Genomic DNA, 257,012 nt, shown 5'->3' on the forward strand with positions numbered 1-257,012 from the left:
GCATGTCAGGAGGAATAGCTGGGCTTTTAAACAGGGGATTAAGGAAAGTGGTCACTTTTGACTCAGTAGGAAAAATCCCTCCGTGACGGTAATGAAAGCCTGGATGATATAAGTATCTTCTGGTTCACAATAGCAATTAATATGGTAATATTCTACTATTAAAGATGCTAACATTAAGATGGAACTTGTACGTGGTTAAAACATTTAATAGAGGGGGGAAATGCATTCCTCGAGCATCAGGTAACAAAGTCAAATGGAAAAGGGGGGAAATGAAAGTACCTTAAAATAACAAAGGCCTCTATATAATTTGGAAAGGCTTTTAATACTCCTTTCCTCCTCAAGGAAAACTTGAGGCACTTTGAGAAGCGGGTATTAGCGAGTGCAGGAGGAGAGGGCTCATGCTGGGTGGGGAGAGCTGCACTGGTGGCATCCCAGCCCTCTTTGGAGACCAAATGCAATGAGGGACTGCAATGGACACATCTGCAGTGACCCACTGGTGACCACTGGAGTAGCCTGTCCTGGGACAGACACACTGAAGCATCACAATATTCCAGAAACATGGGGGTTGGAAAGTGTGTCTGGAGAGCTCTGGTCAAACCTCTGCTCCAGGCAAGGCCAAGTTCAGAGTGAATCCAAGGCTGACCGTGGCCTTGTGATGTAGAGGTGAACAGCATTCCCCAAGGATGGAGGTCCCAGGAGCTCTCAGAGCTCTGTCCTGATGCTGCTCCATGTTAATCCTGGTTCGTTTTCCCCCTCAGATCTACCCATGCCCCTCCTGACTTGCCTTGGGGTGCCTAGTCCCATGCAGACACCCCAAACCATGATTGCATCACAGGGAACAACAAAATCTTTGGTTTCTGCTGGAGAAGGAGGAATATTAAAACCTGCTCACCTCTGACCTGTGAATCTACTTGGTTTGATCAATTTGCCAAGCAGAGGACAGACACAGTTATACAAAAATACTCTCTTTGCAGAGTTTTTTTAAAGTATCAGTGTATTTGGAAGAAAACCAGAAAGCACTTATTTAAGCTACAGTCCACACTTTGATTATGGTAAAAGCATTTTCCTTTTTTTTTGCCTTTGTTTTTAATTAAAACCAGTCAGGATTTAGGTTTTTGCTTTTCACTCCAATAAAAGTAATTTGCAAAGATAATAGTATTGTGGGAATAAAGGAACCTTTCAGCTGATCACAAGAAGAAGCAAATATTTACCAACTGGCTCTGATGATGAATTGGAGACTGATGTGGAGAGTGTGATCTTCATCCTGGCTACAGCTTTGCTGACTTCATCAAATCTGACCATCTTGGGTTTACAGTTACTTTTTCCCTAAAATGTAGTTTTCCTGGGGAAAAAAAAAAAACCAGTCTTCTGAAGCTTGCACTATTGCATATTTTATTTAAAAGAAACACTGCCTTGCTGATGCCAAGGACTCATGCAGGTCATTCAAGCTCCAGTCTTCCTAGTTAGCTCAGGTTCCCTCCTCCAGGTTCTCTCCTTCAGCAAAGTTGCACATGCAAAGCCATTCCCAGGGTGAACCCTCTGCTAAGTTCACAGCTGCATCAAAGCCGTGCATCACAGGAAAAAGAGAATTCACTTTCACCAAAAGTAGAGAAGATGGAGAACAGCTCACTGAGGAGGCAGTGCCAGTAGAATATTGGAGGTTATACCCCTGTGTGTGCTGCTGAGATTGCTCCCACACTGAAAGGATCAAGTCAGATTAGCAAAAGCTTTGTGTTTAACTTCAGCTCATCCTGATGGAGCTGAGTAGGGACCAACCAGTCAGTCCCACAGGCAGGCCTGCAGGGAAAGGGATCCTGGGCAGCAAGGGTGAGTGCTGGCAAACGACCTCTTCAGCTGGGAGATGTGTATTGGTAGCAGGCCCTTGTCTTTCCCTTAACCTTGTCTCCCAAAAATCTCCCCACAACATGCTCAAAATTGGCTCTGTTGCAAATAACAATGCAGTGATGACATGACACAGAGTAGTGGATCAAAGTAGAATAATAATGACCAAGAAAAGTTCATCGGTTTAATTCTCCTTCTCTTTTTCTCTTTTCCTTCACTATCTGCTGTTATTTTGATATTAGCTAAAGTTGAAGACATCAAGGAAAACGAGGACCTTTCAAACAGCTGCTCACCTGGAGCCAGCATGATGGGAGCTGAAAGGCAGCTTGCCCCCAGCACTGTTCCCAGCTCTCCTGCTGGAGGTTTGTGTGGGTAAAGGTGACTTTTGTGTCCTCTCCCACCCTTGTCACTTTGTCTAGTCTGTGTCCAACATCTGCTGGTGGAGACCATCTCACCGTGCACAGAGGGGCTCAGCCCTGCAGGCAAAGGGGCTCTGTCAGTGTGAAGCTCCATCAGCATGGGGGCTTCACCAGGGAGCACTGTGGAATCAACTGTGATGCAGACAAGGAGGTAGGAATAGGAAAAAAGACCTGCTGGAATTGAGCAGTGGATGACACTGAGAGAGGAAGAAAAAGCCTCAAACTTTAAAGGCAGTATTAAAACAGGGCATGCAAGAAAGTGAAGTCAATTAGCCAAAAGAATCGTGTACTGACGGAGGTCATTGGGCCGAATTCCTAAAAGGATTCATGAATCGACTAAAATACCCTTGGGATAGCTTGAATACGGACTGAGTTACTGAAGGGCAATGCCCCAGATGACCCAGGAGACCCTTTCCGATGCTACAATATAAACAATGACGCCATTAACATTTGTACTAAGTACCTGCTCGGGCTCCTCGCAGCGCTCTGGTTCCCATCCGGATCAGAGCTGAGGCTTCCAGATGTGTTCTGTTCCCTACCTTAGCCCAGAGGGCATCCCTTAGGTACCACCCCAGTAGTGAGGGAATTATGGAAAACCCTCTTGACCACGGTAAGAGCAGGGAGAGGCCACAAAGATCAGTGGAAAAGCCGGGTGGAAGCTGCAGTGCTGAAAAGAACAATGGGAAGGCTGGAGAAAATTGTCAGTGAGCACAGAGATCCAGGGTACAGGGACCTTAATGGCCAAGTAATGCTGAGGAGGCACTTGGAAAGCACAGGGGGCCAGGGACAGACAGGGGAATATGCAGACATATAACTGTGGAAACAAAGCTAACTGCATACCCAAAAAAACAGATGGATTTTGGACACATTTAGAAATACAGCAGGGCTGTGTGTCCCAACAAGGTGTCTCACTAAGATGCTCCAGGTGACCCTTGCCATCGGGATGTGCCATCCAGCTGTGGAGCAGTGTACAGACCCCACGTGGACCAGGGATTGTCTGTGGTACTGACTGTGGTAGGGGGAAAAACATTTTGTCATTAACTGTTTCTCTTTCCCTGAACATCCCTGATGATCAGATCTGACTGAAATGACACTCATGGTGTCAGTGCTGGACATTGTCCTGGGAGGTGGCAGACCACTGTCACACTTCACATTGGTGTACAGCCTTAATATGAAGGCAAACCTGCAGCCCTAAATCTCTAACTTGTAATTCAAGTACTGAGGATAATAATGAAAACAAGGTTAGATAAAAACATTCACTATCAAAATTTAATTATGCATCCACAGGCTGAGGCTCATTATTCATCCTCCAACCTGGAAACAAATTAGTCTAATGAAGCCATGAGTTAAAATGGAGAAAGGATGTAAAGGCTGGAGAATATTTATGTCTGTGCTCATGTGTCAAAAGCAGCACTGAGCTCTGGGTGCTACATTTGTCACTGGAATCAGGTGCTTCCTCGATGTGGTGGCATATCCAGGACCTGGATTTTGCCATGAGCAGGAACAGTTGCTACTGAGTGGAAATCTGAAGCAATTAGAGACTGCAGAGATGTGGGGGCTCAGTACAGACACGGGGGCTCATCAAAACCAGATGTGATCAGAGCCCATGGGTCTAAAGAAACCCAAATGCCAGACTCAGCCTCTGCTGATTCAATCTGACTTGAGGGACACATTTTGCTCTGGCACAAGGTCCCTGGTGACAGCCAGGGTAGTCCCATGGAGTCTGGCTCCAGTGGCCTCTACTAAATGGGAAACCAAATCTCAGGGGCTGGGAAGAAAAGAAATCAGTAACTAAGTAGAGTGGGAAGGCAGCTCTCTGTGGGTTTATTGTGCAAGTGTTTAAGTAGACAAAGGCTATAATTAAACTGCCCAGGAATGTATAATCACAGAAAGGAAGGTCTTTTGCCCTGCTCCATCCCTGCAGACTTTGGGGAGAAATGAAATTAGATCAGAGAAAAGGGGATTGTTCCACACTTAACCCACATCTGCCGCGCCACCCTGCACCCCCAGGTTTGGGCTGGTTGCTTTGGCCAGTGATAAAAGTCGCCCATGGACTGTAACTCCTGACATGAGCGGGTTTGAGGATAGTCACAGGCTTTTCCACTGCACACCATGGCAAGACTACTGATATATAGCCCAGGTCTGAGCTCTGCAGCAGAGTGCAAAAGGTTCAAGCGACCTAGTAAAGACTGTGCCAGTACCAGAGAACAAGTCCCTGCAGGCTTCGGCTGAGCCATTCTCACTGCTTTATTCTCTCGCTCCCATCCTAATGTGCTTAACTATAAATGACCCCTTTATTTTTTATATCTCCATTTCATTTTTCCCCTTCTTCCAAGAAAGCAGTAAAAACACGGAAGCCAAGAAGCAGAGCTCTTATTGTAAAGTGAGTGGTGACACAGAGCAATTCTGGGGACCTCGCAGCTCACGTTGAACATTTGTAACATCACGAGGAGCCTCTGGGCTTCTCCTCTGAGAACCAAACCCTAATCCTGCTCCCAGGCGCCCAGAAAAAGCCTATTAGGATCACACAGGCAGAGGTGAGCTGCTTCTGGTCTGGAGACCCTGACATTCACCGGCTGAGCTTGGCACTATTTTATTTCCAGTTTTGCTAGCTGTTTTATTCCATGCTGTCCTGCGGTTCTACCCAGGGGTGAAGACAGCCCAGCTGAGCAGGCCCTCCCAAACACAACCCCCTTTTGTGCTCTTTGTCTCCGATATGCAGAAGATGCTCAGCTGCCCTGGGCAGAAGGACAACATCTTGCTGTTTATTAGTATAATTTTTAAAGGTGCCTCATTGTATTTATTTGCCGTGTGGTTAAACATTTATTATTTATATTTAATTTTCCCAGATTCAAAGGGGCATCACTAGTGGCTGAGTGTCTGCAGATTCAGTGCAGCTCCTTCACACACTTATTTATGTAACCTTGGCCTCCCCCGAGGGGCTCCCGTTTCACTATGTGCCATCGGCCTCTTAATTGGCCTCACAGATCACGCCTTCTCCTTTGGTTCACCCAGGTCCCTGTGACTCGTAATTTCTAAGATATTAAATGTGGTTGAAACAAAACAGTTCAGTGAATTAAAGCCAGGAAATTTCCTATCCCTCCTAAACCTCTAATGCCAATTCCCTCTCCAGGGTGATTGCTGAACTGGGGTCATCACCATTGGTCTGGAGGGCTCAGGGAAGGACCAGGCTGTGTCCTGGGCAGGGCGTGGACATCCCAGCCATTGCTGTGCCTGGCTTTGCACCCAGCTGTGTCTTCTTGATAAGAGCATTTGGTGCTAATTAGTCTCCAAGCAGCCGATTAACCCATGGGGATGTATGGAAGTTGTTTTTGGTATGGGGATATATGGAAGTTGTTTTTGCTGTAAGATTCTACAAGAGAGGCAGGACTCTACTTGGAACTGCTTTGCACAGCCAGTCCAGCCCCCTTGGATGGACAGTGGGTGGTGGGACGGGGGGCACCCATCCCCTGACTCTGAGCTTCCCCAGAGCCCCCTCTCCCCTCTCTTGAGCACTCTAACTCTCATCCAGCTAAAGGCTTGGGTACCAAACTTGTTTGGGCAGCCAGGCTGGGCCTCTTACAAAGACATAGACTCTGGGCTGTAAAAATGCCATTTCCAGAGCCATGGAGACCAGGAACTGTCATTGGCATTTCCTGAGAAGTAAAACCACACTGAGACGACAGCTTTGGGTATTCCTTTTGAGACACATCTTCCTGACAATGCACCCCAAGCACCTTAGGGGTGCATCTGACCCAAAGATGCTGCATTTCACTTCCAGCCACTGGCCCCGATGCTTCATGAACAAATGAAAATGCATTTAAAGCCATTAAACTCTATTTTAGAAAATACAGATCCTGTAGCAAGGAGCTCCACATGTCAGCAACAAGGCAAAGACATCTGGACAACTCAGCCCTGTGAGGTTTTCAGTAGGGTAACTAAACATCTGGGTGAAGGGGGCTGATAATCCCAGTATATTTTTACCCAGTTACCAGCTGTTAGAGGAACTTCACTCCCATAGGTAAAGCTATTTCAACATTAATGATTTTATACCCTCTCCTTAAATATATTGCAGGTTATACTTGGATATGGAGTTTAAGAGTAAACATTGTTATTCTGGAGCTGTCATCTGTGAGTAATCACAGACCTAATTGAAGCTGCCCAGCTTATTAAATAAACATTCTGCATAAACGAGGGAGCAAAGAAATACCCTTTAGTTTGGTAATAGTTGAAATGATGGAAACCAGTACCTGAGTCAGGGACCAGGGAGATGGGGTTGGAGTAGCAGGAGAGCCGGGAAGGAAGGTTTTCCCCAAGCAGCTCACAGCAGTGTGCTACAAAGCTGCCAGAACCAGAAAGCACCAGCAACCAGCTTTAGGAGGGAGAGCAAGGAGAGTGCTTCATTGAGGCAGGGAGCTGCCCATGGTGAGCTTGGATTTTGGGCATTGCAGTGTGGAGGAGTCTGGTTTTGTGGCATCCAGGCAAATACGACTTTCCACCACCTACCGTTAATAGCTGGGCTAAGGCTCACAAAATTGCCTAATAGAAATCATCCTCCCAGCATCAAATACTGCCTAATCACCCCACTGAAATGGGTAACAACACAATCTTGCAGCGTTTCTTGTGTTCCTTGGGGAACCACCTAATCCTCCCTGTTGTCTGCCAGTTTTTCCTTGTCCTTGAGAATTTCATGCCTAGGAAAGGCTACAGCTTCCAAGAGCTTTCAGCACTCGCTGCTGGGGGCTCTCCTCTTGCTGCAGTGCCAGGGTGGCACAGGGGCATCCCGGGCTGTGCTCTGGGGCTCGTACTGCAGAACAGGCAAATCTTCACCCCAGTGAACCTCACAGCACCCTGCCCCTCCTCGCCCTCTGGCCAGATGTTGTGCGGCTGTGTGCGAGCGGCGCTGCCTCCTTGGGAGGTGATGAGAAGAGGGTGATGCACTGAAGTGACATGCTCAATTTCCCTCAGAGATGGTGCAGCCACAATAACATTTCTCCTGCTGATGGCGTCCATGTGTCTCTCCCTTTTCGCTGGAGCTATGTCACACACTGGGATGTGGTAGGAGGGTGTGTGCACCTTCTGTTCCCTGAGCCACCCCTGCCTTTCTGGGGAGGACAAGGTGCCTGGCCTTCCGTGGTTAGTTTAAGAAAAACACTCTCCCAGTGATCAGTGCCTGTATGAAGTAGATGTATGGTTTCAATTCTGTCCTTGAGCCATGGATCATTTAATGTTGTCAACACATATACATCCTTCTCAAACATCCCACTGAGAATTTCTAGGGACTGTAGACAGCTTAAAGCTAGCGTTACAGCAGTGGCAGCTTCATATTTGCTTTCAGATCCACGTGCATTTTTTAATACTAAAGCTTGCATAATTGCTGCTGAATTTCTAAGCAACTTCTTCAAAGGGGCAGAGGCACATTAGCAGTAGAGAAACTGGTGGTGGAGCAGAATCAAGGTCTGTTGTTGGCTTATGGTTTGCCAGCAGCTGCTCGGAGATGGTGTTTGAGGAGCCTTGGAGAAGGGCTGGGTTGGGACCTCCCAGCTCGGCGTGTGCTTGAGCATGTTTTCTTCCTGACCATCGGGGCACTTGGCATGTGCTACCAAGCAGCCACTGATGGTGCCTGCATTAAGAGCGTTTTAGTGATGCACTTATTTTGCCAGGGAAACTTTCACTGACATCCTGCCTTGAAAAAAAAAAAAAGTAGGATATGGCTCTGCCACCTTCTTTTTTTTTTTTTTTTTGTTTCTTGTGTGTGAGGTCTGGATGTGCCCAGCACAGTGAGGTGCTACATGCAATGAAGATACCCTGCCAGGTGAAGGGTCCATCACAGGGCTGATTGAGCAATTATAGGGAAGATAAGGTAGTTCCTCACTATAACAGCAGGATCTCCTGGTCTTTCCCAGCTGTGGAAATGGAGTTGTTGCTGGGTAAGGGTCACTATCTTCTGGTTTTGGGTGTTGCAGTCTCTCTGTGATGTCCCTCCGAGGCGTGTTGCTGTTGCATGGCAAGGACATCAGGCTCTGGCTGGGATGCCCATCACCAGGCTCAGTTTCCCCTGGGTAAAGGGCAGTGACCACCTCAGGGAGAATGTCACCCTCCCCTTTTTTAGCTGCCAGCTGCTCTCTTTGGTGCTGAGGGAAAAGACTAATGTCTGGTGGCTGGAGTGGGAGAACGGGAGGCTGTGAGTTTGCTGGAGAACCTGCACCAGGCTTCTCCTGAGAGGGATGGATGAAGCTGGGTACCCAAAGGCTCCATTGCCTTTGGAAATGCAGAAGGGCTGTGGGTGATGATGGCTCCCTGAGCAGCCAACATTTGGGGTTGGGGATGCAGGGCTCTGCTGCAGGCATGGGAGGCAGCTCCTTCCTCCTCTCTTCCCCCCCAGAAAGGGCATTTCTGGGGGAGACACCAATCTGAAGCACTCCCTTGTGCTGAGGGAGTTGCCACCTCTCCACCTCCCCTGCTGCCACAGGGCCCTGCACAGTGCTGCCTCCAAGGCACCTGGTCAGCCAAACTCTATTTACTGTGTCTTTATTTATTATATTGGAGCCCAGGGTAATTACTTTATAACTCTTGAACATTAAATATCATTTGTCTTGTTCCAGTAGGTCCAAGTCTTTATGAATTTTATCTGACGCTTGCTCCCTTCAATTATCTGCCATCAGAAAAAGTTTACTGCTGCTGCAAAAATATCAATTTGCCAGAGGTTGCAATACATTTACTCCCCACCTCTGTAATTTACAAACTTACATTCTATGATTAGAAAGAAAAATGGCTAATAGAAGAAATATTCATGCAAAATCGATACTGAATAAGATGCTGCCACCTTTTGGCTTAACCTAATTCTACATCTGGGCCAAATTCAACCCTGGTGTAACTGCCTTCCTGGGAGAGCAGCTACAGCTGCCCTGGAGCTGGCTGTGAGGGATGGAGTGGGATGGGGAGACAAAGCATGATCCGGGGGGCTCAGTCCCTGGTTGTGAATGGGGTATGGGAAGCTGAGGTGTGTGGTTCGCAGGGTCTGGTAAGAGGAAATTTTCCATAGTTGTGCACCTGCAACAGAAGTTTCCTTCTTGCACACCCAGAGCCAAAGCAGATGTTGCTGGCAGGTTTTTCTCTCCCTCCAACCATCCAGGAGGCTGTTCTTGGAGCAGTATCCTGGACACAGGGACCAGTCTCAGGTCATGGGCTCATGTCCCTGCTGATGTTCTGGGAAAGAGGGACTGGGATGTGATGAAGCTCAGCACACGGCTGAAGCTGTTTAACCAAGCTCTGACTGGTTTAGGCAGCCTCCACCCTGCCTGACAGTGTGCAACACAGCGGGACTGGCAGCACTGTCAGTCCTGGGAGCTCCTGAACGCACTTATTCTTCAATGACATGTCACTGCAATGGGCCGTGGAGCCCAAGTACTGCTGGGCTTTCAAAAGAAAACAAACCAGCGTTTAATTTTCACAGCAAAGATATTTCAAAGTGCTAAGTGCTACAGCAGAGGAATTGCAACACTGCTCTGTCTCCTTGCCGAATGACACAGGGTTTTTTTCAGCTGAATACCAGCAAGCACATGATTAAAAGCTCTTAGGATTCTGCTGTTGTGGGGTTTCCAGCAGAACTTGCTATTTCTCTCATATCTTGCCCCTTTGTTTCCCCGAGTTCAGGGCAGAGTCTGAATTCAGTAATTGCCACCTGGATTTGCTTTGCTGTCTTCCCAAGGAACTGGTTTGAATAAATTGAATTGGCAAATGTATTGTTCAGCTGTAAAGCATTGTGTCAGGAATAATGCAGGTATTTCCAGGAGCTCTATTACTGTTCTGAGCACACTGCCAGGGACAGCAAACCCAGGCAGGAGAGCTCCCTTTGAGCTGCTCCCTCTGCTTCCTCTTCCAAAGAAGCACAGGGGTTTTTGGCTGGTTGCTCCATGCTTTAAAGCAAAAGGAGAAGGATCTGTTGGAGCTTCCTCAGCAAGTGCAAAACCTCTCATCCATTGGGGAATTTTCATTTAACATATCCTGATGGTTTGCACTTGTGTTTCCTTCACTAAGGCAGACTTGGGTGCAGCAGTCACCTTGTTTTCCATGGAGCACCTGAGCAGTCAGCCCCACAGATGCCAGCATTAGGTTTGTGTCAGCAGAGCTCAGAGCAGTGTGGCGGGGACAGACAGGTCCTGAAGGTGAATCCCCCTGAGAAGAACAGGGCATTAAACTGCAGGGCTTTGCAGCAAGACCCTACGAATTGAGTTAGACTGAGGAAATTCAGCATTTAGGAGTTCAGGAGCCTAATCAAGGCACTAACTGGGTGCTGGGCAAGTTCCTTGGGTTTGGGGCTACACTGGTGCTTCTAGGATGGAGGTAATATGAATATGCCATGGTATGGAGTTTAAAGTTCCTCAAGGATATAGGCTCACCTGAATCCCTCATAGCATATCATAATAATATACTAAATATTTTATATTTCAAGGAAAACATACTGGCGCACAGTTTTCCCCTTTTCATTGACTTACAGGCATGTCTTAGTGCTGGGTTCATGGTTGGACCTGTTGAGTTTTAAGGTCTTTGCCAACCCAAATTACTCTACGATTTGATGACCAAGTTCTGCATGAGAAATGAGCTCTCCTGCATGTCCCTGGGGGGCACAGTCAGTGCACACCACCGGGTCAGACACACCATCCAGGCACAACCGTCATTGTGACACTGACATCTCTCCCAGTGCCAACAAAGGACTGTGCTGGCAGGGACAGGAGTCCAGGACCGCCTGAGGAGAGCTGTAGCCAGCGGGAGATGGCACCACAACTCTGCAAACCTTGTGCCTGCACTGTCTGGTGCCCAAATATCCTCAGGAGATGCAGGGGGCTCTCACAGGTGAGCGGTCTCACCCCTGTTCCGTGGGACAGGGCACCACCTCCTTCCTCAGCTGGGTCTTACAGAAGGGAGGGCTGCACAGTTATTTCCCCCCCCCCCCCTCCAAAATCTCAGAGGGAGGATTTCAGCGGGCGGCCAGGTGAGCAGGGTGCGGCAGCAGCTGCGTGGCCGCAGAGGTGACCCCGCCGTGCGGGTTAGCAGGGACATGGTGCCACCTCGTGGCACCCGGCTCCGAGCGTCACACGTCCCTGTCCTTGTGGGATGGACGTCTTCCCAACGGGAGCATCACCTTGGGGTTGCTCCATCACCTCCCAGGGCTGCTGGTGCCTCCAAGGCGGTGGCTGCACCGTGCGCTGGTGAAGGCCACCAGTAAATGGATGGTTGGGACGGATGGGTGGGGGAAAACAAGCAGAACAGCCAAAATTCTTGTCCTGTGTCCTAGTCCCAGTATTGTCTCTAGAGTGGGTATGACCCAAATCAGTCATTGCATTTGGAGATGATTTCCTGAGGGCTGTCTGCCCACTATGGGATTCATGCCCCAAGGGGTCCTTCTCCCCCGTGCTGCATTCCCCCTGGGTCTGTCCATGTCCGTTTCCTTTTGGCTCCCAAGCTCTGCCAGGGACCCTCTGCCCATCCTCCCCTGCTGACCTGCAGAAGACCCACTCATCTGTACCAAAATTTGGTTTGGACCCGTCCTGTGCTGACAGCATAAACCAAACCTCACTTATGAGAGTTCAGGTTTTGTTCTTAGTGCTACAAAACAGGAAGAAAGACGCCTTCATTTATCTAGATAAAAATAAGAATATTAAAGACAGTGCTGAGGCTTGGCACTGTTACTAAATCATCAGCTGAAATACTTAAGGAATAGAGTCTTGGCTTTTAGTGAAACCCTAATTCAGAACGAGAAATGCAATGAATAAGGAATATTTGGGGTCTAACTTCCCTTGCTAATTGATGCCATCATGGTAGTGCCTAGGAAATTTGGGACTCACTAGTGCTGGACTGGATTCTGTCATGCTGTTTGCAGTATGGATTCAACAAAAAGACAGCTGTTATTCCAGGAAATTTGCCATGGAGATCCCAAATCTTTCTCTGCTAGGTAAGACAATAGAGTTTGATTAGTGACCAGAAATCACCTGATAACAGATTTATTTTTCCTCTACTATTAGAAAGGTTGTTGCAATGTTTCCCACCCTTTGAGACAACCTTTTTGGAAGTACCCATCCCACTGCCAGCTTGACTGCTCTCTTCCTTCTTTCCTTTTGAGTTGTGGTATTCCCAAACAGCAAAGCAAATGGATTAATCCTGCTGATTTTTTGTTCCTTCTGTACAGAGCCTTCCTGGGTGCTTTAAAAGTGGGTTGGAGATAGGGTAGGTATCAGAGTCAGTGGTAGATATGGTGGGGTTTACCCCTAAAACACCAAATATGAGATTTTCCCCAGAGGGGCAAGAGCTGGAACTAGGAGCATTATGTGTCTCAAGTTCAGCTGACAAAGCCAAAAGATTTTTTGTATAACCCAAGGAGAGATATAGCATTCTTTACAGCCATATATCACCAAAAATTAGCCATCAGAGGTGGTCCTTCTTAGTTTATTTCATAATTTAGGAAGAGGTTTTTAAACAAGAGACTGTTCTACAAAAGAGGTGAGCTCCTGCTGGTACAGTGGTATCTCTGTAAATCTGGCAGCAGAACAGGGGCTGCCGATGAGCCCTTAGGCACTTAGCAAGGATTTTCCAAGGAGCCTAAGGGCTGATACACACTTGAAACTCAATGGCATTTAGGTGCCTAAATGCAGTAGGCTGCTTTGAAAATCCCAGACTTTGAAGTTAAAATAGGACCTGACCAAAAAAAAAAAAAAAAAAAGGCTAAAACCCCTTAAAATAATAAATGTCATACTAATGCCATCATGAAGGCAGCAGGTGCTCTGAGCTGTGCACCCGAAACAAGGCATGGGGTGGTGGCCACTGAAGGCAACCAAGAGGCTCCACCAGCATGAAAATCTCCATCCCTGGTGTCTCCTGCCCCATCTGGAATTGCAGTAGGGTTTTTCCACAAGATTTCCCTTTCTGATGGATGTCTCCTCGTGTGGGAATGATCCAGGACATTTGGCTGGGGACATACAATATGTGAGGAAAGCATTAAAAATGCTTTTTAATTTTTTTGTGGAGAAGAATCTTAGGGCATTAAAAGTTAGAGAACTCATCTTCATTATTTCTCTTTAAAGTTAGTTATGAATTGAGAGTGGCTCTGCTCATATTTCTCTTTTATTTGCTATCTCCCCAGGCTAAAGTGTTGTCTATTTATCTTACAGATTAGGTTACTTTTTATGGGGTTCCTGCTATTATATTTCACCTCTAACTTTGTTAGTTTGTGTTTGCTATTAAATTATGTTGAATAAAATGGGCGGCTGAAGGACATTTTTCAGCTCCATCCTGAAATGAGGTTCTTAATCCTGTTTCTGGGTCTGCCCCTGTAGCCCAGCCCACGGGGACAGAATCAGGTATGTAAGAAGGGCAGCAGAGGAGTGTTTGTATCAAGCACGGGCTTTGCAGGGTGAAGCTGCAGGAGAATCGTGCCTGCAACGCCAGTTGGTTCATGTACAGTGATTTTGGAGGCATCTCTTTAGAAGCGGGTTCTAATAATATTGACATCATCACAAGATAAGATCCAGGACTAGTTAAATCACAGCCTCGCAACTCAGTGCTCCTTTGAGGATTAGAAGAAGTCGCTGAGCTGTCACTCTAAAGCTGATCATGGACTCGTTTAACTATGTCATCCCATAAGACAGCCCTTTCAATTATGTCAACCTGTCTGCTCTCCCTAGACTCTAATTTTAGAGCAGCAGTAGCTAATATTCTTGGAAAACTGATCCACCTCCACAGATCTCTCCTCTCTGTCTGCTGCTGTTAACGGAGTATCCTGTGGGGAGGTCAGACTGCTTTCCTTCCCCTCCTGTAATAAACCTAATAAAAATAGGTACCATTAGGTTCCTTTGTGTGTGGTCTCTTTAAGACACTTATTTGAGCTGTGTAATGGAGATGTCATGGCTCCTCCACAGAGGGATCTGGCAGCACCACAGGGTCATTGCAATAAAAATAAAATCCAGTTTTTAGAGCCTGGTACAAAATTATGAGCTGAAAAGCAGGACATTGGGGTTGGAGTTTAGAGACCTGGAAAAGGTAAATGAGAGCTGGAGTCACCCAAATGTTAATGCCACAGCATTAACAGCTGTGCAGCTGGAGCAACAAGCAGTATGTTGGTGCAGGAGGACTTCAGGCAACGAGGTGGCCTTGGGGACACCAAGGACAGGGGACTCATCCGTGTCTTCTGGATGGTGTTGGGAGGAGTTTGGGGCCCACAAGGCAGAGAGGAGATGGATGGACCTGGCTGTCTTGGCCATGGGTATCTCTGTGCTATGCTGTCATAAGCCAGGGTGGTGGAAATGGGACAGACCCTTCTGTGTGAGATGGGATGGAAACACATCCCTGTAGCTGGCAGTGATGCTGGACAGTTGTTCCCCTGCTGTCCCATGAACGTCCTCTTCTGAAGAGTTTTATCCCCCCTTTAGGGGATAAACTAAACTTTATCCCCCCTTTAGGGGATAAAACCCGCAATGCGGGTCCTGAGGCAGACAGTGTTGGTGTGGTGGGGTGGAGAGTGATGTTTAATACCCAACAAGAGGCAATCCCATGGACTGGAGGGAGAGGAAGGGAAAGGCAAAGAGCATGGGACATGGGGAAAAGCAATAGGCCTCCTCCCATATAAACTAGAAAAGAAGGGATGGATGGAGAAAGAGGAGGCAGAGAGTCCATGCAGATGCAAGGGAGGGAGGTGATCACCATCCATCCCACCCAGTGTCACCATTCTGGTGGCAAAGGGGCCAGGCATTCCCTTTGCAGATCAGTTATATAAAACTAACACTCCACAGGCTGCCGGGGAATGGTGCCTCCCCCAGACTCCAGCAAGTTAGTTACACTTAGCTTTCCTTTCACAAATCCATGTTGGCTGCCCCTAATCAAATTCTGCTTCTCAAGCAATTTCCCTTGCTAATTCCTCCCGAATCAGCCCTAACCCACCTATCCCCTTTGTCGCTAAGCTAGCCAGCCTCTAATCACACACTGCACTGTGTGATCCTTTCCCAAGTAATACAAGGTTTGGCACTTTCCTCTGGTTCTCAGCAGCCTAACCTGTCAGGAGCAACCTTCTAAAAATATCACTAAAGACCTCAGCTAATTTCTAATCCTCGTTTCTATTAAGACGGCTGCCTGTACTATGTGGGTTTCCAGACTTGGGATTTACAGTCTTCCTTAAGAGCATCTAATCTGTGCAGAGCCATTTCTGTTGTTATCCATAAGCAAACTCCTCCCTTCTCCACCATAAAACATGATCCCTTTGGCAGCAGCTCTCCAGTCTGCAGGGCACTCTCAGCCAGCCAGGGAAGACACCAACCTCCTCCTCTCTGCTTAGCTCACCCCACTGTTTTTGGCAAGCCTTTCTGGGGAGACCATGAGGGTCTCACTCCTCTCAAGTACTGGGTAGGTGCTTTGCAGGGAGGAAAAACCAGCCTTCAAGTTCAGCAGGACATGTGGGGTTTTTTGTACCTCCCAAGTTTTTGAGTTGGGTAAATCATACAAGGAAGCTGATGCATAATAGAGCCAAGCCCTTGAAGTACCTTGGATAGCTTGACTTTCTCTTACTATTCCTATTTGGATAATTTTTGCTGTTTCCTCTTCAACTTTAAAAATCACCTGTCTCCAAGCTGCCAGAACCAACCAAGACAGAAGACCAAAATAAATGGGGGAGAGTGCCATACTCTGGGTGTCCCAGGGTGGGTTTTGGGTGATCCCAGCATGGGTGTGGTACAGCTGTCCCAGAAGACCCCATGCAGCAAATGCCACAGTGGAGGAGGTGAAATCAGAGTTTATCCTTCACAAACCAAAGACCTTTGGCAGAATTCAATACTCTGTCAGCACAGCTGTTCTGTGGAGTAAGGTTTTATGTGAGGAGATTTGGTAGTTTTATGGGTTCAGGAGACAAAATGAATTGAGGAGTGGGCAGAGTGCCTGGCTGATGACATGGTATCATTTAATCCAGCAGGATCGTGCTGTGGGGAAGTGCTCCAAGTGGGCTGGCTGTTAGCTGGCACCCACAGCAGGAGTCACATGAGTGCCACAGTGGTGGGTGACGTGGAAGGTGAAGGAGTGGCACATGCCACTCCTGGAGCTCAACAGCACAAAGTGGCCTGTGCAGGCAGTCAGCACATGCAATCCCAAAGCTCCCCTTTGACCTCATAGCCCAACTCTGCATCTGAGTCATGCACTACAGCAGAGTCAGGTGTTTTCCAGAGAGAGGAGGGGCAGAACAACACTTTTGTCATTTCTCAGTCCTGTAGCAAATGTCATGAAATCATTAGTCCTCTTCTGCTTCATATGGAGCCAGCATTGTGACACACCTCCAAAGATCAACATTTCTAAAATACACCTTGATCTGAAGGTGCTTTGTCAAAGTGAGACCAGCATTTAAAAACAGAGATCAACTGGGAAAGTTTCTGGTCAACTTGTGCAAACCCACAGCTGCAGCTGAGGCCTGTCCATCTAAACCAGTTAGCACAGTCCCCTCAAACCAGTTGCAGCCCACTGCAGCTTGCCCACCCTGACCAGTTTAGGTCATGTTGAAGGCTGAACATCAGCCTGCTATGACGAGAACATCCTCTCTCACCAAACTCTCTGGGTTTAATTTGAAGTAACACAATTTAAGCATCTCAATCCCACAAGAGGGATGGTGCAGCAGCTGAAGCCATGATGAAGAACCAAAATACCAATAGCAGTGGCAAAGGGCTGAGGCATTCCAGTGATCTCAGTCTGACATAGGCTTTACCGTGTCACTCCTCCACATGTGTCCCATGGCCATAACAGCCCTGCCCTCTCATCCCTCTGGGTGCCTGCACCACAGGGAATGCTCAGCAGCGGGAATGCTTGTGTGGTGTGGATGTGATTCCCTGGGGAAGCTGGAGAACCCTTGTCTTCATTACCAACCCCTGTCACCTCCACCCTGAACTCACCTCCATGCCCTTGATGCCTAAAGAGGCTACCTAGAACAGAGGCTGGGCAGTGTTAAAGGAATAAAGTAGGTATTTATAAAAAGGCCTTCAAAGGATACACCTTGGGCAGTACAAGAGCCCGGCCGTGGCTCTACCTGAGATGGACCCAAGACAGACTCTGAGTCACAAATTTTCACACTTATAAGTTTTGGTCCATTTCCATATTGGGGTTAATTGACCAATTCCAGCTCCAGGTTATGAAGTCCCATCCTCCCCGATTGTTCTCCTCAATTCGCTGTTGCTTACACTTTTTGGGCCCAAAGCTGCAATGGTGTCCTTGCTTCTCAGGCTGGAAAAGGATTGTTTGGCCTGACTAAACAGTGAAGGGAACTTGCTAACAGTTTCTGTGAAGTTCAGAGTTACACACGAATGCAGTGCGGAATCTGGAAAACATGAAAGCTAAACCGTAAGGCCCTTGCCCTTTTGCCCCAGTGCCTATCCCCACCCTCATTCCTATTTCCATCCTTATCCTTATTCTCGTTCCCATTCCCATCCTTATCCTTATTCTCATTCCCATTCCCATTCATTCCAGGCCCCGCCCCCGACCGTGACTCAGCCGCCCCCGGGCCTCCCATTGGCTGCTGGCCGTGCACGCAGGGCCGCGCCATTGGCTGTGGCGTCCGTGACGTCACGGGGCGGCCGCGCGCCGGGAGCGTGACTCAGCACGCGGCTGCGCTGACTCAGCACCGGGAGCCGATAAAGGCGCGGCTGCGGCTCTTGTCGCTGTCCCCGCGGAGAGCGGTCCGCTGCGCCATGGAGCTCCCGTGGCTGGGCCAGCACTGCTCCGAGCGCACCTGCAAGCAGCTGGGTAAGTGCGGGCTCGGCCCGATCCCCCCGGCAGCGCCCGCCCCGCTGCGCTCGTCCGGAGGGTAACGCGTGTGCTGGGGCCGGTCCTGTCCCCCGGGGCTGCCGGGGGTAGTGGCAGACACCAGTACTGCTGCTGTAGTCCCCCCTCAGTAGGTCAAGGGAAAGAGTGATGGCTGTTATTCCCGTACGTGTTAAATTGATAAGGGTTGGCTTTTCAAAAATAAAATTATGCTTGAAACAGGGCTTTAAATTTGTACTTCAGGTTTTAGCTCTTGGCTAGTTGCTTACTAAGGTTTCTGCATTCGAGGAGCTCCTGAGGTACTTATGGCTTGTGTTTGTCTTACACTGGAGATAAAAAGAGGAAAATTCATTGTTCTCGTTCTTTTAGTTTTAATATTTGTGATGAGTGATCTATTCTCTATGGAGATAACTGGATTATGACTCGACAAAAACTGCTTTAGACTTTATTTGTAGTCTTTTGTGAGTACCCTTTGAGTTAACTTTGTTCCATAAAAATACTGGCTTTTTTTTCTCCTTTTCCCAGATTTCCTTCCTCTGAAATGCGATGCATGTGGGGAAGTCTTCTGTAAAGATCACATCCGTTATGATGACCACAAGTGCAGCTCTGCCTACAAGAAAGTGAGTTCTGTATGATATGAGTCATAATTCACCCTGCAGAATTGCTAAATCATTTATAAGGGCTGCTCTCAAACTTTGCCTGTGGTTTCAATATAAGTGGATAGGAGAACCTCAAGATGCAAGTTAATAATAAATTTGGATTTCAAATATATAGAAACATGACACTTCAGAGGTCAGAACTGCGAGGTTCTAGTTTTTTTCACTTACAGTGTATCTTCATAGAGAGGAGTGCTTTATAGTTCAAGTAATGTTTTGTGGTCTAAAATTATCCATAGTCCAAGCCCTGTGAGTTGAAGAACACCAAACATGAAACTACAGAAGAAATAAACAGATCAAGTGGGTCCAAACTTTCATCTCTGGCCTATACTTGGGCTTTGAAGTATTCAAAGGCTGTAATTCCAGAAAGGATATTTCAAGTCAACATACCAAATATGTTGCTACAAATTAGTTTGGCAAAGCACATCTATGTGGTTTTTGGATGGTGATTTGCAGTTATTGTTATGAAGTGTATCTTTAAAAGATTAGCAAATGGGAACATGAAACATTCAGGAATAAACTTATATTGTCTATGGGTAGGAGAAGGGGAAGGACACAAAAATGTTGCTGGACTTGTAATGGTTGGACTCGATTATCCTAAAGCTCTATTTTGATGTAAACAATTCTTTAATTCTGTGATGCTGATCTGTGTTGTGTGTTCTTAGAATGTGCAGGTCCCAGTGTGTCCCCTCTGTCACACACCTATCCCGGTGCAGAAGGGAGAAATCCCAGATATTGTGGTTGGAGCCCACATAGATAAGGACTGCAAATACAATCCAGCCCAGCAAAAGCAGAAGGTAAGAAAATTGCTGTTGCACTCTAACCTGCCTTCCTAATGCTGGTGAAGTTGGGCCTTCTGACAGCGGAATATGTAGAAACTTGCTCTGTTTTGTCTTGGCTCTAAGGCTGCTTGAACATTTGTGCTTCAGCTTGGTAATGGCTCACAGAAAGCAAACATTGCCAACTTTCTGTCCTCTCTTACTCAGATCTTCACAAACAAATGCGTAAAGCCAGGCTGCAGAAGGAAAGAGATGATGAAGTTGGTTTGTGAGCAATGTGGTGGCAGCTTCTGCATAAAGCATCGGCATCCTCTGGATCACGACTGCAAAGGGAGCAGCAAGCCCATCTCCAAGGCAGGGTGAGCTGTACTTGTGATACTTCAGCTCAAGATGAGCTGTCAGGGCTGGTGTCAAGGGTTGGTGGGGAGCTTGGATACACAGGGAATTCTGGAAAGTACTGGTCAAGTCAATAAAATAGCAGTGATTTCCTCTTGTATCTCAGGCTGAATTTCTGAAATGTCAGCTTTAATTTCTGAGCCAAGATAAAAAGTTTGTCAAATGCTTTCCTGAATTTTCAAGCTTACCTGTGTCAGTCTCTCATAACTGAGAACGGGCACTGGCCAGCTCAAGCACCCTTTTAGGTCTGTGTCCACACACTAGAATCCTAAAGCTCTGCCCAACACTTTGAAGTAACCAAGAACAATCAATACCATGACAAGCTAAGTTTGAACATAATGTTAATTAGAAAAATCTGTCTCTTGCAGGCAGACATACCTTGACTGTTCTGTTCAGTAGGACTGTGAGATTTGTGTGACAGATGCAGATGATTAAACTGGATGGAAGAGTGAAAATACAGAGTGCATAGGTGGTGAGCCTGGTTTTGTTTGTTTGTAGATATGCAGCTCTGATGAGAGAATCTCATCCCACCTTGAAGTTCCCGGGAGCAACTGGAGTGCCATCTAATGGGAATCGTCAGCACAACAGGTATCAGCTGCACAAGGGGAAAAGACAAACTAAAACTAGGCCGGTGTCCACACGGTGTAGCAGTGCCATTGTCACACCTCTAACTGCTCTAGAGTTGGTAGATGACCTGTAAATGGTGTTGGGAGTGCAGCAGAAGGGCTCTGACAGCACAGGTAAATCCCTGCTTTTCTATAATGTAGTGATTAAAGTGGCCCCATAGATTACAAGCATTAGGACATCAAATTGTATCTGCAGGTTGGTCTCCCACCTGTTCAGTGAGAGGTTTGGCCAAATTCTGGAAAAATGGTGTGTCATCAGAGTGAGGAAAGCACAACTAGCACCTGAGTTAAATGGCACAAGCCCTTCCCTGGCATGTTATAGCTCCAGGTGATTGAAAGTTCCAGTTGTGTAACCCTTACAGTGCATTCTTATGTCTTTCAGGTGCAGATAGTAGAGGCTCTTCACATCTGGATCAAACCTTTATTTTAAAGTTAATGATTTCTCTCTCCCTTTAAATTTCTAAGCAATTAAGTTATTTTTGTATCATAATTTTGTATGCATTCAATAAATGCTTAACCTTTCAAAGCCAATGTTATTTGTTCCTATATTTGGAATAAGAATTTTAATACTATGAAAAATATTTGATGTAGGAAGTGAGGTGATGGTGATAGGTAGAAGATTACAGTTAGTATGAAATAGAGCTAGATTTGCTTTGGTCATGCCATGCCTGAACTAGGAATCTCCCAAAATGAAAATCTGCAATACGAACTACAGTCATATGTCTCAATCCTTTTGGAAGTGTTCTGGCTCTGCATGGCAAACAACATCAATGTGAAGCTTCCTCTTGGTTTCTGAATGTCACTGGAAGATGCTTATTTACCAAGCCAAACTATCTCTTACACAGGTCCTGTCTGAAGGCTAGTACTCACAGAGGCATGTACAGTATATTCTTTACCATTTGTTGTCCCTTAGACAGAAATCTAGATCTGCAGAGATATATTTTGTGGTTACAGGGAGAGAAGGAAGCCAGAGAAAGTAATGTTAACTGTGTCTTGTGTAATGAGAATAAGGCCAAAATACAACATTGTTTAGGGAAGCTGCTCTTGCTGTCTGCCTGAAAAGCTTAAGCAAGTGAAGTCATAGCAGATAATGCTCCATCAATTATCCTGATCAGCTCTCTTGGCTCTTTAAAACTGCATGAGTATCCAGCTGCTTAGCTTGAGGCCTGAAATATTATAGGTTGATGAAATGGAAATGTGCTGTTAATGAACAATGCTAATTCCCCAGATGGGATCTAAGTAGCTAATTGTGAGAAAAATGTCAAGGCTTTCTGATGGTGTCAGGGGGTCAAGACCTCAATTTCATGTGTCGTTGGAGCCCATTCCTCTGCATGCTGGGGCTTCTGGGCTGCAGTGTTAGCTTAGGACTAACTGGAGGGTAATTGCAGCCCCTTCAATCCCCTGCAATAGTGCTGAGGTGGGAGGGAGAAGCACTTTGCAGAGCAGATGCTGAGGTCCCTGACCTGGGAAAAATCATCTCTGCTGATACTGTAAGAGATGGGAGCATAAGTGCAGTTAGTGCATGTGCTTTGTACAACCTTGGGGGTGCTGCAGGTGTGCAAAGACTGTTGTGTCTCTTCTCTTTGAACAGTTTAATCCTTGGAGTGGGAATGCTGCCTGAGAAGGAAGTGTGGATTTGTGTCCCTGATCCTTCACAAGGACAGCATGTAAACAATACCTTAAGCCATAGGCCATTCCTAAGAAAGGACAGATGTAATTTCTGTCCAGCACAGAACAAGTATGTGCTATCCCATATTAATGTGTGGCCCAGTGTGTGATTTCTCATCCTGGAGAAGTTTTTTGGAGATCACATCTAGTTGGCCAAACTGAATATGTAATGTAGATATAAGTCACACTGATTGCATAATGTAATTTTTTGCAATCATGCAGCCAAGACTGTGCTTTGACAGTATCTGTAATACTGTGTTTGACCACAGGATGTCACAATAGGATATGCAGTAACACAGTCTTTATTTTAGGAAGTCTAAACATAGAAAACATTCCTTGCCTATCCACACTGGAGCAAAAGCTTAAATTGCAACTCTGGTTTTAAGTACCACCGCCCTCTGATTATCCCCTTTGTGCTAACAACCCTAACTCCGCCCTAGCACATTGCTACAGTGTATATGCATTTTATATTTTTTGTGCATACTTTCTAACTGGCCACCCATTCCTAAATGGTGCCACGCACCCCACCGGAGCTTTGGGAATTCCAGGTTCTGACCACGGTGTGAGGACAGGGACCACGGGAGAGAAGCTTTACCAGCCCAGCAGTGATGCTGGGGGACGGGAAGGCACCTCGGTGGGGGCAGGAGGTGGAAAAGGAGGAAAGCAGAGGTTGCTCCTTCACAGTGGTGCTGGAAATTGTACAGGGACTTGTTTGCCAGCAGCAGCTGCTCCCATATCCAGCATCTCAGCTGCTGCTGCGATCCAAGCAAAGGGAAACAACAATCCGGGCTCAAGTTGTCCTGAAAAAAAAATGTGCCATCTACGTCTGTGTATGTGGTAGAAATTCTGTCCCTTAAATTACCAAGGGGACCTGGAAAACATTGTGCACGAGGTATTTATAGAGAATGAAAACATGGAAGCCAATTTGCTTCCTGGAAATTATCCTCGGAGGTGTTTTCCCGTCTTGTCTAACCACACTGTTGGCCTCCTCCCACGTGTTCCATGACACCCCACCGGGACAGGGGTAATGTTGTCTCAGACTTTGGGACCTTTTAGGATCTGCGGGCTCAAAGGAATCAGAGCCGTTCTCCACACAGCCACATCTCAGTGTGTCCACCGGAGCGTGTGGGGAGCGCCTGTGTGGGCTGGCTTCCAGCGGCTGTCCTGCAGGGCGGGGTGGGAGCTGCCAGGCCCCGGGGATCCCAGGCAGGGTGCGGGTGGGTCCCGGCCAGGCCCGGGTCGATCCCAGGCAGGGTGCGGGTGGGTCCCGGCCAGGCCCGGGCTGATCCCAGGCAGGATGCGGGTGGGTCCCGGCCAGGCCCGGGTCGATCCCAGGCAGGATGCGGGTGGGTCCCGGCCAGGCCCGGCTCGATCCCAGGCAGGGTGCGGGTGGGTCCCGGCCAGGCCTGGGCTGATCCCAGGCAGGTGCGGGTGGGTCCCGGTCAGGCCCGGCTCGATCCCAGGCAGGGTGCGGGTGGGTCCCGGCCAGGCCTGGGCTGATCCCAGGCAGGTGCGGGTGGGTCCCGGCCAGGCCCGGGTCGATCTCCACACCGGGAATCTCGCAGTTAGAGGGCGGGGCCGCAGGCGGAGCTCGGCGCGGAAAGGTGACGCCATCTCGCAGCCACAAGCCGGAGGAGCGTCCCGCGGCACACGTGTTGCCGGTGGGCGCTTTAACTCGGAGCGGCGCTTCTTATTGGCCACCGAGGTGATTGACGGTTCGGAAGCCAACCAGATGCCGCCATTCTCCCCGTGTAGCCAATGAGAAGCAGGAGGCGGGCGGTGGCGCCAAGCGTGGGGCTCAGTTGAATGTGCCGGGGCGGCGGCTGCGGGAGGTGCGTGTGGGGTCGGGTGGGGGGCGCCGCGCTGGGTCCACCGGGGTGGCGGCTCCTTCTCCAGGGGTCCCTCTGTCCGCCCGGACCTGGGGAAGGGGTGTGGGAGGCCTAGCCCAGCCCGGCCCGGCCCGGCCACATGAGCGGCGGTGGCTGAGGGGGCTGCGGCGAACCGGGGAGTTTGCGTTGGGACGCGGAGCCGGGGTCGAGTGTTGGGAAGCGAATCCCGGTTGGGAAGCGGAGCCGGGAGCAGGGGCCGGCTGTGGGAGTGTCCTCCTGCCCGCGTGCCAGGCCTGGCTCCGGTGTCACGGAGGGGCCGAACCTCTCCTTTGGCAGCTTCTGCTGCTTTGGGAACCTCCCGACGTGGGTCTGTGGCTTGTTTCATATTGCAGTGTGCGTTTCAAGGTAAATGTTTGTGACTGAGCCAACATTTGCCTGTGTACTGAAACTGGCGCTGAAACTCACGCTGAAGGTGCCAGGGTTGGGGCAAGTGGGGGAAATCACTTAAATCAGATGTTCTCACAGAGAAATAATACGGAGTTACCAGGTGGGGACTGCCACTTAAATCAGATGTTCTCACGAAGAAATAATACGGAGTTACAACTAGACGTGTTTTCAGAACCAGTTTGCAGTGTTGTCTGCAGCTCCCATTCTCCTTTACCCTTAAGTCTAAAATTGAAGATAAAGCTAATGAGACAATTCTTCAAGGATGGTTTTACTTGCATTAACCTATATGAAAACAAAGACTTGCAGTTTAACCAGAACTAATTATTTAAAACCCTTTAGTAATCAAATAGCCTTACCTGTTGCTTGTGAGTGCACATGTGTGCATATTAATGAGATGACTAGCAGTCATGTGAATGTATTTTGAGATGATGGTGTTACTGAGGTTGACAGTTGATCAAACAGTTCAATGTGGTGCATTCTAACCTGCAGAAAGCACAGCCTAAGTTATGGGGAATTCCTGCCAGGAGGGTCACTGAGGCATATTCCACAATTCAGAGTACAAAAGGTGGGGGATTCCTACAGGAGACTGGCATTTGAGTTTTACAGTACTTTAACTACAATGTATTCCTAAAGGAAACACAAAAATTCTCCAAAATGAATCAAATTTCACTGCAGATATATACTTCATAGTTAGGTGGTCACAAATAATTACCCTATCAGTGTAATTCTAGGCTGCCTGTATATGAGACTGACATTTAATAATAAAAAAAGGTTCTAACTGCAGTTTGGTGATTTCTGTTACAGAACAGCATTTTAGAATGCCGAAAATGATTGTGGAAAAAAAAGAAAAGAAGGGAGAAAAAAGAAAAAAGCTGAAGCAACATGTGGCCCAAAAGGACAAGCTGGAATTGGAAACTGAACCAAAGAAGAAGCAAAAGCTGCAGGTTTGGCTCTTTAATTCAATACAAAATGGATTTGTTGTTGCTGTGGATTCTGTTCTGAACGTGAGTTAGGTTCAGTTGCAGTTGCAGTGATTCCTTGGATGCAGCACATCTAGAGTGAAAGCTAAAAGGAAGAGATCAATTAAGCCAAATCTGCATCCAATCATAGCAGGCAGAGAGGTAACCTCTCTGTTTTGGACTTTTCTGTGCAAAACAGAGAATGGATGTGGGTGAAAGGTGAGCTAAGTGAGTAGCTGTCATATGGCAATCTCAGCAGAGCTTCAGTCTTCATGTGATCCTGAGTGCCTGGGAAAACATGAAAGATGTTTTCTTGGAAATTCTCCTGGTTTTTGGACAGAATGTCAAGTGGCCAGAAGGTGTCAGCAGTCTCTTTGTATTCCTGAATGTTTTATGAACTATTAGCAATAAGCAATTTCAATTAGCAATTTCAATGTGTTACTTAAGTGGGAGCTTGAAGTTGGAAGGCTTTTGGTTTTATTTTTTTGTGGTGGAGATTATGCATAATTCAAGGACAATTAAATTCTGATGTTCTTAGTGGTTACTGTGGAATGAGGTTCAAAGAACTCTAAAGCAATTCAAGAAGTAGAGAGGGAAAGCAGGTTTTTTTTCCTCAGGAATTCTTGAGGATCACCTCAAGAAGCCAAGGCTTAATTCTCTTAAGTTTCCTGGCCTAACATAAAATACATGTGAAAGCTGCTTGTTACTTCCTTTATCATGACGTGTAACTCAATGGAGGTCATACAACTAAAAATTAGTAATTATTTTGTTATTAGACTTAGTTTAAGCTCATTGGCAAGAACTTATTTGAAGAACTTCTGCATTCATAAATGTCTCTAGGTATTGCATTTAGAGTTTGGGAAGCTTAATATAAAACAGCCAACCTATTGGCAGAAGCTGTTCAGGGGTCTGTACGTTTCTGAAGTTTTGAACTCAGCAGAAATGTTCCTAAGTAAGAAAAGACTGCATCTTTGTCAAAGCAAAAATAGGAAATCTGGTCTTTATAGCTTCATAAGAGGGAATGTTTTCCTTATAGACTATGGATTTGCCCTGCTATAATTAAATTTGAGTGAGAATAATTTTCCTGGACAAAACAATGTGAAATGGAAACATCAAAATGAAAATTTTATTGCCTGTGACAATTTATAATTTCATGTAAAATTGCTGAACAGTCAAGATGGCTTCAAGCTCCTGGCAAGTGGGGCCTTTTTGGATCATCTGATGTCCAGTGTTCAGTTCTTACAACAGCCAAGTGAGTTTTGTGGGCTGTGCAGACTGTAGGACTGTGAAAGAAAGAGCAAAGGGTAATGGAAAGAGGAATCCTTAATACTCTTAGGGATCACCACTAAGCACAACAGTTCTTGGAATCATAAATGTTGATGCCAGTGGGTGGCTTGAACATGTATATAGTGAGTTTTAGGGAATGCCATAAAAGGTCTATGAGCCATTTCTTGGCATCAGCCTTATAAACTGCTGATAGCAGGAAAGTCTAAGTTAATAGGCCACTGTTTCCCCCCCCACCTCGTTTGAAATTACTGTTGAGAATAAAAAAAAGTGAGGCAGATCTTAAACAAGTTACTTCAGAAGTGGCTAAAGAAAGTTAATTGCTTGGCAGTTTGATTGTTACCCAGTGTAAGTACTCCCAGCTTTGTGTGAAATGCTTGGTTAAGGCACACTGGCATTTATGCTTTAAAGTGCTTTTGGTCATCAAACCTTGTCAGCATGGAAAGTGCAATAGAGAACAAGGTAAAACTGCTCTGTGTGAACAGGAAGATCAGGAGGAACTCTGGGGCTCTGTTCAGTCAGTGTGAATGGTTCCAAGGAAGAAATTTGGAACAAAAGTTAGGCAACTTCTGAGAAGGTTTATTCTGCACCTTTGCATTCTTTAATTTGATTTCTGTTGCTTTAAAATAAAGCTGGAATTTTGCTAGATTTACAGGAATCCCTGAATCATGGTGCCTTGATTCTGATGAGCTGTGATTGGTGGTTAATGCAGTAACTGAATTAAACTCTTCCTGGCATTCTTAAAGTAAGGATGGGTAGGCTCCAGTTTTTCCCAAGGAGTCTCATGTGTGGTAGAAAGAAGTCAAAGTTTTTGGTGGGACAGAGGTTACAGAGGTTTCACTGGTTCATTAAGTCATGTTCCTGTGATTTACCTTTTTTTTTTTTTTTTCCAATTCTAGTACAGCAATTTAATCTCCAAAGTGAAAATACAAATGTCTGATTGATTTTGTTATAGAGCTGGAGGCAAGTTGAAGTGTGTTTTCGGCGACTGGATTTAGTATGCACTGATCGTTCTTTCAAGAAATTTATTTCAAAAGTTCTTGCCAGCCTTAGACTAAGGTATTTTTCCTTGGAACAGCTTGACCTTTCAGAGTAATCTTGATGTTTTATTGATTTTCATCTACTCAATTTCTTCTGTTTACACTAAATAGCAATAAGCAATTCAAGACCAATATGAATGTTTTCATGAGTGATCTTAGAACCACACAGCTCTAAATGAGACATCTCTAGTGGAGCTGAGTTTTAAAGTTTAATTAAGTTTTAAAACTTAATTCAGCCTTGTGGTTTTTCTGACCAATTCTTCTAATGTTACTGTTCTATTTATTGTGAAATAATCACACATTTTACAGATTTTTAAAAACTCACTAGACATTAGTTATACTTTTTTATTACTTTTATAGTTTGCTAACATATGTTGAACTATCAGAACATTTAAGTTTTCCTTTTCAAACTGTAACATAGTGATGAAGAAAAGAGATTTAAATTCTGCCATCTAGGCTGGTGGTTTGAAGCTGACTATTGGCTTTTTAGGTAACAACAGCCTGATGGATCTTTTCTGACAAGCTAGATTTATTTCAGTTCTCTGAAAAAAAAAAAATTGCAGTATTGTTAGCGTGTCATCTTGAAGTAACAGAACCCTTAGAAGTGCTTCTTTGCAATTAACCCTGTTTTGCTTCTGATGATGGAGTTCTCCACCCTTCACACTTTCAGCTGCCTCAGTGCCACAAAGCTTACTGGAACAGCAGTCCTGACAGTTGCAGCTCTGTAGGTAGGGAACAACATGTGGTTGCTTTGTTTCCCAGGGCTATCTGAGTTCTGCCCCCAGTGACCTTACTGTGTCAAAGGATGCTGTCATTTACGGGCAGATCTCGTTGCTGCAGTGCTGTTTGCAGAGCTGATGGCTTTCTGCAGAGCAGTAGGAAATTCTTTCAGAACAGCACATCTATTAGGCAAGACTCAAAATTCATAATCCATGGAAAACAATATTAATTTCCTGTTCCTTCCCAATTTAGTCTAGTGAACGCTGTAACTTCAAGGAAAATTACAATGACTAAGGCATGATTAATCTTTATAAATCAAATCCCCTTGTTCATGGTTGAAGGGTACTTTTGGTAATGCTCATACAGCCAGTGGGTGTTTCCTTGTACTTCCTTGTTATCTTCAGCATTGTAAGTGGTTGGGGGAGGAGGAATCAACATTTTCCTCAGATAAAGGCAGGATCAGTGGGAAAGGAATTTAATTTCTGAGATTCCATACAGATACTACAAACAATGGCAAATAAACAAGTAACGCATGGTGTTTCTTTCATCAGAGTGTGCAGGTGCCCAAACAGTAAGATCTGTTTACTAAATGGTAAATGGCAAAATCTGTAAAGAAAAGGTTTTTCTGTTCAGCTATTTGGAGGTTATAATAAAGAGGAATATAGCATTCTTTAGCTACAAAGCAAACACAAAAGAAAGAAAGATTCTTTAAAATCACTGTTTGGTTGTAGCAGTGGAAAACCCCATAAAATTATATTTAAGCTATGGAGATAAACATTTTGGGCATGAGCTCAGTGGAATAACTGGGAATGCTACTTTGATATAATCTCTAATGCTGCTTGTAATCAGGTAACTGGGGTAGTAATGTGAATGTTTAATGAGTACAAACCAGACCTTGGTGCAAACTGATCCAGCAGATACTGTAAAGCTATCATCAGACAGTGTATTTATTTATTTGACAACCCACTAATTCATCCCAAAGCTTGCCCTTGAAATAATGAGTTGTGGATGATTTACAAACAAACTCGGTAATCCTTTATTGTTCCCTTAATTTATTTTTCTAATTAATGGGAAGCTTATCTTGTAACCATCAAAATAACTTGGTTTATATTTTCCCATCCTAAAAAAATGCCGTGAAGTTAAAAACTTAGTGTGATGTTCCAGGTTTTTCTTCTGATTACCAGGCTACCAATATTAACTGTATTTTGTATATATTAAAAATATATTCTGGAAACTGTTTGCATTGTGGTTCCACTGTCCTTTCTTCCTGCACTGGTTTTGTTTTGCTGTACTTGCTTAATCCTCATTTGTAAGTATTAGTGTTATCTGGGGTTAGTAATTTTTGTTCAAGGTATATGTAAAAATCTTAATTATTAAAAAAAAAAAAAAGAGAGGAAATTCCAAAAATGTTAATTTTATCTGGCATTAACCTCCTAAAATAAGAATTTCATGTTGTACTGGTATTTTGGGGGCCAATTTTAAAGTATCTTTAACATGCAAATAGAGTTTTGTCCATGTTATGAAGAGAAGATGACATAATCTTTCATCTTCCCCCATCCCTCCATCTCCCCCTGTGCCTGGATGGAAAGATGCATCAGCAGAAAGCAATCTCCCAGTGATACAGGGGGGTGGGAGCTGTTTCTCAAAATGGCCAAATTAAATGTCAGGATGGATATTATTATGCTGGGTTTTGTCACTCTATAATTAAAACTTTGGGCTTATTTCTTTTTTGCTTTGGGCTGCCTTTCAGTTGAGTGTTTATTCTTGGGTTATTTGTTTGGGGTTTTTTTACTTGCACAGAGACAAGTTTGCTAGCCCATTGGCTCTTAGTGCCTCTCTGTATGGTGGCCTTCTGATAGTTATAGGAAATAATTGCGAGGCTCTAAACCCTTGTGGCAATTATGGCTCACTGTGTGACATCTTGCTTGGTTTATCTGCTTTCTTATCTATGCAGTATTTCTCAAATTAGGAAAATTAAAAAAAAACAACCAACCACAAAACAACAAACTTTGAGGGCAGCTGGTTATGGGACTGAAACATTTGTTTCCTGCTAATGCTTCTTCATCAGAATATTGATAGAGGTGCTTCAAATTATTTTATTAAATTAACCATACATTTATTTATTTTAAAAAGGGGATAAATTTAATTGTGACACCCATGTAGTGTTTATAGAGAATAGTAGGCCTTCTGTAAGCAGACATGTCTAAGAAGGTACAGAATCGTGTCTGAAATATGGATATGCATAGATTAGGCTGCATAATTTTACATTCCTTTGAAAATTATTTTTGTAATGGTACGAATAGATTTCCCAGGAAAGAGCATTCACAGCTGGGAAAACAGTTGCTACTTTGAAGATGGTTTTCCCAGGCGAAAGGCTCACGTCCCCAACTGTGTTTGGTATAAACAATATGTGGTGTATTTCTTACTTGTGTTTAAAGGAATTGTGCATTCTTCATTACATATTAGCCAACAAGAGTTTCATGCTAATTCTGGGTATTTGCCTTAATCTGTATCCATTCAAAGTTAATTCCCTACTTTTACTAATAAAGCCAGGGTATTAAATTGATGTGGAATTTGGTGGTGAAATACAACTGTCCCTTCTTTTCTGTGAAGAGAGGATATTCTTCCTTCCCTCCTTGGAGCACGCATACTTGTTGTTTCCTCTCAGCCCTCATTCTCTGCTTGCTGGTGAGACCCTCGTTGATGGCTCTTGTTGGATTTCCACTATAAGTCCTTGCTTTCCTGCCTTAACTGCAAATATGTTCACAAAATTGAAATTCAGGACAGGATTCCCACTTATGGGTCGAATTTGAGTGTTCAGTTGTTGAAGGAGCAAAAATCTGCTTGACTGTGTCACCCAGTTCCAGTCCAATGAGAACATTGTTTTCTACCCTTTTTCAGTGAAAATTTTATTCTGGTTCTATATTGATGACTTCTTACTTCTCATGGAGAGAAATGTCATCAACGAAAATTGCTGGAAAAGGCGCAAACTGTTGAACTGAGAAAACTTGGCACAAAACCTCAAAATACATGTAACTTCAGTTAAAAAGAAGTCCCATTAACATGTCTGAACTTGCAGAATGCATTCATTTGGCAAGAAACTAACTTGTAAGCTTGACAGGATGTTTGCTGCATTCTGGTACAGGATAAAGAGCAGAGAAATGGGCATTCAAAGGCAATTATTCTTGACAGGGCTTGAAACTTGTGTATATGTGTATACTGTGTGTATAGATGTGTATATGTATGTGTGTATATGTATGTGTATATGTGTATAGAATTATTTATTAATGCAGGCCTGATTTTTGTGGATTTGTTACTTCCTCTTTATTGCTCTTGCTACTCTTTTGTTAATGTTACTTGGTTCAAAAAACTGAAAATGGCATGGATTTGGATATTTAAATTATGCTTTTTCTAAAACGTAGCCCTGTCCTTGATGAAATGCTGCTGCTTGTTTAAACAATATGGGAATCTGGTATAATGATTTTTATAAAATACGACTTTTTGTGTGTTGATGAAATAGATTAAAAAAATTTAAAAAATGTTTTGGCACAGATAAAAGGGGGGTAATGGTGGTTGTGTAGTATGAATGAGAAATGAGAAGTTTCTTCATTCAGAATGCCTTTTGTGTTTAGATGCAATATTGTGAACCACATGAAAGATCAGTGTATATTTATGTATGTTAATAAATTACAGCATAGATAAAATGGCTCTTGGGTATTAGATCAAAGCCACACAGATTAATAAATACTTGGCAAGTGCTTGTCTGTTACATCCAACAAGTAATTAGAACAGAAAATTAATCTTTTGACTTTTAGAACCTGCCTGAAATATCGAGGGTACAAGCATGAAGGTATTTGACAGGAGAACCAGACTCTGTCTTTGAATGCATTTACCTATTTCTAATTGAATCCCACAGGAGTTCTGTAGGACATCAAACGGAAGATCATCAACCAGTGTTTTATTAAATTTCTCAGCATTATCTTAATAATTTGCATCTGTAAACCAGGCTATTGCAATCAGCATATACATAAGGGCAGACAGCTCTTCCTACCATCTCAGAGTCTGAAAGATGTCAAAGCTGTTCTGAGAATGTACTGAGGGCTTAGAGCTGCATTGCTTAAAAAGGAGCAGTGGTTATGGAAAGAGAAGAGAAAACCTAAAGTATCTGTGGAAAATATATGCCTTTAATAACTGTCATTCCATCCTACCTTTACACTATGGACTGAATCCTAAAGGGGAGTTCCTCATCCTTACCCACCCGTAAAATAACTAATTGGTTACACAAGTGTTGTACTGAACTGTAATACAGAGGTCATTGAAATTGGTCATGGGCTTTTTGTGGACTTAGGAGCCTTCATGGACCTCACTGGCTGATTCTTTTTACAAATTACCTTTGGAATAGACAAGCTTTTCCTATTTTATTGCAAAAGTCCCATCTTTCGTGGCTTTCAAGCTCCAAAGACATCTTTTAATAAATGTGTAAAGCTGGGTTCTTTTAAATTGTAAATTCTACCATCCTTTGCTTAAACTGTGGTTGTCTTCTTTACATTTGTCTTGATTAAGTAATGATCTAGTTTGAGCTTAGAGTAGGAGCAGCCAGCTGTCCTGATCCAATAGGTTTTGGAATAAAATCTCTGGCCAAGATCCAGAAAGTCTCACTCAGTGAGAGTCAAGGGGGGCACAGATCAGCAGGGGATGGGGCAGTTTTCCATGGACCCCTTGTTTTGGGCTGAGGATGCTGTGGGGTTCTGTGTGATCCGGTGTTGGCCCCAGCAGCACCCCTGGCAGCAAGGCTGGGCTTCTGATCCCACAGCACTGTGACAGTGTCACCCATCATCAGGCAGCTGTAATTAGCATAAGAAAATAACACGTCATGTTTCTCACTGTTCTAGAGAATGAGCTTGTAATATCAGAATTAATTATTTGGACTATGTCTTTGGATGCCAAGCAAGTTTATAAATTAAGTTTCCCCACACGTCACTGTCTGTATCTTCTTCCCGCCTTGATTCTGAATACTATCAATTGTTTAAGTGAGCTGTTTCCTTGATTTCTTTCTCAGTTTGCTGTGTGCACTTCCCTCTGGAGCACAAGAGTTAAAAGGTTTCTGTAGTCAGGTACAGGCTATTTCTCTTTTGTAGTTCTGAATGGAGAGAGAATGAAAGGAAGAAAATCTTATTTGCCATTATATTACTGTTTCTATTGAGGGAATGCCTGGGAAAGGAAATATTTCTGCTGCTGAGGCAGAAAACAAATCTATCTCCAGCACTATTAGGCAATTCTGCCACTGAGCTCTTTCTGTAAAAATCGCCTTAACTCCAATTCTAAGGATAATTTAACAGTATCCTAATAATTTTCCTGTTTCTCTACTATATATTCTTTTCTCGCCACATTTTTTTTAAGTCCTTCCAGAAAATACATTAAATGCAATTTGAAAAGGCCTTAAACCTTTTCAGTGATTTTGCTTGCAGGTCAAGTGAACTGGGACTTATAAGTAAAGCTGCTACTTTGGAAAGGCTCACCCTGCTGCCTTAAATAATTTTTTTTTGAGAAGGTAGGGCTTTACTTTTTGGTAATTAACAGCTCAGTAGTTTAAGTTAGAACTTTGGTTCTAATTTAGGTCTGTATATACCTGTAGCAGACTGTTCAAACAGTGTGAGAAAACAGGTTGGAAACTTGAAAATGGTTTTTATCATGGGGATTGAACAATTTCAAAAGCCATTCTAAATATGCAGGTGACTTTATGAGACTCAGACAGTCATCTTTATATTTTGGCGTGGCATTTAATGGACTTAGGTAAAATAAAAGAAGTAGCATGTTAAGAAAGGGAGTGGAAGGTAGAGCTGATCCTGCACAGACTGCACTCCTAAGAGGGCATTGCTCCTGTGTTGGCACTTTGGGTGGCTCAATATGCAGCAGTTTATTCTTAGCTCCTGCCTGTGTCATGCTGCTGTGTGATGGAAGTCTAAAAGGAAGCCCAAACCCAAAGGTTAAAAGTTTATTGTATTAAAAGTCATTGTGGAGTAGATAGTTTGGACAATACTGGTGAAGAAAGAACACTGGATTTATAAATATGAACGGAGGGTGCTCAGATTTTCATGTCAGGTGTCTTTCTTTAAAACACAGCACATGGCATGTACCACAACCTCCCTGAGAGAAGAGCTTAAGGGTGTGGGGAAAATGTGTTCTGGGTGCATGCCTTAAAAGTGACTTGTTCCCAATCACATGTTGTTACAGTTTTACCATAAAAAAAGGACAAATAAACAATTAATTTGGTCTGTGCTCTTCTGTGCTGAAAATTTTAAATGTTTTTCTGATGGTCTGAATGGGTAAGGTGAGACTTAGAGTGAAAAGGAAGGATAGATACTGTCCCTTAAATTCAAATCAAGCCCTTATCTTCATTGTTTTCAATCAAAATCAAATTAATTCATTGGTTCACATTCATGAGTAGCTATTAAAATTCAAACCTGCTTCTTCATACACTCACTTGTTTTTAGTTATGCAGAAACAAGTTCCAATGGAATTAATGATAATCAGGCTTGAACTTGACATGCTTTACTTATGGTAAATCACTGTTTAATACATTTTTTATGTGACAATCTTAACCATTTAAAATTGTCCAGACAACCTTTTCCCTTTTGCAGTCTTAATAAACAGCTGAGAGAATACAGCAAAATCCTTACGCAGGAAAAAACTCAGTTATACTCTAACACAACTTGATGTCTGGAAAAAAGATTAGAGCCTGCACTGTACAGGCAGTGAATTTTGTTTGAAACACAGATACATAGTCTGAAATTTTACAAGCATTTTCTTGTAAAAATTTGTGCTCTTTTTTTTTTTTTAAGATTTTGAAGGGAGAGGTGACTTCTTGCATGTTGCCTGTATTATGTCAAAGCCTTGCACGGAATCTGGGCTTGCCTGACTTATTGATTCAAATTCTGTCACATGCCCTCCCATTCTGTAATGCTCTTCATAAATGAATCAAGCTTTATCTGTAGACTGACCTACTTTGTATTTTCGAGAGGTGAATGTTGCATCTGCACAGTCAGTATTTAGTGAAGTTACAGCATCTCTTTAACGTGTTACAGAGGTCTCACAGAACTCTTCTCCTCCTATCTTTTTACACAGCTGAGGGAAGCCTGTTGCTCCCAGTTGCATCAGATTGCTGCTAGTTTGTGCTGTTTGCATTTATTCTGTTTCTAGATATTCCGTTATATCCTATGCATGCAAGGCATTCTTGTGCTAAGGGATTCTTTTCAAAAGCAGTTAATGGTTTCAGGGATTTTTTGATTATTCCCTCTCTCCTCTTTTCTGTGAGCTTTTCCTAATGCTAGACTTTTCATATCTGGAGACTTGATATGGACTATTATAGCAAAGATTGTAAGCAACTGTGATAAACAGGTTTTTAAATCTCACAGTTGTCATCAGTCCAGTGTTTTAGAAAGGCATGTAAAATCTTTTCCTTCAACTCAGCAATTAAACAATTTCTCAGAGACCATAGATAAAAGGTGAAGAAGTTGTATCAAAATTTTTGCTCCCATTCCCTTTTTCCTCTACACTTTATAAAAGGTTTTATTTACTGGTGATTATGTTCTTTGAAATTAAGAAAAGAGACACATCAAGCTGAGATCCTTTTGGTCCGTGGATAAGCCATAGTAGCAAGTTATTGCAAGATGATGGCTTGCAGAAAGCATGTTGTATACAGAAATACTTGGAAGTTGTATGACATTTCTGTAAATATTACCTTTTGTACAGAGTTACTGTTTGGAAAAAAAAAAAAGCTTTGGGAGTCAATGTGCAGTTTTTTCAGGTGGGGGAGTGGTTTGCATTTAAAGTAAGAAGTATGTTTAAATTTAGTAATTTCAGGCACAGTTCGTAAGCCTGTACCAAAATATCAGCATTAGGGAACTCATCAGGTATTTTAGGTTTGTAATTTGGTTTTAAACATGCAATAGGTTATTTTAGTTTGTGTAAATACTGTTTTCTTAATGCTACAGTAATCTGGTCTTTCCTAGATTTCACTGTATACTACTGAATATGATCACTTAGAAACAAGCTACTTTGGCGGATGCATGAGCAGGCATTTGCTATTGCTATTTGTTTATTATTATAAGCTTCTGCACAAAAACTTTCTTGATTTGTGTTCTGCAGGGGTAGCAGAAAGGCTTCTACCATAGACTTGATCAAAAATGTGATCCCTGTATTGGAAGGAGGGAGGAGGGGAAAGGATCTTATTCCTAAAAAAAACAAAATAAGCAACAACTATGATTGGGAAAGTAGTGTCAAATAAATTATTTACTCATGGCAAGTGTCAGGATTGCATAAACCTAATAAATTTGTAAGACCAAGATGTGTCTTACTTCTCAGAATTGCATTGCCAAGACAATTATCCCTTCCTTCAGCTGGGTGTTGTCTGAAATAGCCATCTTTAATGGTGTGATTAATGTCTATTGGCAGTCCATAAGACCTGAGTAATTGTAGCTGATTCCAAAAAGGAAAATGCTGAGGAAAAAGAACTGCATGTGATGCAGCACAATTGTGGGAGATGACTTGCTGAGTATTTTGTAGCAGCTCGTGGGATGCTTGCATCTTTCTTGAGAGGAGATCTATTTGATGTTCTGCAGGAAGGATGGGTCTAAACACATTTTTCATTAGACTGTGATTAGCAACCACTTGCAGAGAATCTGCAGTTGCCTCAGACTCCACACTGCCCTTCCTGTTGGAGCTGCAGGAATATCTAGCTATCTATTTCAGATTCAGCCATCATCGTCTTGTGGCCTTTCTGTTTATAGGTCAAGTCTTTTGTGACCAAAACTTCCACTAGGAAACTCGAGATATTTCATGAGAAATATGAGTGGAATCATAGTTTTCACTGTTTTCTTTATTGCTTTAGTAGCTTTAGTAATCTTTTTAAAGGTCTACATTTAAAAATCCTTTAAAATCTGTTATTGTGCTAGTTAATTCATTTATGACATTTGAAATAGGACAGAGCATCTTATTCTGCTGAATTCTGGTGCTTCAGTCAATAAGCACAGAAGTTAAATGAGTTTGTTCACTTGAGAGATGCAGCAAGTGATGTTTTAATGATCTTGCATGCTAATCTCTACGAATTTTACAACTTCCTCTGAACAAGTTCAGGAGTAACCTGTGCTAAATATCAATCAGATTTAAAACCCAATTATTTGCTAGAAGGAAAGAAACACTATTGTTTGGCAGTAAGTGGTGCTATTCTTTGTTTGCTTAGTATAATTAATCTTCAAATGATCAAAGCATCTGAAATGTTTACAGCTTTGAAAGGCTGGGGGTTTCTGGAGGTGGCATGGGTATGCACGAAGTTCAGATCTGATAATCACTAATCACACACTCCATTATAAATGTCTGTCCTTTCTAAAAATGGAGGTTTCTGTCACTTTCATAAGCAATATCAATATCTACACAGTAGCTGCAATATCTTTTGCAGAAAGTGATGCTTCCTTAAAAATCACATCATTTTGTTCTGGATTTAAAGGGATTTTGCACAATGTGCACTCAAATCTGAAGGTAGGTGTGAATGTGCACGATGTTGGTGCACTGGCAATTTTCTCAAAAAGGCCAATTATGCTTGTTCTGAGAGAGACCATCTGGATCAATCCTTAAAAGACAGAATGAAGCACTACATTTTGCTTCCGTGAAGTTCTTTGAGATGAGCACTATATTTACAGATGATTTTGGTTTTGATCAAGTACTGATGTAAACAGTAGATTACATTTAGGAGACAAAAACTCATCACTGTGCTTGATTATATTAAGATTAAAAACTTAATCATGGAAGACATGCTAGAATGCAGTGATGATAGTGCCATGTAGTTCTTGTAAGCAAAGTCATTCATCTTAACATGTTGGGGTGAAAAAAAATCAATGTTTTCTGCATCTCCACATCAATATGCTGTAATGATTTTTTTCCTCACTGTTACGGAAGCTTCATTATTTCAGTGGAAATACCTTATATACACCAGCAAAATATCATCTCTGATAATCAGATTACATTTGCAGTCTTCCTAAATTGATAAAATTTTCTCTTATATTGTCATTCATACATGTATAATACAAAATAAAGCGTCTTCAGTGCTCGGCTTTTAATAATCCTGTTCATAATTAAATATAAATCTGAGTAAAACATACTCTTCTACATTGAAGTCTTGTCATAAAAACATTTTGAATATAAACCTTCAGTACTCAATAGAGTGATACAATATATATATATACACACACAAATGCACTTTTTTTCTGTTAGTAGCAAGCATTTTGTTCACTATTTGCACAACTTCACAGTCATATGTTTGATACAATGACACTAAATCAGACTTCTGATTGCTCATTACTGTCAGGAATGACAGATGTTAAGGCAGCCTGACAGAAGCGATGCAATGTTGACATTTTTGTTTTCTGTTCAATGTACAGTCGCAGCTTGTCTCTGAAGGTTTCCCCCAGAAAACTGTAAATCAAGGGGTTCAAGCAGCTATTAGAAAAAGCTGCTAGGTTTACAATATGTCCTGTTAAAGGATAATCGTGCCTGAAGGATGGGCTGTTTGAAGAGACGGGCTCGCTTTTCCTCTGGAGAAGTTGGACACTAATGAAGACGTTTTCAGGGAGCCAGCAGATAAAGAAAACCAGGACAACAACAAAAATCATGCGCAGAGCCTTCTGTCGCCGCAGCCGCAGACTCCTGTGCTTGTGTGCTTTTATAAGGACTCGGACAATTAATGAGTAACAAAGACCGATGATCACAAAGGGGATAATAAACCCCAGGGTTATCTCTAGCCACTGGATTTCTTTTACATCTGCAAAACAGAAATAGACCTCTCCGGTGTGCTGTAAGTGCACGGCTGTAAATGGGACTAGAGCTGCTGAAATGGATGCCATCCATATGAGCCCACAGCTCAGTCTAGCGTGCTGCATAGTGCGAAAGAGGTTGGACCTCATTACTTTGGCCAGTGCTAGGTATCTGTCAAAACTCATCCATGTCAGAAAGAAAATGCTGCTATACATGTTGATCTGAAGGAACAAAGACATAAAGGTACAAATGATGGTGATATCGTAATACTTCTCGTCAAGATTAAACACCTCGATGAGAGAATCAGCCACTAGAATGAGATCAGCCACTGCCAGGTTTATGAAGTAAAGGTCTGGGATTGTCATTTTTTCCCGAAAGCTAATGTTGACAACCAGTATCAGAATGTTTCCCACAAAACCGATAGGAAAAAGGAATATTGTGTAAAGACATGATAAGAAAAGGCCAATAACATATTGTTGGTGTTCTGATTTATCAGCTAATCTAGAGGATATGCTATCGTTACACAAATGGGATCCATTCAGGTTAAAAGTTGTGCTGTTGCATAGAACAGGTGATACTGAGGGAGAATAAGTTTCCATGGTTAAAATACCTGCAGGAAAGATATTAGTACTCACAGTTTGGTGGCAATACCAAAAAAACCAGATTTTTGATTGTTTTCAACTGAATTCCTAGTACGCATTTTTGATTGGAATTGAAAAAGAAACAGACTTTTTAATAGGAAAATAAAATGCTTTAAAAGTCAAATTAATTAGACTTAAAACAGACTGAAATATAATACTACAAATAGTGAATGCCTTAATTTGTTTTACAGGATACTATATACATTTTAAATGAGAGAATTTGCAGTTCCTATATGCCTTAAGATCATGTAGGAATCTTTTTACCATGGTGGTACTTGGGTCTCTTTAATAAAAGCTTTTCAGCAATAGTGTTTCTTCATGCAGGTTGGAAGGCAGTGGAATTTTAGCTCCATTTGTTTTCTTTTAATAATCAATGAACATCCTTGGACCTGCAATTTGCAAATGGAAAACGATTAATCTCATATTCCAGCCCTGTTCCATGTCCATTAGCTTCTGCTAACTTAACATCACAGCTGAGGTTACAGGAAACATCATGTTCTAATATGAATGCAAAGGTTCAGTTAAAAGAATTTAAATTTGTTCTAGATCAAAATACACTGTGAGGGCAATCTGTTAAAATTGTGTGTGCCTGTGAGAGGTTCAGTAATAGAAAATGAAGAAATGCAGAGAAATCAAATGAGTGAATTTAACCTGATAAAGAAAAATTGTATTTATATATATATATATATATATACAGATATATATTTATTCTATTTCTAAGGCTAATAAATAGCAGAGTCTGTGGCTGAAAAGGCAACACAGTTGAAAAGCAGTTGGTTCCTGCTGCTTTCAGTGGGAGGGAAAGGCAAATTTTAGAAATGAAGGTAATATAAGCAGCATATTGATTTACACCAACATTATTATGCTCAATTTGTTTTTCATTGTGATTTATTATGTTTCACTGACTTCCGGGTAGTAATGGAAAATGCCAGTTATTGGATTTGTTTACTTCTGAATGTTGAATGTTATGCACTTGAAGCATTGCTAGAAGTTTATTTAAAAAGAGAAAGAGCCAAACAAAAGACACCCCAAACAAATAAAGCAGCAAGAAATTGATAAATAAGCCTATTTTGTGTTAAGTTTTAAATATTTTGAATTGCTTTAATCTGTATCTTATTATCAGAACACAGATTTTTTTACTTACATGAAAATATATTTTCAAAACGGTTTGCTAGTAAAATTAATGCATATTTCCACATTTTAATGACTTAAATCCTGCCAGTGTGCAGTCTGGGGGAGTAAAGAGAAGACCACTAATGGAGCAGGAGCATTAGAATAGTTTTAGTCAGAAATACAGCTCTGAGTTTGCTTAAATGTATTCAAGTCATCAGAAATAGCTACAGATACTTAAATAAAGAGATGGGTTCCAGTGCTTCGATTTCATGATGAAAGAGGCATAAGTTCCCAGTACCTGTTGCTGTGTTTGAATAATTTTAATAATGTAAATCTTCATGCTAAAATACCCATCTGAAATTACACTTCTTAGAAGGTTTGGTGTTTGTTTCAAGCAGCTATGGAGTCAGACATAAACTGTTGTCTTTTGTGTAACAGCCTTTTATTTGTGAATAAGGCAGTAAAACAAATTTAAATACGATAAAAGATAAGTTAACAACCCGAGCAATTGATTTTAAAAGGTCTGTCTTTGGTCAGATTTTAATTACATCTGAAAGGCCGCCAAAAGCCAAGCAATCAAAAGCATTACAGGTAACTATGTACTGTGAAACAGTTTATTTTACCTTAATTCCATTTCTCCCGAGCTGATTTTCCTCCAGGCAGCAGCAGCAGGCTGCTCCTTGCTGGGTGCACACGTAATGGATGTGCCAACTTCCACTGTCCTCTCGGTAAAAACTTGCATTTAGGTGTGCAGAGCTGCAGTGGATGCCACCTGTTGATGATCCAGCAGTAAAAACAAAAATCATGTAAAAGTCTGTCCTGCTTTAGAACTTATTTAATGAAGGATAGTTTACAAGAGCAAAATGCAGATCTTGCTGCATGTCCTTGGCAATAAAACAAGCTTTATAGATTCCCAGGGTTGTTCTAATTTGTGTGCAGTTGAAGTGCTGCTGAACAGCCTTATAAGGCTAGAATTAACCCTGTTTCTGCTGGTTTCTTTTTTACTAGAACTACTCAAATGTCTTTTCTCTCATATTTGTCAGTTTTATTTTGCCTAATGTTCATTGCACCCTCCTTTCTGCCTCTGGTGATTAAGTTTTATAGTCCGTGCAAATCTAGAGCTCAGCTGAACAATAATTAAAATATTTATTTGCAAATTTCAGTGAAGCATGTTTTACATAGATATAAAGCAATTATTACTGTTATTTGTGCTATTTTAAAAAAGGCTCTGGGCAATCTAAAGGGAAATATTTGATTGAAGACATCAAGCATCTGAGAAGGGTCATTTGCTTAACGGATAAGATAAATTTCAGCTTTCCTACCTGCAAGTCGATCCCAGTTTGCCTGTTTGTATTTAAATTTTCAGGTGTATGTTGCCATTCTCTTACTTCTTAGAATTGCTCAGCTCAATATGACATGGATGAAATAAGCTTACCCTACAGAGAATGAGGAGCCTCAGTTTTGCATTAAACACCAGTGTTGCAGGTGGAGTTTTGCATTGCATCCGCAGGGGGTGAAAAAACCTACTTGACGTTTCCAGTAACACCACCTACTGGTGGCCAGAGTTCTTAGAAGAAAGGGGAAAGAAAGTCAAACCTTCCTCATAAAAGAGCAGTATTTTATTTGTGGCACTTGCTTTTTGTGGTAATGTTGATCTGGCACCTGTTGGTTAAGGGCCATGACTGGCTTTGCTGTACATGGATGCAGCATTCTGCTGCTGCTGGAATAAGATGAATGGGATCTCAGCATTTAGGACTTGAGGAAGACAATGTGACAGTTCCAGAAGTGTGGAGTAAGCAATTAACATGTCATTATAATATATGCATGACACAAATTACCATGGTCAAATATATTCAGATTACAAAGGACCTCATCTGTAGGAAAGTGGAGGTTCTTTACGTGAGGGGCTTTGGGAGCAGAAGTCCTTTGCCTTCATTGAGGAGAAGATATTATTTACTGTTTTGTTCTGCAACACCCTGTGCATAGGAACAGAGGATTTTGGAACTGTTGCTAAAAATGCTTTTAAAGATGTTCTTGCATGGTGGCTCTTCATAAATAGTTTTGGAATCAGTTATTATTTAGATCAAAGAATGTTTGCACAGATTGGTGCTGGCAAAATTTTTCTGAACAGAAGATTTCCACTATGTGTGGAACAGAGTGTTTTAATATGGGATGATGAGGACAGAGCCTAAAGTTTTGGTTTGAGACGTGTACAAATATGATTGCATTGTAGGACTGCAGTATTGTAAATGTTAGAAAAATCTTGTGATGCCAGCTTTGAAGGTCTTAAATTTTTGCTGTCATAAAAGAACAGGATTAAAAAGAGTCTTTATTGTTGTTGATCATGTGGTTTTGCTGTACTTCGTTCTGTCCTTCAGAGCTTCCACTGATCTTGCAAGGGCCTGAAGGATGTTTTACTTTTTTTCATGTGTAACGTTCACTTCTGGGTGTCAGTTTGTTATTATGGGGGCCTGGGTTTGATAGTCAGCTGGTCCGTCTGTCCTTGCATGTCTAGCTGTGAATATCAGCTGATTTACTATTAAAATGTATAATTCTGAATGATTGTCTTGTTTGAATTCATGGTAAGAAATATGTCACTTTGCCATACTTCCAGAGTTGTAAAGAAATTCTGTTTGAAAAGACCCAGGAAGTAGCTGTTTTCTGTGCTTAGAAGAACTGTGAAGCATAAGAGGTCATATTTAATATTATGGTAATTTTGTATATTATTATATTGTAATTAATGGGTTCTGTATTTCTCTAAATATTTTATGAGATTATCGTGCGAATCCTCTGAATCCTGTTTTCTGAAACAGTTCACAGCATTTTCAGGCCCTTGTTTATGCAGTCAAATTATTGTTACTGATTAATCTATCTCAGTTTCACTGTTTGTCATTTCCCTATTCCATGAAATGCTTCAAAGTAATTTTAGCAGCTGCTGAACGTTGTACTTTTGCTCTTTCCCTGTCAGTAGCAGGTATTCCACAGGACTTTACAGTGACTGCCTTAATGATCCATTGTCGCAGTTGTGACAGTATTGAGTCCTAAATTATCTCCTCCTGCCTTACCTTACCGTGGTTGTTGCTGAGAACCTGTCTGAAATCAAGTGGTGCAGTAGCATTTGTATAATGTCAGACCTCAGTAATCCAGCATTTGGAATTTTCCTGGTTTATTTCTATGTAGCACTCAATGTGTAAAGCTCTGTAAATATCTCAGTAAACATGTCTAACACCAGAGAGTCTTTCAGAAGCACTGGTGTAGTTGTGATGTACTTCAGTGCACCAAGAGGCAGAATCTGAGGTATAATAGAAGATATCCTGTGTAATTTAGCAGACTTCAATACGTGCCTGTTACTGCGCTGCTAAAAGGTGGCAGCTGAGGAGAAGGGAAGTGGGAGGTGTGAGTATGGGAGAGAACAACGTTGAGAGGTCTGATGCATCACACCTCTTGTGCCAGCCCTCTGTGGCAGCCTCTCCAGCTGGATAAACCCTCTCAGATGCAAGAGACTCTTGGGTTCTCTCAGAAGTATGGAAGTGTTTTGGATATGAAGCTATAGAGTCCTTGAGAAATTAGATCAGGGCAAGGGTATAGAAAGCTGAAAAAAAGTAAGGCACTGTATTGCATGGAAGGGGAAGAAAGCATAAATTAAAATTGTATTGGAATGCTTACACTATAATATAACCATTTGCAGAAGAAATAAGATTTGTGTAAGAATCTCTACTGGAACTATCTCTAAAGGGAATATATATGCTGTCATACTGTTCATGAGGTTTTCCAGGTAGGCTGATATCCAAATTCTCTCTCACCTTTTTCAACCACTGAATGAAATCAGCATCCATTACCCTGCTCAAGAGCACTCTCATATTTTATCCTGTCCAGCCTCAGTAGCAAATAATCTTTCTTGCAAATAATCAAACTAAGTTTGAGCTGGAATTAATTGTTTCTGTGCCTTCAGAAAATCTTGGATGTAGTGTATGTTGTGTATTTAGGCTTTTCAGTTGCCAATAATTCTGAGAATGCATTTTTCTTACTAAAAATAATTTTTTAAAGTTCAGCCTTTTCCTTTTGCAGGGGCAACACCCATTCAAACCCATTCAAACTATTCTGGTAAAACATTTTTATTTTTCTTAAGAGCATATATTGCAAAACTCTTAAGGGATAATCTAAAAATGTCACTAAATGGAGCCACAGAATGTTGTCTAGTGAAAGATCACAGGATCCTAGAATTGTTTGGGTTGGAAGGGATCTTAAAGACCATCTACATCCAAGCCCTCTGCCATGAGCCATTAAACCAGATTGTTCAAAGCCCCATCATAGGACTTAGACTCGATTCAAATTTTTTTTTTTTTTTTTTTTTTGCAAAACATCAAGAATTTTTATTTTAGTGGCTGGGTCTGGCAGTCCTTTGCTGGACACTTTGTACCATGGAAGTGAAATGAATTCTTTCGTTCTATCCATTAGTGAATTTATTTGACATGCAACGTATGTGGACACATTATATAGAGTACTTAGCTGGGCTGAATTGCTTGAGATTTTACCTCCCTTCCCCAAATCTTCTGTAGCTACCTCAAAATCAAGATAAATAATACTGGTGCCCTTTCAGTGTCTTTAATATTAGAATGTAACTAAGGGCAGGCTTAGAAGTACAGGTAGGGATGTAGCAGCTCGAGTTGTGATTCAAGTGTGCACATCCAGTCTCTAGCTCAAATGTTGTTTGCAATGGGATCAGATTAAATTTGAGCCAGCTGGTTCAGTAATGATGAATCCTGAGTTCTTTTCCAAAACATGCTACTAACTCAGAAATTCAAGCTTTAACTTCAGCTGGCTGATTATTTCTCTTCTTCTACTGAACAAAGTGTTTTTTTTCAAATGCAGACCACAGTCGTGGAAAGATACAAATATTACCAAGACAGAAGTAAAATACTCTTCTTTGAGCTTTCCAGTATATCCCTTCAGTTAATTTTGACAGCCTGCCTATAAAAATATATGCTGTATTTCTTCTGGAACATGCTGTTCACAACTGGGTGAAGCCTGGGAGAAGTAAGGGTTCAATCGTGCTGCTGCTTGCATAAGGGGAAAAAAAATCTCAGAGCATGGAGACTTTATTTTGTTCTTAAAAATGTTCTTTGGATTCTTAATTATTTAAAAAATATTACTTTTAATCTTAGCTAAAGCTGTTCTTCTCTCCTTCATATCAGACTATATTAGAAGGATTTTGGGAAACTGTTCCTTCCCTGTTGCACGTGGGAGTGTTTGCTTTCATATTCTAGCTGTGTGCAAGTAGATTTTCTCTAGGACCACATGTTCATTGTCCTAAACTTTAATGTGAGCTCTGACTTTATCAAGAATAATTCTATGAAAGCATTTCTGTTTTGCTAAAATTTATACTCATAACTATTTGAGTTACTGTTTTGCATTTTTCAACCTCTTCCCTCCTGTTTACCTTTGTTTTCTTGTATTCAGTTGAAAGGTCTTTTCATTGTACAGAGAGATTTCTTCATTGCAATACAACCAGCCATCCAGAAAATACTCAGTTTTTTTCCACATGGACAGGGAGGAGATCAGAGAACATGTACTCACATCTCACAGCTGGCAGCCAGGAGTGCTCAGACTCACACAGTTCTTCATTCTGACAGTGTGTACTCACTCTCAGATCCTACATCTGACAGTAGGTCCCTGCAAGCTTTATTGTCTGTGACACTTGGGTGTGGCTCTGCTCTAGCTGTGTACCTGCTGAGGGTATCCTGAAGCACCTTTGTGCCCTGCTCCAACCTTGTGGCTCCTCACGGGTGTGTAACTGGCATTCAGTCACCATCAGACCACTTTCCAGGTCCCAGCCAACTTTCACTGATTTGATTTTCTTTTAGGCACCTTTCAAAGTAATTCAGGACTCAGAAACAACATAATATTTATTCTTTCATTCTTAAATTAAAAATGTATGGAAGCTGTAAATAAAGTAGAATTATTTGCACATAATTCCCATTCCCATACTACAAAATATCATCCTTATCCATAGTACAGCTGAACCTCTGACTTTCTGAGCTGGGATAAACAGCTTGCATCTTCTGACATTCTTTCACTCAGTCTGTCAGCTTTTTCACTGATGTACAGCTCTCGCAACTCATCTCTTCAGACTTCTTTCTGCAAGGGTGATCTTTGGTCTGTGTTGTTTAATCTCTGTCTTCTCAGGTGCAAAACAAAGCCTCTGATGCCATCTGAGAATTCCTTTCACAAGTATGAAATTGGCTCTTGTGTTCAAAGAGATGATTCTTACCTACGTACTTCCTTTCTGACCACGTTCTATAATGATCTATTTATATGTAGAGTTCATTAATTATCCATCTGTTGGTGCTGGCAGCAGAACAGAATGGAACAGGGGAACAGGCTGACACAATGTAATGCAGACGTCTTACCAGCTGATTTTTACATCTTGTGGAAATGTTGGTCCTTGCAGTCATAGTGGGATTACACATTGCCCTTTATTTGCATGTGATACAGTCATGGTCCATACGTTTCAAGATTTGGATGTCCAAGACTAGATCCATATCTCTAGATAATTGATCTGTATTCTATATGATTATTATTCTTCCATTTCTGCACGTGGCTCTTGTCTTGTGGAAGATAATCTTGATCAGTCAGTTCCTGCTGTTCTCTCTTAGGCATCCCGTGCTGATTTATGCCAGCTCCCCACACAAATCTGGACCCCATCAGGAAGATCTTTCAAAGGATACAACTGCAAAAAACCCCTCTCAGTTCCTTTAGCACCAGGTTTCATACAAAGGCACAGATTAAAGCGTCAAAATAGCTTTTCTCAGAACTCTTCAAGTTCCTTCCTCATCACAGCGCTGTATTTTTGTAACTTTGCCATCTAAGTCTATGTCATTATGCAAGTTTTAGTACAATTTTGTGCTTTCCTGTTTCCGTTCTCTCCACCTTTGTAAGAGGAGAAGATGAAGCTGAAGCCAAATGCCTAAGGTGGCTCCTGGCCAGATTTGGTGGCAGTAACAATGTGCTCAAAGCAAGCATTTATGGCTTTGCACCTGCATCTCAGCCTGCATCAGCTACCAGTCCTGCAGGGCTTCATCCAAACTCCTGCATCACAGCTTTTTTACTTTAATTCAGATTTTTTCCTCTTTTTGCACCATTTACCCATCAACTCTCATGTAAATGTGCAATGCTTCTATTTTGTCTCCAGCAGAGCCTTGATTCCAGTTAGGAACTGGGGCTTGGATTTTGTTCACCTTCTTAAAAATGCACCTCAGTTCTGCTGTTCTGGGCTGGCTTTTCTCTGTTTTTCAGTTAGTGTATTACTGAATGTGACTCTTCCAACGACTTCATACTTCTGAATGAACTCATCAGGAATGGCTTAAATCAATAATTGCTGTAAGTCTAAATGAAAAGTGGAAGCTGAGAGTACATTAACAAAAAGCTTTCATTCTTGCACAAAGTTTTAATTAGCCATCCTGTTGATCTTTCCAGTTCAGTGCCTCACAAAGGACCCAAAGCTTTCCTTTATGGACCCGTGTTTCCATTAATTTAATTTCTTTTATTTTTTGGCGCAGGAATTCAGGCAAAAGCTCCACTGCTGCTGCCACTGGAATTATATATACCAGTTATATACCAGTGTTATAGAAGTAAGTAGTTCGTAGGGTAGGAAGTCAAAGGAGGAAGCACACTTGAGAAAATGCTCTGACTGGATTTTGACCTTTGTTCAAAGTTGCTTTCTCCCACATCTTTTTTTGCAGCTCTGCTAGGGCATTGATATTATTGCAGAAGCACAGTTCTATGGCAACAGTACTCATCTTTCTACCTGACTTTGAAGCAATGCTTGCAGAAAAAAATAGATGATTTAAATATATATGTATATATAAAAAAAAAAAACCCCAAACAGCCCCAGACCCTGGAAATTTTCTCACAGATCACTGTACTAGAACTGACCATCATTTTTCTTTCAGTACTGCTAGCTGTAAGATAGGCCAGGTTTGGGTTCTAAAGAAGGAACAATTGCCCTTTTTTTTAAGAAGTAAAAAACCAAATCAAAACCCACAAGCTAAAAAGCGAAGTGGATTGCAAGTTGTTTAAAAGAGCAAGTATTACTGAGACCCACTTTGATGGGTCGTAGCTGTTTCTGGTATTTCAAGGTGATTGTTGGCACGGGTTTTTCTTCGGCACTTCTGTATGACTTTAAGTACTTCATCCTTGCATGGTTTATGAAAACAAAATATAACTACCAAACCAGCACAGCTCTCACAGAACAGCACTATTTCTGCAATGTTCATCACAAGCTCATTCTTTGTAGTTCCAATGCTCTTCTGTAGTTTCAGAGTTGTCCTGAAGAGAATCATGATGTTATAAAACAGGCGGCAAATAAACATTGTCACACTGGTCACGTACACGGCGGGGTAAGCAAGGATGTGCTGCTGCAAGGCTGGAGCTCCAGCAGGTGCTTCTTTAGCCCACAGAACAGCAAAACAGAGGATCTGGAGTAACGATGGGATTCCAAACCCAAAGGTGAATTTAACTATCTCGTATTCAGGCCATGCAAATAATGGATCTAACTGGCAGTGTGTTTCCAGCTGGTAATTATCAGTGCCAACCAGCACTGCCTCTGTCAGGGACAAGCAGAAGGTGTATGTCACTACAAACCCAACACACAAGAGGGGTCTTTGGGTGGCTTTGCAGAGACCAGTCTGTGCTGGAAATCTCTCCAGCAACAGTGTGAAAACTGTCAAATTTAAAACATGCTGAGAACTGAAATAACCAAAGTTGAAAAAAAATGACAGTATGCTACAGCTAAGGTGGGTTGCTGTTAAATAGTCAGGTCTAGAGATGACAGTAAAGGATAAAAAAATCATTGTGATATTACTGATGGTGAAGTATAGAAGAAGTAAGTCCAAGCTTGTTCTTCTGTTCTGCATATGATTCTTTATGAAAACTATCAAAACACATATGCCAGCTATTAATCCTGTGGGTACAAAAAAGGCAATGTAACAGTGCATAAATCTGGATATGATGTTTTGAGAAGCTATGATGGCTTCGATTTCGTCTTGGGAAGTGAAAGGCTGGCTCTTGCTTGGGTAGCTGATCCACGTCATGTTGTGAGAAGTCATCCTTTCCACACTGTGCTTATTTGCTGTTCAACGGTGTTTGAAACTGAACTGGAAAAGGAAGGGGAAACAAGTTTTAAAGTACAGTTTTAATGCCTATTTTTGCATTGAATATATTATGTGCAGTCATGCATATGAACCATTTGTTCAGAATAAATGCAGTAATTTCTTGGTGGATTTTACACTCCTCTGTTATTACCCAAGTTAGCTTGAAATTATTTTTAGCCAGAGAACTCTGCCTTTTTATTTTTGATGTGGTTTCTGCTCTTACCAACTCCCCCCTTTTCCTCATTTGATGCAGCTCAGCTTTGTGGACAGCCAGGATCCAGCACACTCATGTTGCCTGTGGAATATATGGAATATTGGCTGTTCAGTGAGTGAGGAAGGAGCTGGCACTGTTTAGGTGGAGCTGTTTTTCCTCTCCATCTCACCAAAAAAGGCCAAGGCGGTTTGCAGGGCAATCCAGCGTGTGGGCAGCAGCTCCAGCCACAAAAAGCTCCACTGTCCTGTCACAAGGGTGGGAATTTTGTATCATTTGAACCCAGCTGCAGTCTCACACCACGTACTGAGGAAAATGCAAAGATAATCACAATATGAGGCACGAGCCACATTCCTTTCTTTGTTTTAGTTTTGCTTCCTTTCTGTTCTGAAAAAAAGGCTTTCATAGCAGCAGTGTGTACTGAGGAGCCTGTGTAAAATTAATGAGAGTGTTTAAGAACTGTTATGAACAAACTGCTCTTATACTAAAACATCTTTATACATTAATAATGCTGTCATTTCTTAGGTGTAGCTGTTGCATAAAATGGAAAAAAATAATGCTTTTCTGCATGCTCAACTTTGAGAAAACGATTACTGGTGCATTATAAACCTGTTGATAAAGTTCTAGCAAGGACCATTTATTACAGCTGCTTTATAAATTCCTGGAAATAGAGAATTTTGAGAATAATATGGATAGGCTGTTAGCTGTAATGACTCTGTGATATGTTGATAGGATGATTTTGTTACTGTATAAATGCTTAGAGGCTCCTTTTTTTTTTTTTTTTAAAGCCAAAAAGCTTTTATGAGAACATAATATCTACTTGTGAAAAACTGTAATGGATATGGATATATACATTTTCCAGACCACCTAGAAGCATAATTATCTCAATTTATAAGAGGAAATTTCTGTGTACCTTGTACTGATTGATGCATAAAATAATATACCTTTTTTAGTTGCAAAGAATAAATACATTTAAACATGAGATAATTAACCCACTATTCCTAGTTAATTTAGAATGTGTGATTAAAGATGTTCCTCAGCACTGGAAAAAAATTAAACAAATAGGCATTTTTACAGTGTAGAGTGTTTTCTGGGGAAAAAATTAATCTGCTTAATTCACAAAGATTCCAATTTTGTGTTAGACTTAGGTGTTTTTACTTTGTTCTGTTTTACTTAAAGCTGGTCTGAGCAAGCAGGCAAAGACAGGACCATGGAGTTCTCCTTGCAGAAGTTTCTGCAAGTCACAGTGGTAAGAAGCTACATATTTAGTTGTACATAATGCCTGTTCCATAAAGGGATTCTAGTGATGTTAACTCTTAAAATGAAAGTAATGTTAAATTGGTAAAAATTCATAGAGATGCATTAATGTTTTTAAGCAGTGCTCATTATAGATAAGTCAGTGTCTTAATATTGTTTGACAGTTAATTTATGGTTGTTACCTCTGACACTTCTTCACATTTCTGATATTTCTAATCTCTCCTCAAAACTGGAATTCTAATACTGGTTTTAATTAGAAAAGTTGACTTATCAAAGTGGCTTTGATTAAATGTGTATATAATCTTATATAATTATAATTTCATTTATAGAAAATCATGGAGTTATGTTTTGATTCAGCAGTGTTCTTTGTCCCTTTTTAGAGACAGACTTTCTTCCTTTGTAGAAGAGGTTATTTTCTGAGAGATTGCACTACAGGAAGGACTGATACACCCAGGGAAGATGTTTTGTGTTACAGATGGTCTTGCAGGAGGGAAAGGTTGGCTGGTCAGAATCTGTGCCAGCCTCTGAGCTGGAGAGCACCATGTAGGAAAGAACTGATGGGAAAAACTGGCAGAAGTCTCTGAAGCAAGTTAAGAGTCAGTAAAATTTTGAAGCTTAAAAATAGTTTATTAAATATGACCAATGCTTGTGTGTGAAACTTTTAATTTCTGCAATTCATTTCTTCTGAAATACTTGGGAGGAGTCTCAAGAATGATGGAAACTATAAATCAAATTTTGATCTTTTGTTAGGAGAGAGATCTGAAGCTTAATCGGTGAAGGATTGTGACCACTTGTGCATCTGAGAAAGTCTGTTATCATCCCACACTGTGGATTCAAGGTTAGGAAATATTTGCATTTAGAGCTGTTCCACCAGAGCCTGCAGTGTTAGCTGCCAATTCCATCAGGGCCTTTTGCAGGGCTGAATGGAAGAATTCAGTTCTGGTACTGTGAACATCTCCATTATCTTCTCAACCACCTTTATTGGCCAAATAACTGTGTTCACTGTCCTTTCAGAGAATCTCAGAATAATTTAGCAACATTCAACTTTTCTGATAACATCATTGCAAAGGAAACAAAGGACATAGTTTGGGGGTATCACAGGAAATCATATGGCCTTATATCAAATTACAAGAAAGAAAATGATGCCAAAACTTGAATAAATTTGCTCAGGACCTGGCCTTGGTACTGATACTGGGTTCAATTATGACCATAGCAATGCATTATTAATTTTATTTAAATACTCTTTGGGTGTTTAAGACAAAATAAGGCTTAATGCAGCATATTCCAGTATACCTACAGCTTACTGTGCAAGCAAGTGCAATGTCTTGGTTTCTCTTCCTGTACCCACCTGCTTGCTCACTGTGATGTGTTGCTGATAACCCAGCCCAGCATCAAGCAGAGGCTAAGGATGTGTTTTGCTCTCATTTGGTGTCAAGAGTCATGCCTGAAACAGTTTCAGTTGTAACCACAGACATGAGCATTGTTGTTAAATAATTAACATTGGTGCTTTCTCTCCATCTAAATATTATTATCTTCACCTAAGTTTATGTCTTTTAAATGACTTCATCTGAGAAAGGATTTAAACTAAACAAAAGCAATCTTGTCAGCCTAGAATTAACATGCTCACTTCGGGGAAATAAGAGGGTAAATATATATTTATAATTAAAATCAATGTAAGTATTAGAATTCTGAGCTAAGGAAAAAAAAAAAAATTAGGTGTGCTAATCACCTTAGGATTCTCACACAGACAAAATGTTACCAAAAGAGCAAGCTGTTTGCAGCTTTGCTGTGGCTAGTCAGTGTGAGTATAATTTTTGTTTGAATTCAATGAAGTGTTTATTACTGAAAAAATATCTCTTAGCAGTTTGTAGCTAATTCTGAAATATTTTTAGTTTGGCAAATAAAATTAAAGTCAATGCTCTAGTTACTAACTTTCCCCTTTAAATTATTCCTAGAAGCTTAAAAGAATCACAATGATAATGGCAGAGACTGTTTTCATATTTGGTTCTGGTGTCTCACTATTAAAAAGAGCAAATGGCACTTTGGAGCTCAGATTGTGATGGGAAAGGCTCATGTGCAGAGGGGTACAATCAGATATGCCCAGTTCTTCCCACAAGCTGAAACACGTGTATTCTCTCTAAAAGGGTCACCTCTACCTGTGTATTTCTGACTTACTGACAAAAAATGTAATTCTTTTTTTTTCTTTTTAATATATGGTCTCTTCATAGTGATTTCAGTGAAATTTGAGGATACATAGCACTTTCCAAGACACATTGTTCACCACCTCAGGAAGTGGCATTAGGGTTTTCAAGCTGGGGTTGTAAATTGGGCCCTGCCAGAACAGCCTGACTCCCCTGCAGCTGATGGGTTGGGAATAGTCCCAGATGGCACAACCTCTCTGTGTTCCTCTACACTGCAGTGAGTAGCTTTAGAGATTGCTGGGACTGTAAGGTGCTCATCTGTCATGTAAAGCAGCTCTTAGAAATTCTCTTTCTCCTTCTAAAACATTCCCAAAGCATCAAGTTCATGCTTTGAAGAACAATGGGATGACAGAGCCCACAACTTCTGCTGTAGTAGTATTAATGTTTGCAAATTTTTACAGACTTCTGGTAGTAATAATTTAATTTAATTTAAAATAAAAATATATGTTCCATGGTAGCAGCAAAGGGTGCCTTATTTCTCACATTATGTTTTATTTCAGAATATTCATACAGCTGGCCACATCTTTTGTTTCAAAATACTTAGAGTTTCCATTATAAAAAATATAGGGAGTTTATTAATGTCATTTCCCTCTGCTGTGAGAAGATCTGGTATTCCCTCAGTTCTTGTCTGGTTCTTGGATTTACTGCAGGGACATTATTTTTTTTTTCTTTTTTTTTTTTCTTCCAAAATGCACGTAATGTTTATGCTCTACTGTGGTGTGGGTGGAGGGGGTGACGACAGCAGACAATTCCTCTACTCTTTTAGTGGAATCTGTCAGCTTACAGTGCAAACACCTCAAGGCCTGATTTTTTTTTTTTCTCTTACAACATATTATGACATAAACTGACTTTTTAATTTCCATTTAGTCATGGTAACTATGACAGAAGCAGGGTCTATTTCTGTTTGTTTTATGATTAGTTACTGAGGGAAATTTTCAATCTGCTACTTGGTTTATCTTTGTGTTGTCATGCTCCAGTATTTTGTCCCTTTATCTCAGGTCCCTCTTACTTTAATTTGCCATCAGTCACGTCACAAATCCTTCCTTAACTTCATGTGGTCTCACTTTCTTCTTGGATTTTTTTTTCTTCTTTCTATCCCTATTTCCTCCCAGTAATTCAGCAGTTTAAGCAAGTATGTTTGATTTTCACTTTCTGAAGCACAGTGAATTCATTCCCCTTCACTTCCAACACAGTGAGCACAGTGTTCAAAAAGCAGTTTAAAAATAGCAAGTTGTGAAAGGACTTTCAGTGCTGAGGGGACTTAGTCCTTAAGATTCCATTGGGTTTGGGTTCCCCATCCCCACTTTAATGTTAATGCAAAAGGGGAGTTTGGTTTCAAGGAGACTTGTGTTTATTTAAAGTCTGGAAGGAAGAACTCCTAAACCAGGGGAATTTCTCCCTGGCAGCCAGAACTCTTCCTCTGTAAATTGTTTGCTAGGGCAGTCTTTCTGCATTCTGTCACCAGCCTTTAGAAGGAAAATATTCTTTCATGCAGTCACAAAGCAACACACATGACACTGCTTGTGAAACTCTGCTCTTGGTGGGGATGTCCTGCAGCGACTTGAGCTGACACGTGATCTGGAGGGAGAAGATGTCCTTTCTGTTCACACTACGTCTGCCAAATTAAAAAATGGGGGGCAGCTTGCAGTATATGAGACTAAAATGTGGAAGACTGTATTCATCTTTCTTGTAAGAGCTCAATTCCTACTCTTGGGTAAGTATTTGAAGTTGTAAAGACCTAAGAAATCCTACCCTTAACTTGCGGAAAAGCAGCAGTTCCTGAGAAACCGAAAGCTTTTGTTTTTACTTTTCTAGAATATAAAGGAACTAACAATAATTTAAACATAATCCCCTGAACACTGATGTGTTTCCTGTCCTATACAATGCCTGTAGGGGGGTTAAGATTATCTGACAATGCCCATCCTTTAAAAGACTGGTTTTAGACAACAGTTTGAGTCATTTTTCCACACCACTGAACCGTATTTCATCATCCACCTCCCATTGGTTCCACAGGAGTGAAGTACTTACTGGAAAAGTCTTCACTTTTCTCTGCTTAATGCCCGGCTTTATCACAAATTTCAGTTTCATTATACGCTTCTGCTTTTTGAGGACCTTTCCCAGATACAGTATTTTACTTTGTGTAGTTCAAATGTTGCTAAAAAAGGGAAAACTAAAACCTTTTAATTACAACCTTAGCTTTGCTATTTGAGCCTCTTGAATAAAACATTGCATATTCAAAGTAATATAAAGCACTTACCTTTTCAAGGAATTGTTCCACAGAAACAACAGGCTGAGCCTTTCACTGAGAAATGTCAGACGAAATACAATTATTGTTTGGAGCTTATAGCCTTTTCTGTTTTGGTAGAGAGCAGAGTGTGTATATTACAATAACTTCTTCAGCTGCTGTACATCACGATGAAAAATCCAGGGCTTGCTGACTAGAAAACATACAGTTCTGTAAGGGAAACAGGAACTTAGCTGAAGTCATTCAAACCATACACGTTGCATGTTTAGCAAACCTATGGTTTCATCATCATGTGACTTTAAAGTTCAGATTCTCCTCTGCCATCAGATATTTTAGAACAGAAAAGTAGTGTTTGTCCCTGCCATTTGTAAGTGTGTGAGGCCATCCAGTGGATTTTGTCTTTGCTGTTCATGAAGTAATCCTACGCTCACTGGCCAGCGTTTGCAATTGCATTTTTTCCCAGTGCGCTGTTTGAAGTGCTAGAGGTCTAGAAAAGGAGAAGCCTGTGGAATAAATACCACACCACGCCCTTTGCTTAATACTGCAAAAGCTCAACACAAAGCAGGGCATGTCAAAGCATTAAGATCCCTGCTTAAAAATAGGTGTATTTCTATTTTTCCAAGTGTCCTGGCTCTTGGAATACTCGTGTTACTTTATACATGCAGTAAATTATTTTTCCAGATGCTCTGCAATGAATGTGAGGTATTAAAAGACAATACTGTGAGTATGAAGGATGTTTTGGGTCTGGCTCAGCATTGGTCAGTGACTGTTAAATACTGTTCTTAAACCCTCAGATATAAATAAGCAAGAAAAGGTTGGCTCATGTTTTTTTTTTAGTGCAACCCCTCTGTCTGGGATGTATCAGCAGCATCATGTTTTCTTATTCCAGCTCATGGGGAAGGGCATTTCTATTGTAACCTTTCAGTAAACTGCAGTGACTTTTGTGGGTTGAGAGGGTAGTTTGTGACCACTGTGTCACCACTCTGTTTTCATGGCTTCCCACTTGTTGCAGTTTAACAAGGCTCACTGAAAAACACATGGAAACTGCCAAAACACTTCGAAGAAGTGAAATGAGACAAATGTGTATGAGTCTAAATTTCAAAATCAGAATTGTGGATTACTGGTAGAAGATATTTTAGCACTTGGTCTACATTTTCATCTGAAGGTTAGGACTGCTGCTCCAAATACTTCCTCGAGATTAGAGCAGAATGGATGAAGGACCTTGGGTTGCAGCACTAGCTCAGAAACTTTTCAGGTTGAAGGTTCACGTTCTTTGTGAAGTAACTGTCCTCCAGAGCAGTTCTCCAGTAGTTCAGGGGCTCTGTGAAATGTAATTTCCAATGAGCTTGATTCAGAATTCTGTAATTCACACAGAGCCTTTAGTTTTGATCATTGTGCATAGCAGTTTCTTGGACTGGGTAGCTGTTTATTGTTTTCCTTTTATTTACAGTAAAAATCCTCCAAACTGTTACAGAAAACCTTGGGCAAAGTGGCAGTGTAGTGCAGGTGTTTTGTATGTAGCCTTTCCCTGTGAGCTGTATCCTAATCCAGGCTCATTCTGTTGACATTAAATTCTAACAATTAAGAATGGTAAAGAAAAAAATATGCATTGTCATTACATGCAAATCAGGTGATTATTTTATTTTTCTGTTGGTTTTTCAGTAAAGATGCAAATTTCAAGTGTCACTTTATTCTATCTAGGACTGAGGGCTGTGCAGAGAGCACACCAAAGTCTGAAGGTGTAGTGAAATGATTGTTTTTGAAATGACAAAAATTTCAGGAAGGTTTTGGTCATCAACTTAAATTTTTAGCTTCCAGAATGGATCACTTGTGAACTCAAGGCAATGCTGAACAGTTGCAACATGGTTTTCTTGTTGGTTTGTACTTTCCACTGAAGTGCTTTGAATGGGCCCATTATTGATAACCCTGGGGATGGGAGGAGGAACTAAAATTATTTCTTGGCTGAGGGCCAGGAGCAAACTGCTGGGTGTTTATATCTTTTTGAATTTGCCTTGGGTGGGTGTACACAAGGATATCTGGCTGTGCCCTTGGTGTTTATTAGTAAAAGAGAAGCAAATCAGTGACTGCACCAATGTAAGGAATATTCAAGCTGCTCTTTACAGAGGTTTCAGTGCCTCTGAGTTAATGAGCAGTTGATGAGCAAGGAGTAACTCCCGTGCAGATAGATAAGCCCTGACACAGCAGGATTGAGGCCACATTTCCTGTTACTCAGTAACCCCAGCTCTGACAATGCATGGGCTGGGTAAGCAGAACTCCAAGGGATCTTATCCACTAATGAGAAAATGGTATAAATAGAACCAGAAAAGTAAAAAGAGAGAAGCTATTTCTTACACCATCATTAAAAAGAAGTAGTAATTGAAGAGAAAGCGCCCATCTTTAAAATGCATTCACCTGTACAGGCATTAGTTCATACTTTGTCTGAAACCTGTATTAAACTTCATTATTCAGTGGTATTTAGGGAGCAAGAACATGTTTCCTACTTGGAATCAGGTGCAAGTAACACAGCACAATTTCAGAATTGAACACAGCTTGAGAGACTCACACATCAGAAAGCATCACGTTTTACAGGTGGAAAAACTTGGCTACTGGGAAATTTATTCTTCCAAGGTGATCAAATAAATTGAAAGCCAGAGGAGAAATAGAGGTTAGAAGATAAAAGTTTCCCAACTCTGTATTCTTTATTCTGTTTAGACTTTGCTGATTCCCATCTCCATAGTTGCAATTCTGCCTCCTCTACAGAAACAGAAGAATTTTTGAGGCATGGTAAGAGCTCCCAGGTGGAGTTTTGGCAGCAGCTTGCTGCACTGTTAGTGTCACAGTTAATGTGTTAGTAAAAGAAAAGCAAAACATTGCTGTTGTGTGACCAGCTGCATCTTTCCTTAGAAAAAAACAATAGACCAGTTTGTTTAATTTGCTTAAGTGATCACAGGGTACAAGTCATATGAGAATAGTTCCAAGCAGACTAGTGCTCAGTTGTATAAAGGTTTCATAAAGCTCCAGAAAATGATTAACTGATTGTGTTTGGGATGATGCATAATTGCATAATGTCATAGTTATTTTTAGTAGTGATTTATGATTTTTTTGGTCAAATTTCTTAGCATGTGTTAATTTACTTGCTGTCAGTGGAAAAGGTTGATGTGTGATAATGATGTTCTGGATAGGACGGAGGCAGGAAAGGTGAAGTTAGAGAACTGAAATAGTTGTGAGATGCTGTGGCAATATTTAAGAATTGGCTGCTAACATACAGCCACTAACCACCTATAGTGTGCTGTGGTGGGCAAAACTCGGGTTTATTTTTGAACACAACTGTTCATATGGCACAATAAATATCTCCAATACTGAGTGACAGATGTTGCTATAAAGAAAGCAGATGTGAATGACTTTTTTTTTTTTTACCAACACCAATAATTTCTCTTAATTGATATTCCTGATGTGTTTAGTAGAGCACACATCCCTGACAGTAGGTTTAATTGAAGTGAAGAGGAGTTGAGAGAAGGTTCTTTCTCTCATATCTTTGTTTGCCAAATGAGAGAAACTCCTCCATCTTGTCTAACCAACACTGTTCAATGCTGCTGGCTTGTGAGATGGTGAGCTCAGCAGAGATGGAGATTTCAGTCTTTTTATTGTCTCACTTCAGGCAGATCCATCCTGTAAAGTATTATGGGGATGGCAATCCTGTCCTGCTCATCTTGCTTCTGAGCAGTCCTGATCAGCTGTTCAGCAAAGAGCTGTAGCACTCAGCTGAGCATTAGAGCTCGTGTTTGCTTGGTGCTGCATCAAAGAGCCACAGGGTGATCCTGGAGACCAGGGGCTGCAGAAACCTGCAGTTACTCCAAGGACTGCACTGGATTCTCTGGAGTGGTGATTATTGTTGAGGAGCTAATCCTGCATGACGAGCCCAAAATTTATTTTCTAACCACATTGTTGTCTTCTTCTCTCAGTTATCATATCTTTTCTTGCCTTTTGGATGTCATGGTATTAAGAAAACCATCCTTTTGTAGAATGATAGGATTCTTTTGGAATATTAAATTACTGTTATTGCCTGTACCCCAGTGTATTATGATGAAAAGCAGTTGCCTCGTTACTGGAATTTTGAATCCTGCAATACACTGCAATTTTGTTTCAAAGATGTTTTTCTTTAACTGCCATTTATTTCCACCTTAATTTTTCCTCTATTGTTGTTGTGTAAGAAAAAAATAATTTTAGTGTGGGATATAAGCCACTGTGTTAGTCAAAGATTGCTTTGACTCTATTCGGCTGAGCTTAAATATTGGAAGATTTTCTTTGTGGCATTTTAAGACATTAAAACGACTCATTAATGCAATACCTCAAAATTCTGGAGGGGAAAAAAAAAACCCTAATTTTTGAGAGGAGTATCTGTTCTAAGGCTTTTGTTACATTGATGCACAGTTGCCACTCACACCGTAAAATTGTTCTTGTGAAAGGCCTTGCTGTTAATTTTATATGTTTATTCCTACTTGACAGCAAGCAAATTTGTGTCCTTGATTAAAACGCTGTAGAGCATTCAGCCTTTGACTTTAAAAAGGACACCCCTCCTCCAAAAAAACCCAAACCCACCAAACCCCAAAACATGAGGGAAGTTGTACAGAGAACCAAGAATTGCTAGTTTGGAAGAAAAGGAATTTTGTTTATGAATTAATTTTAGAATGAAAAATCCTCACATGGCTTTATTGTATTATACTCCCTGCATGTTTGGTTTAGGAAGGGTTTTTTAAGTGTGGTTTTTAAAATGGAATTCAGATGCTTATGCTTATTTATAATGTACATGTAGCTATGTCAAATTGTAAAATCTGATAGTCTTACTCTCTCTGCTTGGATGGGGTTAAGAAGCCCAGGCTGGCAATGTTTATCCATAAGCACTGGTTATTAATGATTATCTGCACCTCAGAGCTGCTTGTAAATCAACATTTCTTCCTTTTTCCCTAGAACTGCCATGCTCAGTGCTGTGTGATTGCTGCCTTCACGTCTCAGGGTTCCTTGCCTGTGGTTCAGTATTAGTGGTTTTATTATTGGCTTATTTGAGCACTGTTTATAATGTAAGTTGTTTTATAAACAGTGTTTTATTATTATTACTATACAGTAATGTTTCTATCAATCACAAAATAAATTCCTCAATACAGGTAAATCATCTGTGTAACTCAGCTACAAGAGCTCAAAAATTGCTTGTATTTCAAAATAATATTCTACTAAAGGGTGGAAAAAAGCTTTTTCTAATAGCGGGTTTTAATAAGAGAGCTGGTCTCTGCATAGCACTGCAGGTGCTAAAATGGTTATTTAACTGCACATAGGCTAGAGCTGAAAAAATTCAGACTTCTCTCTTAATTAAATAAGAAATCTATTTCATTGTGAACTAGTGAAACCATACTTAATTAGAAAGAATTACAGTACTCTGGAGCTGAATGGGAATGGCATTGCCTTTGGTCTTTGAGCATCTTGTCAACCACAATGACTAGTAACAGATGTTTCATGAAACAATACAAGAAACACGTGCTTTTTAATAAATATTTCTTCTTTGTGAATAGTCAGACATAGTAGCTTGGTTAAATATCCTTCTGTTAGGTTCAAAAACCAAAATTAACCACTGCTGAGATTTGTTTCTTGCAACAGAATTGTCTCTTACCTGCCTCTCCTTCACAGCAGCAGTTGGTCGTACAAGTTGAGGTTAGTTTTGTTTCCTCTAAATACTTGTAGCAATACCCTCACTGCCTGCAGCAAAGACCATCTGTACAAACCCGTGTTTAAACAGAAACTGGGACTGGTTGTTTCTTCTTCCTTTTTTTTTTTTTTTTTTTTTTTTTTTTCACCTAAAGATTAATTTAACTAATTTTGCTAATCTTATGGTTTTTGAGAACTGCAAGAGCATTCTGCCGGTGACCACCAGATGGAGTTTCTAAAACAGCTTTGATAAACCAATACCAGAATTCATTTCAAAACGATTTTTTAAAGGTTTTAGAGATAAGAAACAGTGCAGAAATTCTACCGATTTAAAGATAAATTTTAGCTTAAATTTGCAAATTTTAGGGGGCTAAAATTAGGCTTTTCAGTTCACTTTGTAATCAGTAATTGTACTGGGTTTGCATGGCAAGGTTTGGATAGCAGAGGCAGGGAGGGGCTACAGGGCTGGCTTTTGTGAGAAGCTGCCAGAAACTTCTCCATGTCCAACAGATCCCATTCCAGCAGACCCCAAGGTGGACCTGCCACTGGCCAAGGCTGAGCCCATCAGTGCCAGTGGCATCACCTCTGGGATAATGTATTTAAGGAAAGGGGAAAAAGCGTGCAAGTACTTTTTTGAACTGGATGAAATGGATTCACTTCTGGGTATAAATCTTGCTTTAAAGAATTTTTGATGGAAAGGGGTTTTTAAAATATGTTTTTATACTTAATTCATAAATAACTTTGATGAGAATCCTGTGTTTTAAAATCCTTTACTGCCATGATTTGTAATAATATGGAAATTCCGCCTGCTGCAGACTGTGAATATTTTTGACAATCCTTGTGGATATAATTAGAAGTGCCAGTTCTTTAGAAGGAAGGAATATAAGGAAATCACACGGAATTTCAAGGGAATTGAAGGACCTGGTGGGAAGAAAGCAGGATGACAAAGGAGATAATAGATCCTCTGCTCTCCTGGTGGAAAAAGAATGTAGTCAGCATATGTAAGAGTGTTTTGATATATAATGGAAAACGTAAGGAATTTAACAGAGGAAACATTTCACACTTCAGATTTGTTGCCATGGCAGTCTGCACAGCTGGGTTTGTACCATTAGCTTGCTTTCACTTGGAAAAATATTGCACAAGATACTCAAGAAATACACAAGATTTTGCTTATTAAGAGACTACATAAATTAATTTAGGAGCAGATGTTTAGGATTCATTAGTGCATTGAGCACTTCACAGCTGCAGAAACAGGCAAGAATCAATTCCTCTCTGAGTCCTCAGCAAACAGTGGAACTGAGAGTGGCACTTGAGCAGGTTCTGCTTTTTTTGGGTCTTAGCAGTTCTGTGCTCCTGCAGTGAAGCTCATGAGGTTTCCAGCTTAGACACCGGGCTGCTTTCATTTTTAATAAGCAGTGATAAATGGGGCACTACCGATGCACATACCCACAGCACAAAAGCATTTTAATTGAATCTTGGTTTTAAACAAGGGGAAAAAAAAGGTGTTACTTCCTTCTGACGTTCGTGGTGGCAGGGTCATATTTTCTTCACAACCTTGGGGCCTGTTCTCCTGTTATATAGTAGTTTTGTGTGAGCACTCCAAAAGTTGTTGACTTCTGTGATGTCTCTGTATTGACAGATAATGGCAGATCCAGGTGCCATGTCAGCATGGTTAGTACTGGTGTAAACATCTTTACTTTGTTGTACCTGATCAACCCTTTTTACTTGCACTTATGTAGTCCTTCACTCTTCAGAAACCTGTGAGGGCTTGTGAACTTGCAGCTTATTAACTCAGTTCTCACTGAACATCATTCAGTCTGTGTTGTATGTGAGGGGTTTTACTAATCCAGCTGAGAAACAGCCTTTTTGTTGGTTGTGTCCAAAAGCTCTGTGGATTGAAGGATCAGAAAATCATTGCTCTTGTACTTGTTCAGAGATGCTGGCTCTCCTATTAAAGAAAACACTCTTTAAAACACTGCGTGGAAGTAAAGGCATCCTGTCAGATACTAGGCTTTGATTAAATGGTGTAATATTGCAACTTCCACTCTGCCAGTTGTGATATTAATTTATTTCTGACTGAGACTTAAAACTTAGAAGTGCCTTGGACTGAGGGTTTTTAAAAGAGTTTACCAATAATAATTTTAAATAGAGTTTGCTGTTAATTGCTGTCTTCCTGCACTTTACTGAAAGGCAGCACATGATTAATTTTTAAAGTATAGCTAAGAAAATATTTTTATATATGTAGGGTAAATGAACTGATCCATGGGGAGTAATCTTCTGATTATGTGCAGTAGTTACTGCAATGAATGCATTATGAGGTATCTTAGATTGTTAAAAGCTGTGTTTTCTTTGGGATGCCAGAGGTGTGGGTTATTTTATTATGTTGTTCTGAGAACCAAGAGAATTTCTGCAGGAAGCTGATTGTGGGCAGCACAAAGGAAAGGAAGCGGTCAGGATGTGGCCGGTGTTTGCATTGATCTCCAGGTGCACTGTTACTCTGCCTCATTAATTGCAGGGTTTTTATGCTGAAAAAAGTCAGGCGGGGTATGTACCTTTTACCTTTCATTCCCAGCCAACTTCATGATGATGAATAATGAGATTTTAATAATGTCAAATTAAGGCCTGGAAATTTGACGTCCAAGTTGTGCAATTTGTTATGTTTTGATTCAGTGAAGCCACATAGGTTTAATTTTGTCTACAAGAGGTTTTTATCAAGAAAGAAAGAAAGAAAAAAATCACACATTTTATTGACCACTTACACTTGAACACTTTTTATTGAGAATGTATTATGAGTCAATACTTCCTTTATGAAGCTTTCCAGAAAGTCCATTTCTGACATGATACTGAAGTCCACATCTCTTCATTGTAATAGAACCAGGAATTTTCTAGTGGCTGATCACCTTCTTTCATTAACTGAAATTAAATCTTCAGAGACCAACAAAATTTGATTCTGAAATGTAAACTTTTGAAACTAGGACCTCTACTAAGTTGGTCAACAAGGACCTGTCTTGAGCTAGCTGTGTTAATAACTCAGAAGCAGAGCATGACATTTTTGTTAGTTCATTGATTTAAATTAATTAGAGGTTCAGCAAGAGGGCTTAAGCCATCGATCAATTCAAATGTTAAGTTCAATTTTGTGAGAAAATAACACTGTTAATAATGGCACTTAACTAGTGCTTATTTTCTAGTACACATTATATACACACAGAAGCATACAGTACACCTTCCTGTTCAGAGGTTTACATTTAAATGATACACTTTTAGAAATAATTTAATAGACTCTTTGCAGATTCTTTTTACATCAGTAGGCTGATTTTTATCTTGCATATATACAGTACTTTATTCATATCTATTTAGATGTGTAATAGATAAGCCCCTATTTACAGTCAACAGAACCCTTCAGGTATTTGAAATGGAAAGGCCCTATTCTCAAGAACTTTGTGTATTTGTCCATAGAAGTAATTTTTGATACCTTGTATTTCCTTAACTATTTTACTCACTTGCTCCTCTACTGTTCTTTACAGAAATATTGCAAAGCTCTCTCTTTTTGGGATACTGTTTTTTGAGAGATGCCAGGTGAGGGTACTGCAGTTAAGTTCAGAATTTCCTTAGGAGACCAGCAGCCAGACAGATCCACAGCACAGTTTCTTTGAGGCAACTCATACATCAAATTAACTGGTCAAAGAGGTTGAGTGGATAGCAGTCTTGGTCGTTAAATTATCCAAGCTGTTGTATCTATGATTGCCATCACATTTAGTGATTATCGAGGATATAGACAAACATCCGTAGCTCTGTTGCAGTAAAAAAGATTAGGAAAAAATCAGACTGGATACCCCCCGGGTAAATTCCATAAAAATCTGTCTTTTTACATCTCTTAAATAGCAGCTGCTATTTTACTATTTAAATTTGTTCGTAATGTCAAGTCACCAAATAAGATTTAGGCGATCATAAAGGAGTCAGTGTGATGAAGTAAACGTGAGTACTGAATGGTACCAGGTGTGCAAGACAAGCAGGGATGGGAGAGAAATGAAAGTTAAATAAATTGTGCAGAGAAGTGAAAAACAATGAAGATAAATGATACCAGAGCTGTGATCTGAAACTGAGAATTTAACTGAGAGAGAAAGGAACAGAAATAAAGGCAACAGTTCTTTTAGAGACAGAAAAGAAGATGTCTTAAGAGAAGGAGAAAATGGAAGTAAGGAAGCAACATAGAAGCTGAAATTGCACTTAAGAGTTGCCTGCTCAGCTGCAATGTTCTGGTGATGTCCCAGTTCTAAAGCCTCTATTCACACCAGATAAGCCAGTTCCTCCCTGCTGGAACTCCTCCTGCATAATGGCACAGAATTTCTTTTAACAGATTTTACGTGACAGTTTTAATGTGGTGCATCAACAAACCTAATTTTCCTCAGATGGGAAGAAGGAGTCTGTTTGCTTGACAGCTGTAAAGAAAGATTTTGTTCCTAAGCACTTCTGTGTGGAAGCGAGCTTGAATGCTCAAGATGTGTAGAAATTCATAGAAAATCTCTCAAGGTGGGCAAAACCAAGAAAGCAGCCAGTATGATGTGTATCAGCAAAGAAGCACTGTAAATGAGTGTGTGAGTTGGATGCAGCAATAAGGAACAGCTTCAGTCCTTATCAGGGTTTTCATCAACAGGCTAAAACAAACCACCACAGAAGTACATTATTTACTCTGTAGGCTTCAAAGGTTAAAAATACTCAGTAAAATATGAAAATCTCTTTAAAATTAAGTATTAATGGAAAGTCTTCCACCACGATGTTGATAACTTAGAGATGCTTGTATATAAGGAAGATAAGCAAATATGACTATGGGAAGAAACTGCTTGATGGGAAAAGATCTGTTCCTCACCTGCTTTTCACATAGAACTTTGTGTCTCTGCTGACAGACTAGGGCCTGTTATCAGACAAGATTGTGCTCTAAACAATGGGAAAGGTTCAGTTCTGGTCTTGCTCATGTTCTTTTTCTACACCAGAAGGTTGAAAAAGTCACATTTTTTGGATGTCATGTGGAATCTGAGTTGTGCTGTGACAGATTAAGCAATAAAATGATGCTTTAGCATGTATCAAGTGACAAAAGTGTTCTTGTGGCCCCACAGCAGTGGGAGAGTATCAGCTCCACCTGTACCCCCTTCCTGTCCCCTCCTGTCATTAATGCAACAACAGCACGAGAACAGGTAGTTTTTGGGTCAGTGCTTTGCAGTTTGTTGTTTTAACTGTTTATGTGCTTCCTGCAGCATGTTTGTGTTTCTCATCTATTTCATATAATCAGTAAAATTTGGTGATCTGGATTGGATTTCTTCATCCCTACTGTGAAACTAGACTTTACTATCCAAGAATCCCAATGGAAGGCTTTTTTGAGAGGTCAGCAGAGCTGTTGCTGACTGGGATTCCTTTGTTGAGGAATTTTACATGATTTCCAAACCTCCAGTGATGTCATAAAGAGAGTTTAATTTATTTGTTGCAAACATATCCCTTGAAAATACAAAATGTTAATTATAAACATATTTATTTTTTAAGATAATTGCTCTTGTTACATGAACATATGTGGACCATAACACTTAGCCAGACAATCTTCACTAGTTAAATTCTGATTTAACTTTGTAAACCACTGTGTCCTTCATTTTAGTATGTGGAACAAACATCTCTAAGTTCCATCAGAATTAGTTAATAAATATTTCTGAATTCCTGAAATGTTTTAGGATACAAACAAAGCACTGGAAAATTAAAACACATTTTTGTTATTTGTGGTAGCTAAAAGAAAAATCAGTTTACCATAAACGTTACAGCAGGTTAGTTTGTAGGAGAAAATTATTTCTGAAAAACTAAATTAGGCTTCATTTAGAGGGGATTCAGTGATGGAGAAAGAAATTAAATAATTTAATTTATAATTAACATTTACTATTTGGACATGTATAATTGAGTAGTATGATCTTCAGTAAAGATCATCTATATAATCTTCATTGAAATATGCTATTTACTTCATCAGGGATAGCACTATCACTTCTTTGTACAGAAAACAAGGTAATACCTTTTTCTATACAAGGTACAAGGTACAAGGTGCTGTGTCTTCAGTCAAGACTTCAATGAACTGCCTAGCGATTTCTTCAGACAGGAAGATCAGAGCCATGAAAACAGAGTTTATCCTTTGTCACCAGTTCAGTGCACTGAAGGTATCTGATGTCACAGGTAATGCAGCAACATAGGCCAGAGCCTCACACCACTTCAGCAAACAACTACTGGGAAATTAAGACTGTTGCATTCAGCTGCAAGGGAAGCTCCTTCCAGCCTCTTGGCTGGGACTCTGAAATGTCTCTGAGTGCCAATACAGCAGTGTCACAGTCCCAGCACTGAGCACCCAGTGCTGCAGGCACAGAGCACCAGGGGTTGTGTCACACCTATGTCATGACCTGCTGTACAACTGTGCGCTCGTGAGAACACCCTTGGTTCCCACAGTGTATCTTTTTAAGCAAACGTCGCAATTTGTTGGGGAAGTTTTTGTTAATGTATCTGTAGAGCAGAGGCATGACAAAGCTGCTGGAGAAAGCCAGGAATTTTGACAAAATCGTGGCAAAGTGTAATATTTGAATGGAATTTACATCTGGAATTCTTCCTCGTAGGTTAGTAAATGTGCTTACCAAGAGAATAACATAATAAGGTGTCCACAGGGTGAACTGTGTGCAGACTGTGGCAATCAGAAGCCTGTGCACTGATGGATCCAAGCGCCCAGAGTCCTGATCCAGTGGCGTGGCCTCCTTGCGTATGCGCAGGATCAGCGTCAGCGCGTAGAGAACAGCGACGGCGGGTACGACGTACCCAATGAACACCATGATGGCATCTGCTGCTTCCTGGTTCTGCATCTTGGAACACTCGATTATTTTGGTGGACACGTGGTTGCAGACGTAGAACAGGAGAGATGAAAAGCTTGTGAGCATGGCACCGCCCCAGATGAACCCGCAGACGTGTTTGGTGTTGTACACACTGGACATGTAAGTCCTGGGCAGGGCACGTTCGATGTAGTAGTCCAGACTGAGCAGTGTGGTAGAGTACATGGTAACTAACGATGAGATGTTGAATAAAATCAGGAAGGTAATATAAACTTCGTTGTTGGAATTCCAGATGGCCCATTTTGTATTGGCAAGACCCAGCAGGTACATTGGTGCCAGAGTGTTGATGATGAGACCGGCAATGGCAATGTTGACAAAGTAAACATCTGGCATAGTCATAGTAGCTTTGTTGTAGAGGTTTACTAGGACCAGCAGGCCATTGTAACAAAGGCCAATTGGGAAACATATAATGAGGTAGAGAAGGGAAAAGATGGAAAGCACAAGGTCGAAATCATGGCAGAGATGCTGGTCCTCACTGTTCTCAGTACTGTTGATTAAGGCTTCACAGCTCCACATAGTGATTTTAGCTTTTGTGTCTTCTTTGCTGGTTACCAGCTTTTCTGTAGAGAGAGACATAGTGAAAGCGTTGTTAAAATATTACATCGTAAATGGAATGCAAAATACTGTGAAGAAAACATTTTGAACTTTAAGGTAGTACGCATCACATACCTAACATTGTTAGTCTAAAAGAAAGTAAACCATTATTCAAAATTTAATTGGACTGATGCATGCTCTGCAGTTTTGATCGAAATGAAACTAGTGGTGAATTAGTTGATACAGCACACTCAGCAGAAGTAAATTGTAAATTATCATTACGTACTGATGTATATATGAATACTGATGCAATTTTTTGAAAATTGTCAAACAGTACCTTGTATATAGCTAAAAATACATAAGGGTAACTACTGAAGAGTGGAAGTATATAAACTGAAGCTTTACCTTGAAAAAAACGAGTTTCTATAGGAGGCACATACAAGGGAGTATAGTGGATGTGTCCTGGATCACTGATATAATTGACAAAAGACTAGAGGTTACTGGGAAATGAGCTGGGGGGGTGGGGTGGGGGGTGTTTGGTATTGCTGTTTTTCTTTTAAATATGTCAGTTTGTATTCAGACTTCCAACCTTATAACCATTTAGTTTCAAAAAAACAATGGACCTCTGTAGTCCAGGGAACCTAATATCAGGGCAGCCTGACTTTCCAAAAAGGGAAGAATTGGCTATCATTTCCTCTCAAAATAGCTCGAATTCTTTAAAAAGTATGCTGCTATCAGCAGTTGAGGTCCACCCATCTTTGCTTTATCATCAGTAGAGATAGCATTTTAACTGAAACCGAGTGAACTTCAAAGCAGTCCTGTAAAGTCGCTTTCCAAAATGCAGAAGCAAGAAATAATCTCTGAAGCAGCCTTAAAATCATGGCTGTAGTTCACGGCAACCCATTTCAGGGACAGTGTAGAGCTGGTGCAGCAGGTGATTTCCCATGTCACGTACTCCACCTGTCACACACTCCTGTGGTTTTGTGTGCTTCTCTGTCAGCACCTATAGCAAAGTATAACTCCACGTACCTGGATTCTTTCCAGAGGGAGAGCAAGATTTAATCAATCCACAATAAACATTGTGCAATGAAAATGAATGCTACTAGACAGCATGCTATTCTCCACGAACCAGATGTCTAAATTATACTGTGTGGGGTCTGTGAGCATACAGGTACTGCATCTCCCTGGTGCTAATCCTTTGACTCTTCAGCCACAGTACAAAATTTGTCCCAAAACTGTGTCAACTTCCATGTTTTATTTCCCACTGCAGTTGTTCTGTGTGCATTTTTTTTTTCCTAAATAACATGAGATGAACCAGAAATCAGGCAAAAAATACAGTAATTTTATCCTGGCAAGCGAATTTTTATTCCACTGTTCTATGCTTGATTTCCTCAGAGAAGTGGCTTCTGTGGCAGCACCAGAAGTTCTATTGTTTTCAAAGGCTGTTTTCAACTTTGTGGGAAAACTTAACGTTTGGTTCATTTTTTCACATCAGTTCTTCAGCTATACTGTTGTGTATGAGTGGACTGTATCCTATCTTCGTATTTGTTGTCTTTCCATCCTCATTCTATTTTCGAGCACCGAAAACAACCCTGTTTGTTTTTAGGAAGCATCTGTTGCTTTAGGTTTTTGAGAAATAACAAGAAAAGCTGTTTCTTTCACAGCTGAAGGGAACCAAAACTACATCTCATTGAACTCTTATGACTCGATTCAAGCAAAGCAGCAGACTGGAACTAGATATTGCAAATATATGCATTCTGGTGAGTGCAAAGGTGACTAAGCACAGGCATGGATGCAATCACGTAATTCCATTATGTAGATTTATCCTTAAGCATGTAGCTTTGATTACTCCAGACTGAATTACATCAGCCACTGAATAACTTGCCTGTATATTGTCTCAGAAGATCAACAGTCTTTGCTACCAGACTTTGTATTTTACAGAGCAGGGAGATGTCTGGTTTCACAAGCGTTTTTAGTCATTACCCTTATTTTTTCTTTACGTCCTCTAAGTGTGGTAAAACACAACAATTCTTTTTTAATGATAGAAATGGCAGGCAATTCATTGCGTTAAACAGTAATCTTAGGAAAATCACAATATTTACCTCTGAAGTGAGCAAAAAATAAAACCCAAAATTAAAAACATTTTCCCTGGAAATCTTGTTGATGACTTTCAGATTCCCAGGTGAGGTATTTCTGCGGCTGGAGCCGGAATCCCCCGTGTTTAACGCTGAGCTGCCGGCCGTGCAGCGCAGGCAGCACTCCGAACCCAGCCGTGCCTTTTGTCATTCCCAAGGCAGCTCTGCCGGGGCCGGGTCACTGCTCAGAGCCCGGCGCTCCCCGCTGACCCTTGGAGAGCGCGGTCGCCGCCGGCTCTGCAGCCCCGGCTCCAATCTGTTGCATAAGTGCAGGCTGCAGCAACCTCTTGATACAGTGTCTTACTTCCCAGCATTGCCCTGCTCCCGGCTCTGCCCGGATCCCAGCTCTGCCCTGCTCCCAGCTCTGCTCTGCTCCCGGCTCTGCCCTGCTCCCTGCTCTGCCCTGCTCCCAGCTCTGCTCTGCTCCCTGCTCTGCCCTGCTCCCAGCTCTGCCCTGTTCCCTGCTCTGCCCTATTCCCAGCTCTGCCCTGTTCCCTGCTCTGCCCTGTTCCCTGCTCTGCCCTGCTCCCGGCTCTGCCCGGATCCCAGCTCTGCCCTGCTCCCAGCTCTGCTCTGCTCCCGGCTCTGCCCTGCTCCCGGCTCTGCCCTGTTCCCGGCTCTGCTCTGCTCCCAGCTCTGCCCTGTTCCCTGCTCTGCCCGGATCCCAGCTCTGCTCTGTTCCCTGCTCTGCCCGGATCCCTGCTCTGCCCGGATCCCAGCTCTGCTCTGTTCCCTGCTCTGCCCGGATCCCAGCTCTGCCCTGCTCCCGGCTCTGCCCTGCTCCCGGCTCTGCCCTGCTCCCAGCTCTGCCCTGCTCCCAGCTCTGCTCTGCTCCCTGCTCTGCCCTGCTCCCAGCTCTGCCCTGTTCCCTGCTCTGCCCTGTTCCCTGCTCTGCCCTGCTCCCAGCTCTGCCCTGTTCCCTGCTCTGCCCGGATCCCCCAGCTCTGCCCTGTTCCCATCTCTGTCCTGCTCCCAGCTCTGCCCTGCTCCCGGCTCTGCCCGGCTCACCCCGCCGTTCTCAGCCCGGGATGGCGCTGGACACGCAGCCCTGCCCGCCCGGCAGCGCTCTCGGCTCTCCGCAGCCTCTCACCTTCAATCGCCGTGTGCCGCTGCCCCGAGCCGCCCTCCCGAGGCACCGAGCCGCCCGCCGGGCCCCGCCGTGGCTCTCCCCGGCTCCATGGTGCTGGCCGGCACCGCGCTGGGAGCCGCTGCCTGCGCTGCACTTGTTTTGCCTCTCTAAGTTACTCACTCACAAGTTTCTGCTTGGCTTGGCAGGCGCCTGGCCCCTCCCTTCCCCTGTTTACAGCCAGTTTCAAGAAGTGAGAGAGGTTGTGCTCGGAGCTGTTGGATCCGGCTTGCTTTGTAATCCCAGGGTTTCAGATTTGCCGTTTAAAATCCTTGGGAGTGCGGGTTTGTTATGGTTTTGTCATCCGTGCCGGGGTTCTGCAGAGCCCGGGCCGTTCCCTGCAAGTGCAGTCAACAGCCTTCACTCAAGAGCGTGGGTTTTATTTTTAACTCGGAATGAGAATATGTAGCTTTCAGGTTTCATTTTCACAGGCCGTATGTACTGAACAATCAGTATTTAAAAATTCCTGTACTACAAAGTGCACAGGTGCTTGTGGTGCTGGCAAACATAAACCAGCTTGTAGAACAAGGTAGGAAGAAAATTTTCTGAGCGTTTACTTTGGAGATTGTTTTGGTGTTGTGAAAAGGTGTTACGACATAACCCTCATTTTGTGATGGTGTTGAGAGTTCCATAATGCTTCCTTTTTAAAAAAGTTGATTAATCTCAAGGATATTTACATGTCACTTGCAGTTAATGGATATGAATGTTTATATTTTCCACAACTTTAAAATGGCTCACTTCTTGAAAGAGCTTTTGAACTGCAGATTGATAATTTATCCCATAATGAATTTTGTACTGTGGTTTTTCCATTGCTTATATGGAAACTCCTCAGACTAATAAAAAGTTACCACCTTTGAAGTATGTTTCCAACTGATATCACAAACCAGAAGAGAGAGCTGCCTTTTTCAAATGAATTTGTCTTATATTTAGAAATTCTGAAGCTTTATTCCATAGTAAATAAGCACCAGTGTAGCATCCCTTAGTGAAAAAACAAGGAGGTGTTTATGAAATAAATACCGGAATAACACTAAACCCGAGATTAGCTCAGTTGTTTAGAGCATGATGCTAATAACACCAACCTTGTGGGTTTGATCTCCATATGGGCCATTTGCTTAACACTTGGACTAGATCCTGGTGGGTCCCTTCCAACTCACAGTATTCTGTGGAGTCTAAAAATGGTCATCCAGTTCATCTCAAGTTACTCTATCTGACCACAGCTTGTATTTAAAGGCTCATTACAAATATTGTAAAACCACTGCAGCTCCCAAATAGCAGAAAATTCCCCCGTTCCTGTTAGATGCATAGTCCACAAACAGAATTGTGTATGTGCTGTGGATAACTCCATGTTACAAACTCTGGCATCACGTTTTTGGTGTTTTAGAATTTCAGAAGGACTTTAATCATCCAAAATTCACCAGGGAAACAGCAAAGTACAAAAGGTATTCATGTAGAAGCACTTTTAGAGTGCTCATACTTGGGCAAAAGCCAATTTCTTTACACACCATTAAAGCTGAAGGTGGTTTTATTTAGATAACAATGACCATGAAGTACTTAAGAAAAAACTTCTTGCAACACAGCACAAAACGTTGAGAGCACTTGGTGGCAAAGATTATTTTAGAAAAGATCCATAAAATGAACTCTAAATAATGAGAAAAAAAGTGAAGTTCTGCTCAGTTGTATTACAGAGTCCATAGCTGCAGTCAGGCTTTTTCAGAAATTTTCATTCATAATGCAGCACTAAGTTGCAGAGCAGGTTGGGTAAGAGTCTGAAGCATGACCATTCTACGCTTGGATTATTTTATTTGACTTAAAACACCAATCCTTCAGCTGCAGCACTGTCTCTTTGCTCTGCAGATTTTTTTTGTTTATACAATACAAGGTTTGTCTACTTGCTGTATTATCATCTGTCTGTGACGTAGCTCTTACCTGGTTTATCTGACCTCTGAATGTGTTTTCACAAGCTGTGGTATCATTATAAACTAATAGCAAATAAAGTACATAGCTAATAAAGCTGTTGCCAACAAAGTGAGTCTCTAAACACACCAAACACTTGCACCTTTGTCAGGTCCTCTTGTGTTCCCACAGGATCTCTGAATTCCTGCAGACTGAAACATGGTGCTGCCTGTGGGAAGGCTGAGTCCTACACAGAGCTTTGCTGGCCAGCACAGATTTGCTTCAGATCTAGACTGAGCAAACAAAAAATCATGGCCAGAAGTTCTGTATGTGTATATAAACCATGACTTAGTAATTGTCAGCTCCTCATCGGGGTTTGAAAGGTACTTTTTCAAAGTGTCATGCTGAATATTACTTATGGATTAATTCTTAAAGTTTTAAATAGTGAATGATCAATATTTCTGGAAAATAACAAACCTACAATTAGTTGTACATTAGGGGGAACACACTGAATTCTCTAGTGCTGAAGAGTGAAGTGTCACCTTGCTGTTACCTCTCAATCTGGGTAACATGACATTTCTTTGGGTTTACTAGCTTATATACATACCATAGGGATTAGCAAATGACTTGTAGGCTGGATATACAGAAAAGTAAAACTAAATAGCTCAGGTTAGATGCGAGGGGGGAAAATGCAGCAGTGCAGGCAAGCAGGTTTCAGAATATACTTTTCTCATGCAGTTGCTGAGTTGCTGCTGTTTAGAATGTAATGATACAGCTCAGATAAAATGCTTTTAACATGAGTGGAGAAGAAAATCCTGCTTGATACTGGGGGCTGGGCGGCTGCAAAACAGGCCCCTTCCAACCCTGTAATTTATGTCTTTGTGGTGCAACCATTGACCAGTTTGGCAGGGGAAGTTCATAATTGATATTGGTTCCAATTGTAGTGTGGTTAATTCAGTGTAATGTAAGCTGAAAGAAGGCAGGATCAAACAAGGGGGATAATTGATACAAAGTAGCACTGAGTATAATAAGCCTATGTTGGATATTTGAAAAAGTACAAATCAAAAAGCAAGAGTGGGTCAGTTGAAAGAGATGGAACAAGGAGTTTGCCACTCATGGCAAGTGAACTCACCCAACCTTCTGGTCCTGCTGATTTCACCCTTCATTAGGCTCGGGTTTTGGTTTTCTAAACCCTTTTCTCTTTGCTACATAACTTGCTTTAGTAGCAGCATAAAAATAATTAATAATTAAAATAAACCCAAGGTTTTTCACTTATATAACCCAACTGTTGCCTACTCCTGCTTGATTCTGCACAATTTAAGTGCTGTGAACCCATTTCCAGCTCTACAGGTAATTGCCTTCTCTTGGGCCAACATTTTTCCTTTAGCATTCGTTCTATCCATGTATGAATTCTTGTGTACATTTCCTGGTTTCTTAAAATACCCCCTGAGTTTCACATCTGCCTGGCCAATGTTTTCCTCTTTATCTCTCCCTGATGACTCCCTTACAATTAACATTGTGCCTCCCATCATTATTTTATCATGTGACACACACACACAGAGTATCATATCCCACTTATGACAGGGTTTCCAAACATGACACATTTTCAATTTGTGACCTTCCTGCAGGATATCTCAGGCTATTCTTTGGTATTTTGAATCAACAATAAAGATTACATTCTCAAGAACTGTAACAATGCATTCCTGTTGCACATGGCACAAGTACAGAGGTACCCATGTTCCTGGAATTGGTCTTTGCATTTTGCTTTGGTCACCCTTTGAGGTTGTTCACTCTGCTTTTCCAGAAATTCTGTATATGTGATCTTCAGAGCTCTTTCCTGTGGGGCCCCCCCTCACTAGCTGGGTTGTTATTGTTCCACAGATGCTGGCAACCTCTGTCTCATTTATTCATCCTCTCATTCTGTAAGCACCATCTTTGTGGTAAATCATTTGCATAGCAGCTACCTGGTGATTCAGATCCCAGTTGTGCCATGATAATCTGCTTACTGCCCTGGCCTCTTGGCAACCTGCTAAATAGATGCTTTTTCCCCCTCCTGTTTTGACCTTTTGTTTTTGTTATTTATCATTGTTGTTATTAAATGTATACATAATATGTAAAATTATTAATATAATTGTTAACAATATCAGTTGCACATTTGTTATCTGTTTAGATTGTTCAGCTCTTTGGGAATCTGAGTTCATATAAGGCCTTGTCAAAAGTGAGTCTACAAATTGCTGCCACAGGTCACTAAGCATCAAGAAATGAGTTTAGATAGGCATTTTGTTTGGAAGAAGGAGGAAAACTTGATTTTAGGTTATGGCAACTGTTTTTTTAGGATGTGCATACTCTCATAGCTTAGAACTGCAGAACTTTCTTCTGTTTTTAGGGTTCATAGAAGGTTGCTCAGAAAGTGTGTATCCATCAGAAATAAATAATTCTATTTGCTTTAGTTTCTCTTTCTCCCTCTCAATTTCTAAGCAGCTTAAAGCTTAGGAGAACAGGTAACATACTCCAATAAAGGAAGACAAAAAAGACCATCTACTCTGGAAATCATAATCACAACTGCTAAATGGTGTGCTGAAGAGCCCTTTAGATCTGTTGGAGAGTGGCAGTGTGGTGGTGCTCTGGAAGGTTGTAATAACCAACAACTTGGGGTGGAAGCTCTGTGGAGAGGAGACAGCACTGCATCGCCTGAAGATTTGTTTGGAAGGAGTCCCTTGTTCAGACACAGATGCTATCTGCCAGGCACATCTGCCACTGCAGATAAATCCTCCTTTTTTGTGCTGTTTATTTCTTTGCAGTGCAGCCTCTGTGGGAGTTGGGTCGCCAGTGGCTGTGCCCCCCTGGCAGCTGCTGGGGAACAGCTGCAGCAGGGGCTCTGCACGGGTTAACTCCATAAACTCAGCCTTGTTTTGTTAAGTTCTCCCTGTGCAGCATCGCATGAGTGGCACTGATGTGCTGCTCCACCCCTTCCTGACTTAGCTTTATCACTGAATTCTCTAAGAGCTTCTATATTAAAAACACGACATGGTTTCTTTTTTTAATGCTTCTCTGCAGCAAGAAAGATTTCTCTATAGAGTGAACAGTGCAACTTTTAATACTTAGAAGACTTCATCACTGCAAAAAGTAAAATGCTTACTTTTGTGCATTTCTAAAGGTGAGGATTCCATCAGGCAGAATGAATTAACACAGTGATTACCTGTATTCATCTATCTACAGGCCTTAGCTGCTAGGGATCCTGACATGAGACACAATTTGGAGATGCTCAAATATCCTCCAGATAATGCTTTTGAAAAAGACGAAGTTACATGCAAAAACAAAACCTGAGTAATTTTCCTGGTATTCATATTCACTTCCAGGAACTTATGTATTAAATAACAGGAATAATTAGAATGAATGCAGTATTAGAAAATCAGCTTACATAAGGTGCTCCCAGCTCTGGATTTTATGAAGTTGACCAGTTGGAATACAAGAAGTGACAGCTTTTAAGCATCAGCAGAGTAGATGGCGCCATTCAGAGTGCTGAACAGCCAGTTAGCACTGCTGCAGTTCTGCTCCATGTTTTCAGAGCTCTTGGAAGCTGATTTTGATGTAGCTATCCTACTTTAAAACTAAGTAGCAACAACCTTAAATACCATTCAGTGTCAAGATGACTGAAAGTTGTTATGTATATATACGAATTCTTTTAACTGCTTCACTGGAAACAAACTTTTAAAAAAGTTTAACTTTTTTGAGAATTTTCAGTGTGCTTGTAACTGGTGAGCCACAGAAACCAAATGAATTAATGAAAAAAAATACAGAAAATTTCAGTTTCTGGGAAAGCACACAGGCAAATAATTTCCTTCAGTTTAAAACTGAATGTAAGTTGCAGATTCTTTTCATATGAACTACTACAACTCAGTGGATCTAACAAGGTTACAGACTCCTCCAGAAGGCATCTTTACTGTTGTCATGTTGATGTTCAGAGCAGCTGGGACTTAGTAGACACTTTATCCCACTGTTTTTAATGAAAATATTTTGTTCATTTTTTTCTGACTTCAGGAACTTAATAGACTAAGCGGGTGATTTCATTAATAAATTTTTCATAACTTGCAATAATCAGTGTTTAAATACAAGGAGTTTTACTCCCAGTATCTACAGACACTTCAACTGTAGAGTAACAGGTCAGTTAAGACTGGGTTGGGGGGGAATTATGAAACATTTGTGTTCCTGTTTTTTATGTAAAGATCATCATATCATAGAAACTTCTGGTGAAGTCTTTTTAATATTTGAGATAATATAAAAGACAGTTTTATGGTAAAATTCTTTGCTTAGGTAATGTCTTTAATAAGTGTGAACAGGTCCTTTGCACCTCTTACAAGATAGCAGGTGCCTGGACCTCTGGATTTCCAGCATTTTGGAATTGCCCAGGCTCCAGGTAAGGAATGTTTGTACTTCTGGTTCATGCAAATCAGCATCGTTCCAGTAAAGAACACAGATTCTCGCCAATCAAAATTAATGCAAATTATGCCAATTCTGGGCTTTTCTGTCTGAATTTATTCCAGGAAGAGAGTGTCAAAGGTGCATGGACTGTGCTGGAAATACTCTGTAAATGAGCTGGCCGGGGTGAGCTGGCAGGGTGGAAACAGCAGCTCTTATCTTCCCCCTTTGTTTGTCAGCTTCACCCAGCTCAGGGCTTGTGGCAGAGAACTCTGCTGAAATTTGGCAGCACAGAAACATTCCCCACAGATCTTTCAGTGCCAGCTGCAGAGACTGACAGGAGGCACAGATGGTACTTTTCCTGGAAACTATAACATAATGCTGTTTCCTATTAGAAACACTGGTGAAAGCTGACTTATCAACCAGACCATCACACTGGCTGGGGAGGGAACTCGTGTGGAACACACTCTGACCACAAACACCAGGTTTCCAGTAAAAGCAGAAAGTTCTTTAAAAAAAGCAGACATAGTTCTTTATCAGGTAGCATATAGAAGAATTATAAAACTTTGAGTTTGAAGGGAAAAATCAACCCTCAGCAGAGTTGCGCTAAGGCTGAAATGACTTCAAAATTTGTCATATCCGCTGGAGATAAACACATCTTTCTGTTAATTGCTGGCAAGTCTGAGACATCTTGTTCCTGACACTCCTGTGGCTTTTAATTTTCACTGCTTGGTGAAGGAAATTGCATTTTCTAGCTGCCTCCTGGATGAACTTGCATAATTACTGAGTACATCTTATTCCATTTATAATCTCTAACTAAAATATTTTAAATTTACGTTCTAGGGGGTCTACTATAATATTAATGCTGATCTAAGGTTGGTTATTATTAGATGGTAAGATTTAGAATAAGAGTTTTCATTTATCAGGGGCTTGAGGCATGTTTCTGACATGAATGAGTTCTGATTTGTCCATCTATTGCTTGCCATGTGCCACTCCCGACTCCACTTCATCAGTGACAGGGAGTTTTTATCCCTAAGTCATCAGAATGTCCTACCAATAAACTCAAGTTTCTTCTAAGACTCCCCACTGCAGCCATATGTATATATCAAACTTGAAAATAACCCTTAGCACGGTCATTCTGGGATGCTGACAAGGAGTTTTTAAGTATTTGATGATTTCATTTGAGTCCTTGGCCATCCTTCCACACACCTGTGGGTGGAGGTACTCTTACTGGGTATTGTTTTTCCAGGCCAACATGAGGCTGGAAAAATGTTTCCAAGGGCAAAAAAAAAAAAAAAGCCCCAAAGTAATTTTGTGGGAAGAAATGTGCAAAGACGTCTGAGGTTTCTGTAAACCTGGACTCTTTAAACCTAAAGCCTCCCATTACACAAACATCTGTGATGTTACACCTGGACTCTACCACCAGCAGCCACCTGCTGCCCACATTGCATCTATTCCATGGTATTTTGGAAAGCCAGGGTTAGGATTTCTGCAAATTCCTGGAACTATATACCGCATTAATGGTATGGAAATAAATACTAGTGTTTACTAACTACAGTGTATCCATTGCCATACAGCAATTAACTTTCCAAAAATCTGAACAGAACTTTTGTAGAGATTTCTTAGTGTCCTTCATAGGTAACATGATGTTTTTAATAAGTCTTGCCTGTCTCAGGAAGCAAAAACAACTTCTGTAGCACATTTGTTACTGCAATGAACCCTGATACATAAAATTACATCGGGTTTGCATGGTAAGCTTTTGGAAAGGTGTTCAATTTTAGTTCTCATTACCCTGTTCTAATTGGATGGTTAATGAATTAATTTTTCTATAAGTTGAGTCTGTTTTCTTCAGGATGGTAATGGGTAAGTGATCTCTACCTCTCCTCCCAAACCATGAGCCTTGATTTATATTATCTCTCCCTGTCCAGCCACAGAGGGGAGTGATAGAGTGGCTTTGGTGGGTACCTGGTGCCAGCTGAGGTCAGCACACCACAGAAATAAATGTATAATCTGCTTCCTCCTGTGCTAATGGGTGGAAGCCTGGGGAGTAATTAGTTTGTCAGAGAGCCAGTTTCTTAGTAATGATTGATAAATGGTTGTTTTTACAGAGCCCACACAGGCACTGGGTGCTGAGAACAGTAAAGCACAGTTTCTAGGGAGGTCACTGGAGCCTGCTGGTCTGTCTTCACTTAAATGAGCCATACTTGTTGTGGCTGTTGTGGAAAATATACAGAATACTCTGATAACATCTGATGTTCAGATCCTGCATGCAGGAGTTCACATGAATCAGTCTGAAGTGCAAATCACAAACATTGATGTTTACATGAATCACTTTGACCAGACGTTTGATTAACTTTGTTGCATCACTTCAGAATCAGTCTGACTTGTGTAGAAATCCATGGAATTTTGCTCAGGACTAAATGATGGAGCCAATCAAACACGTGCCAGATGTGATACTGGCATGACAAATAGGGTGCTGCCTTTTATGCTGCTTTAGCATTTCTATCAGAACAACATAAAGTTCAGATGACAGAGCCCTAAGGGAAAGTAGGTGTTCTGCTACGTACAGTAGAAAAGAGATTTTCAAAAATCACAGTGATTAGTGTAGTTGAAAATGCTTATGGAGGCTAAAAGGACAGCAGTCATTCTGCTGATTCAAAACTTCTGAAGAAAGCAGCTAGGAAATTTTTGGTGCTTTAAAGTTTGCCTTTGGCTTACCTTCCCTTATAAATGAAAATGCAACTTAATTGTGATTAATTAGTTAATTAGTTACTGCTGTATCTATCTGCTTTGCAGCAGTATTTCACAGCATGGTTTGCTGCATGTTTATTACTATCCTGTGAATAAAAGATTCATAAGGATCTCACACTGAGATTTTTTTTCTCTCTTAAAGACTAATTGGATTAACTTTTGATCAAAATTCCTCTGCTATGCTTCTCTTCTGTAATACTTCTATTTTTAATATACAGAAACATAGAGATCTTGTATATTCAGAGCAATAAATAATAATAGAAAATAAAGCACATAGTTATTACCTAAAGAAACAGTGAGAAATCTAGCTTAATGTGCATGAAAATTGATATGCACAAGAAAAGCTACTGTATCTTTGTTTTGGCCAACCAGATAAAAGTGGGAGTGTGACAAATTCAAACAGCGATGTTTTCCCTAAGGAACTGTTATCTAAAAGCCAAGCACTGTTTTCTAATGACAGCACTGTTCATTTTCACTGATCCACGGCTTAGATGCATTGATGTAATTTCTTTCTAGGCTTTTAAAAACCGAAAGCAATCTAAAAGGAGAACTGCTTAAAATCTCACCTGGGAGGCACTGCCTTGCAGTCCCTTGATGGCCGGCAGAAGCATTTTGCCCATCAAACCAGAGGCTGTGGTGAGTGAGCTGAGCAGAGACTGCAGCGTCTCATGTCTGAGGCAGAGTGAGCAGTGGCAGAGCGCTGTGCTCACTGTGCCCTCGGCGTGGCACTGGACACTGGGGTACGTGTGACTGTCCTGCACATACGTGCCCATAATCCCCTAAACTGCGGCCACACGCTCCCACCGCAGCTCTGGCAAAACCAGGGCCTGATCCTGCCCTAGGCACGGTGCTGTGGACCCTGCCCCTGGTTGTGAAAGGGTTTGGAGAGGTCTTTTTTTGGAAGGGACAGAGGGAAAGGACACGCTGCGGTTCGGGAGCAGTTCAGCCTTCGGTGTCGTTACGTAACGGGAGACAAACAGCGGCTGCCTCAAACCAGGACAGCTTTGGTACAGGAGGAGAATGTGGCCATCACAGAGTGTGACCCGTTCTGTACACGTTAACACACTCATGGACCTGCAGCAGAATCAGCCAAGCTGACAAAAATATAATGTTAGTGAGATGTGGTTGAATTCAGAGCTGCTTGTCACAGCTGTGTGTGCTGGGAGTCATATCCCTCCCCCTTGGAAACACAATGCTGTTTAGCAAAACCCTGCAACATCCACTTGGCCTCTGGAGACTTTAGACAGTAACCAACATTAGAGCTGAAAAAGGGCCAATGGGAGCTTTAAAAAATACTGTAAACCTAAGAATTCTTTAAAGCATTCAGAAGAAACATTTTAACTGGGGGGAAAGAATCATGTAAGGAAAATGGTGCTGCTCTGTCATCTGACCTTAATGAGGTGGTAGGTAAATGTAAATTCTTTGCATTTGAATAAAAGGCCTGTAACATCATGATTCCATCTATTTAGCTTGCATACAAATAGTCCTTAAATAATTTGCCTTTTTAAACTGTGATGAAGAAATAGTTTATGTGTTTTTCTTCCTCCCTGAAGCAGTAAAGTTTACATATGATTTTACTTATCAACCATAAAGGAGTTGACCCATAAAATGAATGAAGAATTTGTCATTCATGTTAGCATGTTTGTGTAATATAAATGTGTTTCGTTATTTTATACCATTAGTTGCTTATTTTTAATTTTGCAGTTTCTTAAAAGCTAAATCTTGACAACAGGACTCTGACGTAGGCTCTAAGGTTAACACCCGAGAACTTTCTGAGTGTTGGTATTTATGATCTAAGTATTTGCTTGGTTCAGTTATTTTTCGTTCTCTTTGGCTAAGCTTCTATTGTTTATATTAAAGTTAAAACCCCCCAAGTATCTATTTACAATTTCTATCACACAGCAGCTCTGCTTGTAGTCCCATGTAAGTATTTTCCATTAGATTTTCTATTGTTGGAGATCAGTCAAATTATTAAATAAACAAGCACTTCTTTAATCTCTGAAGTAATATTTCTTTGAGGAAACAGTGTGGGGCAGCCCAGGATTATGACTTCTCCTTTTTTTTATGATTTGTAATATTTTATACTTATCACTCATTTGGTTAAGCTGTTATACATGGTTTGTATTTTGAACCACAGAGAAGAAAACGCAGACTGTGTTGTTGATTTATATTTGATAATACCAGTGACAGTTGGGCATGGAATTGAAGGGAAAGTGTGCTTTCCTTTTAAAATTCAGACCTCCAGAGACTGGGAGATGGAATAGCACTCCTTTGGTCTCCAGGGAGAGCAGGAGGTAATAGTGTGGCTCCTTCCAGTCTGCTGCTCTCTTGATTTTATAGAGGCAACTGCTTGCTCTTATAGGCCCCTCCAGTCCATCACTTCTTTCAGGCTGCAGTGCCCACAACCTAATACTTTTCCCATTGTCCTGGTTGGGTTTGTCCAGCAGACTTTCCACAAGGTTTTTCTGAATCCCTGACACAATTATGCTGTGTAACTACAGCTTGGAGGAACAAGTGGTAGGTGATCACGTGGAGTTACTTGAGGAACTTGCGGGGCAGAGGAGATTATTGTGCTTTGACCATCAAGGTCCACATTTCAACAATATCCATACTTAACATAACTTTTCCAGATATTTCTTGTGTTTAACAGCTTCCCCAGAGCAGTAAAGTTTAAGATATGCTTCCACTTATCAACTGTAAAGGAGATTAACCTAAATGGAGAATCCATGGGCAGACCTATGGATGGGGTTTTGTGCTGAGACTTGGTCCTGGCCACACAGCTGCAAGGGGACTGAGGGAAATGCTGAGGTTTACTTTAGTGACTTATTCTTTAATTCTGCCTCATTGCAAAGTCAGCAAACACAAACCTCAGTGAAGGTGGAGCCTCTTCTGTGACCTGCCAGGAAAATTAGCCCAGACCTAAAACACCTTTAAGCACAAGCCAGATATTTTTGCTGTGCAGGTGGTAAAGGTTCAGCTGTCTGTTGATGTGTCTGGTTTGAGCATGGGACACACACAGAGAACATCATGCAGTTTTTATTTGGAGGTCTCCTCACAAAATTAATTTTCAGATGCAGTGTACGGTTCAATGCTTTTGGCTTGATTCATACACTGAATTAAATATGGCTGTTCCCTGTCCATCTTACCCCAAATGTGTCTCTCATGGCTGATGGTTCTATAAAGTTAATGCACAGCCCTGAAATTCATAATTACAGGTAACTTTATTAATATGAAAGTGGGATGTGAACTGTGAAGGTTTTTTGTTTACAGAATAATCTATAGTGGTTGAAATGTTGAAGTCACCAGATGTTTAAGGTGCTGATGTCCCTAACGTGCTGCTACATCTAACTGATAGACAATTCTAGTAATAGTTTTTACTTGCAGAAGCTAAATAGGACCAAAACAAAGTTCTGTTTCAATTTTGTTTGACATTATAATGACTTTTAGAAGTTCACCTTTCAGGAGTGCTCTGTGCAGTAACTTAGGCAGAGTCCGTGATTCAGGTGGATTAAACAAATCACTAGTTTAAAGTGAAAGTAGTTACTCAGGACTGTGGCTGGCAGAGCATTATTTTTATGAGCTGGGTTTCATTGAAGCATCATTACAATATTAGTGAATTAGTGGGTGTGTTGCAGCCCTTCATACCCATGTGCAGAGGGTCTATAAGGAGTGGTTATTCATATGAAGGATTATCACAAATATTCCTCAATATACTTTTATCTTAAGCTGGTACCTTCAAAGGAATGCAAGCAGTTAGTGGTTCATGATAGAGAGACTCAGGGCAAAGATCTCCTGATTCATTGCACAGAATGGAGCCAATCTCCACTGACATTCCTTCTCATTTTCAGTATTACTGTTTTAAGTGTAAAGCAGGGTGTAGTATTAATAGGATTCATTCAAGACTGTTTATTTCTGTTTCATCTTAGTGTGAATATTCAGCAAGTTCATATTTAGTCATAACAAGTCTGAAAATGCTTTGGTAATTACATAAAAAATGAAACTAAATGTGCAAATCAGCTGAGGTAAGCAAGATTTATTTGCAAATTTTAGATTAGTTGCTTTAGCATTGGCTTTTATATGGGCACAGCTTTGAGTCCCTTTCTTTTTTCATCTGCTACAGTATTTGAGGTTGCAAGAACTTTGATGGAAAACTTTAAAAAGGCGACCACAATTGTGCCAGTGCTGCAACCCCATTAATCATACATTCATTCCTCAGAACCAGCATCTCTGGTTTGAGGAATTCACCCAGCTCTCCCTGAGGGCTGTTCCAGGTGAAACTGGCTCTGGAAGCTGGATGTGTGACAGCCTCTTTTCTGCTGAGGGCCACCAGAAAGCGAGTGGCACCTGCTTGGTGTCCAGGGACAACAGAGAGCTGGTTCTGAGGGGCACTGCAGTGCAGCTGAGGCAGCTCAGGGCTGCTCTCCTTGTGCCAGCTCCATCACTACAGGAGTGGGAACCTCCTCCGTCCCAGCTCCCTCCTCTGCTGATGTGACCTGGGATCCTCATGTGATTTTCAGTGAAAATCCCTCAGACATCCTCACCCTGCTAATTCGTAGAAGCTTTCCCAAAGTATTCCAAGCTTGTGGTTCATGTCAGTAGCATGCCTTTTGTTTTATTTCGGAAAGAACACGTTCTGTTTTAAAAACATGGTTCTGTGCAAAAAACCTGAGGGTTGCATATCAGCAGGAGTTGTAATAATGGGCAAGGCAGGAGTATCTGTCTTTTCTAGTCAGCAGGTTTTTTCCCTTGAGTTCCTTTATATTTGACCCTGATTGGTGTGGCCAAACTGCTGAAATTCAGTTAGGTCATTGCTTGTGAGGATGTGTTTGAGATTTTTTTGGTGTGTCTGTGTGCATCTTTTGTCTCTGCGTACTTTGGCTAATTTTCTTAGCTACTGTTTGAAAATGTCATCAGACATCAGATCAGTTTATTTAGCTATTGTGGGCTAATCCAAACATACAGGATATAATACACAGCTCCTGACCTTTTCCTGTTACCAAGCTTTCAGCAGCTCTTTCCTTTGCAGACCTCAGGTGGTGGGGAGGGAGGGAGGAAGGGCTTTAACCCTCTGGGTGTATTTTGTGAAGCTTACAGGACAGGCTGAAGGCACTACAGCTCCCTTTGCAGCACAGGAGAAGCAGGAGAAAGCACAAGCAAAGGAAAAAGTCCAGGGTAATACTGTCTGCCTTAATAAATGCTTGGCTGCAGTGTCCCCACCCTTCAGCCCTTTAAAAAAGTTGTAAAGCACCAAGTTGCAATCTCCAGACTGTGGTAGTGAGTGGGATTTCACAGCTAGCTGACCAGGAGGTGCTACCATCTTCTAAAATCTGCTTGACTGCATATTACTTCTTAAAGCCTTCCAGATTTTGGAGAAAATTGTTGCACAAAAATCTTTGAAGATGAGGTTCCATGGATGTAGATTTCTTCTAAAGGTTATGGAGAATGGAACTGGAGTTAAAACATAATTTCCTCTAGCTGTCCATTTTACTATTGCCACTTTTGATCTATGCTCATGTGAAAAAACGATTTATGAATAAATCTCTACCATGAGAGGTTTTTTGATAGCCTAAATCTGTTGTAATTATTGTTCATAGCAAATTTCAAAGGGAAGAAAAAACACAGAGGAAGAATACAATGAAAATATTGACCTTAATGAATGAAAATTGGACTGTTTGTACTATGAGAAAATGAAATAATTGTGGCTATGAAATCCCATGCTCACAGAATGAAAATAAACAACATACACATTGTGTGGAAATGGGAGTGAGCCATTACAGTAAGACAGATTTACTGAGATCTCTTCTTCATAGTAATTCTTAATAATGTAGGAAATTTTTTTTTGTTAATTTAAGGACTGAAATCATCCTGTCATCAGGAATGTTCCTGGAGTTCAACAGCAGTGCAAAAGATTGGTTTACAAACATTTCACACCAGGAAGATATTTGGAAACCAGTAATGTGGTGTTTGGCCACTACAATTACAAGCAGCAATAGATGCAATTTTTGTTGCATTAGAGCCATTTGGCAGGCTAGTGGTTCATTTATCTGTTACCAGAGATTTCCTAGCCAGGAAATCTACTTTGCAACAATTCCATATTTTAGGCTGAGTCTTCTTTTGATGGAAAAAAAATGACAAAAAAATAGTATGTCAGAACAAAGGGTTAAATCCTCAGTTAAATACAGCACAGTAACACTGCAAAGTTTGAGTCTGTTTCTGGATTTTAGAATGAATTTTCCTTTAAGCAGTAGCTAAATGGTTTCCTTGGATTGTTCATGTGTTGCACGAACCAGATCAGATCAGATCAGTCTTAAAGTTCATAATTTTCCCCAGAGTGTCTGAAATCCTACTACAAAGAGTCTTTTCGTCTTAAGAGTCTGACACCAAGTAGAAATAAAAGGCTGAAATAATAACACCATTAACTTGGTTTAATTAATTGTATGTTTCTGTACTTAAGCTTGAAGGGTGGAAAGTATTGCTTTAAAGGCTACCTACAAAACTGGTGAATGAGCAGCCACTCAGGGTGCCACTTCAAAGAGAAACACCCAAAAGAGCAACAGAGGGGAAGCAGCTTTTGAATTCTCTCAGTTCCTCCTGGCAGCCCAGGGCTTGCAAAGGAAAACAACCCAGAAATGGTTATTTTCTTTTGTGTTAAGTTACATAACTGGCTCCCAGTAAATAAAGCTGGAGGTGGAGCAGCCGTACAAAGACCCACTTTGTAACCTGTGCCTGCCGTAGCTGCACAAAAGAATCTCACCTGAACTTTTTCCTTCCTGGCTAAGGGAGATTCCTTACACTGTGTGCAGCCAACTTGATAAAATTCAGGAGCCCTCTGTACCTCTTGGTTACACTGGTGGATATTTTGTAATTTGAGCCTTCATGGCTGCTCCAGATTTTTACCATATCGCTGAAGCAGTCAAACAAATCTTGGTTTCTACCATTTTTTAAAATTATTTTTCAGATCTCTCTGTATGCAATATTGTAACAGGTAAAGAAGTAGGGGAGAAGGCAACAGCAAAAGGGGAAGCTGGTTTATACAAGAGTGCTCAGTCTTCCCTTTGGGATCAGCTGAAGCTCCAAAAACTGTGCTTTCATGTTTTCATCCTGTGCCACCTTTAAACTTTGCAGCCATGCTGTGGCTTCCACAAAGCAGCATTTGGGCTGTAGGCTGGTACTTCAGTGCTGCAGAAGACAGCCCTGGCTAGTCAGCAGCCTTTGTTCTGCTCTCTGTCCCACGCCTGTCCTGCATCCCCCGACTGGCAGCTGCTGGATCCCTGGCTCTGCCTCCCGCACTTTTTCCTTCTCACGGCTCTGTAATGGCCTGCTCTTGGGTTTGGGACTTCAGCTTGTGATTTACTGGTTATAAAATCCCAGGATTGCAGGTGTGCTCCTTTACTGTCCTCAGGTGTCAGCTGTATCACTGCTGCCAAGATGTCGTGGTGCCCTCATTTTTAAAGGGTGGTTAGGAGACCAGTCTGAGAGAAGCTATAACTGATGAAAGGATCCAGAGAATTTATACATTCGGCAGTTCTAGCCATTTTTTACACTTATTTTATGGACCTGGAAAGGAGGGACTTGCAATAAATACGAAATTCTAAAACGTCACCTGTGCCCAACTTTTACAAACTTTATTATCGTTACCTCTGTAAGAATTAAAAGTCAGTTCATGTACTCCAGAGCAGCAAATATTGTCAGACGATGTGTAATGGAAATTTCTGAGAACCAATATTTAACATCTTGAAATGAGAAGCATCCAGGATAACTTTTGAAATCGCTTGAATTCACTATATATGACTACAAAATATGAAGGTAAATATTAAAGCATTTTCATCAGATGGCTTTAAATTAATCTTTGGATTTCCTTTAAAAGGAGAAATGAAGAATCTTTGAGTAATGGAGAAACAGGGTGCCCCTCATATTGCCCTCACTCTGAAGTATGACGTAAAGAAAAATTACTTGGAAGTAGTTCCATTTCCGTGTTTAAACTCTTGTTATTTGAGTCCAGAATGCTCTTAAATTATCTGGTTTAGGCCTTGATACTGCAAATTAACTCTGGGTAGTTGGATGCCTAAACAGAGGCACAGCAAAACCCCACTGAAATTAATACATCTTGTGTGGCCTGGGGCTCTGTGTCATGGGGCTGTTTGCTAGGGGGGTTGTTTATTTTTAAAGTGTTCTAAAATGTTTCCCAAGGAAGTATGTGATGTTCCATAAATGACAGATCTGTAGTAACAAACTTCAAACCTTCTTACAAAGTAGCTTTTCTTGGCTTTGTTTGGGAAAGTCTCTTTGATTTTGCTTGTATTTAATGTGCTGCTGGGTAACTGTGGAACTTACATCTTCTTAAACCAAATTCAGGCAGTACCATGAACTGACACCTGCTTAAATCTTTAATTAAAAATGGTTTAATCTCTAACAATCTCTATGTACATAAGCAGAAAGTATCTGTGTTTCATATGTACTTTGAACTGCCACTCATTTAGAAATCAAAGATTTGTAAATGAAACACAGTATGCCAGACATGATGATGTTTGACTGGAATCTCTTCTTGTTGGTATAGCCTGATCTTCCTCGTGCTGTCAGCCCCCGGGAATACATTCTTATTAAAAATTATGGAGAGAGGGAAAAATATAGAAGGAAGGCTGTCTTAAAAAAGTGTATTTATCAACTATATTAAAAATATATTGAAATCAGGCAAACACATACAGTGGGACCTGTAGTGGAGAATTTCCAGGGGGATCAGATGTTTTAAACTGAGTATCTTGAAGGTGAATATATTGGAGGAGTCATTTCTACACCAACTCTAGGTATTGGGGTAACAGGTTTTTTTTTTTTTTTTACTTTTAACAATAGCCTCTAAAAGAGTAGTTGCCCATAGAGCTGCATAAATGTAATGGGTTTTTGACTGGCCTTCAGTGAAGAATTTAAGCTTAAAAGCTTGTCTTGCTGTAGCTGGTGTCTTATTCAATATATCCTTTCTGTTTTTATACACACTCTCCAAAATTAGTGTGGTTGAGTATATTGAAAGTAATAAAAAACAGACACAGAAAAATTGTTGCATGTTTAAAGAAAAAAAAAATCATAAAATGAAAGAGGAAGTGCATCATTTATTATAACACCATGCAGACTAATGAAAAACATACTGCAGGCTGGAAATTTGTTAAGAGCTGAATTCAAAAAGTTTCCACTCGCAAAAAATGCCTTGGGGCCTCCAGCTGTAAGCCTGTGGCTAAAGAGGCCCTGTGGTAAACTGACATAAAAAATAAGTACTCCATAAACAGCCAGCTCCTGTTTCACAATAGTTGGAAAGATATATTTTAAAAGTATTGCTGTTGGTGCTGACTGTACTTTGTCAAAGTAAAGGGAGGCAGTGCATTTATGACTGGAATGTTAAACTGGGAGTTGGACATTGGGCACCAAAAGGTTTATGGTACACAGGAGAATATGAAAAAGATGAGGTGACCTGCTGAGAGTAACAGAACAGCAGCTGGTACTGGCGGACTGGAATGAACATTAAATAATTCCTGGCTTCTCATTCTTTGCTCATTCAACTGGGCTGTACAAGTCCCCTGTTCCTCTCCACACTGAGCAGGTGCCACCCCTTGCACCCAAGCACGTTCTTTTGTTGTGTGCAAACACCCCCTTGGAGTATTGGTGGTCTTTGCATCATCAGAGCTCCCATGAATGGAATGATTAAGTTTTTGAAGATGAAGTTTTTTGTCTGTCCCTTAAATCTAAACAAATTAAGTTTAGATTAGAAGTCTTTCCTAAAGGTGCAACTCCCCTGCTGAGCCAACAAGGGCTTGGCTTTGCCTTTGCCTTTGCCTTTGCCCTTCTCCCTGCTCAGCCCTTATTAATGACACTCATTCCCATGGGCTGTTGGCTTCCAAGGCAAGTTGAACTGTGAGGATGCTCTCCCAGGAAGGCATTGCAGCCTCCATTCCTTCTTCACACAGCTTGGGAAGCAGTTTGCAGAAGTAATGCCAATTATACCTTCTGATGTGCCTCCAGTCTGTTTCTCCAGAGGTTTCCATGCCTGGCAAAGAGCCCTGGAGTGCCTCAAGGATGATGGGACACTTCCACAGAGTCCAGATTTCACAAACTTACAAAGATGTAGTAAACTGAATGTAACTTCATGAGGCTGTTGAGGTGGCTGGTATGTGATCTTTGAGAAGGACAATCTGAGAGTTAATATGATTTATCTTATCTATGTCCTCAGTCAGGCCTTGGTAATCCAGTACCTTTTTACAGAAGTAAATATCAGGTCTAGAAGTCCCAAAAATATTTTGGTAAATATTTTCACAGTTTTGCATTGGTGAATAAGCATGCACAGTAATAATCACACTGTATTGCTACAGCTCTACTTACATGAGGTGCAGCCCAGGAGAATGTCAGTCTGAGATGGAGCCACTGGGAGGAGAAAAGGAAAAAAAAAAGAAAAGGTGAAATAGTTACTTCTAGGTGACTGAAAAAATTAAAACAAAATTTAATCAAATCTAGTAAATATAGATAATTTTCTCTCTCTTTTTTTTTTGTCCTGCATCTCCCTATACCATCTCTGTGTAGCATTTACAATATCCAGTGTTTTGATCGAGTGATTAGAAAATCTGTAATATAATTGTTCATGGTGTTTGATGTTGTAATGCCTCACATTGGGGCTGATGGTTTTATTTGTGTGGTGAATTGAAGATCTTGAATAAAGGCTGTAGATTGATCTAAAAATAGAACCATAACTTCCTTCTCCTCATTAAAAATGTCATGCTTGGTGGGTTAAAACTGACATGTAACAGTCCTGGTATGAAATATTTGTCCTGTAATATGAAACCATGATAAATGTCACTTTGGTTTGTTAGTGTAAAAAGTGGTGGGTTTGGCACACTGTGTCACATTAATTCACTTTACTGAGTATGTCTTTGCTCCTTTGTATGCTATGGAGAAAATATGGAGAACTTTATTTTATTGCATTTTAAGAAATTGTAACCACTATTTCGGTATGCAGCTGCAACTTATCTAAAGGAGAAAAAATAAAGTAAAGCACTAATTTCCATATGTATTGCTGTAGGAAAAAAATATAAACAGGCATACATAAGGAATTAAAGAGGTTTGAACTGAGATTAATGATTAAACAGTAATATTTGTAGAGAAAGGCAAACTTTAATAAGAGTAGATGAGTTTTCTTCTAAAAATAAAGATTAACTTGTTCAAGGGTATATAATTATGGCTGAATTTTGAGGTTAAGTAGAATACTTTATCTGGGAAGAAAATGTTTTAAGACAGCTGCCTGTGCGACTTCATTCTTTTTTGTATTAAAGTTTTACTGAGGGATGCAGCTCTGGTCTGTAAAAGATCTGATCTCATTCTGATGCACTTTTTGTCTACTATTAGCACCAGTTATGGTTGTTACTACCACATTTTCCAGTCAGGGCTCCTCAGCTCCCCTGCTCTCTTCAGCCTCTCTCTGCCCTGTGTTTGACATCTTGTGGTTGGCATTTAAGGGCCCAAGAAAAACAAACAGTGCAACCAGTATTTTGCTTGCAATTTTAGCTTCATAGTTTGATGGAGAGTAGTAAATAGAAGGACAAACTGTTACTATTTTTATGTGCTCTGGATCTTAAGAGAAAAGGATTTCCATGGCTAACATGTCTTTGTGATGTGCCACACAGGTGGAAATGCCCAACACCAACTCTGGTGGCTGTAAAACCCTGCAGTAGTGGCTGGCTCATCACAGTCTCTGACTGGCCTCACTTCTCAAGAACAAACATAAATCTGCCACAGATCCATGCAAAGAAGGAGCAGCTGTTCTGTTCATACTGCCATACAAATTTAAGTTACATTCAGGGACACGGTGGGACAGCTGCCCTGTGCTTAAGAGCAGAAACTGATTGTGGAGAGCTTCTCCTGGTGCCCCTCACTGCTGAATTCCCACCTGGGTACAGCTGTGTCACATCTGGAGCCTGGGAGCTCCAGCTGTGTAAGGCCAGGCTGCAGGAGATGGCTCCCCCTGAGTAATGCAGTCCTTCAGTGCTTTAGCTGTGTCCTGTGGCCTCACCTCCATGTGGCTATGGGCATCACTAGAATTAGACACGTGAATTGTTGAACTCAGCTGGCAAAGTTGCACAAGTTTCTTTATCTGCATAGCAAGGTGCATTACTGAGACCTGCATTCCAAGGACTGCTGCTATGTACTCATGGAGCTCTTATGGCTGGGTTGGAGAAAGGTTCTGTGGTCACCCAGCAGTCTCCAAAGAGAAGCTTTGCTCCTGCTGACCTGCTGCAGCTTCCCAAGGATAACGTGTGACTCACTGCTTTCCTCCTTAGCTACTCAGTAGCCCTTCTGCATTGATTTCCTTGATTTCTGATATGTGCTGTTGAAATACAATTTCTTTGAAGTAGTAAATAATGCTTCAGGATTGATTAAATCACAACATGAATCATAATGGAAATGCTGAGCTATACACATTGTTCTTCACATCTATAAGTGTGTGGAGATGAATCGCAAGTTCTGTAGTGACAGCCTTAAAGTGGGTTTGCAGTTTTGCTGGGAGCTGAACTCACTGGTTTTTGTTTTAATATAGGCAACTTGAGTGGAATAAAATGCTGGTTAATCAGTTTGAAATGAAATTGTGGCATGGGCAGAATGAGCATAGTTATTTCTAGATAGCTTAAACAATGAAGCATGATTTCAAAGGTCATGTTTAATTATACTTTTATTCATGAGGCCTGTGTTTTTTATTCTAACAAATATAATTCATGTGTTGTATTAATCATACAGAATTCTGAATCACAACATAAAATTTTGCAGTGCTCTAGTTAAGAAAAATGAAAGCGATAAGGAGTAGCAGCTATGTAGCTACTGAAGGAGTTAATTTCAACGTGTGTTTTAGGCCATTAAGTACTACAAAGCAAGAAGTGCTGCTTTGCCAGCACAAACCAAAGGAAGGCAGTTAAGTACCACTCCCTTCCCCAGCCAGCATCACTGGGAATACTGGAGAGCTCTGGCTGGAGTTCCAGCAGTGGCTTGCACAAGAAATGCAAGAAGATGTAAATCAGTGGTCCAGATTATCGTTTAGGAAGGAAAATTTTTTGTATTCTGCATGTGGACATGGATTTTTTTCTCTGTGCAAATGTTTTTATCCTTGCAGGTTGGACTAAGCTGTACAAAGTTATAGAGCCAAGAGCTCAGGTGTTTTTTCTGTGTCGGGACTCTCCAGAGGCTGGGATCTGCAGGACATCATTGTTCATGCCGTGCTTTGCTTTTTTAATTGTTTTTAAGAAGTCTGAAGCATTTTCCTTGTGTGGTTTTGCAACAAACCCCATTTTTTCCCCCCAGCCAGCAGGAGTCCTATCACTAGATCAAATTTGGAATTCACTTCTTGCAACAACTGTCTAATGGATCCACATGTTTACACAGCATGACACTGGCATCCAGATAGTGTCATGAAAGTCATCAACCAGTACTACTGTTTCATGCTTCCTCCCTGCTTAAGGGGAAAAAAAAAAAAAGGGAAAACCTACAGGCATTTTTTTTTTCTTGGCACTTAGGGGTCCAGTGTATGGTCCCTCTGCTTCAGGCACCAGTACTCTCTCACAGAATTCCTGGGAAAGGCTTTTTCCATCTGTTCTAACTGTAAATGCCAACTCTCAGGTATTTTATCAGTACTTATTGTATAAATAAATAGATCTTAAAATCCTAGAATCCCAGAACTGCCTGGGTTTTAAGAGACCTTAAAGATCATCTACTTCAGCCCCACTGCTGTGGACACACCAGACCAGGTTGCTCAGAGCTCCATCACACCCGGCCTTACTTCCAGGGATGAATGCTACAAAACAGGAGACTGGAAAACAACATTTCCAGACCCAGTCCTTTCTTCCTTCCCGAGACTCCCTGCTGAATGAAAACTATTATCTGTGTAGTGGGTGCCTAACTGGCAGCACCCCCATCAGTGCCTGGATGAAGCTCCAGCTGCTTCTCCCTGGCACTGATGTGTCCCTGTGCTGATGTGAGCATTTGTGTGGCCTTGTGGTGAATCAAATCACCCAAAGGATCTTTCTGAAAACCAGAGTACTGAGGGCCAGGCTCAGACATTTGTGTAGCATGGGAGTATTTGTAATTTACTCGCCCGTGTTTTTTGCCAAGTGTTTGATTGCTGTTGCCTGTTATTGGATGTAAATAAATCAGTAGCAATTACTTGGCAGCAACCTTCCACGGTCATTTGCTCTGAAGAAACTTAGTCCCTGGTAGCATTAAGTGAAGGAAGGGGGATTTGGCTGGGACACCAGAACCTTTCTTTTTTTAAATGTTCTCATGGGATCGTTCACTTCCACACAAGAACTGGCCAAGTGGTCTTGATTTAATGTTGCTTTATGAACACGACTTGTCGCAGCTGCAGGATGTCATAACCTCTATTTCCTTAGCTTAGATTTGAAATCTGGAGCCATATGATTCAGATGAACCACAGCTTAATTTAACGTGATGTATTTGTTTTGAAAATACTGTTATTCTCTCCAAGTTTTAGCTGCTAAACAAATTAAGCTGATCTGCACTGGTAAATGGGGAATACTGACCAGCTTGATTAAAAAACTCCCTGAAAGCTGCAAAGAAAGCTCCAGTGATCTTTAGCTTATCAGTGCCAGTGAAAATATTTCAGTAGTGTAAATGTAAAAAATCAAAACTTGTTTAAAATGCAAAAATTAGACATTGTCCCTGAGATGAGTGTAGCTCTGATGCAAACCCTCCCCCAAATTCTTACAAAAATAGTTGTATATTGTACAGTATTTCAGGGAAGTACAGTGAGCTCACCAAAAACTGTTGTTGCAGACAGGATTCAGAGTACAAGATGATGAGCAGAACTGGGTTGGCTTTGCATTCAGAATTTGATTTTACAGGGCTCCTGTTCTTGTGCAGCTTAGAAACAAGCTTCTGCATTTGAAGTAAAGCCAACTGGATTTGTAAAGATACTTATCTTGTTCTCTGGCCCCATTCAAATCACCAGAAAATATTAAAGATGACAAGCCTAACTTGATATGCTTCTCAATATTTTTATGTTAGATTATAGTACACACAGATTTGCACAAGTGCCAGGTTTGAAGTCGCTCAGCTGATTTCCAAGTGGCAGATGCTGCCTTCACTACTGTACGTCTGCTCTCCACAATAGTAAATATTAATGTAAGAGTTTACTGTCTTTCTTTGTAACTCGTTCCTTTAGAGAAGTCTTAATTTAGTCCATTTTAATATGAGACTGAACTTTTCAGTTCTAGGTTCACACATACAGTGTGTGTCAGCTCCCCGTCACTCCTTGTTATTTTTGGCATTTTGTCTTCTGTTGAAATTGATGTGCTTATCGGTTGAGCAGGATTTTTTTTGTTTTGTAAATTATTTTTGTAAGAGTAACTCCTCTAGAGTAAGCACGCAGAATAAAAGCTGTGCCACATCCTTTCTAAAGATACTTGATTATGTGCTTTAGATGTGTAAAATTAAAAAAAAAAAAGAAAAAAAAAGCAAAATAGTCTTTGCCATGGCCATAGTCTGTTAAGTACAAAAAAGCCCCCAAACCTTCCCCAGCATTTACAAAACCACGCTTTAATTCAAGAGATTAAGACACAGAAGTGAAAAATCACCCAGAAGTGTCTGCCTGTGCACGCAGTCACTGAAAGTCAGTCTCAATTTCTAGTAAGTCCTGTGAGATTTTTCTTATTGCTTGTTATATAAATGAAGATTCATTTATAGGCTGTAATTTGTAGAATTCTTTTATGATTAAGTTTATAAAGGTCTTAATCCAGTTGCATTCTTAACTTCCATTTTCTTCAGCTGCTTGTTTGTAGTGGTATTTAGTACATTTTCTTATTTAATCATTCATAGATGCTCAGAGAGACTGAACAGAAAGTTTGAGAGCTGGGATGCTTTCCCAAATGTAGTTTAGAGCTGTTGGCCAGTCAGCAAAGTGCTTGTGCAGTCTGAAATAGAAGTAGCCCCAGCAGCACCTGCTGGAACAGCATCTGCAGGATGCCAAGTTTGGCAAATCAACATTTGTGTGTCAATAACTGCAGCTGGATCAGTGTGAGGGCACCTGCAGAGCTGCATCTAATTGTCAGGTGTGCCTTACGGAGTGGAAAAGTGGGGAGGAAATGGTATTCAAATACTGAAAATTACCTTACAATTAACATGCATTTTTACTTGATGGATTCTGGGCAGTTCTACTTACTGCCAAACTGCATAGACTGAGGGAGGCTTCTTTTCCTCCTCCTATTTCCTCTCCCTTCCAGGGTATTGCAACAAACTGGTTCTGAGTTTAGTGTAAGGCAGTGGAGCCATTCTGGATTTAAAAGCTGGTGTTGGTGTCTGGAGGCAGTGCTATGGCCTGGGAACTTGGCTGAATTCCTCTGCAGTGGTTCCATGACCAGCTGGAGCAGTTTCTTGCACTTCACCATCCCTTCTTTTTTTGACACGATCACTGAACATTATTTATGCACCCTAAGATCTAACCCATCCCATATTACACTGTTCCATGTCCCAGCCTTGTAGGCTGACCTGACTTTGTTTATATTCACACACACAGAGAGAGCTGACATTTCACACATCTCTCTGTCAGAGCTGATGGCTGAAGAGCACTTTCTGTAAGCTGCTGACAGCTCGATGGCACCGTGTGTGACCATGTTTGTCCCCTGGCTCGCTCAGTGCCCAGCTGAACGTGGGCACTCTCCTGCCAGCAGCCGTGTGAACGTGACCACCTCCAGACTCTGGGACACCTGCACTGCCTCCCGTGCTGCTACCTGCCTGATGGCACGTGGTTCTCTCCCAGCTAACCTGCTGCTGGGACACACGGCTGCCTTCCAGTCTGTTGGCAGTAAAGCAGGTTATTGATTTGAAGGTTTGCACCTCCTATCGGAGGTGAAGGATTGCAGAAGGTCGAGGAGAGGATGGTCAGTTCTGTAGTGCTTGAGCAGGGAGAAGCTGGAGGTGGGCTGGACGTGTTGTTGAGACAGAAAGGAAGAATGGGATTTTGCAACAAGGAGGCAGTGGTGTGGTTGATTTGCCACGTGACAGTTCTCAGTGGCCCACCGATCTGTTTTGACATAAAGACCTACTCTCAAGCTATGTTGTGGCATGAACATGACATGTACCCTCACACTTGTGATCTTCAGGCTTTGTTGCTGTTCTTTGAAGAGTGAGCTTGATGTTTTAATGTTTTGTTTGGAAACTCAACCATTTAGATTTGCAATTCTGCCCTTCTAGCCATACCCCTGATTTACCTCGCAGAGTAAACATTCTTTTGTTCCGTTTCCCAGACTTCCTTTTCCTTGTCTTTGCTGTTGGCTTAATTTTGAGATATGATACTCAAGTCATAGGTGCCTCCCTGGGAGCAAAAAAAACCCCAACAGCTAAGGGTTTGAGTGAGCTAACTATTTTCTCTGTTTAGAAGCAGAAGTTTACTTTCCAGTATTCTGGAAGTCCTCAAACACAGGTCCTGCCAAAGGCACCGACTTAAACAGCAGCAGTGCTTAGGAGAACATGCTCAGGGTTTTCTGGCAGCTCTTACAAGCCACTTAGAACAAACAGGCACATTGCTCGCAGCAAGTGCCCCACAGTTTGGAAAGCACTGCTGAAGGCAAATTTGTAAAGAATTTCTTCTTGTGGTTAGAGTTCTCCATTTTTGTTTCTTCTACAATGAGTCCAGTTTCCTCAGGGTTTGATATCTAGGATCTTAATATCAAATCTGGAATTAATACAGCTCTATTTAGAGACTAAAACATTTGCAGGGTTCATAGCAATAATTCACTGTATGGCACAGTGGGGAACTCGGTGTGCTTTAAACATTCTCCCCCTGTGCAAGAACAGATTTTTATAGTTGAATTGAGAATTTATAACATGCTGGGTCTCATATTCCAGGTCTGTTTGTTTCTAAATCTATACACAGAACTTGGACTAGGTCATAAATTTCTGCAGATGAAATGAAGGCTGATTAGAATTTTAATATTAAGGAAGGAAATGGCCTTGGGTAGTGCACTACAGAGCAGAACAGGCCTTCTGTTAATACACAAGAGTATTACTGTTTTCTTGAACTTTGCCTTCCAATCCAATTACAACTTGTGCCTAGAAATCATAACTCTGGTGCCTCCCAGTTGATAATGCTGAATGTTATTCTTGTCCAAGCTTATATAATTTCCAGTAGTAAAAACAATCTTGATTATAAAACTGCTAGATAATATACTCCTAAAATTGAGTTATGGGCAATAATACATGGTCTTTGTTGGTAAACAAAGCAGTCATGATGGTATATCAAATTGACCCAGTTCTGTCTCGATTTAAATTAAATGAAATCCAGAGATTTTTTTCCTTGGGACATGCAATTCCTGTGATGACATACTGTGTAACTCACACTTCGTGATAAGAATGAAGACAAAGCGTTCAGTGTAAATTATTTTTTTTTTTTTCCCAAATCAAGCAAAATAACGGGAATCTCTGTGTTGGCTTTCATTTTAAGCACTTCTGTGATAGCATCATGATCAGAGTATGAAATGAGCTCATCCAAGGAGTAATTCCAGCCAGTTCCCTTATCAGCAAAAACCATCATAGCTCAGAACGTGTCCTCCTGTGTCCTCCTCCCCTGCCCTCACTTGTAACTGGATTGGACCAGATGCTGCATAATTCCCTGGATCTGTATTTACCATCCCTTGACTGCTCACATCTTTGCTGCACATTTACAGCAGAAAATATTATTACTGAAGTGTGGAATCACATTCTGGTATTATTTCACAAAAACCGATTCTGATTCCTCACTACTTCAGAGTACATTATTAGCATAGTACAACGAATCGTTTTCTCACAAAGGGAATAACAATTGTATCCTTGTTTAGATGCTGCCTGTGTATTTATAGGATATAAATATATGTAGCCAAATGTGGTGGCTAAACTTGGCTGCTTCTCCTGCTGGGTTCTGTGGGTTCGCTTCATTGTCCGGAAAAAGTGACATTCTCGACTCTCTTGCATCCATCACCAGGTTTGGTGAGGTGTCCACTCTTGGCAGGAAAAGATCAATGCATATTTGTTTATTTGGGCCTTTAAATTGTATAGCAGACTTTTATCATTTATTATCTATCTCTAAGAAGTTTTGTTTATCATTCTCACACCATTAAAATGTTACATTAGTGGCGCAGTCTGAAACATATTTATCCCACTCTAAAATCTCAAGGGGTTGTGCACAGGCTGTTAGGCAAGTAGGTTTATTTTAGATTTCTTCCCTTTCTTCTTTAATCACTTGTGTAATGTGTCTGAAATATATATCTGATGTTGGTTTCTTTTTGTGTTCTATTGGGGGCATTTGATTTTGCAGCTAAAAGGATTGAATACTAAATGTTCTTTTTGCATGGGTACATAAGAGGGTATTTTATTCTTTCAGTCAGAGAAAGGCATTCCTAGGATTTAAGGCCTGATAAAGTAACAAGAAATATAGCAAATCCAAAAATATAAACATAGTTTTATAATTTGGGGATTTTATACTGTAAATCATGGCAGAAAGACCAAACTGCATGAGAGATACCATTCCAAATGAAGAAATTAAAATTATTACATTGTGTCATCCACATTGTGAGAACAGTATGGATGAACTCTGACTGCTTTAGTGTTTTTTACCCCCCCCCCATATTATCTCACAAGTCTTTCAGTAACCAGAAGTACACAGATTTGTGATGACTTGGTATAATGAATCTGATGTTGAGAAAGAGAGCTGTATTCAAAGATTTTTGTTCCCCTCTTGTTTCTTAAAGTAGAAAAATGCTAATGTTTCCTCTCTTTTCTGAACTTCCAGACTGGAACTGAATTTAATAATGCTGTTCCCAGGGTAAAGTACCCTTCACAGATCTTCTTTGTAGAGCTTATGAATTCTTTTCTTGCAGGTTTTTGGGCACAGCACAGTAGGTTTAGTGTTGGTATCTGCATTAGACTTGGCATTTCAGTAACATTCCAGTTTAAAGGTTCTGTTGTGATTCAGTGCTGAAGGTGCAGTGGGTTGGCAGCTCTGGAGAGACTCATTTCTTTCTGGTGCCATATGTTATCTTTGATGAGGAAGCCATTTGAACTGAGATGCTTTCAAATATAATATGAGCAAACATAGAAGTCCAGACCCTACCAGACAGTTTTGCTGCAAGGGAGGATCCAGTTGTGGTTTTTGCCTACAAACACTTTTTATTTGTTGAGTTACAGTTTTTAATTACTCACAACTGTGAAGGGTTTCATGTCAGCCATGTGAGTTCTGTGAGCATTCAAAACTGATTTATCATTACAAGTTTTTCATGTATTTTTAGTCCTTCCCCCTCCACAATTCACTTCATTCAAAAGTTGAGGAGAAGGGAATGTGACTGAAGATAGCTTTCTTCAGTAGACCAAAATGCAAAGCCTAGGCCAGTGATCCAGCTGGCATCTTATACGAGAAGCTCCTCAAATGATCCAGGCATCGTACAAAACTCAGGTATCAAGCCAGGCAGCTGGTGACACCCAGTGCTCCAAAACCCAGCAGCACTGCTTTGAGTGACAGACACGGGCAAACAGAGTGCTCCGTCTGTGCCAGGAGCAGTGTTCCTGTCACTGACCCCAGAGATCTTCCCAGCCAAGTAGTACCTGCCCTGCTCAATGTGGTCCTTAAATAAACAACCAACTGCAGAAGCAAGTGGACACACCTATGTAACCCAGAGCGTCCCGAGCACTGAATGAATTTTGCAGCTTTCTCAGATGTGTCTCCACCTAAGAGTTTCCAGAAGAACTGGTGGGAGTGCAGCTAACACCTTCACCCATCATTCTTCCTGAAGGATGATGCTGTAGCCAGTGCTTGTTCAGGCAAAGACATCTTAATCTTATTGTAATAGGTTCTAATTACTCACTTCTGCAAGATCCCTGCCTGGGAGTCACCACAAGCCAGATACTCTGTGAACGATTATCCCAAGAAGTTCTTAATTACTGTGGAGTCACTCCAGCTCTTTAAAATGTATGGCCTGTACTGATACCATAAATCCATTTTCCTCTCCACTTGCTGTGGAGCCCTTTGTACCCTGGGTTCTGTGTTAATGAAGGCTCAGAAGTGCTGCTGTGGTTTATTGCTCATGCTGCTGGTTGTCATCTACAGCTGAGCACGTGCCATGGGGACAGAGCTACAAAAGACACTGATAACCCAGCAGGTCAGGTATTATATGGCCTAGTTTTTAAAATTCTGGTTATCACTCTGGAGAAAGAGCCACAAAAATGCTTCGGAATCGTCTGTCTTTGTAGTGGATTTTGTGGCTTCCTATTTGCAACATTTGTTGTGAATAAATTTTTGCACTTTGGCCAAAACAAGACTGTTTTTATGACTTTACTTCCAAATGTGTTGAAAGCTTATGTTGCTGTGTTATTTATTGTACAGCACTTAAATAACTTTATATATTGAACATATGCTGAAGTAGAATTGACAAATGGCATCTCCCTCAGTGTAACTTCAGAAGAATTGCAGAGAGCCTGCAGTTGGTGTCTTACTGCAGCCTCGTAACTTTGCAAGGAAGAGAGACGATTTAAAAGATTTGGGACAGAATTAGGAAAATTATAAATATTTGAAACTGTGACAGTACCAGGAACATTAAGCCTAATTTGACTGAAATCCAAATGCAAACCTTAATCTAAGAAGCTAAAAGGAAAGTAATGAAAGATACAAGGCTTCTACTAGGGATGAAGGATTTCAGAAGCCTTTAGAGGTCTGTATGCTCTATTATATGGGTTATGTTTCTGACACCTCACAGCAGGGATTTAAAGTAGTTTTTTATTTAAAAAGGAAAGATATACAGGCCGTTTGGCAGTAGATCTACTCTTTGAATAGATAAAAATGCCTAAAAAACTCTTGACAGTTGCTTGTAAGAGGAGCTGTATTAGATATTTTTCTGCTTTCATTTCTAGTAAATGTATTGGCTGAACAGTTTAGGGGGTGTTTCAGGCTAATTATCCATTTGCAAGCATCAACTGTATCTAAAGTCTTTTGATCGTGTGCCAGTTTTAAACTGAAAACAAACCTTGATATGACTTCACTTTTCACTTCCTTAGACTTTGTCTTTTGTAGTTAGTCAGAAATTTTGCATAGATTTTAATATGCATGCTCCTACTGTCAAATGAGTGTTCATTTTACATAAATGACATAGACATCCTGAACCAGCTCTGCTTACTTAAGTGGTAAAGGAAGAGAGTTTTGCTCTATCAGTTCTTACAGCATGTATGACTTTTCCTGTTAAGGCACTCCTATTCCTAAAACATTTCCCATTATCACTGGTGGTTTGACAGCAATAATCTCTTACAGATCAAATCTGAGACCAGATTTTAAAAAAAAAAAATTAGAAATCCTAAAATCTTGTAAGCTCAATGTAGCTTTTGTTCTGTGGTGACCAAAGGGTAAAAGAAACCCTTTTAAATAAATTTGTTCTCTTTCTAAATAGATAACTAGCCAAATGCATTTCAAGTATTTGTTCAACTGATCAAATATTGCTTTAGGTTTAGAAAACAAATTAAACAAATGTTTGAACAATTAGACTTTTTGTACCTGAACACTTCTCAGTGACCCTAAGTACAGTGGTCAAAATAAAAGACCCTTTCCATGAAGTAAGTCAGACAAATGTTTCTATTTTTTTTGTTTGTTTTGTTTTGTTTTGTGGGTTGTTTGTTTTTTTTTTCTTTTTAGTTCTTCATGAAGCAACTAAACTGTGAAAGTTCATACTCTTGATTTCACCTTTAGTTAACAGAAAGTCAATGTATCAAATTTAAGTCCTTACTTCTGTAGATACACTGGCTGAAGTATTTATTTATTTATTTATTTATTTATTTGGCAGAAACATAACTCGATAGTTGAACATTAGTTTGAATTTGAGATAAACGTGTGTGGGTTTGGAAATCAGAACAGTCTGTCCTGACACTAAATAAACACAGTTCCCAGGTGGAAATTCTCAGTTTAGATGTATGATTAACTTCTAACCCAATGGTTGTGCTTTAAGATCCTGGCAGTGTTTGAATCACTGGTATTTGATACCATTCCTCTTTCTGCTCTGGAAGTAGAACTCCTTTTTCACATTGTTAGGGGAAGATTTTCTACTAATTAGCTAATAACAGGAGTGTACTCAGAGACACATCAGCATGTCAAATATATTTTTGCATGCTACCTATGACGACGAAGAGTTTTAAATAGACCAAATTAAAGTTTTGGCAGTAAGTTTTCAAAACCTCCTTTGATTCTTACAATTGCTCTGTTCCTTCTGCTGGTAGTGTCTCCTGTCACAGTGTGTGCCCACTGTGAGCTTACAGGCTTGGGTGATTATTGGATGCTCTGTTTACAGAATTGTGAAGCTTTTTTTAAAGGTTGCTAGAGCTTAATTCCTAACAGGCCACTTGCTTTGAGTCACTGCTGAACTGAATGTTGTGATGCAAGTCCAAAAGGAAATGCTAAGGGAAGGACAGGCGATGGCAACACTTGTTGTTCTTTAACTGCCTTGACCACATCTTTAAATATGCTTTTATTTGTACTATATATGAAGATAATTTATTAGACTTTATGATATTAAGTATCTTAATGAACTTATGGTTATGAGTTATTATTAGATGGCAGCATTTATTTGTTTAATTAGCTAAATGATACAAGTAAAATTTCATTTTGAACTCATCATCTGTTAAGCTGCTGGAGCAGTTCAATAATTGACTGCTACCATTCCCCACTCCAGAATGAGCAAGCAAATCCATTAATTTTTGCCACAGAAGGCTTGTTTCTGATGTGTTTATTGAGCACTGCTGTGTAGGTAGTGAGTGAAGGGGATTTTCCTGCTCATTCAGCACTGCAGGAAGCAAACCAGCATCTTCTCACTGGAGTTGTACCTTGAAATGGCTACAAAACCTTGATAGCTCCAGTGGAAGCTGCCTGTTTGTTCGCTGGCTGTGCCTCAGAGATTCTTATGGGCAGGTAATCAGTGAAACACTGCACATCAGGGAGTCACAGCTCCAGCAGCCAGAGAACATCAGCCACAGGAGAAACTGAACCAGCAGCTCCCCCGAGAGCATGAAGAACAAAGGGGAACTTCCCTTTTTTTCAAATAGTCTCAGCACTGTGGAAATGTGAGTCCTGTACATTGTAAGATAATCATTAATTGCTATACTGGTTGTCTATTGCCATTTTTAAAATTTACTTGTTTACATATACAAGAAATCAAAATTATATTTTTTTAAAAATAATATGAAACAACTGAGTTCAGGCCCTTGGAAGCAAAATTGTGCTTTCTGCATTTAGTACACCTCTACCTTCATTTTGAAATTAGAGGGAAATAGCTGAAAGCCCTAAACAGTAATGCATGATGCTACTAAAGGGCAGCAAATACCAAATGATCCATGGTAATCTGAGAGTTGACAAGCTGCGGTTCATCACCCCAAAATGTAAAAGGCAGGATACACATAGCAACATTACGTATTTTACACTTAAGTTTATTTTAAGAAATGGTGTCTTCAGCCAGAGGGTGCAAAAAATGGGATCCCACAAGCTGCACATCCGCTTGCTTCCACCTTTCCATCACCTCCTCCTTTTGCTGGCAGAAATGTTCACAGTGAATCAAATTAACTAACTGATTTGGTGTTAAAGTAACATTTGTGAGGGGCAGAGAGGTAATTTTCACCCAAATGGGTTTACAAAACTGTGCAAACACTTGTGCCAAGGAAGAGGCAGGAGAAGATGGAGAGTATATCTTTTGGCAGCAGTACTGACTTATGCAGGTTTAAATTGTTACTAAAACTATTACCTGAGATTTTTATTCATAAATGTAAAGCTTTCTTTAGAGCCTAAACAGAAGCATTTGGTTGTGTAATGTTTCACTGTAAGCAGAATATGCTCCATCTGATTTATAAGCACATTGTTTTTTCCACTGCAGTCACTATATGGCTGTATTTCTTCCACTAAGTTAATAATCTCTATTCCATGTAATGTGGCTATTCTAGTGTAAGGCAGGCAAGGAAGAAATCAGAGCTCTGTGTAATGACATTAAGCTTTTAGGTTACAGACAGAGTAAAGGACTCACAGCTGCTTAACATATGCCCTCTGCCTGAACTCACTTTATCACTTGATATCTGACTGCTCTCAACATATAAAAAGTTGCTGTGATTGATAGTTGGTTATACAGTATTTGCCAGGGTGAACTGAATCATTATGTGTATAGATTCAGGAATATAGAAAAATCAAGCTGAAAGAAGTACAACAAAAACTCTGACATCTTTCCCATTCATTAAGCTTTCCTAAGGCAACTGTTTTTGTTTGCAGGAGTTAGTGGTTGCTGGTTTTTCTAACCACCAATTGCTGAGTGATTTAGAGTACATCTCTGCTCTTTTGTTTGGATTTCATTTGCAAAACCATTTAGAGTTATAAAACTGTCAGCTTAAGAACATTCTATATATTTTGCCTGTATGCAGAGTTTATGCATTTCTCTCCATTTTGTGTGCTGTGTGCATTCTCAGTATATATCACTGTTCTTTTTCTGGTTGTTTGAATAATTCCCACTCCCTTCTTTAGAGCAGCAGAAATCCTTGAAGTAATTATGAAATTGCATCTCAGATCAGTCATCAGATATTGCTAACCACAACATCTCACCCTTGGCCAAACCTAGCCCAGCAATGCAGTAATAGAATGTTCTGCTGATGCTTAAAAACACTTGAAATTTAGAAACCCTGACTGCAACTAGAGTTAAATCATGCACCTAAACATTAGAAAGCATACACCAGAACTGTTAATTATGTTAATTACAGTAGTTAAACCATGGTGTGGTACCTTTCTAAACTCTCAGATGTCCTTAAATAACTACAAGCTAGGAGTTGAAAAACGTTATGCAAGCTTTTATTACCTACTACTCAGAGCTTTGCTCACTGTTTCTGCCCTGCAGAATTCCTCTGGTGTCTAAGCTCAGCTTGACATTGTATGGAAGCTGTAGGGCCCAAGTTTTTCATCATTCTACCCAGCCTCAATCTCTCCTGGCCTTGCTGCTGGCCCTGTTTCATGCATTTCATGATTTTATTTCAGATTTTCTGTTCCTATTTTTCGTAAAGCATGGCAGATTGAAGTCATCAAGTACTTAAATGATATAAATGTGGCTGTGACAACTTTCTGTAACTTGAAAGTTGGAATCTGTCATGAATTTGCACCACTTATTGTTCCTGGATGCTTGGTTGGTCATGTACAGTGGGAGATAAGCCAGTGCTTCAAAACTGCTTTGGAATTTTTGGAGTCTAAAGTTTTTAAGGTTCCATGACAGATGTTAGGAAAGCCTTAAATAACTGAAGAGTTCTCTCACTGAATCTGGAAGAATCTGTGCAGGAAGTACAATGTTTTGTCTTTGCTATCTTAATAGAAAAACAGGTTCTGATTTTCCTGGCTTCCCTAACTTTTCCAGTCTTTCCTGTTGTCCTTGACTTCACATTTCAGTAACCATGCTTCCTGCATCCCTGGCAGGAGATCTTATCTCCATTTTCCACCTTATGACCTTCCAGTACAATTTTAGCTCCCAGTATTGCAAGGGAAAGTATTAATTTTTAAGGAAAGTTTAAAAAACGAAAAGATGACGAATTTCTTTGTGAAACATGATTTTTTTTTTCTTTGCAGACTGCAATTTTACTTAACATGTTTTAGGAAATGTAATTGACTTTTACTTCAATCTTCAACAGAGAAGTATCACATCTGCTTGGTCATTTCATATTTACAATAATGGAATGTCTCTCATTAAGGTAGAACATTTCCATTTTGATTGTAGCTTATTTTTTCTGTTTCAAAGTATATTTTGTTGTTTGCAATTGCAAGAAGAAATACAAAGCTTTTCTGTTGCCATTCAACAGTGAATTCTGACATCGTGGCTTTTTACCAGAGTTGATTATTTTTTAGTTAATTTTTTTAAATTTTGTTTTGAAGATCAGGATTTCCCTTGAGATGGACCTTCCATTTGCTGTTAATCTCTCTCTTCCTTTGCTCTCCTTTTTTTCTGCAAGGCATAAACTACTTCACTTTCAAAGCTTTGCAGTCTAATCCCACTGTAGCCATTATCCCTATGCACTATGGAAATGTTGACTCTTGGTTCAGTAACAACTCAAACATTTACCTTTGACCATCTGCACTTTCTAATGACCATCTCCAGTCCTGTGCTGCCCTGTGTGCCATGAAGAAGTTCCTTGCTGTTCCTATCTTAAAACTTGCTTTTGATTCTTTCAAAATTACATGATAACATAACAGGTATGTGATAAACTTAATCCTTCCATTGGTGGGTCCAGGGTTTCTTGTATTTCACATATTATTTCATCTGTAGTTATCCACTCTGTTTTGTACTTAACTTTAAAATTATATGGGCGGCTGTTGTTTCCTGTTGTATTTATACTTGGTTTATCAAAGATGGAAAATGTAAGTTCAGAGATAAAGCCTGGCTTTAAAATTGTCATGAGTTGTAAATTCTGTCCATGTAAATTCTAGTACTTATTTTATAAATATGCTTAAGCTACTTATTATTGAAATGTAAATTAATACAATTTTATTTTAGGATAACTTGCTAGATGCTTTAATTCCAAAGTAAGCAAATACTACCAGCACCTTGTTTTGTGCTGCTTTTACATTTATACTTTTCAGTGTGGTCTGCTGGAATATGAACAGTTTTTATGGAGCATTTTTACTAAACAGTCAACAGGTTTTAATTTAGCTGCTTAAATCATAATTGTTTTTCAATTTTCTGCTCTGCCTCACAAATGCATAATGAAGGCACACCTGATGCTATAAAAACCAGATGTAATTTCAGTATTTTCAGCTGTGTGATAAATTTGGAGAGCTTAAAATTAGTATAATAGACCTATAGTTACAAGAAAGCTTACAAGAACAGAAAGCATGTAGAGTGTTGTTAAATAAATAGGATTTTGGAATCCTTTATTTTCAGAGAATTTCAAAATTATGGATGGAATTTTCTTAAGGAACTTTCAGGAGACTATTTCAAACTTAGAAACAAATTAAAATTCTTTCTCCCTACCAGTCAAGTACCACTTGCTCATGGGGATTTGAAGAGCAGCACGCAGACCTGAAGGAAAGTTAGATTGTGTAATTCATGCCAGTTCTTAAAAACATTTCCTCCTTTACCATTCTCCTTGAGAACTTCTTTAAGAACTTCTTAAAACAGGATGTTCAGTGGCAACTGAACTGTGCCTGAAATACAGTTTTATGGTACAGCTTCATAGTACTTGTTTCTTTGAGCATTTTCAAATTCTGCATACAGGTGTTCAGAGGTCTCGTAGTGGAAATTATGTATCTTTAGAAGGATCATTTCACACAAATTAATTGTCACAATCTCAATCATCCGTCTCCGGTTATCACTAGGCAGGAAGTCAAATGCAAAAATCAGTAATGCTCATCACATTTCTTCCTTATTTTGTTTAAAGGTGTCTCTGTTTTCACAACCAAACTGAGGGTCCAGTTCTCTGTCTCTCAAACCATTTATCCCATTCTAAAGCAAACCAAGAGGCAAGACACATGCTGAGGTTGGAATGAAGGTGCAGGACAGGCTGCTCGTGTTCCAGTGCTGCTGTGGGTGTCTATTTTAGGGTGACTGAATCATGAAATAATCACATTCTGCTAAAGAAATTAATCCTGCCCACTCTGCTTTTTTGTGTCTTCTCTTGGGCCTTGTTCGTCACAAATTGAAAGTTGCACGTTCCTGCCTACGTGTGCATGTCCAGCTGAATGTATATAAATGTAGCTGTGGATGAAACATTCTCTGGAATATTGAGCTAGGTTTTAAAGAAGATCTTGGTATAATTGACTAAAAATGCTGCTGGTTTTATTAAGAAATTAAGGAAAAAAGATCTGTTAGGTCTGGGAAATTATGGAGTGTTTGAGAGTAGTGTGTATGTCCCAGGACATTAATTCCCTGTAGCTATACATCCTGTTAACTCTACAACCAAAAACAGTAGCAACTTGTTGGTAAGGAGGTATGAAGTTTTTTGAGTTTTGTTGACCTTGTTGTGTTTTTTTTTGTTTTTATCAAAAATGTGTTCCTAAGTCAAATACAAGTATTCCTGTTCTAATTGTAGGGAAAGCCACCCTTCCTACGGATCAATAACCATTTATTTTCTACTTAATATTTAGTCTTCAGCTTCACTAATCTTTCCCATAAATAGCAAAAATGTACCTTCTCCAGCTGTATGTTAATTATGCTCAATTTTTAAGTCAGAATAGGTACATTACAGAGAAGCTGTCAATTTGAGACTCAGCAAACTAAATATACTCAGCTGAGTGAATCCAGCACTGTGAACATGAACCACTGGTATAAATAGGAAAGGAGACACCTTAAAGCTCTATCACATTCAACAAGTGTCAGATCATGTTTGTTTGAAAGGATGGCAACGCTCTTTTTCCCCCAGTGCAGTCATGAATGTTATTTCACTGAACACAGGCTATGCAAGCATTCAACACTCTGGTGTTTGTACCTTTATTGTTGAATTTCAGCATTTTTTGAACGGCCATTGAACTTAGTTTTCATAATCCCAGATATTTTCCTTCATTAAGACTTGAATGGGGGTGATTAAAACAAAGTGTTTGTCCTTCCTCTTTTAAAATGCTTCCATCTACTTTTCTGACTCTTTCAAAACCTTATGGACTCTTTCCAAACAGCTTTTACCAAGAAGCACTGCTGTAGGGACAACTGGCATGAGCTATTGGGAACTCTTAATTGTGATGAAGATGTGTTTTGTTGTTGAAGACAAAGTACTCCCGACAATATGGGACCTCCAAGACTGGTAGAAACATAAGAGATTGGTTCCCAATAGTTCTTTTCTGTTGTACCCAACCCAGCAAAACAACATGGGATTCTTCCAGATCTTCCAGAGGGAGAGTCTGAAGGGTAGGTCACTGAGCACAGAATGGGCTTTAATAACAGAGACATGACTGAAAAACCCTGGTGTGACTGCTAGAATATCTGTATTTGATCACAACTTTTGATAGAGAAAATACATTTCTTTCTATGTTGAGTGTTTGGAAAGAACATATGCCATTAACAGTGGTCACCCATGCCACTTGGCTTCTGAAAAATGCATCACTATGAACAAAAATACCCCACACTTTAAAGATATTATTTATATTTTTGCTGAGGGAGTAACGGGGAGGAATATCACTTGAGGTTGAGGTGTCAGTACATGTGATATGTGTAAGTCCCACCTAAGCTTTCCTTGTCTGAAATGTCAGATAAAGACTTTAATTAGTTCCTCTGCATAAGGATAAATTTAGCTCCGAGAGCAGTGCAAAGCAGACTTGTTGATTGGTGTGGGAATGATTGCTGTGATTCCTGAGCTATGAAGGTGCTGTCATTTCTGCAAAGGATCTGTGCAGGGGAGGCAAAACAGAGAATTGACTCTGTAAAATGAACTGTGGGTCTGTATGCCCAGAAGTTCATGTAGGGTCCTGTTCTATTATGAATCATATCTTTGCCTTTTTTGTTGTAAATGATTGTTCTTTAATTACACCTTCAGCTATAATTTTGTGTGAAAAGTTCAAAACACGGATTAATACATTAGTCTAGAAACTTCTTACTATTTAAATACTGCCTCAGCTATTTTCACAGCTTTATTAGAACAGTTCATGCTTCAACTTATGCCCTTTACTTTTGGCCACGGGGGTGTTCTGCAGGTCATTCTTTAAGTGGGTGAGTCATCCATTTCTGTGCGACATGAGAATAACAAAATGACCCTTTAGAAGTGTGTGTTTTCCAAGGAAAGAGCAACACTGCACCTGCAGATGCACATCTGCACTTGCTGTACTAAATTCCTGCATTCTGTCTGCTGGTACTGAGCCGGAGATGCTGGGAGGTCTCTTCTGTCTACCTTCAGACTTTGTACCCTACAGGCTGGGGATGAAGAGGATATGAAATATTTAAGTGGAAGTGGAGGCATGCAGTCCCTCTCCAGCTCTCTCCAGCAGTGAGCATGTGTGCTGCTGTCAACATCTCATGATGACCAGCAAGAGGGGGACAAGCATTGCTGCTCTTGCTCCACAGGCACCTATTTATTATCTGTCCCAGTGAATTCCTGCCTCTGCTGGAGAAGAGATGTAGCTATCATTATTTTTGCTTGCCTTGCAGAAAGCAGGCTTTGATTTCATTCTCTGTGTCTCGCTGAGGTCTACGTAAATCATCTGAAGTTGGCCAAAAACTTGAGAAGAATGTTGTGATCTACAGCTGTTATCTGTGCCTTCCCCATTTTTATTGGGGGTGAAGCCTGTTTGCATTAGGATAACGACAAATAACACGCGTGCTGCATAAACCTGTGTCGGTCCTTCCTAAACAACGTGCCAGAAATCCCCCTTGGCTGTATTAACAACTAATTGCCAAGTTCATTTTTGACAAAACAATCAGCCCAGCCCCGGTGCATGCACGCTGCTGTGAGTGAGTCGTGGTGCAGAGCAGCACACGGAGCTCGGTGCAAGTATGTTCTGTATGTGGCTGCCATGGTGATTACAATACATAAATAAAATAGATAAATATGGGCCATATTATAAACCCATTAGTGGCGCTGTCTCAGGTCGCAGGCAGCCCCGTGGTGCGGTGTCAGCCGTGCTCCCCCGCTCCGCGGGCAGCTCCTGGGGGGCTCACTTGGGCAATGGCCCTGTCCCACCTTGTCAGCTCGCAAATTCGACACAAAGCGGGTAAACAAAGGGCTTTTGTGCACGGTTTGTAGCTCAGTGAGGATTAGTGGCCTGACCCGGTTCTCAGACTGGGGACAAGCTTAGCGTTAATTCTCCCGAGGTTAGCGAGGGCGGACTGTGCGGGGCTCGGCTCTCGGACTCAGGCTTGCCTAAAGCAGGCTCTGCTTACCTGGGCTGGCGTGCCCGTGTTCGCAGCGTGCCGGGTGCCTCAGGATGCGGATGATCTCAGGCACTTGCTCGCAGTCCTTCCCGCAGCTCCAGAGGTCCGGTCCGCCGGCTCGGACATCCTCCCCTGTCCGTGCGCTCCGGCCGGATCCGACTCCCGCTTTTCTTCCCCCTCTCACCTTTCAGCATTCTCTGACCGTAAAATCCATCCCTTTCCTGAAATGCAGAACGATGCACTTGTCCAATGAAGTTTTTTTTCCAGGCGGGATTCAAATTCCAAACAAGCCTTTCATTTCCTTCGCGCCGGGGGGAGAGCGAAGGCAGGGAGGCGAAGGAAGGCGCTCGCTTCCTTTAAATCCCCACCAGCGTCTTCCCAGCGCTGGAAGCGAAGCAGCTTGTCATGGTGATCTTCGGAGTTTAACTTTAGAGGGGGAGGGAGAAAGTGGAAAGCAAACTGAATGCTGTAGTGGAGATTTCTCTCTTCCCCCACTGGGCCCCTTGCCGACTGTTTTTATTGATTTCAATCACTGGAGGCTCGCTGGCTCTCAGAAGAAACACTGTGTAATGTGTTCTTTCCTGGCTTTCATTAAAGAAACTCAATGCAGTGCGGTCACGCTGCCGAGCTCGCCTGGCAACCTGCCTACACCCTGTGGTACCTCTTTCATTGGAGGAGATCGAGCTCGTGGTTTGGGGTTGGTTTATTTATTTTTTTTCTAATTCTCCAGCAAGGATTTCAAAACAGCCTCTGCTCTGCTTCTACCTCCTCTCACAGCCCAAAGCCTTTTTAAGCCTCAGAAGAAATTGTCAGCACCACTAAAGGGGGCGACTTTGGTGGCAATGAAAGCACCGAGTGCTGCGACAGTCTCGTGCTCCTTCTATTAAAATTCCTCTGCGTTTCTGGGCAGGGGTTAAAAGGGCTGCGTGTAAGCCACAGGGATGGGGATACAAATGATTTTTTTTTTTTTCCCCAGTTCCAAGTTCTCCTGATTGCTTAACACGGTTTAATTAAGAGTAGGGGAGTAAGCAAAATCCTTCAACAAATACGTGAACATTCCTGGCCGCTGTAGTTGCAAATGAAGCAAAACTGCACTCCCCGAGTTTGCCGTTGTGGTGGTGTCTCAAGTATTTCTGTTGTACTTAGGGCTGGGATACTGGAGGAGAAAAATGAGAAATACAATACGATCCTGATTTATGCCTTAGAACTTAATCTACCACAGCACAGGAGTATGTACTTTATAGGAGTAACAGTCTATAAAGTGGAATTCAACAAGCTGCATTCTTTAAGTTGTGTATTCTGTGTGCCTGTAAATGCTTTCATGTAATTTAGTAAATTGTTCAATTTCTTCTTATTCAGCAGTTGCTAATGATAACACTTCATGTGCTCTTCACAATGGGCTGTAAATCTGAGACATGTGAAGATCACACACTTGTAAATTAAACCAGGTTTCAAGCTCATCGAGGTTCATCTATTCTAAATTACAGCTGCAAGTTTAGGGTGCTACCTGATCACTTGTGTTCCTGAGATACTGAAGTTGTATACACAAAGAGGCTTTTCAGAAAAAAAAAACAAACAAACAAAAACCCAACATTTACATGACCACAAAAAGAATCCTTTCCTGGAGCAGAAAGATAAAAAGGCTGTTCTTACTTAAATCTGGTTTCCTGCAGAATTTCTTTGAGGCTTCTCTGCCTGGGTTGAATCTACAGAAAGTTTTCCTAACCAGCTTAATATATATTATTGCCAGTGGTTTTGTTGTGAGGAGTTGGCATTCTACAAACACCTAGCTCTTACGAAAATTTTTATATTTTTCTTTGAGCAGTATATAGCTTTTGAAAGGTCTTCCTCTGTAAGCACTACAGACATATAAAGAGTATTTCTGCATATTGCTTTTCATTTAAAATTTTCTTTCAGCACAATAATGAAATTTCATATGCCCTCGCTGGTCATACTTCTTTTCATGGGCTGCTAAATGATAGAAAATAATTACTTAAATTCAGTGTGTCCTTGAACTGTTTTATGCAAATTCTCTAGCTGTAGTTGTAGCACAACTCTTTGGCCAGCCTTGGATAGCAAATAATTTGTCAGTCTTTCTTTTATGAACCTTGTGTCTAAGGGTCTGCCAGCCTTTCTTCTCTGTGGGTTTTGATCTGTGTTTATAGATTCCGCTTTTTGTTTTTAGGCTGGCAGATGGCCAGTTATTTATCTGGGTTCATGTGTATTGTGTGAGGCAGAAACAGGACGTTTTGCATGCTGATATCGTTCACGGGGCACTTGGGGGGCAAAAGGCTGCTCCTAAGCAGAAGCCATTACGTGATGTGTCAGTAGCTCTTGGTCAGTGAACAAAGCCCCTTTTGACATTTCTCTATGTTAAAAGTTATGAAATAACATGAGCTTCATGAACAAACAAGGCAATACAATGCTCCTGCTATGAAATAAGCCACACAATCCATTTCCCCTCTGTTTTGAACTCTCCGGAGTTCAAAAATTTGACGCCGTTTTTATATGTTTGTCACTCTCTTTTATTCCTTTGAATTTCTGCTGTTGCTTGTTTTGCTGTTGTACAGACTTCTGGTGCTGTACTGGGAGAAAAGAATAAAATTCTATTGGTTTTGGAGGAGCTGGATTCACTGGTACTAATAAATAGTGAATTTGGTGTTGTGGCTTGGTTTGTGGTTCTTTCTATAGGTTTGGCAGCAAAGCCAAAACCCTGATCAGGCAGGAAGTTCAGACCTACAGAGACGAATCCCAAAGGCAAAATTTTGTAGATGAGTATTCTGTTCACTGTGGCAATTCCTCAGAGCTTCTGACTCTGTCAACATTATTCTGTGCTGGCAATGGACAGCCAGGGGTGCAAGTGTGGGAATTTTGAAGAGTGAGGAGGAGGAACAGAAGTCTTCAGGAGATGTCTTCAGCTCTATTTAAGTGTGAGGCCATCAAGGACTGGAAACAAATTTAAAAATGCACTTAGTGCTCCATGGAAGCACAACACAATTAGTGTGCTGTTACTCGTGCTGTTATTCCTGTTGTGGTGCTGCTTGCTCAGCTACTGCAGCTCATAGTTCCCTGGCAGTACACACTTTCATGAAGATCCAAAAACTACCCTCAAAAACGATACCTGTTTGATTCTGCCACTCTCATGGCAAAAAAAAAAAAAAAAAAAAAGAGTCAAGTATCTTCAAGTATCTTTAAGAGAACGTGTACATCTTTTTTTGCTGGTTTCTCTTGCAGTTCTAGTTCCCTTTCTCTGTTCTGTATTGCTTAGCAGGGCTGCTTTATAGTATTGAATACTTCCCTTCTGTGTGAGCTGGCTCCCCATTTATAACTGCAAGCTCACTTCTAAAGACCATTTATAAAATGTTTCAAATTTGTGCAATATTTCCAGCTTACAAAGAATGATGGAAAACTTTAACTGGTGTCTGAAAGTGCTACAGCTGAAGCCTCCAGCTATTTTGAGTCAGATGTCTTGGACTATTTAGAGCATATTGCTATATTTACACGCAGTTCAGAAAGCTTGAGACTGGCATTGATGAAAGGCAGTGTATTGGCACCCACAGCACTTTGCCTGCAGATGGACTTGGTATGATACAAATTTGGGAATTTGCTTGAGGGTCCCTGTGCTCATATCTCTGTGCCTGTGCAAAGTTGACATGGGCTTTTATGAGCTTAAGTGTGAAAGATCTGGGGGTCTGCCTTTCCCTCAAAAAAATGGCATCCAGTGGCAATATCCCTTTTAGCACCCTTTCAGGCCTTCTGGAAAGTTTCCAAGTGGAAGACTCCCACCTCCTTAATCACGAGGAAACACTGGCTCTCCTCTGAATGTCATTCATTCAAGTGTGCTGACCTGGCCTGACCTTGTTTAGGTTGAGATCTAATGAGCCCACAACCCAAGGTGCTGTGGTAGCTCTCAGCAGCCTTTGCAAATAAGCAAGTGTTCTGTTTTTCTGTGTGCATGTGGTTCAAATTTATCACATCAATAAACAAGTGTCTCACATGCTCAAATAGGGACTTTACAACATTGTAGTTAAGGCTAAATTGTAGCACTACAAATTGTGATGTCACTTTATAAATATAGAAGGAGACAACCTGGAATATTTATGACCTCAAAACAATGAAGTCCTGTTAGTTGGGTTTGTTTTTTTTTTTTTAGTTTAAATAATAACACTAAAACTCTTAATCCAAATGGGTCACAAACGTCTTCCAGATGAGCAGTCACACTAATGGTTTGGGGAAAACAAAATTAACAACTCAGGCTGTTGGTTTAAGGAAAGGAAAGGCGTATCAATAGATTAATAAATAATAAATGCAGCTAGGATTTAAATTCCAGTGAAAGGTTTGGCTTTGTTTTCTTTCAAGTCCCCAGGTTTGGGGGAAGGGGTTTTATTTAATATAAACTGTGATAAAATTACCCTCACTGATAAAATCACCCTCAGCTTCAGTAGAGACTATACCACAAAATGTAGTTATCTTCTGCAGCACATAAAACCTGAGGTTTTCAAATTAAAAACCAGTCTAGGACAGACTGTGGCACATCCTACTAAATTAACCAAGTTGACGTGGATGGATAAAAGTGTATTTGGAACTAGAGGAGCTGTTTGAGCTGTTGTGAGCACTCTGTGCTGGGAGTCCCAGGCAGAAGCTGATGTGTCCAGTTTTCCCTGGGTGATGCTGTGGGCCAGCAGAAGGAACATCCAGCTGTAAATGCCAACTCCTTCCTGCTGGGACAGCCCTGCAGCAGAACAATGCTCTTGTGTCACACAGCCCACGGCCCATCCAGGCTGGAAACAAACATTGTTAGGGCTCGGTATTTACCTTGGGACCCACAGGGAGGGAGCAACTTGTTTTGTTTTTAATGGAGTGGTCAGGGAGAAGGATAAAAAGCTTTTTGATAATGCAAGGAATGTGGGAGGGGGAGAAGGGAAGTTACCAAGTTATGCATTTACTGTAAGTATGAAGGAGCAGAGGCCTCTTTATCAGACTGGCTCTAATGATGTGCCACAGTCACTTTATTTGAAAGCTTCATGGCTCACAGAAAAGTAAACAAATTCGTTACATTATTTTTAAAAGAAGATTAACTGTAGTGTGTCGTCTGTTGGACAGCTGCTGTAGTAATCTTTTACAAACACTTTATAAATGACCACCCTCAGTGTTTTCTAGGGCTTTGTGTGGCTGGATTGTTATTTTAGTAAGTACCAGGGTGGCTTTTCAAATGAAAATGTTGTTTCCTGTGTAACAATTCAATTCTACCTTCACCCTAAATATTATTTTGTTCTCAGCATGAACTATAGAATGTCTTCTATACTAATGCAACATATGTTGCTTTTTTGCATATGTTTGCAATGAATGCCAGTTTTTCCATAAAAGTACATGAAAAGTATTTTAAACAAGAAAAAGCAGCTCCACTTTAGTGTCCTACTTCCATTAGTTTTAATTTCTGCTTTCTTAACCTTTCTTCCATCTGTGAAAACACCAAGCTGAAAAGATGAGTCAAAATCAGCTTAGTTGATAGGTGAATTGACACTGAGCAAATGTTTAAACCCCAACAGGTGTCTTTGGCAAATAAGATTGTGTTCAGGTATTGCCTTGTTTAACATTCTTTGGTTGAATGTCAGCAGGAATAACCTTATTTAGCTCTGTGTCTACATTTGTGTTTGAAAGCACTCGACTGACGCAGATTAATGCAGCACTAAGGATTTGTGAACTTACGAAGTGGTTTTAACCAATCTTGCCATAAGCAGTTGATCTTCTTGTGCATTCAGGTTTCAGTTACAGGTTCCTTGAATAGGTGAGGAAGGAGCAGAGAGAGGAGGAAGAGTATTTCTTTCTCACTCAGTTGGCCTCCATGGGTGTCCCAGGCTCTAGCAGAGGACCTTACTTAAGTACATCCCTCAGACTTCTGGGAATGCCTGGAATGAGTCTCATCTTGCTATGGAACAGCATTTTATTTCTGCACAATGTAATCTCACACTGAATTTTCCAGGATAAACTCAATGTTTATAGTCAGATAAGCTATTTAAAGCTCTTCATCTATATGTGAAATATTTATTTTCATTTGGGATATACTGGTGCATATATTTATGGTAATATGGTTTTAGATGTGAATAATTAACTGTTCTGTCTGCAAACCTAAAGAAATGTCAGCTTTTGTAAGATATGTATCTGTGTAAGTTTTCTGAAGATTGTGCATATGTTCCTCAAGATTGCTAAAGGATTTCCAAGAGGTCTTGGATGAAGGAGAAAGTTGTCACATCTTTGCCCTTCACATAATCAAAATGAAGCCTCTGCATGGCAGACGGAGGTTTTCTCAGCCCAGGGAAGTGTGTGGTTACACAACAAACACAAACTGAGGATCTTAAGGAAACCCTACTGCTCCCAGTGAAATATGTGAATGCTGAAAAAACATCCAAACCCTCCATCCGCTGTGAAACAGCCTCTGCTGTTCACATGCCCTCCTCAGGTTTGAGTGTGGGAGAGCAAACAGCACAAGAAATGTTAGAAATGATGGTTATTCCATAGGTGGAAGGTGCTCAGGTTCCTGTACTGCTCAGAGCAGTGCCATCATCTCTAGAGGGCAGTTGGACAGATCTCTGTCAGTGCAGCATTTGCAGTTCTGGGAGTTGGGCATAGCAGAGAGGTGATGGAAATACACTGAACAGTAAAAATATGAAACCTGAACCTTCCGGTTTTAAATATTACCTGTGCCCTTTAATGACATTCATGCATATTTTGTTCACCTTCCTATAGAAAGATAAACACTTCATTTAAATGTTAATTATTTCAGGCTACAAAAGAAGAAGAAGAGCTTATTGCAGAGGAAGAGGAAGAACTTACTCCAGAGGAAAAGAGAAAACTGGAAAGAAAATTAAAAAAAGAGCGCAAGAAGAAGGAGAAACAGCTGATGAGGGAAGCTGGAATCTCCATTAAAAAGGTGGAGCCCAAAAAGCCATCGGGATCTGAGCGGGCTCTGGCCTATTTAACCAGGTAAGAACAGTAAAACCACTGCAGGTGCTGCCTACAGAAGTGAGCTGTAAACCAGTAACCCAGAACAAGCTGTACCAAGCAGTAACACATTAAAGGAAATTGCCGCAGTTAAGTACTAGGTTAATGTTTCTTCTCAGTTGACACCCTGGAGGACAGCTGATCACTCCATTGTGTTTCTATTACAGAACAGCAGAGAGAAGTGTGGTGCAAGTATGGTGCAAACGTTTTATAGAAAGGCAGCTCCTGTCCTGAAGATTTTATGGTTGTTACAGAAATATCAAAGTAGAGAGGCACATTGCAAAAAAGATTACGTTGAGAAAATGAGTTTTGTTTCTGGAGTGTGCTGTTCTAGGCAAAGGACTTCCAGTTGTTCTCTTTATATAAGCAGATTCTATGGAGTGGTTAAGCACTACAGAATCTGAATTTAACCACCTGCAGAATGTTTGGATATTTGTATATTAAGATGAGATTTGCCACTATTTTAAAGTTGATAGTGTACAATGCCTGATTTTTGCATACCAAAGTGTACAGCAAGTATAGTGGCTGATTTCAGATTGGAAGTAATCCCTTCATCCAGTTAGCACACTTATTAGAAGACTTAAAATTCCAGCATAAAACAGAGTCTGTGGTTAAACTGAAGAACTGCAGCAAAGCACTCACAGTACCCCACAGACAGTAAAGAGGTCGTGTATCAACAGGAAGATAATGTTTATTTTTTCCAAACTGCAAAATATACCCTGGCTGTCAGACCTCCAAAAGACTGGCATGTTACAAATAGTGGGTTACCACATGGAATAATTCCAGGGTTGCATCCCTGCCTGTGCTCAAAACGAAGCATCCAGACTGTCTGAATTGTTATTTCCCACTCGCAGTGGGAAGGGAGGAAATTAATTGCATTCCAGGCAGAGGGACATGTGCATTTTTGTTACATAACCCTCAGCATGCAGCGATAGCAAAATGACAGTAATATTTTTGATCTGGAAAACAGCTGGACCATTTCACCACTGTTTTGAACTGCAAATGGATTGACAATTAGCTTTGAACCAGATCTACAGATAATGGATTTCAGGTTTGGAAAGTAAAGGAACAAGCTGTGGGGTTTCGCTTGTTATTCCACTGTTATCTGTATGGATTTTTGCTTTGTTACGTGGGAGAATATGAAATTATATTTGAACTAATATTTGAACAGATTTGGTTCTAGAGTTTCACTTAACCTGTACCAAATTACCCTGAAATAGAAAACCAGCTCTGTCATTTGGTCTTGTCATACAGAGTCTATGGGTTGTATGTGCAGCAATAAATTGTGAGGGATCATTTCAGCAGCAGACAATTTGAATTTTGTAGACTTAACAGGGGGAGTCAGAAGATGCTGAACTGACAAGCAAACATAATCAGCATTCTAGCCCCAAATGTGCCCAGACTGTCTTGAACCATTATTAGTTACAGAAAAACAGCTTAGTCCTCTTACACCTCAGAACTTCTTTTCAACTCAGTAAGACTGCAAAAGAAATAACTGGATTTAAATGAATCCAAGAAGTAATATACTAGCTGGGGAAGGGAAACAAAAATCCAGATTTTGGAAAGCCATTGCAAGCTCTCCAGCATACTGAATGGGTGAAGGATTCCGGACTACATGCTTTTGCAGGGCTACAGGCATGAATAATGTGTGGGAGGATAAATAAATCTTATAGATGCAAGAGATCAATATAACTGGAAGTAAACAAAAGAGTGCTGTGGATTTGTGTTTTGCCCCACCCACAATAAAAACCCTACACGACACAAGTGTGGGTAGCTGAAGAGGCACCTTCAGTGCCTGATGGCACGTGCATCTCCTGTAGGACAGGTGGAACTCGACGTACCTCTGAAACTGTCACTTGTATTTACTGAGGGACTGCCTGCAGCAGGAGAGCACAGCTGTACGAGGCACGGGGTGACTGTCACCAAGCTGTGCCTCGTGCTGTCAGTCCAGGGGAGTTAGTGAAGGGAGCAGGGCACACGGTGTGCAGGGTGGGGCTGCTCCCTGCACTGGTGGTGCTTGCAGAGCCCCAGACCGCAAGGGCTGCGCTGGGACATTGGCTCCCCTTGGCAGCACTGCCAACCTGTGCCCCCACTGCTGGGGTCCCCACTGCTGGCACAGTGTCCCACAAGCTGACCAGGTCTTCCAGTTTTCCAGCTTTGTTGTTGGAGTCTAAAAACAAATGGTCCTTGATGCTTTCCAGTCTCCAGAGGGATCAAATTATCATTTTATTGGATGGCCATCCTGGCTGGGAGAGGCTTTTTTCACCGTGCACGTGGCATGGCCGCATGCAACGGCAGCTGATGCCAGCTCAAACTGCAGCTCCCAGCTACTGTGCCTGAGGAGCTGAAGGGTCTCCCCTGTGAACTGGGTGACTTGGACAGCCCAGGATTTTCAGCTCCTTGCTCATTTGAATGAAACCAGGCTGAGCATGACTAGGTTTGCACTCCTGATGGAGGAAAAGCAGCCAAATGACTCCTGTTTTTTTCCCCCCTCTTTCACTTTCTTTTGACCTGTGTGCAAAGTAAAGATGGAGAGGAAAAAAAGTCTTTGCTTAACCAATTTTTATCTCGTTTTTTCCTTGGCAAGATGAGTTCAGGTGGTTCCCAGTGGAGTTCTCTTCCAAGGCAGCAGTTGGCAGAGAAAAGTTGCTGCTGTCAGATCCCCCGCTTGCCCAGGGAGCAGACAGGAAGATCTGAAGATAGAGAGAGGATTAAAAGTAGGCAGCTGAAGCAGAAGGGTTATAAAACTCTGGGAAAAAAAAAAAAAAAAAAGTGGAAATAATGGAAAAAACCCAGAGTGGTACAGAACAGAAGAGAAAAAAACTCTGTAAAATTACTGCAGAGGAATAGGAAAAGGCAGGAGAGACAAAGTATTAATGGCTAAATAAAGTGCTCAGATCTCTTCCTTTTAATGATGGCATGCCTTTTGTCTTTATGACCGTAAGTGATGATTCAGATTTAAAGGAAGTATTAGATTGTCCCATTACTGTGATTCTTGGAAAAACTAGAATAAAAATTCATTCTTTTCTGAGCATTAGGTGACTTCAAGTGAAAAGATGTTGCAATTCCAGAGAAGGGTGATTAGGTTTAATTATAATGTAACTGACCTTCTGTGGTGTTAAAATGTTGGCAGAACTTGTTTGTCCTGGCAAGCCACCCTCTCCTAGAAGCTGCTGTTCTTGTGTTTGGCTTGGAAAGTTCATTGCTGCATGGATCTGTACATATGGATTTCTCCATCACTCATCAAAGGAATAGAGAGAGAGGTCTGAAAAGACCTCACTGGAGAAATGTGAAACTACAAAATTCATATCACCTGAGGTAGAAATAATAGATAATATTATCTGGATGTGTGCTGTGAATTATCTAAGCGTTGTAATACTACTTATCATGTACCAAAATTTGAAAAATAAGGTGCTGAAGCACAATTTTTTGGAAATTATTTATGCCATACTGTTAGTATATGTTACTTTTCTTTGTATAGGTCTTATTTTCCTCATTGCCTAATTTGAATTCAGACAAGATTCAGAGAATGTCAGAGATTTCATTAAAGTAAAAAGATGCTTCTAGAATAATACAAACCAAGGGCATGTTACAGGAGCAGAAAAGTGAGAGACAGGCAGAATTTCCCATGGCGTGAGGAAATCATCTGACTCTGCAGATCCCAAGGTGGTTTTTGCTGAGTGTGGTGGCAGCATTGCTGACAGCCCTGGACAACCCAGGGCAGTTGTTTATCTGCTGGGTTTGCAGAATGGAAACAGATCCTGGTCCTCAATCAAACTTTATTACAAACAGTGCCAAGCCTGGGAGATTTTAAAGCTGAAATGTTATTCTTCCTTTCAAAGAATACAGAAATTTGAGGGCTGTTGCTGGATTTTTTTTTTATATAGTTTGATGTTTTTTAATATATGTCATATATTATATAGATATAGAAGTAGAAATAACATGTAGGAAGTATATCAAGTTTTTATTCCTTCTGGAGTAGAGGCCATATGGAGAGGGGAATCAAGAGGTAGAGTAGTGTCCACTCAATTTCTGATTTTTGAAGGAACCAGGAGAGGCTGGTGCCGGCTGAAGCAGGCAGCAGCATTTGAGATTTGTTACCAAAGAGCTCAGATGATGGTGGCCCTTGAGGAAATCACAAACCCATTAATCCAACCCCTCCTGGGGCAGGTGACTGCACTGGAGGAGCTTCTGTACAAACACAACTGTGCTCATTAATGTTAAAAAACAGTTTCTAATTTTAAAGTATCTCGAGTGGGCTTGTGTCACATTCCTTTTTTGATTCATAATGTTTTGAAGCTGTTTTACTTCTCACAGGTGACTTTTTCAGCAAGGGTCAGTGATGGCTTTTGATACTTGATTCTGAATTTAAGTCATTCTCTTTGCTGCTGGCCTACATTGGTATTAATTTCAAACTTGGCAGTGCTATTCATGTTTCACTATCAACAGCTGAGGCTTTCAGATATTAAGAGTAACTGATAAACTAGAAATGTAAACATACACAGGTCTTTTTTTTTTCCTTCCAGAGACTGACTCTTTGGATTGGATAGCAGCTAACATTAGCATTTAATGGCATTTCTCATTCCCCTGCTCTCCAAAATGGAGATTGAGTTTCCTTCCTGCTTGGAAGGTGCAGCATATGTCTAAGCTCATCAGTTATCTTGAATTTCATAAAATATTGGAGAACTGCTCAAGTGATGAATCTCAATTAGCCAGTAAAAAAAAGTGTGTGTGAACTTAAGATAAACTGTTGTAATTAGGCACACCAGTGTTCCTGAATTCCCTTCAACAACTGGGGCTTTAAGGTGTCTTAAAACAGCAGCATTTCCTCAAATATTAGGGGAATAGTGAAAGGAAATAGTTTTGCTTTAATAATCTCAGGCCTGTTTTTTTAAATGTTCTGGGGAGAGCATTAACTATGGATGTAATTAATCTATTCCTACATGCTTTTAGTCATTTTGCCATATTCATTAGTTCCCTAAGAAGCCTCATGAATCCAGAGTCAGATACAGGATAAATTTGCATTTGGGGTTGCTCTGTTTTATATGAACTTGGGCAGGCATTGCTGCTATCCAATTTCAAAGGCTTGCACTTTTCCTAATACTCTAGAGATCAGTGAATTTGTTTTAGCACTTCTCCAAGTTTCTGTATTGCTTGACTTTTAATTTCTACCAGGGCATGACCTGCCTCTAAGTGAGATTCCTTTCCTTGACCTACAGCAACGTGTCTGTAAAGCTCCAAATTTTCCATTTGATGTTAATACTTGGGCAGATCTTCCTCATTTTAAAGGCAGCCACTGTCTCAGTTTGCTGAGAGTGAGTTACCTTATCGCTGTCCTACACTCCCTTGTGTGACTTCAGTTACACTGAGTGGCATCTGATGAAGCCACCTCAGTTTGTTTGCAGTTCCCTAGCAGCCCTGATGTTACTCACAAGCTCTACAAAGCTCTCTGTTGCAATGCCCACACCTTCCCTATTTTAGGGTGCTGGTATGCCAGCAGTTACTCTGGTGGAGGTGGGTGGAGGGGGTGTATTCACTCCACAGGTTTTGTGCTGCTTAGAGCTGTTCTGTTATCGTGCTCAAGCACATTATCTTCTGCAGAAGATAAAGCTTGCTGGCAAGGGTATATGAAGCAGAAAAATTCTTCTGCTGTGTTGGAGCTGTTATTAAGCAAGTTTATTTTTAAATCATAGCATTGCCCCGCAGTTTGTAAATAATTTCTCCCATCCTGGTGTTTACATCCTGCTCGTGGGCTGTGTTGGGTTTCTCAGTCTCACTGCCCCTCCAGTGAAGCAGCACATCCATGATTCTTCATCTCCTACTGCTCCTTCCAGTCCCTGATGTGCTCTGGTGCTCTTCTCTGAATTCACATGCCTGTGATTCTTCTGGAAATGTGACACCTGGAAACAAATGTGGTTTTACTGGAGCTGCCTTCCAGCACCACACAGAAGGGACTGAGTGGCTGTGATTCCTCCTCCTCCCTGTCACTCTGGCTTTGCACTGTGGGCAACAGCTTTGGATTCACCTTTGAGCCATCGAATGCTGAGAGTTCACGTTGAATTTTCTGAACAATAAAAGATATTTTTTTCTCCTCTCAAACTACTACTGAGTTTTATGTTAATGACAGTGTTGGCATGAATATACCACTATAGCTATACTACATTGTTCAGGGTTTCTCATCCTGCTTCAACCTGGCTGCAGCAAGTCAGATATGCTCCTGTTTCAGAATTGGCTTCATGATACCCATTTCCAGGTGTTAGTGTTCTCATTATCATCTGATTATTCAAACTGTGCATTTAGGATTCTGTGACTGTCACGTTACACTCAGTAACAGCACCATACAGCTTCTGCCTGTTTAATCAAGATGTCTGGTGGCAGCCTGAGTTGATGATTTTCATTCCCTGTGATAGAGTCGTTGACTTCTGGATTCACTTTTCTGTATCTTGATGGGAAGTGATACGTAGATATGTGTTGGAGACGTGCCAATGTTTTTCTAACCCCCACATGACATCCACAGGATGTCAGATTGTGCAGAAATTGCTTTTAAACTGTTATTAACTTCTTGCTGGATTAGCTGCTTTTTATGATTCTAATACAACAGTTTCAGTGCTTTGAAAGAAGCACATGAATATCTTACTCTTAATTTAGTGAGATCATGCAGATTACTGTTACTTATCTATATCTCTAGTCTTCTTCCACTTATAAATAATACAGCTATCCAGAATGAGTCAGCCAGACTTTGTGTGAAGAGTGCACACCAAAAGAAAGGTCTTCTCGTTCAAATCCAATTTTGTAATGCAGTTGGTTGAAGAGATGCCTGCGCTGGCACTGAACAGAAGACAGTGCTTGTGCAGGAATACTTGGGTCTGGAAACTGAATAACCAGGTTAACCCTCAGATGATCTGAATTAAGAAGTTGTGGCTCTCTCCCTTGCAGATGAGCTCAGGCACTGCCTGGTGCTGATTTATAAGTGACACCACTTCCAGAGCCAGAGAGGGCACCGAGGCTTCTTGAGCTGCTGCTGAAAATAAACTTGTCAGTTCAAGGTAATTCTGACAAATAATAGTATCATTTACTACACAAGTCTGAAAACAGGAACCAAAAGAAAGAACAATAACAAAAAAACCCCTTTTAAGTGGCTCAAAGCCAACCTTAGCTATTTTTATCAAGAATTTCTGGGAAGAAAACAAACCTTAGCAGTATATTCTGGGTATCTGTAATACTATCCTGGAAATGCTCCAGATGGACAGAATTATTTTGTAAAATAATTTCAGTCTAATAACCTCTATCAAGTTCTCTCCTTAGTCATGGATTGAATTGTGAAGATCCTAGGTACTTACAAATATTTTTGGATGTATTTTGCCATTTCCAGCTTGTTGGGTAAGCAGCTCTGGTTTCTAGAGATAAAACAGGTGTTTGGGAGGTTCTGATATGTCAGGTTCTGAGACTTTTAAACTTAGTTATGCCTGGAAGTTCTGAGATGTTGCAAGTATTTCTGTGCTATTTTCAACTTGTTCAGAAGTAAGTTTTAGAAACATCAATGATTGCGTGATTTTCCAGCCAAATTAGTAAATTCTTATGATGCAACTCATTCAACTAAGCTTTGGAAGAGCAGCTGGACTAACACAACCTTCCCTGAACCAAATTTTTTATGGTTTAGCTATTAATATTATCCTGAATAAAGTATTTTCTATGAGGAATGATTTTGAAGTAGCTTTCTTACGTCTTTGATAAGCACTAATGTATGGCTTGAGTGGGGAAAGAAAGAGAAGCTCAGGTCCATGGTAAATTTTCCTCAGTTAGTAGCTCTTCCATCTTTCAGAATCTGCTCACTGTCCTATTTAGTTTATTCAGAGGAAAGAAAGATTATTTTATAATTTCCTTACCCGTAAATAGTCACTAAATTTAACAGAAGAAGAAAAATGGAATAGGGAACTCCAATCCTGCTTTATGGCTCTAAATCAAATTATTTGTCTTTCTAAATCTTTGAATTAACTTTATGGAAGGTCACAAGTACACCTCTCAAAGCATATTTCAGTAAAAGCTGCAGAGTGATTTACTTTGGAACCTTCTGTCTCTTTGCACTTCTACCACTTTTTCAGTGTGAAACAAAGCTATCAAAATATTTACTTGGGCATTTTGTTCAAACATTCTCATATGGAAATAGTGTATTTAATAACATCATTAACATGAATTCACAAATCCTTTCATCTGACACCTGTCATTTACAGGATCTGTTGAAAAATACCTGACTGCTCAGCCCTGTCTTTAAAGAGATTTTTATGATTTTTTTTAAAAACATGCTGTCTCTTTGTTCTTCCCACCATAGTAGTGATAATTTGCTTTTCCATAATGCCTTTCCTAATAGTGTATCACAACTGTTTTTTGATAAATAAATGAGAACTATTTTGACGCTGATTTATTTATTCTCGTTATGACAGCTTTTGAGAAAGTGTTATGTTACCCCATTTTTCAGGTGATAAATTAAACAGTGATGAAATTTGTGACTCACCAAAGTCCCTGTACTGTCCAAAGGTCTCCTTTCAGAGAAATGAGATGAGGGAAAGTAGACTTAACTTTCTTCTCATCTGAGCACAGGCTCTGTATTGTTTGGCCCTGTACCAATGTCTGCTCCCAACAGACCTGCAGGATTTTTCTCAATTCCTTCTTTTGAAGAAGGTGAGGTTTGCATGGATTTTGTTCTGTAGTGGCATCTCAAGGCAGCCCTGGAGGCCACTAGTCATGGTGGGCGTGCAGGGTTAATGGATTAATATTCCAAACCTTTCCATATCTATCTTGGTTTCTGTCTTCCATGGTTGTGGTGTCCTTCCTGGTGTCCTCCCAGCTTTATTCCACTTCATTGCTGCTGAGAAAACTAGGAACAAAAATCCCCATGTTTGCCATGTATGTATAGTGGCACTTAAGATGACTAATTTGCCTGAGGGGGCTTCCATTGCATTCTTGGTGAATTGTTTTTGGGATTTTTTTTTTCCAAAATTTAGTTTGCTGTTACTTACCAATAATTTTCTCAATAGAATGGTTAAAACTTCTAAGACTGTTCACATATATGTTGTCACAACTATAAGTTTTATTAGCAGTACTTAATTGCTAGACTGTAAAATGCTTCCTCAGATGGGAAAATTAGATTACATGAATTAAATCCATGAATACTCGGATAAAAACAGTTAAAGTTTCTTTGTCTGACTCTCTTTTCCGTAAAATAGCATCCTGATTTCCAAACCTGATTAAGAAAATTTAATGTCTCCTTTTTTATTAACTCATTTCCAGTAAAATGAAATAGAGTATAAATGAATTTTCTTAACATTTTTATTAAATGCAGCCATTAGATATTTATCACTGAGATGCAGCTTTCATCTTTCCATAGTATTATACAAAAGAGATTACATCTAATTGAATAATTATGAAGCTTTAATATATTATTTCATCTGATACTACTTTCAGAAGCCTTGTGAGATATATTAGGGAGATTCAGAAGTCTTAAATAACAGACCAGTCCGCTTCAGCACTCTGTGTCCTGACAGTAAGGAGATATCTCCACTCCTCACTGAAGTGCTCAAAACCTCACACAAGCACTTTGATCTTTTCCATTTGTCTTTGGGGAGAATTTGGCACTGTTCAGGTCAAATAAAACCAGAATAATTAAAATAATCCGTTTTACATTTAAGTATTATAACAAACTACCTCTTCATATTTTTTAACTAAAAGCAGATGCCAGGGGGTATTTACTTTATTTTGGGAACATTTCATTTGCAGGGAGGTTGCATGGAAGGAGTGTGAGGCACAGCTTTTTCTCCCAGCTTCTGAAGTCTGCTCTCCTCTGGCTCTCCAAACTCTCTGCCTCACTCCTGGCTCCAGGCTCAGGCATCCCATCCTTAACCCTCCTTCTGGCTTTGAGAAAAGGCATTTTGTGCTCACCCGTCTTCCTCCATTCAGACTAGGTTCTTGACATGGCAGAAATGCAAAAGGGAGTTTTTATGTTTTCTCTGTGTCATAAAATTCAGATCTGGGAGAATTAACACTGCAACTCACTTCCTCAAACACGTTCAAACTATTCATCCAATGCCCGAGTACTCGTAGTAGTGGTGAGGAGTTTTTAAGCTCTAGGGAATCATTTAGACTAGTCATCCAAAGCCAAAATTAAAATTTAAAATGCTGTTGGCAATGATTATTAATCAATTAGCTCCAGGGAGCTGACAAGGCTTCCTAACCAGAGTTAGAATAGCAAGAAATATTTTTGAAATAATACAACTAGATCCTTAATAAAACTTGTCTCCTTCACACGTTCATAATACGATGATGCCTAAAAAGGTATCGGTAATTACTTTTATATGAATGAAATTGAATTGGAATGAGAGCCATCTGCAGGAAGCAGTAACTGGCAGATCCATTTCTTTAAGCATACATGACTTAAAATCTTAGTGCAACACATGTCACAGGGCATTAGAAGAGGGGAATCTTAACACTGCCCTAAACACCTTGGTGTGACAGCAGATTCTATTATGCAGTGAGAGATAACTGAATATCTCAGCTAAATCAGAAAAATGTGAGTGGGCTGTGAACTGCTAAACACTTTTAGGTTGATCTTGGCATTGATATTTTCCCTTTTTAGAGCTCTTCTGCAAAAAGAAAACTAAATCATTCTGTAAGGTTACAACTTGGGAGCACTCTGCAGCACTCTGTCTGCATCTGCCTCTGCTTTACTTCCTGATGAATGCAGCCATGGGATGTCCAGACTGGGATGTAAAACATGACAAGGATGGCTGATGTGTCTTTTTGTTTTGGTTTGTTTTGGTTTGGTTTTGTTTTGTTGTTTTGGGGTTTTTTTTTTAAGTTTCTATACATATTCCTGTGGTTGGTCCAGAATAACCTCAAGTGTGATACTTCTCAGATGCACTGTAAGAGCCACTTGTGTGATGGGTTATTTGAAGGGGGCTACATTTTCCTGTAGCAAAAATGAACTTTGCCTAACTAGCCAGCAATAAAAATACTTGGATTTCATTTAGAATTTTAACAAAAGCCCTGCAAATGTAATTGCTGCAACAGTGCATCAAGGGCTGGTATCCAAATTAATAAATATGACATCTTCAGTGCTGTCCTAAGAGAACTCACTTAAGTAAAGGGGCTCAGTGGGAATTTTAGAATCCAGTATTTGGTACAGTTCTATACCTACAGAACATTGCCATCAGAACAAGCCAGCTCTGTAGAAGAGTTTCAGGCTCAAGGTTCAGCTTCCATTTGAGGGGGGGGTTTCCCCTTTCCTGGAGGGTGCACGAGAGAGTCCCTGGATGCCACAAGGGATGGGATTGATTTGAGGCCAGGTCTTTGTCAGAGCTGTCAGGAGGACACTGGTGGTGTCTGTTCACAGATGCTGCTGGCACCCAGCCTGCCTGGCCATCCTCCAGATTGCTGGGCTGGGTTTCACCCCTCAGGTTCTCTGGGACTGTGCTCCACGCTCTAAGCCGCTCCTGTCCCTCAAAGACACGGGGTCACTGCACTGGGAAATGTGCAGGGGGAGGATTGGAATCTTGTGGGGAGGAGAGGCCAGCGGGGCTCCCTGCAACTGGGACTGGATCTGCTGGATGCTGAGCCAGAAAGGAAAAATGTGCCTGCTTCTGGGATGTGGTGCAGGTCAGCATTTGGCATCTCCTCAGCACAATGAGAGCGCTGCTTTTCCTTCTTACAGTGAAGTGCTGCTCTGGACTTTGGAACTGCAAAAGAGCAGTTGTTGGCCGTGGAAATCCCTTAGGCTTTTGCAAAGAGAAAAACCACACAGGAACCCCCAGCCTGACAAATTGAAGACATCTGGGTACAGAAGGGCAGCCCGTTTTCAGCAGTGCTGCTGATCAGTGGCCCAGCTGGATTAGGCACCTTCCCAGGGTGCCAGCACCTCTGTGCAGCCTCAGGGCTTCCCAAGACTGCAGAACTGAGGAGCACAAACCTTCAGCTCACTGTAACGAGCAATAAATTGGTTCTTGCGTGTCCCTGGTTCAAAGCAAAACCAATCGGCCAACGTCTTCAGTATCCAAATCCTCCTCCAAGTGGCCATTTCTTCACCCCTCCTTAAAACCTTTCACAGGTCAAGTTTCATGTGGAGTTTGTTCCTCTTCCAGCATTATTTTTAGCATTGCTGTATGGAAAACCATGACACTTTTATAAGTTTCTTATATTTTATTAATAAAACACAGAAGTTTGTGTGGGTTTTTTTTTTTTGCCTTTTTTTTGGTGATGACTTTTTTGTTTTGTTTTGTTGTTTGTTTGAGCCTTTAAAGTTTTAGAAGCTGATTTAACATTTCAGAAGCAATGAAAATGAGCTCCTTGGCTTGAATCAGTGCCTTTGCAGGAGTGTTCTGTACCACAGTTGGACACTTTTTGGTGTAACAATAGGGATAAGAGAATTGACCATGTTTGTTTTTTCCTGGGTCTGGTAGCACATCACTCATCTGATCTTCAGATAGCATTTATATAAATGGACTTTTGCCAACTTTCGAAAAGGATTTTACGTGCAGCTGGCTCCTTACATGACTTTCATACAGAATGTGGGGCCCTCTTTATCTCCTCATACCCCCCAGGATGTTCTTCATGGGAGGGAGGCAGAACAGTTGTTTTCATTTTCCCTTTCCCTTATTTCTGGTTCAAGCATCAGTGTGGCCAGAATTAAGTGCAAGAAAAGATGGACATCTGGAGAGGAGATGGGACTCTGGAATAGCACTTGGTTGTATATTCCTTACAGGAGCAGAACAGATTGGCTGTGAAGGGCTCAAATTCTATTTTCTATTTTTCTTCTGTGATAATTCAGCTTTGTGTTGTTTTTATGAATATATGTAAAATAAAAAGCACATTTAGCTTAGAAATACAGTAATAGTAGCTGTAGGCTTTCAAGCCTGACCTTTCTGTTATTACTGAAAACAACAGCAAGTTCTCAGTATGTTATTACTGCTATGTATATATTTTTTTTTTTCAAATCAAAATGCAGTTTTGCTGCAGGTGGGCTGATGCAAATACCAACAACTAAATAACTGTATCAGGAAAATAATTTTTAAAGAAATTGTGAAGGTTTTTTGTTTTTTTTTTTCCTGGTTGAATGCTGTTGGTATTTGCAGGTGGGTTGGTGCCTGTGAGAAGCTGGATCACAGTGAGGCACCCCACCTGTGTTGTACCAGATGTGAGAGACAGGAGCTCTCCTCACACCTGCTGCATGGTTTTGAGGCATTGTTACAATTTTCTGTGTCAACTTCTCTTCCCACTGTCTCATGTTGTGTTTAACAGAGCCTGTGGTGGGGGAGGAAGAGGATTTCTAGCTTGGCTGAAGCTGCAGGATGCAGGCTTAATATAAAAACTTACAAATAATGGCAAGTGATAAAAGTACACAGAATAAAAGACAAGCTGTGATAAACATTTTATGTAGATCTAATCAAACTTGGCTTTAGGGCACAAAGGCCCCCTTCCTTTCACCTTATAAATACCTTGTAAGAAAATCCTGTGACCTGTTTGCTGCACAGATACAATCTGTGCTAATACTGGACACCAGGACAAAAAATGGGACACTTAAAAGCACATTTATTTTTTTCCTGCATGTGTGATTCCTAAATTTAAAAAAAGCTTCCTCATCTTGCCTTTTCTCAAGTCTATAGTCATTATACTGTGTCTAAACCAGATGGAAGAATATATTAAAAAATGTTTTTAAACCACAGATTGAAAAATGGTGCCAGGATTTTCAACCAAAAATGTGGCACTGGTTCTAAAATCTGTTGACAATTTTAGAAAGTTTTCTTTTGGCAAACGAGCTCCATTAGTGTCTTTTCTTTCTTCCAGGAAAATAAGAAAAACCTTTATCTGAGTCATAATTTAGTTAGAATTGGATTTGAGAATATCAGCATAAATATATTAACTTTCTGCGTGGATTGGAGTTGGGACATAAACAGACTGATCCATAACATGAGAAAAACACAGTTAAAGGCTATAGTTGTCTCTTATGCCTAGTATTGGGTCTTACCACAAATCTGTTCTTCCAGTATTTTAACTCCAGCTGCTCCAGCCCAGTCACAGAACATCTATTTAGAATTTAAATTTTGGCTATTCTTTCCGAATGAGGACAATCATCAATCACACACGCTTGAACTGAAATTTCTTCTTGCATTGGATTGAGCAGTGAAGTTCAGCATGAGGCAGCTTTCTGGGCATGCAAACTTGTGTGGAACACCAGATAGTCAAAAAACATCTTTGTAAAAGTAAATCCATTTTAAATACCCCTGAGAGAAATAGAAGAAACTCTGAATACCCCCAGTGAAAATAAACACTTTTACATTTCCCTTTAAATAATTGTACGTGTTATAACTGGAGAAAAAATTATTATTCCTACTTCACTATATGCATTATAAGGGCGTATGTTAAACTTCCATCCACATCCATATATTTTTTATATATCTATATAAAACCTCCATGCATAAAATGGCTCTTCTCCCACAAGGGTGAGCTTATGCCAATTTTTTGCTCCCTCCGTGCTGCTTGCAGGGGTTCCAGGGAGCCTCTTTGAGGTGCAGCATTCCCTGCTCACCTGTTGGCCAGATGTGCATTGGGCTCACCTCTGGACTGACCTGATAACAGCATTCAGAGTTTCCAAATTCGGGCCTTATAAGGGCAGTGAGTTGCCTTAAACACCAGTGCATGAGGTTTTAAAGAGGCTGCTGTTGTATGCATTGCACCGTGAAATATTCCAGCAGATCCCTTGAGTGCCAGCAAGGCTTTAAATATCTTTAAGGGAATTTTTTGGAGTATGGTTGTTCTTTATTGAGGAAACACCTGTTATCCACGTTTTACGGGTAGGGTGGTGAGCTCAGAAGTGATGCTGTTTGCAGAGGGTTTGGGGTATAAAGGGCTTAACTTGATTCCTGCAAGCCTCCATCGTGTGCCATAACTCCTGCTCAGCCTTCCTTGGGGGGGTTTGTGGAAGGACACGGGTGATCCTTAAGGACAGGTTGCAGAGTGGTGAATAACTGGTGTATCAAAACAGAAAAGTGCCCAGATGAACGAGGTGGGAAGAATGTGACCATTTCTGTGTAGTGCTGTAGGATGTTGCTTTTAGTGTTTTCCATAGATCTTTTCAGTGGATCCCTTTAGTGCAGTGGGCCAGACCTATGGCTCTCTCCCTCCTGTGAGAGAAGCTTGGGAATGTCAGACATGGGATAAATCACAGGAGAGCTGCAGGAGGCTGTGCTCTGAGCTGGTCCTCGGGGCTGGAGAAAACATTTAAGGTAATTACCTGGTGCTAAGCCTGGGCTGTATGCTGGAGAAATCCAAATCTGGTGGCAATCTGCTTATTCTTGGGTAGGTACTGAGGCTGAAAGGTGTATTCAGGGTGGGCTGCACTGCCAGGGGCACTCACCTAGAGCAGTGGATGCATCTGAGGTGTCCTTCCATCTGGCCCACAGCAGTGCTCTCGTGTGCTCTGGAAGGTGTCAGCACTCACATCCCTGTCTGGCTTTCTGGTTTCTTGAGACTTGTCTCCTACCCAATAATTTTTTCAAGTTGAATCAGTAAAATGGTTGATTCTCAGCACTGAGCTTTTCTGCACTCAGTGATTATTTGCCATTTGTGACAGCTCTGTGGAGTTTTGTCCTGGCCAGTAGTGTCAGCAGATGCATTGTGTTGACTTCCTGAATCCAATTTGTAACAATAATGTTTTTCTCATACTGTGTTTCTGGAACCAATTTGCCTGCTTTCCCTTCCCCATCTCCTTGTCCCAGGACACCCCAGTGAGAGCTCTGCCCTGCACGCTCCCTGTCGCCTTCTGTTTGCCTATTTCCACTGCCTGTATTCCCATGTTTTGGGAAGAGATTTATGGGACACGACTGTAGGCACTAAAAGTCATTTATGAGATAGACCAGTGAGAATCTTGGGCAGCTTTTCTACATGATACACTCCTGCTAAAAAACAAAAGCCCAAATATAAAATTTCCTAAGCTGCTTGATTTATTTGATTCACTTCCTCTGTCTATTCAATTTCAAAGCCATTTAGGAAGATCATTTGCACAAACATTTAAGTTCTCTTTAATTAAGTCAACCAATGTGTTTTTTTGATGAACTGGAGCTCATGAGAAAGATTCAAACATTAGCTGTGATAAGAAGGCAATTAGTGTTTGTACAATATATTGAAAATTAGCCCGAGGCACACTGAAAAAATACATGTTTTACACATGTATATTTTTCATCTAATTCTATAGTTTGTACTAGATCCTGACACAGATACATCCAGAAGCTGCCAAATCAATTCAAACTGTGAAAGAGGTTGCAATTGTCTATAAAAAGAGGGGGACTAACTCTAATGTAGTTGGTTTTGCTCTCTATATTTGATCACTTGAAGGAAAAGCCTTTTCTCCTGCTGTAGTATGTCAAGGAAGCATCTGCATGTAAACAGCAAAATGAAACCTCTCTTGTGTTGTAAGGGTTGAACTTCTTTAGTTTAGAAGTTGAGCATTTCTAAAAATGTACTAATGATGTCATCCTGATAACAGGAGATACTCCTCTAACTTTGTCATGGAGTGATACTTTCCCATAGATTTTAAAGCTGTCACAGGAGTAGAAAAAGCTGTCATAATCATAGGCATCAGTGGAAAAGCTTTATTTTAGTAACTGTTGGGGAGCAGCTGTCATGTTATCTTCATTAAAGATTGTGCACCCATTTTCAGGAGTGTTTTACCCACAGTTTGATAGGAATTTGGGTCAAGAGAAGGACCATTTTCCTGAAGGGGAAAAAACAGACATTGTTGATAAAACCATGGTTGGAGTACCACTTTAAAAACTTGGGAGTATTTTCTGAAAATAGGAGTACACCTATAGCTATTTAGGAAAGCACTATTTTTTGCTTGTAATAATTTAGTGTTTAATTCTAATAGGACAGATCACAAAACAAAAGAAATGGCTTGTGAGGCTCTGGTGCTATAGTGAACATAAATGTACTTTTCTGCAGTTGATTATGTTAAAGCATTTGTTGTTTATATGAATTATTGTGGTGTATATAAAGCAGAACCTTTCAGGAAGACAAACTGAAAGTTTTGTTTGTTTCTGCAAGAGAATTCACAGGAGTGAGAGTCCATATGGAGTCTTGGATGCAGGAGTACAACAACTTGCCTTACCATGGAGAAGAGAGCATATGGTTTTGGTAATAGGTTAATAAGAGCAATTAACCTTATAGTGCACTCATTTGTTGGTCTCGGTTGTTTATAAACTAGGTAATAAAGATATTTTAACATCCTATAGTTTTACAGGAGATTAAGTGAAATCAGGCTGTGTTTTTCAAGCTTTAATGCCAACAGTACTCAGGTGATACTGTGATAGAAACATAAAATTAGCAGAGTAGAAGATTCAGAGTACTCCATGGTGTGTCCAAACAATGGATATCATCACGACTGTTGAAATACATTGAATAGTTCAGAGAAATACAAACATATGTTAAAGGTTTTCATAAGCAGAGGAACTGATTTGCTGGGATGCAGTCACAGATCTGTCACTCAGCTTGTTCTTGTCACCTTGCAAAGACTGTAATGTGAACTGTTTCCAGGCTTTATTTACGTAGAAAAGAATTTTAAACTTACCTTCTGCTTCTTCTTGAGGATGAGCCTCATAAAAGAGCAGGCTAAAAAATCAGCAAGGACTGTCTTTGCTTTATTTTGTCTGTTTTGAAGGACTTCCTGCAGAAGTTTCTCTGTTGGGAGCTGCTGTGTTTGCCTGGCAAACAGAATAAGTTGGTACAGATAAGCAGGCTGTTGCTGGCCCCACTAACTGCACCCACAAAAAAAAAAAAAAAAAGACATTTTTACTTCATTCTCTTTTGAATCCTCACACTTCAGGTGGTGTCATTTGTTGTCCTGTTGGGCACCTTCCTGCAAGGACAAGTGGCACCAAGGGTTGTGTGATTTTGTTTTGCAAGTGCTTTGGGTTCTAGGCTGGTGGTGATGGGAGAAGGGATGGTTTCACCATAATTATTGTTTCTTTATTTGATTCTGTAACTTGTATCAGTCAGCTTTTTTGCCTTCTGCTTTTGTGCAATATTTGCGAAATTCTACCTACTTGTTTGGCTAGTATATTATTATTCCAAAAGAAGCCTCTAAACCAGCTCATCTGTAGATTTAACTCGACTATGTAAAGGATGATATATTGTGGTTATTGATTTTGTCTGTGCTTCCTGATTTACTGTTAATTGTCTGATTTTTACCTTATATTTAGGTTATAAGCTGTATTGATATATTTAGCTGATGAGAACTCAAATGACCTGTGATTCTTTTTTTTTTTTTTGTCCTGAATTTGAACATCAAGACAATAATTTCTTTCTTTAGGTTTTCTTCAGAGGCTTCCATGAAACCTTTCTATACAAATTTGTGGTCTCATTTTTTTTCTCTTTCATTGAATTGACTGAACAATGTATTTGCTGGTGCAGCATTCACCAAAGATGAGGACTCTTTTGCTTTATTAGACTTGACAGTGTTTAAACAATGCTGATTCTCAAACCCAGCTGGCTTTTCAACTGATTTCTGTGCTTTCTATTGCTGTGTAAAACAAGCTGGAACATTAATGGCATCTTGCATGTTACCCTCTGGAGACCTACTTTTCTTTAGAGAAAAATCAAATAAATGTGAAAGTTTCTGGGGTTTTTTTCTCCTTATACTTTTTTCTTTCTTTTCAAAAGATACTTTAGTGTACTGTCAGATTTTATATGTGTTACAATACTAATTTTCAAGCATATAATTTTAAAAAGTAGTCTTCATTTTATAGCTAGATTTACTGCTTTGCTCTTTTTTTATAGAAATAAATGCCTTCATCTAAACCAGAATATAGCAGCCTTAAAATCATGTTCAAGATGCATACGAATGTGCCATTTTAACCCAGCTAAAATTTTATATGTTGAAACTGTGTTTGTTAAGCAGCCAATGAACATTTGCAGATGTTAGTAATTTGTTCAGCCTCTCACTTTTAACAGTATTGAGTATTCTTCATGAGACAGAGAGAGACATAAAAAAAAATTCTAGCCTATAAACGTTAATTTTTAAGTAATGCATTTGGACAAGCCCAAGCCCTAAAACATTTGCTCCTGAAGGATGAATTTTGTCTGGAACAGCCATCTGTGATGGGCTGCAGCCATTGCTGAGGTGACCACTGTAGCACAAATCTCTCCTTCCAGTCCTTCAGAGACTGCTTCATTTATATGAAGTGTAGTGAATTGTGAAACAGCAAATTTCTGAAACCCAAACTTGATTCTTGTCCCCTGCACCTCCCCAGATACTCAGCCCTGCAGCAGGAGTAAGGATTTGGGGTGTTTGGTTGTCCTGTCCTGTCTTATAAAGGACTGGCCAAAGCTGAGGGGTGGGATTTGATATTTAACTTCAAGGAATCAGTGCTTTCTGAAGAAAATTTATAACCTTTCTGGCTATAGTATCTCCCATAATTTTTTGCACAGAAGCTAGGTGGCCCTGTACAAAATGTGTGCCAGTATCTCTGTCCCACAGTGCCATGGCACTCCGTGTTGGAAGCATTGTAGGGAATATTTTCTAACTAAAGAATGGTTTGGTATCACAGTACTCCATTTAAGCCATTTTTCCCCCCTTATTTTCTACAGCTGGTCTAAAAACCCAGAAGAATGGAAGTTTCAAAAGACAAGGCAGACGTGGCTTCTCCTGCACATGTATGATAAAGAGAAGGTTTGTATTCATGCTGCTTTTTCTCAGAACAAATATGATACAGTCTTATACATTAGTTATAGCTATTCTTTATTAACCAAAACTTCCTAGTACTAACCATGCACTTCTCTCTTTATTTTTTAATAACTTACAAATTACTTTGTTTTTGACCAATATGCTAAAGCATTTTAATTGCTTGTCATTGATATTTTTATTTTGTTGGTGATCATTGTCCTGTTTATGCTAGGTTTTTATACTTGATGTATAGCAAGCATAAAGAAAGCAGATTCATGATTTATTTAAATCTGGAGTTTGCTGAGAATTTGAGTCATATCCTTAATTTGAATTTCCTAATGTGGAACCTAATACTGCAAACCACAGTTCTCATATTATTTCAGATATCTCTGGCTCCACAGAAGATGTACAGCCATATTGCCGAGATGTTAAAATAGCTCTCTCATTTAAATATAAGTGGAACCTGATGTTGATTGTGAAAAGCATAAAGTATAACCAGAAGCCAGGCTTGAATCCATACCGAAATCCATTCATTTTGTAACTTAAAAAACAACATAAATTGAATTTCCAGTAAATATCTGACCATTGTGGTATCAAATGAGGGTGTCAGGTCATTCATTTTGTTGTGCAGTAGAACAAACCTCTGCCCATTTGCACAGTGCCTCACTTACTGGTTCATTTTGTTGACATTCAGTTGGGTTTGCTTATTTTTTGTGTTCACTTGAACATTTACTCATACCAATCATCCTGACCCAAATTAGTCAGCAGCTCTTAAGCCAATCACCTGACATTGGGTGTTACTTTTTTAGACAGCCAGATAATTAACAGCAGAGTTTCATGAAGGCAAAAATGTTCACATGGTGTAAATACTTTAAAAAGATGGCTTGCAGAATATAAATTTGATTTTGGTTTCTGTGTTGTTTGCTGTCTTCTATTTTTTAAGTTTCTCCTTTAAAAGTCTTTATCAACCTTTCAAAATCAATGCATGCTCTTCAAAGCTACCTAGAAATTGTTTGGCAGGCAGAAGGATGTTTTTACTTTTTTTACCTGTTTACTTTGGGGTTTGTGTTGAAATTATGCTGGGACACAATGAAATGTAAGTAGGATTTATTTTATGTATCAAAACACAGTTTAACTCCTTATTTCTCAACACTGAAATGAAACTTCCTTTTTCTTAAAAGTCTGATGGAAGTACTCTGATTTATTTAAATTCACGTATTTTGTAGTTTAATAATCAGAGGAGCATTGAATATGAGCTTCAGAGAATGATTAACATCTGCATCCAGATTCAGTGAAGTTAGTAGAATGCTCAAGTGCTTATAATTAAGCATATGATGAAGTCTCTTTCTTCATCAGGACCATTGGGAGGGCACACCCAGCTTCTTTTGAATACTTTTAATACCCAAATTCAACTTCCTGTCCATTATAGGATAAAATCTGTTGGTAATCCAAGCATGACTAATGTACAAAAGGAGACATAAGTTTCTTTCCTTCCTAAGCCACATCTTTGATCTCATGGTGTCACTTGGATGCCTGCTGAAAACCCATGCAAAGGCCTGAATTGAGTTTCCTGTACTGATAGGCTCTTTCTGTAAGAAATAACTTGAGGTTTTAAAGTTGTTTGCTAGATAAATGGCTTTTTAAGCTCCTTTAAAATCCATCTGGTGGCTGGCTGGCAGCTTCCAAGCCAGGCCTGTGTACCTATGGTGTGTACACCTCTCCAGCACCCAGGAGAAAATAAACACTTGGCCAATTTGTTGGTCTTTATCATCTGGCACAGCATTTTTAGGAAGTTACTAGATCAGTCTTCAGCTTCTGGATTTCAGGGCATGGTGGGGTGGCTGAAGCTTCCTTGGAAGGTGACCCAAAATACAGCCTGGCAGCAATGAGCTGAGCTTCTCTCTGCTGGTGTCTGTGCTTGCTTTGCAAAATACTTGGGTGTCCACAGGTCTCCAGGTGTGAAAATACGGAGTTGCAAAGGATAATTTAGAAGTGATAACTGTTCTTTTGCTGGTTCTCTTTCATAGTCTTTTCCTCCTTTTCCCAAAGACCCAAATTCTCCCAAATTTCCCAATTTTCCCAAGGAGTTATTTCTCTTGGGATTATTTCCATATTAATCAGCTCCAGTGCATATTAGGAAGTTAGGAAAGAGGCGGGGTTGGTGTGTGTGAGAGAAAAAGAACCAAGAAAAAGGACAAAACAGTTTAACAAAAGAATAATAACAAAATCCCATAAGCCTGGCTTTGACTTCCAGAGCCGTGCTGGGAGATCTTGATCTCCAATTTCAAGCCAGCCTTGAACTGACCTTGAAACAAGCATTGTGTTCCTCCTTGGAAAACCTCATCAAGACCCCTGAAATTATCGCCTCTGTACTACTGTATTTGAAGAATTAAAATTTGGATTTCATTAACTTTGTGTGTTCCAGTCGTTGCTATGTCTCTACTGTCTGTGTAAGTCAGAAGGAAATACAATCTTACCTTGCCCACGGGGTGCTGTGTTGTAAGCTCTTGATGAAATAAACCTCAGAGCTGTGTTATGTTAAAGGGAGAAATTAGACTTTTTGAACACTTGAGCACCCTTAGGGCCAAATGCTAAATGTTTTCTGGGCTTCAGGCAGCCTCATGTTAAGTCTGCACACTTAGGATTTCTAAATTTAGAGCAGGCTTTCAATTGCCCCTTCAAGCATTTTGCTTAAATGATATAATAATAACTGTATTTCCTCAGGTATGTCTATGCCATGAGCTCTGAGAAAAAGAGTTGTAAATTAAGGGGATAATTTGGCCAAGGTTTGAAACGTGGAAATGTTGCTGACTTTAAAAGCTCAGTACTGAGTATCTACATTAAAGGAACACTGTCACACTGGAATTGTTTGTGTCTAAATGGGTTCATCTGTTATTAGTACCAACTTACCGTGAGTGAAAACGTCCAAAAAATATAGATATTTTCACTGTGTTTGATTTCTACAGTATAGCAACGCTTCATGTATCATCCATTTCTGTTAGTCATTGTAAAATTAATATTTCTTTTGTAACTGCATTGTTTCTTTAATGCAAGAGTGTCTGTGTGAAGAATTAGAAGGTTTTCCATACGAGTTACGAGGCTGAATGCAGACTTAAGTTTTGATTTATTACTCTGTAATACCCCTGATTGATGAAGGCAGTGTTGGAATATTCTTTCTTCCTCTTCTTTTGGAGTGATAGAAGTTTTAGTGATCAAAGTTCTGCTGCCAAATGTCCATGGAGAAGTAAGTTGTAAATTAAGTGTCTGTTGAAGCTCTGTCTTCTCTGAAATGTTGATACTTTGCAGAATTGAAACCGCCCTCGAATAATTAGTGTCGAATCCTTTAAATACTTACGTATGTGTTTAACTTGACTCATGTCAAGTTATATGTGTAAAGTTAAACATGGAGAAACATATTTTCAGGATGAGATCATTTTAACATCTCATGATTCACAGCAAAAAATATCCTGTTATTGGCTGAAACGTGTTCCACAGATACACAACATGGAGTTAAGATCAGCGTAGGTCCGTTCACATGCTCCTTTTGAAAGTACTTCAGTATGAAGTACTGGATAAATCATTCCAAGGTCCCTGATAAGTTATTGTCAAGATTAATATAATGATCATTTAAACTGTGTGTTGTATCAGAGAAGCTAAAACTTAATCTCTGACTAGTTAATTAGAAAGAGAGTGAAATGTGGATAATGCAACTGTAGATGACTGAAGTATTTTTAATGTTAGACATGTTGGTAGAACCTATTAGTTTTAGTCAGCGTGATTTTAAAATTATTTCCATATGTCTAAATTTCAGTTTGTTTTTCAAATTAAATTCTAGTCCTTTGTATAAGCATTCTGTCAAAGTGTGCAATGGTGGGTGGTATCTCATCTTAGCAAACAATTTTTGGGTAAGGGCGAGGGGAATTCCAGCAAAATTCTTCCCTCAGACATATGCATGCAATTCTCACCAAATTTAGTGAGATTTACATGCGTGTTTCCAAAAGGAGGATTTGGCTAATGTGTTTTGTTTTTTTCTTGCACCGACCCTCAAAGCCTTGGGCTCCCTGTCAGGCAGTGTTTGCATTTGCTGATCAGCATTTCCACATCTGCTGAGCATTTCCTCTCAGATGCTTTGCCCATCCGAGCACATGACATCCCTCTCACCAGGGTCCATCCCTGCTGGCAGCTTGAACCTTGGCAGGAAACATTTCCACTTGAATTTCCACTTGAAGTTGGACCTTGGCAAACACCAAAGCCTGTGCTGTTCTCCTAACTGTCTTTCAGGTGATGCTGTAATGTGATTGTGAATACATATTGAATGGGGAGAAAATAAAGCTGGTTTTCCTTCCTTTTGTTTTTTTCTTTGAAGGTTCCAGACAAGTATTTCACCATTTTACTGGATTATCTGCAAGGGCTTCGGGGTAGTGCACGAGACATAACTGTGCAGAAAGCTGAAGCTTTTATGAAGGAATTTGATGGTTCTGATGGAGAAGACCCAAACCTGCTGGAGAAGTGCGAGCGCATCAGACAAGTTCTACAGCTGCTGTCCTGAGAGTATTTCTGTGTCATAATTGTTGTCTGGTGGAGGGAAGGAGAGGATTTCACATGCAGAGGCCATAAAGGATTTGTAAAGATAATGCTAAATTTTATACTTGTAATTTTTTACCAGTTGAAAATATTTATTGTGTTTGGATGTGATGAAATAAAAAATAACATATATAGCCCATAGTCTTGCTATAATCTTACTGTACCTCTTTAGAAAAATTACCCCCTCTCCCTCTCATTAGTTTTTTTCTCCATCTCCCCCTCTAATTACTGTTAAATATGAGGAATGATCCAGCTCTTAAGAGGAAGAGCAAAGGAACCAACATAAAGCCTGGAGGGTCTTTTACAATGGCAGCTTTTACAGTGAGTGTACAGTACAGTGTGTGCTCAGCCAGCTGTAATCTCTCACTTTCAGCTTCAGAAGGATGTCACTAGGATTTGGGAAAAATCGTTTTCAGTCTGTTGAACACGGGTTGTATAACACAGTTGCTTATTAGTACTTCACATGGTGATCTGGAGATACCATAAGCTTTGTTGGCTTTCCTTTTATATTTTAAAGTTTTCAAATGCACTAGAGCAATTGTTTAGATACTCAGATAATGCACGGATGGGAACAGATCAAATCCTTAACTATATGTGGTGAAATCATCAAATTGTAGCTAAACTTACCCTACAACCAGAAGTGCTGTGCTGTACCCAGCCTGCCAATATTGCATTTTCTTCTTCCTCCTGCAACTGGCATCCAGAAGAGTTAATTCATGTTCATTCCTTTTGGCATGGGGCATTTGTCTCATATGAATATGCTGAAAATGAGGCTTTCAAGTAAAAACCAAGGACATTAATTACTCAAAGTTGGATGATTGGCTTATTTAATAACACTGGTATTCAGACAGAGTTCTTGACCTGATTCTTTAATGTTTCTGCAAACACTGTTCATACTTTATTAATAACAACTGTATGAAATGTGTGGTGTTTTAGAAGAATGGCTGTCTTTGGGAATTACAGCTTTAATTTGAGTGGGTGAAGGAGGGGAGGATCTGTGGATATGTAGGCCTGATTTTCCAATAAGAAGCATTTGAGTGGATTTGACAGCCTTCATAGTCATGGCTTAGTACAAATCTTTAAAGGTATGAAATGTATTACTAATAACAAATAACTAACACTTTCTGACTTGCTGAGGAGGATGTTTTTAGCAAAAAAAAAAAAAAAAGACTATAAACCAGCATGCCTTCCTCTAAAAGAATAACTGGGTTGGAGTTTGGCACAAGAATGGGCAGAATTGGGCAGCAGTGTCCAGGTTCTTCATTGAGCTGCTGACAATGCCTCTGGGCACAGCTGGATCAGGGCTGCAGAGGAGGCAGAGCCAACGCATTTCTGACCTGTATAGCATTGATCTTCTAGTGAGAAACCTGGTGAAAAGGATCTGTAATAAAAAGAAGCGATCCTGACATTTAGTGAACTCATAAAGATCATTGGGTCATATATTTTACATGTGAGAATATGAAGCTGGGAAAACCTGCTGTGACTCCAAGCAGAAGCTGATACTTGCTTACTTGTTTTTTTTCCATGAGGGAAAATAGGAATTTCTCAGGGATGAAGTTTTCAAAGTAGCTTTTTGTGAGTGCATCATTGCATGTTAGATGTCAGAGAAGAAGTTCTGTTCTCCCTCAAGATACTTGAACAACGCCAGTTTTGATTTCTCTGTCACACAAAAGTGTGGGTCCTCATTGTGCACTTAACATACCTTCCAGCTTAAAAGCACAAACACATTGCAGCTGCACTTTGGAAAAATAATTGTAAAAAAGATGATAAAGGTAAGATCTGCGCTAAAATATGGGAATCTTTTATGATTTTGACGTATTTGGCAAGATTTGCCTTTCTTGGACCTTAGCTCTGACCACATGTAAATGCTGACAAATCTGTAAGAAGAGAAGCTTTGTAGATCAACAATGTCATGTTTCATTTTATATCAATTAATATTAAAAGCACACAAAGCCTGTCAATCTGGAGACCAGGTGAACAGTAGTATTTGGAAAAGAACAGTTGGAGTCTCTCACCAGCACAGTGATAAACTCCTGGGAGCAGGTCCTGCTCTGCTCTCCTCTTCCTCAGCTGCAGTTCCAGCTTTCCCTTCAGTCCCACTGATTGCTGGGTGAAGGTCATGGTCCTGGGGCTCTGCTTCTTGCAGTTACAGAAAATTCAGAAGCTACAGTTGAAGATAATTGTTGCTGTGGTTGTGTTTGGCAGAGAAAACAAAGCATGGTGCTTCCTGCCATGTGCCTTTTGGTGTAGGTACTGTCCAATGGTCAGAGGGGTCTCGAAATTAGGTAAAAAGATTTGTAAAACTGCTGCTTGGTGGTGCTGTGTCTTGCATATCTGAGCTCAGTATGAAATATTTGAAGAGTTGTCTAATACTTGATGTTGTCGTGCAAATAGAAAAGGACACTTCAATTGCATTTCATGTTTTTATTTCTCACCTTTTCTGCAAGAATCTTCAGCTGGTTGGCAAACAGGTCATCCTCTCAACAGCTAGGAAATGCAAGAACACACATTTTTGGGAGATGCCTTTAAACAGGCCTAGCACTGTTTAAAAGACAAAATTGTGAGGACCCAGAGAGCTTATCCCACACACTCTGCAAATGCTGTCGTGCCTCTTGCAAATAGATCTTGCCTTGTCCATGTGCTATCTGCCACACCAGCCTCTGCTTCTGCTCAGCCTGGCATTTTCACCCCTAGATTTACATTATGTGATGACTAAGTCTAGCAAAATCGCCTCCATCAGCCATTTTAAATTATTTATCTGAAATTATTAAGTGTGCAATCCATTACTGAATTCCTGTAGCTGGTTGGAGCTGTGTGGGAAGATGTAATCTGGTACTTTATTCACTTTTTGTCATTCGGTCATGTACAGTTTTCAAATCTCAACTTTGCTTGTATCTTAGGCAATGATATGGGCAGAGATAGGACAAAATTGTGTCTTTGCCTCTGTTTGAACCAGTCTGCTGTGTTAATAAAAATTGCATCTCAGGCTAGAAGTAGCAGTGTGTACAGAATGACAAATTATATCTTCATCTGCCTGCACTAATCATCTTCTAGTCGAGTTAATCTGCATTGTGTAGCTCTGGCTAGCAGAATGCATGTCCTAAGAGAATGCTGAAGTCAGGACTTCCAGGCAAAATAAAGGAACACTAATTACTTAGGATTGCTTAAAGCTGGAACTGTGCCTCTAATGGAAGTACTAATTACTCAAAATTTGACAGTGGAAGAAGTTCCCTTTAATTTGGCTGTTCCTTGCTATGGGTTGTGTATCTGTTTGGTTCTGCACTGTCTGCCCACAATTTTAATTTGTTATCACCATTGTAAAATTACTGTGTAAGTGAATTCTGTATTTGGAAAGGGTGTCTTGGAACTGTTGAATGTGTAGTTTATTTCCTTATTTCCTCTCACTGGAAATTTGCTCTGCTGTGTTTGTCTTCATTTTAAAGCAAGGTGATTATTGACTCATCTCCTATTATTTCAAATAGCTTAGAAATGCACGTCTTTGGTTTGAGCTTGGGGGTTTTGGCTTTGTTTTGTGGGTTTTTTCTAAATTTTTCCATTGAGTAAGGCAAAGTAAAAAACATTAAAATCTACTCCCATTTCTGCAAATCAGTATCAAAAACAACAATCATAAAAGAGATTTAAGTCTCAAAGTCAAGCAGTCAGAAAATTAGAAAACATAAGAATGGAAATTGTCTGTGTAATTTAAATTTTAGTCCTTCATGCATATGTGGTAGGATGGATCTTCTTAATTATGTCATCAGGGCTGTGTTTTCCTCTGTGTGCAATTGGTAAGTAATTTATTCAGTGTTTTCCTTGCAGTTCTGCTGCTCTTCTCATTTTCAAAAGGTAGGTCTACAAAGCAGTCCCAAAGCCAGAGAAGTAACTTTGCAGTTGGGCTTTGATCCTTCGCAGAAGTAAGTAGGAACTTTCCTATTCCTTTGGTGTAGGAACTAGTCATAGATGTTTCATCACAAATGTTCCCTTTAAATATGTTTTAATGTTCGGATTCATTTACAGTCAAAATACCAAATTGATGTTACTTAATTTAAATACAGTTTTGTTGACATAAAACTTTCCAGTGGCTTATTCTGGTTGAGCCTTTGGTTTCCTTTTATGTTTTCCTTTCTGTACAGCTGAATGAGCTTGTTATTTCTGTCCCTGCAAATAGGAATATTAGTTGTTTACAGTGATTCCAGTCATACAAGGACACAATTAAATGTCCTTGCCTGTGCAAGCTCATTTTCGCAGTGATTTATAATTACGTTCTATTTTAAATTCTTCATGGGGACCTACATAGTCAACAACTTAATGCGGTTTTAAATAATTATTATTTTAAAACTGGGGGGTTTTCCCCCTGCAAGGAGCATGGAATAGCAAACTAAATAACATTAATTAGTAAATGGTGGGGGAAGGGCAAAGCAAAACAGTGGTTTATCTTTCTTTGTCAAAACAAAGCTGAATAAGAAGCTTGTGCTACTAAGAAACTGGTGTTGGAGACACAGAGGGAGGGCCCTCTGGGTACAGACAGAAGAACACTCATACAGTTGCTCTTACTGAATTTTTTTCCTTACATGCAGAAAATTTTTGGCATTCCCCAACAAAACCCACAAAAACACCTACGTCAAAAAGTTAAATAGGTTTCAAAATCAAATCCTTAAAGGTCAAGAAATGCCGCATGTATATAAATGACCAGAAGAATTAAAATTTTACCTCTCTGTGCCTCCAGCCTGGAGACTGAATGAAGGGGGATTGTCTTAGAGGCAAACAAGCAAAAACCTCTAAATTATGTGAGCACATAGTTAAAATTGGCAGTTACCCTTCTGTCCACAGGAAGGTGGAGTTACATTCCCTATTAGCTTTAGTTACTCAGATTTTTCAATGCATATTTTCTACTAATTGAAGTATCACATCTGTGACAACTTACATCTATTCTCCTCAAGGTCCTATGTGTATTCTATAAAATTCTAAGCCATGGGACACAGGATCTGTCACTCTTACTTGATTACAAACAGCCAGACCAGCCACGACACTGTGAAAATTACCATTTGCTGTTGAGGTCCTTTGGACCCAAAAGATGTTTGGCACTGTGTTTCCCTGTGCTGGTCTGGAGGTACAACAGGCTTTGGCAGCATCCTTTGCACCAGCCAGGCTTGCTTAAGCTCCATGAAATTGCCCAAATGTGGCCCAGTGATGCTGCTGATGGGATTTGCCAGGCGAGCAGTGACGTGAGCCCGTGGAGCACCAGGAGGCTGCGGGGTCCCAGCTGCTCGGGATGCTCAGCCCATGGCTTAGTGCCCTCTTTCTCACTCTTGACCTGCTGGGAGTTGCCACCATTTTGTTTGTCTGTTTTCTATGGGCTAAATCAGACTAAACAAACTGCTTTAAAGCTATATGGAGAGTATAAAGACTTCAGCTGTGGTGATGGTGTTTCTCTGGTAGCATAGATATGTATAAACAGACTTTATGGATTTCACATAGACAGGACCCTTTATTAGAAGCAGAAGCTCTTGCAGGATCCTGGAGTGGACTGATCAGCATCCTGATGTACCTTGTTAAACAGGACTGGTATTTCCGTGAGCTGTCACAAATAAATGTTCACAGATGGGCACGAGGACAGGCAGCCAGGAAACCATGTATGGGCATCAGCTGTGCCAGAGGGCAGGGATGACAGTGAGGAATGTAACCTCCTGAAGTTCTCTGGTTAAGGCAGAACGCCACCTGGCACAAATCCTGGCTGCCAAAAAAAAAAAAAAATAGGGTTAAAAATAACAAATGGCATCCTTATTACATAAGGAAATCTCTCGTCCTTGTTTAATGGGGCACTATGATATGCCGGAAAGAATAAATAGGGAGCTTCTCTGAAGTCTTGTGGTTAGTGCTTAGGGCCGAACCAGCTGAAAATACCAGGGCTGATTGCAAGCAGGCCCCAGTGTGCAAGCTGCTGGCATTAAACAGGCAAAATCTGGGTGAAATTCCAGTGTCTAAGCATGCTCAGCAGCAGCCTCAGCCCAGTTCACTGCACTGCTGCCATCTCAGTGCCAGGAAGGACTTTGGCTCCTGTTTTGTGATGATGGTGTTACTACAACATAAATACAGAGGATTTCTGTGTTCAGAGCAGCTTCAGAACCCTCTGGAGGGCTGCAGTCCACGGACCACCTTCTGGGCTTCTTGCAGTAAATGGATAATGGAGCAGCTGTGGAAATTACTGTGGGTGATCCTCAAACTCATGCCAGCAGTGCAATCGTTGTCACCCCCAGCCCCACGAGGGAAGTGCCTGCTTTGCTTTCAGTTGAAGAACTAACCTGAAGTGGTGGCAATGCTCAAGTTTTCCTTTGCATCCCATGAGATGCTGTCTGTGATAAACCTGCAGCCTGTGTCCAAGCCACATTCTCCTGTTTCAGTGGCAGCTTGCAGGACTGTCAAAGGCAATGCTGATTTCCAGTTTGACTGCTCAGCTCTGCCTGTACCATCCTCCTTTGGCTGTGATCCCTCTCAGGTCAGTACAGCTGTTACTTGTAGCCCTTACCAAAATTTTTTGGCAGCTTCCAGTGCCTGCTGTAAGCAGGAGAATTTGTCAGCAGATGGTCCTCACACTTCCCTTTTAGGTCTCCAGCTGTACCCACACCACCTCCGTGCACCCAACTGTGCTTCCACTTTCTATCTTTGTGTGAAAATGTTCTTTTAGGTGCTTGGCATTTTAGCTAGGATAGCAGGAAGCACTGAGGATTGAAAGATCTTGAAAATGTAGCTATAAGAATGGAACAATCCTTGAAATTTCCCCCACATTCCTTCAAGATGGCTCTGGGTTTCCATGCCACCAGCTGTTCCCTGGGGATGTGTCCCACCAAACAAAGGCAGACCTTGCATCTGGACATGCTTTTGTTTGGAAGAGATGTGGCCAGTCTGAACCTCATCCCAGACTGCATGTCTTGTAAAAATTGAGTGGGGTGGTAGAAATTATTTAAGCACTTGTAAAAGTGCTTGAGATGACTGAAAAGGAACCTACAAAATGAAGGTTGTCAGTGCCCTGATAAGAGCTGTGAGGCTCTGCCTCTTGTTTGGGGAGTGACACCTGTGTGTGCCTCCTCTGGCTCCTGGGTGTAGGTTCCATGCAGGATCATGGAGGGTCACTCTCTAGGCTGTCCCTTCATGGAAACAAACACTCACTGGCCAAATTAAAGGGTTTCTCATGAGCCTCTCAGCAGTGGGAGTGGTGAACGTTGTGAAGGAACAATGATAGGGAGATGCTGCTCTTAGAAATTACTAATTCCTTTTAGAGGACACACACCACAGTCAGAACCCAGACCACAGTCAGATATTTTTATGATCAAAAAAGAAGAAAACACTTTATGTAATTTGAATTTCCAGTTTAATCTCAGAGATGGACATTCTGCAGTGGGCAGATGGTTGCATTATGAATATTGCACCAGCATCTTTCTTGCCTTCCAGTGCAAGCTCCTGAGCAGATTACAACTTAATTTAAATGATAGATGGAAAAGTTCAGCTGACTGAATTGGCGAAGAAGATGAGAAGGAAGACAGCTCATCAAAGTTAGGAAATGCGTAAGTTAAAAATAGGACAGGTATTGCTGTCTGGATTCTAGGTCTGATAAAACTCATTCAAAAATTACCACCTGTTCAGCAATATGGCATGAAACAGCCTTTGCACTTTATTGTGTTACTCTTCTTTTGAGCAGCCAGGTCTGTCAACCACAGAGCACAGAATGTGGAAGGAAAACTACTGTGAACTTGACAATTATTTCCAGAGATTAGTTCAGTCCTAGAAAATATTCATTGGCTCACTAAAAAAAAAACAAAACTAGGGGTTCCCCTGTTTTCTGAATCCTTTTTTTATTATTGCAGCTGTCTTGGGACAAAGGGAGGAGGAGAAGTGACCACAGAGAGCTCAGGGGTACATCCTTGACATTGTTTAGTGAGAAAACAGTGACTCTTGTTGAATCACCCTGCTAACACAGAGCAGACAGGGTGTCAGTTCAGTTTTGTTTGGCTTTTGTTTTGAGGGGTCCCAGCAGAAGCTGAAAGGGTGGCAGGTGAGCCTGGGTTTGTGCTGCTCCCCACACAGGTGCTGCAGGTGGTTACTGCTCCAAGAGAAGGAGGGGAATGTGACCAAGGACAGCACGTCCTCACTTTTCTGCTCTGCTTGTGACAGTGTTCCCCCTCCTTGCTAATGGAAAGGGATTGCAGCTGGCAGAACGGATCAATCAGCCTTTATTTGCATCAATGCTGTGGGTCCTGTCTCGCTCAGAAAGTTGCTTTAATGGTCAAATTAAACTTCTGACCTGCTCTACAGCTGAAGGCACTGATGGTTTGGATTGTCCAGAGGAACATTCCAGAGGGTGCTGGGTGGGCTCCATCACTGGTCCTGGAAAAGGGCACCTGAGAGCAGGTAATGGAGAACAGAAACTTCACATTTTAGACAGGAGACCAATTTCACTGTGATATGGAACTGTGTGCTGACTGAAACTGGCAACAGCACATGTGCCACAGAAGTTGCTGATACTTGGTGGGGTTTTTGTTTGTTTTTTGAGGACTGAAGGGTATTTCCAGATTAGCCAGTTACAAGAAAGTAATTATTGATCCCATAAAACTTCTTGCCACTGAGATTTGAGAATGGCAAAATACCACACACTGCTACCACAGCCCCATGGACTAAAATGTGCTGCAGCATCTCAGAGTGATTTTTTAATATGTGTAAATGATAAAATAATTGTCTTAGTGGAAAGCAGACAGATGTCTCAGCTGGCTTATCTAGAAACTCCTGCCATTTCTCTCAGACATGACCCTTACCTAGGTCATCCTGCCTTTCTTGCAACTCAGCTTGATCAGTCTGATGGGCACCAGCTTGACATAACCTTGAAATGGGTTCAAAATCTGGCCCAAGCTGTTTTGTGGATAGAAGAAAGTAAAATGCTTGTACTCCCTTTCTGATTGTCAGTATGCTAAGGCTGTAATTCAAGTCATTAGGCTTAGTATATAAAGCCCTTCTTAATCCAAGTCTTAAGAACCCAAAAGGTCGCTTGTGGTCCAATAATCCTGAATAGTAAATGTGATGAGCTGGTGGTGACTGTCCTGATCCTAAAGCATCTCTCAAAATAAACTCTGGTCCCTGCCCCAAAAGCATATGCATGTTATTTCGAGATGAGCCAAGAAGCTGTGCAAGGAATAAGCAGCTTGCCTGCTGAACAGCTTTGTGCAACCCTGATTTGTGTAAAATTATGTCATTAACTGGACTGAAGGAATAGACAAGAGGATGCTGGAGGTTTTAAAGACACACCCTGCTCTGGCTGCAGTGGTCCACTGGAGAGATCTTTGCTTGTCACCAAGATCCCTCAAATCCTCCCCAAAATCTGCTAGTGCCCCTGCTCACTGTGAAGGAAATGAGCAGAGGTTGGTCTTGGTAGGCATGGCTCATCCCTGGTCTGAGAATGGTGTCAGAGGCCATTCATGTTCACAAAAGTGACGGGGACAGCGCGTGTGAAACATCTGGCCAGAGGTGCAGCAGCTGGCATTAAGCAGGCAGGCAGCTGAGAAGATCTGGCAGACGTTGGGTAGCTGTATCCCAGCTGTGACTGCTCTGCAGGGATCCAAGAGGTAGTAGCTTTGTGGAACAGCACAGAGAGGGGCTTTGGTGCCTGGCAGTGCAGGATGCCAGCGTGCAAGGAGCCCCAGGACAGTTCTGTGAGAGGAAAGGACACGTGGACAGATGTGGAGGGTGCAGGCATGAGCTGTTAGAGTAATTTACAGGGTCAATTAAACATGAGCATTTAAGGAGCTCAGTCCTTTACTCACCTCCCTGATACCTCCTCAGGAAGGTGCCAGAGAGGTAAAGAAATGGAGGATTGGGAACACTGAACCACTTATGGGACCACTTGTAGGGTCCCCTCTTGGTGCCTGACTCTCCTTTTCATCCCTGTTTTTGTGCTGAGGGCAGTTAGATGTCAGCTGGGAGTGGGGCTGCATGACTTTGTTTTTCCCCTTAAATGTCTCCTTGCCTTTCAATTTGTTCAGTATTTGAACTGATTTTCATCTTTATATTGTATTTATTTAGTGGTGCTCTGGATATGCTTATTTTTGTGCCCTGAAGGGCCTACTTTTCCATTACATTTTAATATATAACTTCTATTAACATCAAGGCTTACTGCATGCAGAAAGGGGCACTGGGTAGCTAAATTGTACTTAAATACCTGTGACCTCTTGGCTCTTCTATATGGAATGATTATTAATGCTTTGTCCTTGCTGTGTTTCATCAGAAGATGCTGCCACACAAGGCAGAGCTGGGGAGGTCTGATCATCCCTTTATTACAGATGGGTAAAACAGAGGAAAAGAGATTAAAAGATTTGCCAGGAACACAGAGCAATCAGTGGCTGTGCTGAAAATAGAAACCAGGCTCCTGGTTTCCATTCCCCAAATCTGGCCTCTAGACAACATTATATTAAAAATGTAAATGCAAACATAGGCAATCTTTCCTTTTTCAAGCCTTCCCTGTGAACATTTTGTGTCCTTTCGACTCTGCTTCACAGAATAACCTGGTAGCATTTGGATCAAAGAACCAGGAGCTGGCTGTGCTGAGCTCACTGGATACTGCAAAAGGGAACTGGACTGGACCACCAAAACCTCAGAGTGACCAAAGAGCTCCTGGCAGAAGGTGGGAGGAGACTTGTGTCTATTTTGAGACAGAAAAGTATTCAGTAGCTGTAGGCTACTGTTCAAAATACTTTGATTACTGTATTTAAGGAAGCCAAAAGTGATACTGTTGTGACAGCCAGTCCCTCAGCCTTTGTGTTCGAGAAAATATTCTCTCTTGTAATGCACCACAGATCCAAAGCTGGCAGCAGAAGGACATGCAGGCATTTTAACTGTTTGCTATTAAGTCTGCAGATGATGGGTAAATCAAACACAACTGAGGTTTGAAATGCACAACCAGAAGGGAAAAGTGAATTTTGTCTCACTGAGGAATGGCACAGCTGCAGGGCCTCCTGCTCTTCACGCCAGAGATGCTGGCAGTGCCATTTCTGGGCTCATTCCTTTGGGCTTGGCCCAGCTTTATTTCTGTTCCCATATTGTTCCTCCATGCTGTAAACAGGCTTGATGATTAAAAAAAACAAAAACAAAAAAAAAAAATTAAAAATAGCATATGGATGCAACCCAACCAAACAGCCAGAGTAAACTTCATGGGAGAAACTGGATTTAGAAATTCACCCCTGAGTCATGCCAGAGTCCACGCTGAAGGCTTTTTAAAGAAGCAATTAGGAAGAAGTCTCCTTTTAAAGATACTTCCCAGAGTTTATTACAGGGGCAGAACATGCAAATTAGAGCTAAATTCTGCCTGTCCTCCCTCATGTGCATGTCTTTGTGTAAGCAGGGTTTGAGATGTGGCCACACTCATTCAGATCCCTGTGGAGCTGGTGACAGCAGCGTGTGGCTCACTGCTGTGTCCAGAGAAACTAAATCCAGAGAGAACGTGGGCACATCATCACTGGGACACCTGAAAGGGAACGTGAGTGGTGTTGGAGCCTGCTAGGGACTGACCCCGCCGCAGCCTGTCCCGAATTCCTGCTGTTGTTCTGGCAAGCTTAAAATAAGCAATGGGAAAACTCAGCTGAAGTCAAAGGGACAAGAGTTTGCCTTGCTGAAGTTGATGCGTTTTCCCTAAGCCATCCCATGCCAGAGCTCAGAGCCCTCTGAATCCCTTTCCACACCACAGAAGCCCAAAATAAGTGAGATGAGATGAAACAAAAATCAAGATGGCAAGCTGAGGACATCCCCTCCCTCTGGGGTTAGAAAACACCTTGACCTGAGGAGCTGAGGGGCCAGGTGAGCTCCTCTGCCCAGACAGTGGGACATGGTGGGGAGCTGGGAGTGTCTCCTCAAGCCTCACAGGCCTGGGGTGATGGTCCAGCTCACCTGTACAGGTGAGCTCTACCTGCAGTATTTTAGTGTCTGGGAAAAGCCTCTTAAGAAAAGATCTTTTGTGGCATCTTCATGCTCATCGTTGAAATTGTAGCAAGAAAAAAAAGCAGTTTCCATTAGCAAAACTGTTGCCTTTTGCCATTTCTGCTGGCTTAGAAGAGCAAAGTCTTTCTGCTGAACACTGAATGTGATACAGTTTTCAATGTTCATCCCAGCAACTTCTGAAATACGTCCACATTTTGTGAGGTTAAATAGCACTGTAGTCACCGATGCTGAATTTTTTACTGGTTCAGGCCATATGTCTCTGACCTAATTAGACTTTTACTGGCTAATGGTTTATGGAGCAACCTCTAAGGATTTTGTGTCTGGTTCCTGAAGAATCACTCAAGAGGGAAATGCAGCTGCCTGGTGCTGTGCTCCTGCTTTGAACTGGGCAAGTGCCTCGTTCACTCCCTGCAGGATGATGCCTGTCCCTGCTGTTAACCTGGGCAGATAATACTGATACATTTTAACTTAAAATCAGTGCCTGGATTAAATATTAATCTGTAACATCCAAAGGAGCACTGTGCCCCTTTGTCTGGTGACGCTGTGCACGACCCATGAGCATTTCTGAACCTCACAGTTTGGAAATCCCTGAAACACTTCCAGGGCAGTCAGGGTTTGTTTAAAGCAGCTCTTGGGTGGAGATGAGCTCATTTCTCAGTATTGCCGCTGCTGAGACCACGGGTGTAAAAACACAGGCTGGATTTTGCAACTGCAAGTCATGTTTCAAGTGCTTCATGGGTGATAAAATACCTGAATTTTGATAGATTTTGTTATTTATTATCTGCTGGGGGGGATGTTTACTGTGTCTTCCCTTTTGGTGCACCTGTTCATGGTGACTGGCTCTGATCATGTTTCTGTCGCTGTCTCATGTGGCCTTTAAACCAATCTTTTCTCTTTTCCATCTGGATTTTTCTTCTCTAAGCCAGGGATAATGGCACTTCTTTAGCTGGAGTGCACTTCACATTCAAGTGAAGGGTGCAGGGCTGCTGTTGAAATGTGTCACAGACCCTAAGCAGAGAGAAAGAGGATGGAGCTTTTTAAAAACACAGGGCTGTAGAAGCTGCTATCACACTTAACACCATTTAAACACTTTAACCTTCCTCTGACAAATGCCTGACCTGCAGCTCTGAACAGAAAACCCAAAACCTCTCAAGCCCAGTAAGAGCTGGTTCCCCTGAGCTCTGTTCTGAGACCCGAGTTCACGATAGGCAGCTCCAGCCTGGAAGGCAAAGCTTGCACATGGATTAATGGCTTAAAGGAGCCTGCTGGGTTCAGGGTCAGCAGCATTTTGGTTGTGGAAGGCTCAGAGGAGTTTGACAGTAGGTTTGGGGGGATGGATTTGGGCCAGAGCTTGGTCAGGGACCCTGCTCAGCTGCGCCAGGCGGTCCCGGCTGTCGGCACAGGTCAATTAGTGAGGAGAAGGGTCTGGGGCAGCTTGTGCTGCTTCAAAGGGCCCTTCAGGGGCACATCTAAAACACAGCTTGCAAGAAAAATAAATGAAGGAGGGCTCAGTTTCTTCCTGTGGCCGCCTGCAAGCTGTGGCCATGAGCAGAGAGTGCTGCCGAGGCCACCCACACCGGAGGCTGCAGCTCCTTCCCAGCTGACCTGTCCAGGATCCCAGCAGCATCCCAGGATCCCAGCAGCGTCCCAGGGCACAGCCCCCAGCACCCAGTGCTTGCTTAGGGGTCTGTACAGAGACAGCAGTGGGGAGGGAAGGGCCGCTTGTGGAGAGAGGAATGGCAAATTCCAGCATGCAGCCTGGCAAACCCCAGCTGGGACCTGTCTCTCCCTCTTGGCCAGGCTGGCTCCTGTTTGGAGAGGTCCCACGGGGCTGTGCAGGTGGGAGGCTTTGCCTGGTTTTGAGTTTCCTTTGCAAGATCTGCTAGTCCTGGGCTCTGTCCATGCCCCCAACCCCACCTGCTCTTGGCTGGCTCCAAGGGAAGGTGCAGGGAGGGAGACCTCAGTTTCTGCTCTCTGGTCCTCTTTGTCCAAGAGCATCTGATTTGGATGGCCTCAACCTTCAAATAATTCTACACAGCCCAAGAAATAACTTTCTTTCCCAGTGGTAGCCCTGGTGGTGATGCAGTCCCAGAGCTCCCTGTCTTTTCTTCTGGGCTTCCCTTTCTGTGATTTCTCTTGTGATTTGTGACATGACCCTGCCCTGACAGGGGAAGTTTTGATTTTTCTTTTTTTTTTTTTTTTTTGAGGGATCATTTACTCCTAGAGAAACATTAATTTTCGTTTTAATTTTTAACCTATGTCTCTGAGGTGACAATGCTTTTGTAGGCTATCTAAGAAGTTGTTATCTTTGCCAAGCTTTGCCTCTTTCATTTGCTTCACCCACCAGGTAATGAGTAACCTGTCCTCCTGCTGGGTAGGCTGAGGACTGGCAGAGGTGGTCTCATTGCTTCCTTCTCTATTCTCTTTGGGAATCATAAACACATTTTTAGTGTCACAGTGACATCTCTCTGCCCCTTGCTTCTGGTAATTCTTATGTTGTGTGACAATGCCATTGCTGCAGTGTGTCCTGCTTTACCTCTTCTCTGCGTGGACCTCCCAGAAATGCTGATGGGGAAGGGTAGGAGCTGAGCCAGCCCCAGAGTGGGGCTCCAGGCACAAGGGCTCATTCACACCAGCCTGACACACGCCCTGGGGCCACAGCCCTGTCTCCTCAAAGCCACACAGGCAATCCTTGTCCAGGCAGGGACGTGGATGTGCATGCCCAGACTGCCAGTCTCCTGCCCTCACCACAGACGCTGCTGTTTGTGACACACGTGGGTTTGGGGTGTTCCTGGCTGGTGCAGAGGACGGGAGCAAGCTGAGGTCACGTCCTTTCCAGTCAGCCCAGGTCCCTCCTGAGATGGGGAGAGAGAACAGGTTTAAATGGGGGTGCTGTGCCCAGTGCAGGTGTGACCCTTCCTGCCCCTTGGAACAATCCCAAAGCATCCTCAAGGCTGATTTCATCCCAGGGTGCAGTAAGGAGCAGTGCAACATCCTAAGGATCTGAAAGGACTCAAACAAAACAGATGTCAAATGCTTTTTTGGATGTTGTGAGGTCAGGGTAATTTTACTAAAGTGCTGTGTCTTTCCACTGTCAGACTCTGCCAGAAGGTCACTCCCCCTGGTGACCTCCATGCTCTGATTTTCCCCTCCTTCTCTAGGCTGCAGAGAGGCACAGCCTGGTGTTCACTGTCCATTTGGGGTTTCCAGAGGTGGTGCTGGCTGGCAGTAAGGGCAGACAGAGCAGCTGGATCCATATTCTGTCACATCCAGCATGGACATAGTACAGGTTGAACAGATCGGGATGTGCTGGCTGTGCTGCTGCTCAAACGTTGTTACAACTGCAAGGGTCTCTCAGAGTCTTGAGCTGAATCTTGAGCTCTGTCTTTATTGTCATGACTACTCTTGTACAGCTTGGGGAGAGAGCTCTTAATTAAGAAAAATATATCTGGGTGTCTTCTTGTTTCTCTTACCAGTTTTTTTGCTTTTAGAGGCTCTTGGGTGACATTTCAAGGGTTTTGTTTTTTTTGGTTTTTGGGTTTATTTGTTTGTTTCTTTGTTAGTGGGTTTTTTGTTTTGTTTTGTTGTTTTGGTTTTTTGTTGCACTGTAGAGGGAAAAAAATTATTTTTGACAACGCAAAGGCTGAGGTCCTTATGCAATCCCCTCTGCAGTTACTGGGAGTTCAGACAGAGCATGGATCATGATGACTCATGATAAAGGCTACAAGAACTGGCAGGAGCGCAGTAGCACGAGCTGTTTGTACCTCAAACAATTAGTTCTGTAAACAGAGTTTTGTCATGTTTCTGAATTGCATGTTAAAAACTAATACATTGCCCGAGACTAGACATTGGAAAACAGTGAGGGGAATAATCCAAGGCTGAAAGAGAAAGATTTGATGACCTCATACGTGTATAATGCATACAGCATGTGTGTGAGGGGGTTCATCTTGTTAAGAGGGAGGCCCAGTGTGAGGAAGGGCTCCCTGTGCTACTTCCCCAAGACTGGGTGAAGATCCTGGCTGTGTTCAGGGAGGTTTCTGCACTGTACCCGAACACCTCCGTGCCCTCCTGACTGAGCATTTTTTGGCTGCAGGTTCAGCCAGCTGGGGGAAGGAGTTCCCCAGCTGTCAGCAGAGCTGCCTCCCTGCCACCCCTCCTGTCCCCCTACCGTTTATTTATCCTCTAAACCACGAGTTGTTCAGTGAAATCCCTTGTCCTGTTCACAACAGGGATGGAGCAGTGTCATCTGCTCCCAGCCTTGCTCTCTGAAACAGCTGGGTCATTTTTCTAAGGCAAAACAAGTCAGCCTGAGACACATCCTGTGCAATGAGCTTCTTACTGTGTCAGGCTGCAGAGAGACAGAGCTATGGACAAGCCAAACCCAGAGCTTTAGTGTGAGCAGCACACAGCTGCCTGAAATAATGCCTCCTGCCCAGAAACATTCTGCATACCTGGGATTTCTGGGGGGAATTTGCTTGTTTTTTTGCTTTTGTCAGTATTTTTGCAGCAGTAACCAGAATAAGCCACAAAATATTTCCTAGGATTTTCAGTCCAAGCGAGGCTAAGGTGGAAGAGAGGAGGAATCAGGTCTCTTCAGGGAAGGAATAACAGAGTTCCTTTCTTTAAAAAAAGACCAGTGATAAAACTATTGAAAAACTGACTTTCTTTCTGGATGAAGACAGAAAAGCTCATTCCAGTTATTTTCTGCTGGGTGCTGTGTGAATGTCCAGAACTAACCTCTTGTCTTAGGGACAATTGCATGTGTATTTGGGGGTTTCTAAGTTCAGGTTTTGCAGAAACCAGCAAAAATTCTGAGCAGTTTGCAAGAGCAAGAGATTTGTGAATCTTATTCTGCAGCCAGTTTGTCTATAACATTGAGAAATGATGTAAGTAACTTCCCTGCACATAAAATGCAGCTGCTTATTGTGCTGTGAAATTTAACGATGCTGAGTGTAAGTGATTTATAATTCATGTGAAAGATAAAATCAATGATCTAACTTCAAAACAGAAGTGTTTTGGTTTACTAAACATTTGGAGTTTTCTTTGTGAAATGCTTTATCTTTGTGCTTTATTACCTCTTTAAAAATGTGATTTTGTTGTTTCATGAGTTTACTATCACTTTCTCTTAATTGTATTTTTAAATTCATGGTTATGGGCTCTATCTAGACAAGTCTGATAGGCCCAATTCATTTCTGTAGAGAATTTTAACTGAGAGGAGGCCCTTTCATACATTAAATTTCTTTAGTTACCAAAAAAGAGACTCCAACCACATCATGTGGCTACTCACATAAATGATTCCCCCATTAAGACACTTGAGTGTTACAAGGTAATGGGTGGGTTTCATTTTTTTGTGATTTTTTTTTTCCTGTTTTCTGTTTAGTTTTTTAATTTCTACCCATTCCTTGAATTTCTCCTCAAACCTCCCAAGATGATACTGAAAAAGGTAGAAGAGGTGTGTGTGATCCTAAAGAAATACCTCAAGGAAAGGAAAGGGAGTATTAATGACAACAACCTGACGAGCTACATTGATGCTTTGGTATTCAAACAAGAGATGTTTTAACCACATGATGATTCCTAGTGCTGTATCTTATTCAGAGATGCTGATGAGATTATTCTCTAATGAACACGCTCTGTGACTGCTCATATGGAAATATTTAAATTTTGGGTAATCATCCTCCTATTTTAGTGCATTCAATACTTCATACTGAAGGAAAAGCAAGGAAAATTTTGTCATCAGCTGTCAGCTACAGTCCATTCCTTGCTGGAGAGTGAGAGAGAGGCAATGTCACTTTTCCAGCTCTCTCCAGGCAGACACATCCCTCCCTACGGGCACGGGAAGAGGCAGCAGAGTTACAGAGATGCAGAAATTCCTATGGCATTTGTGCAAACCCTTCACCAGCTCCCACGTGGTGGATTTCACAACAGGAACAGTTGTGTGGGAGTCTGGATCAGCCTGTATTTGCCCTTTTTCTCCAAGTGTTTGCATCCGCATTCTTGGGCCGGGCAGTGTGACCAGGGAAAGGGTTTCCCACCAGCAGCAGGAGGCAGGGACAGTGGAGCTGATGTGTCACTGAGTCTTCATGGCTCTCCTGTGGCTCCTAGAAGGGCCTGGCACACACACACACAGACAGAGACAAATTCCAGCTCCTCTGCTTAGGTATCGTTCTGCACCTCTCATCAAATTTCTGCCTTCTCAGGATCCACAGGCAGTGTTTGGAAGTCCTGGGTTGGTCATACAACCACTGCCTAGAGCAGATAAATACTATGTGGTGTTGAAAAATGGATGAATTTGTGCAGTTGGTTCATACTGGGCTGGCAAAATCTCAAATGTGCAAATATTTCTTCTGAAATTTGACGAAATTCTGTACTAAAATGTCAGTCAATATGATGCAACTTGTCATTTGCCTGCATCCCACTGTAATGTCTCTGGAGCCTGGGTTACCTGCCCTAGTTCTCACATTTTATGCTAAAAGTGCTTTTTTTTTTTTTTTCTTAATGTGTCCCTAATAAAAACAATACATGTTTTCTTTGTGCAGATCATGATGCTCCTGTGCTCGCCCTGCTGGTGGCTGGCACTCAAAGAGCATCCACAGCATTGCAATGGGACCATCCTGCTGCTGCTGAAGGACCCTGAGATTCAGAAAGGTTTTGCTTTGCTTACACGGTGTGCTGAAGTATCCTGCAGTGACTTTGTAAGTGGTGCTCACCTGTAAAAGTTCATAGGCTCTCATGTGTGACAGAGCACCCAAAATCTGGATACTGTCCACCTCCATCCAAGCGCTCAATGTTGCCATCCAAGATCAAAGCATCTGAGTGGTTGTTCTCTACCCCAGGGGCTGCAGATGTTCTGGGATATTCCAACCAACATTCAGCAGGAGCTGGGACTCACAGGTGGTTACCACTGTGCCTTTCCTGTGCCTGCAGAAAAGCTTAACACAGAGACTGAGTTCTTTGTCCTGGTTGCTTCCCTGCCTCCAAGATGGAATTTTCCAGTGAAGTGATCCCTGAGGTGTAGAAATTCATCACTCTCCTGCCACAAGTTCCCTGGCGCACCTCAGCTGACAACCCCTTTTAGGGCTGCTTCCCCCCCAGGCACTTGCTGCTCTCCAGATGAAGGGGGTGCAGCACACCAGTGATCCACAGGGCAAAACAGCACCAGGAGCAAGCCTCAAGCACAGGGGTTTTGGTGGGGAAGAGCCAGTTCCCTAATCCCTCGTCTCCTCTGTGTCCAGCCCAATGCCAGTGGGACTTCAGGGTTAGGCACACTTCTCTTTTCCTGTAGCTCAGTTTTCATAACCTGGAGTCTGTTCCTTATTCTCTCACTCTCTGCTGTTCATGCCCTGCAGAGCAGTGCTGCCTCTGAGCTACCAGGACATTGCCTCTGCCTTGCTGGAGACAAATAGAGAGCAGTTGGGCAGCAAGGAATCCTGGCCCACATCTTTCCTCTGCTTCATCCCTGGGGAACAGCCAACGGCTGTTGTAGCTTAATCACAGAATTGCTGAGGTTGGAAAAGACCTTCAAGATAATCAAGTCATCAACCCAGCATCACCACCATGTTCACCACTAAGCCATATCCTCAAGGGCTGTATCTGTGTGGTTTCTGAAAACTCCATTGCACCTCTGGGTTTCCCCCATGCTGCTGGGTTAGGGCCAGATCACAGACTAATGTCAGTAATTCCATGAACTGAGTATCTTCACGAATGAGGGGTCTTATTGGCAGGTGCAATCCCAGGAATTGGTTCTTCAGAGGAAGAAGCTGGCTGCCAGACACAGCCCGAAGGGAGGAATGCTGAGTGGGCAGGCCAGATGCTTGCAACATCCACACATGCTGCAGCAGAGTGTGGTTGTGCTGCGGGGAATGGCAGGGCTCCCTCTGCTCACCCCTGTGCTGTTGGATAAAATGGGGAAAATGGGAGATGCCAGATGAATTTAACCCCAGCCATTCCCTGCACACCACCTGATTCTTCCAGGTTAATGGGAAATGAGTGTCTTTGCACCCAGCCTTGCAGCAGGTGAGTGCAGTTGGACTGAGGGGGGCATAAACCCTAAAGACTTAGTTCTGACACCCTCCCCAGCCCGAATTTGTGCTGGCAGGGCGTTCTAGCCCAGTGAGGACCACAGGGCTGGGCTGGCTGTGACTCAGAGGGATCGTGGTGCCATCTCGTGGCAAAAATAAAGTAGAAATTAGATCGTGCAATGCTCATTGTTCCGGCCGGTGCAGAGGGGCTGCAGGTGGAGTTTTTGCAATCCTTGCCCCTGATCCTTGTCTTCCCTGGTCCCACCATCACACAGCCCTGGGGGTGGCAGGCTGGGCCATGGGACAGCTGCCAGTGCCATGAGCCACAAAGTGAGTTGGTGGTGTTCAGATCTGAGTCTAAGCATCAAGGCACCTGTCCTGCCCCAAGGTGTCTGCCTTCAATCCAGGCGAGAGGTGTAAGGCACAAACATGTTTTGCAGCTACAGGGAAGACCCTTAAAGCCACTGAGGAATGTGGAAATGGTATTTCCACCTGTGAGAGCCAATGTTTTCTTCTAGATAAATAGTTAGCTGAGTCACAGTCAATGTTCTGCCGTCGCTTGGCTGAACAAATAAATGGGAGACAGGCACTTATTTTGTGGAGATATATTCAGTTGTGTAATTCAGTGTGCTGGGGAGGGATCTTCTATCCATCTGCTGACAGGCACAAGTAGGATGCATTTTTCAAAGGAATCAAAGGAACCTGTTTACCTTGGATGTTTGCAGCTCTGAAGGCTGCTGTGCTGTGGAGGAAGGGATCCATCTCTCTGCTTCAAAGACAAGAACCCAAGAGTCCATGGCAAGGGGGCAGGTCTAAGGTTCCACCAGTGAATTTGTGCAGAGCTGAGCCCAGATCAGTGTTGTTCCCTAGAGCACTACATTGCTGCCTTATTTAACTTTTGAGTTCACACTGTTTTTGGGGGTGTTAAAACAGGAGCAGTCCTGGCCTGACTTCCTTCACAGAGTTGACATGTGGTTTGCTCCCCACTTGCTTTACCTGTCTCTCCTTGCCCTCTCATCCAAAGCAGAGGGCCAGCACCAGCATCAGGGAGGCTGTGGTGGCAACCTTTAAATCAGCCTCTGCAAGCAAGAGGTACAGAAGTGAAGAACTGAGGCTGTCCCCAGGAATAGTCCCACTGACTATTCCTCAGTCCATAACTGAGGAATTTACCCTGGTGAAACACCCTGAAGGTATGGAGGGTCTGCTGTTGAGCTGGTGTTTACTAAGATGAGCATATGCTCACTCATGAGACACATCTAACATTATATCTGTGTTCACTCTGGGCTCAGGACCAACCTTTCATGGTGTTTGCATTTCTGTGTGCTGCAAAGCTGGATGCCAGGCAGAGGAAATGTAATGAAGATATGGGATTAAAACTTTATTGGGCTCCCCTGAACGGGAAACAAACAATATGATAAAACATGTGGTAAGAAAATGCATGTGGAGGAGTGGGAAGTCACAGGCAGATAAATGGATGGAAAATTGCCTCAGCTATATGTCAGCTGGAATAAGGAATATTGTGGAATATGATGGCATGTAAGAGTGTTGCAGACAGAGACAACAGCCAGGCTGAACTACAGAGGAAAGGAGACCAACCAAAACCACCTCTCATTTAACCCCTGATCCCCATTCTCTGTGCGTGTGTTTGTGCAAAACCAGCACTGTGAAATTAGACTGCATTTGCAGGGCAATTGCATGGCTGGTTCCAAAGGCCAGACCATCCCAAACACCAGAATGACTGCTGATGTAGGCTCTTAACATTAATCAGGATATCTGAAGAGAGGGAAGAGTCTTTGCTGCTATTTAACAAGGTCAAGAAGGACAGAGATGTGTAAAACTAGCAGTGGGTATAGTTTATTTTTCCGTGTCATTAGCCCTTTATGACTAGATGCTGGTGCAAATATCATGTGGCCTCATGATTTAAATTGCAAACTTGGGAATGAAGCTCCTGTTCTGCTCTGGCAGGGGAGCAGGGTTGAGCTTTGCTGCAGCACTTGCTTATCTGAACAGGTTTGCAGACTCTGGGGCATCTTCCAGGACACTGTTCCAAGGCAGAAATTACTTAAATCAAATCACATGAACCAATCAGTTTTTTCATTCTTGGTGCTTGGCTGGGCTGCCTGGTGGGCAAAATCCTGGTAGGATTTTGCTGTGAGTTATGGAAAAGCTCAGAAGGTGTCTGTGGATGGCTCAAGTGTGTGACTCTTTCTGCGGCTTCCAGCAAATCCTGGTTTGCTCTTCCTCGGGATTCCAGGCAGATTTCTGTGACATGGTGAACCTTGGGAGCCTGGGTGTTGTCCCTACTGCCCATGGGCTGCATCCCCTGCATCAGAGCAGCAGCTCGGTCCTTCAGCAGCTCCATGCACGGTCTGCCTTGAGAAGAGGGGTGTGATTGTCAGCACCATGGTTTGTGTTTGCATCTCCCCCAGAGCACAGGAGCAAAGAGCAGCCCTGATGGGGATGGAACAGTGGAGGGAGAGTGGCTGGAGACAGTGGGAAGGGGATGTGGTGGTGTGGCAGGATGGGGGGATGGCGAGTTTGAGCGAAGTTGGGGTCTTGGACCCCAAAGCTCTGGGACAAGGCCAAGGCTATTCCCTCAGGACAGCACAGGTTGCCTGAGGCTGAGGCCTTAATGTGAAAGTCGTTTGGGGCACGGTGAGGTCCAAGTCAGACTCTGAAACGCCCGGCTGGGGTCGGAAAGTGAATGTTTGGAGCAGCCCTACAAAGAAGACAAACAGCTCCATCTTGGCCAGGCTTTCTCCGATGCAGTTCCGTCGCCCTGCAGGTGAGAGCAGAGTGTTTACCTCTGGCAAAATCCAGCTGGAATGTTTGCCATGGACACGTTAGCATCTGAGATGTTGCAACGGGAGCGGGAAGGAAATGTCGAGATGCACTAAAGCATTTTGGAGTAGAGGGGCCTCTGTTGCTAAAGGTTCCTGCCCGGTCTCTTCTGTCAAAGGCTATTACACATTCATGGTGTGCCCTCTCCTCTCCTTAGCTCTTCCAACCTTCCCAGCATCTTTAACCCTTTCTTTTGGAAAGCGGCCTGATAGAAGGATGCCACCTCCTTCCAAAGTGGAATAGTTTGAAACTCACTTTTCCTGTGGAATTTATCCTTACATATCACTTTTAGATAAGAGTGTGTTTCTTCTTTACTACCCTCCTTTGTGCTATATTTAGCAGTGGCAGAGCAATTAATTCCATTCAGTTGTCTGGTCTCTTATTGACCGAGTTAAGGGCAGTATTTAGACATTAAGACCTCATTAGTGTGTATTGTAATGAAATGGCCCTGCCACAGCCCCAGCTCTGTGCAGGTGAGCCTTTTAGTTACCTGTGGAGAAGGGCAGGAAAGCACCTTTCTTTACAAAATTCCCTTCAGCATCGAGAAAGTGGTTGGGGTTGAACTGATGTGGTGTCTCCCATTGTGTCTTATCCAGCAGCACTGAGGTAAGGGATGGGATTACAATTATACCCTGGAAGAAAAGTACACAAAGGCACAAAAGATAGCAAAGCACTGTTTTGGTTCATTTTCTTACACGGACTTTGGTGTCCCAGGAGATTTGCTCCACCTAGGGTAGGTGTAGACCATGAGGGTTTTATCCCATCAGCCAGCAGAGAGGCATCAGTGAGATTTTCCCACTAGTGCCAAGGATTGATGCCAAACCCCCCATGGTGCTGTGAAAACCTCAAGAGGAAGGTAAGATCCTGCTAATTCTCTGGCAGATACTTCACTGTGCAGATGGCAGCAAGGAGGGAAACCAGGGCTACTCATGGAGTGAGGAAGTCCTGAGCATGAGAGGGGCTGGATTGAGTCCTATGACACACTGTGGGCCCAATATAGAAACTCTTCTGGGGAGAGTTTTGGACTCTGTCCTGTAATTTCCTCTAAAGAAACCACTGTCCAGTGGCAGTGGCGGACCTGGGGAGGGTTTTGTATTCCTGGGAGGGAGCAGATACCTGCCTTGGGAAGGAAGTAGCCCCTGAAGTAGGTGTCCACAGCAGTGCAGCGGGGCACGTGTGGCAGGAGGGTGATGAACCTCTGCACCTCGTGCAGCACTGCGTTGGTGTAGGGCATGTTCTTCCTGTCCTCGTACGTGGCCCAGCTCCCAGCTTTGACCGTTCTCCCAATCTCCTCCTGAACCTTTTCTGGAATGAACAAACAAAAGGGATGTGTCCCAGTAAGTAAGCCAACTGCCTCCTTGGATTTGGCTTAGGGGTAAAACCTCCATTTTTCCAGAGTTTGAAGAGAGGGAGGATTCTTAAAGCAGCAGTGTGTGGGTTTCCCTGCTCTGTGTTTAATTCAGGCATGTGGGTAGGTTGTTTCCTCAGCATCATGCTCTGATCTCCACTCATCCTCTCTCCTAGCAAGTCAAAGGGGCTATTTTATTGTGACTTTGATCAGCACCTAGTTGCATTAGGAGTTCATCACAGACGAGAGCTAGCATTCAGCTCTTAAGGCAAAAGAGCTGCTGTGGATCTGAGGCCAGGCCTCTTCCTTCCCCATTTCAGCCTTGCCATGGATGGAGTAGGTAAAAGCTGCTCACTTTGAATCTCTGGGTATTTCATCATGAGCAGGATGGACCACTGGAGCGTGGTGGCAATGGTCTCTGTTCCAGCCATGACCAGGTCAAGTATGGATGCCATTAAGTTGTCATCATGGAAGAGGCTGTCTTTCTTGTTTTTCTCCTTGAAAAACACAAGAGGTAAGAAAAGCCATAAAACCATCAGTCTGACTATTCAGCAAGCTTGGGAAATGCTGCATAACCTACAGCACAGCTGGCTGTGGTGTTGTGTTTGTGGACTGGCTGATAAAATAGACCTGATTTTGAATGCACAGCATCCACCAGAGATGGAGCACCACAGATGGAAGGCTTGGAGGGGAGTTTTGGTTCAACACCCATCTCCCCTGGAAGCAGGCTGAAACCCAGAGCTGGCTGCTGTTCACAGACTCAGCCTTGCAGGTTTGGAAAGAGCCTGCTCTCTGCCCTGAACAGAAGCAGATTCAGCTAATCCTACCTCTGAGGGACTCTGACAGCAATGCTAAAAATCATCTTTCAGGCCATTTCTTCCTGGACTTTGGAGCTGTGCTAACTCCTCCTCCACACAGCTGAGTGGAATACTTAATGCCTAAGGTCAGCCTGGATCCAGCTGGAAAGAAGAAAAAGCTCAGAGCCCAAATATTTTGTGTTGAATGAAATCAACTGATGTGTGAAACTGCCGAGCCTCAGCTAAGTAAGATGCAGGGCAGGGTTAGGACTTGTACTGATGATTTATCATTCAAGTGCTTTAAGGGGATCATTCATCTTGATGGAGCAACCGTATCAATGATTAATTGATTTGTTTTCATAAAAAAGAAAGGCAGAGTCAGCTTTCATGTGAATTCATGCATTTTCTACTAGGAGCGAGTAGTTGATCTCACATTATTAGTGCTGCTATTTCAGGAGTGGACTGAGAGTAGCTTTTGTATCTTAATTTTGATAGAAAAATGTACCAATTTTAAGAGCCTGGCATCTGATTTAAATACCCCTGGAGTAACAGCATGGATTGCAATAGATTTACATGACATGACTGAAATCAAGACTCAGCAACTCTTTTAGCTAGAAAATCCAAAGGGGACTTTGCAAACAGCCAACAGAGCTAAGCAGTCCAATACCTCTTGTTGCTTGAATATCAGTGCATCAATGTAACTCCTCACGCTGTTCTCGTTGATATCCTCCCTGCTCGCCTTCATGTACTGCCTTAAAATGGCACGCACATCATCGATTTTCTTGAGCATAATCTTGTGGGTTTTGAAAAGAAATCCAAGGAATGGGTAGAAATTGAAATACTAATGAGAAATTTGAAAAAAAAAAAAGAAGCGTTAGGCCTGCAGAAATACCACACAGAATCACACAGAATCACATGCTGAAACAGCTTTTTCCTAAGGGCCAATGTATCAGTTGAGTTTCCTCTTTAGCAGCAATATCTCACAATCCCAGGGACTTCCCAGGCAGATTTTCAAAAGCTAAAGTAACCATAATTCAGTTCTCATTTTAGTTCCACACAGATGTGCAGGATGGGTCAAAAGGAAAGTAGGCAAGGGGAATCTGGCAGCAGATTTTGGCGACCAAAGTGGCAAGTGGAGAACTGTCACGTTTTAGGTGTAATGGCTGGTTCTGAACATTTGAAAAGTGCTGAAGTAAATTCTATGGTTGGTGCGGCTCACATAAAAAAATTGTTTATCTGTGGGCCAGGTTACTTACGTTTAAATTTGGGGATCCCAGAAGAATCATAACTTCATCTATGAGTCTTAAGAGAGTGAGAAATGTTGGGTCCTTGTAGTCAAACCTGTCCCCAAAGAGCATGACGAAGGTGACGTTGATGGGAGCGCAGTTGAAGGACGGCAGGCTGAAAGGTTCCCCTGCAGCAGGAGCAGGATGGGAAAGCTGTGAGCGTGGAGCAGCCGTGGGCAGCCCTGGGATCATCCCCAGCTCACCTTTGAAGGATTTGATCATGTCAATGAGGAAGTGAAGCTCCTCGAAGATTCTGCCTTCGATCATTTGTTTCCCCATGCCGAGGTTGCGCATGCTGGACACGGTGAATCTCCGCGTGGTCCGCCACAGCTCCCCGATGGAGAAGAACAGACCTGGGCAGCCCGTGAGAAATGTGCTGGGCTCAGGCACAGAGGAGCTCCCCACACCAAAGCAAACGGGGCACTGGGTGAGCAGGGAGCTCCGCAGGTGTTTCTGCTGCCTGTTTTCACATGGATTTAGGGACTAAAGGTCCCCTGCTTTCTGTGTGCCTCATCCCTGTATCCTCTCAGCTCCATTCTCACTGAGCCTGTGGTTTGGGAAAAGCAAGCTCCCTCCCAGCTCAGTCACCCCAGTCCTCTCCTGAGAGGCAGATGGGCAGGTGTGGCTTTCAGACCAGTATGGGTTGGCTGTGGAGCTGGGGGGAGTCACGGGACATTTTTGACCCTGCTGGGTGCGAGTCTAGGGCTACAAGCACCTTGTGTGTCTGAAGCTTCTCCCTTCATCTTATTCTACTCATAAAGGTAACTTATCTGTGTGGGGTGGGATAATTCAGTCTCCTCAACCCTAAACTGTTTTATGGAGATTCCCAGCCGTGCTGTACTTTCAGCAAAGGCAAAGGTACTGACATTATTGTGGAAGTTTCTGAACTCATGCCACGATGATCTCTAGAACCTCCAAGAAGGGAATGGGTATTTCATCCTGTCAGAGTGCTGTAAAGAAAAAGTCGGGTCAATAATCCAAAAACTATCTCAGATTGTGGTCAGTTGAAAAGCTGGATGCCAGCACTTCACATCTTCATTGTGGCTGTGAGGCTTTTAAATATCTTTGCTTTTCTGTTTTAAAGCAGTGTAGTTTTAATCTGGATATGTCAAAACAAATTTCTAAACTTCAATTTTTAATTTTTCTTTAATTTATGCAATTTCATCTGGATCGTTCCTTTTCTTAGAGCATCTTCAAAGTCAACAAACTGGCATTTTCTGAAGAAAAAATGTTGAATGGGAAAATTTGTGACCATTGTTGCTTAACAGCCCCAGAGAATTTCCATCTTTGGGTCACCTCTAAGTGCCTCAGACTTGGGCTGAGAAGGTAAATGTAAAAGGAGTTATGATGCAATACTGATAGGCTCCAACAGGGATGTTTTAAATGTAAATTAGCTCTAAAAAATACCTTTCTCCTCATCGATTCCTTTTGTTTGTGTAGCTATTAACTCATCTATCGATATTATGGCTGGGTAATTTAATTTCTAATTCTAATCCCAATTTCAGTCTGTGGCTGGAATATAAAGCTGTCTTTTGGTTCTCCCAGCTAAAGCCTCACATGAAGCAGAGGATGGATAACTCAAAAAGTCCTCTGAAATAGTCAGGGGTAGAAAGTTACCTTGGAAAAACTGTGGGGTTGTTGGTGGGGGTGAATTTCCAGCCTCAGCCTCTTGCTTCTGCCTGAACCTGTTTTAAGCTGGTCAGTCTGAGAACTTTTGTGGGGAGGCAAAGGTGTGGGAACTGACATGACAAAGGCAGCGGGAGAAAGGGAAAAACCCAGCAGCTCCCAACAGCCAAGCTGGGTAGTCCAAAGTCTCCTGGAAACGTGCAGAGAGTTCATAAACATGGTGGTGACAGTGACATCTCACAGAGATTAACCCCAGAATTACCACAGCGTCTTCAAAAATCCCACTCCTCCCACCCCTCAACTTTTTGGATATGGATGGGCTGCAAGTGTGTCAACGGAAATGATGGAAAGCCAGGACTCATTGCGTGCAAGGAAAGCCAAATGTTTCCTGTCACTAGTCTTCAGATGGGCCCAAGAGGATGTTTAAAAGCTGGGCTCCAGGGATGCACAGTTAGGCTGTGCCTTATCAGCTGGAAATCATCATCATCATCACATGGGCACGAAGCGACAGCGCTGTCCCTCCCTCCCCCCACTCATTGCTCTAGTACCGTTTCCGTTCTGAATTTGGTCAAATATTGGGATGGATGGTCTGTCTACAAACTCCTCTGTGTAGTTCACAAGCGCCTCTCGCACAACTTCATACCCGGTCAGAACCACAACTTTCTGGAACCCAAAGTGGAGGGTGAAGATGGGGCCGTATTTTTCTGCAAGCTGAAAAAAGAGGAGAGCTGTGATGGTCAGGAAGGGAAGGAGTGTGTACAGAACAGCACCTCTTGCTGTCTGAAAGGACATTTTTCATCCTGGCATCCTGGCATCCTGCTGGGAATGGCTTCAGATCCACTACCTGTAGAAGGGTACCTGTGAGCCAGAGCTTGTCATGGTCAAACATGAGGCATTTTGTACAGATGCCTTGCTGGCATCTCTATGGAATTTAGGCTTCTTGGCATGAAGGAGCCCCTACCCTGATCAGTGCATCACTAATCTGGTTTTGCTGTTAAGGAGAAAATAAATGAAAAACAATAACAACAAAAAACATCTAAAGACTGGACCTCAAATGGCAGCTAAAATTGGCAAACTGGAGAAAGACCAAAAAAGAGAGGATAGCTCAGTGCAACTAATGATGCTGTCACAGTGGACAGCTTTGGTCTGATGCTCCTGATGTACTCCATCCTTTTACTAGACCAGAGGAGCAGTCTAAGGGAGAGCACCATCACCCATCAGTGCCCACCCAACAAACCCCAGTCAGGGCCAGCTGTTTAGTACAAACACTATTTTTTGCTCTCCGTGGCGTGAGATGGAGGGATAACCCCCCTGGAGTAATCCCAAAGCAAAGGCAAACATAGGCAATCCACGCACAGCCCAGCAAGGGACAAAGGCACGCGGAGGTAATTCCAAAGCGTCGTTCAGAGGCTGCAGCAGCGTCTGCCCAGCCCTGCTGGGTAAACTGACCCCAACCCTGACACTGCCAGTAACAGCCCCAGGTGCTGGGGCCTCACCCCATGGCAGCAGTAACCCCAGCAGCACAGCCTCAGTGTTTGCTGAGCACTGCTGCCACAGGAGCCGTGGACACCTGGCTGTGACCCCCCTGCCTGTTTGCTCACTCTCTCTGTGACCCCAGTGTGGGTCAGCCCCGAGGAAGCCATCCCCCAAAGCCAGGTGGGAATGCCCCAGGAGCAGCCTTGTCCTGCACAAGGGGACACTTCACCACCATCAGTGGGGTAAGTTGTCTTTGTTACAGGTTGGTGCAAGAGCTCCCAGGTTATTCACTCTGGTTCCTTGGCACAGCTTTGCCATGTCTCCCTTGCACTGCCATCCGGGCTTTAATGAGTATCCCATTCATCAAGAGGGAAAGGGATTTTGCAATGGAGCGCCTGGGTTTGGCCCTCTCTGGCAGTTTTGGGGTCACTGCATTGTGCAATTCCTCTTGCCAGATCTCCGGGGCATAGGGGAGGGAAGCAATTTAATTCATGTTAGTTATATCCTAATGCTTTAAAAGATTCCTGGGTGTCCAAGCTGTCAAATTAATATTTCAAATCCCACAAGCATTATAGACTTCATGTACATCATCACAATTACATGAAGAAATCCCATATTACCCAGAGGTCTTTTTTTAATGGTTGATTGCTCCTAAATTACATTGCATCAACACAGACATTGACTAGAAGAAGCCCAGAAAGATACTATAAAGCAATTTTCACACCTTTACAATTTAGTTTGAATTAAAAAAAGACAAAAAGTTCTCAATGATACATCCCAGGCAGCATTAAAATCTATGAGGGTCCAGGTTAGGGTTTCTTTGTCCTACCTTCATTAGTGATTTATCTTGCCTTCTAAGATCCACCAAGTGCAGGTTACCAATGATCGGAAGAGGAGTTGGACCAGGAGGTAATTTAAAAGCTGAATTTTTATAGCCAGTCGAAAAATAAGCTACAGCTAATAATACTGCTGCACACAGCAGACTAACTAATGCAGGATCAGAGAGAAGTGAAATTAAAAAAGACATTTTTTTTTTTTAGTAATAATCTGTGTTTTGGGGTTAGAAGCAATAAAAATGCAGTGGCACTGTTCAGTTTCTGCCAGCTGGCTTTCTGTTTGCTCTCTGCAATTGCTACAAGCACTCAATTCTTATTAAGGTTTGTAGAGTACCTAAATAAATACTGCATACTCCACCCTCTTTAAACACCTCAGAGAATGTGGTCTAAGCAGTTTGCAAAGCCTGTCCAGAAGTAAAGAGAGTTTCAAATTACAAACCCATGCATGTGTGTGCAAGAACATACACATGGGAAAAGGTGCTTGGCATTCCTCTGTAACCTCCTCCTCCCTGAGACCTCAAGGTCCTTCATTAGCAGTACTATGACCCTTCTAGCACTCTGCTGACACAGGGAAATAAAAAGGCTCTTGGAATCCTGTTAGAACCTCCAGATTCAGGTTTAGCTAGGATTTGAGATATCTGTGTTAATAGAGAAAAATCAGTATTGTTAAAGGAGACTTTGGCTTTCTTGAAGTCAAGTGAAGATCAAAGGTTGCTAATAATGGTAAAGCCCAACTATCCCTGGGGGTTTGTAGCCCATAAACTTCTTCATAAAGTCAGCTCTGAACTGCCCGGGAGGGCTGTGATTTCAGACTTTGTGTCTGAGGTAGAAGACATGTAATAGCTAGCCGCAGAAAATTAGCTTGGATCAAGTGATCATGAGTGGATTCATGAGTGCAATGGAAAGACAAAATTAGATTTGGAACTTCTGGCAGGGCTTCGTTTTTCAAGAACAGCTTCTAAGGGATAGAGGGAAGAAGTTAATGAAGTTAATGAAGCCAGCTGACCTGGAAGGCTCCAGAAGGGGGACAAGGCAGGAGAATGGAGCTATTTTAAGTCAAAGATACTAAACACTTGGAGCTTGCATCCCTCATAAAGGCTTAAGCCTTGTAGAAAATAATTGAGGTCTACCTGGATGAATAGTGGTTTTCAGGAGGAAGTTTGGTATAACCAGCCAAAGGAATAAAATCATTCACGGAAGAAAGGGCTATCTTACATGATGAGGAAGCTCAAGGCTAAAGGTACATTTGTCCAAAGGTTAGATCATATAAAGGCCATTATTCACCAAATATGGGCCCTCAGACTTGTAAATGCAAAGAAGGCAAGGAAGGAGGTGGATCTGATCCAGAGTGGGGCATGGTCAGCAGGGTCCCAGAGCGAGTGGCTACTGGGCACTCACCAGAGCTGCCTGCGTGGTGTGGAGATGTTGCAGCACAACAGCCACCCAGAAGCAGAAGCAGCAATTGTGTCGCAACATTTCTGGGATTTATTTTTTTATTAGTTTCCAAGAAATGGGCTGGAGGCAACGGTTTCCCCCAGAGCATGCCTAGCATGACTCAGCCCTGCCTGCTCCATGAGCTAAGAGGCAGAGGGGCTGTAAAGACAGGCAGGAAGGATCGTGGCTGGCACAGGGTGCAGAACGTGGGCACTGTGATGAGAACTTGCAATGGCACATTTTGCTCTGTGCCTGGGCAAAATGTTTGCTCCTGCAGGGTTTTCTTGGACCAGCAGCACCCTGAGGGGCAAAAGTTACATGTTGCTGCTGCTCTCCTGGTGTTTCATCCTTGCCCTCGAAGCCTCCGAACTCATAAAAGGCCTTTCAGAAAGAGATTTAAATTATCTCTGAAAATCCAGGGGGAGCGCATTGTGGTTTTTTTTTTCAAGTCAGGCTCTGAGTGCAATGCATTAAAATGACAAAGGTAAGTAAAAGTCTTGCGATGACAAGAAATTCCTGTCTCACTAATGTGTCTGGTACGTGTTTCGTGTTTCGCTCCGGAGCCCGTGCTGCTACGTGCTGCCCTGCCTAAGCACACAGAGCTGAGCACAAAACACCTGCCAGACACTGACACTGCTCCAGGTGCATTCCTGGGACAGCCAGGCCCCTCAGGGTGCTCGTGGCCCAGTTGTCCTCCATCCCTTGTGCCCACGTGGCATTCTGCCACCGCTTGTGACCCGGGTGGTCACTTCATGAGGATGTGGAGCATTGGGTATCAGCCACCTAAAGGCAACCACGCCACTGCCAGTCAGCCAGCCTGGGCCACTAAAACATCAGCCCTGCAGCCTTTAACTTAAGTCCTCCAAAATCTCTGCACCTTTCCTGCCAGACCCATTCTTGACCAGCAGTGCAGCCTCAGATAACTCCTTCTGGCTTTTACTGTGATGGGTTCCTTGTAAGCAAGGGCAAGAGACACAGAACCACTGAAAGGGGCCACATCAGAGAACCTTGCAGAGCTATGTCCTGCTTCACACAGCAGTTGGGATTTTCTGGAGTTAGAAATCCAGCTATTTCCTTTGAGGTGTTTGTGGCTGAGTATTGCTCACTCTTTGTGCTGCTGAACATGTCCTGGCTGCAGGCTGCCCACGGATCCCTGTGCTCACCTCTGTCGTGCAGGGGTATTGAAGGTGGTGCAGCCCAGCTTTATCAGTTTGACCTGAAATTAACTTCATACTGTCACACCAGATAGATCAACATCAACAGAACAAAATATTTAATGATTAAGTAAGTGATAAGGTCAGGCTTGCAGCAGTTGGACTGCAAATAAAGCAACAGCAAAACAAATGCAAGCAAGTGCAGCAGCAGGGGCTTCCTTGTCACAGAGCTGGCTGGGCACTCCCTGAGCTGTGCCCAGGAGCTGGAGCTGGCTGTGGCACAGCCCCTGACCAAGTGCAATGCCAGCACAAGTAGAAGGTGCAGAATCACTGTTAGAGTGCTGCCCTTAGTCGTGTGAACCAAAGCTAGTGAGGAGAGAGTGTCTTGGCCAGAGGCCGCCGTTCTTTGTCATCCCTTCATATTCTTTCTCCTTCCTTTCTTTCTTTCCACTTGCAGCACAGTTCAGCTTTAGATGACAGTAACTTTAGTTTTATGCTGTAGGTTTACCATAACTGCCCCATTTTCAGCTGAATGGACAATACTGTCTCTATTCATCACAACACACCTGGTAATTGAGACTGAAGTTTGGAATTAGGAGCCTGTGGATGATGGTCCACCCTGCACTCAGTGCAGAGAGTGAGAAATGAATTAACCTTATGGCAGCTGATTCATCTCCTGAAGGATCCTTTCTCTCTGTGAAGGGTAGAGAAGATCTACAGAGCAAGTGCAGCTCCTGAGGCGCAGGTGGAGCAGGGGGCTGAGCCTGTCCCAGCTCTCTGGCAGAGTGTGGCAGTGCTGCTGCCCAGCCCCAGTTCCACTGCCCTCACTGCCACAGGCTGGTATCACTTCAGCCACACTGATTCAGGAACTCTTCCCTTGCCATGGCTGCTCATTTTCTGCCAGTTTAGGGATCTAAGATGGCCCAGTAAGGGATTGGACAAGTGCCAGAGCCTGCATGAAGCCAGGAGAGGTGAGGGAGTGGTAGAAACGCCTTTCTTAGCAGAAGCGGAAAGCTGCTCAATTGGCCCCATCATAAATGGGCTGTTCAGCATGAAGTGCCTGGTGTGAAAAGAACCCACTTCCCAAACCACTTAGATGTTTCCTGATAACTGTCCTGTGCCTGGGTCTTGGCATCAGCCCATGTTACACCCTTGTGTCTGGGACTCTGTAATAAAGATAAGGCAGGTTGTATCGCACAATGGAAGCTCAGTCTGAGACTCGGCTGAACAACCATCCTGAGCAGATTTCCAGATCCTTTGAGTATCTCTTGTCTCCAGCTGGGCCATTGATAATCAGCTCTGCTATAGGGCTTGGACTACGGGCTGAGAAATTCCCCCCAGAGGCTGTCAGGGGAGAACTGTCATGGGTTACATTTGTAGAGGAGGTCTCAAGGCATTTCACCCTTTCAAACTGTCCTGAAAACAGCATCTCTGATGTGCTGTTCCAGAAACGAATCAGAGTTTCTGAGAGCAAAACTCAGAGCTGTCTGAAGGGTTTGCATTATACAGACATTGCATGAGCTGTTGGAGAGAATGTCATGAATGAGAGAAAATAACTTTGCCTGGTGTCCTCCTTCCCCTAAAGCTCAGGGACAGCTTTTCCCCACTGCAGCTAGATTTGTTTTAAAGCTTGAAGTGCTCACTACTCTAATGCTGTGTTGTGTGATCATTCACAGGGCACAGCACAAACCAGGTGAGGCATGGGAGTCAAGGTAAAGCCGACATCAGCAGTGAGATCCAGGTCTGACTTATCCACTCCTGGAGGAGGATGGAAAACAAATTTGCGGAGCAAGCCAGAAAAGAAGAGGAACAGCTCCATCTTGGCCAGTCCTTCACCAAGGCAAGCCCTTCGTCCTGAAAACAACCAAGGGAGAAATTAATGATCAGCATGATCAACTGTTAGTGTTGATGTCTGAGACCTTCTAAGCTGGAGGTGCAGTCTGAAAGAGCAGGCTGCTGAGGTACGAAATTTTCCCTTCCTTCTCCCTGTATATTAGAGGTGCTACTTACTGTTTTGATCCCAAACTACACAGAAGTCTGTAGATATTTGAAATTATTCAGTGACTGTGAGTAAATCCGTGTCTCCCACCTCTCCCAAAGAAGAGGTGGTTGCCTACAGCAATGGTGGACAGGAGAAATGACCAGAAATCCCTTACCCTCTGTTCTGTGTCCCTGGCTTTCATACTTTCCTGAAAGCAGGGGGAACTGCCATTAACCTTGCACCCACACCCCTCTTACCTATGGAGAATGGAATAAATGCTTCTCTCCTAATGAAGTTCCCATTGTCATCTAGGAAATGGGAAGGGTTGAACTGATTCGGGGTTTTCCAGTGTAACTCATCATTCAGAGCAGAGGTCAGCAGTGGAATAATCTCAGTACCCTGAAAGGGATCAAAGAAACTCATGGAGGAGGAGATCACCCTCTTACTTGAGCCAGACTGTGTTATTTTTCCTGATGTGAAGACGCAAATAAGACATGACAAATAGAACTGGAGGATGCTTCTCTGCCCCATCGTGGCTCTGTCTTTTTTCAGTAACTGCTGTTCTGATTTTTGGACCACTAAACATTCCTTTCTTACAGAGTCATGTCTTTCAACATAGGTGCTGGGGTAGAGGTTCCACATTTGACATAAAAGATTCCTACCAATGTGATTTAATTAAATCTCTGGTTAATCATGATTCAAACAACTGTACCAGACCACAATCTATTGTGTGTTTATAATAATTATCCTGGATCCAAGACAAAGGGTCACAGCACAGATTAAAACATGCATCGCTGTGTCTTTAGTTAGTTATGCATTTCTTCATCTGCTTTAAAGAAAGCTGTGAGGAATCTGTGCAACATAAGCTGCCAGCCTCAGAGCTCACCTTAGGAATCACATAGCCTCGGAAATTCACATCGCTGGGAGTCGATCGTGATACACCCATGGGGACAATATTGGCAAACCTTTGTATTTCATGTATTACTGCTTCTGTATAAGGCATTTTTTTCCGGTCCTCCAACTTAGGCAGCTCTCCTGGTTCGATGACATGGTTCATTTCTTCCTGAATCTTTCCTTGGAGGGAGGAAAGGATGAAGAAGCTGATAACAATCTCATCCTGCAACTGAAATGGCTACCAGTTTGGCTGAGATGAATAAAAGAGAAAAATGGCAGGTTGGTCTGGGAAGAGCAGAAATGGGTAAGTCAGGGCATGGTGTAGTTCTTTCAGGTTTGTTGTTGAGCTAAGGCAGCTTGAACGGAGTCAGTACAGTCCATCTCATGCCTGACTCTCATTACACACCTTTGTTACCCCATAACCTTCAACAGAAACCAGATCAGAATCAGCTCCTGAGGAGACCTTTAGTGACGTAAGCCCATAGCCTGCGGGTGAATAATGGTGGGGGAGCTTTACTGTGACTGTAGGCTGCCCCTTAGCCTCTCCCACTTGGCTGGGCTGGTTTATTGCAATCCAGCTGAATAAAATTCCTTTCAAAAGTCAACGCTTGTTATCTCTCTCAGAGCACTCAGAATAATTACTCTGGGCAACACTGAATGAGTTCCACTCCCTTCTACAACCAAAGCCTTAAGCATGCAACAATAAATTGTACAAGAGACTTGTCCTCCTTACTCTGAATTTCTGGGTATTTCATCATCAGAAGCAGCCCCCAGCGCACAGTTGTGGATGTAGTCTCTGTCCCAGCAGCAAAGAGGTCCAGGGTTGAAAACATCAGGTTCCCATTGCTGAATGCAGTGTGTGGTTTCTTTGACTCCTTCAAAACATGTGGATAATACAGCAAGTGATACCCTTATGTGACTGTGTTGCCAACATTTTTATCTGCATTTTAGCCTTCTGTGATTTATATGCGTTGGAAAACTAAACATTTAGTCTTTTAGCATTAAGGCCTATGCTGTGTGGAATTTGTCTGGTCCCAAGCATATGTGTAATCCCCAAGTCAAGATATTAGAAATAATTCCAATAAATTGGAATTTATTTGCTGCAACAGAGTTTATCACTGTACCATTCTTGCAGGAAGGTTTGGGATGAGCTCCTCCTTATGTGTGCTGAGTGAGAATTTACTTCACCCTTGTGGGACGTCTCAACAACTAAATCCCTTTAACCAGCAGTTCCAGTGGGGCTGTGAGTGAATCCAACACAGCTCAGTGTGAGTATGAGCTTTGATATATTCTGCTCACTGCAGTTCTTCTGTTTCTACTCACTCCCAGTCCCTGACAGATGGCCAGTCCTAAGAATAAGTTAGAGCTAAGGGAACAGAAAGACAATGGGACGGAGCTTTAAAGTACCTGTTTTTGCTTCACCAGAAAGGCATCAACAAAGCCTGTTAAGTCATTTTCATTAAGCTCCTCTTGGTGTTCCTGGAAGAGCTTCTGGAGAAAAGCATTCAATTCACTGATGTTTTGTAGCACGGTCTTGGAAGCTCCAGACAGAAATCCAAGGGATGGGTAGAAGTTATATAACTGTAGAGCAAGAGAGGTCTTAATGTTAATTGGTGTTTTTGAACACACACTGGTATCTGAAATCCCACTGCTGGTCCCTTGTCCTATGCCCTGGCTTTTGAGGCTGTAATTCTCCCCATTCTGCAGTCTAAGGAGCTCTGGATTCCTGAAGAAATAGAGTGTTTTTTCTGTAGTTCAAGGAGGCAGGTTTGGGATTGTGCTTGTGCTCTTCAAAGAGGGTAAAGCTGTTCCTTCTGTGAAGACTTTTTTTTTTGTTGTTTTGTTTTGTTTTATTGTTTTTCTTTTACTAATAAGCTTCACAGAGTAGGTGCAGGAGCCTGGGAATCTGTGCATTGCAGATACAGAACCACAGATGTGTTCTGTACAGGCTGACTGGCTGATAATGTTCTTGTTCTAAAGAAGAAATATGTGGGAGGCCAGGAGAACAAATGCTGAAAACTGGATAGCCCCCAAAAAACTAACAGCTAAAACATAAAATCAAGCTCTTACCTGCACCATAGGAGAGCCCAACAGCTTAGTATTTTGATTTATCAGCTTCAGCAAAGTTAGAAATACTGGATCATCATATTCAAACCTCTCTCCAAATAATATAGAGCAGATGACATTTGATACAGCATTGTTGAGTATCATTTTCGTATCAAATGGTTTCCCTGTATTTCAAGCAATGGAAACAATTGACAAAATGATTATGCTCATTTCAGTCTGGTTTCCTATGGAAATGTAGTCCTGAGCTCCCAAAGAAAACTCATTCCCCACCCAGAATTCATAGCAGGGAATTCTGTTTCAGTGTTTTAAGGCCTTGGCTCAATAACCTACTGCACTGTATGCTGAACTTTAACCACGAGATACCATTTGCTCAGAGTTAAACTTTCATTAATCTTTATTGTTCTGCTAGACCTGCTCTCTGTCTCTGGAGGAAAGACTTGACACTCACCATGATAGGATTCAAAATATTTGATAAGGGAATTTACTTCCTCCAGGATTCGGATCTCAAGGGTTCTCTTTCCCATTCCAAAATCTCGCAGTGTGGACAAGGTAAATCTTCTCATAGTTCTCCACAGCTCTCCATGGCTGAATGCTATGCCTAAAATAAAGGTGTAACATCCTTATGGCACCTGTAGCTCATAAATGTTCTTACACACCGGTACCTCCTAAGATCACAAAAAGTGATCTAGAAGAGGACAGTACCCTCTGCTGTGAGAATATAACGAACAGAGACAAAACTTATCCAAGCAAAAGGTCAATTACCATTTCCTTGTGTCATTTTCCTAAATATGGGTATTTCTGCCCTCTCTCCAAACTCTTCAGCATGATTTAAAAGGGCATCTTTGATGGTTTCATATCCAGCCAGTACCACGACCTTCCTGGGTCCAAAATGCACCGTGAAGACACTGCCATATATCTTGGAGAGCTGTCAAGGTGAATAGATATGTTCATTCAAAGCCAGATTTGGACTCAAACACTAGTACTGGCCACTCTAGGTGGTTTCTAGACCAAAAGGAGCCTCCCAGCCCTGCCTGATGTCTCCAGGTGCTGCTGTAATTCAGGTAGTGAGCTACAGCTATCGATTGCCAGCATCTCTGCTCGCAGCCCTGTTTGCACAACAAGGTGTCTGCTATCACTGCTCCTATCAGGGGAGCCAATAAAGTGCCATTGCATTCCTGTGGTGTTCTGCAGTAACAGGCCAGCAATACCACCTTGGAGGCTGGTTAGAGAATGCTGTAGCAGGCAGACCTGTTTATTGTAGTGCTGGTGACCTGAGGCAAGCGGGTGTGCACACACCTTTGAGGCTGAAGCCACAAACACTGCAAAAACAAAGTCAGACAATAACTCTTTCTTTCAGGACAGCACTTGTCTCTAATTATGGCAAGGTGGGTAGTGTTGCAGTCATCACAGAATTATTTGCTGGCCACCAGAAACTTAAATCCCACTAGGAAGCATATTCGGGTAGATAATGTCACAGGGGTGTTAGGCTGTTATAGCAAATTAAAAATGAATCATCTGTTACCCTGAAAGGTGGCTTTGACAAGCTAATCATTCACTGGTATTTTAGGCTTCATTTAAACACACTGCAAGCCATCCACTCCAAATGTCTTCTTGTTTCTGGTGTGCCTGGGTTATCATTTTCTATGCATTAGATAGATTTCACAAATTGAATTTCAGATTAGAAGCAGCTCCTGTTATTACACCAGACAAATTGAATTTGTTTTCATCAAACAGTGGTTTGACGGCTTGGGAGATAACATTAGCACTGGTTCTTTTATCCCTGGCAGCTCACAGAGAGTGTGGCAGGCCCAGGGGCAGGGAATCACAGCTGCCTCCAAGCCTTCCTTTGGCCATCTCCTTACATTAGTGCTTCTTGGCATCCACTCTGGTTTTACTCAGCAGCACAAGTACTGGATGTGGCAGGCCTGAAGGCCCAAATAAAGCTTCTTGGCAGATTATAGGAAATTAGTCTGGTGTTGTCATGTGACGTTTGTACCATAAAATCCCCCAGTTCTTCCAAAGATAGTTCATAAATAGTTTCATACCAACATCCTCAAATATACCCAGGATCAGAGGGGAGCTCAGGACCAGAAGCCCATCAGAACTCATCTCTACACAACCCTCTGCCTGATAAATCAAGGCAGGTGAGCACTGTGTGCCTGCTGTAGGAATTCTGTACTTTGGCAACACAGGATGGCCTTTCTTCTACAGCTAACTGGAGGACTGCATTGTCTGCACTGCCCTCTCACTGCAGATGTTCGAGTGGCTGAAGGAGTTCTCTGGGGATCAGCTTTCCCCCACCATAGTGTCCAGAAAGCAGCACACACACAGGGCATGTGACAGGTCCCTCACAGCACCTCAACTGTCTCTACAGCAACCAGATAAAATCTGAATTTCCACTGAATTGTCCCCAGGTCCCTACGGGAACACAGCAGGCAATTTCTGAAACAAACATTGCCCCTGGCTTTTTAATATTTAAATATTTTCTTTTTTTTTTTTTTCTTTTTTTCTCCCCTCTGTTAGAAATATAAGTATCCGTGGAGCTGTGTAAGAAAAAGTGATTTGTTTAGGTAGACATATAAAATCCATGCATCAAGTCTTCAACCACCCTGGGCAGTGTGTTCAGGGGGAGGGCTGGGGAGGCAGAGTTGTGCTTTGCAGAGATACAATTAGTTTTGGGGAAAGGTGTGCCTAGGACATCTGCTTTCCCTCTGCTGTGGGGATTATACCTTGCTTCATCCCTTCCATCCACCCATCCTTCCTAGAGGTCTGGTGGCAGTGAGACATCTCTTGATGGCAGCAGCCTGGCCCAACTCAAGTTGTTTACCTGCAGTCTCTGAAGGGCTCAAAACACCAACAATTTGGAGTGGATTGAAAGGGGTGGGTGGTCTATGCTTGAGTGTGTATAAATAAAAGAGTGTGTGTGTTATATTCATATAGAGAAACACAAGTGTGTGTGTGCACCTCTGAAGATAAAGTTCTGCCAGCCTGCCCGTGTGCCACATATCTCATTGCTGCCCTCCACACAAAGCCAACACAACCACATCTCTATTTCCCCAGCTGCACTTCTCATTGCAGGAATTGCACATTTGCCCCCTGCCTGCTCACTCAGCCCCTACCTCTGTCAGCGACTGGAACGGCTTTTTCAGGTCCACCACGTTCAGGTTTCCAATCAGAGGAAGAGGTCGTGGTCCAGGGGGCAAATTGCAAACTGACTTCTTGGAGCTGGAGAGAAAGTAAAGGAGAGCAAACAGCCCTGCTGCCAAACAGAGCAGCGAGCTGGAGCCCACGTACTGCAGGAAACTCTGCACAGCCATGTCCAAAGCCAGGTGAGGGTATGAGCATCTTGGGGTCCCTTTATAGCCCTGCTGTCATTGCCTGAACACACCTTCTGGGGAAGTGGCTTTACACAGAGTAAAGGGCTCTGCAGACTTGTTTACGTCCACTTAGACCAGATGTACTCCATTTTCCTGCCAAATAAAACACCCTCTTTTATTCTGAACCATGGATTATCGTAATCTGGAGCTCTTATTTCATCCACAACACTGGGATGAGGTGTTTGTTTTCCAGTGAAGAACTGTGTTATGGGTGTGTTGCTCTCCCTGTGATTTTAGGGTCAGAACTCAAGGACAGGACCCATGCTGGACTGCTGTCACTGTGCCATGTCACAGGACTCAGCTGGACCAGTGGTGATGCAATGGAGGAAGCAGGACACAGGAAGGAAAGCCCACAATAACGCATGGCCCATGGTGCACCTGGCAGGCAAGCCCTCGGGGAGGACAAGATTGACCACGGAGAGGCTGGAATGGCATGAAGATGTGCTAACTCAAGATTGCTGACAGGAGTAGATCTATTTATAGGTGACGGCTCTGATTCTTTTTGCTTTCCTGCCACCCCAATAAAATCACTTCCTTGAGCAAATCAGTGTTTTTATTGCTAGCATAATAACTTATCTTTGTCCCAAAAATCCCCTTCCTACAATCCCAAAATGCCCCTGAAACCACTTCAGTCACTATTTGGCAGTTTACTACCCAGAGAACTGTGTGTCTGGATGGCCATGCCTGGCTCAGCAATTGGTGATGACTCTGTTTATGAACAGCTGCATTCTCTGAGAAAAACCGTCCCCTGCAGGCAATCCTGTCTAGATTGGGAAAGAGATCCTGAATCCTTGGAACTTGGGAGGAGCCAGGATCAGACTCTGCAGCTGGCCAGGCAGAGGATGGAGGCTGCCTGGGCAGCTGCTGCCAAGGAGGTGCCAGCCAGGAGGAGCACATGGCAGCAGTTCTGGCCCTGCAGGTACTGAGTCATGTCCCAAGCCAGGGCAGGGTCCTGCAAGAGCCCACGTGCCCAGGTGACAACTCCAAGAGCCACTCCCACCCTCTGCATCCTTAGGGGATGACAACAAAGCAGAAGTGACCAAGAACATGAAGCCACTTGTAGAAATGGTGGCTCTGGGGGAAGGAGCTGATTTGATGCTCTATCCCATTATCTCCATTGGGGATATTTTACTCCCCAGTTGGAGATTCTGGCAGATTACTGGGCTGTGCTGCTGTTCAACCCTTTAGAAATCTTTAGTTTAAAAATTCTTTTGCTAGAATTCTCCAAGGCTCCCGGGTGCAGGTTACACTGATGGAAAAATGATGATTATTTATTAATAATAGTAATAATAAAAGTACATTAGCCAAAGGCAAGGGGAATCAATCAACTCTAACTAGATTGACATGCAAAAGGTGCCTACACGTCTGCCTGCTCTCCAAGGTTTGTTATCAGGAGTGGAGTTTATCACAAGGGGGAACTTTCCTGTGCAGAAGAGGACCAAGCAGAGTAGGCAAAGAGAGGAGGACAGTGGATGGTCACGTCCATCTCAAGATCTTCTGCACAGCTATGAGGTCTTGGCCTGCACCCTCCTTTCCCAGACATTTCCAAGAATATCCTGTTCTGCCAGATTCTTCTCTGAGCAAACGGTGTGACTACTGGGACTCCTGAGACTTTAGAATGTGCAGTAAGAGGGAGGAAAAAAAAACCAGTGTGAGGCCATTTGGGGACTAAAGGAGGAAATCTGTTGCTGGTTACATAGAGCTCTTTTGGAGTAGAGCTGGCTGCTGCCAGTGCCAGCAAAAGCACCTTCCCTAGGACTTCAGTCTGTGGTGGCAGTATGGGGTGAGACTCTTTCTCCAGTAGAGAGCCCGTGGACATGCATCCTGCTGGACTGAGGCCTGTGAGAAAGGATGGATGAGCTCTCCAGAGGGAGGGAAACTTTGCAGTTTTAAAATACAGCCAGTGTGATGCCCTCACCCCCATTTCTTCCTCACATCCCTCAGCTTCCAGTGTGCAATCCTGAACACAGCCTACAGCCACAGGCCCACAGGTGAGGATCCCACACAGGACTGGGGGAAAACGTCGCTCCCAGCTCACGTCTTTGTCTTTCTACCAGCCTAAGGCAGAACCCCCTTCAGGTGAGCAGACTTTGTGGGCACAGCTCAGGGAACTCATCAGTTCCCCCTGGAAAATGAGCCTGCACTTAAACACCACAGTAACTCCTGTGTGCTCATCTGGGGAAGGTCACATCACCTTCTAATGGGACACAGGTTAACAGAGCTAGAGAAACTGCAGGATAATGCAGGGAAAGAGTTGTTATAAGGCCATAATTCAGTCAATGACTGCTGATAACATCATAAACCATGAGAGTGAACACCAAGTGCTTGTGTGCCCTGCAAGGCTCTGCCACTGCTTTACAGCCACCAGAGATGCCTATCAGCCATGCATTGTTATCAGGGATGTATAAAGCCTGAGCACACCCCATTAAACATTAACATTTTTAAAGACCCAGATGTGTTAAAACTCAGGCTGCTCCTTGCTAATGGATTTTGCTTGCCTTGACAAATGCCAGTGGAGAAAGAAATCAAAAGCTTTCCGACTCTGACCTCTTTCAATTTTTCATCATTACTGCATTGTTTTATTGGACTGCACCCATTTCTTCCCACCCTGCAAATCTTTATTTTTACAGGATCACTACAGGGTAGTGATCATTATCTCAAGGGTTCACTTTGCTCATTTTTATACAAATTACTCTTTAATTTCTTTTCATTCATCTCTCAAATCAGTGTGGGTTGCAAATCTACTTTGGGAAGAAAAAATAAAAAATATTTTTTAAAAACTTTAATTTATGGTAATTTTTTTAAAAAAGAGATTCCTGTGGGTTTTTTTCTGTTTTTTTATTTGTTGGGTTTTTTTTTGTTGTTGTTGTTTGGTTGGGTTTTTTTTGTTTTGGTTTGGTTTGGTTTTTTGGAGTTTTTTTGTTGTTTTTTGTTTGTTTGTTTTTTTGGTGGTTTTTTCCATATTCTTTGAAATATTGAAATATTATATGTGATAAGTCTGGTCACTGGGAGAAGAAAATAAAAAAATCTGTGCATGAGAATAGTGCATTGTCCCTGTGCAGAGCCTAAGGTGAGAGTATTTCCCACCTGTGTTAAGCAGTTACCATTCTTAGGAGTTTTGCTGCTTTTAAAAGTCTCCTTCTTGGCCTGAATAGATGCCATTATTTCATAAGTCTCACTCAGTGAGAGCACATGGGAGATCCTTGGCTTTGGTGCTGGTACTGTACTTTTTTAATATGTATATCTGCAAAAATATTTGCAGTAAAATCCCTTGTAACTGGAGCTAGAACCATGATCTTTCAGATCTACATTTACAGTCAAGGCAGCCTGCCCTGGGAGGTGAGTATTAAGTAGGGTAGGATAGGTTATAAAGAGATGATTTTCAGAAAACAGCTGATAAATCAAATTCCTCAACACAGCTCCAAGGATTTTTTGTTCTGGATCTCTGGCTTCCTTCTCTCTCAACAACATATTGCAGAAATTGTATTAATCCAAGAGAAATTAGAGGCATGTCATGAAGGGTGATTAGTTGGCATCAGCACAAGCAGGGTCCCAGCATCTTACTTCTGGGCCCATTTTGATCCAGGTGGAAATGTGGGTTTAGATGTACCAGAATTGCAAGGAGCAATTTAAAATGAAGGTTTGCTTCACCTCTCAGTGCAGTGTTGCTATTTCTACAAGGTCCTCTCTAAACTGATGAGGCTTTGGCTCGGTAATAACAGAAAATTAACTGTCACTCTGTACATCTTTATAGAGCACATAACTTATTAAGGCCCTGACCTTATTGGCATGAAACTGCAATTTCCCTGTAAGCGCAAAACAATAATATTTCATTAATCATCCACAACAGAAATCCCCATTCCCCAGACTGTTCTGGCAATATTCTGCATTTTTGCTTGTCTAGGAACCTGGATTAAAAGGGAGAAAAATGGTTTACAACAGCCTGTGGCAGTGATGGAGCAAGAGGCCTTATGTAAGAGCTGGCGGCGTGTTTGCCTCGCAAAGGTGAGGTGTAGGAATGAGTGATCCTGGAAGGATATTTCTCTGAGGTGTGCCTGTGCCTGGGCTGGGAACAGCAGTCTCAAGGGCACAAATTCCAGCATCTGAATGTGCTTGGTCTTGTTCAACTCATTAATTTCCTACAGCTACCCCAAGTCAAGCTATGAAATCCCCTAGTGCTTTACTCCGAGCCTTTCATGGCTTGTCAATAAATTATTTTCCAATTAACTACCTGATAATTTGAGTCTGCAGGCTCTAAAAAGATGCAGTGTGGTGAGAGAGAGAAAATAATGGAAGTCACGGACGTTTCCCTGCCCGTAAAAAAAGAATAAAGGTTCTTCTCTGAAGTATTATTCAATTTGGTGCTTCCAAAAAGTGATGGTGAGTGCATAATAACTCCTTCTGAGGAGATGTTTGTCCAGCTGATGGACAAACGCCAGTAGTGGAAAAAGTTTTCAGCACTATCTGACAAGATTGGAAAAGAACAGTTTTAATTAATGATGAAAAGCTCTGATTCAAGCAAAGGATTTTTATTTCTTTTTTTAGACTACCAAGCTGTGTACCTAGAAAGGGGAAGAGCCAAGATTTTCCCTAGTTTGGGAAGTCTTCTAATTTGAGCATTCTAACTTTTGGCAAGGGCTCAGGACTCCAGACTAGAGATACTGTGAAACACCATGAATTATCCCATCTCTCTTGTACAATGGGCATCCTTTTGCTGAAGCAGCTATTTCAGATTTCCCTGATGCTCTCAAAGTCTCTCATTTCTTTGAAAGATAATATGTGAAAAGCATTTAATTCTCTGTTTGTGGCACTGCTCTTTGTGGCTCTGTTTTTGTTGAGTTCTTTTGGAACTGGTTGGTTTAATCCACAAGTGAGGTTTTTTTTCCTTCACAATGATTATCTAATGAGGATTTCATTTGATCTCCCTGAGAAAAATATGTCCTAAATTGCTAAAGCACGTATGTTAGATTGTATGACAACCTGTACCTTTAAAGGAAATTCTAGAAGATACAACTGGCATTTGCAATAAAAACATTAAGTAATCATAACCAAATACCTGCTACGATACCTGACCTGAATTTGAGTAACTACAACATTTAAAACTCCAAAGAAAGACCCTGAATTAACAAATAGGTAATAAAAAATATATATAATCCAATATAGCAAGTTGATGTAGCCTGTGCACAGAATAACAGAATGATTTAGGTTGGAAAAGACCTCTAAGATCATTGAGCCCAACTGCTCCCCCAGCACTGCTAAGGCCACCACATGTCCCCAAATGCCACATCTACATGGCTTTTAAATACCTCCAGGAATGGGGGCTCCACCACTGCCCTGGACAGCCTGTGGCAATGCTTGGGGAAGTGAATTTTCCGAATATCCACACTCATGCCCAACTGGGTGTCATCTATAACCTTACTGAGGGTGCACCCGACCCCATCACCCAGATCAGCGGTAAAGATGTTAAATAGATCTGGAAAGGGTTGGTGCTGTCTGCCTGGGAATAATTCCACTGTGGGATCTCTGAACATCTTTTTCCTTTGTCTTCTTCCCTCACCACAAGGGAAATCAGCAAGTTGACCACTGTGACAGAAAGTAAGGCATGCAATTTGGGCATTTTGCTAAAATCAAGTGCTTGACATGTCAGTTAAACTTGTCCAGATAAACCAAAGTTACTTCCCTGCTGTTCGGTTGTCTGAAATCTGGGAGACAGTTTGCTGCATGTATTTATGAAAGAGGAGTATCTCCCTTTTACCATTAAGTGTCATAACGAAGTTAAGTGGAAAAGTGCTATTTACTGTATAATAAAACCCATCTATTGTTCATATCCCTGAAAACCTAGTAATAAAACCTTATATTTCAAGCTGGGCAAACCAGTTGCTTATGTAATAGAACATGGTGTAATTTTCCATTTACAATTTCAATAGTGTAATAAGAAAGCAATCAAAGCATAAACAAAAGACACTTTGAATGGAGCGGCAGTTAATATTTCCATAATGGCTGTCCTTAAAAATTGAAGCTATTTCATTTCTTTTTTTTTTTTTCCCAGCCTTGAATTCTTTCTGCTTAGCTTAGTCATTTAATTAAAAGAAAATCAACTTTAAAACGATAAAATACTGCCTTAAACCAATTGCAGCTCTGGGCAAAGAAGAAAAAAATGTCATCATAATCCACGGTTAACACTTGGTGAGCTAAATTAAAGCTATTTCTCATCCTCCTTTCAGAAGATTGTGAATCTGCAGTTTGTGCTGTAAACCTGCAGGCAAAAGCGGTGTTTTTCTTTGTTGTACATCTTGAGGATCTGGAAGTTCACCATTTCTCAAGCTTCTGCCAACACCCCCTTGGTTTTATTGGTGTCACCATCGTTTATGCCATGTGCTGGGAGCCCAGGTTCTCTCCCAATGCTGGTAGGAGGTACAAAATAACTCAGTGCTCTCACAGGGCTTGTGCACAACTCCAGCCATGAGGATTAATGAGAGATGAGAGCCACATCGTGGTCCCCATGGGCGGCCGATGGTTGAGCAGAATGGGGACGGCCCATCCAAATTCCTGCTGGGTTTCTAAGGAAGCTGATCCTGCTTTCCTGCCGGTGCCATCCCCAGGGCTCTGGGATCACACGACAGCAGAGCTGGCTCCAGAAATGAGCTTTTAAGGCGAGACCCAGAACTCAGCAGTGACAGGTGAAGAATTTATTCTTTGGGCAGAAGGGAAGGAGGAGCCTGACCTCAGCCCTGCATAGAAAAGGGAAAGACTGGACAAGGCTGGATCCTCCGTGAAGGGATTTGCAGACACCAGGCTCCAAGTTCGGCTATTTCCTCCTCCATTTCCCGATGTACAAATGCCAAGGACGCACCAAGGACCACAGACAGGCAGCCCACGACCAGCACAGCCACCCATTCACGGGAACCCCACAATATCCCGTGCTGGGAAGGGACGCACAAGGATCACCAAAGTCCTGCACAGGACAACCCAGAAAACACCCGGAGCAATGGGAGGGGGATGAGGACAGCGACACGGGTTTCGTGAGGAGGAATCGGTTTATTTCGCAAAGGGCTGTCGGAGCCCTGGACGCGGAGACGGGAGCGACCCTCCCGCTCCGGGCCGGGCCCAACATGGCGGCGGCGCCGTCTCCATGGCGACGCGCACAGCGCTCCGGTTGCCATAGCAACGCCCACGCCGTTCCCGCGCCGGCGCGGCCCCGCCCGCTCCGTGGCGGTCACGTGACCCCCGCTCGATGCGCGCGGCTCCCCCCGGCGGCGGGAGAGTGACCGGGAGTGACCGGGAGTGACCGCAGGGCCCGGGCTGTTCGTGTGCCCTCCCCCGGCAGCGACATGTCCACCGCCATGAACTTCAGCAGCAAGAGCTTCACGCCGCGGCCGCCGGACAAGGGCGCGTTCCCGCTGGATCACTTCGGTGCGGTACCGCGGCCTAGCGCCGGGCCTCCCCCTGCCCCGCCGGGCCAGGCCGGCCCAGGGCCGCCCCCGAGCGCGGCGCTAGCGCGGCCCTCGCTGTGTGTTGCAGGGGAGTGCAGCGCCTTCAAGGAGCGGTTCATGGAGTGTCTCCGCCGCAGCGGCTACGAGAGCGCGGCCTGCCGGCAGAGCGCCATGGCCTATCTGGAGTGCCGCATGGACAGGCGAGTGAGCCCGCCGGGGGGGTCGGCAGGGGAAGGGACCCCGCTGCCACGCAGGAAGTTTTGTCCGTGAAGGAAATAGATGCTCCGTGTGGCATCTGCAGGTTACCTGTCTTGTGGTTTCGAGGTTGTCCAGCCCTTACGGTGGGATAACAGCGAGACCCGGGCAGCTTCCGCCCTGCACAGCGGCCGGTGTGTCTTTTCAGCGGTGGTTACAAGTTAAACTTTTAACTTGTAGCTCGTGCTTTGCTCACCTTCTTCGTGGCCTTCTCAGTAAGCACTGACTGTCTTCAAGACGCCTACAAGTGTTGAGCATAACTTAACAATGAATTATCAGAGCCAGCGGTATTTTTCTTGCATACACTAACGCAACTGAGTCTTAATTAATGCTGAGTTCAAGTGGAAATAATTTGGCCTGCTAGCCCCTTAGACCTGTGTTTCAAGCAGGCAAGTTAAAAGATTTTGTACCTCAATTCAAGTGAAGAAAGTGTTGGTGATTGGTTTTCCAGGGATACTTCCATTCATTCATTGCTTTGCGATGCTTCCTGTACAAGGGTGAGTCAGGGAACTTTGAAAAGTGCACAGATTTCTCTGTATCTAGGGAAAGTACACTGCAAATAAAAAACGAGTTTGAAAATCACTACAGCAAACTCTAGTTGTGCCACAAAAGCTGTTCTAAACCAGATTCACTTGAAAATGTAAATGGCATTGGTAGAATTTTACGAAGCTCTTATGCAATGTGTTAATTAAAGATAACCAGGAGTGAGGCTGGTTTCTGATTAAACTCTTACTCAGTACCTAAAATGGGGAAACAACACATTTAATTGGAAAACCACTGTTAAGGGGGAAAAAATAATCACTGAATGTTGCTTTCCTTAAACTGAATTTTTCTGAGGTCTTGTCAAATAGCAGTCACTCTGTATAGATGTCTTGGATCTGTTTAGGGTAAATAATAGTAAATTAAATAGAAAATGCTTCTGTTCTCTTGATCATAGGATGTGTTCTCTAAATGTGTTTTTTGTTGTTTTCTTCTTTTTTACTTAGGCAACTTATGGCTAATGAACCACTGGAAAAATTGGGATTTAAAGACCTGATAAATGAGAAATCAGAAGAAAAACCTGAAAAGTCATGATGAAGACAGACAGCTCTGCTCCTCATGAGGGGAAAGCATAACTCTGAATGTAGTACATATTGTACATTCTGTTCATATTGCAACAGGCAGTGTTTCCTGAAAGAACCTTTTTTCCAAAGTTTTATTTCTCCCAAAATAAGATTTTTCTTTAAATGAGCAAAAGTACTTCCTTAGTCTTCTTTGCTCAAATATTTCTTCTTTCTTTTAGTTTCTCTAGAGGCAAAACAGTTACAGCCCAAAGTGTTCTCCATGTCTCTGTAAGAACAGTGAAGTCTTATTTTAAGAGGACAAAACCCAAACCAAACAATCCATTATTGTGTTGGTCTTGAACTACTGATTAGTCTTCCATGGGCAGTACTGATAGGCTCACAGCAGTTACATGCTAGGTGTAAATAAAGCTGTTACACTTTAAAATTGGTTTTAATTAAATTGTGGCATTAGTCCCCATCCCTGGGGTGGTCCCACCCTGCTATGGAAGACTTTGGGTCCTGTACGGGCACTTGGGGTGTGGTGTTTTTTCAGTCATTTCATCTTCCATCATTGTTAGGAGAGTATTTCTAGTTCCAGACACCAGTCAGGGAGTGATTCTACTTTTATTTACTGTGCCAGATGTGTTCACTTAATTTTTTTCATCATTTAACTGGGAAGAGTGGTATTTCTCTTGCATGTTCTAATGCAGCTGAACTCTTTCTTAATCAACATTGAGTTCAAGCAGAAATAATTTGGCCTGTTAGCCCCCCAGAAATGTGTTTCAAGCAGCAATAAATTTTTAAATCTTCTGATGTGTTGCCCACTATGTTCTGCCCTGTTATCTCTGCTGCTTTGCTTTTGCTTTTAACCCAGTGAATCATTTCTCTGTGTACCTGGCTCTGTCTGCCATGGCAGTTCTCTAATGCTTCTGTGGTTATGTGGTGTCCCCTCTCTGATACATCTTACCTCCCCTGCTGTCTGCTTTTGCTTCTGCCTCTCTCCACTGTGCATCTGCTCATGCTGAGTTCCAGGGAAGGGTGCAAGAACATTTTCTGCTCTTCATACTGATCATTGGGGCTGAGGTTTAAATTGTTGCTCTGTCTCATCTGATGGAACAGAGTGCACATATCTCAGAGCAGGTTCCTCTTTGAAAAGGACATTTCCCTGCTGCTGCATATCTTTATTCCACTTCATTGTACTGTTCGAATTATATCCTTTGGTGAGATTAGTACATTTATAGGAAAGAAAGCAGATATTATTGCTGCAACAGATACTAAAAGACATTCTATTAAACCACTGAATAAGAGCTTTCTTTTACCAAGTTAGAATTAAAATAATCTCCAGCATCTTCAGAAGAAAGAAATCAAATTTCATGCTTCTGTGCTCCCTGAATATTGAAAGGCAAAGTGAATTCCTGGTAGGTCTGAAAGAACCCACCAGTGGTGGGGGAGTAATCTGGGCTGTTATCAGTGGTAGCTTCATTTTTTGGTTGTTACTCTGCCTGTCCTTCTGGCCAAGCAGTTCCTTCAGCAGTTCAGGTGTGTTTTCCTGAGACGGTGGCCAGCTCTGGCTTCCAGGATGTTACAAAATTTTTGAGTTATTGAGTGACTGCCACCCTAACAAGACTGTGAGGGTGAGAGGTTTGCACCTTTCACCAACCCTAAGATCACATCCTCATCCTGTCCAGATCCATGGGCATGTCTCATCCTGCTTCCCAGCACAATGAATCAGCTGCTGTCCTCTAGTGCCAGGACAAGAAGAGAGCTGTGAGTGGATAGCTGAAAATTCATGAAATGGGTAGAGTCACATCTGTCCTGGCTGTAAGCATTGCCCGCAGGAAAGAATATGTTTGGTGGAGCTTTAAGGGAAGCTCAGAACTGGGGGATGTCAGACATTGATATCTGATGCAGCTGACAAGTGGTGGGAAAAAAGCCATTAATGCCAGCCCTGGGGTCAAACAGTTTTCCCAACTTGCTCAAGGGGACAAGTCCCTGCAATACTGGAACCATCTGGGAGAGCTCCCAGAATGCTCTTCAAATAATTCCTGACAACATACAAAAGATTAATCAAAATATTTTCATTTGAAACCTCTTTATTTTAGTATTGCTGGTGGTATCCAAGTTGCTGCTCCTTTAAACTGACAGTGGGGTGTAAGCTAAATGAAAGCAGTAGGTTCGCAGCCAATTTTCCTGTGCCCAGGCTGAGGAGGAGCCTCTCCAGGAGCCTGTCACCACACTGGGAAAAATCTGTATTCTGGAAACGCTGGGCTGTGGTGTGTGTGCTCCAGGGGAGGCAGTTTGTCAGGGGCACTGATTTCTTGGTAGAGCTGTTTGGAGCTGATGAGCTGCTGTACTGTGGGAGTGCATCAATCTTCCTGTGAGGAGCGTGCCAGCGCTGCCGTGAAGCTCCACCTGCTGACAGATCCTGTGACCTGGAGACAGGCAAACCATTGGGAATCGGCTGGGACTGACGTACAGACTGCCAGCCTGGATGTAATTGCACAGGTGTGGAAGGGATAGCCCGAGGCAGGAGGAAGTGGTGACTGTGTTGGAGTGAAGATCTATGTGAGCTGTTACCATCACAATAGAAATCAATAAGCCAGGGAGTTGTAATTGTCTTTTCTGTAGCTTTTCTGCAGTAAAGCCTCATTCACACCCTAATGAGGCACCCAGCTGCTTGGGATCTGTCCCAGGGAGTCCCCAGAGGGCTCTGGATCAGCAGAGCTATGCCCACACATTCTTTGCTCAGATTAAAATCCACTCAACCACAAAGAGCTTAACCTTGATCACAGCAGTTATTTACAGAGAGAACATTGCTGCAAGTTAACCATCATTACATCTTCCTGGGAGACCTTGAGCTCTAGGTGTATTTCTCCAAACAACTACAGTGACCTGCAGAACCAGGAAGAAAGGGTTTAATAAACATTTCCAGAGCTCTGGGTGTGCTTTCACAGAAAAGCCTATGCAAAGAGAGTCTCTGGAAATGGGCCATGGTCCAAAGTCCTTTGTAGGAGCACAATGAGGCCGTGCCTCAGTGCTGGGGAGGGATTGTTGCTGCATCTGCCACCTGCAAGGATATACCTGGCATAGCAGGAGGGTCACAGCTGTCAGCACCTGTGGGGTGAATGTTTGGGGCTGAGAGCAGTCAGAACAGGCAGTGGGTGTGGCTGCTGACCTTCACGCTTGGTCCTTCCCAAAGCATTCTCCCCAGTTTGTCCTGCTGGCTTCAAGCCCAAGGAATTCCCTGTGGCTGGGTATTGCACTTATGGTCAGTGGTCACCAGCTTGGTTTCCTTGGAAGAACACGTTGTTGGTGGTGATTATTTGCCTTTTGGGGCAGCAATCAAAACAGCTTTTACTTATTGCTGCCCTTGGTTTTGGCTGAACCAGATGAGGCAACAAGTTAAAGCACCTCTTAAATTTCACCTCGTTGTTGTCTCACTCCAAGCAGAGAACTGAGGGGCAGCACCATTTTCACTGATCCTCTGGAACTAAACCTGGGTTGGAGGAGGCTAGGAGAGAAGGAACAGCCTGCTGCCATATAAAAAAGTCAGTGTCTGGAGCATCACTTGTTGCCGCTCTGAGAAGTGCCTTGGATGTTCTGACTCCACTGGAGAGCAGTATTTTTCTACATTTCTCATACATAATTCCTGGGATGGGAATGATACTTCTGCTAGTGTGCAGGACTGCTGTCATGTCTGGTAGCATATCTATCCAGAGGACTTCAGTGCTTTTGTGCCTGGAGGAGATCCACGCTGTAAGAGATCCGTCTGCTAAATTTGGAACGTTGTATATTATATCAAGTTTCCCACAAGAATCAAAGCTCTGACTCAGATTAATGTTAAAAAATGCTGGAAGTGCAAATACAAATGTGTATTTCCTTTTCAAGGGTATTTCAGTGAAAACTGGACATCTGATTAAATTTATCCTGTTTTTATTTTCTTTTTCTTAATGATTCTGCTTCTGTGAGTAACTGGCAATGTTGCGTTTTTTTGTCAGGATGCAGCAGATTTTCTAGCTTACAGATTTCAAGACAAAATGCCTTCCTTCTGGAATGAAGGTGCCATATGGCTTGAAATGCATAATTGATCGCTGCTCAAAATAGGAGCTTCATAGAAAGTCACCTAGAAGTCCAGTGAGCGTGTGCAGGGGACTTGATAGACCTTGATCCATTTTTTGTTTCCTGGAACTGATGATGATACGAGGACAGGTTTTTATGGCTCTCCCTAGAGGTTCTGATGCTTGTGCTCGCTCTCATTATACAGGAGATTTTGGGATTTGCATTAGCAGGTGCATCAGTCTTAGTCTTGCTGACTCCTGCTGGGCTTGGCTGAATGACAAGCTGGCGTTTACATATAGCCCAACAAAGGCCATGGTTCTCTGTGAGGTAAAATAGTTCAGCTGATCAAATCTGGTGAGCTGAATCCATCCCTTGGTGAACCACATTTCCCCACCTCCAGTGGGATGCCTGCACAAGCAGCCCTTCCCACACAGAGTGAGGTCAGTTCCCACTGCTGTGGGAGGGATACCGGGGTCCATCTGGCCACATGTTCTGCTGCCTGGCAATGAGCAACGCCATAAACCACCCTGTATTGTGGATGCTTTTCTGTCCAGGTTCTTATGAATTATGGTAAACTCAGGAGCAGTGGCAGAAAGCAGCCTAGCAAAGAAAGAGTAGGAGAGTGAAGAAAGCAAGGAGACAGAATGACCCAGGCTTTTCACTTCACCTTGACGAGTTTAAAAAGCAGGTGGTGGGGATGCTTCTGCAGCCCCTTTGGGCAGCTGAGTCCTTTGCCTATTTTAGTAACTTTAGGGGAGATGAGAGCTCTGAGTTCTGAAGGATTTCTAGTTTTCTTGCTGCTAGCAAGACCTGCTCAGCAAGAACCTGCTCATACACCCAGTTCTGATCCTGCTTGCAGAGCTGCTGAACAAGGGGAGCATGTGGGAAGGCAGCAGCATGGGAGGGGGTGCTCTGTGAGGGAATCAGGCCCCATTGTGTCTGTTCAATTTACATTTCTCTGTTATTAAACCATGCTCTGGTTTTCAGCAGGGTTTGGAAGCATCTCTCCTTAGTGGACAAGGCAGAATAATGATGGCACCACTGAATCTGGGACACCAGGACGGCCCTGAGGGTTTGATGTGATGCTGTGTGCTGTAGCCATCTGCTGCCAATCTACCCAGGGCTCTTCCCCTCTGGGTTGCACTGACAGCCTCAGGCAGCAGGGCTGGCTGGATGGAAAAGCATTTCACCACACTGAGGAAGTCAGTTTTTGGGCAGGCAGACCCAGATGGGGAAAAAATTCTTGCTGCCACTCAGGATTGCAGAGAAGCTGTGGATAAGATCAATGCTGAGAAAATTGCTGGTAACTCAGGATGCTGAACCAGGCAGGAGCAAACCCCCCAGTGATAAATGAGACTTCACAGCCCCATGAGCAAGCACCAAGTAGGAAATCCCAGGGGTGTAATGAGGCTGGCTCCTTGCTGGGGGCTGAGGCTGGCTCCCTTGGCTTTTGCTCTTTAGTCTGGGGGTGGGAGTTAAGCTGTGCTAACTTCACCCCCTGGATTAAGCAGGTTGTCTTTAGCCTTGCCCTCACCTCCCAGGCCATACAGAGCTCAGGCTCTGGGGTGTGCCTGTTGTTTGCCACATCTCCCTTGTTCATGTTCATGCTCGGAGTGGTTGCTAAGGCAGCACAAATCTGTCCCCTTCTCTGTGCTTTCCAATTTCTGTCTGATCCAGAGGTGTAGGTGTGCTGTGTCCATGCAGCCCAGTCCCAGAGCAGGATCTGCATGGGAGAGCAGAGGCAGTGCCATGGATCAGGTGTGAACAGTCTGTGTACACAGACATCAGTGGGAGTGGTACAGGTGGGTGGAGTGTGGGGTTTAGTTTACTTTCCCCTGACCCAAATTGTGCTGCAGAGTCTGGTGGAAAAGAGGGACTGTCCTCTGCCAACATCTAGGATGCAGCATGGAGGGGAGCATCTCTGGCAGGAGGTGCATCCCGACCTTGTGTGAGGGGAGATGCTCAGGCTGTGCATGGGCAGCACAGAGATGTTACAGGAACTGGGTCACTGCAGGGCTGTGCTGACAGGAGGTGCAAGTTCTGGTCAAAGGGACAGAGATGCTGATATCACTGGCTGTTGAATGAGAACCAGGTAGGTGAAAAATGAGAGCGTGTCTGGAGCATCTACCTCCATCCTTTTAGCAGGCATAGCAGGAGACTTGCAGGTGTGGTGGTGCCAGCTAGAAGGACTCATTTGAGCACTGAGATGTCGGGACTAATGGCTTTATTTCAGCTTATTTTAGCAAGTTACAGGCAGGGGGGGTGATGTTTATCACTGAAACTGGAGCTGGCTGTACTTTAGATCACAGCTCTAATCGGCCGGACTGACTGGGACAGTAAATCACTTCAGCAGCACTATTAACACAGGGTGATGGGTATAGTAAACCCTCTGTGGCAGCAATAACCTGGTCCTGCTGGTTCTTCACTCAGGTTGGTGCTTCTGCTCTGGTTCGTTCATTAAGGCTCCTTCACAAAAGTCACCTGGGTGGCTGCTCTGACTCAGCCATCGAAATGGCTGCTCTCCTGCCATTCCCCAACCTGGCTTGGGCTCTTTTTACCCTGCTATAAAATTGTTTATTTTTGCACCTGTTTAGAAAGGCTTTTTGGCCACAGCGGTCTCATGATGTTGTTTTCATGGCTTCTGGAGCAGGGCTGCTCTGTTGTTGCTAGAAATAATTGCTGTTAATTAATTCTTTGCTGATTTTTCTTTGGCAAAGCATACTGAAATAAACAGATAAATGAGCAGCATGCTCTGCATCTCAGTGTTGTGGGAGCTTTTAGAAGGCATACAGTGACATCCAAACAATCTTACCAGTAGCCAGAGGAAGGGTAGGACACGGCCCTCAACTTTCTGTGGGCAAAGTTAATTGAGGGGAGGCTGAATTACCATCTCCAGCTGTTTGGCAGTTCTCTGCAGGCCATCATTTTTAATCTCTTTCTAGAGAAAAACCACAGTTTTGTTTCCATCTATTGCTTTATTCAAATCACAGCTGAGCAGTGCTACAGAAGGGGATGTGCTCTCAGCTGCCTGAGCTGGACCAGCAGCTGAAGGCAGCAATCTGTGACATGAGACTGACCACTGGGTCCAATAAATGCACTGTTTTCTCTCTTCTTCTGTGCCCTTTTAAAATGGTTTTTCTTTTTTCTTCTGCGTGATTCAGGCTCTGCTGCAGAGACTTCCAGACCACAAGTGAAGTGCTGGGCTTCAGCCCCTCTGTCCTGTGGTCCTGTCTGCAGCACCTCCATCATTCTCTTTGCTTTGTGTCCCTGGCTGGAGCAGCCCCTGGTTCCCAGCATCCAGAACTGGCAGCAGGTGGGTGGGTCACTTCAGGGTCCACCCTGGAACATGACATCACACAGCTCAGTCTCCTGCTTGAATGTCTCCAAGCTGTACCTGGAAGGATGAGCCATTTGAGCCAGGAAGAAATTAAATTATTGGAATTGAACAATAGCAATATCCATGATAAGTGCTGGCTGCCCTGCTGTTTGCACGCCGAACCTGTCCTGCTGTTTCTCTGACTCAGGCTGAATTGATGACGTCCTGCTCTGAATAATCACTTTGACTTTTTTTTGGAGGAGCTGATCCCCTGATGTATGAATGTCACCACACACGTTTGCTTTCTCCATACAGAGATTCCACAGGCCTAAGTCTCTCAATTAGGATAAATCAGGAATAATGTTGAAAACAGTGGTCTACCACAGATGTAGGTGAACTGTTGGCTTCCTTGGACTAATTTCATCTCCTCTGTGCATAGAAAGGAGCCTGTCATTGGTCAATAGAAATCAGCATATCTCCAGATGGCTCATTGCAGCTGCCATGGAGCCAATTCCCTTAGCTGCCCCCTCCATGTCATATTTTACATCATAGGAAATGGGTTTGATGCAAAAAACAGGACTGTTGCAGAGCTGTTGATCTTACATTGAGATTTCCCCAGGTGCCGTGGAGCAGACATACAAATATCCAACATCTTCAAACCATAGATTACACCCTCTCTCTCTCTTTCTCACAGATGTAGTTTGGCTCCCAACCATGCTGTCTGAGCAACTAAGCAGCCCCTGCAGCCATGTACTGACCCCCAAACCAGCCCACTGATGGCCAGAGGCAGGCAGAAAAGAAACTGAAAGGGTGTCCAGAGCACATGACGGGCTGGTGGTTTGGAGAAGTTTTGTGGCAGCATGGCTGTGAGAGAGCAGTTATCAGCTCTAGGGTGTTGCAGAAATCTAAAAAAAGAGATTTTGCTCTGAACATCCCCCTTGTCCTCATTCTCCCCAGTTCTGCTTCCCTACAGAGGATCTCTGTGGTCTGTTTTGCATGGTGGCAACTGCATGACTTTCAAATCATGGGAACAAACGGCTCCTCTTTTTCATACTGGTAACACTGGGCTGCAGTAGCATTAACCACTATGCAAATGGAAAGAAACTCTGATCTGCATATCACTCTGCAGTGAGACACTTTCAGAGCTGCACAACATTTTGTCTTCTTTGAGGGTTGCTGCAGGTGCAGAGCAGCTCTGCAGACACAGGACATCACAGTTCCCACCCTCACATCATTTTCTCCTGCATCATCCTCTTCAACTCAATCCATACATCCTAACCACATGTGCTTTTCTCTGTTCCACATAAGAACAATCCCACAGGCTCCATACAGCAATTTGCTCAAAATAAGAGAAAGTTGGCATCAGTACTGGATTTTTCATTCAAGAGTTTTTAAACTGCCCTGATCTGAGCTCTCTGCTCTGTGGCATTCCTCCCTCCCAGCCATACCCACTCTTGATTTAACTGGATAACCCAGAAAACTCTTAATTATTTTTAAAGAAAAACCTCTAGGATTGGTTTCTTCCTTTATTATTTTTTTCTTTTGAACAGGAAACCAGTACTGCAACGGAAATGAGCTGCTTTAACATAGGTGCGGGTGCCAGTGCTGCAGCTTGTTCAGCTGCAAGAGCTGCCTCCCCTGTGGTGCTGAGGAAGCCTATGGAATCCTGCCTGGTGTATCTGCTACTCCAGAGTTTTGCTTGAATGCAGTTGCCGTGGCATGAATTATTGATATTTCTGTTCAGGTTTGCTGTTCACGCAGGAATTCGTAATGCTTCCCCACGTTGTGCTGGGAATGCGCTCCCGGGTCACATCGAGGGTTGTGTTTAACACCCTTTTACTTGCATGGCTGTGACATTGATTTAGCCTTTTCAGGGCTAGGGCTGCAAAATTAACTAAACCCCGGAGCAAACAGCTCTTTCCTAACAAAGGGGTGAAAGGAGCTGAGATGGAAGGGCAAGGAGAAGGTATAGAGAAGTCTGTTCATTTTCAGGGTGTCACCACAAAGATGATGGAAAGGTTTCCAGGAATTTCTGCGTGTTCTTTGCCCTGACCTCAGTATCTGGCATTTCCAGAGGCTGCCCTTGCTGCCACTGTGCTTAGCACCTCAGGAGATTGCATTAATAATGTCCGTTTCTAAGGCAACAACCTTGTGATTTAGAAAAGACTGAGTTAAAAGTGTGTGTTGTTTACAAACAAACACATCTTACACATAAATATGTAAGTATTTACATACATATGGATATGAATTTATGTCAGACCGCCAAGTCACTTAGCAGTGGAGAGACAGGAAGCACCTGAATGAGGGTGATATATTGACAGTGACAACCCATCTCCAGAGAGTTTGGTCAGAAATTTCAAAAGAGATAGGAGCAAATTCATTTAGACATTCCCTGAAAGGTGCTACCCACAGGAAAAATGTGGGGCAAAGCTCAGAGGAGGAAACAGTCTGACACAGACAAGCCTGAGCAGTGATGCCCATCAGCCCTGCAGGGGCAACCTTTGCTCTTTACCTCGTGTGAGATGTAAACTCAGATGCAGACCCTGGTCTATTCCAGGAATCACAGCCCTCAGGAGTGAATATCCATCAGAAGAACCTCAGTGCCTTCTCTGGATCAACATTATGCCAACCAACACTGGGGCAATACCCAACCTCTTAACCTTGCATAAACCAGGAATAAATTTATAGAGGTACCCTTGTACATGTGAGGTCAGCTCAACCCTTTGATTTTCCATTGAACCAAAGTTTATCTTCATTTCTGGCTCATTTAGTTCCAACTTTTCTCCCTGTCTCTCCACGTTCCCTCCACCCACGTGGGCTGTTTGTTTCCCTGTGTGAAGTCTGGAGTAATTGTGATGAGACTTAAATGCTGAGGATGCTGCTGATCGACCCTTGCTGGCCCTGCTCTCCTGCTCCGCCTGTACTTTATGAAACTCTCCCCTCTCACCATTGACAACAGGCTCTGTTTTATTTGATTTTATTACAAGATATAAATTTCTGTCTGCAGCCCTGGCTTCCAGCACGCGGAGGAGAGAGAGGAATTGCCTAGCAACCAGGAGAACAAAAAATTAAGAGAATCAATAAGTCTTAATGGAAAGCTAAACAGAGACTTTCAAACCACACCCCCTCCCTGTTCCCAGCCCTGGCCCGTGCTAAGTTCATGATGATGTGTGGCATCCTGGCTATTGCATGAAGCATTCAGCAAATGCCTCTTCTGGAAAAGCCATAGTGCAAATGAAAACCTAGCCTAACCTGGGCTCAGGTAAAACTCTGATTCTGTAGCATTTACACTGTCGAGCTTGAACACAGCACAGGTGTGGAGGTTTAAGGTACTCTACTGAGCTGCTTTCACTCTGAGGGTTTTAGAAGCCAGTGCTTCAGGTAAGTGTCAGTGACTCAGAACCTGAAGAAGGTGAGGGTCTGGATGCAGAAGCTCAGTTTCCCCACAAAAGGTCTATGAGGAGGATAATGCCTTTGGTTAGGATGGGAGTAAGTTTCCAGACATTATCAAGCTATGTGTGTGAAACCAGCAAACCCAGCATGATGTGTGACACTGGGTTGAGTCAGCACAGAACAGTCCAGCATCAGTTTAAACCTGGATACAGCCACCTGTCTGGCAGCACAAATGCAAAAGTCATTTAGGAAAAGGTATTCCATGCAAAGGGAGCATTGAAAATGTACCAGGTCATGACTCTGCCTGTATTTAAGGGGTTATTTTCTCCCACAAAGTGTTCTCAGGAACCTGCTCACATCCTCATGTTTGCAGGATCAAGATGGTGGTTTGGTTTTGAAAGTTTTCCAGGAGCTACTGGAAACCTCCTCTTGCAGATGGTTGTGCACACCCTGAATCTCATGGGCAGCATGAATGGCATGAGCTGAGCTTGCAGGAAGGGTCTGCTTTGTTGGAGGAAGCAGAGTTGGATGGTTTAAATGGCGAATTGCTTTGCAAAACCAAAGTTGTTTTTATAAACAGAGATGTGTGAACCACAAACAGGACGTAGCAGCATCACAAGTGACCATACATGAGAAGAAGGTCTCAGCAGGGGTTTAGGAGGCACAGCTCTGAAGCCTTCCTTGGCCAAAAGCTTCCCACGTCCTGTCTGAGCAACACTTCAGTCTTTGCCTGGCAAAACAAGGAGTCTTGCCCCATAGATGGCATGAGATGTGCAGCTATGATGACACAGGGACGTTTCCCCCCCAGTTCTCCCTTGGCACCACGGAGGTGTGAAAAACCCAGGAAGATGCTTGGAGGACAGTCCTGCCAAGACACAGACATGGAAGCTGATGGTGATGTGCAAGAACAGCAGTGAAGAAGTGTTTTGGAGCGCAGGGGGCTACTAGTGAAACCTTCACAAACCCCCCCCCCAAAGCTGCTGATTTAGACGGGCTGCTCATGAACCCGCCAGGTGCTTGAGTGGCAAGGGCCTGACCACGAGAGCTGGGGTAGCTGCCAGCCGCCACCTCCCCCAGGTGAAGACCCTCGGCTCCCAACGGCGACAGCATCCCCTCCGCGGGCAGGAGTTCAACCAGGGAAGGCACCCCTGAGTGCCGGGGACACCCGGCGGGATGGGATGGGGTGGGATGGGATGAGATGAGATGCGCCGAAGGTCGGGGACCACCCCGAGGGTAGGGGCCGCCCCGGAGGAGCGCTGCCGCTGGAGGTCGCGGGCGAGCGGTGCGGGTGAGCCGGCAGCGCCCGCTGGAAGCGGAACCGGCGGCACCGGGCGGCTCTGGCAGCGGCGGGCGAGAGGCGCCCGGGGCGGGCAGGGCAGGGAAGGGAAGGGCAGGGCAGGGCAGGGCAGCACCGCCCCGGCGCGGCGCGTCCCGGCGGCCGGAGGCGCGTTCAGCGTGCGCGGGGCGAGCGGGGCCGAATGGAGCCGCCCGGGCGCCGCCCGCCTCGCCAGCGCCCCCCGCCCGCACCATGAGGCTGCCGTAGCGCTTGGACCGAGCGCAGCCCCGCCGAGCCGCCCCCATGGCGAAGGAGAGGAGCAGGAAGGCGCTGGTGGAGCTGCTCCAGCGGCCGGGGAACGCGGCGTGCGCCGACTGCGCCGCCCCGGGTAAGGGCAGGGGAGGCGGGGGGCGCGGGCGGCGGCTGCACCTGCACCCGCACCTGTCCGCACGGCACGGCACGGCACGGCACGGCACGGCACGGGGCTCTGCCCTCTCCGGGAGCGGCGCGGGTTGTGCCCCGCCGAGGGTGTGCCCGAACCCCCTCCCCACCGCGGGGGGATGCAGCGGGGATGCTCCGGGGCTGGTGGAGGGATGCGCTGCGCTGCCGCGGTCCCCGCGGACCGGCCCCGGCCGAGCTTTCCCCAATTTCCCCCGGCCCGGCCCGGCTCCTCGGCCGGCCGTGAGCGCTGATGTCATCCCGGCGGGTCCCCGCGGGCTGCAGCGCAGCCGGGGCCGGTAACCGGGGGTGCGGGCTCTGCCGGGGCTCCCTGGGCTGCGGGGGCGACGTGTCCTCCGTGTCCCTCGGCTGCTCCTGCCCTGACAGTGAGCAAACACATGGGGACGACCGGAGCCAGCGCTGCGGGCATCCTGCCCGACAACCTTTGCCCAGCTGCCTGCCATCGATGGGTGCCTGAGCTGCGCAGAGAACGGGGCTAGAATGCCTGTAGACGTCTTCGTATGCGGAGGGGAGAATATCTGGGCTGGGAATGTCTTCTTCGCCTTTTGGATGGTGAATTTTTGGGGTCGAGCCGTGATGCTGTTACTGAGCAGAGTCTGCATGGGGTGGTGGGATCAGTCTTTGACAATCTTAGAAAAATTTCAGAGCAAGTAACTTTCCTATTAAAAGAAAAAAAAAACAACAAAAAACCTAAATTTTTATTAGCTTGAGCAGGATGGCTCTGAGGAGGTATAGAAAGGATGTCCTTCTCAGCCTCTGTCATTTACAGGTTAAAGAAAAACCCAGCACTTCAGCTGAGCCCTATTTTCCCAGCTATTGATTTGTTTAGGATGTCAAGATCTATTGGATACCGCTATCCAGCTCGTACAATTCCCAGCGGGTTTCTATCCCTAATCTGCATCCCAGGACACTGCAGTTCACTTTCAGATGCGTTGTGTCCTCCGGTACCCAGCTGGAAAGGACAAAGAACTTTGGGCACAGCGTGAACGGCTTTGCAGCGCCGCGCTGCTCTGCCTGCTCCCACCCATCTGCTGCCGGCTGACTGTACCAGCCCACCTCGGAGGTGTCTTGCTGAGCACAGCTTGGGCTTTCCGAGTAGGTGTCTGCCTAAATTGTTCCTTCCTGGAGAAAACTTTACAAACCTGGGCCATTCAGATCAGCGGGGTGATTCTCCCTCGCCCCGTGGGTATAGAACACAAAGCCCCCAGGCAAAATGGGAAGTTTCTCAGCATCACTAGGGTGGAGATGGAGCTGTAGGTCAATAAAATAGCTCATATCAGGATAAGAAGTTTGTTAAAAGCACCAAAAGGACCTGTAAAACAACAGAACCATACTTTGGTTTTGGTGACATTTGCATAGAGAGATGTCTTAATGAATCTGAAAGTCAGAGAGGAGAATTTGGGCCAGTGTCTTTTGTAAGTCAAAATGTGCTATATTAATACCATTCAGCCTCTTCTGAACTCTCATGTCATTATTTCCTTAGGACCACCTCCCTGTTCATCAACCCAATTTCTTTAGTGACTACTTTGCTTCAGTTTTTTGGCAAATGAGAGCTATTCATGGTGCTGTAATGTGCTCGTCTGCCTGCGAGTGACAGTAAACTTGAGATGCCCTGGGCTACTAAACACAAGATAATTCCTTGTGTCTGTAGGTAGTATAGAAAATATTCAGCCTGAATTCAGTTATTCATCCTGGGCAGGTGTGGCAGGCCAGCTCTTTCTGGGGATGAGGTAATGCAGGAGAGGCAGGATAACTATCCAGAGAACCTCCAGAAGGGAGTGCAAGAATTTTCTTTGCTAAGAAGTGGGATCCACAGAAAGACAAAGGTGACAGCTGGAACCAGGTGGGCAGCTGACACTGGAAAAGTACCAAAGCAGAGAAAATGAAGTGAGAAGGAAAGAAGAGGGAGGGTGGGGAACGAACAGAAGTTGAGGGAAGCAGGGCACACTTGTGCTTTCCCACATGTGAGTATCACCTTAGGGCTGATCTGTTACAGCTGGGGGGAAGCCAAAGATCAGGATTTGTTATTGTTGTTTCTCAGGTAGGTGAGTGCCTTTCCTTGAAATACCCTGTTATGGATCCATGATAAGAGGTAGTCATTTAGCTCAGGGATGCTCATAACAAAGAATAGGATGGGTTGGAAATAGTAACAGGGGAAAAGTCTCTGTTAGTCACTTTAATCTGTGTATTTGGAAGCCAGCTGGATTTTCTTTTTCTTTTGGAAATACTTGTTTGAGAAATCAGCCAATCAGTGAAAGTTTGTTTGTTTGTTTCCTTCCCTGCTGTCAAAAAGGGTTGTTTTCTTTTGTTGCTGCTTTGGCATTTGGGAGAGGCTCAGTAGCCAGAGCCCTGAAGCCACAGCTTATCCCAGGAATTCTGTCCTGTCACAAACCCCTGGTGCAATGGAGCTCTCAGCTTGGCATCATTGGGCTGAGCTGTGACCACAGAAAAGTCGCAGTTGGGGACAGGCCTGGGGCATCAGGGGAGGGTTTTCCTCCAGGGGTGGGTAAATAACCTCATCCCCTGCAGGATCATCCCATCTCCTTGGGGAGATCTGGGCACAACCTGCTGCTCACCTGGGGCTCCGCTTGAACTTGCCACTTAATCGTGACTGAGGGTGGTGGAAGTGGCCAAGCCCTGTAGGGCTGCCCTGTTCAAGATGTGTTTCCCTGGTCTGTGCACAGATTTGGAGGGATGTCTCAGGTGTAGAGAACAATCTTACAGGGGCCCTGGCCATGATAGCTGGGAAAGCAGAAAGGATGCTAAAGTAGAAAGTGAAAATCAGAGTGTAAAATAATTGAGAGATTACATTTTTCACTTGCAGGTATTTTGTGTTTGTAATTTTTTTTTTTTTTTTAGGTTTCTAGTTAGGTTTTTATTACTTGCATTTTTGTAAAACTTTAAATTGCAAAGAAAGGTTGTTTTGAATAAAAGATATTTCAGTTACAAAAAATGTCATTGATCTGTAATGCATAATGAGACTGCCTTATTTACATCTTCGGGACTGAGTTCTTGGGTAGGAGCCACTAATAAAGTTATTAGATGGGGCTTTAGGTCCTCTGTCATTACACACTTCTGTGTCCTGGATGTTTTTGTGGGTTTATATCTGTGCTTTCTCAGTGAAGACAGCATGGTAGATGCAGTCTTAAGCACAAACTGAGCAATGTTGCTGAATTGCTGGTGTGTAATGGCTCTCTGTGCATTAGAATAATCTTTTTTTCTTCAAGACTAATGTGGCAGTTCAGCCTTTCTTTTTTCTAAATGATTCTTTGTCTCAGGCAATCTTTCCTCGCATCATAAGACGGATGGTTATCTCAGGGCATAACAAGACCTTGAGTATTTCTCTCTTTATTTTTCTATGACTTAGGCTTGTGTTTCCATGGAGTGAGAATTATTTTACATTGTAGGAGGACAGAGAGGCTCTGAAGACGGAAATGGAAATCCCATCAAAGCAATCCTGCAGTTTAAACCCTCCAGCAGCAGTTTACATGGCTTGTTATCATTTTATCTTTCTTATTTGGGATGGATTATTGGGACATAGATCCTGGCTAACACTGGCCTCTGTGCCCAAGGCCCAGAGGGGGTGAAGGGTGGAGGAAGAGCAGAAGGCTCATGCTGGAGGGGAGTCTGGAATTGGAGCTTTCTGGTGTAACAGTGCATCATCTGAAAGCCTAAGGGTGGCTGAGGTGGTTGCAAACACCTTTTCCTTCTCAGTTCTACAGCAGGTGAAGCTTTTCCATCCCCTGGATGTCACCAAGTGAAGGTGGTGATTAGAGGGAAACACCTGAGCGCTGGGGATTGCTTGATTTGCTCAGGATTAAGATCAATCATTAACTGATTTGATCTCAGCTCTCTCCTTCCTCCCTCCAACCACTGATCCTAAAATCCCACATGGGGAAGGTGCCTGAGTCCTCGGGTCCTGCCAAGTGCTGCCATCTGCAGCGACTCTGCCCATCCCGTTGGGGGGTGATGGGGCTCTGCCTTGCAGCTCTTCCCTCTCTTGCCCCCACTGCCTCCCACTGGAAAGCTGTTCCAGAGCTCTGCTGCTCTAATGGTGTGAAACAGGATTTTCATCTTCCAGCTCCAAGTGGAAACTTGTTCCCGCACCTCCATTGTCCTCTCACTTAAATACTGAGTTTTAGCCTCTATTTTTTTTTTTTTTGTTGTGTGTGTGTGTGTCTATGTGTCTCTGGGAACTGGCCAGCCCTTCTCCCTGGCTGTAAGCAGAGTTGGGTAAGAAGGAAATAAAAAAATAAAAATCCCACAGCAGTTGTGTTTAGGTCAATGCCACTTTCTGCAGGAAAAAGGGCCTTTTGAAACAAAGGAGGTTGAATGTAATGGTGGTTTTTGTCGTGTCCTGGTGCCTGGGCTGCAGCACAATTGTGGGCTGCTGGGACCTGCCAGCTGAATTAAAAGACCTTGGCAAGTTTACTGCCTTCACTGAAAAATTTTCCTGCTTAGAGAGAAGTGCTGGTTGGAGGTGGTTTGACTTCAGTGTTAACTCTTTTATTGTTATTTTTTAATATGCATGACCAGGGTCTGTTTTTCTAGCCTCCTAATCCTTCCCCAGAGTAAATAGCTACAGAACTTCTGTGCTGAACACAAGGTTCTCTGTCTTGGGCATGGAGGAAATCAGCAGCAGGCAGGGAGGAAAGGCTTTGTGCTTGTGTGGATCACACTAAAATCCCTGTGGTTCTACCCTGTATCAGTGAGTCACATTTCTTGTGCAGCGTAAAAAAGGTTTTACCTGCTTGGAGAGGTCTCTTTATCACCTCAAACAGGAGAGGGTTCAGGAAAATCCATTGAATCTGCATCCCAACCAAAGAGCAGCTCCCACCCAGCTGGTGTGGCAGGGATGCAGCAGCTCATTAAGGGTCAGGCCATCATCTGTGTGCTGAAGAATGTGCTGGGGATGTGTTGCTGTGCATTGGTCTCCTATGTTTGCCTAGGACTCTTAGCTCTTGCTCTTGTCTCGTTTGAGCCTGTTGCTGCTGTGCTTCATGGGATTTTACTTGGATTGATAGCACCTAGGGATTTTCAAACTGGAACTCCATGGTTATATTCTGGATAAAGGAAATACTGATTATTCATTTCTTAAAAAAAATCCATTACCATCCAGCTTCCAATCTCTTTGGTCTCTTTAAGTTGTCCTATATTGTTTTTTTTTTTCCCATAATATTTTCTGTGTCTAGCCTTCATTCTTTTCTTTTTCCCTAAGTTCAAGAACACTGGGTTCAAGCTGTGGTGTTCATGGTTTGCTGTGCTGGGTTTTCCTGAAGCTTGTGGTGGTAAAAAGGGCTGGGTAGAGAAGTTAATTTCTGAATTTAGCTGTGTTGCCAAAGTGTTTTAATTTTGTTTTGGGTGCTTCTCTAATCTCTGGCTGTGCCTTTGCTTTCAGATGAATGAGATGGGAAAACATCAGCCCAGTGCCCTTCTCTTGAGTTTAGTTTAGCTTTCTTTGTTTCCTTAATTTTTAAAATGAAGCTGACTCACTTCTTTATTTTGAATGGCATAATCTGTTTAGAGGTTACCAGGAATCTCTACCACATTGGGCAGTGAAAGCCTTTTAGAGCTGGAATTGGTCATTCAGGAAAAGAGTCTGCACTTACAGCAGTGTATTTGGTTTAATGTTCCTGTTGTTCCTCATTCATTTTTATTCCTTTTGGCTTGAAATAATGGAATAAAGTAATTTGTGTAGAACTTAGGCATGCTGGAGAGTTTTCATTAGGCCTCACTGTTGTTTGCTCAAAATCCTGGAGGCTTAGGGAAAAAAAAAATCATCTTTTTTGAGCAATGCCCAAAAAGCCCAGTTTATGACATACTGCCATTTCAGTGCAATTCTTTGGCACATGCCCAGACAGAATAATAAAATTGTTGAACTCTCAGTAATGTCCAGCATGGAGAAGTGTTCCAGCTGTTGAAGTGTCCAGCAGCAAGGTGGACTTCACCTCTCTATGGAGCCTCAACTTGCCAGCCATGCAGCCTGGGGTCATTGGCTCACTAAACTAATGGTGCTGCCCCAAAATTCACCGTTTTGTGTGAAGACACTTAGGAAATTTTATTTTCATGTTTGATAAGGTGTTGTCTTATCTCTGGTGCAGTCGCTTGGAGGGTTGGAGTCTGTGATAAGCCAAGGCTGGGGATCACTGGCATGTCCCTGAGCTGAGAATTTGTGCTGGAGAGCAGAGAGAGGGACCATGATGTGTTTGGGGAGCAACACAGCCCCAAACCCCTTAAAAGGCTTTGGAGAAGCGTGTCTGCAGCCATGGGTGCTGGCCCTGGCTGGCAATGCCTGGGGTCTGTCAGCAGTCCCTGCAGAAGATGTGGGAGTGTGGTGGGCTCCTTGCTGGGCTTCTTTGAAAATGGTGTCACGAGTGCAGGGAGTGGGAGAGAAGGGGAAGCAGTGTTGGTAGAGCCCTCCAGAAGCTGGAGTTGGGGAATTCTCCACCCCCTGCTTCCTGTCCACAGGCAGAGCTGTGACACGGGGAGGTCACAGGGGAGCACGAGCCCGAGGGCTCGCATGGCTCTGTAATCTATGGTTTGTTCAGATGATGCTGAGAAATTCCTTTTGGCTTTCTACTGAAGCCTGGGAAAGGTTTGGGCTGCCTTGCTTACTGTTAGATGTCCTCAGCCAGGAGAGCAAGAGCCATGAGAAGTCCCAAATTATGGTAACAGTGACATTTCAGAGTGACTTGCCCTGGCAGATCAGTTTGTTCTGGGGGTTTTCACTCCCCAGTAATTTTTTGGATGGGGCTAAGTCAGTACCTGAGGCCTTTGAACTCTTCTCCTGCCTGGTGTTTCCTTTGGGACTAAAACCCAGTTGCCAAATGTGGGTGGTTTTGGGCTGTGACAGGAGAGCAGCACACAACCAGCTGAGCATCCACAGTTCTTCCACCCACCCTTGCCATACAGACATATTTCTAAAACCAGAAGAGCAGCAAGGAGGAAGTGCTGTTAATGTCTGTCAGAAATGTGAATGGCTGGGGTCAGGTCTGGTGGGGCAGGTGATATATGCATCTCTGTCATGGTGCTCCTTGAAATTTGCTGTGTGGGAAACTGGTAGTGTTGGATGGACACAGATTTGGGTCTAGGCAGGAGGGGAAATGCTGAAGGGAAGGTGACCAGGAGGAGATAGCTACTGGCTGTGGTTTATTGAACAAGTGGAGAACATCCCTGCCAAGGCTGGGTCACCACTGACCCCGTTGTCTCTGCTCCTCTGAAGGACTGTCACTTTCTGGCTGCCACACATGGGTGATCCTGTGTATATGAGGTGATGTAGATGTGTGTATATACCCTGTGATATAATCCAGCTTTTGTTTTCTTAATTAGACGTGGCTTGCCGAGGTGTGGGGCAGGGGGAAGCATGTTTAGGAATCTGGTCTGGAGAAGATCCTGTTGGTATGAGGAGAGTGCTTTAAAGTCCAGATGTGACTGAAACCTGTTTCTTGAGGTGCTGTTTGCCCATGCCAAGAAGAGGCAGCTTGGATATGAGCTGACTTGGTGGCTGCTGCAGCTGGAGTCTCCTCCAGGATCTTTTTGCAGGATGTTCCTCCACCAGGATGTGTCCCCCTCCCAGGCTGGAGGAAAGTGTGCAGTCTCCTGATCCTGTCACACACAGCAGTGAAGGCAGGGGAGGGGTTACCTCTTGGGGAGGACTTTGGAAGCCTGACTCCATGAAGCTGCAGACAACATCAAGAAATCCACCTGCATGCCTGAGATAAATCTGGTAACATTGAAGAGGCATTGGCACTGCCAGTAAAGCATATTTTATTGGCCAGTGCATACTTTGAAACCTGTTTCCCTGGGTCGGGCAGTGCTTACATCAGATCCCATTACTCTGGAAGGAATTGAAGCTCAGTTTTCCTGGGGTGGCTGTGCTGAGCCCAGGGACTCAACTCCAAACTTTGCTGCCACAGCTTCCTCACCACTGCCACAGCTCTGTCCTCTGACCCTGTCACCATTCTGTGTACCTGATCCTCTGCATTAAGGTCAGTGATAGCTGTTTGGACACAAGACCCTGGTGCTTTCACCTTGCCTGACTTGCACCCTTTGGGACCCTTTAGCAGTGCTGAACCTGGGGATGTTTTAGAGGCAGAAAGTTTGGACCACCCCACACTTTGATTACAAGCATGTTTGGATATAGAGGACAGCAAGATGAGTTAAAGCACAGAAAGTGCCTGAGCATGCAAAACTCTTGATTCTTGCTGCCAGCCTACAGACCAATAACTGGCCACAATCTTTGAGGTTGGAATGAGTGAGGTGCATGGTATGGGATGAGGTGTGAAGCTGGGTCACCCAGTATTTGCAGAAGGAGCAGGGTGGGCAGCACCAGGCCCTTAGATCAGCCTGACTGGTTTTACACTTGACAGGCTTCAGTTGTAGTCACTGAGGTCTCGGATGAGGATAGGAGACCACATGAAACAGAAAAACCCTACTTTGTGTCTGCTGGTGGCTGATGGGACTTGTATCAGCTTGGGAATTTGCTCCCCTCTCCCATGTGGGCACTCAGCTGTGTCTGATGAGAATCCTCGTTTAGTGCTGGGGTTTACATCTGAGCAGAGCCACCCTCTGGAGAGCTGAATTGGTCTTCCCTCGGGTGTGCTGGGGGAGGCTGGTGGCAGCCCTTGGCTACCCCTCAGGAGCTGAGCTGCCCCATGCCAGTCATACCCCCTGCGCTGACACAGCCAGAGCACTAAATATGGATTAGGAGGAGAAAACACATTCCCTTGCCTTTTATAAATAATTGCTGTGCTGTGGGGAGTGAGGATTCTGTGTAATGACAGCGGGGGAATAAACAGATGACGAGAAGGGAGGAGCTGCCCTTACCCTGGACATCCTGATGCCGTGGGATGGCTGAGGGGCTCCCAGCCCTGTGGGTTTGGGGAGGATGGAGGATTTAGTGTCTCTCTGGGTGGTCTGCAGTGAAGCTCTTCCTGCTGGGGCGCAGCAGGCGCTGACATTTGCCTTGGAGTTCAAACAAAGCTCACTGTCTTGGTTTTGTTGGTGAGGCAGTGCCAGGGACACTGCTGGATGTGTCCTGCTCCTGGCCCCTGCCCTCCTCCGGACCCTCTGCCTCCCTGCTTCGGGCAGTGCCTCTCCCAAGGAGGAATTTGGAGGCAAGGGACTCGTGTTTACAGTGGTGTGTGTGACAAGTCAGCACGGGGCTGTAAACGGTGCGTGGCTTTGCTCAGAGAAAGTACAGAGCTGCACTGGCAGCATTTTTCCATGGGAAATAGAAAGGGCTGGAAACCTCCTGGCATGGAGGGCTGGGCTGCTGGGAGCTGCAGCTGTGGGAGGAAAGTCTCTGTGTGGAGCACATGTAATAAATAAATAAAACGGGATCAGCGTAGTGGCTTCCCTGAGCTGATGTAGTTTCTGTTCCATGCAGTGTTTGGGTGGAATTTCTTCATGAAAGATGGGTATTCCCCTCTTCTCTTCATGTGAGCATGAAGTGAGTTACAGAGGTCTTGGGCACATACAGTTGTCTGAATATTGGTGTTTGGGGAATAACAGCTGCATTGGGGATTGCAGATCTGTTAATTGTTAGCTTAATTTGTGTTCTTATCAATGTAAGCATTTATTTTCCTTTTATATTTATCTGATGCCTTTAGAATCAGGGGCATCAGACCTGGTGACTCCTGAACTCTGTCCTGCCCTGTCTCTACCTCCTGCTGCCCTGAATCCAAAAGATCAGTTAAGTGCCATTCCCTCTTTCCTTCTTGCTTCCAGACCCGGACTGGGCATCCCACAGCCTCGGGATCTTCATCTGCTTGAATTGTTCAGGCATCCACCGCAACATTCCCCAGGTCAGCAAGGTGAAGTCTGTGCGCCTGGATGACTGGGATGATGCCCAGGTGGAGGTATGTGCACCTGGGCTGGGAGCACCAGGGAACTGGGGCTCTTCCCTCTGGAGCCCTTTCTAAAGACACCACAATAAATGTGATTTCAGAAAGCATGTCTAGATAATGAATGTGGGAGTGAGGTCCGTGATGCTGATTGAAGTAGAACACACATCTCGTGGAGAGTTGGTGAGGGTTTCCCCCACCCCTGTAAAGATGTCAGTGAAATAGAATGTAAAAATTGCTAATTTTTAAGTAATTATCTTCTCTTGTTTCTTAAAATATCTTTAGTCTAGACTAGACCTCTGATCTACCACCCCTGCCCAGCTCAGCTATTTCTGGCTTTGTTCCTCTTAAATTCACAGCTTGAAAACCAAACCCTCACAATATAAATTCTCTCTGTGTATGCCCCACACCTGCCTAGGTTTGTGTGGTGCTGCTGAAGGCACTCAGGAAACCTTTCTGCTTTGACTACTGGTGTCTTCAAAGGCATGAGGAACTCTACCAGTCATTGATTTCTGTCTTCTATGTGTGGAGTTGAGGTTTTTCTGAAAGCTGCACCTCATGGAGTTGTGTATTTTATGAGAATAAGGCTTAGTGTTGCACAGGTATTTCCTTCCCTGATATTTTTTGGGGGAATAGAGTGAATATGTAAATGTGAGAAATTCAAAACCATGACAGTAATGAAAAAAAAAGCTTAGCTGCTTGTTACCTTTGTATGCTTGGCATTTGACACAAAACAAAATGTATTCAGCATGGCTGCCTGGAAAAGAAAGGGATTTTTACACTTATATATTTTATTTATTGAATTCACTTTATGAATAAGGAAATAAGTAGTTTTCTTTGCTGAGTTCTCAACTGGCCATTTGTGTATCAGAAGAACAGGAGGGCTGTCAGGGGAGATAGAAACATTATTTATTTATTTATTTATTTATTGGAAAGGAGGACTGTCAAGGCAGATAGAACTTTTATTTATTTATTTATTTATTTGTCTATTGCTTCAAGCTCCTTCCTTGAGGTAGCTGCAATGACTTTGCAGAAACAAAATCATTCTTTTGGCAGAAGTGATGTGATCTGAAGCACAGGATGTATTGTCAGAGGCTATCACCCTGCTGGAGCTGTAACACACAGAGGCTAAAACCCAATGTGAGATTTTGCCCTCTGGTTACCTAATTCCTGTGTTGGATTCCATCTAATTCCCATGCCTGTCAATGGGAAATGTCACTGTGTGCTGCCTCCTGCTCCTGTGGGGATCGTGCAGGTGGGACTGGGACATGTCCTCAGCATCATTTTAAGCTGTAGGATCCCTAGCAATAATAACCAATATTTATTTCTGAGCCCTGGTTTGCAGGCACAGTTTTTACAGCAACCCTTCTGTGAACACTCCTGGGCAAATCTTTCCGTAAGATGACAGGTCCCCCTTCCCAATAATTTCATTGCTCTGTAGAAGTAAAAGAGAAAAGGAAAATACTGTTAATGTTTTTAAAATTCTTTCTGATTTTTTCTCTTTTTACAGTTTATGGCCTCGAATGGAAACAATGTAGCAAAAGCAAAATATGAATCTAAAATGCCACCATTTTATTATAAACCAACGTATCTTGACTGCCAGTAAGTAAATACCTCTTCTGGTAAACAGCATTTATTTGTGCAGCTGCAGCCTCTGTAATACTTTAGTTTTAGCATAATATTTTTATTTTTTTTTCAGCCACAATGGAGGTTTCATTTATAAAAGGTCCTGAAAATGTTTTTCCTTCTGCACGCATATGGTAGAGTTTATGCTACGCGTGGGATCTTATTTAATAAGTACAGTTGAGATGATGCAGGGGAGTCAATAATTTGTCTGTTCTCCCAGCTCTTCCAAGTTTCTAAAGCTACAAGAATGCCAATTTCTACCCATCAATTTCCTCTGTCTTTTCAAATCCCCCTTCTGCATCAAAGCAGAACTTGCTAATCTGCTGTGTGAGATGCTGGGTTATTTGTAATGAAAAAATACTGGGGGGGTTGTTGATTTTTCTTTTTTTTTTTTTTACTTAGATGACAAATAATCTCTTCCATGAAGGCAGCTAAAAGTGCCCCCATACAGCATGGAGTAAACCTCCCCAGTAAGCTGGGGTTGACTTTGTGGAGCAAGAAGCCGAGCAGCCAAAACATGCTGTACCATCCAGGGTGCAAGAGGATGAACTGAATTTGGCTTTTAGAGTCCAGTTCTGCCGTGTACCAAGGTGTTTTTTATTTTTGTGTGAGTGGAGCTGCCTGGCCCGACAAGAAAAGAGCATGCATTTATGCAATGTTCTGAGCTCCAGAATCCCAGCAGTTTGGCTGTGCCATTTTGAGACTTGTATGTGCTTGTCACGTTGGGGTTGGAGAAGCAAGATTGGTAGGAAAAACACTATTCTAGGGGATTTCGATTTTGTTTACTCCTAACTCTCAGTTAAGCTCAGTTAGATGCTGCCTGTCTGATCCTCAGGTTCTTTCCCACACTCTGTCCCTGCCTGGGGGATGCAGAGCTTGTGCTGGGGGAGCCTGGCAGGGAGCAGGGCAGCTTGGTGCTGAGATCTGGGTGCCAATGACACCCTGAGAGCCAGCAGGAGCTGCTGCTGGTGCTCTCAGGCAGCTTGGAAACCATGGGCATTTCCATTTCTGCTGCTGTGGGGCTGGCAGGAATGTCTGTGGCTGGTTCTGTGCTGTTCCCTTCCCTGCATCACTCCGGGGAACTCTGCCAGGTGCTGGCTCAGCTCCATCCACTGCCCTGCCAGGGCTGTCTGAGCTCACAGGGACCCTGCTGGGGCAGCCACTCCATCCACTGCCCTGCCAGGGCTGTCTGAGCTCACAGGGACCCTGCTGGGGCAGCCACTCCATCCACTGCCCTGCCAGGGCTGTCTGAGCTCACAGGGACCCTGCTCGGGCAGCCACTCCATCCACTGCCCTGCCAGGGCTGTCTGAGCTCACAGGGACCCTGCTCGGGCAGCCACTCCATCCACTGCCCTGCCAGGGCTGTCTGAGCTCACAGGGACCCTGCTCTGGCAGCCACTCCATCCACTGCCCTGCCAGGGCTGTCTGAGCTCACAGGGACCCTGCTGGAGCAGCCACTCCATCCACTGCCCTGCCAGGGCTGTCTGAGCTCACAGGGACCCTGCTGGGGAAGCCACTCCATCCACTGCCCTGCCCGTGGCTGATGGGGTGACACTCTGCTGGGCTGGGAACCTGTGAGGAGCTGGAGCAGGGGATTGAAAGGATTTTTTTGTTGTTGTTTATTTTTGGTTATTTACTGATTCATTGGGAGGGTGAGGCAAGGCATATCTTTGTGGGAGCAGCTGGAAGACTAATTTCTGACCCTTTTCTGGTCCCAGCTTGTGCCTGTTCTGCACTGGGACAATTTCCAGCCTGTATGGCCTGATTTCTGTGCTCAGTCTGGGGCTCTGCTCTTGTAGGGGTTCTCTGGATCAGCACTGTTGGGTCCCTGCCATAACAGCAGGATGCAATGGGATGGATGTGACCTCTTACAGGAGCAGACAATCTCCTGACACTGTTGCAGGATCAGCAGCTGTGGGCACATTACACCCTGGGAGTGTCTCAAGGATGCTGTGCCAGGTTGTATTTTTCTTTCTCTAGTTCAGGCCTCTCTGTGCCTCTCAACGGATGCATGCTAAACAAGTGCAGGGGAGTGCTGCTTTTTACAGGAATGTATATTTAGCTTTTCCCCGCCTCGCTGCAGTCCAGTCGCTGCAATAGCATGAGCTGTTCCCAGCTCACAGCCCTGGGAAGCATTGCCATGGGTGACACTCCATCCAGCACTGGCAATGATTCCAACCACGTTCTGCAGCATCAAGAGGTTTTGGTGCTTCTAATTCCAACAGCAGCACATGCTGGACAGCTGCAGTGCCTGGGCAGCTGTTGGTTCATTTGAAGCATCTTAATTTTATAATGCTGTTTCTGGAATCCCTCTGCTTTGGTTGCATAAAGAATTGTGAAGTTCAGGGCAAGGGGGAAAAAGTGCTGCAGTGCATCTTGTCCTTTTTTCTTCTTGCCTACAATGTTGTGGTTGGGTCTTTGGGAGATTCATGGTTTTTGCCTGCTGTTTGCTGGCTTCTATATCCTTCAGATGCCCTGTTGTGGCTTCCTGGTTCTTCATGATACTTGGCAAAGGTTAGAGAAGTTGGAGGGGTGCTCTGGAATTGCCCAGGGATAGTCTACCAGCTGTTCATAGACAAACAAACAAAAAAAATAATCCCCTATTGTCCTTTCCTCTTACCTTCTCTGTCTGCCAGCACTGACCCATGACCCAGGGACAGTGACCAGAGCAGCCAGCTCCTGTACCTCTGGGGAGTCCCTAACTCCCAGAGTGAAATGAGTCCCAGACTCATAGTGTTCCAGATGTTTGAGATGTTTGGGTTGGCCCAAAGAGCTTTGGGTGTGGAATTTAAACCACAAAACCTCTCTTTGGATGGTCATGAGTGGCCATGGCCCAGCTTGGTACACCGCAGCAGCAGATGGAGAGTTGTGAAACAGATTTTTCTGGGGCAGCTACATTGCAAGCACATGGCCGAATTTTGAGTCACTGCTCAGCAGCAAGTACTCACTCTTGAGCAAAAGCAAAAGGCTATGTTCAGTCTTTTACTTGGCTGAAAACTGATAGAAGAAAGTGAGATAATCCCTTACTGGGCTTTCACAGAACTGAAATCCTTGTCCCTGCCCAGTGCTTACCATCTTTTTTTCTTGCTTGATTTGGGAATGCAGAGCCTCATCCTGTGGAATTGTGAGTGAGCTGCAGTGCTTTGCTCTGCTCCTTTCTCCATGCTTGGACAAGTGGGGGCTACATCTGCTGCTCATGCAGTTCAGTGTACTGACTGTGAGCACAGAAAAATGGGGCAGAACGAGATGGCATGAGTTGTGCTGGGTGCTTGTATCTGGAACAAGATGAGACATCAGTCAGAGAGTGGTGCACATCTTGAGGAGTCATCCATGTACTTGTCTAAAGAACAACAGTTACTAGCTGAAGTGGCTTTTTGTATTGGTTAAGATGTGCAGAGGGAAAATTGCCTGGTAGATCTCTGGAATTTATTTTTTTTTTAATAATTTGAAGTTTGGTACATTTGGTAGAGGAGCTACCAAACCTATGAGCTCAGTTTGGTGAGAAGGTCAGCATGGCCCCTCCTCTCCTAGGCATGGGGAAGGGTGGCAGTCAGGGGTGCAAACTTCTCACCACTTCCTCTGTCACCTCCTTTTCCCAGTGCTTTGTAGATAATAAAAACTTTATAGATATAAAAGCTTTATTGCATAATGTCCAGAGGTGTACAATTGAGTTTTGCTCAGGCTCCTAGTGTTCAGAATAAGTGTTCAGAATTTACATTCGCAGCTTTCAAAAGTGCCTGATGTCTTGGGTGTAAAGTCTGAGGCACTTGGAGTGGCTGCTCGTCATTTCATTCCCAAGTGGTGGAGCCTCCTTTGGTGCCTCAAATTGGGCACTCAGCCTTGAGAATTCTTTGAGTCACCCAAGTGCTGAGGTCTACCCAGTCCTTCAATCCTGACCAGCCACAGGGTTTCTCTTCTTGTTTTCTTTTTCTTTCTCTTTTATTTTCTCTTTGCTGTTGGCTTGTAAACCTGTTAATTCATATTGATTCCTTTAATTTCCAAAGGAAATTGCTACAAGGTTAAGGTAGTACTGACAGAGGCCATTTCCTACATGTTTTTAATTGGTGTTTAACCATTCTGAAAAATAGTGTTGGGGTGAACTGGACTGTGCATGTAAAGCAATCAAACAAAAAAGGAACCGGTTAGCATTTTAATTGAGAATGTTGTGATTTTGCATACTCAGATTCAGTTTTAACTTCTCCAAATCCATAATGCAAGGGTTTTATGCCTTGGGAACCAAACCCCTGTCTTTTTGCTCTCCTCTGGCAGCCTGCTGCTCTTGGTAGGGGGATGGCCCATCAATCCTCAGGCTCTACAAGCTGAGGTGATGCACAGAGAGCCTGGAAGAAGCCCCCCAGCTGTCTCATGCCTCCACAAAGCTATTTAAAAGCAAGTCCTCACAGCAAGAACTTACTAGATAGGAAAACAGTGTGAAGCTAGACAGGCTTTTAGTCTATGCTACAGTGGCTCTCCTTGCAGTCTGAGCAAAGAATTTGGACTGGGACTTAAAATTTCATTAAAGCAGTTGTTTGACAGAAACCTGGCATAGCTGCATCCACCAAGCTGCCTGTGGAAAGCATGTTGGCTTTTGCTGGAAAAGCCTCTGACAAATTCCAGAAGCTACAAGTTTGGCTTCTGGAAATGGTGTTTCTGGATGACATTAATGTATTTTGTCTTTCTTGGACTTGATGGTGCCTCACAAGGATGCAGTTTGACAAGGGTAGTGTGTGGTATTTGATGTCTTTTGGGCCACTTTCACCTCTGGCTGGGGTTTAATGTCTCCAAAAAAGTCACAGTGGCCATGCAGCATCTGTGGGTGTGCTCTGGAGTGCATCAGTCAGCCCAGCTGAGAGTCCTGGGAAAAAATAAACTGGAGACTGAATTTGGCTGGCCAGCACCTCCTCCACACAGCACACTGAAGCTTGCAGCCGCAGTTTGATATTAAACTGCTTGAGCAGCTTTTCCTGTGGTGCTTTTTGCTGTGAGCTTTGAGTGGGTGGGACATATAAAACTGCTCCAGTGGCTTCTTCTGGAACCTTCCTCACTGGCCCTTGGGCAGAGCCCTTGTTTTTGTGTGGGTGGTCAGGAAAGCAAACAAGTGCCAATAGTGTTGGCAGTGCTTTGTCAGCCTCTGGACCTGCTGCCTCCTCAGTGCAGTCCAGTCCTTGCCCGTTTGGGAGACGAATTTTCCCTTATTCTGTTGGAAATGTGGAGTTCCTAAGTGTTTTGTTTTCTAGGTGGGGTTTTATGATTTGCCTCTAGGATTTTGATGAGTACGAGCACATTTCTGTTCTAATTGCCAAAAAATGGCAAGTTCCCTGTAAGCAGCAGCCTGACAGACTTTAGGTGGGCTGTTAAAGCTTTTGGAGTTGATCCTGAAAACTTTGCATCTCCGCAGTTTAGGAATGATGCACTTAAATTTTTCTAACAAACACAAATAATATATTTGCTTATTTGCTACATTATCCCATCACCAGACATGCAGTAAAATAGCAGGGGGCTGTCACAGAACTGGTCACAGGACTCCTTTTGGAGTCAAAGGTGGATTTGGATGGAGGCTCCTGTGCCTCCAGACGTGATGTCTGCCCTGGGTTATGTACACACATATTCACGCCTGGAAAAGTACATTTCAACTAAAACACAGCAACAGATATTTCCAAAGCCCCTGTAGATATACTGAAATTAAGATCAGGTCAGCAGTCTACTGAAGGTGGTGGCTGTTTTCATACAATCCCTGTATGGTTTGAGGGTCTTTTGGATGGTCCCTGCCCTCCAATTGCTCTCAGGTCCTGTAGGTCCTGTAGATCCCAGGACACATTCCTGCTCCTCTATGAATTCATCAGAGCTGTGCGAGTAAAACTGGGATTTTATGGCAGGATTGCATCTAGTCCATGAGAGTGAATGGGGTCAAATCCCTGCTAAGCTTCTCTCTTGCAGTGGAGGGAGATGGTGAACTCCTCGCTGTCCTAGCTGGGTTTTTGTTTTGCTTTCTTTTACTGGACTTATTCTGCTTTCTATAAATAACCACTGGAGCAGAAGCTGCAGCTGATGGCCTCGCGCTGAGTTGTCCAAACTGTGGTTTGCTCTTGGTTTGTCCTGGGTTTTGGGAAATTATTGCTGAAAGAGTTTGGGTCTGTGATGATAAGGGAAGGGCAAGAATGTGTGAACTGCCAGGAAGCTGCTGGGAAGGTGGCACAGCTGGATTCCCGTGTGCTCTGGGAATTGCCATCGGAGCCGCTTTGTGTTCAGGGCCAGATGCTGAGAGAGGCCCCCGGGAACATTTTGCAGCTTCTCAGGGTTCCCCTTTGTGGTGGTGCCTGCTGGGTGCCCCAGGGGTGCCCTCTTGCACAAGAGCTCTGCAGCCACTGCTGCAGTGCCGGGGGCAGTCAGGCCCTGCAGGGAAGTGTTCCCCCAGGGATGAGCCCCGCAGCAGATCTGGTGTGTGATCTGCATCCTACAGCAGGAGTGCTTCCCACTGCTGCGCATGAATCTTAATTTGTACTGTATTTAAACCCCCGTGCTGGAAGACTGGCTCTCAGAGACTCGGAGCAGCTGCAGCTCCTGCTGAATCCACTGACGTCAGCTGGAGCTGAGGGTGGTGTGAATTTTCTTGCTCCCAGTTCGATCCCTAATCATCTTGTTGAGCAGGTCCACGTTGGCTTCAGTGATAACAAGCTGTCCACAGCAGCTGGCCATGAAAAACTGCAAGAAGCGTAGAAAATTCAAGTATTTGTGTTTATTTTATGATTAAATTTTGGTAGCTCTGCTGATTACTGACAGCATTATAGAACAAGCATTTGGGTGCCACCTTTTGGGTCATCAGTCTTGTATGTTTGTGGATATCAGATCCAGAAGAGGCATCCTGCTGGATCCAGAAGAGCCCCTTGGATGCTGGATGGGGTTTGAGCGACCCCATGGCAGGGGAGTTGGAATTAGATGAGCTTTAAGGTCCCTCCCAAGCCTTTCTATGATTGTACAAAGTGCACCTGAACCTCCTGAGGATGGGTTGCACCCAGAGCAGAGCACACGATGGCAGCAGAAGGGAGATGGGTGTTCAGAGTTCACAGTCAAGCTTGCAGGTGTGTAACAGCTGAAGATCAGTCCTGGAAAGAGGAGCAGAAGGGGAGAGGCAGACTTTTTGCATTGTTTCCATTACAGCAGGAGCTCACAGCTGGGTTTTGGGGGCAGGGAAGCAGTGGTGCTCCCCAAAGGAGGTGTCCTTACCAAGGAGCTGACACAACGCGGGGAACAAAATCTATGTAATTATTTCCTCCTTTATTGCCAGGAAACCAATCACAGCCACAGTTCTCCTTGGATAGTGTCTTTCAGATTTACTGAATGTGTTTGCTGTACCTGCAGATGAATTTTCACATGCAATGTTGGTATGTTTATATTCTTTGAGCATTTCTGGGATGTGCCTGCTGGAAAGATACCATTTAGTTTGCATAATCAGCAAAAAAGAAAAGGTGATTAAGCATATGAACAGTTTTCATTGGCAGAGAAGTTGATGTGTTGAAATGTGATGGTTTTACAAAACACCCAGTACTGGGGATCTTTTACTGTCTTCAGTGTAGGCTGCTCCAAAATATCTGCTGTGAAGCTGGGATAACACATGCCTTTATTTCTGACTGTGATCTGCCTGCTTGGGCTATTTAGGGTTCTAGGGCAATTAAGAAATAAGTTCAGTTAAAAATGCTTTGAAGCAACTTCCAGCATATTCTAGATCAAAGTTATTTCACTGGTTCAAGCACTCATGCTGAAATGAAATAGTAAAAAAAAAATAACCTTTGGGGTATTTTTTTTTCCTTTTTGGAAATTGAGGTCTTGGTGTATGAATCAGTGTTATCATTTCAGTATTAAAAGTAGAAGGACTTTTTGATCATATTTGCTGCCATGCATCATAGATTGCTTTCTTAAACTTGGCACTATGGGCTGTGGGTTTGGAAGAGCTTGGCCAGATGGGTTTTCAGCACCTTCTGCTTCTGTAGTGGTATCCTCAGGGCAGTAATCTCTTTTGTAGGTAGTTGGGTGTTTTCATTTACTGATCCTGTTCACTGAAAAATGTGGTCTGAGGAAATTAGGTCTAAAATGGTTCATATACTGAGGGAATTTTTTACAGAGGCTGATTGGGTGGGTGCGAGCAGGCTGTTCTACTAAATCTGTGCATTTTAAAAGAATAAGTTTCCAATAAAATTGGTTGTACAAAGAAATTATTTATTGTTGTCCAACAATAAACAGAAGAAAACCTTGACTCCAGACTGTACAAAGGAAATTTTTGGAGGACTTCTAAATCACACTTGTGCTTTGATTGAAGAATTAATGGTTCTGGCTTCTTTCTTAGTGTATCTTGGACTGTGCCTCCTTTTGTCTGTATTTTTTTTTTCCAGACTACTGCGGGAGCAGTGGATCAGAGCCAAATACGAACGAAAAGAGTTCATCCACAGTGAGAAGCAGGAGCCTTATTCTGCAGGTAGTGAAAGACACCCTTGGCAGATAAGTTTTTTGATGTTCAGCACCTTCCACTTTCTCCCTCTGTTTATATGTTCTTTATGTTGATTATTGCCCACATGTCATTAAGTAGAAGTAAGTAAGTAAGTAGGTAAGTAAGTGGTCTTTTGCACAAGATCCCTCCTGGCATTCCGTGTATTTGATTTGGAATACTGGGAATTTGGATACCTGATGAAAACAAATCAGTTATTGAGTTTCTGTTGGCTTCCACGGGCGGTTCACCAGGAGCAAGTCGGACCAAGCACCCCTGGGTTTGTTTCTGGAAGCAGAAGGTGTGGAGCTGGGTTGGAGGTAAAGGATGTTCGTGTCCTCGAGCTGACTTTTGCTTTGGAGAGATGAAGTAGCACTGTTAGCCTGGTTTGGGTGATGCTGGGTGTGTGCACCACGTCCCCCACTGTCCCAGGGATCTGTCACTGTCTTTGCACCATGCTGCAGGTGTCAGCAGTGGCACCTGGTCTCCCTGTAGCTCAGTCAGTGCTTTGCAGTTGCAAAGGTGCAGCTCGTGTGACAGAGCTCATGTCAGAGCTCATTTCAGCAGGGTGACAATGGCCTTGCAAGGGGCTGGGATGGTAGAGCAGCAGGTTGGATGATTTTCTTGCAGAAGGGCAGGATTTGAAGAGCAGACACAGTGCTCCACTGTGTTTGTTGTGTGGCTGCACCAGCATGAAAGTGCATCAAATTAGCTGAGTATTTCTTTGCTATATGTAAGTGGCATTTAATTTATTCTGCATATTAAGTAGTTGACACCAGCTATCTGCTTGGATGACTCTGGGATAATTTTATTAGCAAAGACCATGTTACAGATTAAAGGTTAAAATATTATTTTCATGATGCTTTTCAAGACTAATCATATGCAGGTAGCTCCAGCAGTTTGCTGTTATGAAAACCACAATTAAATTCTGATCTCATATATTCTCAATTTATGTTTTGAGCATTTCAGCTCTGCTGTATTGTGTACATGAAGAACACAGTAAGTGGGGAGTATCCATATTCATAGAAAGTACGTTAGGCACATTTTTATTTTAGATTTTTAAAAAAGCTGTCTGCTGGAGTCGGCCGTATTCTATGAACAATAAATAATTTGATTTCTTAGATAATTTTGGAATGGATCTGCCAATGTGTGTATAATACCCACCCAAGAATAATGTTTACAGTTTCTACTGTTCAACTTGTGGGTATAAAAGCTGGGATTCAACGAAGTACTTGAAGAAAATGCATAATTTTAAGCACATGATGAGTCCTTTAGACTCGAAGAAGAGTGTGTACCTGGTTAAAGTGAAGTACGTGCTTCAGTGCTGTGTGGGAAGAAGGGCAGCGTGTTCTGAGCTCTCTGAAAGATATTATAAGAATAATTCAAAGAGGAGTTTATTTTAGCAGTGTATTTTGTAGGTGTTCTTCAGTAATGTGGCTGCATAATATTTAACTGCATGCTGAAGTGATAAGGTTTTCTCACCTCTCTTTGAAGTTCAAAAGCCATTAAACACAGAATGGAAGAGAAGAGGGTGAGCCATTTTCAGTGAGCAGTGCTCTGGGGAGGAGGAGGGGTTGGTGGAGGCTGGTGGGCATCATGTACATGCTGTATAAGTGATTTTAGGTTGTGAATTGTCTTTGAGAGTGGCACTGTCTCCAAAATCCAGCATAGGAGCCATGCAGATGACCTGGGATGTCATTTGTTGATTCTTCTGGACAGTAAATTCTGAGGGGAGCTTTGGCTAGGTGGCTCCTTTGTAGGGGGACCAGGTTGAGAAGAAAGCTGGGGATGCACACACCAAACTCCCAGTGCCAGCTTTCCCCCTGTGCTGCACCATCAGCCCACAGGTGTAGCTGCCCACCTGTCCTTCACCCTGTGCCAAAAAGTGCTCCTTCTTCCAGCCTGTCCTGCAGAGCAGCTGGTGTGCAGTTTTCAGCTCTCTGTTAGGCTGGGACCTGGTTATTTCCTGGGGTTGTGTCCTGAGAAGGGAGCCCAGGGGAGTCCCTGAGTCCTGTAGGAAAGCAGCACACTGAACCTCACACAGTCATTTAGGTTGTAAAAGACTCTTAAGATCGAGTCCAGCCATTAACTCGGCTCTGCCAAGGCCACCACTCAGCCATGTCCCCAGCAGAAACGTTCCTGGGTGTGTTGGACAGTTCTTGTGTCATTCCAGTGACATGGGGCTCTTTGTCACTGTGCTGTTCGTGGTGCTGGACCTCCTGTGCCTGGTCCTGCCTGGCTCAGCCCAGCTGGGGATGGCAGAGGGTCTGGGCTGTTGCTTTTTCCCACTTTTGACCTGAAGTGTCTGTGAGCAAACCGAGGTGCCACCGACACCAGGGTGCCTTCCTGCCCACCCCACATCCAGTTGTGTCTCGCTGGAGTCTACCTATATCTCTGTTTCTTCCTAATGCTGTCTCAGACCATTTTTCCTCACCCTCCTGAATTCCCTGGAGCAGTGTCAGGTTACCAGTTTCTAAGCATAAAACATTTTGTTGCTAATAGAAATGTCAGTATCCATTTTCTCATGTTTGCTGGAAGATTTAATTCCATTTTCCAATCCCAGGGGCTATTTTGCATTCTGATATTTGTTCAATAATTGCATTAAAAATAAGAAAATGCTGTATTGGAATAGTTTTGAGCAACATCCTTTTCCAGGCAGCTTGATCAAACTGTGGTCAGAAATTCAGTGTCTTTCAGAATATCCTTTGGGGAGAGACTGTCTGGAGCCTGTAGATGCCAAGCAGAAGCTATCACAGCTGAACTGCCAGACTTAAGAGAAATGAGCCTCGGGACAGGAATGTCAGATGTGCGGGTCAGGGCTGAGAGAGTTGTGCAGGGAAGCCAGGCAGGAGGATGCAGCAGACTTCAGCTGCTGGGGAGGGGGATAAATAAGAAGCAATGTGGGATGCAAAGGCAACGGTTGCCCCAAAGGTCTTGCATATCTCCCAAACTGCTGGGAAACATCTGCCTCATGAGATACGGAGTGATGCCAGGTTACAGGATCAGAACTGGGAAACAAAGACATTTCCCACGTGCAGAAATCTGCACGGTGGGCAGCACTGAGCATTGAAACCAGCTCTTAAGGCTGGCAAGAGCCATGGCTGTGGATCCAAGGGTCTTGGTTCAGTCCCTAAATGAGATATTCCCTCTTGGGGGATGTGCTGCTGTTGGTGCAATCACAGCCACTTACCCTTGGTGGGACATCACAGTGGAAACTCCTGTAAGGGAGATTTAGAGTTCCTTGCTCCCCGAGGGAGCCTTGGAGCACAAACCACAAACCTGGTCTCAGCTTTCACCTCCTCTGCTCCCCATCAGTGTTTCAGACTGATGGTTCTGTTGTTTATGAGTGTATCAGCACCATTGATTTGAGAGTGAGCAGTCAGTCTGAGTTCAGATGGTGCAGGAGATCAGTGAAACTGTGATTAAATGTTGTGGTGATCCACCATTGCTCTCAGAGACACCCTCTCATACGTTTGAGCTCTTCATTCAGCTGTAGTATGAGCTAAATAATTTGTTTGGCCTAGCCAGGCTTTATGAAACAAAACATTATTTACACCCCAGCAATCCTAATTAACACCATAGCCACATGCCTTTCTCTAGCAGTACATTTGTTGTACAACAGCACAGAATGATACCAGTCTTGAGGCTCTCACATTAACGTGTTTCAGGTTGGCTTTATCCCTTCTGGTAAATGAACTGGAAAAATTACTGTCAGTCTCCAGCTAATTGTCCTTCCTAACAGAGTTTAGTGGGGCATGGGTGCTGAATTCTCCCAGAAACAGGGGACAGTTGTAATTGCCATCTAAGTCTGGATCTGTATCTCAAGGCAATTGCAAGGTTTGGTAAATTTTAAACGTGTTTTGATCAGTTTTAAAAAGCTTGGTTGTTTTCCACTGCTGTTGATAGATGGCAGTTACGGCAATGCTTCCCAGAGGACCTGCTGGAAGTTAGTTCAGTTGGGTGCTCTTGATTTCTCTTAATCAAAGAGATTTATTTTAAAGGAGAGGTGGAGGAAGCAGAAGGGAATAGCAGTTGCAGGACTGGAGCACTGTGATGATGTAAACTGGTCAAGGTGCAGCTGCTCTGATGCATCTCAGGCTACAGATGAGAGAATGGGAATATGGCCAAGAGAGAGCAAAAGGCAATTGTTTGCTTTTTGAACTTAGATTTCACTGGTCTCATTCATTGTTATTGGGAAGCTGGGGCTCCTCAACTGATAAAAGTTGTCATAGGTCCCATGAAAGTGTTGGAGGAATCCAGATTTGCACCAGTTGAAGGTTTAAAGTCTTTTCTTTGGGGTGGAAGTGGGAGGACTGGGATTATTTGACTGGTAGTTCCACAGATGAGTGGGATGACCTGCTGAGTTGCAGGGTTTTGGGCACAATTTTGGGGGTATTAGCAAAGTCAGTGATGGTCAGGGCTTTTGGCTCTGTTAGGTTGTATTCCTGTATTTATAGCACTGTGGACTGGATCATATTGTCACTATTCAGGTGGGCTGTGGTTTATTCAGGTAGCATTTCTCTGAAGGTGCCTATTTGCTTGTACTATCTTCTGTCAGCACCCTAAGGATTGCTTGGTTTATGTGTTGTTTCCTATTTGTCTGCAAATATGACGGCAAAATAAATTATGAAACATAAAAGAACACCCTAAAATAGTAAAATCTGTTAATATGCACTTTCCATTCCATGAGGCTCTTGCATAATTTGGGCAGCAGTTTGAATTAATTTTCCCCTCCACTCACACAGTTGGAAGGAGCTCTGATTGCAAAGCACTGGAGAAACACAAGGGACACAAAAATGTCCTTTCTCAGTGTGAGGAAGACACCTTATTAGCTCAGTGTGACCTGCAGTGATGTAATGCAGTTTATTTTGGGCCTCCTCAGACAAAACAGTGAGCAGTGTTGCAGTTTAAATCCAATTATTTTAACTGACAGACCTGATCCTCTGCTGTCTCTTACCCCATTTCCTCCAGCTAGTGAGGAACTGTGGGTGTCAGAGCGACACCAGCTCTGCTGTGGGTTTTTTCACAGCCTCAGAAGAAAATTACAGGGCTGAGCAGCACCCAGGGAGAAAACCAGTGCTAATGGCAGCCTCAAAGGGCATGGGGTTTTCTACACATCAGACAGCCCAAAGCACTGAGCAAAGAAATAAAGGATCAGCTTGAGGGCTCCTGGTGGCCTTTGCTAAGCCCTGAACACTGGTGTTCTTTATGGAGATGTTTGTGCAGAAGGGGGTGTGAAGCCACACCAGAACCATCCCCTCCCTTTGCTCTGCAAGCACTGGCAGTAAAGCCCAGGGTGGAGGTGGTGTGGGAACAGGAGGCGTGGTGACACTGTGGGTGGAGGGATGGGTGGCTGGGGACAGGCAGGGTCTTCTGATCTGTGGGTGCTTGCAAGAAGAGAGGGGGAGAGTGGAGAGGGCCTGCAGGCTCGGGGGAACCTTCTGTGCAGTCTGTAGGGTTTTAATGCTGCACACTGTTGGGGGGGAGGTCGTGGTAGAAGTGTGCTCCTCCAGAGAGGTGTTTTCCTGTCACATACACAGGTTTACCTGTGCCAGCAAATCACTGCCCTGCCCAGGCTTGGCTGCAGCTCCTGTTCTGCAGGGAAGAACAATTGAACCAGAAGAGAAAAGGGTGAGAAGGTTTAAAGAAAGAGCAAAGACCCTGTTCAGGGCACTGTAGTGGTATGAGGGTTGTGGCAACAAAGTTGGGCTCTCATGAGAGATGCAGGAGAGGCAAAGGTGGGCTTTTGGGTTTTTTCCCCTATTTCTTGTGCTGGTTTATGCTGTCTGAAAGTCTTTATGTGGAGCACTGCTCCATCCCACTGGACCTGCTCCATGGTCAGGGCATCACCCCGTGGCTAGGGAGAAACCCTGTGGGAGTGTCTGGATAAGGGTGAGACACAGCTGTTCACACAGGAGTTGTGTGAAACCAGCTCCTTGCAAGTGGGCAGAAGTGCCATAAGTCCCTCCTGTAGCATCCTTTAACTGCTCACAAGACACCAGACCTGCATCTTAAAAGTGCTAAACCAAAACTCTATTGCTAAGGTGTTGTCAGCTAAATCAAGAGCTGCTTTTAGCGCAGGGAAGGATTTGAGCCAGCTCGTGTGTGTGGTCAGGATGGTAGCCAGCTGCCATCTCAGCTTCTCTCATGCAGACCAGCAGGAAGATTTAGTTCACTGTTGTTTTTTCCCCTAGTGCAGCCCACATCCTTGGCTGATGTTCCTCTTTATACTTCCACCAACTCCAGGGCAGCTCTTGTGGCTTTTCCCAGGTGAAGCTCTGAGCGTGGTCAGGGTGATGCTGTGCTAAGCACTGTACAAACAGAGCAGGATGGGGTATGGTTGGGGGAAAGGTGAGAGCAGGGAGATGCCAGCCCCTTGCAGAAGGAGAGGCAGAGCCCCATCACAAGGGTGGCTCTTCAAACCACAGGGATGAGGATGATTTTTTAAGTGTGTAAATTACCACATTGCTTTATAAGCAAGGAAGAGAGAGCAACTACAGGGAGCCACATCTGGCTGAAATTATCCAAGATGCTGAGCAGCCAGAGGGAGAGATAGATGAACAATGCTCACAGAAGCCTTGGTTCCTTAGGAAACAGAGCTCACAGGAGCAGTAAGAGAAACCACGAGATAAAAGCAACCATGTCGAGGGTTATCAGCAGCATCTCACTGGGCTGTGTCCAGGCACCGTGTGCTGTAGGAGAGCACAGTGGTGCCGAGCAAGGTCACCTGCCTGGGTACCCCGGGTGTGCAGGAGCATGCCAGGGGATGGGCGGCATTGCCTGGTTTGGGGTTGGTGTGTGTGGGAAATAATCCCCCATCATCCATGCTGTGGCTGCCGGGGCAAGGGCAGGTGTACCTGGCCACGGGGCAGGGCTTGTGCCTCCCTGCTCTGCCCTGACAAGGTACAGAAATACTTCAGCATCGGTTTGTTGGGGTTTTTTTCTCTCTTTTCTCCCTTCCCCCAGCTCCTTATGAGCTTACAACATCTTGTGCTAAAAATAGACATTGGTGTGGGAGTGAAGCCAAGGCTCTGCCTGCCCTTTGTTCGAGGGGCTGCAGCTCCAGCCCGGGGCAGTGTCCGAAGCTGGAGCAGATCCACCAGTTCACGTCACTGGTTTTGCAGTGGCAGCTCGGAGTGGTCTGCAAATGAGCCACGAGCCCTCTGTTAAACAAAATCAGTTTGTAACCCTGCTCCCTGCTCGGTGCTTGGAGCAGTGGTGGAATCTCTGCAGAGCAGTTGTGATGTTTGTGTTCCTGTGCCCAAACCCGAGCCATGGAGGTATTTCTGCTGAGGGCAGTGAGCTTTGAAATGTCACTGTATAAACACCAGGTCACGTTAGACTCTGAATACCACAGTAAAAGCTTTAGTGCCACATAATTTATAGAGCAAATTTATAAATGGCCTTTAAAGCCCTGGCTGTGTTACGTGTCTGTAAAGTCAATAGTGTCATGCAAATAAAGAGTTTATTTTCCCCTCATTCTGCTTTTTTGCTGGCATGTTTCCTGTAACGCCAGTGACTTGCCGCCTGATTTACACCATATATAGAAATGTAGAAAAAGACTAATTATAATTGGCTCTTCTAACGTTTTGTGAGTTGAACTTCTGAAAATACTGGCTGCATCTTGATCCAAAGGTCTGAGTTTTTCAGAAGTTTCTGCGAGTGTAAATCTCTGTTTAACCTCAATGCAGATGTGGCTGATGGGCAAACAGCTGTCAAAAGCTTTAGCCGGCCTTGATCTTAGTCCATAGAGAGGAATTTTTAATATAAAGAAATAAGTTAATTTATTTCTACTTAATAGCCTCAAAAATAAGTTGCTGCTCGGTTCCAACTGCTTTTTAATGTCACTGTTATCTGATGCTGGTTGTAAATGGATTAAATTCTCTTCTGATGCTTGAAAGGCTCAAGTATTAGAGCAGGGCTTTGAGAGAAGCTCCATCATTTTCTGCTCTGCCCCTCAGTGATGGGAAGCTCTTGTTTTGGTGATTCAGGGCAGCAGCGTGCATCAGGAAGATGTGGCTGTCACAGGATCTGTGGAGCATCCCTCACTGTGGGATGCTTTTTTGTGCTGTCTTAGCCTCTCTTTCCAATCCCTGTAAGAAGATTCCTTGTAGAGGTAGAGATGGAAATAAAAAAGTAATAGCAGCATGGTTAAAAAGCAGCAAAAATCAGGATGGCCTGGTGTTTTGTCAAGAATTCATCTTGCTTTTGCAAATCAGAGATTTGGGCATGGAGGGGGACATGCTTTGTGGGAGGAAGTCATGGCACCAGTCCCCTTCAGTGCATGTTGGTGCTTGGTGTGCGTGCTAGGATTGCATCAGTGATGCCTTTGTTAAATCACCATTTCCAGTAAATTCCCAGCAACCAATTCCAGTGTTTGGCTGATCCAATGCACCAGGTTTGGCTCTCACTGGATTTCAGAAAGACCACGTTACAAATCTCTGCACTCAGTCCTGCCTTTGTCTCTAAGGGCTTGGCTGCAGGGCCCCAAAGTCTGGCTGCATTTTCACTCTTCCCAGCTGACACCAGGAGCAATTCCTGTGCTTGGCACTGGGGCACCCAGGCAGTGTGTGGTTGTACCCAGGGCAGCTGAAGGTGGGACTGATCTCTGAACAGGCTGGATTTGTGCCTGAATGAGGAGCACAGGGATGCTGCACCTCTTTGGCATGGACCTCTGTCCTGTCTCAGTGTCCCAGAGGATGAAGAGATTTGGCATCACAGCCAGGCAGGGATTGTATCAGGCAGTTTGGCTTCTTGGCTGAGTTTTGCAGCCTGTCGTGAGCTTGGTGCTGTGCAGATTCTGCTGATGCTTCTCTTCATGGTTTTGGAGCAGTGGGGAGCATGGCAGGGAGAGATGCAGGATATCAGGCTAAGTGGCAGCAGAGCTCCAAAAAGGATGCAGCCTTTACTATTGGCTTTTCAAAGGAGCATTTTAGCATTTCAAGGGTGCTCAAGTGCATTTTGTTGCATCCAGTGCTCTGAGTACTGGACAGATGCCCCTGTAAAACAGCCCCTGTCCAGAGGTTTCCATCAGAGGGCTGGAGGTGTGAGTGCCTGATGGAAATTGCAAGCCCTGCAGTTCTCCCAGCCCAGCAGCAAGGTCACTGGGGGCTGATGTGCTGTTGTTAGGAGTGGGTTAAAGCACGAGCATCCCTCCAGCGAGCAACCTTGCCTGGCACAGAAACCTCCTTCTCATGCTGCTGAGCCACAGAGCAGCTTCTGTTCTCTAGCACTGACATCAGCCACCAGGCAGGACGTGAGTCACGCTGGGAGCCAGGCTCGGGGGGAGCTGCTGCCCCTCCCACACCCTCCCATGAAGGTGAAGCCCCTCTCGGTGGCTCTGAGGCTCCCTGCTCCCCCCTCACCTGTGCAGCACCTGGCGTGTGTCAGGTGTGACGTTCGCAGGCCATGACCCCAGTGGGGGTGTGTGAAGTCTGGCATCTGTGCCTTGGCACTTGTGCTGTGGATTTTGGGTGCAAAAAAGGGGGATTAAGCCTGATTTTTTTTTTTCCCCAAAAACCTTTTGTCTAATAGGGAGGAAGAGTTTAAGATGAAAGGCTCTGGAGAAAGGTTGAAATGGTTGAAGGAGGAAAAGTCTACAGAAAAGTACGTTCAGCTGAAGCAGATGGGACCCCATTGCTGGTATTGAGTCTCCTTTTCATGTCTTCCCAAGTATGATCCTTTATGCATTTAACATTACACAACTCCATGTCAGCACTTGTTCCAAGAAACCTTTCCCCATCCTCTCCCTGGAGGTTTGAGGGAAATGCAGTCATTGCTTTGAAACAAATGACTCCTTCTTCTTCTGCCTTGGTGTGCCCTGGCACTGCTACCATGGGAAGTGGATGGGGGGAAATGCTTTGCAGGTCACTTCTGCTCTCTGCAGCCTCACTCAGAGCAAAGCAAAAACTCAAACAGTGAATGAATAAATACTGAACCAATTTGTCTTGGAAGGAAATGGATCCATTTGAAAAAATCCACTCAAGAATCCAGCAGCAGATCTAACCCCCAGCCAGACTGACAGCATCCACTGCAGCATCCTCAGTGGGTTTGGGCAGGGCTGAGGAGGGAAGGGTTCTCCTGGGGAGCTGCCTGTGGTGAGTCCCAGCCTCGCTCTGTGTCAGCAACTTCACAATAAAATGGTGTGAAAATCAAACAGGACTTTGCTGCAGTGAGGACAAGGCACATCCAAGGGCTGTTTAGCAAACTAAACCCAGGAGGAGGATGCAAGGGGAGATCACAGCATGGTTTGTCTTGCTGTTATTTTTTCTTGTGCAAGGGGAGCAGGGCTGTGACAGGGACCCACCCGTGGCATCGCTGCCACGCCAGGGTGTGCTGACATTTCCACAGGACTAGCATCGTATGACAGGAGCTGGAGGAGCCTTTCAGTGCCTTTCAGGAGCTGTTTGGAAGTGCTGATTCAGCCTTGGTACAAACCCCTCCGAAAGTGTACTGCCGCCTCCTGGGGCTCTGTGGGAATCGAGGGAAGATGCTGCACCACTTCCCAGCCTGGATAAGGAGACACCGCACAAAGTCGCCACCAGAAGGCAAAGGAGAGGACTCCAAATGCAAAAGCTTGTCTTTTAGAGTTAAATTTGGTGCTTTTTTATTTTTTCTATCTCTCTGAGCTATGGCAAGAGGCCAGTGACTGCTTTTATGCTTTCCAGGAAATCCATGAACATTGCAGTGACAAAGTGATGGGGCGGTGATGGATCTTACAGATAGCTGCTGTAGGAAGAAAAATATCTAGCAAAGAGAAATACTCTGATGTCTTCAACTCCCCTAAAGCAGAGAAGCATTTAGGCAGCCAAAAATTGCAGGTGAGAACCTGTGGGTCTGAACTTAGGGGAGGAGGAGCAGCCAGCCAGGTGAGGCATTGGCAGCTGGCTCTGGGGATGGGGTAGCACCACTGCAAGCTAAAGCTGGATGCTCACAGCTAGTTTAGGATCCAGCTGTCATTTTAACAGCTGGTTCTGTCAAGCTGCCTTCAACATAGCTCTGATCCAAGCTTCTATAATTAGCCAAGGAGCAGCAGCTCTCGTGCAAGCAGTAAGGAAGCAGAGATGCTCAGTGCAGGAGAAACAGAGCAGTGTGGGTGTGAGACTTGCTGAAAGGGCTAAGGGCTGCCCCATGAAATTTTAAATAGTTGGGGGTTGGTCTTTTTGTTGTTTTCCATTTAAGTTTTTTGTGCAAAATATTTTGTTAGGGTTTTTTTTTTTCCCCTCTCAAAAAAGCACACCTAAGAGATGTTGTTTCATTTTGTGTCATCCTTTAACAGAAATATTTACATTTATCAACTCAAATCAAAAGCATTGAATTTGTGGTCAGTTTGAGGTTCGTTGAATTTGCTGAACTAGTGCAGTTTCTCATGGATGAGGTGGTCTGAGCCCCTGCAGCCTGTGGCAGCTGAATGTGCTGCCTGTGTTTTGGGGTGTGCTCTGGATGCTCCTGGGGATGCCCTGAGTTGTTCTCAGGAGAGTCCATCTGACTGGTGAGGATAGACTGTAAGATCAATAAATGTGTGAAACACCCCAAATATAATTGTCATGACTCACTCCTGTCCTTGAGCTTTCCCTGTTTGAGGTCAACCAATTTGAATTAGTGTATTTTGATATTGCTCAGGCTGCCTGTTCTGTAACCTTGAGTTTTTGCAGTCAATAAATGGACCTATACCAGTTGGAGACAGCTGAAGAGAAGTATAAGGCTTTGTTCTCCATGTCTCGTATGATAAACATTTAAAGAAAGAATAGGAGAGCCATCCCTTTGTATTTTCTATGCTTTATGAGGGTAGTTCTTGGTGCTCCAGGTCTGGAGTTTCTCAGTGATTTTATGCTGTGCACATTCACATTCCCTGAATAATGACACAGGACCAAAAAGCTGGGGCATCTTTCTTCCACTAATGAGAAGGGAGTGACTAGGAAGCAATAGGATAACAAAGAACATGGAAAAGGCTGTTTTCATGGCAACTCATGGTAGCCTAATTAAATTCCCACTAAAGAAAGATCCGTTTTACTTTGGAGACTTGCGCAGGGTCGGGTGGTTTCTGTCTCTCACCAGATAAAGAACATTCTCCAGGGTGAGGTCATGTCTTTTTCTGGAGTTTGCCAGAGATGTAGCTGAGTTAGATCAGCCTCAACTCTGAACCAGAGCATTTGCTGATGCTTCTTTCTTGCCAGCACCAGCCCACATCCACCTGCATTTTCCCCCTATAGTGAGCTCATCTGAGTTTTCACCTTGAAATCTCTGGTGCAGCAGGGAAGGCTGCAGTAGAGGAGTTGTCCACACCCCTCTTCTGGGATGCTTATACTGAAATGGGACAGGGAGGTGCCTCCCCAGCTGGCTAAATGGGGTTGGTTTTACAAATGTTGCTGCTGTTGAGGTGCAGGGACAGCAGCCACCTCCAGTTTCATAACCAGGGCAGCCCCTGAGGGATGAGTATGTGGCATGGCAGTAACAAATAGCATATCCTCAAAATACCTGAAAGACAATGAGGCTTCTCACCAGGGAGTGAATTTCAGACTTTCATGCATTGCAGAGGGGGAAAGAAAATTTTAGCCTAAGCAAGCCAGTGGGAATTTTGGTCAATGATTTATTGGGACAGAATTTAGCCTTGATTTATATAATTCCAGGAGTTCATTAAGTGGGATTATGCTGCTCCAGGGAATGGGAGGTGATAGTTCTAGAAAAATCAAGTTGTGCAAATGTCCTTGTGCAACCTGGAGGTTGTGGCTGCGCTGCCAATGCTCCTCCCTTGATAGCACAGCTGCCAGAGCACTGTGTACCAGCTGATTTCTGGGACAGCTGGAGCACCAGCAGCCAGGGCACAAATGAGCCCTAAATTTAAAAATCCTCTTTTCCTGTATGAAGTTTTTACTGTAAATTCATTGAACACTCAATAAAAGACATTCAGGAGCCAATAGCAGCACCACAGCAGATCTGCTTGAAGCCATTTGGATTCCTCTTCAAAGCAGAAAATGCGAGTGCTCGTGTGTGTGAGGATGACTTTCCATGATTTATGATTGTATGGAAATGCTGCCTGTGTGGGGGAATGCTTTATTCTAGGATGCCCCAGAACAGAGAGTCAAAAACTCATCTAAAGTCTGTGGTGAACTTCTCTGCTGACTTCTCTACAGCTCTGTTGGGGGTTTAAATTCATCTCATCCTTGCTTGGGTTGATCTATGTGAGCAGCTGCCTAGGCTGAGGTTTTATTTATTGGTGTGGGGAAGAGATCCATCAAAATCTCTTCAGCCTGATCCCCTAGGTATGTTTTGAAGATGCCTGTGTAAAATCCAGACCTTCAGGTGGTTCAGGTGCTTTGGAGGTGCTTTGAGCTGAAGCCTCAGCAGCTGTAGGTTGGTGAGTGCCACTGTGGTGCATGGGGAGGGCGTCAAGGCTCCTTGTCCTCTTTGTGTCTCAGCTCTTTGCTTTCTGCATGAGCCACTGCAGTTGCATGTGGGGCTGCAGGTGGGTTCTGCCTTGCCTGGCAGAGGCAGGACCAGCTCTGTGTGGGCATCCCTGGGCAGGGGTGAGGGTGGTGTGGGATGCTGGCAGCAGCTCCTCCGGGTGCAGGGAGGGAAGGCTGCAGGACATCTTCCTGTGCAGCTTCTGTGCAATAACTCACAGTGGCTGCAGCGAGATTTTTTGGAGTGTTTATGTCTTGCCCAAGGAGGATCCTTGCCCTGTGGTATGGGGAGTGGTTTGGCTCCCAGAATTCAGCTCCTGAAGTGAGCTGCTGCAGGATGTTATTGTGAGTTAGTACCATGTGCCTGCCCTTAAACATTTTCTGGCCTGGCTTTCCAGCTAAATCAGGCTTTGAGTGCACTCAGTGCTGGTAAATGGGATGAACATCACACTGGGAACCTCCTAGCTTTCATCTGCCTTTTATTATGGAAGACTGGCTTCAAGATATCAAAACCTGAAGGTTATTTACCTGTAACAGGATTTTTTTCTCCAAGCAGCCAGCGGCTCCCAGGTGGGTGTTGCAGGGATGCCACTTGGAGAGGAAGCATTTGATTTCCAAGTAAAATTAGATTCTCCCTTCAATTCTCAGCAATATAAGTGCAAGGCTTCCAGTAAAGACATTTTCTGTAGCAAGGGGTTGTAACATCTTCCAGCAGATACAATTAAATTGTTCTTGCTGCAGCCAGCTGTGGTCTTATCTTTAATATGTAAACACTTGCTCAATAATTAAGTTACCACGGAAGTTGTACTGTATCGATGGTCAATTATACGATAAACTGATAAAAGGGAGGATGTGGCTGTGTTCTTTAGCAAACCCGATATGCCTGCAGCAATCAGGTGAAGACTTGGGAATTGTATTAATCTGGTGTTTTCTCCTGGTACTTGTTCCCACGAAGCACTTCAGAGGAGGTGAGTGCTCACTGGCAGATCAATATCACTCTACCAAAAGAAGTTTCTTCTCTGATGAGTGTCCCGTGCACTACCTTACCCTGCAGTTGCCTGCCCTGTGGCTGCCCTGTCACCCCCTGCTGCCGTCATTTCCCATTTTTTTATCCCGCTGGTGGCTTCCCAAGCTCTGCAGAGACACCTGTGTCTTGTTCCTGCTGCACTCGGTAGGACGCAAGGGGCAAGGTGATCCCATCAGAGATCCCTCCCGGAGCAGGAGTGACTGTGCTAATGTCTTTGTCACCTGAGAGCTGCTCCGCAGGGAGTCATAACGTGTGATTAAAGAAACCAGTTAAAAACAGCTTAGGAAGCTGGATTAGGTACATGATCTCCTATTATGGCTCCTTTTAGCTGACAGCCCGGTGAAAGAAGGGGGGGTCTGGATTACATGGAGAACCATCAGACTCGACAGGAGTGTTTTCTGACTATTCGGCTTAGTGGTGTCATGTACAATTTTAATCAGATTTAAATAGTGGCAAACATCACAGGCTTAATGGATTTCAGCTTTATTATTGGGGCTTTGCTTAGAAGCAATTTGGATTTTCAGCTGTGAGCCACCAATGCAAGTGTATTCACGATTAAGTGGGACTGGAAACCCAGGGATGGGACCTTGCATTTAAATTCCACATGCCTGAGGGGCGGGACAGACCTCGTCTTCTTTCTGTCAGCCCCAGGACCTCGATGTGTAGTTAAACTCAGCCCCATGATCCTTCCATAGGGAGGGTGCATTTGGCTCCATTTTCCATTCTGATCCGAGCAGCTGGGGGACACCTTTTCCATTACTAAATCAAGATGAAGCAAGATGACAATATCTTTTCACAGTGATCTGAAGAATTGGTTTTCCATGCTTGGCTTCAGCCCTGAAGTTGTTCCTCACATGGTCTAAAATGATCTCTGTCCTCTGCTTTAGGTGTCATGGGCTGTTCTTGACCTTCCCATGGTGAGGCTTTGTCTGGTCTCTGCTGTGCCAGTTTGGAGTGATTTGTCTAGAGGAAAAACAGTCCCTGAGGACACTGACACCTGTATTTCTACAGAGACGTGGTCCTACTTCCAAACTGAGACTTTTGGGGTGTTTCTGTTGGTTTCTTCTTGTTTATTTCTCTTTTTTTTTTCCATTGTGGGAGCAGATGCTGTGGAAGAAATCAATATGGAAAGTGGTTTAGTAAAACAGTGCTGACTTTGCTCAGAGGACTGGATCTGACTATCAGAGTCAAGTTACTATTTCAGGATCCTGTTGGTCACTGAGGTCTGGTCAACTGCTTGGTCCTCCAGGCCCTGCATGAGCAGAAAAAGCAGGAAAAAGGGAAGATCAGTCATTGCAAGTTCCCCTTCTATCAGTAAAAGGAAGTGTGTGTTCCTACTCCCTTGTGTTTTCTGTGCCACCTCACGCCACCGACCTGAGGTTTCATCTGCTTCCATCTCTGAGCTGAGCATTAGTGAAGATGTTTTCCCTTAGAAGGCCAAAGAGATGTCTGCACAACGTTATCTGAATCATCCACTAAATCCTGGCTTTCTGTCTGCTGTAGCCATTCAAGCGCTAATTGCCTTTGATTAAGTCAATCGTTTGCAGAGTGAGCGGGTTAATTGGGTATTGTGGAAGCAATCAATCCCATCAGCTGCTTGCATCCATAGCTCAGGCGACAATGCAGAGGGACAATAATTGTTTTATGAGCTCCTGGAAGGCAGCAGAGGCAGACTGGATGACAACAGGAAACCCTTCTCTGCAAAATGGCCTTTAGGAAAGGTAATTTGGATGCTAAGTGCTCGTTAAGAGAGGACAGATTGATTAGGAGCTGGGCTGGGAAATGTTGCGCCTCTGAAACGAGAAAATGGTGTCAGGGTGCTGCACTTGGGAGTCCTTGGGCTCTTTGGCCTGGCTGGATGAGATGTAAAGAGGATGTGGTGTCCCAAATGGGGAGAAGAAGTTATCTTCAGGGAGGTGAAGGGAGATCATTCCCTTTTCAGCCTGCGAGTGTGAGCTGAGACAGGCCAGGCACTCACCTTGCATTGGGTGCAGCAAGCACTGACCTCCCAGGTGTCCTGGGGGCTGGAGGATCTCTCAACACATCCTCGTGTGCTGCTTGCTGATGCTGTGATTTCCAAAGAACTGAGCTGTGCAGGGGCAGTAGCAGCTCCTGGTGGCTCCTCACCTGGTCAGTGCAGGAGCATCCCAGGATCCCATCTCATCATCAAACCTCCCAGATCCCTCCTGCCATGGGGACGCTGAGACATCTCCAGCATGGCTGTATCTGCACTGCTCAATGTGGGACCAGCAGAAACTGTATTACCCAGAGATGGCTGCAGAATTACTGCAGGGAAGTTCTGAACTCCTCAGCACAGCTGCAAACAAGTAAAAGAAAAAACAAACAAACAAAACCCACAAAAACAACAGCAACAAAAAAAAAGAAGCAAAAAAACAAACAAACGAAAAACAACAGGCAAAAAGACCAATCTGCTAGTGCTATGCAGAGGAGCAGGGTGCAAGTTCTGAGGGATTTGAGGACCTGGATCCTGCTTGCTTCTGGACGATCTGAGGAAAGAGTCAAGTCTTCATTCCATGAGCATACTTCCTTGTTTTATGACTTTTATTGGAATGAAAATTCTTGAAGTAAGCAAATTGAAGTAATTGAAATGTCTTGGTTTGATGGTGGCTGGGTGCTACAGGAAGCAATGTTATAACTTAGAGCAGTCAAACCAAACCATTTACACTGGCATGGCTAAAACAAGAGGTGCACAGTTGTTTTTGCAACCCTATTCGAAGTCCAGTCTGTAAGAAAATTACAGAATATGTCACCTTCTCCATCCAGCCCTCTCACTGTGGATAGTGGGGTTTATTTCAGAGGGAATGTCCTTCAGACTCATTGTTTAAAAAGGAGGTTGCAACGCGGGGTCAGAGGTGATGTGTGAGGTCAGGGATTCTGCACTCAACTGCTCCAGATAATCCTTAACCTCTCAGAAAAGGTGGGCACCCCATGTCCAGTGAGTGCCTGTCCCCCATCCTGCCTTAATTAACACCTTACAGTGCTAATAGAGCAGAATGCTCAGCTTTGACACACTCAGGAGTGGCCATGTGCACCCTGCAATTTTAGCAGCAAAGTGAGGGAGTTGGATTTGAATCTTTTCCAAAGCTCTGAATTGGGGTCAACGCACTCTAACTGCTGAGAGGAAGGAAAAATGGATTCCGTAGGAGGAGGTGCCCTGTCTGAACTTCAGGAAGATGTGATTCTCTTGGATTTCATGCACAAGTACATTTTTTTCTCTTATTCAGCCTCCCATGATTTGTCTTGCAGTGAGACAAGAAGGCAAGAAACCACACAGTGCTGCATTTGTGTGGTGTTGGATACACTCAGATTTCTTCTGAAAGCCTGGGACCAGACCTGGTTTTGCCACAGCCCTAGAAACATCATGGGAACAAGCAGATCTATTGCCCCTTCCCAGGTGAAACTGTGAAATAAGGAGCCAAAGAAACCAAAGATCAGACATGGTTTTAATTCCAGTTTTTAATGCCCTACTTAGAATGACAGAAGGAAAAGTCCATGGACATTTGTTTTTGCAACCCAGTGGATCTGATTGTTCTCCTTGCAGGAGGGATTTTTCTTCTCTTAGAACAAAGGGCAAAACTGAACGAGGAATTTCCTGTAATCCACATTCTCAGAGACAAACCCCCTTATCATTAATTAAGCTCTCTAAGAGCTTTCTGAGGTGGGGAAGTAGCAATATCCCTCTTCTTTAAAATGGGGAACTTGAACCAAATGCTGGTAGAAGTCAGATGGAAAGATGGTGGCTACAACAGATGTTGATATAAAATCCTGTCCCTTGCTTCCTCTGCAGCCTCTCAGGCAGGGGAAGGCTGGGCTGCACTGGAGCACGCAGTGGGTGCTGCTGGCTTTATGTGCCTGAAGGAGCTGCAGCCACCAGCCCACTTGAGCTGCCACAAGGCCATATATAATCTTTTCAGTCAACCAACCTGGTGACCTTGTTTTCCTTGCCTCCAGAGTTTTACCTGTGGGGATGAAGTGGGCGTGGAGTGCCAGTTCCTTGTTTTACCTTGGAAGCCACGTAGCAGGTCAGAAATACCTGTCTGGGCTGTGTGGTTGTGTCATGTGCCCTTGGCTGGCTGACTTTGACACAACTGCTTGGTGGGGCTTTTGCAGGTGGCACAGGTTTGTGCCAGACCAGCCTGCAGAAGAAAGCAATTGATTTTGCTCCTTGGCAGGTGGCAGAAGTGATGCAGGAAACGTGACAGTGTGACAGCAGCAGTGTTAGCAATGTTAGTGGTATTTCTTCAGCAGGGCTTTCCCAGGTAGTGCTTTCTGTAGAGGAGATGAGTCCCTCTGCAATTAGTCCTGTGACAGCCCCCTGGAACCTTCTTTGAGATAAGAAAAACTACTTGTTTAGAATGACTCATGCTAGAAAAATGCAAGGTCTTCTTTTTATCTTTTTAGAATATTATTGGTTAGGTTTGGTTCTTTATAATTGGTTGTCCCAAACAAAGAGAGATAATGTAGTTGGCCAAAATGTGTTAACCCTGTTTTTCATTGGTTTACTTGTGATCCCCCCAAACCCTATAAAAGTACACGTGTGATCCCCCATCTTTGGATTTGTAGCCTGACCCCTTCATGGATAAAGCCTGTGAAAAAAGTCTGAGCTGCTCTCCCAGTCTTTTTATGCCGGCTGGAAACTACAGGTTTGTGTGAGAAGCTAAGTGCCTGAAAAGCCAGCACTCACAAACCTTGTAACGTCCCCCTGCCCAACAACAACTGGGCAGGGGAACACAACAGCTTTCTACACTCATGGTTAGGTGCTGTCATCTGTGGGATGATGGCAGGTGGGTGCATCCCTCGTTCTGTGCCTCAGGAGAGGAAGCAAATGTGTTGGGGACATGATGCTGTGTGGTCCAACACCAGCAGTCAGAGGTGTTGTAGGACTTGTGGTCGTTCAGCTTCCATCTAAGCAGAGCAGCCCTCACAGAATCACAGAATGGTTTGTGCTGGAAAAGACCTTAAAGATCATGTCGTTTCACCCTGCCATGGACAGGGACACCTTCCACTATCCCAGGTTGCTCCAAGCCCTGTTCAGCCTGGCCTTGGACACTTTCAGGGATGGGCCAGCCAGAGCTTCCCTGGGCAACCTGTGCCAGGGCCTCAGCATCCTCACAGGGAAGAATTTGGTCAAACCTCATTTGTGTCAGTGGATTGTCAATATTCCAGAAAGCAATTTACTGCTGGAAGTCAGTGAGGGTTTCAGCTTCTGCTTTTCTGCAGGGTGAAACCCTACCAAACATCTTGATCACAGAGAAGATCACCCCTGAGGAGCTGAATGTGACCAGGGGCCTCTAAATACAAAGCTGTTGCTAAAATAGTGCAGCATGAGACAAGGAAGAGAGGGTTTATTTGCTGTCTCCAATGCCCTCCAGTGTGAGATCTGTTCCCTGTTCAGCCTCCTGCAGTTTTGATTCTCAGCACCTTCTCTGGCTGTTTTCACAGCCCCTTAGATCAGGGCTTTGAGGACACTTCTTGCTGACACACAGTTTGCCTGGGGAACCTGTGTGGGTTCATGTTGGGTTCAAGTGCTGTTCACAGTGGTTTGCACTGATGGGTGTTGACAGGGGTTCAGGTTTGGGCAGAGCCGAGGAGCAGCTCCTGAGGATGCAGCCCTGAAGGGCAGAAAAAAGAAAAAGAAAAGAAGCAAGCAAAAATCTGTACCAAAGTACACTGAAATCAGCAGCTGGCTTTGTCAGAGCAGCCAGGAGCTCTTTTGCTGAAGCAGTTGGTCTGGGAAGAGCCAATATGTGAACCACAGAATGGGATAACACTTGGTTGTGTTGGGCTTTCGTAATTCTTCCTTGAAGTGGAATTTGGATCTTGTGTTTGGACACAAGAATTTGGAAAGAGAACATCAAAATGATGAAATGTCCAATGTAAGAGGGCAGGGAAAAATAGGTTTCCAGACTGACTTTGACCCTGGCTCACAGCCTTGTCCTGGGCAGCTCAACAAACCTCTCTGGGCTTCCCTCTCTTCATATACAGCCATGATGGTGCCCATCCGTCAGGATTACAATGATTTGAGATCATCTTTGGGAAGACGCAGAGTAATTTTATTCTCCATCTCTTAAATGCTAAAAAATGGGTGTTATGAAGGGGAGCAAGTGTAATCAGGAATTCCTGCAGCATCCTTCACCAGTCCTGTGTTTGGAATGGATGAATGAATGGATGAGACCCACAGGCAGGAGCTGCTCCAAGGTGGGGCCACCACGAGCTGAGCTCTGTGTGCTCAGTGTGCTCTGCTGAGCCACACAAAGCCCAGCTGGGGATTCCTGAAGGAAAGGATGGGCTTTCCTCCTGCATCACCCCACGTTTGTATTTGGAGATATCACTGTCCTGTTGTTTGATGTCCTTTCCTCCAAGCCAGCTCTCTCCAGCCCCCTATGAGACGTCAGCTTTCCTCAAATGCCAGGCACAGAGGCTCTGAAACCCTCTCTGCTGCTCAGTGCAATGAATAGCAATAGCTTTTGAAATACTCTCCTGCTGCTAAAGCTGGCTTGGCATTAAAACCCAGCGCTTTTCAGGAGCAGAAGCCACTTGTGCTTGGTTCCCAAACCACACACTCTGAGGAACAGCTGCTCCATGTGTTGCTGTTCAGGCAGCAGTCAGCCATCCCCAGCTGTCAGAGCCCCAGCAGCATCTCTGCCTCACCTGAGCAAACCTGCCTGTCAGAAATGTGGGCATCACCACCTGCCTGTCTCCTGTCAGAGACTTTATTTCTGTGCAGCTCCATCGTGTGCCACAGGGTGCAGAGAGTTTGCTGGTAGAGCCTGGCAGGGAGCAGCACCTGCCTCTGCCTCAGAGCTGTGGTTCCCCAGCAGGGCAGAACTGCTGGGGATACAGGCACAGCAGCCTGGGCTGTTCCTGCTCTGCTGTTGGATGCAGCTGCCCTTGGCTGGGCTTTGGTGGCTTTCCTGGTTGCTTGCCCTTGCTCAGACTTGGGGTAATCCTGCTTCCTGTGGCTTCTTCTCTTTCTGACACTGCCAGTGCCCTCCAAAGAGGGTTTTTGCTAGAAAAGTTCCTAGCCAGCCCATAGTGGGGTAGGGTTGAATTGATGGACTGGGTGAACTGGCTCCTGGCTTTGGGGAAGATTCTTCCAAGCTGGGTGGGTGGACCAGAGAAAAAAAATTTAGCCTTGTCATTCCCCTGATGTATCCAGTGTTGGTTCCCTGGGATACTGGACTGGTGCACACAGGTAACGATGCTCTGGTGGGCTGGAACACTTCTCCTGCACTGGAGGGATGCAGAGGGCTCAGAGGTGGAAGGATTAGGTGGGCAGTGGTGTCATCCCCCAGTGCTGGCTGTGGCTGTGGGGTAAACAAGGGTTTGGCCCATCCCATCTGCACCTCCAGGCAGTGACAGGGCAGGTTTGTGGGAATGCAGGCAGCGGGGGCTGCTGGGTCTCACGGGACAGAGGAACACCCTCTGCCTGTGCTGGCTCAGCCCAGGACTGAGCTGTAATAATGCACGAGGGGGACCTTGCAGGCAGTCACTCCTTGGGGATCAAAGTGGAGCTGTCTGAAGCACAAACTGTTGGAAAAGAATGAGAGTAGAGTGAGAAGGGCAGATCTGAAGGAGAAGGCCTGTCTCATTCATGTCCTCAGCAGAACAGCCACACACTTGGCTTGCTTAGTTCTGAAGTGTTAGTTCTTTTCTTTATCCCAACTCTCTTTATAAATACAGCACTTTATCCCTGGTTCTCAGTCATTCCTTTCTGCTGCAGGGTACCGAGAAGGATTCCTGTGGAAGAGAGGACGTGACAATGGGCAATTCTTAAGCCGAAAATTCGTGTTGTCAGAGAGGGAAGGTGCTCTGAAGTACTTCAACAAAAACGATGTGAGTACCTGGGGTTGGTGTGTGCAGGTGGGATTGCAGCCGTGAGAGCATCCTGGAACACATGATCCCCAGGGCACCTGTTTGGGCACCTGTTCATTGATGCAATTTCCATAAGCACTGAGTTCCCAGCTGCTCCAGGAAAGAGCACCAGGCTCAGCTCACCCTCCCTTTAGTGGGGCTTGCCCTTGCTCCTCCACAGTCATGCAGAGATGTCCCACAGTTCTGTTCACACATTCCTGCTCTGTTGCCCTTCAAAGTCCATAGGGCTTTTCTCAAACCACCCAGCAAAGGAGTTTTTCTCAGCTCTGGCTCTGCATCATCCAACTAACGTGGGTTTCATATTGATGACTACCTTGTGATGAAGGTGTCAGCACCTTCAGACCCGGGGTCTGAGTTCTCCTTTGCATGGCATGTCATGCAATCCAGAGGGAAAGCTCCCTGGTTTTCTGTTCCAGTGTCAAGCAGTGTGGAGGTATTTGTCGTTTTCCCAGAGCATGTTTCATTATTGTGAGAAATGGAGCTCTTACCATGGAAATGTAAGTGATGAATGGATGGACACTCCCCTGTTCAGCACCATGTACTGGAGGAAGCCAAGGTGTTTTTTCTGATCTTTGGGTCTGCCCTGACCATCACAGCTGAGAGCAGCCCAGGCTGAGCCACCAGCCAGTTTTTCCAAGCATTTGGTGCAGTTGTGGTGTCAGATGAGCCAGAGGATGGGAACATCCATCCTCACTTCTCCATGGCATTGACAGCACCATCTCCTCCTTCAGCTTGGTTTGTTAGGGTGCAGCTGTATCTCATGGGGAAGATAGAGCCAGTCCTTGCTGAGGGAGAAGTGAAAGTCCCAGCAGTTCCATTCAGTCACTCCTGACTGCTCTGATAGTTTAAAGCTGCTTTGCCTCGTTGTTGATCTCAGCTGTGGAGGGAACGGTGCTGTCTAGACATCCTCTCTGCTGGGATTTCCCCACCATGGCCACCCACCAGGGCTGTGTGTCCACAGCAAGTCCTCAGGTTCCCAAAGCAGCACTGACACCTCTGCCAGCTCAGCACAGTGCTGAGACCATGGCACTACCCCACAGCCTTCTGCTGGCCCCTGGTCCTGCTCCAAAACTCCATCACCAGAGGGCTGATCTGTATTTGCTGGGATGTCTTTTTTCACAGTGGCTGTTTCGCTTCTCAGTGCAGTCCTGGAGGGGTGGCCAACTTCTAGAGACACTTTGTAGGAAGATGAGCAGTGCTACGGTGCTGCCACTGAGGGTGCAGGTGGGGCTGGGAGCCCTACCAGGCTCCCTCTTGGGCTAACCCATGCTAGAGGTGGGCTGCAAGGATTGTATTTGTCCCTCTGAAAAGTAAGTTCCCAGTTCAGAAGGCAAGGGGAGGAGCAGAGTCAACATCCAGTGGCTCATGTGAGAGGATGGGACAGATGGGACCCTTCCCAGCCAAGCACCTGGGTCTGTTTTTGGCAAAGGGGATAATGATCCATCTTTTGGGACAAGGATGAACTCTCTGTAGGTGCTGGAGAGTCACAAAGCATCCTGGCCTTTTAGTTAGCAGTCTGCCTTTTTTTGTACCCCTGCTGAATTCTGCAGAAGAACACAGCATTTTTCCAGGCTGGCAGGAAGCACTCACTGACACCTGAGCAGTCTTGGTTATCTCATCACCAGGTAGTTTTGTGGGCTGGGATTCAGGTGTTTTTAACTAATGGCCTCAAAGAGGCTTTTGTTCTGAAAGCAGGAAGGGAACTGCTTTCTGGTTTGAAAGCCACTTCTCAGGTTTGCTCACTCAGCTGTGTTTTGCAGGCAAAAGAACCCAAAGCAATTATGAAGATCGAACACCTGAACGCGACTTTCCAGCCTGCAAAAATTGGGAACCCTCACGGGCTGCAGATCACTTACTTGAAGGACAATAGCACAAGGAACATCTTTGTCTATCATGAAGATGGCAAGGTGAGGCTGTGGAGGTAATGAGAAGGTTTGGGTTGTGGTCCTGGGGGCTGTTGCTGCTCAGAGCCAGCCTGTGGCACACCAGGCTCTAACTGAGCTGGAATCACTTGGAGGGAGGAAGGGGTACAGGATGCACAGCCAGCTTTGGGAGTGTTTGTTGAACTCTTCCAAGCACAAAGGATGGCAAACTGTGTTCTAAGTAAACAGATGCAAATGGAAGGAATTGGAAATTTCTTGCAACTTGGGAGTAGAGGGTTTTTCAAGGCAGGCTCCTTGGTACCCAGAGAAGGAGACTGGGGGGATGGAGCATTGGAAGATGAGGGGACTCAGTCCAAAGACCTGCAAAAGGGGAGCAAACTGGGATGTAGGAGAAGCAGGGAACTGTTGTGGTTCTGCCTGTGTCATATTTCATAACATGCAGATATTCATGTTTGTATTGAAATAAATCCCCTTTCTCAGATGTCTCTGAAGGGAGGTGTGAAGGAGAGGACCAGTGGGTTTGGGGTGGTCATTTGTGGGTCCCAGGGAGCTACTCCAGCAGAGCTGCTCCCAGACTTCCCCTCCATGCCAAGTGCTTGTCAGCAGGTTCTTTAGCACAGCACAGTGTCACTTGAGCTGCTCTCAGGTACCTCCCTGCTGCAGTTTAAACCAGAATAATAAGCAGCAGCTCTTCTGTGGGAAAGTTGCATCCCACTGTTGTGTCAGTGACTGTGGTTTGCTGGGCTTTGGTGGTTTGCTTAGCCAGGCTGGGAGGAATGCAGTCAGGGCTGTGCTGGCTTTGGGGTTTGTGTTTCAGCTGCTGAGCTTTCTGCTGGGGCAGGATGTGCTCTGATGAAATCTGATCATGACCCAGCTGAATTCCTTTCAACTTCCCTGAATTTGCTCTGTCTCCTTGGCTGCACAAGGGCTGCAAGAAGATGAACGCCCTGGAGTAAACTCCTGCCCTTTGGGACTGGAGGCTGCCCTGGGACTCACCTGTGGTCTCCTGCTGCCCTTTGCTGCCTCTTGTTCTCCCCCAGCAGCCCCAGGGTGTCCTCCTGGACCCCAGAGGTGCTGCCTCTCCCTGATCTGAAGTGGTGGAGCCTCATTTAGGCTCCTTCTCACATGTCATAGAATCACAGAATGGTTTGGGTTGGAAAGGGCCTTAAAGATCATCTTGTTTCAACCCTCTGCCATGGGCAGGGACACCTTCCACTATCCCAGGTTGCTCCAAGCCCTGTTCAGCCTGGCCTTGGACACTTTCAGGGATGGGCCAGCCAGAGCTTCCCTGGGCAACCTGTGCCAGGGCCTCAGCATCCTCACAGGGAAGAATTTGGTCAAACCTCATTTGTGTCAGTGGATTGTCAATATTCCAGAAAGCAATTTACTGCTGGAAGTCAGTGAGGGTTTCAGCTTCTGCTTTTCTGCAGGGTGAAACCCTACCAAACATCTTGATCACAGAAAGGACCTACAGGTAAATAAATAAATAAATATGTATATAATTACCCAATTGGTGGCTGGATAAGATATCAAAATTTTAATATTACAGCTTATTGTTCATTAGCTCTAGTCTGGTTTGGCCATTATTAACTTCAGGAGGGAATTCCTTTTGCTGATCCTCTTTGTGGTGCTATCTGGGGTGTCCTTAGCTGCTTAGGGTAGGAAAACAAGTAATAAGTGAGTAAAATCGCAGACAAGTAGGTCAGAGTTTTCCAAAACATTGTTTTTCTGTGTCCTATTATGTTTTGGGCTTTTTTCCGTTCAACTTTAAGTAGCTTAACAAACCAAAACAAAGGTTTTTAATTTTTGGGAATGGTTGTTTGCCACATTTTGAGATACCCCCAATTCAACTCCTTGAAACTGAGATTTCAAAATTTCATGTGAGCCTTTCCTCCTTACCGAGATCATTTCTAAAGCACAAAAATATTTAAATCTTAAAGAAGGCCAACTTCTCCTTTGGTATGGTCTTTCCTACTCTACAGCGACCTCACCTGAAAGGGTTGGCAGTGTTTATTTTGGGATTAAGTGGCTCATTGAGCATGTCCCTGATCTGATTCGTGAAGTTTCACGGAGGGAGCTCAGCATCCCTCTCCACGTGCTCAGCATCCCAGGCAGGGCAGCTCTTAATCTCCCTTCCCACATTCCTTTCCTGGTCCCACAGTCTCAGAACACAAGGCAGTGTTTGAGTGCTCTCTGAGTGGAACACTTAAAATTAATGTGGCATTTCGAAGTAAAACCTTCAGAGACATACAGCACAAGCTGTTGGGTCTGACCGGAGATAAATCAATGCATGAGTTTAAAACCAAAGAAATTATAAACCAATTATTTTGTAGGAAGTAAAAAATGGAGAGAGATTTTTGCCAAGGAAAAGGAGAAGTGCCAGAGTTTCTTGGACTTCAGTATCACTGTGGCTGTCCCTAAATGACTCGTGGGCACAGCTGATAGACTGGGATGCAAAGACAAAGAGGTGGTTAGTTACTGTTTTAGCAAAACATTGGAGTATGTTGCTGGAATTTGGGTGGGATGCAGGTGCTGCTCAGGTGTCCTGCGGGAGGGGCTGTAGGACAGGGGTGGGTGGGTGGGCAGGCTGCACCAGCCAGCACCAGCCCAGCCGTGTTGATAGGGTCAGCTCAATGTTTCAAATGCTCTTTTGGGGCTGGTTTTGCCAGTTCAGAAATGTTTAAATCCTCCTCTCTGCAGAAAGCCCCTCGGTGTTCACTGGAAGCTCTGTACACATCTGGGAGCCTGGAACAGCAGCTGAATGTTCCACATCCTTCACCTTTTTTTTTTTTTTTTTTGCTCTATTCTGTGGTTTTTTAGGATTGCAGTTACATTGTGCTCTCTCACTGGGGCCAGAGTGACAGAACACAGCGGGATCAGGTTATTTCGTGTGCAGGCTGCATTCCTCACTCTGCTTTTCTTCCTCATTATTAGGAAATAGTGGATTGGTTCAACGCCATCCGGGCAGCACGTTTCCATTACTTACAAGTGGCATTCCCTGGAGCCAGTGACGCTGATGTGAGTGTTCCTGCAGCGTTGGTTGGGTGGGGTTTTTTTTTCCACTCTCGCTCATTTTCAGCATCCTGTTAACAAGCTGGAAGGTTTGGGGAGTGCTCCATCCTTCGGAGCGTTCTGCAATTACCGGGATGAAATGGCTGTGGTGGGATGCTGAGCCCACGTGCAGCACCCACTCCCAACATCCAGGCTTGGGCTCCCTGCACACACAGGGGCTGTGGGAGGAACTCCAGCACTGCCACGCCTGCAGGAGCCCTGAGCATCTGCCTCGAAGGTGTTGCTGTGATAACAAAAGACAAAACAAAGGCTGGCAGGCAGGAAAGGTGAGGGCAGAAGGATGTCAGTGCCCTGCCTGAGCTCTTCTCTGCAGGTCAGTGCAGCCTGGCTTATAAATGCCTGTTTTCCGGGTGCTGGAGCTGCTAATTTTGTTACCCTGGGCTAATGCAATTCCAGAGGCTGCTCTGACTGCTGTCAGCCGGGGCTGTGTGCTGCTCTTGGGATGTAACATCGCTGTGGGGATGATCAGTGATTACTCCCTGCTACGTCCTTGGCTGTAGATTTTGAAATCTAATTGCATTTCCTGCCTTCTCCCAATTATCTGGGAGGGGTCCAGCCGTGGTTCTGCAGGGTGGCTCTGTCCCTGGCTGCCCTTCGTCCTGAGGAGTTTGGGAGACTCTCCTGGAGGCTGCTGGCTGTTCTGGGGAGGTGCTCCAAGGTGTTTCATGGTTGTACCCTCCTCTTCTGAGGAGGAGCAGGACTGCAGCTCTCGGGCAGAGCTGTGGGGTGGGGTCAGGGCTGGGGGTCAGCTCAGTGTGGCTTTTCCTTCCAGTGACCCCCAGCCCTGGCCAGCACACCCAGTGTCCCCCAGTCCCCTCCATCTGACACTGCTCTTTTCTGTCCTCCTCGGTTGCTCCAGCTGGTGCCAAAGCTTTCTAGAAACTACCTGAAGGAAGGATACATGGAGAAAACGGGGCCAAAGGTAGGATATGAAGCATTTTTCAGTCCTTCCAAACGTCAGTCTTGCTCTGTACGCCCCCAAGAAGGGGTTGCTGGTGGGACAAACCAACCCTTGCCAGACAGGCAAAGTCTGTCAATAACTCTGTCAATGTTTAATGCACTTTCTTCACTTGGGAACAAACATTAAAAAAAAATCCAAATCTACATCACAAACCCAATGCCCCTTCCTGGTGCAGTTGGCCCAGGCCCTGGCTGTGGTGGCTCATGATGTCTCAGAAGCCATCAACCCAACTGTTCCCAACTCCCTCAGCCCATCGGGCTCCTCCAAGTGCCTTGAGCCTCCTGGGCCACGCATGGTTAAAGAGAAGCTGTGCTGTTTCAGCGTGTGATCTGTTATTTTTTGTCTCTTCAGCAAACAGAGGGATTCAAGAAGCGATGGTTCACCATGGATGACCGACGGCTCATGTATTTCAAAGATCCCCTGGTAAGATGAAGGTGCCTGGGCTGCCTGTTGGGAATTACCTGCAATACTACTACTACTACTAAGAGTGATAGCAGTAATAATTACAGAAATGATCTGCAGTGAAGTGAAGGCTGGTGGGAGAGGCAAGAGGGCACAAGGCTGTCACTGCTTGATGGCTCTGCCTGGTGTCCAGTGTGCAGTAACCTGTGCACAGATACCAAAAACCCTTTAAAAGCCCTGTCCACCACATATTCTGCATCTGGATCTTGGCTCCCTGGTGTAGATGCTGTATTGTGGGTGTCCCTGGTGAGGACCAGGAGCACCCTGGGGGTGGCTGGTGCTGTTGGGGTTTGGTTGTGGCTGCTGCAGGACAAGCTGTCCTGGCTGCCTGGGATGCAGAGCTCCCTTCACACTCACCCCTGCCTGACTGCTCTGCTGCTCTCTCATCCTAGGATGCCTTTGCTAGAGGGGAGGTTTTTATTGGGAGCAAGGAAAACAGCTACAAGGTGCTGGAAGGGCTCCCACCATCCACGCAGGGGAACCACTGGCAGCACGGGATCACCATTGTCACCCCAGACAGGAAATTCCTCTTTGCCTGTGAGACAGAGGATGACCAGCTGGAGTGGATCACCACCTTCCAGAAAGTTATAAGCCGGCCCATGCTGCCTCAGGAATACGCAGGTGTGTGTGCTCAGGTGTGTGTGCTGGGGAGGGCTGGGTGTCAGCCCGGCCCTCCTGGGGGCTGGGATGGCTGGAGGGGGACTGGGAATGCAGGACACTGCTCCCTCCTGCTCTGTGTGAGGCAGCTCTTCACTGCCCAGGGGGATCCAGAGACTGTTTGACCTGAGAGGGGGTCATCCTGGGAGGAGGAGGAGAATGGGATCCTTCTCTCTTCATTGCCTCTGGTGTGATGTCCATGCTGCTGTAAGGATCATATGGTTCTAGGGGTAATTGAAGCCAAGAAGCATCAGCTAGGACCACTGTCAGGGTAGGCTTGTGCCAGGCTGTCACCACCTGCTAGTGCTTGTCCTGCTTTAACTTTATTTCCTCTGTTTTTTCCTTTCAGTGGAAGCCCATTTCAAACATAAACCTTAGCTGGGACTGGCTGGGCAGACCTGAGGAGTGAGCTTCTGTTTACAACACAACGTGGTTTTATTTGAAATGTTAAAAATAATTCATGATAACAGTAATATTAATAACAATAATAATACTTCCCTTTCCCCTCATCATTCACTTGATCATGTTGGAAGGGCGGCAGTGGAACGTCGGAGAAGATCCTGATCCAACTTGAAATTCAGCTCTGTGGCTGTGATGTGGGATGGGACAGATGGTCCTGCCACCCCATCACCCCACACCCTCTGGAAGGGACATCCCACCCAGCTTCACCAGGATGGCAGAGACTGT

The 257,012-nt window shown here is 43.4% G+C and overlaps 8 protein-coding genes across 16 annotated transcripts; 4 read left to right on the forward strand and 4 right to left on the reverse strand.

Annotated features, from left to right (window-relative positions):
* Positions 1-17,903: 17,903 nt before the first annotated feature.
* Positions 17,904-31,945, forward strand: ZFAND2A (zinc finger AN1-type containing 2A). 7 transcript variants are annotated; one of them, XR_009933707.1, is made up of 7 exons: positions 17,904-18,026; positions 18,570-18,664; positions 19,366-19,497; positions 19,687-19,838; positions 20,374-20,463; positions 25,250-25,389; positions 31,350-31,945. XR_009933707.1 is itself a non-coding variant. In XM_062503831.1 (6 exons), the coding sequence occupies exons 1-6, from the start codon at positions 17,972-17,974 to the stop codon at positions 20,955-20,957; spliced, it is 618 nt and encodes a 205-aa protein (XP_062359815.1). In that variant the 5' UTR covers positions 17,904-17,971; the 3' UTR covers positions 20,958-21,032. The 7 variants fall into 7 exon arrangements, 6 of the variants coding, with proteins under 6 accessions (XP_062359815.1, XP_062359816.1, XP_062359814.1 ...); XM_062503831.1 differs by lacking the exons at positions 25,250-25,389; positions 31,350-31,945 and adding an exon at positions 20,864-21,032; XM_062503832.1 differs by lacking the exons at positions 25,250-25,389; positions 31,350-31,945 and adding an exon at positions 20,884-21,032.
* Positions 19,790-144,634, forward strand: C16H7orf50 (chromosome 16 C7orf50 homolog). 2 transcript variants are annotated; one of them, XM_062503837.1, is made up of 6 exons: positions 19,790-19,838; positions 20,374-20,463; positions 25,250-25,389; positions 120,163-120,362; positions 140,010-140,091; positions 144,452-144,634. In XM_062503837.1, the coding sequence occupies exons 2-6, from the start codon at positions 20,442-20,444 to the stop codon at positions 144,632-144,634; spliced, it is 627 nt and encodes a 208-aa protein (XP_062359821.1). In that variant the 5' UTR covers positions 19,790-19,838; positions 20,374-20,441. The 2 variants fall into 2 exon arrangements, with proteins under 2 accessions (XP_062359821.1, XP_062359822.1); XM_062503838.1 differs by lacking the exons at positions 19,790-19,838; positions 20,374-20,463; positions 25,250-25,389 and adding an exon at positions 113,983-114,075.
* On the reverse strand, positions 38,783-39,856 carry GPER1 (G protein-coupled estrogen receptor 1). Its single transcript, XM_062503984.1, has one exon. It carries the CDS (start codon positions 39,854-39,856, stop codon positions 38,783-38,785), a length of 1,074 nt encoding a protein of 357 aa, XP_062359968.1.
* GPR146 (G protein-coupled receptor 146) lies at positions 67,845-72,580 on the reverse strand. Its single transcript, XM_062503829.1, has 2 exons — positions 72,436-72,580; positions 67,845-69,236 (listed from the first exon to the last, which is right to left on the reverse strand). Exon 2 carries the CDS (start codon positions 69,190-69,192, stop codon positions 68,188-68,190), a length of 1,005 nt encoding a protein of 334 aa, XP_062359813.1. The 5' UTR covers positions 69,193-69,236; positions 72,436-72,580; the 3' UTR covers positions 67,845-68,187.
* A 22,617-nt stretch (positions 144,635-167,251) lies between the features above and the next one.
* LOC134050315 (cytochrome P450 2W1) lies at positions 167,252-175,064 on the reverse strand. Its single transcript, XM_062503301.1, has 9 exons — positions 174,867-175,064; positions 173,110-173,272; positions 171,139-171,288; positions 170,906-171,063; positions 170,317-170,490; positions 169,208-169,349; positions 168,625-168,809; positions 167,995-168,136; positions 167,252-167,442 (listed from the first exon to the last, which is right to left on the reverse strand). The coding sequence occupies exons 1-9, from the start codon at positions 175,062-175,064 to the stop codon at positions 167,252-167,254; spliced, it is 1,503 nt and encodes a 500-aa protein (XP_062359285.1).
* A 4,063-nt stretch (positions 175,065-179,127) lies between these two features.
* Positions 179,128-185,748, reverse strand: LOC134050686 (cytochrome P450 2K1-like). Its single transcript, XM_062503931.1, is given in 10 exon segments — positions 179,128-179,315; positions 179,700-179,841; positions 180,329-180,516; positions 181,070-181,211; positions 181,744-181,917; positions 182,407-182,567; positions 182,852-183,001; positions 183,166-183,328; positions 185,523-185,726; positions 185,728-185,748. Coding segments are annotated over 10 exon segments (1,533 nt in total).
* A 7,333-nt stretch (positions 185,749-193,081) lies between these two features.
* Positions 193,082-195,321, forward strand: LOC134050587 (cytochrome c oxidase assembly protein COX19). The gene is made up of 3 exons (XM_062503733.1): positions 193,082-193,193; positions 193,302-193,413; positions 194,455-195,321. The coding sequence occupies exons 1-3, from the start codon at positions 193,112-193,114 to the stop codon at positions 194,540-194,542; spliced, it is 282 nt and encodes a 93-aa protein (XP_062359717.1). The 5' UTR covers positions 193,082-193,111; the 3' UTR covers positions 194,543-195,321.
* Positions 195,322-206,858: 11,537 nt separating this feature from the next.
* Positions 206,859-256,709, forward strand: ADAP1 (ArfGAP with dual PH domains 1). Of its 2 annotated transcripts, XM_062503388.1 has the most exons (11): positions 206,859-206,943; positions 216,744-216,874; positions 218,370-218,461; positions 226,873-226,955; positions 249,139-249,251; positions 251,051-251,197; positions 254,108-254,191; positions 255,105-255,167; positions 255,558-255,629; positions 256,061-256,289; positions 256,675-256,709. In XM_062503388.1, the coding sequence occupies exons 1-11, from the start codon at positions 206,859-206,861 to the stop codon at positions 256,701-256,703; spliced, it is 1,128 nt and encodes a 375-aa protein (XP_062359372.1). In that variant the 3' UTR covers positions 256,704-256,709. The 2 variants fall into 2 exon arrangements, with proteins under 2 accessions (XP_062359372.1, XP_062359373.1); XM_062503389.1 differs by lacking the exons at positions 206,859-206,943; positions 216,744-216,874; positions 218,370-218,461 and adding an exon at positions 226,008-226,027.
* Positions 256,710-257,012: the final 303 nt, after the last annotated feature.

This window comes from Cinclus cinclus, chromosome 16, assembly GCF_963662255.1.
Source record: "Cinclus cinclus chromosome 16, bCinCin1.1, whole genome shotgun sequence".
NCBI lineage: Eukaryota > Metazoa > Chordata > Aves > Passeriformes > Cinclidae > Cinclus > Cinclus cinclus.

Excerpts from the sequence above, each read along its gene's own strand:
- ZFAND2A (XM_062503830.1), top strand. The coding sequence starts at position 17,972 with ATGGAGCTCCCGTGGCTGGGCCAGCACTGCTCCGAGCGCACCTGCAAG. Across the intron at positions 18,665-19,365 it reads GCAGCTCTGCCTACAAGAAA|AATGTGCAGGTCCCAGTGTG; the intron begins GTGAGTTCTGTA and ends GTGTGTTCTTAG. Across the intron at positions 19,839-20,373 it reads AAGCCCATCTCCAAGGCAGG|ATATGCAGCTCTGATGAGAG; the intron begins GTGAGCTGTACT and ends GTTTGTTTGTAG.
- C16H7orf50 (XM_062503837.1), top strand. The coding sequence starts at position 20,442 with ATGGGAATCGTCAGCACAACAG. Across the intron at positions 20,464-25,249 it reads GGGAATCGTCAGCACAACAG|AACAGCATTTTAGAATGCCG; the intron begins GTATCAGCTGCA and ends TTTCTGTTACAG. Across the intron at positions 140,092-144,451 it reads ACATGTATGATAAAGAGAAG|GTTCCAGACAAGTATTTCAC; the intron begins GTTTGTATTCAT and ends TTTTCTTTGAAG.
- GPER1 (XM_062503984.1), bottom strand. The coding sequence starts at position 39,856 with ATGGAAACTTATTCTCCCTCAGTATCACCTGTTCTATGCAACAGCACA.
- GPR146 (XM_062503829.1), bottom strand. The coding sequence starts at position 69,192 with ATGTGGAGCTGTGAAGCCTTAATCAACAGTACTGAGAACAGTGAGGAC.
- LOC134050315 (XM_062503301.1), bottom strand. The coding sequence starts at position 175,064 with ATGTCTTTTTTAATTTCACTTCTCTCTGATCCTGCATTAGTTAGTCTG. Across the intron at positions 171,289-173,109 it reads CCAAATTCAGAACGGAAACG|GTCTGTTCTTCTCCATCGGG; the intron begins GTACTAGAGCAA and ends CGGGCTGCCCAG. Across the intron at positions 171,064-171,138 it reads CATGATCAAATCCTTCAAAG|GGGAACCTTTCAGCCTGCCG; the intron begins GTGAGCTGGGGA and ends CTCCTGCTGCAG.
- LOC134050587 (XM_062503733.1), top strand. The coding sequence starts at position 193,112 with ATGTCCACCGCCATGAACTTCAGCAGCAAGAGCTTCACGCCGCGGCCG. Across the intron at positions 193,194-193,301 it reads GTTCCCGCTGGATCACTTCG|GGGAGTGCAGCGCCTTCAAG; the intron begins GTGCGGTACCGC and ends TGTGTGTTGCAG. Across the intron at positions 193,414-194,454 it reads CTGGAGTGCCGCATGGACAG|GCAACTTATGGCTAATGAAC; the intron begins GCGAGTGAGCCC and ends TTTTTTACTTAG.
- ADAP1 (XM_062503388.1), top strand. The coding sequence starts at position 206,859 with ATGGCGAAGGAGAGGAGCAGGAAGGCGCTGGTGGAGCTGCTCCAGCGG. Across the intron at positions 251,198-254,107 it reads TCTATCATGAAGATGGCAAG|GAAATAGTGGATTGGTTCAA; the intron begins GTGAGGCTGTGG and ends CCTCATTATTAG. Across the intron at positions 256,290-256,674 it reads GCTGCCTCAGGAATACGCAG|TGGAAGCCCATTTCAAACAT; the intron begins GTGTGTGTGCTC and ends TTTTCCTTTCAG.